Source organism: Magnolia sinica, chromosome 2 (assembly GCF_029962835.1).
Source record: "Magnolia sinica isolate HGM2019 chromosome 2, MsV1, whole genome shotgun sequence".
Classification (NCBI taxonomy): Eukaryota; Viridiplantae; Streptophyta; class Magnoliopsida; order Magnoliales; family Magnoliaceae; genus Magnolia; species Magnolia sinica.
The window spans coordinates 113,319,578-113,558,510 of NC_080574.1; the positions used below are offsets into that span (position 1 = coordinate 113,319,578).

The following is a 238,933-nucleotide window of genomic DNA, read 5'->3' on the forward strand; positions in this document are numbered from 1 at the left end:
CTTGCATGTCTACTAGAAATCTAGTAGACAGTTGAGATGAAAGATTGCCAGCGGTCGGATTCGTCTACCAAGATGATGACCTATCTACGGTAGGTCCACGTAGATATTCCAACCAGTAACGGACTAGCTGACCGCGACTGATCAAAAGGTGGCCCACCCCAGGAGCGAAACTGTTTGATCTATAAGCCAACATAACGGAAAGCTCGGATCTCTTACACGTGTGATGTATTGGCATGTGCATCTGCAGTGCTCCACGTGTGTATTGTCTTAGCCACCCCACGCACACGTGGGGGAGTGGTGTCAGGTGTGCAAACCGATACGGACAAGAGATTGCCTGTGCCCCGGACACAGGAAGTTCCTGTAGTCGGCAGCTGAGTGGGGTCCATAGATACTCTCGTCACAAGTCCAATCTGTCCAAAACCGGACAAAAAAGGATAAGATAATAAAAATCAGGCAGATCTAAAACTCACGTGAGCCACACCACAGGAAACAGCAGGAATTGAATGACCACCGTTGGAAACTACGTGGGAGCCACATAAGTTTTGTGTCCGGATGATATTTATGCATACAGCTTATCTAAGTAGTAATAACCCTATGAAGGGTTTGGATAGCATCTGAACATCAGGGTAAGCTCCAGGAAGGTATCAACGGCGGATGTTTCCTTTCCCACCTTTTCATTTGATGTGGCCCACATGATTTTTGATATCCCTGAATTTTAGGTAGCTATCCTATTGTTGTATTGAAAAACTGATGGACGGAGTGGATTATTGATGGAAATCTCTGTGGGCCCCACAGCTCCGACGACAGAAACTTTCTGTTCCCGGGCACAGGGAATCCACGTTCGATCGGAACAACTGTGAAGAAAGGAATCGGAATCGGATTGCGTACTGACTTACTCAGTACGCAATCCGCTTCCAAAGGAATCATACGATACGTGACCGTCATCTGAGTATGGTATACACGCATTTTCAGTTTCAGTAAATGTATCACACTGTTCTATAATCTAAACCGTCGAAATTTTCTGTCCTAATGTTGATGAATAATGACTTAAAATTTTCCTCAATGGGGAAATCTTAACCGTTTGACTTACTGCCTATAGATAGACGGTTAGGACGAGAAATTCAAAAACGGTCCACATTCAAATGAAAAGGTCCAATATTTGTGGCTCGCAGTAGAACTCAAGAAACCAGTGGCCTTGGATTGCTGAACCATGGGCCCAACTTGTAAGAGCAATCCGGTGTACCGTCCAAAGATGTGATGTGAGCCACGTATCATATAATTCCTAACCCTGAATTATCACTGGCCCAAAAGTCAGGTGGCCCTAACCAAATCAATGGTCTAGATTACAGAACCGCGTGTCCCACATTTACAGAATGGTTCCATGGACATGCATGTTTATATACACGCGCAAGACCTAGACCACTAGCACAAAATCCAACCATTGGACGACACAACCATCCGTTCATATGCCTTTGATTAATGAAAATGGGGCCCACACGTCACAACCAATCCAGACTTTTAATTTTCTATGGCTCACCATGCATCAAAATACCCATAGATTGGAAGACATGAACCATCCAAACATCGGCACTTTTCAATTGTATGATGATCATCTCCAGGAGATATATTTGTGGTAGGGTCCATCCATGTTGTGGCCCACGAGATCAACGGTCTGGATCATATGTACAAAATGGTGTCTTGATTTTTCTAGTCAACGATGGGACATGAACTTCCACAAGAAGAAGAAAATGGCAAAGGGGAATAATAAGTAGGTGAGTCTTGCTTTGAAATTGCCGCCCTTGAAATGAAGCCATGTAAAAACAAAGGGGCCGTTAATCACACGACATTGTGTTTGACCACTCTGCTAACGTACGCCTCATGCTTACTGAGACCGGTATAGTTACCTAGACTAGTGCTCAGGAAAAATTTAAAAGTCTGGCTTCAAACCTACTTAGCTTTGACCCGGGATCCAGCTATGTGGGTGGGACCCTGACCATCGACTCCACCTCGATGTATACGTTGTATATCTACGCCGTCCATCCGTTTTTCCAACTCATTTTATGATATGAGCCCAAAAATGAAGAAAATCTAAATCTAAAGTGGACCACACCTCAAGAAACAGCGTTCATTGAATGCCCACCATTAAAAACTTCCTAGGGTCCGAGTAATGTTTATTTGCCATCTAACTTGTTGATAAGGTCACACAGGCATGGATGAAGGGAATATATATATATATATATATATATATATATATATATATATATATATATATATATATATATATATATATATATATATAATCCACAACTTTTGTGGCCCACAAAAATATCTTAATGATCATTCATCACTGTTTTCTGCGGTGTGGTCCACTTGAGATTTTGATCTGCCTCATTTTTTATCCCATGCCATAAAATAATCCAGGAAAACGGATAGATGGAATAGATATACAATGCCCACATCAAGGTGGGCTCCACATTCAGGATCCCACCTACATCGCTTGATCCGGTGTCGCAGCTAAGTCATGTCCACCTCAGATGGAGCCTAGTCCTAGTCCAAAAAGTGCTTTGACCGGAAGATCCTAACCATCCAATTGGTGACCATCAAATGGACGGTTATCTAAAGAAAATGGCATGGCCGATGGTCCCGAGTTGAACGGTCAGAATCAGATGGTTAGGATTGTCTCTGCAGTTTGATTTTCCGGCTAATTAAGATTCATCCAGGATGGGCCCACAATATTTGAAGATCAAACCAATCGATGGCGCGGTGGGGCCCATCCTTCCTGTGCCAAGATGCAGAATCCAAAACAATCAAATAACATTGCCAACGTGTGGATGAATGGTTAAAATATTTGGACGGTGCAGATCTTGCACAAGGGCCTCCTATGTTGGGGCCCACCCGATGAGTGGTTATGATCACGAAGGCCGAGCCTTGTATACCACACGGATGCCACTTTAAAATATTTAGGAGGGATGATCACCACCAACCGAATCTAGATTAACCACAACCCATTTTAGATTTTTGTTTTTTCATTTTCTCTATGGCACGTGCTAGCGCACGCCAAAATTTTCAAAGAGGTCTGAACGACCACAAGCTTGATAGGTACGCTTAAACAACAATGCGAGGGCCCCACAGTGATGTGTGCCTGACATCCAAGCCGTCCATGTGCGACCACTAATGTTGACCTTGCTACCCACAATTCAATTCGATCAAAATTAAGGTGGGCCACACCACAAGGAAAATTTGAGACCAGGACGCCACCGTTAAAAGCCTTCTAGGGTTGTGTGGGACCATAGTGTTCTGTTTACTCCATCCAAAACATCCAGAAGATGTTTCCCATCAGGATGAATGGACACGCCCAAAATCAGGAAATTCCAGAACTGATATTGGCCATAACACATGATTTGATCGTTTTAGCCGTGATTTTAAACAGTGTGGCCCACCTGATATTTGGATATGTCTTATTTTTAGAATCCAAGGTAAAGACAAGAGATCTCACATGATGGACGGATTGGATTTCATTCATACATCACAGTGGGCCCGACACATTCTCAAGCGCCTGTTAGGATTCCCAGCAAGATGATGGGGGCCATGGGCATACCGACTCTCACCGAACAGTGGGAACACAATCTTTCCCTTTTTTTTTTCAAACGTAGGGTTGGAAAAAATGTTTTAAGGGCAATCGAGTGAGTTGTCGCTTACAACCAGGTGGGCATTCTTCATTGGGTTCACACCCCAAAATTAATGAAAGTTCACTACCATAGGGATGATACTCGTGTGTACGGTATTCAGTACACATCATAATTTGAAAACAAGGAGACTTGACCTGATCAGACTTCAAACCTGGTTGAGTAGACTCGACTCAAAAACTCATAGATGCTTGCACGTGACTAATTGTTCATTCAACTAGTTTTCTCATAAATGCTTGCACATGACTAATTGTTCATTTTCATGTTGGTGTGGATGTGGAGGGTAGATTTTTTTTGAAGGTACAGGAAATCTAGTCTTTTCTTTTCACTTGAATGTCTCGCTTGAGAGTTTTCGTAAAATGAGTAAAATGGTGTAATATTTGACTAAAATCGTCACTAATCAATTATTACGATTCTACAGTCGTTAGAACTTTTAAAAACGCTTAAGATTGAGAACCTGAAAATCCGTAACCCTGAGATAACTCGTAAGTTTATATTCCAGAGATCTCAAATAAGGGACCATGGTTATAAAGAGAAGGTATTAGGTACTCAATCTGCTCGTACAGATGTACAGTCTTTACTTCATAAGATCTAATTAATTTCTGAAGAATAAGGGTCGTTCTCGCGTGCTGAAAATGTAATGCGATGTAATGATGTCAATGATTGATTAATTCAAATTTCTAATGAGCATGATCCAACTATATCAATAAGCTGTATAGCATACGTTCGAAACAATTGAGTATGACGTATATGTATGGGATGCTTATGATGCTGTATAGATGCTTATTATAAAATGACAACCAGCCGGTTAAGGTTTATAGTGGACTTGTTGCGATTATATTGGCAAGTCTCAAAGCATACACCCGCCAGTAAGATATGATGGAAAATGATAGAATGCAGCGTATATGATAAAACAACGGCTAACTAGCTAATGTTTTTTATGGGTAAGATCCGATTATGTTGCAAGCCTCAAAGCATACACTTGGTAGTCAGATGTGTGAAAATGATGAAAATGCACTATGATGTTGATGTATATGAGAAGCAAGAGAGTTAAAAATGGAATAAATATTGTATGATGTTAATGCACTGATATGATGGAGCTAATAGAGGTTTAAACAGTTGGATGAACGGTTGTGTCAAAAGGCTAGATTAAGTGGCTTAAATTTGAACTCATGTAGTTCAGGAGGCTTGGCTAGACTCTGGCTAGGCTAGACTAGACCAAGCTGGGCTTTCACTCTCTCACTCTCACTCTCCTTGGTGGAAGGAATGACTTCCTGATGGGTGCGCTCTTTGAAATGATAAGGGGTGCTTCTAATGAGAGGGAATATTTGAAATGAAAAGGGAATGGGACTATTTATAGTCTTTAATCCTACTTTTCTGATAATTCCTAATGATCATATAGGCAAAAAGTGGTTGAATGGCTGAGATTGAAGATTACTTACTATATGGCATCGTCTTATAGATTGGATGAAGTGATAAAATGGTAATTTTGGGTAAGGAGATGGGCATCGGAGTAAATACGCCTCAACTGCAAACTTGAGACTTGAAAAATGAGAGTTCCATATGCTTGAGGGACGTTGTCATAAAGAGATGGAGTGCCACGTGGCTGGCGGCAACCTGATTGCCGTCGGTCTCCATTTAGACTCCCTGCTTTAGCAAACAACATCTTTTAAGCATGCAGAGGCTCTGCTATGAGGGTTGTTGCTTTGAGGTTTTAACCATTTCTCCGATTAGGGTTGGTTTTGGACTTAGGTTTAGACCTAGTTTTGGGCATAAATAGGTGTGTTGACTGGGTTGAGGGGTTGGGTTGGCTATTAGGTGAGTTCACTCAATGAGTTGACTATGTGAGTTGACCCACTGAGTTTACTCAAGGCTTTAGGATTTTAGGTTTTTAAGCTTCAGGGTTAGGCTGACTGGGTTGGATGGGTTCGGTAGGCTGAGTTTTAGGTTTATAACTGTGGTTCCTAGGGTTTAGGCTTTCAGGGTTGGGGTTTAGGACCGATGTTTGGTTGTCCATCCATCTATTCAAACTCAATCAACTTATCAACTTGGGATAGGGTGTCTACAGTTGGGCCACTAAATTATGTGATATTGCAAATGTTCAAATACAAATAATTGTACATCCAACCAATTTTCATGTCAAGTCCACTATAGTATTTGTATGCCATCTCACCCATTCAATGTTGTCATCCCACTACGAAACTGAAATAACTAGAAAATCGAGCTCATTCAACCATTAGATATACCCCACATGAATGTGAAGTTTTTATTTTTACTTGTTCATTATTTTGTATGGTGTGGCCTTTCTAACTACTAAATTCACTTGATTTCTAAAGACGCATTTTCATAGTGTAAAAACCTTACTAGACAGTCTGAATGTGATACAAATACAACAGTGGGCCCTACACTCAATGAGCCAAACGTACAGAGTGGTTGTGTTTGAGCATTTCTGTACATTTTTAAAAGAATTTATACATAAATACTGTCGAGCTGTGCCAGGTTTTAATTGTTGTCAATTTAATTAATTAATTTTTATTTTTATTTTTTTGAAGTTTTGTTGAGTTTGGAAGCTGGGCTTTTCTGAGTTTTGCTAGGCATCGCTCGAGACTTCTCACCAAGTCATGACTACATTGACTTGATTTTTAGGGACTCATTTTCATAGTGGAAAGACCTTACTAGACAGGTGGGATGTTATACAAATGCCTAGGTGGGCCCTATGGTTAATGCGCGTTAAACGTACAACTGAGTGTGTTTGAGCATTTCTCATAAATATTTAAAAGTATAAATAATATATAAATAATGTTGATCTATGCCAAGTTGTTGTGTCTTGTCTTCTCGCTTTTTCTTTTTTTTTTTTTTTTTAAAAAAAAATTTCTTTTTTGTCTTTAAAATTAAGTTTCGTTGAGTTTGGAGGGTGGGTTTTTACGGGTTTTGCTAGGTTTTGGCGAGTTATTACTGAGTGATGACTAGTTGTGTTGACTCAACGAGTCAGTCCAGTTTTTTTCGAGATTTTAAACTATGTTTGAGATTCAGGTACTATTCATCCACCACGCGTGTACATAGATGTGCGAAAACCTAGCCCGTCCAGATTATGTTTCTATGTGGACTGAGCGTGGGCTAAACATCACACGTATCGGATGATCCTAACCATCTGATTGGTGGCCACCAAATGGACTGTTGAGAAGAAATTGTCAGCGGTCCAGATTCAATGGGCCAAAATCAGATGGTCCCAAAAGTGGGATGCATGAAACTTACATATACAACGATGCAGGGAAAACATGAAGAGTGATGGCACACCAACTCCAACAATTTATTCCCCCTATTTATTTTTTTTGGTGGAAAATGAATAATATATTCGCACTCCCACGTGCACGTATTGTTTATGCTCACATGAGAAAGACACTCTCCTTCTTCCACGTGGCAAAGCTAGAGCAAAGGAGATGCTTCGGCTATTTGATTCCCTTAATCACCTAACAACATGCCTTTTGTCCCTCAAATATATATATATATATATATATATATATATATATATATATATATATATATATATATATATGTGGAATTAATATTTAATCCTACCCTGATTGATAGATACGCCCCTTTTCCCTTACTTTTTGTAATTGAATAGAACAGACTTGAACTACTGTTTTTGCCAAAAGTAGAAGGAATGGTGTATTGCCAATTAGTGTATGTGTAAAGAGTGGGTCCAATATTTAAATATTGTGATGGTATAAGACCATATTTTTGGGATCCTTGCTCTTGCCCGGGTGGTAGACTCTCGGGAGTTTCAACACCCGGTCAAGGGTTCGAGTATCCATAGGTGGTGAAAGCCCACTACAACGTGAGTGTGTGGGGGTGTGCGTGCGTGTGTTAAAAAAAAAAGAAGATGTTTGTGTGCCGTCCGATCTGCAACCAGGGTTGTACATGAACCGGGCTAGCCCGGTTAACTGGCTCGACTCGGCTTGAAAAAGCTCAACTCGGCCCGACTCGGAACTAGGTTCGGGTTGAGACGGACCATTTTCTTCAGCCCGAAACTGAGTTCGGGCCGAGTTTGGATAGGTCGCAGTTCGGCCCGACTCGGTCCGAAACCCAACTCAAATTGGCCCGACTCGGTAGAGTGGTGTGTGTGTGTGTATTTATTTATAAGGATGATCTTTTTTATTTACGGTTAAGGAAAGATTTCTCACCTGATGAACGGCGTGGATATACATTTAAAACATGGATGGCCCCATAAATCCTTGCGTGTTTTAGGCGCTGCGTAGGATAAGTCTTTGGATGATTACGGCCCTCTTTTCTTCCATTGTTTTACACGTAATAACGTAAACACGTTTTAAACGCTGAAAAATGGGGCCATGTTTGGGAATCTTGACGAGTGGTCTTTGGGGTCCCATCGTGGATGGTCTGTAAACATTTCATGGATTGGAATATCCCAGTGGCAAATCTTGGGATCTTTTCTTAGTTGAATTTGAACAGTTGGATCAATGTTGATTTCTTTCTTGTTAACCATCCACTGGCTACGTTACAATTATGAACCATTCTCGTCAATGGTCCATCTGCAGTGGGACCAATATTCTAATGGTTTGGATTAGCAGACTGTGGGCCCCACTTGTCAGAATGGACCATAGTTTATAAACTCAGAAGAAAAGTCCTAAGTCAACTCTCATGAGTGGATTGGGCACAATCATATTTCAATCGGACGGTCACAACACTCATTAGTTAATAATGTGCTTTTCAATATTTTCTGTGTTGTGGCTCGCTTGAGTCGAGTCTCCGATGTACCTAATTTTGAGACTAAAGTTCCAACTTAAATCAAAGTCTTTATCAGGACTATTAAAGTCATTCAATACACATTGATGCAGGCTATTCCCACAGACTTGCTGTAAGGTTTGAAACTGGCCCGTACTCGGCCCGAACTCGTCCAATTGCTGACCGGGCTGAGTTTGGGCTGAACATGTTGGCCCGGTCTCTTGGCCGGGCAGGGTTCGGGCTGGATTTGGTTGGTGACCGGGCTGGGCCAGGTTGGTTCAATTCGGATCGACTCATGTACACCCCTATCTGCAACCTATTGTGCCAAGCGCATGCAACGCCTGCGCTCTGTGGGCCCCACCATGATGTTTGTGTGACATCCGATCTGTCCATCTACCGTCACACCTCATCTTCACTCTACATCACAAATATCAACTCCATCGAAAACTTAGATAGGCCACACTAAGGGAACAATATAAAATCATGTCTAAACTCTAGGATGCGGCCCACCTGATCTTTTAAACCAGGCTGACTCTCGCGAGCGCGGATTAGGTGAGGCAGGGGTAACAGATTAGTGGGTGAGGCCCTGACAGTGGGCCCACCTCAATGTATGTGTTGTATATCCATGCCGTCCATCTATTTTTCCAGCTCATTTTAGGGCATGGTCACAAAAATGAGGCAGATCCAAATCCAAGGCGGACAGCACCACAGGAAAACAGTGGTGATTGAATGGCCACCATTTAAAACTTACTAAGGCCCACTCTAATATGTATTTTCCATCCACCCATGATAAGGTCACACGGACCTGGATGAAAGAAAGCACAAATAGCAGCTTATCCCCCCAAGAAGTTTTTAATGGTGGGAATTCAATCCCTACCGTGTGATCCAACTGGGATTTGGATCTGCCTCATTTTTTTGGACCATGCCCTAAGATGAGCTGGAAAAATGGATGGACGGCGTGGATATACAACACATACATCGAGGAAGGCCCCATGGATAGGGCTCACCCATTAAACTATTACCCCGGCCTCACCTAATCGGCGCCCGACTCCCACATGACGAACAGTTTGGACGGCATATAAACAACGGACGCGGATTGCGTCCTGCCCCTGCCCGGACGGTAATCAGTCCGGGCAGGGCTCTGTGGGGCCCACCGTGAGGTAGGTATTTTATCCACGCCGTTAAACGCTTTTATCAGATAATTATAATATGCGAACCAAAAAAGAGGCACGTCTAAGGCTTAACTGGACCACAAAGTGGGGATTGAACGTCCACCATTAAAAAATTCTTGGGAGCTGGAGAAGTTTCGGATCAAGCTGATATTTGTGTTTTCACTTCATCCACGTCTACGTGACATTATTAATAGTTGGATGGTAAAAAAACATCACGTTGGCCCTTAGAAAGGTTTCAACGGTGAGTGTCATTATCAATGCAGCCTCCTTGGGTGTGGTCCATTGGAGCGGTGTAGATGCCTAATTTTTAGCATTTTACCCTAAAATGATATGCCAAAAGAGTTGAACGGTGTGGATAAAACGCTTACATCACGGTGGGCCCCACAGAGCCCTACCCAGATTGATTACCGTCCGGATCGGGGGTAGGACGCAATCCGCGTCCATAAACAACAGGGTGGCCCCATGAAGGTTATGCTGGGCATCCCTATCCCTACATTTTCCCGTTGCCCACCAAATTTTGGATCGGCCTAATTTCGGGGCTAAGATCTAAATGAGGTGCCAAAATTGACGGACGGAGTGGATTTCATTCAAATGCGATGATGGGCCCAAAAGGCTAGGATGTTGCACGTTCTTTTCATACGGCAGGCGTTGCAGATGACTTCGGTCGTTATTTTGAAGAATCTGATGAAAATGGGGTCGGCACACCAAATGCTTTTCAAAAGTTAATAGTTTCAGGCCTAGACTTGGATGCTTCCACCGCTACCTCATAACAGAAAAATCCTCATCATGCTTTCATCATATTCGATTACTTGTGCTGTTTAGGAGCGGCTCCATGCGGTGCCACCCCAACAACCCGTTGAATGGTGAACATAGCAATTTATCCACACCGTCCAATAAGTGGGCCATGTCTTAGATGAGCGATACTCCAAAAATTCTCTAGCTAGAAGTTTAGTACCATCCCATCCGTCATCCATTTTTGAACAGTTGATTTTTTTTAAACAGAGCAACGGTCGAAAAAACAAAAAAGAAATAAGTCCAATGATTACAGAAACCAAATACTGAAATTTAGCAGCGAATCATCCATGAGATGGGCCATTGATTGGACGGTCCAGATATAAATGGGAGACAAGGCAGTCGATTTAAATGATTAATTATTGGTTAGGATTTTGTTTTTTGTTTTTTTTTTTTAAAATGAAATGAATAAAAAAGAAGGGCAAGGGAAGGAGGGAGGAACTGACTCGGGTTTGGGTAAAGCAGCCCGTTTGATCCATCCCGAGTTCCGGTCAGGTTGTCTGGGGACGCGGATTGCGTCCTAAACCCGTGTCTCCAGCTGGGAACGGGCAGGAACTCTGAGTGGCTACCGTGATATATAGGTCTTATCCACACTATCCATCCATTTTTTTTCCTATCATTTTACGGCATATGCCCAAAAATGAGGCAAAATGTGGGATTAAACTTACCGTAGAAAACCTCTTGGGGCCATAGAAGTTTTAGATGGAGCTGATATTTGAATTTTCTCTTCATCCAAGTCTATGTAACTTTATAAATAGGTTGGATGGCAAATAAACATCATGGTGGGCCCTAGAAAGGTTTCAACGGTGAGAATCATTTTCACCGCTGCTTCTTGTGGTATGGTCCACTTGAGCCTGGGATCTGCCTCATTCTTGGGCTTACAAGCTAAAATGATACCCAAAAAAAAGGGGGGAGAAGGGGGAGGGTGGGGTGGGAATGGACGGTGTGGATAAGACCCATACATCATGGTGGCCACTCAAAGCTCCTGCCCGTTCTCAACTGGAGACCGGCGGGGGTAGGACGCCGCGCCCGGTTGTCCAGATCCTCGTGTTGAGTTGAGGTTGAAAAACACCAACTTGGTTTGAAATCGGGTTTGGCGTTTCATGTTGACCACATTCATGTGAATGTTGGGAACAATTACACGTATTTGGGTCAAGCACAGAGGAATTTGGGTCGGTCTTGGGTTAGGTTCTTGATCAGACCCAACTGCCGAGTAGCACACCAGAGAGGGTTTTAAAGACTGATTTTTTTATTTTGTTATTTTTCTTCACTGAGTCTCGATAAAATCTGTTCATTTTGAATTGAGTTGGGCAAGTCGAGTCAAACTTTTAAACTATGGTTAATAAGAGAAATGCTCTCATCCAACTGGTTGGATGAGAAGTACCATCCACCCGCAAGATAATTTCCAACTTATCATTTGCGTACAACATCCATCCCCAACAATAGGTTAGTTCAGCCACGAGGATCATCTTGTGAAAAAAATCAGGCCCATACACTCATCAGGTAAGCCACAACATACAAAATAATATACAGCTGCTGATAAATAAGATATACAAGTGTGACCCACTCATGGAGCTGATCTTTACATAAGGTGATCTTTATGGTGGGGCCAATCAATTTTACAGGTTGGATGTCACATGCACATGACATGTTGAAAATTATATGCTTGGTGGACAACAACTTGTCATCCAATCGGTTGGATGTGAGAATCACTACGTTTATAAAAGGCATGTTGATGTAATAATTCATGTTATGTCCAACCTCAAGATTACATAAAATTAAAATAAATTAAAAAAATTAAATTTAAAAAAAAAAAAAAAAAACAGCTTTAACGGATGGGCTGGGCTTGGGATGTGGTTCATGAGTTGGTTTTTGGGCTTGAGTTGGACCTCTTGGCTAAATTACAGAACAGGTTGGGCCCAAGCTGACTGCGAGTAGACCCAAACATGGCTTCTGATTTTTTGAATTTATAAGGTTGACCAATTCATCTCTATCCATTTATTTGATGACCACAAATTTTAGTTATCGAATTGTTCTACTAATGTAATTTTGAGGATATGATCAATCTACAATGGGGTCCATGGTTTTGAAGGTGAGAAGAGAGGGCATATGATTGGTAACATTGTATATAAAAGGGGATTGTGACTACGATGCAAGGCGGACCAATGAACTACACCCAAATATTATAAATATTAAGGTATCTCATATGAGCCAGAGTGAGAATTTGTTCTATGACAAATGGTTTGTGAATAAATATATGGTTTGTTATTGGGAAAATGGACTGACCAACTATCTGCAAGGTCAGCACTTCAAACGGCAGTAAGCGCGACCCGATGAGTCGACCCTCATCTTGTCAACAAAGTGTAGAGCTAGTGATCTAATCTGCCCTAACCTTTATCTAATCTGCCCGCGATCTCAGTCAACCTAACCTCTATCTAATCTGCCCGCGATCACAGCTGAAGATCTAGGAAACCGACTCCAATACGGCTCTACCCGAGATTCTAGCCAAGGATCCGAAAAGATCATCCCATCAAGTAAGGAGTCTGAATCCTACTATAATCCGTCCCTGCCAAAATAGGGAGAGGCCCTCTACGCCACCACCTCTCCCCATCTATAAATAAAAAATCCCCTGATGGTGAAGGTATGCACAATCTTTAGCCCTAAACCCTTAATACTCAACTAGACTCAGATAAATTTCTTGACTTAGGCATCGGAGGATCCCCTGCTCTAGCCGAGGTCTTCCTTGTCCGTTCCTCGTGCAAGTACACAGGTCAAAAGAGGGCTAACCAGATTTTCGCATCAACATAGTTGTAATTGGAGTATGGAATCAAATGGAAGCTACTTCATCAGTACAATGGTTATTCATAATGGGGTTTGATTCACATTCAGGTTTAGATTAGCGTTCAAATATCAATGTCCATCAAGGTTTAAAGTATAATTTGAAACCGGTACAGATTGGCCTATATGTACCAGTATCATCCATGAACACATTGGCTGGAAACAGCCCAACACTGATATCGGAGGTGAACGCTACCTTATGTAACAGTCTAACAGATCTATTTCAAACCTTGATTTCCATTGATACTATGAACATGCCTTTTTGTATGATTCTTAAATAATAAATATAATTCAATATACAGGATTTTTTTTTAAAAATAATTATATATTCAAACTCCTTACCTGACATATTTGTAACTGATCTGAATCCAGTACTAAAATATGCTCTAGTTTTGGGCGTCAATTTGAAATCAAAATGGGGTTTGATCCACAAATTGGTTTAGAAATATGTTTGAATCTTGATTCGTACACCCTTTGTATGGATTTTAAATTGAATGATACATAATAAAAATGATAAGAAAGTAAAATAATAATAATAATAATAATAATAAATCATATTTTCCAGCTACCTACCAGCCTGATTTTCAACTGATACAAATCTGTGTAACCAAAATCCCAACCAGGTACTAATAGGCAAGAAATCTGAATCCATATCGAATAAAATATTGGTATCGTATCATGTATCGCATCCTTGGGATACAAATACAAATTGGTTATGGTATGGGATATATCGTTTGTATCAGATAATTTATTGCACTTTTTGGAATACATGGGAAAACATTAGGAAAATGGTTGAATTTTTCAATGAAACTTCAGAGATTGTTAAAAAATACCTTAATACACATTTTTAAATCATAATATCTCAAAAAAGAAGTGCACATAATAGGCTTCCTTTGTATAGGGTTTTAAGTTATAGGTTGTTTGACTGAACTAATGCAATTGTATTCAAATTGAATGCATAACATTTAGAGTGTATGTGATGACCATTTCATCCAATACTCCTAAATACTTCGAAATTATTCTCAATTGACAGCTAGTTGAAGGTAAATTTTGAAAAAAAAATAAAATTTTATTATTATTATTTATTAATTTTTAATTAAAAACGATTTTTATTTTCTGAAAATTAAGGACTTAACAAATCAGTAAATCAGCCCTCATACATGCTTGATTTCATGTTTGGTGTACAACGTTGCAAACAATTTAAGAGAAATTGGAGAAATTGTGAAAGTTTTCTAAATTAGAATGTATGTGATGATCATTTCATCAAGTACTCCTAATTACTTTGAAATAGTCTCAATTGACATTTGGTTGAAGGAGATTTTTGGAAAAAAAAACATTTAAAAAAAATGAAGAACAAGAAAAACTAATGGATATCGAAATCAAAGCTCCAACTCAATGCCCCATTCCACTAATGCATATCCCTAACCATTTGACATCATTTCCACCAATGAATTTTAAGAAAAAATGAAGTTAAAATCAGATGAATAATGTCGCTGATTTGGGGCACCACGCAATGCCCCAAATTGGCCTCGAATTCATGCAATCTATTGGCACTCATCCCACTAATGTAATTAGCCCCAGATCGGTGGACATTTATTGCATGATGAATAATGAAAAAAATCCAATGGTCCCAACTTATGCAATTGGCCCCAACTTATACTTTTTTCATCATCCTACTAATAGATCGTTTGACATTTATTGGACGATAACGAATTAAAAATATCTAATGGTCCTATCAACTGTCCATAAATGAATGGTTAACATCATTCACAAGTGTCCACATTTTAATGGATTTAGTTTAATTTAATACATGACAATTGTAAGACCCGTAACCTCGCGAGAATTTCTATACACTTCTACTTAAACAACAGCATGTTTCAAGCGAACCATATCAACGAGTTTTGATCGTTTCCTTACTTTTGTATCGCAATACGCTCGAAACATGTACCTTAGCGACTACACAGGCGCTACGATACCAACACTGCACGACACGCCCCATTTCGACCCTTAGATTAGAAGTTACAATTTTGGCACAATCCGAAATGGACCGCACAATGCACACGGGCCCCACTTGCATGAATCCCCATATTGTCAAATCAATCAATCCATCAACCCATCTATCAATCAAGACATCCATCACTCATGTCACTCTCTCTCCATTAGTCAAACAAATACATGTCATTCTCATGCAACCCATATGCCTACCTATGCTAGCCGTAATTCTTTTCTTATTTTTCTCCCCATTTTACCCCTTCATCTTCCCCTTATTCCCTCCCAATCCTAAAATTTATACCACAAAAACACTCTAACTCCCTCTCATTTTTACTATTTCCTAGCAAGAGTAGAGAGGAATTAAGAGAAAAAAATATTAGAAAGATTAGGGAGAAATTAAGAGAGAGAGAGAGAGAGAGAGAGAGAGAGAGAGATTAGGGAGAGATTAAGAGAAAAGAAAGAGAGCTTGTGAAAGTATTAGGATAGATCAAGAGTGTAAGAGTAAGAGAATAGAGAACAAAAAGTAATTGGAGGAGGTTAGGGATGGAGAGGAGCTTGGTGGACCGTCCAATCGCTAATTCAAGCCAATCCAACCGTCTATCCTTCTAAGTGAGTGCATGGGAAGGTCAAAACTCTCCCATTCTTTGTGATTTCTCTATTTTGGTGGGACCATAAGGGTGGGACCCGCCTTGATCATGTATTGAGTATATGGACCCCATAGAAGCGGAAGGCCACCCCGATGGCCGGATCTCTTTTCCTTTCTTTTCCCTTTCTTTTCTTACTCTTATGGTGATGTGGGACCCACAAGTGGGCCATGCCGTTGGAGAGCGTGTCTTGCAGGCTATCATAGCGTGTACCATCTTGTGTGGCCCACCGTGATATTTATTTTCTTACTTACTCACAACTTCACGTAGATCTGGATGAAACACAAAGTTTAGTTTGATCTTAAAAATAAATAAATAAACAAATAAACCCTAGGACCACTATGGCTTGGACAGAACTGATGGACGGGGTGGATTGAGGAAGTGGACCCGATGCAGTCCTGTAAATATATATATATATATATATATATATATATATATATATATATATAAGAAAAGAAAAGAAAAGGGAATGAAAAGAAGGCAACAACGTCCAGACGCTGTCTGGTTCCAGAACAGCGTCCAGACGCTGTTGGACTCAATTGGTCACTAGGTGTGACCCACTTCATGGGACCCAGCATGATGTATATGTTTAATCCATACCGTCCATCCATCCCTTCAGGTCATGTTAGGCCTTTTGCCCAAGAATGAAATAGATCCAGATCTCAGGTGGACCACAATGCAGTACACAGTAGGACAATGAAGTCCACCGTTGAACTATTTCTAGGCCCCACCCTGTTGTTTATTTACCATCCTAACCTCAAGTGAATCACATTCAGGAAATGGTGAGATTGAACGGCCACCGTTGGAAACCTCCCAAGGCCTATAGTACTGTTTATTTACCATCCTAACCTGTTGATTGGTCTCACAGACCTTGATGAGGGGCAAATACAAATGCCAGCGTCATCCAATCAGTTTGTGGGCCCCACTGTGGAAAGTAGAGGAGATCACCGTTGAACTCCATAGGGCCTGCCTTGGTGACGAGTTGGCAAGGTCATCCAGACCTGCGAGAATTTGAAGGATGCCCACCGTTGAAAACTAGTGGGGATTGTATGCTTACCATTGGAATCCTGGTGGAACCCACCGTGACGCTTATTGGTCCATCCATCCTATCCAGGAGGCCACTGCCCTAGACGTGTAGAGGGCCCCACATCTTGGGGATGATCTAAAGCCCAAGTGGGCCCTACCACCTTAAATAATGGAGATTGAACATCCACCGTTAAAAAATTCCTAAGATCCAACGTGCTGGATATTTGCCATCCGACTTGTCTATAAAGTTACATGGACCTGGATGCAAGGACATCACAAATGTCAGCTTGGTCCAAAAGCTCTTGTGGACCCCACCATGATGAATTTGTTTAATCCACTCCGTTCATCCATCTTATCAGACCATATTAGGCCATGGGCCCAAAACTCATATTGATTCAGATCTCAAGTGGGCCGCACCACAAGGTAATATGGGGGTAGAAATCTCTTAGACTTGAGAATCCCTAATTTTGGGATCCCTTGGACTTGGGAATCCCTGAAATCGAGATCCCTTAGGTCTTTGGTTATGCTTGGCATCTTCGATTCAAATCATTAAATTAGTCGGGTGGGTGAATGTTGAAACTATAGTTCTATTAAATCCATTTAAGCATATACTTTGCCTGAACTAATGAAATCCCAAGACTTAGATGGGTCATGACCATATGATCATATCCTAGTAACTAACCAATGATATGTAACCGTCAATTTACATTAGTAATGATTAGACGGTGCAGATCATTCTACTAAAGTAATTATAGCGATGTCTTTGATAATCTGATTATTTTGGGACATCATTAGTGGGCCATATGCCCAAATGGATTGGTAGCCTAGTGACACACATGTTGCACCGGGTCACTCCCAGTGGACCACCCCCGCCCCCCCCCCCCCCCCCTTGTTATATATATTATATTCATGCCCTGGAGGCTACATGAGAAGCTGATGTTAGTCTAATGTAGGTCATACCACATAGACTTCTACATTTCTAGTGGGGCATGTCATTCAGTTCCCACTATTTGTATATGATGTGCCGATTAAGGTCGATTATTATCTGATATGTTTGATAACATGCTAGTGTACTTGGCCTGGTAGGACACACTAAGAACATGCTTAGTATAATGACATCATACCCAGATATATGCTCATACGCATCATTTGTATGTATGTTGTGGGTAGTGATTGATCATAGCATATGACATTGGGCTGAGATACTTAAGAGACTCTATATGAGATAGGATTGTCCCACATGGTCACGTGGTATGTGCAGGTTTGATGCATGACTTTGATGGTATGACTCATGCATTTTGCATCTTGTATGTCATGATCACTTTACGCCCTAGCGACATCAAGGTTATGGCCTCTACGGGCATATCGTGGATGGGCAGATTTGGATACCGAAAATATCTGTTATACCATTAGGGCGCTATGGATGTCCTTCGGTAAAAGTTCCTAAACCGTTGTGGTACCAGTAGGATACTTCAATGTCGAGACCGAGTGGATAACATGAGCGTCCGAGTCCTGAATATCAGTAAGTCGCATCTCCCACTGTGTCATGGTTGGTTGAAAATGGGTGTGACCTTATCCGCCCGAGGGTAGGGGGTTGTAAGCTAGGTTGAGTTTGACCAGTTCGTAAATAGGTCTACTATCAATGAGCCAGGTGGGCATTGGCATACCACTGACAAAGTGGATAGTGAAGTCTCTTCCACTTGGTCATGCGCACGATGGGGCGACATCCAGTGTTGGAGTGTACTAGACCCCAGTGATGTTTCTAGTGACGAATCGTACTGATATGAGGACTACTTGAAGATCGGCATGCTTACATTGCATCTCTAGCGTATGACAGTCAGCCATGTAGGCCATGCATTGCATAACCTTAGTATAGCTAACATCATTTATGGACTTGCCACTTTAGCCTTCCATCATTTCCGCTTACTCTGATATTTGTATTCTTAACACATGCATTACGCACACATGCACACACTCTCTAAGCTTCATAGTAAACTTATGCACGTTCGTTACGTGCAGGTTATGTTAGACCGCAGCAGCATTGAGGCAGGAGCTTGTGCTTGACCTTTTGAAATTTTGTTATATGATATATTTCTCTTTCAGCACTGTACTCAAAGATTATATTAGTGGATATGTGGTGATGATGTTTTGTGACTTGGGTACACTTGTGGTTATGCTCATTTACAAAAAATAAAAAAAATAAAAAATAAAAATTCACCCCGAAAATCCTCCTTGTAGGATCACAGGATCAGAACCTAGCGCATGAAAACTGGGAGCCGAGAATGGGGTACTACTGAGGCTGTCAATAACGGATTCGACGGCCGAGAATTTTGTGAGACCAGTTCCCGAGTTTGGGGCGTGACACCAATGGACAAATGTCGTGTATCAAGCTTCACTAAGACTAGCGGTTGTGCCCTGACCATGGGGCCCACCTTGATGTATGTGTTGTATATCCATGCCATTCCTTAATTTTTCCAGCTCATTTTATGGCATGGTCCCAAAATTGAAATAGATCTAAATCTTAAGTAGACAACACAGTAGGGATTGAATACCCACCATTAGAAACTTCTTGGGGTCCATGTGACCTTATCAAAAGGTTGGATGGCAAATAAAGATTATAGTAGGCCCTCGAAAGTTTTTTTTAAATGGTGAGTGTTCAATGACCACCTTTTCCTATGGTGTGGTCCATTTGAGAATTGGATCTGCTTCATTTTCAGGACCATGCCCTAAAGTGAGCTGGAAAAAATGGAAGGAGTGGATATACAACACATGCACCAAGGGGGGCCACACGGTCAGGAAAACATCTGCTAAATGTGCAAATGCACTTGGTGTCATACACCACTCTAGAATTTAAAAGAAAAACTTCTGAAACTTGGCTCTCCAAGGGCCACCATGTATGCAACTCGCTTTTAAAGATATGAGAGAGAGAGAGAGAGAGAGAGAGAGAGAGAGAGAGAGAGAGAGAGAGAGAGAGAGAGAGGGAGGCATATCAGAAAGTAGAAGAGGTATGCATGTTTTTTACGCTTCTTTTTTTTTTTTTTCTTCTGTCACGGGGGTAATGGTCATTATGGTTTTGTTTTTCTCCCCCAGCCCGCTCCAGACCCATATCATGTAATGTCCTTGGCTGTTACCACTAGTATCGGGCAATACGGTTGGTATGTAACAGATTTGGCACACCTTGGTCACCATGGATGGCCTAAATTGCAAAAATCTCCCTATTGGGACTATCTAACACATCCCCACTGTTGCATGTGACAGCAAAATAAAAGGCTAATGGTTAACAAAAGTCCATGGACAAGCATGCTTACAATTGTCTGATCTGAAGGAATCCCCTAATATGTTGGAGGTCCCAAAGAAAGCAATTTGGAGCTGTATCTAGAGTAGTAAGCCAGTCCTCCGACATATTGGTAACAATTTCTTTTCGCTTCGGGATAAAGACGATCAATGTTGGTTGAATCAACCATAAAGCATTGGTGGATGGACACTAGTTTGTAAAGCAAGAATTGAGAGAGTAACAACTCTTGCGGCCATTTCTCCTAGAGCTAAATACATGAATTCACAGAAAACAGGACTGAACATGGTTGTTATGAATTTTTACTTCTCAATTACATCTGTACTCATGAGTATTTTACATGGCAAGTTATAGAGATAATCATTAATAAATAGCATGTTTTCAAGGAAAATATAAATCAACAAAACTTGGGGTTATAAAACTGATAAATACTGGTTCAATCTGATAGGCAGGGTTAACCAAAAGAGAGAAATTTATAATGCTCAGCCTAGCCATAAAACAACAACAATTGCTTTACTGGCAAGGGCACCCTTCCCTAGCAGACCACTCCAGTGTGCCCAGCAGGTGGGTCTTGCATCACGATCTCCCCCATTGGGAATGCAATGATACAGCAGGGGCTTTTCTTCTTCTTTTTTTTCCAACTTGAATTTTGACTGTAGGCTAAACTGCCCATTTAGAGGGCCACAATCAGGCATGTAAGATCATCCGATGGAGGAGATTTTTGATATTGCTCATAGATGACAGGGCCAACCAGATGATTAGTCTGAATCGCTACAAGGTGAGCCATATCGTTAACCGCAAGGGATAATCCATACCTCGCTGCTCAGAAGAAAAAAGAATTCACCTCAGTGGTTTGTCTTCCTCCAACAACAAATGAATGATGGATCTCACAATTTCGTTGTCAACAACAGTCACCATCTGAAAATAAGGCACACAGTGCATTATTAATATTAATAATATTATTGTTATTATTATTATTATTATTATTCAAAGGGACTGTCAGGTCTAAGACTCATCACAAGATCATGAAATATCAAAATATTGATATTTAAAGGGTGTCATGAGATATCACAAGAAACTGAGAGAATGATATCAACTAATTACAGTTGGACTCATTAAACATTGCCTGAGACCATCCCCCAAACACACCAAAGAAAAGTATCAAATATCAATACCACAAGCAAACTTTTCAGACTGACATTGCTGCATTTCCAGTAAGTGAATAAGGAAAAGACTTTCTTTGTTTCTTTTTTTTCCTACAAACGGAACTTCAATAGGCATGGGGCATGTATTGAATCCTGAAACATTTTCTAAAAAATCAATATAAAAGCATGACGCATTGAATGGATAGATAAACAAATGAAAGTTGTTAATAGATTAGCAATCGTGGTTGTGAGATGATAACAGAATATTGTAGATAACCCAATACTTCCATACTAGTGACACTGAAAAAGAAAAAAAAAAAGAATGCCAATGCTTGGTTATCTATGATTGCATTTGCAAGGAGATTTCCATGAACTGCTGTTCTGAAGAACTATATTGACATCCTATTTGAGATTAGGACGATTGCTTCCTTTTTTCTTTTTCTTTCTTTTCTTTTTTTTTTTTTTATCAACACACACACACACACACACACACCCCCATGCACTCACACCACAGTGGGATTTCACCACAATAGGTACTCAAACCCATGACCTCGTGTTGAAACTCTTGTGAGTCTACCACTGAGGCTGATCGCTTCCTTAGAACCAAGATAATCACAATAAATATCAATCCTTTGTTTTAAAGATAAAGACAACAGATACAAATCACCTTAAAAAGATTATTTCTAGCACAATGATAAACGAGTTGAATAAAGCTGACCATACCTCTGGCTTCCGAATCAGCTCCTTTAGAACAGAATGAAGTGTTAAACGGAGTTCCTTGAAGAGTACAGCAGTTTGTGCCGGTGCTGTCAGTTTTAACCAACCATCTATTGTGACCAGTCCTGTCTGCATTACAAAACCATCATGTCATATGCTCTCTTGTTTCAGAAGAAATGGTCATCAGAAAATCAAAGGACTTTGCTAATGACAGGTGTTGCATGTATTTACTGTTACATTGGTATGGGTATTGGTGTGTTGCGCAGATGTATAGATTCAGGTTTTGGCCTTGCTTGATACACGTATATCTTTGGTCACTGCTTTACAGATTATATTTAATAGCTTTAATTTTTTTTATTTAAACATTTCAATAATATTTTTTTATCATAAAACATTTTAAATAATATTTTTACTATTTTTGAACATGTTTCTTTATAAACTCCTAATCATTTTTAATTATAAAATATTTGGGAATGGATGAATCCTATTTGACATGGATGCCAGGCCCAACACATGCCATCTCATATCTGATACAAGCACCACAATGTATTTGGAGGAAACGGGTATTATATTATGTATTGATCATAAAAACAAGAAGGGAATCATGGAAATAAATTGTATCAGAATATGTAACTAGTGGTTATGCATTGTGGATGAGCAGAAAAGTAAGCACATTTTGGAGATTACCTTGATACTCTAAAGGAAATAAAGGTACCAACAATTTTGATAAGATGTTATAATTTCAGGTAGCGTAATTAATTGTTTACCAACCTACTAAATAGAAACCGTCTCCTTCAGACTGAAATATGAGTATATCCAGCTAGACAAAATTTTATATCTGCAGATCCCCGTCATAGTTTGTCCTTCTTTATTGATTTTCTTTCTCAATTAAATCAAATAGTAAACATGAATAAACCGAATATTGATTGAATTGTATTTATTTTAGCAATGTCCAAGTTGGAGCTGTCAACTGGTTGGGTTTGGGTCATGTCCTGGTGTATCCATACTGGACCCACCCAAGGGACTTTGATTCTGGCCTTGTCAGGTTTAGATCCGGTTATCACATCCAAGGTAGTAGTTTTAGGTGGCATCCAAGGGTCTTTGGGTCATAGCTCTAGGTGGCATCAGGTCCTTCGAGGACCTGCAGGTCTGGGTACCCATTGACAACCCCAGTCCAGGTTGGACATTGAAAGGGATACTTAAATCTTGTTCACAACAGGTTTGACCACACTCACAGTTACCACACTGCACTGACCTTATTCATTTCCCTACCTATTCATTCGCCTAATAGCTGCACGAAAGAAAATATACACTTTTTATAATGAAAGAAAGAAAACACCGACTTTTTTTAAAATGAAAAATGGTTATATTGCTTAATTAATCAATAACCATCCTGCAAACTATGATTTATAAAGTATCAACACAACAAAAAAAGAATATAGCATTTGAAAATTGCAAACAGCTGTGAAGGATTCAAGAATCTGAAAACTTTCTTGAGCATATTTTTGTAATTACATCTCTTGAACAGTACGTATTCTTCAGAAGTTAACCAACCAAACATCATGGATGGAAGTTGAAGTCGGATAAATCTATCGTCCAATAGACAATGTAAACTACCATGATATTTATTTTATAAGTAATCAACAAGAGAAGCAACTACAGGCTTTTGCAGTGTAATGAATAAAGAAGGCTCAGATAGGACACCTGGTGTTGAATGTTAATGGGACCACCAAATAGCAAAATAGAGTATGGAGAGACGATGCTAGTATCTCGCAAAAATACTTTACTAGTTTCAACCTGAAAAAATGAGAAAATATTGAAATTTTAGAAATCCATTCTCAATCATAGCATAAGAATTAAGAACTTACAGAAAATCTTAAGGAAAATGCTTGAAAAAAATGTCTACTACAAAAGTGACAAAAAACAAAAAATGTGTTTTTCCCTCGATCTCAGAATGTATAATTCTTTTAAAAAAAAAAAAAAAAAAAAAAAAAAAAAAAAGGCATTTTTTTTCCTTCTTGATTCTTTCTTATTCTTCTTCTTAATGTAGGACATGAAATTCAAGTATGATGTGCAAGATTTTCAGGCTTTAGATCACATTAGTTCAGAAACAATTACACAAAATTCCACCTCTCACACAAAAGTTCAAACACTCAATCAAGGGGAATCTTATGCAGATCCAGGCCTACACATGATAGGGCTGGATCAATCAAAATTATAGATCAAACAAGAATCAAAGGAGAGTAAATTCATCCACACATGCACAAAAATAATTCCCCAATCCAAGGGGTTCACAAATTTCAATTTGGGGAACCCCAAGGTTGAAGAAAAGACATACAATTGGGGATTTGAATAATTTAGGGTTAAGTTTAAGGATTTTGGGTGAAAGATGAGTGAAAGAGAGAAGAGAGACGAACCAGAGAAGTACTGCACATGTTGAGACCATTTAGTTTTATAATTTTGAATGGTCCAGCACTATGTACGTATAATTTACGAACGGCTCCCTGAGGGTACCGCTCTGGCTTGATGCGGACCATCACAGAGTCCCTTACATTGAATTCCTTGAAACGTTTATATTGGTCTGCAGAAAGTGAGCAATGTTCATTACTAGTCATGATCTTCTGCCTGATTTCTTGGTACCATGAATGAATGTGATGCACAAAAGACTCTGCAGACTCTAACGGCCTATGGGACAATGATATAGGGATAAGATCAATAGGTTTCCTGGGTTTATAACCAGTAACGACTTCAAAGGGACTTAGACCAGTGAACCTATCAACAGAGCTATTAAAAGCAAACTCGGGTATAGGTAGTACGGTGTCCCATGTCCTAGTGTGTTGTATATCTCTCGTAGGGGGAAACTCATCCGGTAGATCATCAGGAAAGATATTACGAAACTCATCCACTACCGGAATGGCCTCAGTGGGTAAATCTACACTAGACTCTACTGTACTCTCTCTATCCACAAGGCCATACATGTCGTACCACTCAAAAAGGTGTTCCATGTCTGCCAACCAATCTTGAAAAACTTTAAGGTCCAAGTGGCCATCAAATGTGGGGGCATCTACTCTAACTCCTTTGAGAAGTTGTGCATCGGGGGCATAGTGGTTTTGATGTACCTCATGGGGTGGGTGCACGGGTGCGTGCCCATAACCGATTCCTTGGCCACCTTCAATCCTTGGTCCATCCTCCTGACCACCTGCTTGAGATTGGACATCTTCCCCAATGGTGGGGTTTGCCCCGAGGGAGGCCTCTAGTTGGGTAACGCGATCATTAAATTGGTCAAGGCGTTGATCTATGCGTTGTTCCAAGCGCTTACTCAAAGAATCAACCTGCTGGGTTAACTTGTTCACTGATTCTTGCAGTTGCTTCATGTTTAGTGTAGGGTGCAAACCAAAACCACGACCCGAACATGTGGGCATACAACTGCTAGCTCCACCTAAGGACTTTCTACTACAACTATATGCAACTAAATAGGACTAAATGATCCTATGAGACTCTATATGAGGGAAACTACGCAGTGTTACTATAATCCAGCAATATAGTTGTCAAAATAAGGGAATAACAGAAAGTTATAGCAAATTGAATTGCTAGCTTCCTGATAATAGAAATTTCAACAACTAATATCAGTAACTACGGACTTCTAAATACCTATATATGATGAAACTGGATGCATGATGGACTTAAACAAACTACCCTAAACATGTAATGTATTCCCCTATAAGAACCCTAGGCTCTGATACCAAATTTGATGAAGGACATGAAATTCAAGTATGATGTGCAAGATTTTCAGGCTTTAGATCACACTAGTTCAGAAACAATTACACAAAATTCCACATCCCACACAAAAGTTCAAATACTCAATCAAGGGGAATCTTATGCGGATCCAGGCCTACACATGCTAGGGCCGGATCAATCAAAATTATACACCAAACAAGAATCAAAGGAGGGTAAATCCACACATGCACAGAAATAATTCTCCAATCCAAGGGGTTCACAGATTTCAATTTGGGGAACCCTAAGGTTTAAGAAAGGGCATAAAATTGAGGATTTGAGTAATTTAGGTTATGTTTAGGAATTTTGGGTGAAAGAGAAGTGAAAGAGAGGAGAGAGACAAACCAGAGAAGTACTGCACGTGTGGATAGCAGCAATGGCCCGGCCGCATGTGCGTGTGATCCCGGCCGCACGTGTGTGGGGCCCACTATTTAGAAAAAGACCACCTTGGCCCTGGTCAGCTAGGGATGGACTCCAAAACCTCCAAATCTCAACTCGATCCGATACATGGCTTTTGTGTGGTGCTCCGTCAAAGTTTCAGCCCTCCTACATGGCCAGATTCTGAAAATTTGCTGTAAAGAGAAAAACGTCTGCAAATATTGATGGATTTACAGATGGAATGCTTGTAGAAGGAGAGAAATATGGATGGAAGAAAGTGGGGGCGAATCGAAATAGGTGTGGCTTCTCACCACGGTAGTCAGCCCTTAGAGGAAGGGAGGGTTTTGCACCCAATTGAACCTCCACAACTCAGGAATTTAGAGGAGCAAACAAATGCAACACTTTTATTAATCTTCAGTGAATAAAAAAGACTACAAGGGGTGCCTATTTATAATAAAACCCTATACCCCAAAACTCGCGCTATGTGTGCAACCTATTACTTAGCGACAAAGTAATAAAAAATAACAACTAATCGAAACAATTTAAACCGTCCATTATACTCATAATAATAATAATAATCAAAACCTAAAGTACTAAATTAATTGGAATAGTGAACCACAATCATGAGAACCCATGGTGGGATTCACATGACTATCGGGTCCACTCCAACGAACTAAAACGCAGCCCTCTAACTAGGAAGCCCTCCCTAGACGTCGTCATCGATCCAAATCGATGGTGGGGCCCTCCTCCTCCTTGCGTACGTGCGTAGGGGGGCGTGCATGTGCGCGAGATGTCCCCATCACTTCTTCTCTTCCTCTCTCTACTCTCTCCCAAAACATACCATTGCCACTGTGACTTGTAGTGGTCCTAGATGGCTGCATGTGAATCTTGTAGGGAAGGATGTAAAATTGAATTGCACCTTCGGTTAAAATGGTAAATATTAAAGCTCTTTAGCATAGTTGTTAGTTCCGTTTTGGCAAGCATGTTTGTTTTGCTATTAGAACAGAACCCTTCATGTTTATGTTGTTACGTAGTTTCATTTCAGGAAAGAAGCATGCTAAGTTTTTCTAAAGAACAAAAGATGTTGTGAACGTCTCTTTTGGGAAAGATAGCTATACACATTGTAATTGTCCCATTGGAAAGGGAGGGTCCTTTTCGAACTAATAGACCCGTAAAATCATAGAGAAATGCTGCATAAAATGGCCAAAAAAAAAAAAAGCAAGAAATTACATCTAAGACATTAGTGCTGAAATAGTATGAAATTTCAGCCCAATCAAATTGTAGACATTTGCATGTCGGCCCGTTAAGCCTTGGGGTTATGGACCTTTGGTCCTTAGGTTATTTCTCTTTAAGTTATTTATGTCTTTCCTCTTTTGCCCTCTTTTTTATCTTTTAAGTGCTAAGGGCATTTTGGAATTATACATCCCCACATATTATAAATAAAGGTCGGATATCCAACCCTATATGGCTTTTTTATTTTTCTCAAATTCTTTTCTTCTTTGACATAGTATCGGAGAAATGATGTCTTTTTTTATTTTTCTCAAATTCTTTTCTTCTTTGACATAGTATCAGAGAAATGAAAGCTCTCTCTCTCTCTCTCTCTCTCTCTCTCAAGCGTTTGGCTTGAGAGTCGTTGCTGCCTATTTGACAATGTGATCTGATTTTTTGAGAAGGGATTTGCTTTGACAATCCTTGATCTGCTTGTTTAAAAAGCTCCAGGCAGATGATTGGGAACTCCTTGATGATCCTCGTATGAACTGGAGCTTGGTTGGGTGGTTCATGTATTTGACTATTACTCATCCAGATATCTTATGCAGTGAATTTGGTTAGTTAGTTTATGCATGCTCCCTATTCTAATCACTGTGAAGTAGTTCGTTGCATTTTACGGTACATTGAGTCTTCTCTGAGACGTGGCATCCTATTTAGCTGTCATGATAATCTTGATATTGAAGGAAACTTTAATGCAAATTGTGTAGGATCGCCAGACAATCGATGCTCTACAACAAGCTACCGTACTTTTTTTCAGAGATAATTTAGTTACTCAAAAGACTAAAAAGTTGTCCAATGCTGAGACATAGTATCATCCTATTATGATGAATACGGTAGTCTGTATGTGAAATTATGTTGTTGGAAAGTTGTTACTAAATTGGGAATTCCTGAAAAGACTCTTATGCCTATGTATCGTGACAATCAATCTGATTTATATAGCTTCTAATTCTGTTTTTCACGAGCGGACAAAACATATTGAAGCTGATTGTCACTTTATTCGTGAGAAGGTTGTTGTTGGCATTATTTCTACTCCGTTTGTTTCATCTTTTGCTCAATTGGTGTATATCTCCACCAAGGCTCTTATTGTGGAAGTTGGACAATGTATTATTGGCAAGTTAAGTATGATTGAGGTCTATGCCTTAGCTTGAAGTGGATTGTAGACAATTTACGTGTGGATGTATTGGGCCTTTAGGTTGTGCCGTTGCAGGCCTTTGGTCCTTAGGCTATTTCACTTTAAGTTATTTATGTTTTTCTTCTTTTGCCGTCTTTTCTTTTAGTGATATAGGCATATTTGTAATTATACATCTCCACATATTATAAATAAGGGTTGGATGTCCAACCCTATATGGCCTTTTTCTCTTTTCTCAAATTCTTTTCTACTTTGACAGAAACGAAGCAAAGTTGACATATGCTCTTTAGCAGACACATGGAATTTAGATATAGGAATTGCTTCATATTTATGATGGTCATGGAGTTATCCCTCAAATGGAAAAAAATATATATAATAACTTGACATGAATGACCACTCGTCAATATTTGCATCATAGTTCCCTAATCATCTAACAATCTATCATCAAGGCGCACATGCTATTTCACATTTTCATTCACAATTTGTATCAGAAGCATTCCCCTAAATCTCTTAAGAACTCAATGTTTAGCACTGACATTAGGATGGACAAAATGGTTACATCTAGTGTGACCAAGATGTGTGCCATGGGGGCCAAGTGTCAAAGTGTCCTAAAATGTCTGGCAAGGAAAACTCCAAAAATCCTAGAGAGAGAGAGAGAGAGAGAGAGAGAGAGAGAGAGAGAGAGAGCATCATTGGCCAGCTCACTTAAAGCATCCAACATTTGGCGATGGAACTTTTAGATGACATCAGCAGGATACTGATTTTGAAGTGATATTTCATTTCCAGATCTCAAAAAGCAGAAGTGTCAGGTAACATTTATTACAACTAGTTGTAATTCGCAACTTAGCATAAAAAGCGATGACCATAATTTAAATTCCTAAAGGCTGAAGTTGGGCAAACCTTTTCAAGAAACACCAGAAATGGGTACTGAAAGGCTTTTATATTATTGTTTATAGACGATGGATGTATGTGAACTTCTCTTCTTCCATCATACCAGAGGGGACGACCAGTAGGATTGGCAGACAATGTTCTGTTGCTGCTTTGAGATCCTGCAACAATTCCTTCTTCGGTAGCAGCAACATTAGGATAGAGACCTGCACATAAGACTGACTGCAGAGATATCTTGTTAGTTGTCTTCATGCAAATGAATGAAATGTCCTGAAACTTGATTTCTAATAACTCTATAGAGATTTGTCAGTCTACATGCACCCTCTGCTCACCATCACACTTGCACAAGTGCGAAACCTGGCACAGCTACCAAATATCTGAATTGCGGATAAGGTCCACAGCAATGTGCAGATTACCTGGCACAAAAGTCAGGCCAGTCAACTAATCAGGACCACACTTGTAGAAAGTCAATGGATGGTACAAAGAAATTGTGTACCTAACTCATACGTCATTCACTTGTTGATTGCCTGATTATTGAACCTGTTTTTTTTTTTTTTTGGCCAGGTTATCTACATGATGTGGTCCACCTCATGACCACTCAGATGTCCTAAACAAGTGTTGGCTTGGTGGTGTGCCGAGCATAAAGGTGCAAGGGAAGAGGGGTGCTAGTGGGGCTGGCAAACCTCTAACATTGTATGGATATATGATTTCTACACATAAAGTTAATATAAGATTGGCTATGATAGAAACTGCCAAGCATCAGCCAAGTAATAAGATCTGAAGCTTCACTAAGCCCATATGTGTGTGTGCAAGGCAGCTGATCTACATGCCACAACATTTTCCTGCATGGCAGATAAGTACAAGATCTAATCCATTCATCAGAAGGCTCCCACCATTTAGCTGCCATAGCCCTAGAATCATGTCTGTCCACTAGTCATGTGGGTCATGGTTTACGAGGAAAATGTACATTGCGAAAACCTTGGCTGAAAAATACCAACCTTTTCTCCAATTTCTTTGTTAGGATTTGTTCTGGAGTCGATTTAGACAACTCATTTCAAGTTGTTGTGGAAGAAATCATGCATTTATGCGGAAAATTCATATGGTAAGAAATTTGTTTTTCGTAGGTTTCTGTTAAATTTCTTGCTCATAATTTATTGAAACGTTCTTGTAATCCATGATTATGCATGATTTGGATGCAAAGTCAAGATTTTAAGCTCTGACTTTTGAATTTGATGACAATTGAAGAAATTGGGGAAATTCCCAAATCTTCCATTTTCAGCCATTTAAATTGAAACTATGGTTTAAAAAATCGCAATACTCTGGTTGTAAGCTGATCTACGGATTGGTGACAGTTTCCATAACTTCTGAAAAAAAAATTAAAAAAAAATTAAAAAAATTAAAAACAGTGAAAATAATTAAAAAAAAATATTTTGAAAAAATAAACTAATTTATCATTATAGGCTGATCTACATATAAGTTAAAGTGTGTAGGTTGATGAAAGTTTTTAGCCACATTTTTGTGGTTATTTATGAAAATAAAAATATATTTTAATTATAAATATTAAAAAATAATTTTAAATTATTTTTAAAAAGACTCTTAATACATACTAAGTGTAGTTGATTTATTAGTGAGTGAGTGTAAGTGTGTAACATTTATTAGTGTATTAAATAAATATTGATGGAATATTTATTATGAAAAATTTAAAAATAGAAAAAAAAAATATTTCAAAAATTAACCAGATGATGTTAATTGCTTTCTCTAACACCTTATTTTTCTCTATTGCAGCCATGTGGGTAAAAAATGAGTGGGAAAGGGAGGCAGCTAGGCATTGGTTGGTAACATTGGGATCCGCTTCCTAATAATTGATTCGGGTCAAAATGCAGATGTTCCGGATATTATTTGGAGTATCCCCGATATTATCAAAATATACCTGATATTATCTGTATCTCCAGCTAAACGATACCAATAACACTGGTAGTCTAAAAAATTCTAGGTATCAGCGATGTATCACAACGTATCGCCAATGTATCGATATCATTAATGTATCGTCAATATTTTTGATTGTGTAAATTTCAGGTGTCACCTGTATCACTAATGTATCGATATCACCAATATTTTCAATTGTGTAAATTCTAAGTGTTGCTTGTATCACCAATGTATCGATATCACCAATATTTTTTACTGTGTAAATTCTCTGTGTCGCTGGTATCGCCAATGTATCGATATCGCCTACATTTTCGACTATGTAAATTCCAAGTGTCACTTGTGTTGCCAGTGTATCGACAACATTTCAATAATATCACCAATGTATCGATATCGCAAAAAATATGTTTATTAAAAAAACAATTCATTTTTTTATGGGCACAATGTTCTATGCATTGTTCAAATTATGGTCATTATCACAACATGGGCGTGATATCGAAACCACAATCTTTCATTTCTTTTCCAATTGATGATTTCTTGATGAAATATCGTGTTGTCAATTTTCTAAAATATCAATGGATGTTTGGATGGAAGGTTGAATGGATGAGATGGGATCAATGAGATGGTTGGACTAGTATCTTACGACAACACATGCTTTTAGGTCCCCATTAAATGAAAACTTATTATGCATGCATTCTTTTTGCAATTTCTTTTATTTCTAAAAAAATATGCAAATGTGTATTTTAGAATCTCGTGATGTTTCACTAAAAAATTCCACTGTTTTCCCCATGTTTCCCCACATTTCTGGTTACCAGTGATATTATTGGCAATGTCGATATTGTTTCCGTATCCCCGACAAGCGGAACTTGTAGCAATATCGATACTTCAAACACCGATTGCGGACACATGTCAAGGAGTGGTAGAACACTTGGCAGGCGTGCATAAGAACATTGTTGATTGCAAGGTACGGGCGTTGATGAAGTACTAAAGAAAGGGGTGAAGGTGAGCAAAGAGCGGGCTATTTGTGAGTGTAGGGAGGACATACACAAAGTTGTAGCAACTCTCAAGGGATCAACAAGGAATTCAATAGCAAAAACGGTGGCCATGAGGTTCAGCTTTATGGCCATCACGATAAGGGCCATAACAGTCCTATAATGGTCACTACAGGACTGTTATGGCCTTTTTAAGAATAAATGCATTGGTCCATTACAGCCTTTTTTTCCCTTCAGAATGAGCACTACAGCCCCATAATATCACATAATGTGTCCAATTGTTACCGTTACATAACTGTTTTTTAATACCATGGGGATCAAACTTATAAATAACGCTAGAATGTTAGTGAAGCTCCATGTCATGATAATTATGAATCACACGAAGTTCTTAATCACACTATCAAGGGATCAAACTTATGAATCACACTCTAAAAATGGGTGGCTTGCCCCTTACTTTGTCCGACTCGTGCAAAGATGTACCAGGACAAGCTGCCTCGATGTTGGACAAGAAACATTGTGTGACTCTGATGCTTATAAAAGCATGGTGGGGTTTTCAAAACCTACTTTCATCCATTTCTGCTTCACCTCAAAGGTTAGAAAAGAGAGAGATCATGATTTAGGAGACTTTGTTGCCATTTTTTCTAAATAAAATGTATTAGAATCTTTTGAGTCATGATCTAAAGCTTACATGGAAAAAACTTGGTTTGCGGTTTTCCTCAAGAAACAATCTACATTTCTTAAACATAGTTTCCATCTTTTTAAAAAACCATCAATATGAAAAAAAAAAAAAAAAGATTTATTTTCTTTTTCTTAAATAATCGATTCTCTAGTATGTTCTTTTTTTTTTTTGTAAATGTATTAAGATTTCATTTTAATGATATTGTAACTGACATGTGAGAAGTTGGGAGAGTTGTCGGTAGGAAAAATGTCATTACATGCCCGACAAACTGATAACACTGGATGGCTGTATGTAGAGAAAGTGGGAGGCAAGGTATGCAAAAATGGTAATGTAATGGCCATAACGTAATGGAAACGGTAACAGTGGTCATTGCTACACATTATAAGGCCATAATGACCGTTACAGAAAAATGGCCCATAACGGTCTGTTACAGGGGCAGGTCCGTTATGGTCGATATAAATTTTTTTTAAAGAACGGAATGGCCCATATATATTACAACCTGTATCGTAATGGTAATGGCGGTTGGTGGGAGGTGATAGATGGAAAGCTGGCGGAATTCCTATGGTAGCATAATCCTTGGAGAAGGGGGTTCATTTGAGAGAGATCGTGCTTGAAAAGGAGTATAAAAAGAAGAAGAAGATGGATGATCATTTCACTGAGATGAAAGAAGGCAACTATTAAAAAACATGTGGGATCGATCAACCCACCGAACCTTATCTTCTAATAATAGAAAGGGGTTAGGGACATCAAACCCTAGCCGAGCCTTATTTTCTTCTTGGCATTAAAGCATTGATACCTACTCTTGGACCCTGTGAATTCATGATATGCAATTAGGAATTCTAATTGTGCATTGAATTGTGGTAATCTGTTCGGGTAAGTGTTTCTTCATTCATTCCTCTTTTCTTTTCTTTTTTCTTCCTTCCAAAACCAATTGGGTCCTATGAAGAGGGAATTACGTGAAGATGTTGTACATCGGTTGGTTGTTTAAAGGGGTGACGTTGTGCATCATGATATCGCCAGTTGGGCAGCATGCTATGATCGATGTTTGGTTAATGACATTGTTATATGAGTTGCCTCCTTCATTGAACATCTTCATGTGATTGTTGATCGGCATTTTGATCCATTTGGTAGTGATCGTCGTTTGATGTTTTAGTTGGATTTTTTTCTATTGAAACTGCTCAAATGCTAGGACAGTTAGGGTTGCCTGTCACATCTGTTTATCGGTGATAAAATTGATGGTGTTAATACTGGCCATCGATGTTTGATTTGCATGGTTGAATCGGCTAGTTGAAGTGATTGGTTTTATGGATCCCAAGTTAGATATCAAGTCTTAACCCTCATCAAATAACCTCCATCAAACTGAGAGGCATTGGAAACTATTTACCATGGGCACGATTTATCTAGATTTTTCTAACATCTAAACAAAGGCTTAAGCATCTAACTGATGTGGGACCTATCGAGGACTCGGATACATATTTACAGCAGAGAGAAAATGATTGTCAAGTGATGAGCTAGTTGTTCTATACAATGGAAGAGTTTTTATCATAATGTGATGTATGGGGACAGTGTTAAAGAAGTTTGGGATACCCTACAACAACTCTATTTCAATGAGAGGAATATACAACGATTATATGACATTTTCAAAGAATTCCAGACATTGAAGCAAGGTGATAATCTACATGAACATTGTGCTCTGTTCAAGGGTTTATATCATGAATGGATGCTTCGTCACCAATTTACCACAGACGTTGTGCAATAATAACGACAAAGAGGAGAAATTGCAATTGCTCTTTTCGTTGCCACGACTGGCCCATATCTGGACACTGTGAAGGCTCAACTTCTTGCAAGTGAACCTGTACCATCTTTGTCTAATGTATTTGCTAGAGTGTTGTGTGTCTCAACTCGTATATCTCCAACTGTGGCCTCCTCGCCTAGTGAAAATGCTACTCTTATTCACAAAGTTATTTACCAATAGCCCTTCAGAAAGGTAAGCGTTCATGTAGTAACCATCCTCTAAGATGCCCATGCACTAACCACCCTCACTCAAATTTTATTTCATACCATCATTTACGCCCTTCACCCTATTGCCATACTTTAGCCCTACCAAAGGTTGTCCCTAAATCCTACCACAATGCATTGGCACATCGGAGTTTTGAAGAAAGCCATGGAAGAAAAGACATCTACTATGCATCATATTGGGATGTGGACCCTAGTTCCATCGCCTCTTAGTAAACATATAGTTGGTTGTTGGTGGTTGGCGGGTATACATTGTTAAATACCTAGAAGATGGATCAATTAAATGCTTAAAAGAGAGGTTGGTAGCAAAGGGATATACAAAAACTACCGATCTAAACTATGAAGAGACTTTTTCACCAGTAGCGAAGCTAAATTCTATGCGAGTGTTGATTTTTGTGGTAGTAAATAGGTCATGGCTTCTATATCAACTCAATGTCAAAAATGCATTTCCTAATGGTGATCTGATAGATGAAGTTTACATTGAGCAACCTCCTAGGTTTGTTGCTCAGGGGGGAGAAAGGAAAATCTGCAAGCTTTGAAAGGCTATTGATGAGGACATCCGCACACCATCTGTCCAAGTGTATGTGAGGAGAGCACCAGTATCTTTAATGGGCAGACGAACCATACATGGAGCACACTAGGCCCAGATCATCATGAGCTACATCTCGAGGAGTATTAGGCCATTGATCTTCATTGATACATCGCTTCGACCGTTAGATTGCAATCGAGGACCATTATCACCATTGGATCGAGATCCAACCACCCGTGGGGCCCAATGGACAATATATAGACCATTTGATGGCATAGATCTGTTTTAGGGTTTATTTTACATTATAGATCATTTATGAGCTTTATGTTACATTTTTATTTTTTTTAGGGAGTGATTTGGTACAATGACATTAAGTAAAGGGCATTATTGTAAATTTCCATTGTTTGAGAAAATTAAAAGGAACGGGGGGTTAAACCTCTCTAATGCTTTTGTTTGATACAAAAAAGCCTCAAGTTCTCTCTCCTTGTTCATGATATTTGAAGATGGCATCCAAGTGATTTGGATATAGGTTTGGTGCAAAGCCATTCCTCTTCAACGGAGGTGCGAAGCTTCCTTTTCTCTTCCCATCTTCTCTTTTCCCATTGCCCAAAAGGTAATCTTCTCAAACTTTCATCTCTTTCTTCTTCCCTTTGACCTATACCCATCCGAAACCGTTTTTATCTTCTTCCTTTCATCATCCACGTTTACCTAACCAAACTCAAACCCTTTAAATCATCAAACCCTAGCTAAAACCCTCAACACGTGTGGCCATCCTAGCTGGCTGTATGGTCAGCCCTACACCCCTCCTTGTTCCACTTTGTTTCCTCATCAAAACCCTCTTGAATCCCTAACCCTAATCTAAAACCTAGAACCCCAAATTTCCCAAATCCCCTAAAGCATATGTCCATAATTACCCTAATTGCCCTAAAACCCCAAATATCTAACCCACCAATCCTACAATTCCCATCAATTAGGACTTGAAAAACCCAAATCCTTAACCAATCGATCAAATTAAGCCCTAATATCAGTTTTCCCTAAATCCCATGAACCCTAGATTAACCTAAACCCTAACTGAGCAAACCCTAGGTAGTATTAGTTTCCCCTTTGAATTTAAAATTAGTTCATATGCTAATTGGATGTTTCTACATCCACAAGATCCTATCAATTAGTTAGTTATTACTTATGTGGCTTGAACTTCTCATAGTTAAATGCAATGTTTGAAATATCGGTATCGCATTACATATCACACCCTTGGGATACGGATATGTATCGGTTATCGCATGGGATATATCGGTTGTATCACGTGTATCGCTGCTATTGGAAACGTGGGAAAACATTAAGAAATTGGTCAAATTTTTCAATGAAACTTCAGTGATTGTTAAAAAAGACATCAATACACTTATAAATGAAAACATTACAAAAAACAAGTGCACATAATAGTTTTTCTTTGTATGGGGTCCTAATCTATACATTGTCTAACTGAATTGATTTAAGTATATTCAAAGCCTATTCATATAATTTATAAATGTAAGAACATGTGTGGAAACACAAGCAATACATTTAAAAGCAAAAGAAGAATCACTAGATCAGGTCACATACATGTTTGATTTAATGTTTGGACACAAAGACTGCAACCGATTTGCGAGAAAGAGGGAAATTTTGATTTTTAAAAAAAAAAAAAAAATCCGAAACTCGGCCCATCTCCTCCAAATCTAGAAATCAAAGCTCTCAATCCATGATTTTTCATGCAATTTGACACCGATTTAACATGATTTACAGAAAAAAGGATCGAAAATGCTCACCGAATCGAACATGTGGGACCTATCCCATTACTTGTGCATTTTGTATCGCACAGGTGGGATACATCGTGGGTTATATCAGCCGATATCGTTGATACTTAAAACACTGGTTAAATGCTCAATTCTTGATATATGTGATGATTTAGCGTAGTTTGTGAATTGTAATTATTTAGATTAAATCATTGATTAATGTCACTTGTTTATTTAGTCAAGTGCATGCGTCCTGCATCAAATTTGGTATCGGAGACATAGGTTTAGCATAGGCTATTTAGCATGGGCTAATTGAATATTTCTACATCCATAAGATCCTATCAATAAGTGTTCAATGGTCATGCATTGCGTAGTTATTATATGTCGCTTGAACTTCGCATAGTTAAATGCTCAATTCGTTATATATGTGATGATCTAGCATAGTTTGTGAATTTTAATTATTTACATTAAATCATTGATTAATCTCACTTGTTTATTTAGTCACGTGCATGCGTCCGTGTGGTGATTGATTTCGGTTTTTATCACTACAAAGTAGATCATTTTGTCTTTATAAAGAATAACTTACGAGGAATGGTGGCATTGATTAATGTGTTGATGACATCATTATTACTGGTAATAATGAAGTTCACATATAAGAAGTCAAGAGCATATCCAAGAGTAGTTTCAAATGAAAGATCTTGGGTTGCTGAGATGCTTTTTCGGATTAAGGTGGTTGAATCTGTCATGGGATCAATTGATCTCAAAAGAAGTATGCTATGGACGTATTGGGAGAGACCAAACTAGTGGAGTGCAAACCTTATGATACTCCAATGGACCTAAATAGGAAACTGACAAGATGATGATGGAGAGTTTTTTGAAGATCCTGAGAGGTACATGAGACTTGTTAGAAAACTTATTTATTTGACTATTACTCAGACAGACATCTCTTATGTGGTCAAAGTGGTTAGAAGGTTTATGCATAGACAATAAGTTTAGCACTAAGATGCAATTCGACATATTCTACACCATATAAAGAGAGCTCTAGGATATGGACTCATTTGTAGATCTCACGCACATCTCTGGGTTGAATTTTACGCAGATATTGATTGGGCCAGATTAGTGGTAAAGAAAATCTACCTCAGGATATTGCACGTTTATTGGAGGGAACTTGGTGACTTGGAGAGGCAAGAAACAAACACTTGTTGCAAGGTCAAGCATTAAGGCAGAATATAGAGCTATGGTTCATGTTGTCAGTGAGCTCTTGATGGGGACATCATGCGCACACGCACACCCCCCTATGCACGTACACAAGGAGGGCCCCACCATCAATCTGGATCGATGACGACGTCCAAGGAGGGCCTCCTAGTTAGATGGCTGTGTTTTGGTTCATTGGAGTGGACCTGATAGTCATGTAAAGCCCACCATGGGTTCTCATGATCGTGGACCACTATTCTAATTAGTCTAGTACTTTGAGTTTTACCTGTTATTGTTATAGAAATATCATGGACAGTTTAGATTGTTTTGATTGGTTGTTATTTTTGATTACTTCGTCTCCAAGTAATATGTTGCGCACATGACGCGAGTTTTGGGGTATAGGGTTTTATTATAAATAGGCACCTCTTGTAGTCTTTTTATTCATTGAAGATTAATAAAATTTCTGCGTTTTTTCTGCTCCTCTAAATTTCTGAGTTGTGGAGATTCAATTGGGTGTGAAACCTTCCCTTCCTCGAAGGGCTGATTACCGTGGTGCGAAGCCACACCTATCCCGATTCGCCCCCACCTTCTACCATCCATATTTCTTTTTTCCTACGATCATCCCATCTGCAAATCCATCAATATTTGCAAATGTTTCCCATTTACAGCAGATTTCTGGAATCTTGCCATACAGGAGGGCTAGAACTTCGGCGGAGCACCACGCACCGACCGTATATCGGATTGACCAGAAAATCGGAGGTTTTGAAGCCCACCCCTGGCCGACCAGACCCAAGAAGTCGCCTTCCGGGTTCGTAGCGTGCGTCAAGTCTGGCCCGCTGTCCGCACGCGTGGACTGTCGTCAAGTCCAGTTTTTTCCTTCTTTCATTCCTCTCTTGCTTACTTTTCATAACTCAACCCTAGATTGCATTAATTCCAATTTATTTGCACCTTTTTCCTAACCCTAGGGTTCTTCGAATTGAAACCTGTGAATCCCTTGGATTGGGGACATTTCTATGCATGTGTGGATGAATTTACTACCCTTTGAGTATTGTTTGGTCCATAATTTTTATTGATCCAGCCCTAACATGTGTAGGCCTGGACCCACATAGATTCCCCTTGATTGAATGCTTGAACTTTTGTGTGGGATATGGAATTTTGTGTAATTGCTTCTGAACTAACATGATCTAAAGCCTGAAAATCTTGCACATCATATTTGAATTTCATGTCTTACATCAGCTCTTGTGGATCAAGTCTCTTCAATAATAATTACACATATTTAGTGGGGAAACAATAACTTTCTATCATAACAATGAAGCAACAAAACAGCTAGTAATCCAATTTTTCATAAAAGAAGAAGGCATATTAAGGTAGATTGTCATTTTATTCGGGAGAAGATAGCAACCGAGGAAGTTGTTGTTGAATATGCGAACTGCAAAGAGCAGTTGACAAACATCTTCACCAAACCACTACCATTCTCACACAGTTTAGTTATTAGTCACACGATGAGCATGTTGGACACTTATGAGCCAACTTAAGGAGGAGTGTTGAAAAACAAGTAGGCTTGGCCCATTGGGCCTTATTTTCTAATAATAAAAAAGGGGTTAGGGACATCAAACCCTAGACCTAATCTCTCTTTCCTCGAACGTCTCTCTTAACTTCAGTTCTCCTCATCTCTCTTTATCTTCCTTCTTCCTCATGTTCTCCAATGTTGTCTCCATTGGTAACATTAAACCCATTGGATTTCTTCAGCAACAATGATAGAATTTGATTCTCTAATCGCATTAACGATGATGACGAAAATGATGACAATGCTATGAAGATAAAATGAATTTGAGACGAGGAATGCAAGCTCGTGTGCACTCTTATGGAGGAGCACGATTTTCAAAATAGGTTATTATGGGGCATTGATGAAGAGCATGTCAGACGGCAAAAGCATAAGTAGTTGCCAAGGGGCCCTAATTGCTCCTAGTAGAGACAAGGTGGGTCTTATGGATCCATATTCAGTCAAGATGTAAGTGTGATGCATCCAACGACGCATTTAGCTAGAATTAAGAAGTTAATGAGGTAGTGGGGTGATGCATTTCGAGGTGGTTCCATTTTAATTATATTCCTCCAAATGTGGCTGCTTTTTATATCATCAACTCATTATTGATGTCACGACTAACACAGACCCAAGAGGTAACGGCTCAATGTCATATGAAATTGGCAAAAAACATGTAAATGTCTCGATGAATGACTTGAAACTTACATAAGTACTTACTGATAGATTTAGTAAAATATGGAGCATGCGTGTGTCAAACAACCAGTTTCTCTAGAAGCTCGAGTCGTCAGAGGATGGCATATCAATGTATATCAAGGGAACTTAACACTCTAACACTCCTCCACACGTGTGGGGTGGAACTCAGCACGGGAACATACTGACGAGGGCGGAGGGACATTCACACCATAAAAAGGCCGGGCTTGATATCCCGGTCCCTGGGCCGGACCTAATTTTCCTAAACCCTGTGGGAGAATAATATATTACCGAGGCATATTTGCTGCTCTCGGGATTCGAACATAGGACCTTCCTCTTTGATACCATGTCAAACAACTAGTTTCTCTAAAAGCTCGAGCCATTAGAGGATCATGTATCAATGTATATCAAGGGACCTTAACACTAACCATGTGATGGGTGGACCAAACCACAAAGAAATCAAGAATTAATTGTTTGGCATACTCGATGCAAGGATTTGGAAGTTGTTGCATTTGGTCATCCTAAAGATGTCAACTATATATTTGAGCTCCTCAATGAGATTATGGATGAGATAGGTGAGCAACTGGTATACTGCTTGTCATGGGTAATGCAGTTAGTTTCAGGGCAATTGGCAAAATGTTGATGGAAAAGAGGAAACACCTCTTTTGAACTCCTAGCCTAGTACACTACATTGACCTTTTGATTGAGGCATTGGAAAGATGCATGGGGTCCAAGAGATTGTTGAGACAATAAAGATGATCACCTACTTCATCTACAATCATAATTGGTTGGTAACTGCTTGAGGCATTGGAAAGATGAATGAGGTCCAAGGGATTTTTGAGACAATAAAGATGATCACCAGCTTCATCTACAATCATAATAGGTTGGTAACCTTGAGTCATACCAAAAATCAGGAGTTGCTTCAACCGCATCACCAAATTCATGACAAACTTCATCTTCCTTGGAAAGCAGATGCATACAATCGACCCTTCTACAAAAGTTCACTTCTAAAGAGTGGCTCAATTTGAAGTTAGCAAGGGCAAAAGGTGTGGGTAGCAAGCAGCCACAGTAATAGAATAGATGGTTTATGGACAAAAGTCATGGAGATGTTATATTGATTGAACCCCTATTCAAAGTGCTAAGGTTGGTAAATGGGTATCTCAAATCAATAGTGGGGTACATGCATGACGCAATGGATCGTGCAAAGCTCGAAATGATAGTAAACAATATATGTGTGTGTGTGTGGGGAGGGGGTGTTTGTGTGTGGGAATGGTACTATGAGGTCAACCTCTTGGGAACTTCCCATCAGGTTAAGCTGTGTGGGCCCCATCATGATGTGTGTTGAATATCTACCCCATCAGTTAGATGCACCATTCCATGGTGGTCCACAGGCTTAAAAATCAAGTCAATCCATGACTTGAGTGGGCCACACCACATACAATTGTTGAGAGGGGTTACCCTCCCATTAAAACATTCATAATCATTTATTGGTCCCACTTGGATGAGGGGTTGGACAAAGTTTCAGCTGCATCCAAAGCGCAAGTGGGCCCCACCAAGTGCTTACATATGTTTTAGGAATGTCTGCACATGGTTTAAGATGGTATGGCCCACCTAAGTTCCATATACGGCTAATTTTTGGGATATCCCAAAACCTAAAGGGGACCCATCAAATGCACAATGTTGATGTTCGACACACATCACGGTATATATATATGTATATATATATATATATATATATAGAGAGAGAGAGAGAGAGGAATGCTCACCTACGCACCTTTGCACACGTGTCATGGGCACAGAATCTGAACCGTCCACGTGATACGGCACCCTTGAAACCTCACAAACCCAACTTTCAGCCCGATACATGACTCTGGTGGGCCATGGCAAAACGAAACAGTTTCCTCCCTTGATTTGCATCTCTCTTTGCTATGGCCCACTAGAGTTTTGGATCAGGCTGGAAATTGGGCTTGTAAGGTTTCAAGGGGTGCCACATCACGTGGACCGTTCAGATTTTGTGCCCATGGCATGTGTGCAAAGGTGCGCAGGTGAGCATTCCTCTCTCTCTCTCTCTCTCTCTCTCTCTCTCTCTCTCTCTCTCTCTCTCTATATATATATATATATATATATGTGTGTGTGTGTGTGTGTGTGTGTGTGTGTGTGTAGACTATGTTGATTTATGCATGGACAAATATATATAAATATATATATATATATATATATATATATATATATATATATATATATATATATATATATATATATATATATATTTTGGTTGTGCTCTAATGTATTTTTTTTATTCAATAAGACCATTTTGGCAGCGTACTTCGAAATCGTGCTTGTTACTACGAAATGAACTTCTCAACCCATATAGAAGTGTTGAGAGGCCTTCACAATGTGATTTGCAGATTAAAACAGAACCTCGGTGCACAGGCTATGGCCACAAATCAGGTATATATCAGCATCATGTTTGTAAAATAAAAAGAACACCCATATATATAGTTATATAGAGTATGTACATAATGCCACCTTAATCTTTAGTGACACGATTCATAGATTCAATAAGAATCTTTTTAACAGTAGTTTAAACTTAAGTGTTAACCTTCTTTTTTTCTTTTTCTTTTTTTAATTTAATAAGAATCTTTTTTCAGCCGACTAATAGGGTGAACTATGGAGTAGATACTCTTTGAGTCAAAAAGATTGTCATGAGGATCTTGAGTTAGACTTCCTCTTCCTCAGGTTGTGAGAGAAACTGGAGCATGTTCGCTCCCATACACACAAAGCAAAGAAAGTAGCTGAGGTCTGTAAAGCTTGAGAAGTCAGCATATGCATAATAAAATCTCATATTATGGATAAAAATAGAACAAAAGACAAGTTTTATGATCCAATTAAATTTGGGTTATATGCTTCATCATGTGAATACCTCGCTAAGAGGAAACAACCTATAGTGTCCAATCTTAAGTATAGTCGTGAAGCAGCAATAGATACTGGTGTAAGAGTAGGAAGGTTCTGTTTCAAAATGCAAATAAATAAGAATAGGTAGGAAATGGGAGTGGAAGTGAGAGTCTGAAGCACGATTCAAAGTGGCAGGGGCACCTAGTTAGAAGTAGTGTTTTCAGTATCTTGTGATATCATTGATATATTCCACGATATATCTCTAAGTGCGATATCAAAGAGATAAAAGGAAACAGTCGTTGTTTTGTCTAGAAAATCATCAAAATTTCACAAAAAGCTATCTTCTTTTTTTTTTTTGTTTGTTTGCAAAAAAGCAAAACAAAAAACGTTTTCCAAGTTCAATGTGAGGTGATTTCAAATAGTCCACTCTAGTTTGTTAAAAGAAAATCTTTGAATTTTTTTTCCAAAATCGCAATCAAAAGCTTCTTAGGACCGGATTCTGAAATGTTATTTTTTTAGTATCGATTCGGTTTTTTTTTTTTTTCATTATTAGATGTTGTAAATAGTGTCACATGGTAAGAACCATGATTCTTTATGTTTTGCATGAAAAATTATGGATTTTGAGCTTCAATTTTAAGATTTGGGGAAGCTCGGCCAAGTTGCCGAAAATAAGCGTAAAACGGAAATTTCAGCCTTTTTTCTTCCAAATCGGTTGCAATCTTAGTGTCCAAACATGAAACTAAACATGTATTTAATATAACCTGATCTACACATTCTTGACAATTTGGGGATTTTTAGAAAAAAAAAACTATTTCAAAAATGTTAGAGTATTTTTCTCGAAATCCACAAGTATATTTCTAGTTTTCTACTTTTGAATGTAATGCTTGTGTTTCTAATTCTATACATGTGTCTTCTTACATTTATAAATCTTATGAAATGACTTTCAATATAGTTGCATCAGTTCAGTCAGACAACACATAGATTAGGACCCTATGGAAAGGAAACCTATTATATGCACTTGTTTTTTGTGATTTTTTTTTTAAAATTTTTCTTTTTTTTAATTTCTAAGTGTGTATTAGTCCTTTTTAACAATCCTTGAAGATTAGGACCCTATACAAAGGAAACCTATCATATGCACTTGTTTTTTGTGATTTTTTTATTTCTAAGTGTGTATTAGTCTTTTTTAACATTCCTAAAGTTTCGTGGAAAAATTCAACCAATTTCCCAATGTATCCCCATGTTTTCCAACAAAAATAACAAATTATATGATACAAGCAATAAATCATGTGTGATAACCAATATGAATTCATATCCCAAGGTTGTGATACATTACACAATAATGATACAGAAAAAATTGGTTGGAAGGATCCTGTAACTAACAGTGTAGGTTTTTTGAAGAATAAAAACTTAAATATGGATGACATAGATATACCAATTGTTGCAACAAGACAATGATGGCATAAGAATTGAGAATGGTCAAGTGTCGCAACTTGTACTTAAGAATCCTAGCCATAGTCAATCAATGATGGTGAAAACAATGAAGGGCATAGCCCTAATAGCAGTACTGGTGCTACTCCTGATTTTGGTGACAATAGCAATGATGTCCCGTCTGGTGGTGATAATGTTGATGGCAAGAGCTCAGGAGATGCATGTGGTAGTGGAGGTGGCATCCACATATATGATACTGAACAGGTGACCATTGTGACTGGAGACTTCACAAGGATGTTGGATACCCTCCTAGCCCACCAGGTATTGGTTGTTGTAATGCACCAACAAGACCGAGTCCGCCGATCAAGCAAATGTCATATCCTACTTCCGGACAAGGGTATGGATGATCCTATGCCTATGGGCCTTATGGATATGGAGGATACCCCGAGATTGATGATGTCAATAAATAACAATATGGACCAAGCAAAGATATGGAAATGCTCCTTGCACCAAAGTAGCTAGTCCAACAAATGGGCCAATATGGATGGAGAACCCACTAAGCATTAGCAGTCGGAGCACAATCTCAGTCTCAATCCCCAAGTGAGGCATTGACTCTATTGATATGATCTTCAAGTATGGACAGGGACTACGTATCCTTACCCATATCTTAGAGATGAGATGGAGATAGAGATAGGTTTCAGCATGCACACAACTCCCTTTTTGTATTCATTGACACCATATACATTTTGTCTTGCTCCCAATTCCATGTGTTTGCTGGTTAATTTATTAATAAATCACTTCAGTTCCATGTTTAAATTTATCGATTACTTCATACGAGTATGGTGAATGCATCTAAAGATATTTCGATGTGTTAGATTTGTCTAAATATAGGTTTTTAATTTTTCCTGTATCTTGATTTATTTTTTTTTTCAATATTTCCATTTTTTCCCTCTTTTTTTTTTCCTAATTTTATGATACAAAACAAGTCGCACTTTGAAGACAACACCCCGAACGATGTTAGGAGAGGGATCCCAGGAAGATATAGGGAATATTAAAGACATGTATGGGTGTGTTGATACATGAGTGAGAATGACTAGATGTTAGACAAATGCATTCCTAGTGGTGGCAGGTCGCTGTCAGGGGGTTCATTAAGCCTTTAACTTATCACACTCGCAATAAATGAATTAACTAGCAGTAACTAGAATGCAACTTTAGTTAGATAGAAATAGTCAAAGGTGCAAGGCTTTAGTAAGACTTGATGGGTAGGAGATTCCTTTCACTATTTTTTTTTATTATTATTATTATTATTATTATTATTATTATTATTTTTTGGGGGTATCTGCGCAATATTGTGGAATAAGCTTGTTCAGATATCATTTGTTGCTCGGGACCCACTGTGGTGTGTGTATGGCATGGAATCAACCAGTCGATTTGCACATGCTCCTACTTGAAAAATGAAGCAATTTTTTAGGCTATATATATATATATAATATTTCCCTATTTTTAATTAAAAAACAAAAGTATCGTGTAGCTTACGCTACACACAACGTAGCCTACACTATATGCAATAGACGGTTGAACACTATGCAATATGCTATTTCAAACACTGGTTTATACTCCCCCAAAAAAAAAAAACCCACCTACTACACTTACAGATCAAATGAAAATGGAAAAAAAACAAAAAAAAAAAAAAACCAAAAAACAAAAAAAAAACAAAAGGAAATATTCTGAATTCAAAGAACAAATTCCCAACAATCTTAGGAAAGAAATGTCCAATCAATAATACAGTAGCTGTTAGCACAGGCATGGTACCAGGCAGGTTCTTCTAAGTTGAATAAGTGGTGTCATTTATATCCAATTTACACTTCGCATACATGTAGAACAGTCTAGCCAATCTGAATGTTCAATTTATAGGGTCCATTATGCATGAATCATGTCAGGAAATTACACACGTATATGTGACTGTACCGGGTTGGCTTTAAGAGTGCAGTTTCACCAATATCCAATGTGCGTTTGTACACGCATGCATGTGAAAATTGTATATTTGCATATCATAAATGTTTATTCATTTATATAATATTTTTGCCAAAAAACATTCATGGGAGTTTTACCTTAACAACCGAAGAATGGTGAGAATACTTATTGAATGGCTGAGACATATCAGCAAACCAGCTGTCCAGTTTGTCTTTCATTTTACCATCAGTCTGCTTCATAGAAGCATGCATCATTAAAACCACAAAACCAAATCCAGAAATAGCTCAATAACTTTAGAGTGATTTGTATGACTACGAGACTTATTAACTACAGATCACAGCTACATGAAAAAAATGGTTACCAAGTCAGAACAAACTAATTATTGAACGAATTACTGATTTTATGGCATATGAATTTTACAATCTGAAAAACAAGTGTAACACTAAAAGCTCAAACAACAAGAAATGCTCACTAGAATCCTATCTCATTACATATTATTTTTCATTTTTGACAAATCCTTTCTCAGAATATTGACAAAAGAAATCATTAGCCATCTCATACATCAAAAAACGCAAACAATACAATGGATGACAATTTGTTCTGGGCATAGCCTATGCACATTCTCTATCCAACTAAGAAGCATCTCTTGAGGAATCTTGCCTAGACTTCTGTCTATGGCTACAATTGCCAGTGTTAAGCACACTGTATAAGAAGTACAATGACATGTCTTCTATAAGAAAAATATGGTTAAGAGTAAGTGATTGGTACCAGTCACTTGTTACATACTAAGGCATGTTTGGACTCAAGGACCAAGGTGTTCAATAACAGTTAGGTAATGGCCATTACGTAATAATAACAGTCCGTACCAAATGTAGGACAATTAACCACTTGCTCTAAAAGCACGAACGGATAGAGAGTGGCGAATCAATCCCTTTATCTCATAGCTCAGGCCCCACATCGCATAGGTTAGGACCTCGGCCGAACCCCCTCGTGGGCCCCACTTCACATGGGTTTTCGTTTCACACAGGCCACCTACCCTGAGTGTGTCCCCGCATCCCACAGGCCACCCCACTTGAGCCAGGTATGAAAATGCCCCTACATTAAACGCCCCCCGTGAGGAGTCTCGAACACGAGACCTCCCGCTCTGATACCATTTTGATGTACGACAATTAACCAATTGCTCTAAAAGCTTGAACTGATAGAGAGTGGCGAATCGATCCCTTTATCTCATAGCCCAGGCTCCACATCGCATGGGTTAGGACCTCAGCCGAAGCCCCTCGTGGGCCCCACTTCACATGGGCCACCCACCCCGAGTGTGTCCCCGCATCCCATATGCTACCCCGCTCAAGCCTGGTGTGAAAATGCCACTACATTAATACCATTACACGATATGGGGCTGAAACACCCATTATAAACATTTTGGACCATAACGGCCATTGAGAGGGTGCAACGGTCCAATGTAAATGGGCATATAAAAACAGTCGCTTTTTTTTTCCCCACTTTTTTCCTCCAGTTTTTGTGATTTTTGTTCATAGGTGTTTCTAAGCTAATTTTGACTAGCCTTATGCAATCTTTCGAGTAGCCATTTCCAAGAATTGAAGCTCCGGGGGCCAAACTTTTGAAATTTCGAAAAATAGGTTTTTTATATATATATATATATATATATATATATAATCTACAAATTTAATTTTAATTTTTCTTAAAATTTCTTAGGGGAAATGATGTCAAATGCTTAGGATATACATTAATGAGATAAGTGCCATAAATTGCATGAATTTGGGGCCGATTTGGGGGCATTCGAGTGGTCCCCCAAATTGGTGACACTATTCATCCGAATTTAATTTCAATTTCATGCATTAACATCTATGGTTGGATGTGGTAAAATGGTTACGTAACTCATGCCTCAGTGGTAGACTCACAAGAGTTTCCACATGAGTGCGTGAGTGTGTGTGCGGTGTGCGTGTGTAAAAAAAAAAAAATTATCTCATAATTACATTCATGCTCATATATTCTTATTTATATTGAATCATTCGTATTAGATATTTACAAAATTAAATATACAAGTTTTGCAGTCAATCTAAGCCCGTTGGGTCAATAAATTCATCAGACAATGTAAGTCAACATTCTTACCAAAGAATGGCCCATTACACCAACATAAACATGTTCAAATTAAAAAAAGGATACAAATTTGGAATCCTCAAAATTTTTTAGGATTCTTTCTGATATTTTTCCTAGAAAAAATTCAATCATTGTGGCCGTTACAGCCCGTAATGTAACAATTTCAATGGTGGCTGTTGCGGCCATCGTTTTTCGAGAAAAAAAAATCAACCATTGTGGCCGTTACAGACTGCAATGTAACAATTTCATTGATGGTTGTTGCAGCCATCGTTACCTTTACCGAATACCTTGGCATGGACAATTTCCAACTCCTCCTATTGGCAACTGTCCGATAAGCAGACAAGATGACAATAGGTCAAACCTACACTCATCTAGCTTGAGAATTGGAATAGAAGGTCAAAATAAGAGAGGTTTTTTTTTTCTTTTTTTCTATCTTGGTATATTTCTGTCAATACAAGAAAATTAGATAAGACTGCAGGTGTAAATGAAGGTACGAAATGAAAGAAGAATACAAATTTGACAAATGTATGAGATAGATTAAGAGTTGTTGATGAGAAAGGAACAAAAATAGAACTAGGTTATGTAAAATATCAATGAATAACCAATCACTCAGCAGAATGTTATAATCGCTTCAATGTTGGCTTAATCTGCTTCTCTAACCCAACTAGTGTTTTAAATATCGACGATATTGGCCGATATATCCCACGATATATCTTGTATCCCACTAGTGCGATACAAAACACACAAGTAGTGCAATATATCCCACATGTTCGATCTAGTGACCATTCTCGAATTTCAATCATTTTATTTTTTGTAAATCATGTTAAATTAGTGTCAAATTGCTACAAATCCTTTCAATTTCAAAATTTGGAGGAGATGGGCCAAGTTGCGGAAAACTGAAAAAAAAAAAATCAAAATTTCGCAATTTCTCGCAAATTGTTTGCAATCTTTGTGTCCAAACATCAAATCAAACATGTAACCTAATCTAGTGATTCTTCTTTTGTTTTTGAATGTATCGCTTGTGTTTCCACACGTCTTCTTACATTTATAAATTATTTGAATATACTTGCATCAATTCAGTTAGACAACGCATAGATTAGGACCCCATACAAAGAAAACCTATTATGTGTACTTGTTTTTTACAATGTTTTGATTTGTAAGTGTGTAATGATGTCTTTTTTAACAATCACCAAAGTTTCATTGAAAAATTCAACCAATTTCCCAATGTTTCCCCTGTTTCCAACAACAGCAATACATTACATGATACAACCGATATATCCCATGCGATAACCGATACGTATCTGTATCCCAAGAATGCGATACATAACGCGAAACCGATATTTCGAACACTCATCTAGAGTCTAGACCAAAATTCTATATTAGAAGTTGCTTGGATTTCAGGCAAGGGTGCAAAACAAATGTACATAAGTATAGGCAATTTTTTGTCAATTCTTTGAAAACTCAAGCGCGTGGTTGGATAGGTGACGATTCAACTCCACCTTTGCCACATAGGGACTATCATATGGACCAATCACAAAGCCCTAACACTAGAACAACACTCAGAAGTGACAAAAGATACATCAGTAGCAGTTTAGTTCGCCAATGATTTTGGAAGCAAATTCCAACTTTTACTTCATTGCATTAAGAATCTTAAAACAGACAATATCTTACAGAAATACATATACTATTGTTTAATTATTTCTTGACAAATAGCAAGGACTTTTGCACAAAGAATAGGGATGTGCTTTGCATAACACAAGACCGTAGGCAATCACTACAAGATCAGGGACATTAATCAGGTCGGGGGCACACCATGAATGTACAGTGTCCTAAAAATTAGGGCCATCCACTCATCGGTGGGCCATGCATTTTAGGTGAAAATGAAGAAAATAGATCTCCACATGTCCATATCCAGAGTACTGGATTCACACACCTGATGAATGGAACAACCTGATTTTTGGACAGAACATTTTCAAGGTTGTGACAATAATGAATGTCCCACATCCTGACACGTGCCATGTTGGCTCATATACAGCAAGCTTTTGACCTCATTTTGCAGAAGTCCTTACCATTTATGTTGTTTATTTTGATTTTGGCATATACAATCATTTTGTCTTCTATCCCAGGAATATTGGTACAAAATTATCGTTGTATTTTGAATGCATCTTTTCAAGAATGGAATGACATAAATTTTCAGTTTCTCAAAGCTACAAGCTTGAGAAGTAGATCAATGTCAAGAGCTCTTACAGGAGGAAAGCTAATTCCCAACTCAGATTATAAGTTTAACATCTACTGTTCTACAGATGTAAAGAAACACAAAATTGTCATTGTATCATCATCATAATCACAATCATCATCTTCTCCTTCTTTTTCATCATAGTCTTGTTCAAGCTATTTAGGGTCAGTTTTACAAATCCTGCTTCACCAATAATCCTAAGGCCTTATCCTCATTAAGTAAACAAGAGTTTATGACCTTTCTGAGCACCTCACCAATGCAATCCATGTCACTTTTAGGTCTCCCTCTCACCCCCTTTTCAGCCCCTTCAACCTTGATCAGTGTTCCTCTCCTTAATGGAGTCATCCCATGTCTTCATTGCACATGCGTGAACCATCTCAATCTACTATCCGTCATTTTATCTCTCATTGTGATTACGATTATATATATATATATATACACCCCTTCCTAATACTCCCACACAGCCATCTCACCATCCTCATCTTTGCAACACAATCTCCATCGTGCAGCCTTCTAGCTGCCAAACACTTTGCCTCAAATTCATGCCAAACTAAATTATGTTATTTTGTGGTGGTTTGATTTCTATCTACACAGAAATTTCATTAGAACTATTTCACTAACAGTATCATATACAGTTATCTAATGCATGGTATTCTAACAGTTTCATTGCAAAACAATGTTGCTAAAGTGTATCATTCAATTGACAGAACTCCAACATGAGTTACCAATTATTCAAAGTTAAACCTTAAGAAGTCATAACTAAAAGCTTGAGCTAAAAAATGACACACCAGGGAACGCTTTGGGAGATTAATGATCCCAATATCTGCTAACAAACTCCCAAATTGTATGCGCATGTCCCTGTCAAGGCAGTATGGACAACCAAGAAACTTCAACAAGCATGGAAGAATGAAATGCAGCAACTTGGTATCAATTCACGCTTTCATAATAGTTTCTTTGCAGGCTATCTATCTTTAAAAAATTTCAAGTTCTACAGCTAGGCTGTTATTGGCTAAAAGTTTGTTGGAAATCTGTGAAGCATTTTTTATCTGTTTCTGCCATTAGGGCTTTAATAAAAGTATTCCATCCATCCAAAATAGTCTATGAAGCATTTTTCCAACTTAGTACAGGACTTAGCCAAGCCTTATAGCAAATACTGCTCATTTCCATTTATAGGGCAGATAGAATGGGTGAAAATAAGGTTTAAGGGTTGAAGAATCTGTAAGGGGCTTGAAGATTAACCTTATCATGTACATAACTGAACTGTTCAAAAAGTATGAATTGCAAAACTGATGTGCAGCTTTTGTTCCCTTCTGCAAGAATATTATTTCCATAAGTATAGCAAATAAAATTGACAATATATGTGATATGTAATTCACCATGCAGTCAAGAAATTAATTATTTGTTATTTGAATTACTTTCAATTTAACAACACTCAAAATCAGTTTATGAAAGTAGAAGATTCCTAACCTCATGAAGAATCTTTACCCATTTGTTGTATGCAACCACCATTAAGAGGTGATCAGATTGTCGGCTTCCTTCATCAAACTCACTTACATTATCCAGCTTCTCCATCAATAGGGATGATTTTGCTCTCTCCACATTTTGTTTCTGAAATATAGACATATTTGCTAATGGAAAATGGAAAATGTAATATGTTTCAAAATTTGGGAAACGGTCCAAGTATTGTGTAGCTTTCAGAAATTACCTCATCTTTAGGATAAACAAATGGCGACTTGTAGCTCAAAAATCCAGCAATTGAGAGAATTGGTGATAAGCAACCAAATATTCCACCATACAACATCATCTGCAATAGCAAGAGATGGAAGTATTTAAATCTAGATCTGTAGCAACTTTATGTAACCGTCCATTTACAGATGAAAATAATGACCCAACCTAAATAATTTCTTCTCAAGTTTTTTCATAATAATCATTCACCACACCACCAAAAAACAGAAGTCTTATAAAGCCTTCACAAGCAATTAAGCTAACATCTGATAAGTTACAAGACTATTGCAAATAATGTTTTATAAATCAGGTGAGCCACCAAACTGAGGGAGGTGGCCAATCAGATGGAAAAGGCACAAACCAGACCAAGTCCCACAAGCACAACAAAACATTTAGGGCAATCTGAATAATTCAGGAGCTTTTCAAATTGCGGAAATAGTAGGAAAAACAAAAATACTTGAAAGGGAAGAAAAGAAAACCGGTCTAAATATAAAAACGAGAGTTCACAATAAACCACGGTTTATAATATCATCTGGTTCTGAGATGAATTGTCTGATTTGAATCGGCAATGGCCTCATATGACAACTGAGAATCAACGCAATACAGTTAAGCCATATGATGCCACACAGTGAGCTCATCAATATCAATGCATATAAATAATCCTAGTTGTCGTATCAGAAATAGGCATAGTGCAAGTTATCAGTATCAACAATATGCAGTGTGACTGATCCACACAGGAATCATATATATTACAGTTTCAAACCGAATATATTGTATTAAATATTCAAAATATTAAAAGAGCCAATAATAATGCTTAATAATAGAAAAAGGAATAATCAGAGAAAATAGACAATATCAGTTCATCATACATACATATACGTCGACGCATAGACATATATATATATATATATATATATATATATATGAGAAAAGGTACTATGAGGTTGAGCTGTGTGGACCCCACTGTGATCTATGTCGGACATGCACCCCATCAATCAGATGCACCCTCCCATTGTGGGCCATGTAGAGAATGTTCTGTATGTGTCTTTTTCTTGTTTGTGCGTATTCATTGTTACCCTGTTGTAACTTTAGTTGTATAATGAAGTGTTGTGTGTGGTGTGGAAGCCCTCTCTCTCTCTCTGACCTCTACTTGGTATCAGACTCCAGGACCTCAAGACCTCTACTTGGTATCAGAACTCCAGGACCTCTCGTTGATTGAAGCTACAAGGGTTTGTTGACGTTAGCAACCACACGGCTGATGTTAGCAACCGTACATACAATATGGACTGTTTTGCATTGGGAAGAACATGATCTGATAGAGCTTGATTTTAGAAGAATTATGGTGAATTTTTACAGGACTTTTGGTACTAATCTAAAATGTTTTTGGGCCATTTTTCAAATTCGGCGTAAAACCCCCAATTCGTCAATTGTTCACAATCTCTCCCAAATCGGTAAGAGTTTTTTGGGGATTTCTCTCTAGGGTTGGTCAGTTTTGCTTGCTTAAGACATCAACGGAAGTTTTTTTTTTTTTTTTTTTAATCTTGGAAAGGATTTTTGGTGTTTTCTGGCTCTTTTAGAGGTGCGGCTCCACCATTTGTGGCCTCCTAAGTCCCCTCAACATACACCACAGGTCTGGTGTATACCTTCTATGTTCTTCTTTCACTTTATGGCTATGGGTTGTGTCTGTGCAAGTCTTTTGGTGATGCTTCTTGCTATTTTTTGAGTTTTTCCTTCCTTTTTGGACCTATGGCCCATTATTTAGACCCTCAGTTGTGTGGCAATCTGCCCTACATTGGCTTGTGACTGTCCTCATTTTCTACCATCCTCCATCATTGTCCTCTTGCTATAGATTTATAAATTAGTGTATGTGGACCATATGGATGACAAAATATCTTCTGGATCAGGTGAGGGGCCTTTAGATTCGCACCCCTTGTTGATTACCACTATCAAGTTAGATGGTAATAATTATTTACAATGGGCTCAATCCGTGAAATTATTTTGGGGAGGAAGAGATGGACTCACCTACATATTGGATGATGCTCCAGACCCTATAGATGGAAATTACAAAATGCGGACCAAGGAGAACTACCAAGTCATGGCTTGGTTACTTAACAATATGGATCCATCCGTCAGTAATTCTATTATGTTTTTATCGTCAACCAAAAAGACATGGGATACTCTACATGAAATGTATTCAGAAACAAGGAATTTATCAAGGGTCTTTAAGCTGATTTCTAACATTAGCAGGTTCCAACAGGATTCCTGATCTCTAGAGTAGTACTTTTCCACCCTTCAAGGTATGTGGGATGAGTTAGATTTGTATCATCCTCTTCTATCCAAAAGCAAGAAAGATTATGATCTCGTTCTCAAACAACAGGAAGAGACCTGAAGCATGCAACCCTTTCTAACCTTAATTCTAAATTGAAAGGTGTTCGTGAAAAAATTATTGTGACGGATCCTCTTCCTCCTTTGACTGCGATTTATGCTATGGCGCAGTGTTTTGCTACCTCAACCACATCAACCTTAGTATCATCTGATAACTCAGCGTACGTGGTTGGTGGTCGGCCTTCCTTCAATCCTACATCTAGAGTACTTGGGTGTGGCCCTGATGTTGGTTACGGTAACCAAGGCTGAGGTCATGCTATCGATTGTGGGGGCTACCGTGGTCAAAGTCGACGTGGACATGGTCGTGACACATCTCGCAGTTGCACACATTATGGGGAAACAAACCATTTTGTTGATCGGTGTTAGAAACTTATGGGTCGTCCATCCTAGGCGAGTATATCGTTGGCTAGTGGGGCACCATTTGATGATGATCCAGCCTTGCAGCCTCCACTTGGAGAACCTCAAGGGAAGTCTCCTTCACATGATAGCGTTCTCGACTCCCGAGAGAACTATGATGCCTTCATGAGATTCCATATCCGTGAAAATCCTGAGGTTTCTGAAGCCACTGTAGCCCAGTCAGGTACTGCTCTCCATGTGTCATCTTCTCCTTCATCTTAGGTCATTGACTTTGGAGGCTCCTCTCACATGACCAGTAAGCTTCCCTTGTTTAATTCAGACCTTCCTTCTACTCAGTCACATTTTGTCATGGTTGTGGATGGAAACCAAACCCTTGTATCTGGGACTGGTACCATTATGCTTTCTTCTTCCTTTCTTTTGTCATCGGTTTACATGTTCCTAGTTTTCCTCTCAATCTATTATTTGTTAGTTCTCTTACAAAATCCTTGAATTGTTCAATAACATTTTTTTATCTCTCATTGTGTGTTTCAGGACCTCCAAATGAACGTGATGGCATTTACTTCTTGAATGATGCACTTGTCATAAGAACTAGTGCTTTTTCCTTAGATAGGGAGTCCATGTATAGGCGGCATTGCCGCTTAGGGCACCCATCATTGTCTAGATAAGCTCTTATTTCCTTCAATCATTGACGGTTTGAAGGGTCAACAAAACAATACAATGGACCCTAGCAAGTTTTTCAAGGATAGGGATGTGGGTGGGACCCTGACCATGGGCCCACCTCAATGTATGCGTTGTATATCTACATGGTCCATCCTGTTTGCCAACTCATTTGAGTGCACGCCCAATAATGAAGTAGATCCAAAACTCAGGTGGACCACACCGTGAGAAAAACATACACATGACCTTGATCCAAAACTTTTGTGGCCCCTAAGAGGTTTTGGGCACTAGGCAGTCGGTGCCCACTGTTTCCTATGGTGTGGTTCACGTGGGCATTCAATCTATCCCATTTTTGGGCTCATAACATAAAATGATTTTTCAAAATGGATAGACAACGTGGATAAAAATCATACATTACGGTGGGCCCCACAGCTAGGTGTTGCCGGGGCTGTACCCAATCCGCTTCCCTTGGCAATTGGTGGGGATGCAGATTGTACTGATGCTGCCAATCAAGTGGTGGCTACTAGTCAATGCTCCGTGGGACCACCATGATATATGTGTTATATCCAAACCATCCATCCATTTGGCGAGATTGTCTTAAGGCTTGGGACAAAAAATAAGATAGATCTAACTATCAAGTGGACCACACAGCAAAAACCAGTGGGGGATTGAACATTTACCATTGAAACCCTTTTTGGGGTCACAGAAGTTTTGGAACAAGAAATTTGTTTTTCCTCTTCATTCAGGTATTTGTGACCTTATGAATAGATTGGATGTAAAATAAACGTTTCGGTGGGCTCTAAAAATTGTTTAACGGTGAAAATCATTATCTACGCTGCTATTTATGGTGTGGTACAGATGATCTTTGGATATGATTCATCTTTTGCATAATGCTCTAACATGATATCTAAAAATAGATGAACGGTGTAGATATAATAAATACATCACTGTGGGGCCCATGTAACTTTGATCTCCTTTGAACCGTTCGTACAACTCGGAGCTCGAGAAGCGTCAGTGCTCGTCTTCGCACAACACGTACCTACAGCAGCTACATGGCTAGTATGAGGTACACTAGCCATTCCGCTTCCCTTGGTACGCAACCACTTCTACTTGCGAGGCTCGAAGTTTTTTTTTTATTATTTTAAACACAAAAATATCAGGGCGAGAGGATTTCTCATCGAGGGGTTTTTGACCGAGGGTTTCAAAGCCCTAAATCAGACCCAAATCGAAGGGAAATCCGGCAAAATTTCATATTTTTCACCGAAATTGCGACATCGATATTCCAATCGGAAAAAAGGGGGGAAATTTGTAGGTTTTTCATACCTAACAGGGCTATCGATAGAGGCCAAAGGGATTTTGTTCTTCCGAGTTCCGATCAGGTACAAAAATTGTGAAATTAAAGTTTTTTTTTCTTTATTTCAGCCACACCACGCCAATATTCTCGGCGAGAACCCATTTTTATCGCCGAAAAATGGGTTTTCGCCGAAAATTTCGCCGATATTCTGTAGAGAAACTAAAACTTGGGGTTTCGGTGTCGCCAGTGCAACGACACCAATATTATAGGCGATAATATCGACAAATCGTCGACAACACGAACACTGGGTATGAGTATGCCTCAATGTTTTTGAGATGATTCTTTGCTTACTATTGCATTTCTAATTAATCGAATCCCATCACGAATCGTCTTACAAGTCTTCATTTGAAATTTTGCAACCACGATAAACCCTTACCTTTACCCCCATAAAGTTTTTTTAATGTACATGCTTTGTTCAAATTCTTGATGGAACTAATGACAAGTTGAGTCCATAAGCCACAAAGTGTGCTTTCTTAGGTTACTCTAGATCACAAAGGGGTTACAAATGTTATGACCCTCAAACCAGTAAGAGATGTATCCGCCAATGTGATGTACTTAGAAGACATTCTATACTTTTCTGATGAAGGGAGATCTTTACAGTCCTCTTCTGAGTCAGGAGGAGCATGTGCAATCTATCTTCATAACCCTTCCTATCTCTTGTCATAATGATGCTCCCACTCCGTCTGTCTCAAATCCAATTCTTGTGTATCATCGACGAACTAAATCCTCCACTGCTCAGTCACCACTCATCCCATCTGCTTCTGCTAGTGGTTCAAGTATGCACTCTTTGCCTCCTGATGATGATCGTCATATTGCCTTGTGTAAGCCTACCTACTCATGCACTCAGCATCCCATTAGTAATTTTGTTTCATATCACCATCTTTCACCTTCATTCTAGTCCTTTGCAACTTCCATATCCTCACTATTACTTTGTGTAACTTGAAGGAAGCTATGAGTAGTCCAGACTGAACTAAGGCTATGATGGACGAAATGCTGGTGTTGGAAAAGAACAAGATTTAGGAGGTACTTCCCTTACCTAACGGCAAATAGACGGTTGTTGGTGGGTCTATACTATCAGGTACCTTCCCTATGGTTCTATCAATCGATATACGGCCCGGCTAGTTGCAAAGGGGTATACTCAGACATATGGCATAGACTACTTTGAGGCATTCTCTCACATGGCCAAGCTTAACTCGATTCGTGTGGTTTTCTCCTTGGCGGTCAATTTATCTTGGCTCCTATTTCAACTCGATGTAAAGAATGCCTTCTTGCATGGCGATCTCGCCGAGGAGGTTTACATGGATCAACCCCCAGGCTTCTCAATGGCTTCTAACAAACGCCTTGTGTGCCGCCTGAAGAAGTCCATTTACGGCCTGAATTAGTCCCACGTGCTTGGTTCGATAAATTCAGTCATGCTCTCCTAGATTTTGGATTTATTCGTAGTCAAGCCGATCACTCCCTTTTCATCTGTCGTCGGCCTACTAGGATCATAGTGCAGATTGTTTAGATAACATCATCTTGTCTAGTGATGACACTGAGGGGATGGTGCAACTTAAATCTTTTCTCAAGACTCGATTTGAGATAAAAGACCTAGGCACTCTTCAGTATTTTCTCGGCATATAATTTGCTCATTCTAAATATGGGATTGTGCTCTCCCAAAGGAAATATGCTATTGATCTTCTCTCCAAAACTGGGATGTTAGGATATAAACCTACTACCATGCCTATGGATCCTACTTACAAAATTAATCTTGATGATGGTGAGCTCCTCTTTGATCCTGGGATATATAGGCAGTTGGTTGGCAGACTCATCTATCTCGGTATTACTCAGCCAGTTCTCTCATTTGCTATGAGAGTTGTAAGCCAATTCATGCATTGTCCTCGGAACACGCATCTGACTGCAATGTATCGTATTCTCCGATATTTCAAGTCTCCACAGGCAAAGGTTTACTTTTTCAACTGCATGGTCATCTTCATCTGTCTACTTATTCCGATGTCAACAGTACTAGAAGCTCACATGATTGACATTCTATGTCTGAGTATTGTACGTTCATAGCCGTGGCGAGATCTTCTGCCAAAGTTGAATATGGAGCAATGGCCCATGCGACATATGAACTTATTTGGCTTCAGACCCTCTTACAGAACTTGGTTATCCTTCTTCGATTCGTATTCCTTTGCATTGTGACAGGTTGCCATTCATATTGCTAGCAATCCAGTGTTCCATGAGCGCATGAAACACATTGAGATTGACTGTCATTTCATTCAGGAGAAAGATGTTGCAAAGGAAATTTCTACTCCTTTCTTTCGTTCCAAGGACTAGTTGGCCAATGTTCTTACCAAATCTCTTAGCGGGGATGTTATTCTTCGTATCATTGGCAACTTGGGCATGATCAATATCTATGCTCTAACTTGAGAGGGAGTGTAGAGAATGTTCCTTATGTGTCTAATTATTGTTTGTGCTTGTTCAATGTTTGCAACTCCTATAGAGTACCCTTTTGTAACTATAGTTGTATAATAAAGTGTTGTGTGTGGTGTGGAAGCCCTAACTCACGAACCACCTCTCTCTCTCTCTCTCTCTCTCTCTCTCTCTCTCTCTCTCTCTCTGTATTCCATTCCATGAAATCTTCTCACCTTTACTGGCCACAGGCCTAAAAATCAAGCCAATACATGACTTAGGTGGGCTGCACCACAGACAACAGTTGAAAGTGTTACCCACCCATTAAAACCTTCATGATCATTTGTTGGGGCCACTGAGATGAGGATCACACATCCAACCCATCCATAGTGTGCGTCCCATTTGAATGAAGGGTCACACCAAGTTTCAGCCATATCCAAAACTCAAGTGAGCCCCACCAAGTGCTTTTATATGTTTTAGGCATGATTTAGCACGGTTTTAGATGGTGTGACCCACTTGAGTTCTAGATACGGTTGATTTTTGTGATATGTCATAACCTAGAGGGGACCTGCCAAATGCACGTTCGACATAGATCACGGTGGGGCCCACAAAGCTCGACCTCATAGTACAATTTCCCTACACACACACACACACACACACACAGGTCTCCCATGAATGGTATTGTAGGAGACCATTCAACCAAGCAAAGTGGTGTAGCCCATTGTGATGTGCATCCGAAATCCACTCCAACCATCAGATGTGTCATCCCATGTGAGGCCAAGCCCAGGTAGATCCGTGATTCAAGTGGTTCACGCAAAGGGAAACAGTTGGGAGGGGGAACCCACCCTTGAATTTTTACGAGCCCGCTATGCTACATGGAATATAGGAACATTGGCAGGTAAGAGTATGGAGTTAGTAGATACAATGAAATGAAGGGCAGTTAACATGTGCTCAGGAGACCAAGTTAGTAGATGCAATGATATGAAGGCCAAAACTAGAGAACTTGATGGATATAAGCTTTGGTATATAGGAAGAAATGGGATAGGGATAGTAGTATCTAAAGATTTAAAAGATACATTTGTAGATGTTAAGAGAGTAAGTGATAGGGTTTTATTAATAAATTTGTATTAGAAGAGAAGATAATCAATGTTGTTAGTGCATATGGGCCACAAAAAGGGTTAGAGGATAAAATTAAGAGACAATTTTAGTAGGGTATGGATGGCCTGACGCAAGAAATTTCGAATTGAAAGAGGATATTTGTTAACGGAAACTTAAATGGTCATGTAAGAAAAGAAAATAGAAGATACATGGGGGTACATGGATGATATGGTTTTGGGAGAAGAAATAAGAAGGGTAAGCTATCCTTGATTTATATGGTATACAATGTAGCTCTAGCAAACGCATACTTCAAAAAGAAAGATGGACATTTAATGCCTTTTAAAGTGGTTTAAATGAAGCTAAACTCTAAAATATGAGACATAGACAGGAGGGAGAGAGAGAGAGAGAGAGAGAGAGAGAGAGAGAGTAGGGACCTAGATTATGTTAGATGCATTAAGAGCAATGACCAGTGGGTACTAATCAAGGACAGAGATCAATGAAAGGTGGAGAAGATATTTTCGGAACTTGCTAAATGATAATCACCCAGAGAACATAGGGATGGAAGGAACCATAAACTTGAATGCATTGGAAACCATAGATATGATCATAGGATTAGGAAAACTAGACTGAAAGAAGCCTGCAAAAGATAAAAATAGGAAAGGCCCTTGGATCAAATGATATACCAATAGAAGTTCGAAAGTGTATGGTAGATAATAGGTTCTTTTGGTTGACAAAGTTGTGTAACAAGATCGTAACATCGAAGTAAATACCAGACAATTGGATGTAATTAAAGTACACCATGGTAACTATTTAAATGAATAAAGGAGACATACAAAGCTGCACTAACTATCATGGGCATTATTGCCAAAATCCAATGACCAGCAATTTACGATTTCCAATTTACAATATAAGTCAAATCTTAGGCAAAACAATTTAAATCCCTCTTTTGAATGAATCATATGATTTGAACCCTACAATTACATTTATTCTTCTTTTTTATAATAACTTTGTGGCACTTTAAGAATCTTCTAAAATGTGTCAATTGTTTTATTTTATTCTTATAAGACACTAAACAATGGCTCTCATGTTTAACCTTAAACTGTGGAGCTTTTTTATAATTTCTTACCTCTTAACTAGTCGAAACACGAAATTGATATATGACCTATCTAGAATCTTTTTAGGGACGATTGCAATCATATTTGCCTATATTTATTGTGGAAATGGTGTTTAGGATTTGACTTCAGCTTAAAGATGTATACTTATTTTATTTATTTTTTTCAACTTACCTTCAATTCAAAATTTTATTTTCTAGAATTCCATTATGTGATTTAAAAATCAAAGCTTTATTTGATTCTTTGTATAATGATGAAAAACTTCCTAAAAGTTTTTCTTTTACTTTTTTCTCAAAGGCCTTGTTAGGAACTTGCACTTTTTGATGTTGACTTTAAAACATGACAATGTTTATGCCTCTGAGGGAACATTAATTTGAAAACCATAGGGTTGGTTATTGGTTCTCAATTGATGATGTCATGGTATGTTACTTTTCTGATGAGAATTGATGGAAAATGTATAATTGATGTGTTTTCTTAGTTTTTTCCTTGTTTTTTTGTAATTTATTCATTTTTTTATTTTAAAAAATGGGAAAAAAAAAATTAATTAAAAATTTAAAAAAAAAAAAAAAAAAAAAAAAAAAAAAAAAAAAACTTCTTATGATTTTCAATACAATTTGGGCTACTATTAAATTTGGCCCCTACTACAATTTGTGATATGATAATGACTATGACAACAGAGTTACTGAATCTATGCCTATCCATTGCCTATCTATGGTAATATACCCAGTTCTACAGTGATGATGAGAGGGTTCTTGGTTTCCTCCAACCAAGGGACCACGTGTTGGAACTAGATCTGAAGTGACGGGATGGAAGATAGAAAGGGCCTACACTTGATTCATTTGTTCCTCGTATCTGCTACCACAGTCTAATCCTTCGTATAATGGTAGCCCGCTTCATAATTAGATCAAATTAGAGGACACGTTTGGCCCATACTTCTAATTTTAATCCATGCTCAGTTTAATCCATGTTTGGACACTTGATAATTTGTATCTATGCCCACTTGATGATTCTAATTTTAATCCACGCTTCCACAGCCCATTCCTTTCATAAAATGGTGACCCACTTGATGATTGGATCAGGCTAACAGACAAGGCCAAGCCATTAATCATTGGCCCTGTCCCAGCCCAGCACGCACACCAGAGTTCAAGCCTAGGGGCAGCCCTCGGGCCAAGTTTAGGAGCACCAGCCCTGGCCCAAGAGGGTGGGGCAGGGCTGTCCGACCGATTGTCACCCTTCATGCAAGTGTAATCAGTTACAAACTCAAGCCCAACTGCAATAATACCAGTTCATTTGAACATAAGCTATAGACATTTTTAACAAGAAAAGTTCTAATATCTTGGACCAAACATCATTTGCAATCATAATTAAAGATAGCCAATAAATCATATTTCCAATTACATAATCTTTTACAGCCCAAAATTTCAAGTTTTTCAAAAAAAAAAAAAAACAAAGAAAGAAAGAAGATAAGACAATCCTAGCCATCTTATTAATGGCCAATGTACAGTTTTATTGAAAATGGTCGGTGGATCAAGCTCCATCAGTGAAATCGGATGGTTAAGATCATCGAATCATTGGGATTTTCTCTGTATGCCCCATCCATAGAAAGGCCAACAATTTTGACTTCTAGACATATAGGTCAGCATGGGAAAAAAAAAAAAAAACTAAGAAACACCACAAATAAAATGCCGTTATGCAAACCTTTCCAATCAACACATCCACAGGAAGTTTTGCCAAATTATAACCAAGAGGTGTCAATTCTTCGTCCCCTTCAATAGCTCCAACCTAAATCAGTGCACACCAGCATAATGAATAAAAATAAGCAATATTTAAAATGCTATAATTTCACTAGTATTTGAAGCACCAAGTATAAGAGCATATACATAAAAATTTTGAAGTATATAATTAAATGGATCAATAAAAAGAAGAGAAATTAGAAACCAGATATTGTCCAACAGTACAAAAGAAAAGAAAAACAAAAGGTCCAACAATATGATGAGAATCTTATCACAAAACAAAGGGCTAACCAGCTAAATAACAAGGGCACAAAACTTCAATTAGAAAACTGATTAAAACCAAAGCAAGGAAACTAACCAAACATGGAATATCAATCTATTAGGGTCCATGGGTCAACTCAGTGTTCGAAATATCGGTATCGCACAATGTATCGCACCCTTGGGATACAGATACGTATCGGTTATCGCACGGGATATATCGTTTGTATCGCATAGTTTATCGCACTTTTTGGGAAACATGGGGAAACATTAGGAAAATGGTTGAATTTTTTAATGAAACTTTGGGAATTGTTAAAAAGGCCCTTAATACACACTTTTAATTCATAAAGTTTCAAAAAAGAAGTGTACATAACAGATTTCCTTTGTATAGGGTCCTAAGCTATGCGTTGTCCGATTGAACTAAGACAACTATATTCAGTATCAACCCCGTCCATCCATTTTTCCATATCATTTCAAGACATTATCCAAAAAATAAAACGGATCCAATAATTAGGTAGACCATACCATAGGAAACAATGGTGATTGACCATTAATGGGCCACAAAAGTTTTGGATCAAGCTAATAGTAGTTTTTTCTCTTCATTCAAACCATAAATTTATCTGGTAAAATGGATGGACGGAGTGGATAAAATACATGAATTATAGTGCGCCCATAAAGTTTACAAAGTACACTGCTCATTAGGGGATCCACTTCCCACCATACTAGGGTGGGGCGTTGATCGTATGCAAATTTCCTGCCATGTTCCTTCGCTCAAAACTTAGGTGGGGCCCACTGTGATGTTTATAAGAAATCCACCTCGTCCATTCATTTTTTGAGATTATTTTAGCACTTGAGAGCAAAAATGAACAGGATCCAAGACTACAGTGGGCCACACTAAAGGAAAAGGTGGGTAGGAAAATTCCTTACCGTTGAAACCTCCCTGGGTCGACAGTGATGTTAACATGCCATCCATACCATTCATAACGTTATTCCTACATGGATGAATTGAAAATACAAATATTAGTCTGATTCAAAACTTATGTGCCCCCACGAATATTTCAAGTGTAGATGTTCAATCCTCACATTTTTGGCACACTTGAGTATTAGATCCTACTCATTTTTTATTTAATGTCCTAAAATGATCTCACAAAACGGATGGATGGAGTGGATTCCTCACAAACATCAATGACAGGCCCCACTAAGGTTTCAAGCGCAGGAAGGCTTTGGCAGGAAATCCTAGTACTCTGCCGACACTCCTTGGTGCAAGTTGTACAAATATTTTAAAGTTACATGGCCCCACAATAATGTATTTATTATATCTACACCGTTCATGCATTTGGAGAGATCATTTTAAATCATGAACCCAAAAATGAGTCATATCCAAAGCTCAAGTGGACCACACCGCAAATAGTAGTGGGGGACTGATTTTCACCATTAATATATTCGAAGGGCCCACCATAATGTTTATTTTCCATCCAATCTGTTAATTAGGTCACACGGACCTGTATGAAGAGGAAAAATAAATATCATATTATCCAAAACTTCCGTGACCACCAAAAGGGTTTCAATCGTAGACGTTCAATCTACCACTGCTGTTTTCATTGTGGTCCAATTGATCTTTGGATCTGTCTTATTTTTCAGCTCAAGCCTTAAGAAGAGCTAGCCAAATGGACGAACGGTCTGGATATAACACATAGCTTATGATGGGACCCACAGAACTTGGTGACGTCAACACACAGCTAGGTGGTGTGCGCGGTTATGGATTTTGATTAAAAAAAGGGTGGGGTTGCGGATTGGCTACTGACGGGTTGAGTAGCTACTAAATTTATGTTACCAAGTTCCATGGGCCCCACCATGATGTATGTTTTGTATCCACACCGTCCATCCATTTGGAGAGAACATTTTATGCTATGAACCTAAGAATGACTAAGATTCAAAGCTCCAATGGACCCCACCATAGAAAGCGGTAGAGATAGTGACGCCCACCATTAAAAACTTCTGAGGGCCACAGAAGTTTTCGATTAAGCTGATATATATTTTTTCCCTTTTATAATATATTTTTTAACTTATTAACGGGTTGGATCTCAAATAAACATCACGGTGGACCTTAGGAAGGTTTCAACGGTGGATATCACTTTCTCCACTGTTTTCTGTAGTGGGGTCCATTACAGATATTTTTCCGCCTCGTTATTTGACTCATGTCCTAAAATGATATCTCCAAATGAATGGACCGTGTGGATATAACACATTCATCATAGTGGGACCCACGTAACTTGGTGACGTTACTTCAGTAGCTATCTCGCGACTCAACCTGTCAGTAGCTAATCCGCGTAAAAAAAAGAAAGGCTCGAACGACCTTTACTTTTGAAGCAGAGAGGGTTCCGGCTTCCAGAACCCTAAAATTTCTCCCAAATCGGCGGAACCCTAAAATTTCTCCCAAATCGGCGAAGATGTCTCAGGATTTCTCTCCAAAATCGGAGATTTTATTTGTGGAAACCTAGGAATGATGCTTCAATTCGAATGGCCGGCCAAATGGAAGCTTCCGATCATGGCGATCTCTTCTACAGGTACCGAAATCCACCCTCTAAATTTTTTTCCCAATTTTTTTGGATGATGATGTCCGATATCGTCAAAATATCGTGCGATATCGACGATATATCGGCCGATATCTAGATTTTGGGTTTTTTGGTATCTTCCGGGGGTTATCGCGAGTGTATCGTCTCGCAGGGGTGCGATAACGATAATATCGGCCGATATATCGGCCGATAGTATCGATATTTCGAACACTGGGTCAACTAGTTGGCCAAACCATTCAGGTCAGTAAAAGGGGCCTAATCCATGGGTCAACTGGTGGGCCAAACCATTTGGGTCAACAAAGTGAGCCTAGTAGCTCCATATTTAAGATTTACAATAAATTGCAATCTTTAAATTTGAATTTTGAATTTGAAATAATAGTCCAACAATCAATGGAATAGTTGACCTTGATTGTAGGGAGTGAATTAGTATTGCTTGTAAGGAGTAAATTAGTCTTAAGAGTTTGAATTTGAAATAGTTTGTTGTAATTATTGTGGAATGCCACAATTACTCATGTATCTCTCAACCATTGAGTAAAGGAAGAGGAGAAATTTCCTAAACAATCATTTGTTTGATTGCAAGCAGGGTCAATCGGTCCATCCTCGAATTTGGAATAGCTATCTTAATCATCCAAGTACAGTCGTATCACAATCTAAGCCTTTAAGGAGGCATCATGGGCATGGATGCATAAAATACCGACTAAGGCCTTTTGTTGGCTTTTGTGCCCTCAAAAGCCAATCAATGAAACTTCGTTTCTAGACCGATTCATACTAAAAGAAACCCTTAAGGAGGTATCACAGTGTGATTCACATTGCATTGATGCATACATAGCCTATCAGTCTTTATGCATCTTATGGGTATGTTTAATTATATAGCTTGGCTTAATCCAAGAGTCTATTCATAACATTGTAGCAAACCAAGTGCATTGGCTCAACAAGTGACATAGATGGATGTCACATTGGAGCTCCTTGACATCAGAAAGGTGACCACAAAAAATAATGGGCTTGGGCAGCACGTTAAGAAGGTTGTCATGGTACTAGATGGCTACTACAGCAATGATTGGCTAGTTCATAGCCAGTTGGAGTTGGCCACTCACATTAGTACATGAGTATGCACAATAGGTTCAGTTGGCACATCGAATTGGGCTCACTGTGAAGGAATGCACTTTGGTCTCAATAGGAGAGCATTCACTTCCACTGTTGTCCATCCCCTATGGATGGCCCAGTGGGAACACTTTATATCCCAGGAAGTTTTAATGCAATAAAGTAAGCTCAAACATGGGGAAATACTTATGTATTATTGGGACTTCTGAAAGAAATTCTATAGGCCAACATTCTTGCAAATGAGATCCATAGGGTAGTCTTTTCACACAAACTGTATCACCAAGGAAAAGCATTATAAGTAATTGACATAGTGAGCCATCTTTTGCATCCAAAGGATGTTTCAAAAGGTTTTTTGAAAAGGAAAACAAAGTGTCTAAATGTTTTTGTAAAGGAAAAACTTAAGCTTTGGAAGAAAGAGGTTCTTGGAGTGAGGGAGGAAAAGTATGACATAATGGTGGAAGAAATTCATGAGCTTGGCCTATTAGAAGAGGGAGGTAACTTATCAATGGAAGATAGAACAAAGTATCAATGGAAGATAGAACAAAGAGGGTTGATCTCTCTCTTAGACATGAACTCAAGGCTAAAGAAGAGGAAATTAAATGGCACCAAAGATCTAGAGTGTTGTGGCTCAAAGACAAAGACAAGAATACCCGCTTCTTCCATAGCATTGTTAGCGCCCATGCTCAAGGTAAAAGAATCTCCAGTTTGGTAGTTGGCAAGATTACAACTTCGGATAAAGGCAAGATCTACAATTCTATTGTCTACAAGTGTTTTTGGTCCAATGAGTTGTGGGAGGTTGAGGCTCGATAACCTCAAGTTTCACAAGATGTCTGATGAGGATGCCTCTTTTCGCCAAGCACCTATTTTAGAGGAAGTAGTAGCAGCTATACACTCGATGTGCGGGAATAAGGCCCTTAGCCCCGATGGATTTCCTATCCTTTTCTTCCAGAAGTTTTGGAACATCATTAAAAAGGATGTGATGGATTTTTTGGCAGAATTCTTCAAGCGGGCCATCTATCTAACGAGCTTGAAGCTTATTTCATTGCCCTTATCCCTAAAGTGGAGGGGGCGAGCAAATTAAAGATTTCATGCCTCTCAGTCTTATAGGGAGTCCATACAAGCTTTAGGCAAAGATTCTTACTTCAACGTTCAGGGGCTTATTATCTAAAGTTATCTTAAAAAATCAAGGTACTATCCTAGAAGGGAGATAGAATCTTGGTAGCTCATTGATTACCAGTACAAGTAGAAGATGAGTGGGCTAGTCTATCAACAAGATATAGAGAAGGCATACGATCACATGGACGGGGAATCCTTGGATTATATGCTCGATAGGGTGGGCTATGGTAAGAAATGGAGGGGATGGATTAGATCTTGTGTGTAATCTCCTTCCTTTTCTATTCTTGTAAACGGGTCTCCTAAACGGTACTTCAAAGCCTTTAGGGGGCTCAGGCAGGGTGACCCTCTATCCCCTTATTCGTTATTATCAGAGAGGCCCTTAGCATGATGCTATGTAATGTTGTGGGAAACGGGTTGTTTGGTGGTTTCAAGGCATCGAGTGTCCAGAATTATATTAGCCACCTCTAGTATGTGGATGGCACATTGCTTTTTGTGAGGTGGATGCAGCTGCAGTTGATAACCTTTGGAAGATAACGGTGTGTTTCGAAGCTGTTTCTGGGCTGAAGATAAACGTGGCAAAATCTAAAATGCTTAGAATCCATCTTAGGGAAGAGGAACTCAATAGTTTTGCTAGAATATTCTGATGTAAGTTTGGATTTTTCGCTTCTACATATCTAGGGTTGCCTCTTTACATCAAGAAGTTAGCAAAACATCTATGAGATAGGGTCATCGAGAGGATTGAGAGGAAATTAGCTTCTTGGAAGTGTCAACATTTGTCATTGGGATGCCGCCTAACTCTCCCCAAGGGGTGGTTTTTTCCAATATGCCTGTCAATTTCATGTCTCTATTAAAATACTCTAAATATGTGTTGGCTAGAATTAAAATTTGAAGCGACTTCCTTTGGAAGGGTACTAGCGAAGGAAAGAAATTTCATCTTCTCATATGGGAAGAGGTTTGCAAGCCGATTTCGATGATATGAATACAGGCTATGGAGGTAGATGCTAGCTACTAAGTATGACACTCAGGAGGGCGGTTGGTTCATGATGGCTCATCATTGTAAAGGGCCCAAACTATCTGGAAAGTGGCGGCGGCGGCAACAGAATATTTAATTTGAAGGGGAATTTCTTTTGCTCTTGGGAATGGGTCTCAAATCCGATTTTGGGTCGATGTGTGGTGCGGAGATCATGCGTTGCAAGACCTATTCCCTATAATTGCTTGTCTCGCTCCCAACCGATTCATTTTAGTGGAGGATTGTTTTTCTATAGTAGGGGGTTCAGTGGTGTGGGCTCCTTGCCACAAGAATTTGTCGAAGGTCGAAATCGAGTTCACAAGTCTTTTAGAAATCCTAAGTCAAGATTGTTGATTGAGAAGCATATTCGACTGTTTGGTTGAGAAACCCTTCCAAGAAGTTCTTGGTTAAGTCTTTGTTTAGATATATTTTTGAGCCGTGCGCCAACTCCCCCCTCATCTGTTCCATCATTGGTTCTATGGAGCGCACCCCCCCACCCCCTCCCTTGTGTCATAGTTTTTTCGTGTGGTTACTAGACCGAAAGAGGATTCTCACGTTATATAATCTTCAGAAAAGGCCCTTCATTCTTCCAAATATTTGTTTGGTGTGTATGGATAATGAGGAAACGAACAACCACCTCTTCATTCATTAGCCTTTCGTTGGAAAGGTTTGAAGTCATTTCCTTACTTTGTATCATACCGATTGGGTGATTCCACAATTCATGGAGTACTTTGGGCCTGCAATGGAGGCGTTAGCAAAACAAGGAAAGCCACTTGGAGATTGATTATCATGGTTGTTTTACGGGTTAACCAGGGGGAGGGGGGGCTAGAAATGGGCGTTGTTTCAAGAATGTTTGTGAGGGAGTCGAGGAGGTTAATATAAAAGATTAATATCTAGTCGCGGAATGGGCTTTTAAGGTAAAGGCCGCTTCGGCTGGCCAACCTTTTTTAGTCCTTTGTCTTTCACTTTTTTATTGTATTCTTTTCTTGCTTCTCGTGAGCTTTTTAATAAAGTGGTTGTTATCTGTGGGGAGAGAGAGAGAGAGAGAGAGAGAGAGAGAGAGAGAGAGTAAAAGCTAGAAATAGAGATATCTCTTGGGCTTCCACTCTCTAGTTGTTCTATGGTTGTAATAGGGAGTCCTCATGGTATCTTGGCAGCCTATTTCGCAGATGATTCCTCATCATCTTAGTGCCTTATTTTCTTTTCTTTTCTTTTTTAGCTTTGGGGGTTGGTGCTTCAACCTTTTTAATAACATTATCATTGCCATTCAAAATAAAGGTATTTTTCAAAATTGATCTTTTCATGAGCAATCCATACTGGACCAAATGGATAAAGATGAAACGGGGTAGGAGCCTAGATTCATGACTTTAATAAGGTCCAATTTAATATGTGGACCCTATCATTATAGAGTCCCCTGAAGTGATCTCCAACTCCAACAGACGAAACTCAACAAATGGGTAGAGCTCTAGAAAAGGTGTACAAATAGCGGTCAAAACTGATCTTTTCATGAGCAGTCCATACTAGACCAAACGGATAAAAACAAAACCAGGTAGGCGCCTAGACTCAAGACTTTAATAAGGTCCAATTTAATATGGAGACACTATCATTATTGAGTCCCCAGAAGTGATCTCTGACTCCAACAGACAAAACTAGACACATGCGTAGAGAGTTCCAGCAAAGGTGTATAAAGAGCGGCTCCTAAGCACTCATCAAAGCACTCTGGTCTACCGAAAACATAACAAGATAGTTCTGATGCCATATTTTCCAAGCCAGTTAGCTCAGCAATTTGGATATGCACAAGGGCAAATCAGCTCCCTTAATATCTACTTGAGGTATATTGCAATCTGAATGAGGCCATGGCTGCTTGGGACAACTTTTGCTTAAATGCTTTAGACACACATAAGATTCTGAAGGAAGAAGCTGACAGAAATAGGAAATGAGACACTAGGACTTTTCTTTTCTTTTCTTTTCTTCTTAAACACCAAAGAATGAAAATTAACCCCATGATATGATTGATTGATGGAGTCTTTGTTGCCTCAAAGCTGTTTTTCAAGCAAAACAACCGGCACACGATGATATGCACACCTCATGATAAGCAGATTCACATGCATCTAGTACACATTGATTAACAAGAAATTGTGGATAACCAACCACATCAATTGATTTAGGCTATACTCCATGGATTTTCTGCATAAATATTTATAAAAATAAAAATAAATAAAAAAAATAAAAACACACATCACAGACAGAACTCAATAAAACTAACAGATGATACCTCGTACAACGTAGCAATTGCCGAGGTAATTGCTTCATCACGTGGAGGTTCTATTGCCTGGAAACACCCATATTTAGTTAACTAATTAAACATGTCAGCCTGATGAACTTTCTAGAGAAACGAAATACAAAAAGTAACATCAATTTATACATAATATTAAAGTAAAAACAGGGGAGATGGCATAATAATCTAAGTAATAGCTCTGGAGATGGGTCACAGACAGCTTGTTTGCAAATTGATCTTTGGATCTCATTTTTCAGCTAAGCCTTAAGAAGAGCTAGCTGGACGACGGTCTGGATATAACACATAGATCATACATAACTTGGTGACGCCAACACATCAGCTAGGGCGGTACTGGATTTTGATTAAAAAAGGGTGGGGTTGTGGATTGGCTACTGACTGACGTCACCAAGTTTCGTGGGCCCCACCATGATGTATGTTTTGTATCCACACCGTCCATCCATTTGGAGAGAACATTTTATCTATGAACCTAAGAATGACTAAGATTCAAAGCTCCAATGGACCCCACCATAGAAAGCGGTAGAGATAGTGACGCCCACCATTAAAAACTTCTGAGGGCCACAAAAGTTTTCGATTAAGCTGATATATATTTTTTTCCTTTTATAATATATTTTTTAACTTATTAACAGGTTGGATCTCAAATAAACATCACGGTGGACCTTAGGAAGGTTTCAACGGTGGATGTCACTTTCTCCACTGTTTTCTGTAGTAGGGTCCATTACAGATTTTTTTCCGCCTCGTTATTTGACTCATGTCCTAAAATGATCTCGACAGAACTCAATAAAACTAACAGATGATACCTCGTACAACGTAGCAATTGCCGAGGTAATTGCTTCATCACGTGGAGGTTCTATTGCCTGGAAACACCCATATTTAGTTAACTAATTAAACATGTCAGCCTGATGAACTTTCTAGAGAAACGAAATACAAAAAGTAACATCAATTTATACATAATATTAAAGTAAAAACAGGGGAGATGGCATAATAATATTCTGAAGGAAGAAGCTGACAGAAATAGGAAATGAGACACTAGGACTTTTCTTTTCTTTTCTTTTCTTCTTAAACACCAAAGAATGAAAATTAACCCCATGATATGATTGATTGATGGAGTCTTTGTTGCCTCAAAGCTGTTTTTCAAGCAAAACAACCGGCACACGATGATATGCACACCTCATGATAAGCAGATTCACATGCATCTAGTACACATTGATTAACAAGAAATTGTGGATATAAAAAAAATAAAAACACACATCACAGACAGAACTCAATAAAACTAACAGATGATACCTCGTACAACGTAGCAATTGCCGAGGTAATTGCTTCATCACGTGGAGGTTCTATTGCCTGGAAACACCCATATTTAGTTAACTAATTAAACATGTCAGCCTGATGAACTTTCTAGAGAAACGAAATACAAAAAGTAACATCAATTTATACATAATATTAAAGTAAAAACAGGGGAGATGGCATAATAATCTAAGTAATAGCTCTGGAGATGCATGTGGGGAGAGAGAGAGAGAGAGAGAGAGAGAGAGAGAGAGAGAGAGAGAGAGAGACCTTTAACAAAAATGACGTTATATCACCAAGAGAAAGTGACTTAATTTGTAGACACAATTCAACCAATGGCAGTCGTAACATCTCAGGTACCTTGAACATTGAAACAACATATAAAATGAGATTTGTATATACAAATTTTAATAAAAACAATGTTGGTTTGGAATATGAGATGACAAATTGAACATAATGGAAGCCTCAAACACAAAGAAAGAGTGAAAGTGATACCTGGTATGGGCGCATGAGTTTCTCAAATCTATGGCATGTGTACAAGCAAAAGCAGATTCCTGGTTTTACACGCCCGGCTCTTCCTCGCCGTTGCCTTGCATTTGCCTGTGAAATCCAGTCCTCCACCATACTTGACATTTTCTATCATTAACAAAAGATGTTAGGACCAGCGGCAGATAGGATGAATTCAAATTTGTGAAGAATAACTAACTTGAAATCGTTAACAATTGAATTAAAAATACAATGCTATGTTCTTCTTCTTCTTTTTCTTTTTTATATTTCTGTTAGAAAGCAGTGAACTTTGACAGAATGATTGTTCTCTTATTTGGTACTCCAATGCTCTCAGCATGAATGGAAAAGATATGCTGAACATTGGAGAGAATTGACTAGACCTACCATTTAGGAGGTACTAATGAGAAGAAACTAGTAGTCCCCGAAGCCCGATAGTAATATATAGAAAACACATGCTAACAGAATGTACGCAATTCAACAAAGAGCACAATAGTTCGGAACATTCTGCAAATAGGCTCCCAATAAGATGATACCTAATTGATTTGACTATTTCAACTGCAAGTTACTGCAGACAAATTGGCCATCTCATTTAACAACAATAGCAAAATGAGTTCAATAAGTGCAAGCTCACGAAAGATGAATACAAATCATACTCACTGGCTCCAGTAATTTGCAACGACATATTGTCAAACACACGAGTAAAGTTTGCAAACATGTGAGTTGTGACATCCCAGGAAAAAATACAATGAGATCCCCAAAAAAGAAGTGCGGAAGACATCATAAAAGTGAGCAAAAACTGGAATGCCAAGAAAAACAAGTGCAGAATAAATTGCCTGCTCATGAAGGAGATGAATACACCATGTGAAGAACCATGAATAAATGCCACTAGTTTTTACCTCAAAGATTTAAAAAAACACAAAAAAAAAAAAAAAAAAAAAAAAAAAACCTGACCAAGAGGCAACAAGAATTCTGGAGATTCTAAGATTTATGTGGATTAATGTAGGCATCAACTGCTAGAAATGTGATGTGAATGGGCATGCAGAATTATCCATTAAGAAAATATTGCAACTAGCAGGGTAGGCTGGCCATGGCAACAATTGGTTTCCATGGGACCTGTAGAACAAGAATCAATAAGCCAGGGAGAATTAGTCAACAACCACACTGCAGCACATCCAGCATGCACATGTAATGCAGGGAGAGACAGGCAGCAGGCACTAGTCAATGGAAACTACAAAAGGTAACTGGGGAGCGGAAGCTCACTAAGTTATGAGGACAAAATATCTATACTAAGAAAGAGTTTATGAGCTCTACAAGAGTGGGTCTATTTGCACAAGATGCAACATCTCAACTGACCTGACATATTAAACCAGAGGACCTATACCCCTTTAAGACATAAGGATCTTAGATCTCCTAACAAAATCATACTGGACTAAGCCCACCCCCCAAATACAAATTAGACATGATATCAAAACAAGTAAATCATTTTTGCATATTTAACCACGTACCAAAACCTATTTGTCAATTTACCAAACAATTAGAGAATGCAGAGCAGAATTAACTATAGTTGCACAAAAGCTGGAAGCGAAGCGGCAGCTGGGAAGCGCCTCTTTCGAAGAAAGAGGGGAGCGAGAGTCTGAAGCAGGGATTGTAAGCAGGAGCAGGACCCAGTTAGAAGGATCCTGCAACTAAGGAATTAACCAAAATGCCAAAAGAAAAGTTCCTAGAGTGAGATTGAGAAGGAGAGAGAGAATACAAGGGGAGAGAGAGAGAGAGAGAGAGAGAGAGAGAGAGAGAGAGAGAGATAGAGAGAGAGAGAAGGATCAAAGAGGTGATGACACCCCTAGCCACTCCCTCATCACTGGGGCTTTCATAATATATGTGAATGTACACACATGAACCCCCACACTTAAACTTATACATAAACCAAAGCCTATTAACGTAAATTCTATTCTAACACATCAGCTTTAAGGACTAAAGGGGAAAATAATAATATGAAACAATAGCAACAATAATCTCCATGTGAAATGGGCCACACATGAGATCATTATGTCCATCTTGGTCCACTGAAACTCAAGCCTTAAACTGGAACATATATATCATGAATACCTGTCTTGACAAAGAGAATCTAAATGCATGCAACCAAGAGCCTCAATGAACACATTTGCCAACTAATCCCGAGACTTTAGGGACAACGTGCAAATTTCCTTACTCGCAACTTTTTCTCTAATAAAGAAACAATCAATTTCGATATGCTTGGTTCTCTTTTGATAAACTAGATTATTGGCAATATGTGAAGAAAGTTGATTATCACAATATAGCCCCATGGGAATATCAACCATAAACCCTAATTCACTAATCAACGTCTTCAACCAAACAAGTCACATGTAAAATGAGCCATTGACCTATACTATACCTCTACACTTGAACGGGCCACTACACTTTGCTTCTTACTTCTCCATGTAACCAGGTCAGGTCCTACAAAGGTACAATAGACTATAGTATAACTTTTGTCAGATGTGGAACTAACCCATTCCGCATCTGAATAACCTTCTACTTAAAGATGGTCAATGTGCCTACACGAAATACCATGACTGGAAGCTCCCTTCAAGTTTTTGAGCATACGAGACATGGTTTCCATATGAGGAACACGGGGAACCTGCATAATTTAACTTACTACACTTACAAGAAAAGTGATATCGGGTTGAGTAATCATTAAGTAAATCAATTTTCTAGTGAGATGATGATGTCTTCCCGGGCATTGTGCCCATAAAAAATAACACAGCCAAAAGCTTCCTACAAGTATTTGAGTATACAAGACACGGCTTCCATATGAGGGACATGAGGAACCTGCAAAAATTAACGGACTACACTTGTAGGAAAAGTGATATTGGCTTGAGTTATCATTAAGTAAATTAATTTTCCAACGAGATGACGATGTCTTCCTAGATCATCATTCAATTCTCCCTAACCCATACAAAGCCTCTTATTTAGGTCCATAGGAGTTTCGACTAGTTTGGCTCCCAAAAGACCTGTCTCGATCAATAAATCCATAACATATTTCTATTGCGAAAAATTAAATACCACCTTAGATCTTGCTACCACAATAACTAGAAGTATCGAAGACAACCCAACCCAAGTCCTTTATATAGAAGTGCGATTATGAAAATGTGTCAACTTGCCAATACCCATACTATCATTACCGGTGACAATGATATCATCCACATTCAATACCAAAACAATGACGTGTGCTTCACCTTGCTTTATAAAGACAAAGTGGCCAGCCTAATTCTGTTTCATCCCATATCCTAATACCACTTTATTGAATTTGTCGAACGAAGCTCTTGGATATTGTTTTCAACCATTAATCGACCTCATAAGATGGCAGACTTTCTCTAAATCCCGTTGAGCAACAACACCATATGATTGCTCCATATAGAATTCTTCAGTAACCCATAATGAAACACAATCTTCACATCAAGCTGGTATTAGGGTCAATCCAAATTTACGGCAATCGAATCGATTACACGAACATAATTAAGCTTTGCCACGGGAGAAACTGTTTCGAAATAGCAAAATCTTAGGGGTCTGAGAGTACCCTTTCATGACCAACCGAGCCTTCAAGTGTTCCATTGAGCCATTAGGATTTCACTTAACCATATACACCCATCAAACTCAACCGTGCATTTTCCAGCTGGTAAGTCAACTAGAATCTAAGTTTGATGGTGATGGTGATGGTGATGGCGATCAATCATCTCATCTTCCATTGCTCATTTCCATCCAACATAACTTAGAGCTTCCTGGAAAGAATAAGGAACAAACACAAACAAGTACAATAAATTTGAGAAAAGACAAGGGTAAATCATCAAAGGAAACAAAATGAGAAATAGGTTGTTGAGTGCAACAACATATACCCTTGCAAGGAGCGATAAGTATGTCACCTTCATTAGATGCTAAAGGAGATTCAGAAGGAAGATGATCTTCAAACGGAGCAAGATAATTGGTGGAAGCTCCAATTAGATGAACTTCATTACCACACTGGGAACATCTAGAGTAGTCTTGCAGCAGTTGGAACTAACCATTGTACAAGCATTTCATCCGATGCAAGTACTATGTCGGGCACAAGGGGAAGAGTAACAAACAGCTCTCCAAACTGTAATGACTTATCGACTTTAGAAAAATAAGAAGTAATGTTAAAGAACGTGACATTAGCTGAGAGTCTGAGACATAACGTTTGTGAGAAACAGGATTGTGGCATTTGTATCCTCGTTGGGTACATGAGTATCCAAGAAAGAGACACTTGATAACCTTTGGTTCTAACTTCTCAAGAAGATTATCTAATTGATTCACAAAACACGCATGCCCAAACACTTTGGAGAGGATAAAACATAGGAATACCAGGATGCAAATCAAAAAGGTGATATACTACCTTTCCAAAAAAGGTGATTTGTTATCCAAAACAAATGGAGGCATTCGATTTATTAAATGGCATGCAATTAAAATTGCATCCCACTAAATTATTTGAGGAATCTTCATACAAATTGCAAAAGCCCGAGCAACCACTATTAAGTGCCGATCCTTACATTTAGTGACACCATTTTGTTGTGGTGTTTGTACACGAGGTTTGGTGAATAATGCCATGAGGTGAGAGGTATGAATTAAATTCATGAAAATACATATTCCCCAGCATTATCTGAAATTCTTTGAAGCAGGAAAACATTTCACAACTATTTTTCATTAAATATAACCAGGTAATGTGGGAATAATTGTCCATGAAAATAATGAATTACTTGAGATCAAATGAGTAATACGAACAAGACCCGATACATCATTAATGTAGAAAAGAGAAATGGCTATCACACCTGCACAAGGCGTAAAAAGGAGAGTTTGTGATGCTTGTCTCTGCAAACTTCACATTCTAACTCAGACAGATAAGACAATGATGAAACAAGAAACTTTAAACTACTCAATGAAGGGTGACCAAGCATACAATGCCATTGATGAAGTGAAACATCTATCCATAACGCGGTGCCAATTACTCCATTGTCAAGATAATAAGGACAATTTGCTTCATGTCCTCCACTGATCATCCACTATGTCCTCATATCCTGAAATTCACAATAAGAGGGATAGAATGTAACAGAACAATTCATGTATCTAGTTAGCTTACTGACAACCATTGTTAGAAATATCCCCAATATTGTCTTTATCTCCAGCTCAACGATACCGATAACACTAGTGGTCTCAGAAATTCCAAGTATCAGTAATGTATCGCCAATATTTTTGACTATGTAAATTCCATGTGTCACTTGTATTGCCAATGTATCGATATCGCCAATGTATTGCCAATATTTTCAGTTGTGTATATTCCAAGTGTCATTTGTATTACCAATGTATCGATATCGCCAATATTTTCGACTGTGTAAATTCTGGGTGTTGCCAGTGTTCGAAATATCGGTATCGCACAATGTATCGCACCCTTGGGATACAGATACGTATCGGTTATCGCACGGGATATATCGTTTGTATCAAATAGTTTATCGCACTTTTTGGGAAACATGGGGAAACATTGGGAAAATGGTTGAATTTTTTAATGAAACTTTGAGGATTGTTAAAAAGGCCCTTAATACACACTTTTAAATCATAATATCTCAAAAAAAAGATGCACATAATAAATTTCCTTTGTATAAGTTCGTAAGTTATGCGATGTTTAACTGAACTAACGCAACTATTTTTAAATTGAACGGTGCAGATATTGTTCTAATATGATCTAATATGATCTATAAAAATAGATGAACAGTGTAGATATAATAAATACATCACTTTGGGCCCATGTAACTTTGATCTCCTTTGAACCGTTCATGCAACTGGAGCTCGAGGAGCATCGGTGCTCGTCTTTGCACGTCACGGACGCGGATTGCGTCCTACCCTTGCCTGTCTCTAGCCCCGAACCGAATGGGCAGTTCTGTGGGTTGGGCCCACCTTGAATGTATGTGATCTATACACCCCATCCATTCGTTTTTCCATCTAATTTAAGGGGTTGAGCCAAAAATTGAATCATATCCAAAGATCAAGTGGACCATACCAGAGGAAACAGCAGGGATAATGATATCCAACGTTGAAACCTTGTTAGGCCCAACAATGATGTTTATTTGTCATCCAACCTATTCATAAGATCGTACAGACATGGATGAAGGGAAAAAATAAATATAAATTTGACCCAAAATTGATGTGGCCCCCAAGAAATTTTCGACGGTAGACGTTCAATTCAACTGTTTCCTATGGTGTGGTCCACTTGAACATTGTATATGTTTCATTTTTGGGTTGAAGCCCTAGAATTATCTATTAAAATAGATGGACGGAGCAAATAAAATACATAAATCATGGTGGACCATACAGAGTTTACTCAGCACACTAAGCGTAGTGAGTTACTCCGTACGGTAATTGGATTGCGTACTGAGTTACTCAGTATGTTTTTATCGTACCGAGTAAACTCAGTTGGGCCTACTATGAATTTATGTGGTTTATCCACACCGTCCATCCATTTTTACAGATAATTTTAGGGGTTGATCCCAAAATTGAAGTAAATACAAAGCTCAAGTGGACCATTACATAGGAAACAGTGTGGAATAATGATTTCCACCATTGAAACCTTCCTAGTGTCTAAAGTAATTTTTATTTGTCATCCAACCTGTTCGTAAGATCACAAAGACATGGATGAAGAGAAACCACAAACTTCAACTTGATCCAAAACTTCTTTGGCCTCCAAAATTTTTTTAATGGTAGAGGTTCAATCAAACTGTTTCTTGTGGTGTGGTCCACTTGAGATTTTAATTTGCTTCGTTTTTGGGTCAAGCCCTAAAATTATCTTTTAACATAGATTAACGGAGTGGATAAAATAAATAAATAACAGCGGACCCCACACAGTTTACTCAGTACCCTAAGGGTACTGAGTTACTCAGTACGCAATCCGCTTCCAGCGCGGATTACTGAAGCCACATCACCAAGTTACGTGGGTCCCACCACGATGTATTTTTTCTATCCACACCGTCCATCCATTTGAACAGATCATTTTAGGGGTGAGCCAAAAAATGAGTTAGATCCAGAGCTCAAGTGGACCCCACCACAGAAAACAGTGGAGAGAGTGACGTTCACCATTAAAAATTTCTTGAGGGCCACAAGAGATGGATGATTAAGATGATATTTGTGTTTTCCATTATTCCATATCTTTCTGGACTTATGAATAGATTAGATCACAAATAAACATTATGATGGGACCTCAAGAATGCTACAAGTTTCAATGATGGGCGTCACTCTTTCCGCTTTTTTCTGTGGCGGGGTCCACTAAAGATTTATATCTACACCATTGTTTGTGTCATGCCCTAAAAAATTATTTCCAAATTAATGAACGGTGTAGATATGACACATTACCGTAGGACCCACAGAACATGGACACCACTTTATATGATTGTACATTGAGTAACTCGGTACGCTTAGCGTACTGTGTAAACTCATGTGAGGTCCACCATGAGTTATGTATTTTATCTGCTCCGTCCATACATTTTAATAGATAATTTCAGGGCTTTAGCCCAAAAAATAAACCATATACAATGTTTAAATGGGCCACACCTTACAAAACAGTTGAATTGAACATCCACCGTTGAAATACCATTTTTGGCCACAAAAGTATTAAATTTAGATGACTAACAAACATCACTGCAGGGCCCATATGATCTTATTAAATTCGTATTTTCCTTTAATCCATGTCCATATGATCTTATTAACAGTTTCGATGACTGATAAACATCACTGCAGGGGCCAGAAAGGTTTCAACGGTGGAAATCAGAGTCACCACTGTTTCCTGTGGTATGATCCACTTCCCGTTCTAATTTTTGGGATCAACCCATTAATTTATATGGGAAAACAGATGGACGGTGTGGATAGACCACATACATTAAAAGTGTGCCCCAACTGAGTTTACTGAGTACGATAGGAGCGTGCTCAGTAAACCCCACCCGCGCCGATCCACATTTTCACACCCCCCCCCCCATCTTCTTCATTTTCCCTCTCTGTCACGAGCGCTCTCTCCTTCACACAGCGAGGTACTCTCTCTCTCTCTCTCTCTCTCTCTCTCTCTCTCTCTCTCTCTCTCTCTCTCTTTTCTAATTCAAAATTTTTTGATTTTCCACAACCCACGGCATCGGGGTGGGTTGTACTGGTGATATCGGCGATATCGACGATGTATCGCATGATGTCGACGATGTATCGCACGATATCGACGATAATATCGTACAATATCTGAAGTTTTGGATTTTTGGTATCTTCCGGGTGTTATCGGCGAAGTTTCGTCTCGCACTGGTGCGATACCGATATATCGGCCGATAGTATCGATATTTCGAACACTGGGTGTTGCTAGTATCACTAGTGTGTCAGAGATATTTCGATAATATCGTCAATGTATCAATATTGCCAAAAATATGTTTATTAAAAAATTTATAAAAAAAAATCCCATTTCAAACTTTTTATGGGCACATAGTTGTATGCAGTGTTCAATTTGTTGACGATAATATCGCGATATTGTTGTTATCGCAACATGGGCGATATTGAGACCACAATCTTACATTTCCTTTCGAGTTTTTGACAATTTCTTGGCGAAATATAGTGTGTTGTCAATATTTTGAAATATCAATGGATGTTTGGATGGAAGGTTGGATGGTTAGAGAGATGATTAGATGGATAGATGGGATGGATCAAATGGTTGGACTGATTTCTTACAATAGCACATGCTTCTAGGCCCTCATTAAATGGAAACTTATTGCGTATGCATTATTTTTGCAATTTTTTTATTCCTAAATATGCAAATATACGTATTTTCAATTGGATTGATTTCCCTAATGCTTCCTAGCATTTTCGATTATCGGCGATATTATTGGTGATATCAATATTGTCTTTGTATCCTCGGTCAGCAAAACTTGTAGTGATACTGATACTTCAAACATTGCTAACAACATACATAAAGAATATTTAGGAATATATATCACTGATGACGATGGAAATGATTTGGGTGGGATAAGTAGAATTCTCTAACTGAGACAAGACAATATGCTTACTAGTCATATATGGTCTAAAGCACTAAAACCAATAACCAACGAACAATTTCAAAGGTAGCGACATACATGGTTGAGCAAGAGTAGCGGTGGAGGACACATAGTTGGAGTGATCTTGTAGCAATTTGGCATACTCATTCTTAGACAAGGTAATTGTATCAACTACCGTCCTTGATTCAGAATGAGCTTGAGATGGGCTTGACTGCATAACCCTCAGAACCGTCATCAGAAGATCAAAGTTAATTTCCCTTAAGCTAGTTTACCAATGAGGTTCTAACACGGATGTATTATGTAGTGTTCAACCCCTATAGTGTATAGCATAAGCTACACAATACTTCTACTTTTTAATTAAAAAGTAGGGCAAATATAATAAATAGTAAGAATAAATGTAAAACAAAAAAAATAAAAAAAATAAAAAGACAGCCATAATACAGAAAAATAGATCACCCCTATTGGACAGGAAAATAGGCCACACCATAAAAACAATGGCCAACTGTGAGCCACCTAAGAAAATCAAGCCTATCCAACCATCAAGTGTGCCACGCCATAGAAAATAATGCACAGCCACCCAAACATCTCCATAGTCCATACAAAAAAAGACATTGCATAGCATGCTATACAAACACATTGCATAACAGCCGACTAAAACACACCATAGCAGGCCGCTAAAACAAAAACAAAAAATTGCATCGAAACCCCTATCCTATAACATAGCATAGCAACCAGACTCCTAAAATGGAAAATTAAAATTTTGAAAAATTCGAAAATAAAGCATAAATCTTCATCCGAAATGAAAGAGAACCCATTAATAGATATTCAAGGGCAAGAACATACCTCTATCAAGCTCAAATAGATATTCAATCAATTAAAAAACTGGATATGTTAGCTTTGTAGCCGTATAGATGTGAAAAGGGGGGAATCATTTTTTCCCATTTCAACTCCACTACTCTTGTAAATACAACAAATGGACCTTCTTCCATGATTGATTGATTGGCCAAAATCTTCTCTTCAATGGCTTTGTGGATCGAGATAATCAAAATATTAGGTTTCGAGGGTCGGGGGGTTACGTGCATTTTGTGTTAGGTTTCGAAACGTATGTTTTAAAGATTTTTTATGATGTGAGTTCTATACCATTTGCAAATAGTCACAAGTCAGCTATACACGTGGAGGCCCGTTTATAGATGGTTAAGATTGTTTGGCATTAGTACAAATACAAATATTTTCCATCTACAATAGGACCCACTATTTGTATGGCCTGGATAGCTCTACATCATTGTCACGTGTGAGAAGGATCACCACCATTTTACAATGACAATTGAACTAACAGCATTAAACTTTGTTTCTTTTTTTCAAAAAAAAAGTATAGCATACGTTACACATTACATAGCTTGTAGCGTATGTTGCAGCCACTGCAGAGTTGCATTCGCAACAAGGGAAATACGGTTGCACTATGTAATGTCGTAGCATACGCTACAAACACTATTTACAACATTGGGTGGCCCAAAATGAGAGCACTACCGATTGACATGACCAAGACCACAGCTACTATCTAAATTAATACTATGACCTCAATTATTTCTACCACCAAAAGTACCTAACTGTGAATCTCCACAATCAAATCGTTCACAACAACTGCGGCCACTAAGACTTTCACTATCTCTCCTACCAGAGGTAGAAATAAACTCCAATCGATCATATGTAAATAAACTCGATGCATTCACACTAATTGCACGATGAACACAAGCAAACGCCTCTATAATAGATGAAATTTCACTACCTCCAAGAATTTGAGCTAGAACGGGTTCAAATTTAGGGTGAAGATGAGAAAGGAATTTAGCAGCATGAAATTCCTTCTGTTGCCATCTCATTGTCTTATGATCATTCAACAAGGGCTGATATATGTTCAGTTCTTCCCACATACCACAATGCCAAATAATATTCACCTACACCCTTATCTCCTTATTGAAATGTAAAGAGGTTTTGAAGCAACTCATATATACAAGTTAAACTCTTCTCACCCAAATACATATCTTTCAAATTTTTCCAAAATTCCTTTTTCATTTTAATATTTGCACTAATATGTGGTTCTATGCTATTATTCCATAACAAATCTCTAACCTGAGCATCATCCACCACCTAATCTTCATAATCTGTTGTGCTTTTATCAGGCTTAATAGATGTGAGATTTTTAATTTCCTTCTTCCTATAAGAAACACTTCTACCAGTGTAGACCATTATAAATAATTCGCACCATTGAGTTGGTTTGATGTAATTTGAAGATACATTGACTCAGATGAAGTCAAAAGACTGCTCCTAGCATCATTATTGCCATCCAAATTAAAAGAAGAGATGAGATCAAATACACAAGGGAGAACTTGAAACCTTCAACACTTACTTTAAGAGAGGATAGATCAATGATCACCACCACACACCATACCTGCCGGTTGATGACGAATGTGAAGAACCCTTCACTTTTATTCAGTCTCTGCATCCTCACTTGATCTTAAAATCAGGACACAGATGCACAATGGCCCACTTTGAACCATCATGAATATTTGTATGAGAAAGTGGAACTCAAACACGTGGAACAATTACACAACCCACAATATGTTGGTTGAACAACGAATGAATGAGATTTGTGTAAATCAACCCCCAAACCATTTAGGCTTTCATCTTTTAGAGAGAGTGAGAGAGAAAAAAAAAAAAAAAAAAGAAGAAGAAGAAGCAAGATAAAGAGAGAAAGCTCAAAAGAGGTGGTGACGCCCCTAGCCTCCCTTATCATTAACGCTTCCATAGTTTACGTGAAAGTACAAAAATACCCCTCATGCTTAAGTTACTACATAAACCAATGCCCATTAACGTAGACTCTAGTCTAACAGATAACCTTTAAGAACTAAAGAGAACATAACAATATGAAACAATAGAAACTATAATCTCCATGTGAAGTAGACCACATGTGAATAGTGTTTGCAAAATCATTATCGACGTATGTATTGCACCCCTGGAATATGGAAACATATCAGTATCACAAGGGAAATATCACATGCATCAAGGAATGTATCGTTGTCCAAGGGAAACATTGGGGCAATCATAGAATTTTTCAATGAAACTTTAGGTTTTAATAGAGACATGATCACACACTTAGAACTCAAAACATTAAAAAAACAAAAAACAAGTATGCATAATTAGATTCCATTACATACGGTTTACAATATGCACTACAAAACAAAAGTGATGCACCTAATATCTAAAAAGTTCATGTAATTCAAAACACATACAATCCAAGCACCAAAAACAAACAATAAATCCAAAAACCAAAAAAAAAAAAGACAAAAATACTTCAGCAAAGTTTTAAAAATGAAAGGACATTTTAATTATTTTCACACCTTAATTTACAAATCAAAAATCAAAAATCAAAAATCAAAAATCAAAAAAATCAAAAATTCAAGAAAACATCTCCAATCTATAGATCGGCCTACACGTAGTGCCCATTGACTTTTTGAGACCCTAATTGCAATTTAAATAGGTAATAACGGAAGAATTTTGGATTTTCTCCAAAATCTCCCGCTTTCCACAAATTTGAGATTCCAAGCTTTAAATCCATGACCTTAAATGCAAAATATGCATAACCAAGATTTAGTAACTTTTTTCTACCAAAAATGAGCAAAACAGTAATGTGAAAACAAAGAACACAAAAATCTTACAGAAAGGGTTCCAGCCCTTTTGCACTCTTCAATCGCAATTTCTCCACCCAAACCTTGATTTCTCTCCAAACAACTCAAAAGAAGTTGTCAAAATCCTACCCAGTGTTTTAAATAGTGGTAGCATGATGCGTAGTGCTCAGCCCTCTATAGCGTGTAGAGTAAATACATAGCGTGTAGCGTAAGCTACACGATACTTCTATTTTTTAATTTAAAAATAGGACAAATATAATAAATAGTGAAAAAAAGGAAAAAAAAAATATAAAAATGCCTAAAAGATAATTTATTTTATCAATTATAAGCATGTTCAAAAAAGTTATTAGTTATCATTTATCAAAAGCCAATCCACATATATAAGCCAAATCAAATAATTATCACATCAACAACTTTCTAAGCAAACCACTTTAATTAATAATGTCTAATTGAAACCACAAGTCACAATTATGAAAAGAAATAAAAATCTCATAGGTTAAAAGTATCAAGTACGATACAAGTGTCACATTCCTCAACATTAGAAACAAAGAAAATGTGAAAAGACAATAAAAAAACTAAAATAGTAAAAAAAAAAAATACACTGTAGCTTACGCTACGGACGCTACACGCTACGTAGCTGTAGCGTATGCTACGACCCCTGTAGCGTATGCTACGGGGGATTTACGCTATTTGGGACGCTACGTAGCGCTACGGCCACGCTACACTACGTAGCATATGCTACCGCTACGCTACGGGCGCTATTTGAAACACTGATCCTACCACAGAGGATTCCACCAAAAAAGGGGGAGGAAATGGAGTTTTGGGAGATTTTTTTCATATTTTTTAGTTTTTTGGAAGAGTGGTTTGTTGTCTCGATATTCTCCATACATATTGCATGTATCAATGATATCGAGGAATATTTGTAAACAAGCAGATATTTTCATTGTTCAAAGTATCCCCGATATTATTGAAATATTCATGATATTATCCATATCTCCAGCTCGGCAATAACAATAACACTGGTAGCGATACCAATAACGTAGGTAGTATAAGAAATTTCAGGCATCAGCGATGCATCGAGTATCACGAATGTATCTATATCGCTAATGTATCACCAATATTTTTGACTGTGTAAATTCCAGGTGTCGCTTGAATCGCCAATCTATCACTAATATTTTCAACTGTGTAAATTCCAGATGTCGCCTATATCGCTAGTGTATCGGCAATATTTCGATAATATCACCGATGTATCAATATCGCAAAAAATCCCCTTATTAAAAAAATCCATTTAAATTTTTTTCTGGGCACATGTTTGTATGTAGTGTTCAAATTGTTGACGATAATATCGTTATATTATCGTCATCACAACATGGGCGATATCGACACCACAACCTTTCGTTTCCTTTCCAATTGTCGATGATTTCTTAGCGTCTCTTGTGTTGTCGATATTCTGAAATATCGATGGATGTTTGGATGGAAGGTTGGATGTTTGGATGGAAGGTTGGATGATTGGATGGATGGTTTGATGGATAAATGGGATTGATGGGATGGTTGGACTGATTTCTTACGACAAGACATGCTTTTAAGCCCCCCAACAAATGGAAACTTATTATTTATGCATTCTTTTTGCAATTTTTTATTCCTAAATTTGGAAATATGTGTATTTTAGCATTTCCTAAAGTTTTGCTGAAAAATTCCATTGTTTTACCCATGCTTTCCTAATGTTTCCTCACATTTCCGATTACCAGCAATATCAATATTGTTTCCATATCCCCAGCTAGCAAAACTTGTAGCGGTACCAATGCTTCAAACACTGGATATTTTATGATATATTTGTGTATCGTTGATATATCGAATGGTACATACGATACTTTCGTCAATATCACGATATTGATAGTATGAACCGACATATTAGCCGATACCATCGAGACTACAAACACTGCAGATGAGATCATCATCGTCCATCATGGTCTCTTAACCAAAAAACATACCTAATGTACCCTTAAAAGTTTGAACAAAAAGCCCACAATGCATACAAACACATGCCTTACATTTAAAACCACTGGAAAGTTGAAACATACCTAGATCATATAGAAGATTGGCCAAATCCATTTAGAAAATGTCACAAGTATGTATTTAAGGATGTGACAAAAAGGTTTCAAGGAGGTAGGAAAAATTTTGCAACATATTAAAAACTAAATGAGAAAGAAACTTGTGATATTTGGATCATGCAAAAAAAAAAAAAAAAAAAAAAAAAAACAATAATACCATCTAGGATACTCATATATTGGTGGAAATGGAGCTTACTTCCCCAAGATTTAAGCTCGAATTCTACTTGAGTTTGAACTCTAGACACACTAGGCTATAGGCTCAATTAAAATAATATTAAGAAACATTTTTTTACAGGATTTCACTTGTGGATTGTTACAGAAACTGCAATATACACTCAATGATGATGCCCATACTAGGTAAGTACCAAGAAATCATAAACAAAACAATTTACACCTAACATAACTGGCTAATAACCATGTGTAGACCTCTCAATATAGTGTTTAGCTTATTAACCCATCCATCCTTGAAGAAGGGTCCTCATTTGTTTAAAGATGAGGGAGTTGTGAAATTTTTCCCAAGTACTTGACTCTGAGCCCAACCTAATGTTCAAGCCTAAGCCCAAGCTCAACCATAAACCAAGCCCAAATCACAGCCCAAGCCTGACCTTGAACCAAAACCTCATGCAAAACCCCCAAAATCCTCTCAAGTTGAGCTCAAAGTCATCTAATAGGTTTCAGAACCAGCCTAGCCCAAGATTGGGCCCACACGCCTTCTTCTTTTTTTCCAAAGTTTACCTTGGATGTGGAAAAAGCCTTCCACATTCCAGAGGTGCACAAAAAAATGGCTCCGGAATGCGGAAAAGTTGTTTCCGCATTCTAGGCCAGATTCAAAACTTTCTCAAGGCCTTGAATTCAACCCCAATTTCTAAGGTGTCTTGTCTCCAAACCCAATGATTCATATATCCATCTTGTATCTCATAAAGTGCTCATTCCAATGAGCCTAATTTCAGCTCAATCCGATCTACAGACGCGAAGATATAATTGAAAACCAAGTAGTGTGCAGATATTGGATGACTGTTGCAGAATAATAAATTTACCCAATTTGTGGACCCCATCTCCCTAATCTTAGGAATTTTCCTTCAAACCAAAACCATTAGTTAGCCTATTAAGTTAAGCTTTCATCTCCCGATTCCAATGCCCGAGTTTCAAACCCGGTCAAAACATAAGAGATGTGCATGCTAGATTGTGTAGGAAACAATTTCTGAAATTACCATCTTATCCCTGCATGGATATATATATATATATATATATATAAAAACCCAAAATTCAAATTTTTGTGACCTTATGACCCAATTATTGCTAAATAGCCCTAGGAGTCTTAGTTTGACCCCAATCTATCATTTTTTTAAAAGCTACCCCTCTAGCTACCTCATTGGTGAAATCCTAAAACTACCTCCTAGAACCTTCCAAAAGTTAGTTGACCCTCAAATCCCTACAAATTACCATCCAACCTCCCAATCAACATCCAAGATCTTGCCATTCATCAAACATCCACAACTTTTTATCCTTTAGAACGTCTCCAACTTTCCCTCAAATTACAACTCTACCACCCCCCTCCTCCATAAATAGGAGCCCTTGCTCCAAGAGAAGGGTCCTGGCTCTCCAAAAATCCCAACTCCCCATTGTCTATCTCTAGGTTCGTAAAATCTCATTCTTAGAAAATTTTCTGCAAGTCTTATGGAGAAGAAACATTAGCATGGAACTAAGAGCTTGGGATTCCTTATACCCCAAGGCCATGGAATACAGCTATACTCCTAGAAGTAGTGAGCCAAGGCTCCAGCAACCTTAGGGGAAAGAAGAATTCACCTGTTCTTTCTCCTTCCCCACTTCACTTTGAAGGCAACACAAGGTAAGACCCTCCTTCAACAAGCAATGGAATTTCAGCCCAAGCAGAACAAATTAAAGGTCCAAGCACAAACATTTTGAAGATCAAGCTTCCTACAATTCAAGAGAAGACCTTCAGGAGACCAAATTGCCACATTCCCAATCTCCTTCTTCATCCCAATTTTGACTTCTCTTCTGTTGTCTTTTTCTTACTTTTGGGAGACAACCAACGGTTCACCAAATTCCATCCATTGGAATCCCATTATCCTCCAGTAGAGACCATATCATTATGGGAGGAGTAGGGTGCCTAACCCCTTCCAATTCCATAATCATGGTCCTTACCCAGAAATTTGATACCGAGGCCAAACACATGTCAATTCTCCGAAAAACAAGGAAATTACCCTCGATTTTGGGAAATAAACAAAGATTCTAGCCATCCATGAAATACAACTTAAAAAGGCTAGTGGGGACTCCTAATTTGACAAAACCGGCTCTGCCATCTCAGCAGGGCTTTGTCGCTACATCAACGCCATGTGCATACCCCATGCCAATTCATTGCAACTGTCATACAGACTGCTAGATGAGGGCTTCCCTAATATAGACGATACTCTTCAAACAAACCTGAAATTTATAGGTTTATTAAGGAATTGTTACAAAATTAAACAACTTTACATAATTGGATGCATGGAACAATAAAATATCATAACTTACTGGGTTCATCAAATGCCATACATACAACATTCTAGAAACAAATGAAGGATATAATCTTGAAAGGAACTACTAGCATGAGCCTAATTTTGAATACCAACATTCCAAATAGCTTGTACAAGCGAAAAGGTTTTAAAATAATAATAATAATTATTATTATTATTATTATTATATAAAAAATAAATAAATAAAAAACCTTCTGGGGGTTATAGCGGTTCTCCTTGTGCTTTCCACAGTCAATTACATACACAACATCATCAATTGTTATGCTGGTTTCTGCAATATCTGTTGCAACAATAACCTGCAAAACAAGACAACCAGGGATTCCTCAATGTATATTTATTAACTCCATAGACATAGAAGTAAGAGAGTAAAAACTAAAGAGTGCATTATTCATACTTCCGAAGTGCCTTTTACCTTTCAAACAGAGAATTAGGCACTATAATAAATTCAGCTTAAATTATGTCCAGAACATACATCTCATACCAATACCTTGACAGAAAAAAAAAAAAAAAAAAAGGTCCCATATTTAGAAACGAATCAAATCCCACACCTGATCGCATGACGTTATGCAAGTCGTATTAACAAAACTAAAGTGAGGACACCATATCCCTTTATTTTCCTCTCAACTCTCTTCTGGTTTCAGTTCTCTAGGGGGCTGTTGGTAGATGCCTGAAAATGAGTTCATCTCATTTTAGTTCATCATAATTATGTACTAGATATCATGATCTCTAATACATAATTCCATTTAGTTAATAAAAAATTCGTATTAGAGATCATGATCTCTAATGTGTAATTATGATACACTAAAATGAGATGAATTCATTTTCAGGCATCTGCCAAACAGGCCCTAAATCACTCAAGGTTCAAGTTGGTATCAAAATTTTAAAGAGTATCCCATGGCCTTTCTCCTGGCCTCCTCTTCTTGTTTCGCATTCCTCGAACCATAAAGCTATTCAAGTTTCAAAATCGTATGAAAGTACAAAAAGAAATGTATTCAGAAGTTTTTGAACTATTGTTCCCTCGCTGAAAGAAGGTCATTTATTTCCCAAATTGATGAGGTTCGAGAGAACTCCAGGATAGAATAGGCGATTAGATGAAATTTATCCTTCCCAGATGCTTCGAAAGCTGGTCCAGCAACCTGTGGGCTGAATCGTATTCCCTAAATCCGCTAGCTAGAAGAAGCCGCCCTTTTCTTGACAACTAGAGCGGTAGTCCCCAAGAAAGAGGGTGTGGAACATACCGCGGATTTCCAGCCCATCAGTTTGAATGGAAGCATATACAAGATTATCACAAAAGTCTTGGCAGCCAAGCTACAGAAGGTGATTGATGCTGTGGAATCACTGATGCAGAGCGCCTTTGTCCCAGGCAGATCAATTCTAGAAGGCCATTTATGACAAATGAGGTAGTAGACACAAATAGGGTAACCAAGAGATCTGGTTTTTATTTTAAGGCTGATCTAGAACATGTATACAATTGTGTCAATTCAGAATTTCTATTGTTCCTCAACCGCATTGGCTTTGGAGTAAAATGGCAGATGAAAACTTGTATTTCCTCAGCTTCGCCTTCGGTGATGATAAATGGATATCCAAAGGGATTTTTTGAGGGGGAGAACACAGTCTACAGTAGGTGACCCTCTGTCCCCACTTTTATTTGCAATAGTGGGCAAAGTTCTTCCTCAAATGGTAAACAGAGCTCAGGTATTGGGACACATCCAGGGGACGTGCTCAGACAACAGAGAGGTGGTGCTTCATCATGTCTATAATGCTGACAACATGCTCCTTTTTAGTCACGGCTCTGTTGAAGATGCAGCCATGTTTAGGGACATTCTGGTGCGCTTCAAGGTTTGCATGGGTTTGAGGGCTAAATCTTTCAAAGTGCATCATAGCAGGAATCAATCTGGACTCTGATTCAGTGGAGATGATTGCGAAAATTTTCAATGCAGGTTGGTTGGATGGAATGATAGCCTGATCTCTTTTGGGGGAAGAATTGTGTTGCTGAAATCAGTTCTCGCAAGTCTTCTGATTTTCTGGTTGTCACTGATGTGATGCCCACGAAGATGGTCCATCAACTTGAAGGTATACAAAGAAGATTTCTATGGAATGATGAGCCAGATGCTCAAAAGTATCGCCTGGTTTCATGGGATAATATATGTCGTACCATCCAGATCGGAGGGATAGGTATGAGATCAATAAGAGCTGTAAATATAACTCTTCTCTTTAAATGGTGGTGGAAGATTGGTTGTGGTGAAGCAGTGGAGTCGAAGAGATGGTTGCTAGATATGAGGAGGACTGAAAATGGGGGGATGTCAACACCGTAAGCCAATCTAAAGGGTCATGTATATGGAGGGCAAAGTCATGGATGCAATGGTTCAGGCATATGTTATTTCAGATTCAAGGTTGGAGAGTGGAGATGGAGCCAAAATCAGATTCTAGAAAGATTCATGGGGCTCAGATACCCCGGTGTGCAACATTTTTAGTGAGCTGTTTGAGATAGCCTCAAACAAAGATGGACTGGTGGCGTATGTTTCAGAGAGTGGGGATAAAGAAGTTTGGTGCCCCCTGTTTCAGCAAAATCCCAAAGACTCGGAGCTAAATAGTTTCGTCAAATCAGTAGGGTTATTAGGATCGATTCACATTCTTGGTGATGGGACAGAAAAGAATTTAGAGCCTTGAAGGCATAGGGGTTTAATACAGTGAGGTCGATTGGCCTGTCGTATCAGTGACTCTCTGTGTATGACTCCTTTACAGGTGTGAAAGCTATGGACTTTTAAAGTACCCCTGACGATCAGGGCTTCCACATGGCTAGTGTGTTTAGCGAAAATCCCAAGGATAGATCAGTTACAGCATAAGGGATGGGTTCTTTTAAACAGATGAATTATGTGCTGTGAGACCGAGGAATCGCCCCACCATCATTGCATGCATTGTAGAACTGTAAAAGAGATCTGGAGTCATCCGTAAGTTTGGGATGAATTGGGTATTTTTCCCGGAATCTGTCTCCAGATTATTTCAGAGCCAGAAAGTGGTAGCTAGGGGAAAAATTCAAAAATGGCTGTGGAGTGTGGAAGGCATCATTCTAAGCTGTGATTTGGAGGATTTCAAGCAAGAGAAACAGAAGATTCTGTATTTTATTTTAAAACAAAAAAAATAAAAATAAAAATGCAACCTACTACCCATGTAACGCGGAACAGAATCAGACGTCTCCTCTTAGATTGGGCAAGAGCTTCTTCCAAACTAAGAGAAGTACCCAGGGCAATGATATTACAAATCTGGGAAGCAGTGCTGCAAGGGAACAGTTAAAGGAGTTTGTGGTCTTTTGTCAGGGAAGGGTAGCTGTCCTTCCAAGGGTTATGCTCATTTAGGGTTATTCTATGTTCTTTATGGGGTCTGATTTTTGGGCCTGTTTATACACAACAGGAAGCGTATTAGTGTTTCCTTTTAATTGAATAAAAGTTTGATTATCCATCAAAGAAAAAAAAATAGAGCCTTTGATCCTCCTTTTTCTATTTTTTGAACAATTTGTAGGGTATGTACAAGGAAAGCTAACGACTCCTAGAGAAGGGATTCTTTAACATAGGGATGGGAATTCAAGAACGAATCTTGTCAAAACGTATCGCTGTTTATCGAGTTAGCAATCAGTATAAGGTAACCCAAACAGATTTTCAAGGCATCTCTAAAGCATGGTATGGGTTCCACATGGAGGACCAATGATCTGGATTGTTAATTTGAAGGTTGGAGGGTAATTATGATACTGCTAAAAGGATTTCTACCAAGGTTTTGAATATCGACCTTGGGAGGCATATCGGATGGACCCAAAAACATTACAATAAAGGCCATATCAGACCAAATCAAACCTATACCGAACAATACGGGCCTATAACAGCCCCCCCCAAAAAAAAAATAATAATAATAAAAAATAAATAAATCTTACTAGGAAAATAGGAAAAAATAAAAGACACCGAAATCTATCATTTTTATGTGTTTAACATCCATTGGTGTATCAGACCATTCACTGAAAAGAATGTTGTCCATCAACTTGCCCTGCTGAAAGTAAACCAAATAGGCCCTAAATAACACAAAACAGCATGACTTGATAGACTACGGCCATAACCAGTGTTTTAAATATAGACGATATCAGCCGATATATCCCACAATATATCTTGTATCCCACCAGTGCGATACGAAACACACAGGTAGTGTCGATATATCCCACCTATTCAATCTAGTTTTTCGATTTTCAATCCATGTTTTTGTTATAAATCACATTAAACAAGTGACAAATGGCTACAAATTTATGATTCTTCATGTTTTCCATGAAAAATCATGGATTTGGAACTTCGATTTCGAGATTTTGGGGAGATGGGTCAAGTAGCGGAAAATTGAGAAAAATCAAAATTTCCCAATTTTTCGTAAATCAGTTGCAATCTTTGTATCCAAACCAAAGTGTTCTGTATCCATTACGATACACCCGTAAAGGCCGATACGTATAGGTAACGGTCATGACTGTTACGCGATACGAGGGTGAAAAGGGGCAGTTAGTTTTTTATTGAAGTGATTTGAGCGAATAGAATCTCCGAGGGCCTTTTTCTCAAAAAATTGAAAAAGCAGTATTTATGCCTTTTTTTGATTTTTAGTTCTAATGCTTGATTGTGATGTGTAAACATTAGAGACATAATCATATTAAACAATTCACTAGATAGCCCGATACAACACTCTCACCAAAGAGTGCACCGTTACACTACCATAAACATGTTCAAAATAAAAAATGAATACATATTTGAAATATTTAAGTTATTCTTGATTTTCTAGATATTTTTTCAGAATTTTTCAGGCAAAAGAAAATTTTCAACCAATACGGGGGTCATACGCCCCCGTATTGGCCATTATGGCCAATACCCGTATCGGTAATGGTGGTGACCGTTACGGCCACCATTGCCGATACAGAATACCTTGATCCAAACACAAAATTAAACATGTATGTAACTTGATCTAGTGATTCTTCTTTTGCTTTTGAATGTATTACTTGTGCTTCCATACATGTCTTCTTACATTTATAAATTATATGAATAGACTTCGAATATACTTGCATCAGTTCAGTTGGAAAGCGTATATATTAGGACCCCATACAAAGGAAACCCCTATTATGTGCACTTTTTTTTGTAATGTTTTGATTTCTAAGTGTGTGTAGATGTCTTTTTCAACAATCCTTGAAGTTTCATTGAAAAAATAGACCAATTTCCCAATGTTCCCATGTTTCCCAATGATAACAATACATTACGCGATACAATTGATATATCCCATGCGATAACCGACATGTATCTGTATCCCAAGGCTGCGATACATCACACGATAACGATATTTAAAACATTGGCCATAACATTGAAATATAACAACAGGAAGATGACAAGAACAAAAGTGATAGTCTTTTCCTTCTTCTAATTTCTCCCAAATTGGTCCATTCCACTTCAATTCATCAAGTCTTGCTCAGATCTTGTGTTTTGATCCCCAAATAGGCCTAGATCTACTATAAAATGAGTTTTGAAGCTTCGTACATGCATTAAATGAAGAAACAAGTCAAAAACAGAGATGAGAAACTTTTGAAATTGGGCTGTCATGGCTGTATCAGCTTGTAACAGCTGTATTGGCCTTGTATAGGCACCAGAACAGCACATGTTTTTGAAACGAACTGGCTCAACCCCCTAGCACAAAACAAGGGTGGCTGACACAGCCAAATTGTAACCGTTTTTTAAATCATGATTTCTACAAAGTTTCCTCTAGGTTTAAACTAAAGTTGATATTTTGCAAAGTGTAGAAACCTACACTTTCTCAAGGTTATGATTACAAATTGAAAGCCCAAGCTAAGTTGGGGACGTTTGGGGTAGTTTTGTACAATGAAAGGGAGATTGGGGTCTTATTAAGTTACATTGGGTCAATTTAGTCAAAGTTGGGTCCAAGGAGTCAAAATAAATAGAAATCAGGTTTTCGATTTTCTTGAAAGAAATAGATGTCATTTTAGAATTTCTTTCTTCCATGAAAACTACCTGATTTTCAGATTCCTCACTTCCCAATATTTCAAAGGCATCCCAACGTTTGGATGTCAGATAGGGTTGTTTTTAGTTTGAAAGCTAACCTGACTGTAGTCAAAATCAGTGTTCGAAATATCGATACTATCGGCCAATATATCGGCCGATATTATCGATATCACACCACTGCGAGACGATACACCCCCGATAACCGCCGGAAGATACCAAAAAATTCAAAATCCCAATATCGGCCGATATATCGTCGATATCGCGAGATTTCCTCTCCATTATCGTCGGAGACAAATGCACGGACAGAAAATCGGATCCGGCTTGTGGAGAATAAAAAAAAAAATTGAATTAGAAAAAAAAGAAAAAGAAATCGGAGCGTACCTGGCTGGAGGTGGGCCACTTGACAAGTAAGTAGGATTTTCTGCAAATTTTCTTCAACTTCCCCCTTTCTTGGAGATTCCGGCGAGGAATCAGGCCGTGGTCGACATTTCCGGGTCACAGGAGAGAAATCTATCGACGTCCGAAGAAATCCAAGCGAAATCCGGAGAAATCCTCTCCGAAATGTCGAGAAATCATCGTGAGATAAGAAATTTCCTGGATTTGGGCGAGATTTTAGGGTTCCAGAAGGCCGGAACCCTCGCTGCGTCGAAAAACAAGGGCGTGCGAGCCCTCTTTTAGTGATTTTGGGTTGGGTGGTGTACCGTACACCACCGAGTGTTGACGTCATCAAGTGCTGTGGGTCCCATTATAAGGCATGCATTATATCCAAACCGTTCTTCCATTTGGCGAGCTCGTTGTAAGGCTTGAGCCGAAAAATAAGACAGATCCAGAGAACAAGTGGACCACACCCCAAACAACAGACAATAGTGGGAGATTGAACGTCTACCATTGAAACCCTTTTGAGGTCAGAGAAGTTTTGGATAAATATGATATTTATTTTTCCTCTTCATCCAGCTCTGTGTGACCTTGTGAACAGATTGGATGGAAAATAAAAGTCACGGTGGGCCGTACGAATGTTTTAACAGTGAGAATCACTGTCCCACTGCTATTTGTGGTGTGGTCCACTTGAGCTTTGGATATTAATTATTTTTTGGCTCATGATCTAAAATAATCTCTCCAAATGGTTGAACGGTGTGGATATAATAAATATATTATTGTGGGGCCATATAACATTAAATTTAATCCAAAAGGAAGCGGATTGGCTGCTGTACCACACGAGGACGCGGATTGCATACTACCCCCGCCCGTCCCTAGCTCCGAACGGGCAGGTCTGTGGTCGGGCCCACCGTGATGTATCTGTACATCACGTGGACCACACCAATCCCTTTTCTCATATTATTTTAAGGTATGAGTACGAAAATGAGGCATATCCAACGCTCAAGTGGACCACACCAAATAATAAGCTTGGTTGCATTAAAATGCACTAAGCATTAAATGTCAGTGGGATTAAATGCAAGAGTCATTTTGTAGGGCCCACCATAACGTTTATTTTCTATCCAATCTGTTCATAAAGTCACAAAGACATGAATTAAGAGGAAAAACAAATTTTATATTGATCCAAAAATTCCGTGAACCCCTAAAGGGTTTCAATGGCAGACGTTTAATCCCCCCATTACTTTTTTCAGTGTGGTCCACTTGATCGTTAGATCTATCTTATTTTTCGTCTCAAGTGGACTATACTCAAGGAAACAATGGTGGTTGAACACAGTACCAGTGCACCTTGATTTTCCCTATATTTTATTAGGCACTTAATTTATTGATAACTTCACGTAAGTTTGAATGAAGAGAAAAAACAATTATCAGCTTGATCTAACCTTTTGTGGCCCACTAATGGTCAATCATCATTGTTTCCTATGGTACGGTCCACTTGATTATTGGATCTGCTTCATTTTTTTTTGAATAATGTCTTAAAATGATATGAAAAAACGGATGGATGGGGTGGATACTGAATATAGTTGTCATAGTTCAATCGCACAGCGCATATCTTAGTACAATATACAAAGGAAACCTATTATGACCATTTCTTTTTTCAGATTTTATGATTTAAAAGTGTGTATTAGGGTCTTTTAAAATAATCCCTGAAGTTTCATTGAAAAAATCAACAATTATCTTAACGTTTCTCCATGTTTCCCAAAAGTGCGATAAATTATGCGATACAAACGATATATCCCATGCGATAACCGATACGTATCTGTATCCCAAGGGTGCGATACATTGTGCGATACCGATATTTCGAACACTGGTCAAAATCATAGTTAGAAATGGAGGACGAAAGATGGCAATTTTTCTAAAATTGCAGTTTCAATTGTTTCTTCCCACTTTCTGATTTCCCGATTGCATTCCAACACTCAGAGATTCTATTTGGCAGATTTCAGACCCATTTGAAATCTGATATGAAGGACTAAAAGAATGAACAAGAGCTTTTCAAAACTGTTCATGGAAGTGGGAATATTTGAGACCGAAAATGGTGGTTCAGAAAATGGGGCCTCTCTTGGGTGAGAAATGGAATTTTAGCAGCCCAAAGATCTTAAACATAAAACTAAATAAATAAATAATATTTGAGCCGAGTGAATGGGTGTGGCAACACACATGTTGAAGTTAGTTTCAGGTTGAGTTCATGGTTATAGGTGGGCTTTAGAGCGGTTGGATGCTAACCCTACAGGTTCAGTTGCTTATGGCAGGAGTCGTTGGGATTGAGGTTGCAAGGTGATTCATAAGATTTCAGATTGGAAAGGATGATCCCCTTCCAAGGAATCTTACGTAATTCAAAGTGTAAAGACAAGACCCCTGTCAAAAAGCCCTTGTCCACTTAGATCAATCAATCTAGATTCTAGCCACTTATCCACGAAGAGGTGTCTACGAATAAATATTTGAAGGAGAAGTCTATGTGGTATTCACTAAAAAGTATCCAAAAAGGTCATCCATCTAAAGGTCTACTTGGATGTTAGGCGAAGCAAAATCCTTTATTGGTTTGCTGATAATGGGGCCTCCATCAATTTGTAAAAAAGAATCCTAGCAACAAAATGTAGCTAGATGGATTAATTCGGTGATTCCATTATCTCTGGTTTCATCTGGGCAGCAAGCTGGTCGTCAGCATTACGTCACAGATTGCGAGTGGATCTTCCCCCTCCTAACTAATACTATCTAATGCTTGGCATCAAATGGAAATCCCATCATCTAGAACCGGATGTTCAGTAATCAACAAGCCCGCTAGCTGCAGAAGATTCTCGTCCTTGGCTTCCAACCTTCTGACTGTGCATGGCCAACCCTCTCCTTGGATCTCAGGATTGTGTTTGCAAACTGTTGTCCTTAAAGAATAATATTCTCTTGCCATTCAAGATGACCTCTTTCAACCATTGGTGTGGTCTTCATCTAGCTTTGGACCATGGAGAAAGTAAACTTTGGTGCACATGGCTAGGTAGTTGATTCCCTTTAATGGTTGATATCCATCTGTAAGCTATGACGAATCACTTCAAGGAGAGAAGATCACTACATCTAGAGAAAAGCACGCCAAGCTGCCGATAGGCTTACTAACAAAGAGAGCCAATCACAACAATTTTGTTATGAATCCTTCTAATTTTGATCCTAAGCTTGCAAAATATTGTCACCAAGGACAGGCAAGGTCTGAATTGTATTTGTACAACATTTTTCAAGTCTGCCTAACCCCAAGTGGCCAAAAGAAATGAATGACAGAGTAAATTGACTATGCTAGGAAGAAATAGTTTACCTTACGAATATTTTCAGGTGGTGATTGAAACACCTTTCTCTGCTCAGCTGATGCAAGGGATGAATGTAGTGGAAGAAGCCATTCACTGGATGATCCACCAAACTGGTATGAAGCGGCCAATTTATCAACTAGCATATAAATTTCTGCAACTCCCTGTAGTGAGTTTGAGTGTTAAACAACAGAAACCAGAACATATGAGTACTCCTAGCTAATTAAAACCAAACTAAAGCAAATAAAGAAGCATGTCAGAAGGCTTACAGGCAAGAAAACAAGAATGGCACCTGCAGGGTAAGTTTCATCAACATAACACACCAAATCTTCCAGAAGATCATAATCAATCACATCTTCATTCAAATTTTTCTGCAAAAATAATTTATTTATACAAACCATCATATCAGCAAAAGTTATTACCCAGAATATCTTACAGGTTGTAACATGCGAAAGATTATGCATGAAAAGCATTTACCAGATTCTGACGAGTCCTATCACTGTATGACTCATAAGATTTTGGCTCGTAATGTGGGTTGATATAACTTTCAGATAGTACAGATTCATCTCCCCAGCCAGACATAACAAGGTTCTTCTTTCCTCTATGGTTATCCACACGACTACTCCTAAGCTGTCACAAAGAAAGATAATAATTTGGAGCACATCAATGTCATGAATTATACTGTATTTGACAACATTGTTCCTGAAAAAGGATAAGTTCCAGACTCAACTCACATCAGCTTAAAGTAACCAGATGCACCAAAAATCAACTCAACAATTCAAATTTTCGAGAAAAAGAAAGTTTCAAACCACTGTGTAAGAGAAACAACCGCTGATCAGCTGAACCAAATTTGAATGAAGAAATTACCCCAACTAATCAGTAAAAATTTCTTCTGTCTTCCACATTTTAAAGAGACATGCTTTAGTTTCTTCTTTAATTAACATTCAGTCACACAGATAAGTCTTTTTTTTGTACTTCAAGATTCCCATGGAAACAGAGTTGTCAATATTAAAAGGAAAAGATGTAGTGGCATCCACACCTAGAGCTCCATATTGAAGTGCCCAGCCATGTATTACTCCAGTCTATCAAAATAATATATTTATCAGAAAGTACCCAGTGCTGACTGCTAATATCCAAGTTAGTTATCAAGCATTCAATCACTTTACATGCAGGTGCAGCACACATGTATGAAATCGAAACTGTTCATTTACTGTTCTGTCTACCGATAGGCCATACAACAAAACTCACAGCAGTCAGATGATCCTCGTCATCAATTGAAAAAAAAATTAATAGGCAATGATGCTAATTTTATGAACTCAAGAGAGAACAGAAAACAAGAGTAGAGCCCATTATGGATACTAGTTTGAAATACATAAGATAGATAGAGAATTTTTCCCTTGGCTAGCTCATTCACTATTGAACCTTCTTCCGTCAAGCCTTGAATAAAATCAGAAGGTTAGAAGAAACTTTGTTTCATCTTGCTAACAAGGAATGAATGCTCCCATGGATGACAGATCCTGCCATGCCAGAAACACAAGCTATTGATTTCATTTTACTGAATCTTCTCCAATAAGCCAACCTTCAGAAGATTAGAGAAGAGCTTGATGCCACAAGTTCAGCATGTGATGAATTGCCTACACAAATTGGCCAAAAGACTAACCATACCTAAGAGGCCCATTCATTTCTGAAGAGGGGAATGATGCTAAACATCCTTCTTCTTGCTTTTACCTGATGAGAGACTAATGATCAGTTTCAACAACAACTGAGATTCAAAGACAATATCCGTTGAACCCTGCCAAGATCATACCCTGACTGAAAAGGTGGGACCTGATCATCTGTTTTCCAAGCACAAAGCAATGCTGAAAATTTTTCTTTTATTCCACTCTTTTCACACACCCCACATAATCGTTAAGGGCAAAAGTCTCCACAACAGTGTGACTAGACTTGGAAGGTCTTGCCAACCATCCATTCACGCGATCCACCAACGACACAAGAAGCACCAACCAAGGTATTACGTAATCGTATAGATAAGCATATTGAACCAGCTTGCTGACCGATTAAATACAGGCTGCATCTCTCAATATGGCCCTGTAATGGCCAAAATTATTTTGGGGGAAATATCTCTGGAATTATTGGCAAAGATCTAAGAAAATGTGATCATCTCAAGTATGTACTGATTTTATTTTTTTTTGTTTTGGACATGCATTTGATGTAACGAGCCATTCTTTCGTAAATATGTTGTCTTTCGAGGAGCGTCAGCTTGACCGACTGAAAGTTCACCAAATAGACCCTAGTTGAACACAAATCAAGCATGATTCATGGATTAGGGCCTGTTAGATATAAACACAAATAATAATAATAATAATAAATAAAAGAAGGAAAAATGAACCCAAAAAAAGTGATGATTAAAGCTTCTTTTGATATTTCCCAAAATGGTCTGCTCTGCTTCAGATCATTGAATCCCACTCAAATTTGGTGTTTCGATCCACAAAATAGGCCTAGATCTAGTTTAATTAGTTTCTAAGCTTTCTTGTCGAAATGAATAAAAAGGTGAGAGAGAGAGAGAGAGAGAGAGAGAGAGAGAGAATTGGAAAAAAAAAAAAAAAATCCATGGTAGGCCCTTTATGGCCAAATCAACCTGTACAGCAGTATTTGCACTGTAATTGTGCCGATACAGGGCAAATCAGCCCGTATCAGATGATATGGACCTATACAGCCCATTTTCACCATAACGGACCAATTCACCATCGTATTGTGTAATGGAGGTGACTGTTTCCTTTACATAACAGCCAATATGGCTGTAATGTGTCTTTAAATCCCACAGCACCAACAAAATCTCAAAAAGATTGAAAAGCAGAACAAAATGTCCGAAACCTCAACACTGAATAAACAGATAGTCAACCAATTCTGTAAATTTCCAAAACAAAGTATAAGTTCCGAAGAGCCAAATTCTTTCTTTGAAAATGGTCTAACGCAAAGGATTTTATCAGCAATTGCTATCCAACAAAAGCTGTCAATGCCAGCAAATCCCCAGACCTTCGCACATGGCAGTTTCCAGGTACCTACATTACAGAGCCTTGAGGAACTCTTGGATGAAAAATGATCCTTCAGGAGAAGGGGGCAAAAAAGAAACTCATCACAATAGGAAACACTCCATTTAACCACTTGAGAAGGTCTCCACCATTGTGATTCATACCCACAAGCTTCTCTTAAAAGGTACACACTGACCAAGCAGCACCCCCAACATCTTCAACCAATCCTTCGTGAACTTGTTCATAAGTGAAAGCGAGTACACATGCAGGAACCTTAGAGCTATAGGTGCTTCCCCAATCCAAAGGTCCTCACAGAAACAAATCTTTTCCCATAGTCCCAACTTTATACCTCATCCCTTAGGACCTGTATGGGATTGGCAGATTCGGTAAATCCATGAACTTGTCAAATTCATGGATTTGCATTTAATTTGGATTTGGACAAATCCTGAAGTAACATAGACATCTCGGCCATTAACTACTTGGACGGCCTGGATTGTACCACATGTTACCGAGCCCGTATAATGTGAAATGGTCGTGTGTTGGCATTTTGTAATTTTGGGTTTTGGGGGTATTCTTGTTTTTTATTCTTCTCTTTTTTTTTATGTGGGTGTTGGTTTGGCTGTTGAGGATCATTAGAGTGAGTTTGGGGTTTATTGGAGATAGTTGTCACCACTGTTCGAATTATCTCCGATATTATCATTATCTTTAGCTCAGTGATACCGATAACACTGGTAGCGACACCGATAACGCTGGTAGTATCAGAAATTCAAGGTATTAGCAATGTAATGCTAAGTATCACCAACGTATCAATATCGCTAATGTAATCGCCGATATTTTCAACTATGTAAATTCTAGGTGTCGCTTGTATTACCAATGCATCAATATCGCCAATGTATCACCAATATTTTCGACTATGTAAATTCTAGGTAATGCTTGTATCATAAGTGTATCGACGATATTTCAATAATATCGCCAAAGAATTGATATCATCAAAATTTTGTTTATTAGAAAAAAAAAAAAAAATTTGAAATAAAATTTTTTCATGGGCACATGGTTGTATGTAGTGTTCAATTTGTCATTGATAATATTGATAAAATCTTGATATATAGATATCGCAACATGCGCAATATTGAGACCACAATCTTCCACTTCCTTTCCAATTGTTGATAATTTCTTGGTGAAATATCATGTGTCGTTGATATTTTGCAATATCGATGGAAGGTTGGATGGTTAAATAGGCCGGATGGGATGATTGGACTGATTTCTTACAACAACACATGCTTTTAAGGCCCCATTAAATGGAAACTTGTTATGTAAGCAATTTTTTTGCAAATTTTTTTATTTCTAAATATGCAAATATGTAAATTTTAATATCTCCTGAAATTTCACTGAAAATTCCACTGTTTTTCCCATGGTTCCCCGCATTTCCGGTTATCGGCGATATTATCGGCAATATCGATATTGTTTCCGTATCCCTAGCCAGCGAAACTTGTAGCGATAACGATACTTCGAACACTGGTTGTCACTAGCAACTAATCCCCTAGGATTAGTTAGTAATGATTTTTGGGATTACAAGAGGTAGTTAGGACTAGTTATACAAGGCCTACAAAGGGAATTCTAGAATTCTCTAGAATTTCATGCAGCTTTGGATTTGTAAGATAAATTGAAACAAATTGAGAGAATTTTCTCCTTGGCGTGTATACGGTGTTTGGATTTCCAAATCACAATCCAATCAAATTTCCAAGTTTTCCCTTCATTCCCGTCTTTCTCCTTGCAACACATAGCTCCTTCAAAATCCATCAATTCAAGCAGCCAGAAATTCTATTAGGTGGTATCAGAGCGGGAATTCGGTGGGAATTCTATGTTTAGCTCTCGATGATCTCCAAGAGACAAAAGCTCAAATCATTGCGAGATACAAGGGGGGCTACATCCAAGAATCCGAGATGAACTCGTAATGTTCCCAACGTGGACTCTAGCAAATGCATCTCATCAGGCATCTTTGGTAGAGGCACGCCAGTGCTGAGACGGCATAAGGTTTGGCCAAAACGAGCAAGCCCAACGCTCAATGCCACGACTGTCTGTAGAAAAAGCCTGATGCGGCACAAGAACATTCCCCGCCAGCCTGGGTACTGTGGGAGGAAAGGTGGGACATGTGTAGACACCTCTAGCACCTCACAACCAACCTGACGCTCAATCTTCTACATGTCACAAGTGCAACGATCCAATATTCAATTGTTGAAAGCAGCCGAACTACCAAGATAAGTGGAAGCAAGCCATGGCGTGGGTGTCAAGACGGATGGTGAGCTTGGAGTGGAGAACAGGCTATCGTACATCTACTACAACAATGCTGATGATGGGACGGTAGGGTTCACCTACAGTGATGACGGGGAGGCAATTGTTTCATGCAAGTGTTACTTAATGTCGTGGAGCACCAAGTTGAAGGATTGGCGCCACCAACATGGCCATGCACATTCCTGGGAAGGTGTGCATATTTGTTTGCAGTATCGATAGTATCATAATAGCCAGGAAGCTACCAAACTTTTGGGTGTCAGTAAATATTGCAAAGTATCTTGGAAATATCAATCACTGCGATATTTTCAAAATATCACTGTTATAAACTTCCCGGTATCAATGATACTAGTAATACATATCGTCAATACCGAGAAAACACACACCCCTTCCGAAAAAAATAAAAAATAAAAATAAAAATAAAAATCTCTCAAATCTTTTGCTTCTAAACCCTTCCTAAAAAAATATCCACCACTCCTTTTCAATTTTTTGGAGAGAAAAAGTGGTTTTGGTGAGGAAATCAAGATCAGAGTGCAAGTGAACCAAATTGCAAACAATGAGTTTTTTTCAATTTTAATCAGTTAGTTTTAAGGCAAATCATTTGAAATCCCTACAACAAAGACAAAAATCCATAATTTTACATATTTTGCATGCTCAATATAGATTTTAACCTCCAAGTTAAGAATTCGAGGAAATTTGTGAAATTCCAAAATCTCTCTTATTTCACCTATTTAACTTGCAATAAGTGTGTGGAAAAATCACATAAGAGTGGTTGGAGGCAGATCTACATATTGGCAGGAGTTTGTTGAATCTTTGAAAAAAATATTTTTAAAGTTAAAATATCAAACATAATTAAAAATATATTTCTCAAAACTTCCATATTAATCAACCGTTATTTAGTCTTACTAATCGGGTGATTATGAGTGTTGCTTCATCTTAATATCAGTTACACTTTAATCCTCGAATTTAGGAAAATTTAGAAATTTTAAATTTTCCCTATTTCACCCATTTACTTTCCAATTAGTGTATGGAAAAATGGTGTTAGAGTAGTTGGAGGCTAATCTACAGATTGATGAAAGTTTTTGGAATTAAAATTTAAAATAAAAATTAAAAAAATTATAATAAAAAAAAATGAATGTATCTTTTTTACTTCTTTGGCATTTGAATGTTCTGCTTGTATTTTCATACATCTTAGATTTATAAATGATATAAAGTGATTTTGAATTTAGTTATATCACTTCTATCAAACAGCTCATAGTTTAGGAGCATATACAAAGAAAACTTATTACATGCACTTGTTTTTTATGATCTCTTTTATTTCCAAGTGTATAATAAATCTAATGATGTCTTTTTAACATCCAATTCAACCAATTTCCCAATGTTTCCCTAAAACAGCGATGCATTATGTGATACAACCAATATTTCCCATGTGATATTCGAAGTGCTTCCATATCCTAAGGGCGTAATACATTCGTCGATACTGATACTGAAAACACTGGGTGTGCAAGGTATTCATTAACGGCGGAAGTTGCGAGAACGTGATCTCGCAAGAGACCGTCGACAAGTTTCGGCTCCATCACAAGTTCATCCTACACACTATAAATTCTCACGGATTAACAAGGGCAATAAAGTAATGGTCTCTAAACGGTGCCTTGTCATTTTCCATGGACAAGCATTACTTTGATGGGGTATGGTGTGATGTAGTCGACCTAGATGCATCATGCATGTCACATCCACTTGGGCTAGCCATGGCAATATGACCATTGCACCATCCACAATAGTCATTGCAACAATCATGCGTTTCAACACAATGACATGAAGATAATTCTTGGCTGATGCAAGAGGATGACAAGCCCAAACCAGCTAAGGGGGAGAGTGAGAAGCAAATCTCCACGGCTATACTTGTATAGGCCACCCAAGAAAGTGGAAAAATCTACACATTACTAGCATGAGGGAAGACCGTTGAGGGGACACATACACAAGGCAAAGAAGCCATGGTTGAAAGAATATGCCAATGTGATGCAGGATGAATTGTCTAAAGGCTTGCCACTGATGAGGAACATCCAACACATCAATCTAGTTATGGGTACTACCGTACCAAACAAGGACACCTACCGAATAAGCCCAAAGGAGCATGAGGAGGTCAATCAGCAAGTGCGAGAATTATTGGAACATGGTTACATTACATACAAGAGAGAACAAGTCCATGTGAGGACCTGGCACTTCTCAACCCTAAAAAGGATGGGTCATGGCGCATGTGCATGGATAGTCGCATCGATAACAACATCACCATCAAATATTTTTTTCCCAATCTCCTCCTCAATGGCATGTTGAATCACAAGTCGGTGCCACATTTTTCTCAAAGATCGACCCCAACAATAGATACCATCAAATATGCATCTACCCGAGGGACAAATGAAAAACGGAATTCAAGACAAGTGAAGGTCTCGACAAGTGTCTCGTCATGCCATTTGGCCTATCTAATGCACCAAGGGCTTTCCTAAGGGCCACGAACCACCTCTTGAGGCCGTTTAGTGGAAAATTTGCCATTGTGTACGTCTACGACATTCTAATCTATACTCATTGAAATGAGGAACATTTGAAGCACCTTCAGTTGGTATTTGAGGCCCTAACAAAAGGCTCCACGCTAATGTCAAGAAGTGCACCTACATGACCGACAACATCATCTTCATTGGCTATGTTGTTTCAATTGTGGGCGTAAACGGGACCGAAGTAAGTTACAAGCAATCATCAACTGCCCCACCCCATGCAATGTAAATGAAGTGCTTAGTTTCCACGGGCTATCTACCTTATAACGCCAACCCATTCTATTAGAAATATGTTTCAAATATATACTATTGGCCATGTGATGAGGACATCACATCACGTGCACCCTTACGTACGTATCAGAGGAGGAAGCGGGCCGCTCCGATTTCCTTGTAGCTAGGCGAGTACCCGTGATCATGCTGAAGACCCCATATGCATGTGCAAGCATCTGGAAGACCCCACGCTGGGAAGATGCACATGGGCTGCTTTATAGAGTGATCCAGACCGTTGGATCAGAGGGACGCGACGATCAGGCCATTGGATTGCATGGATCACATGATCGGGCCATCGATCGTTGATCGTCCACATCAGTTATATACTCTATTATAGTTTAGGATTTAGTTTTTTATAACTTTATATTCGGACACATTATGAGTGTTTTAGTTGATTTTATTTAGACCAAGGCTATTTTCGTTAAAGTTCACAAGACGGGGATTTTTGTAATTTTTGAAACTTCTTGGATCTATAAAAAGAGGAGGGCGTGACCTCTCCCTCATTGAATTTCGTGATTAAAAAAAAAAAAAGTGAAAAGCTCTAGCTTTCTTTTCCCATCTTCATAAGATTTGAAGATACTTCCATGCGATTTGGAAGGAAGATTGGCGCGAGGCTAATCTTCATCAACGGATGTGCGAGGTTTTCATTCATCCCCACACCATCTTCTTTTTTCTTCCACATCTAGATATTTTCTTTAGATTCTTAATTCTCCCATCACAAATCTTTGTCTTCTACCAAACCCAACTTTTCCATACCTATCCACAATCCAAACCCTAACCGACCTAAACCCATCCTCCTACGCCACACGTGTGACCATACGGCCACATGTGTGAAACCCACCTACCCCTTTTGGTTTCCCGCCATCATTATATCAAAACCCCTTTCTTCCATCCTCGAAACCCTAACCTTAAACCTAAATTTCCTACTTTTTCAAATTACCAAAACCCTAAATTTCACCCTAGGTTGTAATAGGTTTTCTATTTTGAAATAGACTATATCCTATGCTAATTAAATGTTCCTACATCCATTAGATCCTAGTTTCTTTTTATTTAATGATCTTGAGTTACGATGTTGGTAGCTTAGGCTAGGATTATGCATGGTTTTCTTTTGATTTTCATGATATTTGTGATGATTGTAGCGATGTTTGTGTTCTTTTATTAAATATCTTAATTCGGCTATTTGATCTCACATGTTACTCAGTTCATGCATCGGTCCTGCATCACCATGCATTTATCCTATTCCTATGTTCTTACTAATGGGCCATACATGTATTGTTGGAATATACAAGCATCTAAAATAAAGTAGCATACACGTATATTCCATAAAGCACATACACGTATCCACCATTAAAGATCAATAGATGCATGCACCACATTAATACCATCCATGTATATGCCATGATTATTTAATGCATATGACCTTTCACCAAGAGTAACTAAAGGACTACATACACTAAACATTAGCCCATTTGAGACAAATGAAAATCTTCTCTACTCAATCTAAGAGTTTTGAGAGGCTTTAGTTCTTTTTGTATCTTAAATAAGGTTTAGAGACAACAGACTATCTTCCTAGTGGTGAAATCTAGTGATAGACACCATTTTGGTACTAAGACCAGATACAAACTTTGTGAGGGTCTGGGCTCAATTTAATCTCAGAAACAACATGTAGGAGCTTTGTTGCATCTAGGCCGAAATTCTTCAAGTGAGCCATCCATTCATCACATAAACTAACAATTTGAAGACAGTTTAATATGCAAATGGCCACTCCAATGATTGCTAATATGGTTAATCTTGACCATGTAAGACTTGATCACTTTAATGGGAGGAATTAATTAATGAGCAATAGCCACAAAAATCGAGATAAGTACCATGTCTTTTTCATGTCTATGTTGTCTATATACACATTTTTATGTGTTTGATGATCTTGTGAGGACCACCTTTGATCAATCTATAATTGGATGTATTCTAGGTTGGGCCTACATACTGTTGGTTGTACAACAAAAGCCAGCCACAATGTGCACAAGTCATTGCTCATGAGGCATCAAGTTGCAATTGTGTAGTCCATGTTGTATGATAAGCAAGTCATGTAATGGGTTATACATGTGTGCATGTGCTTATGTGTGACAAATGCACAACGATTGTCACATGTGTAGCATGGGTTTATAATTCAATGTGTGTGAGCCCGTTGACAAGGGTTGTCACATGTGTGACATATGTCCATAAGATGGCACACAATTAACCCACATATATGGATTGGAACACGGATAACACATATTGAAGAAGCAAGATAATATTGCATCACATGAATGCATGGCTACATGCATATGTAGTAGATATGTGATTGCATGATAGGTTGTGCACTAATGTTGTTGTATAAACTAGCCATGTGCACTTGCATGGATGCATGATTGAACATGTGCTTGATATATGTGCACACACTATAATATGTATGCATGAGATGCATGCATGTATGAGTACTGTTGGTGGCATGGTAGGTGCACGTGTTTATGAGTTAAACAAGTGTCATGCTATGATCTTCGTTGTGGGAACTATCGAACTATAATTGAAGATTACAATGATGCCACTTGAAATTTGAACCTTGATGGTTCGGACTCCACAAGTAATTGGATTTCCACCTAGAGAGGCGGAAGTGATTTCTTGGAAGGCCAAGAAACAAACATGCATTACACAATAGATGATAAAGCATGAGTTCATCACCTTAGCATTAGCAAGAGAAGAGGCATAATGGCTTCAAAGCATATTGGTAGACGTACCTATATGGACCAAGCCAAATGCATGTTATTCCCATGTACATTGACAACAATGTTTTGTGTACAACATAGAATAAGTCATATAATGGGAAATTGAGATAATTGTGACTTAAACATAGCTACATAAGAGAGATTGTCAAGAGATGAAAAATCTCAATCTAATTCGTGGGGTCAAATGGGAACTTGGCCGACCCATTGACCAAAGGCCCTAGCAAGAGATCTAATCTACCATACATAGAATGGGATGGGACTAAAACCCATAAATAACTAATCACCTGTAGTGGACTCCAACCAATTGATTGCAAATATAGGTTCAATTAAACAAATAAACTAGTGTTTCATACAATAGCACTATCCAAATAGGGAAGCATTTCACATACTTCTTTGCCCTTCTTAGGATGTATGGGGTGCTAAAAAAAACCTTTAACAAATGGACATTGAGAATCTTCTCTTAATGAAACTATAGATAATAAGTCGAGGTGATTAGAGTTACAAGGTCAACTTTGATAGATTTATCTAAGTGTGGAAGTGGGTTGCTTTTTAAGGGATAAGGGCTAAATCTTAAGAGCACTCAGCAGAAAGGAGATGGCACAGGACCGTAAAAGGTGCCAATCAGTTATTCTTCTTACAAACCTTGAAGGATTGTATATGCGGCTTCATTAGATCCATCAACTAAAGCACGCAATTCAAGACACTCATCACTATAGGTCTTGATGAATTTTGACAAGTCTACACCAAGGGGTGTGGATTGCATACTGACACTCCTAGTAACGACTCACTACTAGACGGTGCTTTATAGGCCCCACCATGATTTATGTGTTATATCCACACAGTCCATCTATTTTTCTAGCTCATTTTCGGGCATGAGCATAAAAATGAGGCAGATCCAAATCTCATGTGGAGCACACCATAGGAAAATAGTGGTGATTGAACACCCACCATTAAAAACTTCTTGGGGGCCATAAAAGTTTTGGATCAAGCTAAAATTTGTGTTTTCCCTTCATCCAGGTCAGTGTGACCTAATCTAGACGTTCGATGGCAAATAAACGTTACAATTGGCCCTAGGAAGTTTTTAATTGTGGGCGTTCAATCACCACTGTTTCCAGTGCTACGGTCCACCAAAGATTTGGATCTGCCTCATTTTTTAGCTCATGCACTAAAATGATCCGGAAAATGGATGGGCAGCGTGCATAAAGCACATACATCATGGTGGGGCCCATGGAGCACCCTTCGATAGCCGCATCACTACTAGCAATGTCAGTATGCAATTTGCATCCTAAGTAAAGGTTCACGTCTAAAAAAACATCTTTATTTATGCACAAGAATTTTTCTAGGTAGAAAATGAACTCATTCTCTCATAGAATTCTGAAATAGTGGAGGTTATACGAGACATGAATTTGAAACAAGTGAGGGATTGTTGGAACTACGTTTCGAATGTATAGTATAGGTCACATAGATATCATGTGTTCTTAATAATTGGCCATACATGTATTGTTCAAGTATACATTCTATCTACAATAAAGTAGTATGCAACCAACTATGCATGTATCCAGCATAAAGCACATACACGTATCCACCATTTAAGGATGAAAGGATGTATCCACCATTCAATGCATGTGACCATTTACCAAGAGTCTCTCAAGGGCTATATATACAGCAAACATTAGCCCATTTGAGACCAAAATCTTCTCCACTCATTCTAGGAGTTTTGAAATGTTCAAGTTCTTCCTGTATCTCGAATAAGGTATAGAGACAATAGTCTATCTTCTAAGCCAAAATTCTTCAAGTGAGCTATCCCTTCATCAAAGAAACTGACACATTCGTAATTTTAATTCTATTATTGCATTCATTACTGACTGCATGAAGACCAAACCACTTTATTGGAGTGACATTGTGGAAGCTAGTTTTTTACTCATCAAGACAAAGATGTCGAAGGCTTTAGTTCTAGACATATTGATTTTCAACAAGATCTTCAAGATTATTTGTGATGCCTCCTATGGGTGTTGAGGGCGGTCTTAGGCCAATAGGTTAGATCCATAGCACTTTTCTCCGATAAATTAAGTAGGACACAACTCAACTATTCGACATAAGACAACGAGTACTATACCCTTGTTAGAGCTCTGCAACAATGGCAAATTGCCTAATAGATTGAGAGTCTGTGTTGCTCTCTGACAATGAGGCACGCAAGCATACCAATGGGCAACATAATCACCAACACGCTAAGTGGGTTGCCTTCCTACAAGAGTACATAATGCGGGGGCATTTTCATACCAGGCTCGAGTGGGGTTGCCTGTGGGATGCAAGGGCACACTCGGGGTGGGCGGCCCATATGAGGCAAGTGGCTCGTATGAGGTGGGCCCCACCCATGTAAGCCGAGTGGCTCATGTGAGGCGGTACCCTTGTGATTTGGGGCCCACGAGGGGGGTTCGGCCAAGGTCCTAACCCATAAGATGTGGGGCCTGGGCTATGAGATAAAGGGATTGATTCGTCATGCTCTAGCAGTTCGAGCTTTTAGAGCAAGTGGTTAATTATCCAACATCAGACATCAGTACGCCTTCTCAATCACACACAAGGCTAGTGCGTTGAACAAGGTAGTTGTTTCCTTTGTATATGGTCCTACTCTATGCGTCGTCCAACTAAATTGATGTAACTATATTCAAAATCAATTCATAAAATTTATAAAGGTAAGAGGACATTTATTGAAATACAAGCATTATATTCAAAAGCAAAACTAGAAAACTAGAAATATACCTGTGGACTTCGGACAAATTTTATTTTTTAACATTTTTAAATTATTTTTAAATTAAAAAAGTATTTTTCAACAAAATCTCAAATTGCCAAGAATGTATAGATCATGTTATATAAAATTTGGATGTCATGTTTGGACACTAAGATTGCAAACAATTTGGGAAAAGGTGGGGAAATTTCAATTTTTCCCCAATTTTCTGCAACTCAGCCCATCTCTCCCAAATCGCAAAATTGAAGCTCAAAATCCATAAATTTTCATGCAAAACACAAACAATCATGGATATATTTCCATTTGACACTATTTAAAACATATAAAGATGAAAAAATGAATCAAAACTCAAAAAATGGGCACCTTTTAGAATCCAGCCCCAAGAAGTTTCCGATCGCGATTTTGGTGAAATTTTAAAGATTTTCTTCCAACACATTACAGTGGACTTGTCGAAATCACCTCACAATGCACTATGAAGTTTTTTTTTTTTTTTTCGCAAAAAAAAAAATTAATTAAAAAAATAAAAAAAATCAATTGTTGTGAACTTTTTAGGATTTTCCAGACAAAACATCGTTGGTTTCCTTTTAGCTCTTTTGATATCGCACGCGATATCAATATATCGCATGATACATTAAGAATTTATAAAGGGGGGATGAATATATTGCATAATATTGAGGTATCCACGATATATTGTGATATCATGCGATATACTGCACGATACCATGAAAAATGAATATTAAAGTTGGGTTTCGTATCTCCCAATGTAATAACCTTGAATTTTAGTATGCATGCATACCTTTACACATGCATTTACCCACACATGCCCTCACACGTGCATCCACTCACCCACACCTACTCTCACCCATGTGGCACACACACACACCCTCCCATTACACAATACCACTCATATTTTAAACCTACACACACCATTGTTGATCATTAACCGTTGACCATTAACCCTTGACCCTTGGTCATTGACCATTGACCATGGGACCCACATGCCACATATATCTCCACATCACCCCCCTTTACACCTCACCCCTTGATGATGGGGACATCACGTGCACGAGCACTCACGCCGCCCCCCTTATGCATGTACGTACATAGGAGGACCCCATCATCGATCTGGCTCGATGACGATGTCCAGGGAAGGCCTCCTAGCTAGAAGATAAGTTTTGGTTCAGAAAAGTGGCCCGATAGTCAAGAAAAGCCCACCATGGGATCTCATGATCGTGGCCAACTCGTCGGATTGCTTTTATATTTTAGGTTTTGCTTATTGTTATTATTTAGAACATCGTGAACGCTTTAGATTTCCTTATTTGGTTTTTATTTTAGTTTACTTCATCGCCAAGTAATAGGTGTCGCACATGGTGCGAGTTTTTGGGTATAGGGTTCTCCTTATAAATAGGCACCCCTTGTAGTTCTTTTGATTAATTGAAGTTAATAAAAAAATTCCTGCTTTATTTTTCTGCTCTCTTCGTGAGTTGTGGAAGAATTCAAAAGTGGGTGCGAAGCCCTCCCTTTTCGAAGGGCTAACTACCGTGGTGCGAAGCCACATCGATCCCAATTCACCCCCATCTTCAATCATCTTTTTTTTCCATCTTCCCCTACCATCTATAATTCGAATTTGTCCTTTTGTTGCATCAGATTTCTTTGTTGAAGCAGGTTTCCAGATTTCGGCCTGCAGGCAAGCTGAAACTTCGGTGGAGCACCACGCACAAACCGTACATCGGATCGAGCTGAGATTTGGAGGTTTTGGAGTCCATCCCTGGCCGACCAGGGCCAAGGTGGCCTTTTTCTGAATAGTGGGCCCCACACACGTGCGGCAGGGATCACACGCACGTCCGTCTGGGCCATTGTTGCTGTCCACACGCGGGATCATCTTTTGGCTCAGGTTTTTATCCTCTTTTATCCTCTCATAGCCGTTTTTCATGAATCCTAACACTAGATTACATGATCCCTAATTGATTTGCCCCTTTTTATCACCTTAGGGTTCTCTGAATTGAAATTAAGGAATCCCTTGGATTAGGGACTGATTTTTATGCATGAGTAGTTGATTTTATTTCCCTTTGACATCGTTTGGTTTATAATTTTTATTGGTCCAGTCCTAGCCTGTGTCGGCTTGGACCCGCATAGATTCCCCTTTTTAATTGAATGTTTGGATTTTCATGTGGGATGTGGAATTTGTGTGATTGTTTCTAAATTGGTAGGATCTAAGTCTGAAATCTTGCATATCATGTTTAAATTCACGTCCTGCGTCAAATTTGGTATCAAAGCCTAAGGTTCTTGTAGGGGAATCCATTACATGTTTAGGGTTTGGTTGTTTATGTCCATTACGCATCAATTCTCATCATATATGGCTGTTTAGAGGTCCATAAACCCTGAAATAAGCTGCTGAAATTTTCTGTTATCCCCTTTTTTGAATTATTTTAGAAATTAACTTAATTTTCTATTTCTAGGTTTAGAAACTTTCCTTTTCTGTTTTTTTATAAACTCTCTTAATTTGTTTTTAGAAACTAATTTCCTTTCCTTTTTCTTTTTTAGAAACTAATTTACTTTCCTTTTTCTTTTTTAGAAACTAACTTACTTTCTATTTTTAGCAACTTTACTTTTTTCTTTTTCTTTAGAAACTAGGTTGTTTTTTTAGAAACTTTTTTAATTTGTTTTTTTGTTTTTTAGAAGCTTTCCTAATTTGTTTCTTTAGAAACTTTCCTTTTCGTTTTTTAGAAACTAGGTCGATTCTTTTAAACAAAAAAAAAAAAAATCTCTTATATTTTGACAACTATATTGCTGAATTTTGGTTGACACCCTACACTAAACATGGAACAATTGCAAGAGTCACTAAACAAGATATCTCAGACGTTGGAGTCTATGATTAAGCGCTTGGAAATGGACCAATGCTGTGAACAGCTTGATGTACGCATTACCCGACTAAAGACCATCGCTAGGACAAACCTCACCATTGGAGTAGATGTCCAATCTCAAGCAGGTGGCCTGAAGGATAGACCAATGAATGGAGTTGGCCAAGGAATCAATTATGGGCATGCACCCGTGTACCCACCCCATGAGGGACATCAAGACCACTATTTTGAGGGGTACAACATGTGCAACCTTGTGACTGGAGAGAGTGCACCAGATGTTAGTGTAGAGTTACTCACTGAGGTCATTCCAGTAGTGGATGAGTTTCGTGATGTTTGTCCTGATGATCTACCGGATGAGTCCCCTAGGAGGGATATAGAGCACACCAGAACATGGGACACCGTAATACCTACAACTGAGTTTACGTTGAATAATTTTGTCGATAGGTCCACAGGTCTAAGTCCTCGTGAAGTCGTTACTGATTATAAACCTAGGAAACTTATTGATCTTGTCCCTATGTCACTGTCCCATAGGCCGTCAAAGTCTGCAGAGTCTTTTGCGCATCACATTCATTCATGGCATCAAGAAATCAGGCAGAAGATCATAACTAATAATGAACATTGCACATTTTCTACAGACCAGTATAAATTTTTCAAAGGATTCAATATTAGGGACTCTATGATGGTCTGCATCAGGCCTAGGCGGTATCCTTCGAGGGCCGTTCGTAAGTTACACGCGTGTAGCGCTGGACCCGTCAAAATTATGAAACGAAACGGTCTCAATGTGTATGAGGTAGATCTTCCACCTTCCATAGGAATTAGTTTCACATCCGATGTGGAGGATTTAGTTACTTTTTAGGGGACTACTGATACTTTGTCCGGCCCTTCGCCCACCCATCCTGATTCTCCATATTTATCCCTTGAACCATGGCCCATTCCCAACCCATTTTTCCAACCTCTACCTCTCATATCTACTTTTCCTAACCTTTCTTCCCAGCCTCTACCTCCCATACCTACCCTTCCCGACCCATTTTTCCAGCCTCTACATCCCATACCTACCCGTCCCGACCCATTTTCTCAGCCTTTACCTCCCATATCTACCCTTCTCAACCCATTTTTTCAGACTCTACGTCCCATACATACCCGTCCCGACCCATGTTCTCAGCCTCTACCTCCCATACCTACCCGTCCTGACTCATCTTCCCAGCCTTTACCTCCCATACCTATTCTTCCCGACTCATTTTCACAGCCTCTATCTCCCATACCTAACCTTCACACACCCAAAAAAGAAATAGAAGATATCCTGGACCATCAAATAGTTTCAACGTCGGACGGCGGGTTTCAGAAGTACGTGGTTAAATGGAAGTCACGCCCAGCTTCAGACAGCACGTGGCTCACTGAGAAGGAGCTTCAGAGACTTGATCCTGACATCCTGGAGCGGTTCAGGAGTTTTATTTTGCCAGTGGCGAAATCTTTGCAGCCGGGGAAAATTGATGGGGACATCACGTGCACGCGCACTCACGCCGCCCCCCTTACGCACGTACGTACATAGAAGGAGGACCCCATCATCGATCTGGCTCGATGACGATGTCCAGGGAAGGCCTCCTAGCTAGAAGACAAGTTTTGGTTCAGAAAAGTGGCCCGATAGTCAAGAAAAGCCCACCATGGGATCTCATGATCGTGGCCCACTCGTCGGATTGCTTTTATATTTTAGGTTTTGCTTATTGTTATTATTTAGAACATCGTGAACGCTTTAGATTTCCTTATTTGGTTTTTATTTTAGTTTACTTCATCGCCAAGTAATAGGTGTCGCACATGGTGCGAGTTTTTGGGTATAGGGTTCTCCTTATAAATAGGCACCCCTTGTAGTTCTTTTGATTGATTGAAGTTAATAAAAAAATTCCTGCTTTATTTTTCTGCTCTCTTCGTGAGTTGTGGAAGAATTCAAAAGTGGGTGCGAAGCCCTCCCTTTTCGAAGGGCTAACTACCGTGGTGCGAAGCCACATCGATCCCAATTCACCCCCATCTTCCATCATCTTTTTTTTCCATCTTCCCCCACCATCTATACTTCGAATTTGTCCTTTTGTTGCATCAGATTTCTTCGTTGAAGCAGGTTTCCAGATTTCGGCCCGCAGGCAAGCTGAAACTTCGGTGGAGCACCACGCACAAACCGTACATCGGATCGAGCTGAGATTTGGAGGTTTTGGAGTCCATCCCTGGCCGACCAGGGCCAAGGTGGCCTTTTTCTGAATAGTGGGCCCCACACACGTGCGGCAGGGATCACACGCACGTCCGTCTGGGCCATTGTTGCTGTCCACACGCGGGATCATCTTTTGGCTCAGGTTTTTATCCTCTTTTATCCTCTCATAGCCGTTTTTCATTAATCCTAACACTAGATTACATGATCCCTAATTGATTTGCCCCTTTTTATCACCTTAGGGTTCCCTGAATTGAAATTAAGGAATCCCTTGGATTAGGGACTGATTTTTATGCATGAGTAGTTGATTTTATTTCCCTTTGACATCGTTTGGTTTATAATTTTTATTGGTCCAGTCCTAGCCTGTGTCGGCTTGGACCCGCATAGATTCCCCTTTTTAATTGAATGTTTGGATTTTCATGTGGGATGTGGAATTTGTGTGATTGTTTCTAAATTGGTAGGATCTAAGCCTGAAATCTTGCATATCATGTTTAAATTCACGTCCTGCGTCACTTGACCTTGACCAAGCAAGGCCTAGGCCTCTCACACCACCAACCACTCCAACCTAACCCCCATGGCCCCCACTCCTCTTCCATCATATCTCCTCTCCACTCCATCCCCGTCCCATGCTCTCTCCATCCCTCCCCTCTCTCTTACCTCATCACACCTTACCTCTCATCCCTCTCTCCATTCATCCCCTTGCTCTTACCTTATCACACATTACATCCCATCCCTCTCTCCAATGTGTCTAACTTGACCACTGGTTAATAGCGCACGAACCAGCCCACTCAACCCTATGTGGTGGTGACTAAAACAAGTCACTATTTGAATGTGATGTGTGTGCAAGATAGACCAATGTTCAAGTGTATTAGTGTGGCAAGTTAGACCTATGAGGTGCACATTATGTGTGTCTACAAGTTAAGACTCTTGCTCAAGTGTACAACTGCAACAAGCTGGACAATAGTGTATGCAAAACTATGTGCAAATTAGACCTCCTTTTCAATGTGGAATCTTGTGTAGACTACCCTTTACTAAAGTAGCAAAACATGTGTAAATCTACCATTTGATAACTTGAAACTTGAAAGAACTTCCTCTCGAATCATGCATGTGCACCATAGAATGGTTGGAAATTGTGGACTTATGTGAATAGTTACGACTTTGAGATGGTTCAAATTTGTGAGCTCATGTAGATAGAACCTTGAGATGGTTTGGATTTGTGAGCTCATGTGAATGGTTAGAACCTTGAGATGGTTCAGAATGGTGAACTTATGTACCCCATGCATGGGGATGGTTAGAACCACAAGAATGTTTTGGGAACACCAAAAAATTCAAGAGGGACAATTGAGTCTCCTTGGTTGAAAATCCCTAAAGCCAAATAGAAAAAAAAAAAAAACATTGAGGGATTCTGATGCAGGACAACTAATCACTTGCTCTAAAAGCTCGTACTGATAAAGTGTGGCGAATCAATCCATTTATCTCATAGCCCCAGGCCCCACTTCCCATGGGTTAGGTCCTTAGTCAAACCCCCCTCATGGGCCCCACATCACATGGGTCTCCCCTTATATGGGCCGCCCACCCCGACTGTGCCCCTGCATCCCACAAGCCACCCCACTCGAGCCCGGTGTGAAAATGCCCCTGCATTAGGATCCTTAGGTGAGAATCCCTAAACCCCACTTTGTACCAATAACCAATTGAGAGCTCCATTGTCGAGTCTAGTGGGTGAGCACATGTTGTAAGAGGTTCCCACTGTCGAGGTCAGATGGAGAAGAGGTGTAACTAGCCTACAGCATGTGTTGCGATAAAAGGGGTTCCCACTATCAAGATCGGATGGTGGTTGGGAGAGTTTTAACCATCTGGTGTAAAATGGTCGTAGTTGTTTAATTAAGTTAACTGTACTGAGATGTTTTCGCTATCGCATTCATAATTACCTCACATGTATAGTATTATACACATTTCCCCAAATCACCATGTTAATTGTGATTAACTGTAGTAAGATGTGTTTAATTATCTCATATGCATAGAGATGTACTCACTGGGCTTATTAAGCTCACCCATGTTGTTTCTAAATTTTGAGGAAAAGTTAAACCCATAGCGATGGCTTTACATGGACTTGAGAATATTTTACTTAGTTTATTTTGTAGCTTGGCATGGACCTAAGAATATTTAGCTTAGTTTATTTTTTGAAGCATTTATTGTAATATTTATATTGGGAACGAGAATTGTTTCACAAGCTCGAATGGTTATCAAATGAGGTTAACGCTGGTTACTATTAGTTGAGGTTGAATGTTGTAATGTTTGAATTAGTTATGTACTACTATAGAAATATATGTAATTTTGTGTACGTGTATGTCAGTAGTATACTCCTGTGGAGCATTTGTAACTTTCCTTCAGAATTAATATATGTGTGTGTGCGCGCGCACGCATGTGTGCGCATTTGTGTGTGTCATTAGATTAACCAGAACACAACTCTTGTTTCCGTAGCCATCTCTTTGTCTCTCCATTTTCTCTCTCCCATCTACAATTTTCTCCTGCATCCAATTCCTACTTGGTATTAGAGCGTGTGATTTGGGACCTAATCACAGCCTAGGTAGTGGGGCCCACTACTGACATCATTCATACGTATGGGTGATGTCAGCAGCGTACGGCCGAAACGTCTTTTTGAAGCAGAAAGTATGGGATCTAGTAGACCTGGATTTTAGAGGAATAACGAGGATTTTTCTACATTTTTCGAATAAGTTTTTCATTGTGTTTTGGCAAAAAAAAAATAGTCAGAAAAAGTCCAAGTTTCGTTCTTTCTGCTGTGCCGTTTTTTTGAAGGACTTTTGAGCAGATTTCCACAAGGGGTAGGTGGGGTTGATCAAGAGCAATCACCAAATACAAGTATCACGAAGTTTCGTCAAGATTTGATTGTGCTATAGCGTTTTTGTAAGAAGTGGGTGTCGACGGCCCTTGTTTTTGGATATTTTACTGGGATTTCCTTCTTTTTCTCTGATTCTAATGACATGAGGCTACAATGTAAAATCATGTTGTTGGGATTGTGAAGTTGTTCGTGTTCCGTGCCCAAAAGTAAACTACGCAAACAAGGTGTTCGATGAAATGCTTCACTTAACTTTGCATGGGGGATTTTTACAAGTGGTAAATCATTTCTTCTCAGTTCATCATCTCTTCGTTTATCAAGCCCTTGTTGTTTATGTGAGGGTAGTTCACTCACTTTGTGTTGCAAGTAATGCACATAAGTTTCCACATGCTATTATGTGCAAGGTGTTCCATAACGGTAACAATGGCCATAATGGCCACCAACGTTACCTTTACAATATGGGGCATAACGGCCGTTATGGTCTCTCTTTTTTATTTTTTTATTTATTAAAAAAACCCCCGAAAAACATGTATCTGCCCCGTAATGTTGATTAAAAAGTATGAAAAACATGTCCTGTAATAGACCATTACAGGGCTATTATGACCTTTATAGGGGATGTAACGTGCCATTAACGGCAATTACGGGTCATTTTTTCCATAACGGCCGTTACGGCCGTTACGACCCCGTAACGTGTAACGGTTGCCACCGTTACCTTTACATAATGGCCTTTACGGCACACCATGACTATGTGTGTGTTCTCTCAAGTGTGTGAGGGTAGTTCACTCATTTATTTGCAAGTTGCACTTGTTTGTGAGAGAATTTGCATGTGGATGACAAGTTTGTGACTCGATGGTTGTCAAGTTTAGTTATGATCGTGTACTTGAAAAGAAGATTCAACGAATGAAGTTCAAGCTACAATCTATATCTTGCCATGTTGTGTTTGAGGGGGAGCAATGATCCATGCTTATCATTACTATCTTCTTTGTATGTATTCCAAGGTGGGCATGATCACTATACATCCTCCAGCCTGAGGGGGAGTGGAAATATATGTAATTTTGTGTGTATGTGTATGTCCGTAGTATACTCCTGTGGAGCATTGTAACTTTCCTTCAAAATTAATATGTTTGTGTGTGTATTAATCATTAGACTAACCATAACACAACTCTTGTTGCCCTAGCCGTCTCTCCCTCTCTCTCATTTCTGTCCCTTCTACAGTTTTCTCCGGCATCAGATTTCTACTCTTAGTACTGAACAACAAAAAATTCTCTCCCAAGTCGCACCTTTGGGCTCAGTATCGGGGTTGCGTGTGTATCCGGGTGCCGAATTCAGGGCGTGACACCCAGCTGGGAATGGGATAACAGATATATCATTGGATATATCAATGATATCACAAGTTAATATAACAATGGTCACAATAACCGTTACGGAAAAATTGACCCGTAACCAATGTTTCGAGCATTGGCGATATTATCGATATTGCCAACTTGGTAATACCGATAACATGGGTAGTAGAAAAAATTAACGGTGATATAGCGTCAATATATCTTTAAGGGCTTGTTTGTTAAATCTAAAATCCAAAGTGGGCCACACTACAAGAATCGGTGGGAATTGGGTGCCTACCATTGAAAACTTCTTGGGGCCACAGAAGGCTCTAATCAAGCTGATTTTTATGTTTTCCCTCCATCCAGGTCTATGTGAGCAAATGAAGAGGCTACATGATGGACCTCAGGAAGGTTTTAACGGTAGTCATCCCATTCCCACTACTTTTTGTGGTGTGGTCGAATTGAGCTTTGGATGTGCCTATTTTTTCCGATCATGCTTTAGAATGATATAGAAAAGTTGATGGGTGGTGTGGATCTAACACATAAATCATGGTGCGCCCAGAGAAGTGTCACACGTTAAAAGTTGGGTTGTGTATTACGCAAGGGAGAAAATCTTTGTCCCACAGGGCAATTTTGGAATTTTTAAAAAAGTCTGCATAGCGCATTCTGGATTCGCCGTTAAGCTAGACCTCGATCGCTGAAAAATTTCAACATAAAATGATGGAGCGCTTTCCTCATTTGGCGTTAACAAACACCACTAAACATTGAGCGCTTTCTAGATTCCACATTAAGTAAAAAATTTCAGTGTTAACAAACAGGCCCTAAGTATCGCTAATGGTTTCAATTGTGTAAATTCCAGGTGTCACTGATATCGCCAACATATCAGCAGTATTTCAAAATTATCGCCAATGTATCGATATCGCCAAAAATTTGTTTATTAAAAAAAATCATGCGTGCATGGTTGTATGATGAAATGCATGTTTGTATGTGTGTATATGTATGCATGGATGGATGGATGGATAGATGAATCATGTGTGGATGAATCATGGATGTATAAATGTACATATGTACATATGTATGTATGCCTGAATGGATGAATGGATCTATGTATGTACATATGTGAGTGTACTCAGGATCAACCTAGTGGTTTAACTTAGGGTGTACACCCAATCCATGATAAGCCTCAGCAGATTAAACCCTAAATCTCCCCTCCCTATCTCTATCTGTGCTTTTATTCTGTCCTTCTGATTGCTTAATCATTTTAGTATGATTTTTTCACAGGGAAAGTTCGATACTTTCGATGAATGAATGAAAATGTCAAATGCATAACCAAAATCAAGTTGGGCGGGAAGGCATACAAAGACCAAGAATGCTATTCTCCACCATTAATAAAGATGAAATAGAAAGCAAAATACATGTGGTTTAATGGTCACCATAATTGTTTCAAAAATACCATGCCCAACATAGCTACCTGCATCAAAAATAAGAGCCAACAAATTACATCCATTGAAAACAAACCTTTTCCCTTGTGGGTGCCATGGTTGTTAGTGAGGCGGGTGAATCTGAAGCAAGGCAATATTTGATATTTTCATAAACATCCTCAAGGAAGTAAGTTGACACAGGATGTGTCCGCCCTTTAGCAGTAATAATTGGACAATTTCCAAAGTATTTTGAGAACAGATTCGCATCAACGGTTGCAGACCTAAATAAGCAAGGCATGTATATTAGAACCAAGACAATATCGGCATATTTTTCCACGATGATTTTTGTATCATACCAAAAACATGTACTATAAAAAAAATGAAATAAATTCACAGTGCAAACCATACATGAGAATAACTTTCAACTTCTGTGTTCCATGGGCAGATTGCCTCTCGATAAGGCTCTTCAAAACAATGAGTAGAAAGTCTCCCTGTTACAATAGGAAACCAACAATTTTCATGTTGAAAACTGGCCCTGTTTACAATTTATTAAGAAAATCTTTACATTGTGTTTATATATCATTGCCATCATTGTCATCCATATGGCAGGAAAGGAATAATCGTTGTTTCAGAAATGGTGGAAGGCAGTTCCTCGAGGTGGCTAGTAGGGTAAAATCTCTTGTAATTGAATGGGCTCTATCCTCTAAAATCATTAAGTCCTTTCCAGCTTTTTGGGGGGGAAGCTCTATTCTCCCGGTCTTTGTACTTTTGTATATTTTGGTTTCGGCCCTTGAGTTATAATATTCTCATCATTTCAAAAAAAAAAAAAAAAAATGTCATCAGGAGCAGCAGCATTAAACCATAGCCATACCCCAGTTATTTATGGCTGGCTTCATGAATCCTCTTGAAACCAGTAGTCCCATGATTGCATGTCAGAAACTTTGCCACTATCCACCTGCCATCAACCTTCTCCTTTCCCAGTACATGGGACTAGCTGGCACATTGCTTACAGTATAATAGAAACAATTTTAAAAAAAAAAAATCACATTGCATATCATTGGATTCTATTGATGATTAACAATGTCAAGATATATGACCAGGCTAAAGGTGGTCACCTTGTTGGAAATTTCTTTTTCCTTGTTGCTCGAGGAATAACAACTAGAAATCTTCTTGTAATTCAACAGTTTTTGTGTGAATGCATAAGTTTGGGATATTAGTAACTGAGTTCCAGTTTTTATCTTTTGGCAAACACAAGATCTGATTGATGTAGGAGAGTACAATTTGCTGTTGAACTAATAGAGAGATGTCTTGGAGTTCGAACATTGTTTGCTACAACTATGGCACGGGAGCCATTTGTTGTCATTCCAAAGAGGTCCACAATGAAACCATTTTGCTCACTAAAACAGATCTTGCGCAATTAGCGTTTTGAGGCGATTGTGTTTTATGCACATATCCTTCTCTTATCTTTTGTCATTCAAAAAGGATATGGGCAATAAAAAGAAGAAAATTGCCTTGATGCTCAATTTATTCAACTTATAATCCCAATATAGCCTCTTGCCTTGTATATAAGCAGTTAATCTATGGATCAGTTTCACAACTATACTTTAAGAAATCATCTTTATTTCACCCTCCCACAAAAGCTTAGAACAAACACCAACCAAAGAGCCAACACAGAGCTAATAGTCAAACAAAGTCGCGTATGTGTAAACTACTTTGGCAGTGGTGTTGTTTTGTGCTATTCAATGCTTCCATAAACCTAGTAAAAGGCCATACAGATCCATATGCTCCAAACATGTCCTCATTTTATGTTGTGTCAACCAATGTTTGAAATATCGGTATCATGCAATGTATCACACCCTTGGGATACCAATATGTATCGGTTATCATATGGGATATATTGTTTGTATCGGGTAATTTATCGCACTTTATGGGAAACATGGGAAAACATTAGGAAAATGGTTGAATTTATCTCTTCTTCTCTCTCACTCCTCTCTTCTCTACACCTAGTCATCAAATCATCTCCTACTATTTCGAAGTTGGGGAGTGATAAAGCCCCCAATTTGGATGGCTATCCGATTGCATTTTATTAAAAGTTTTGGGAGCTATTAAAGGCAGATGTGATCGATTTTGTAAACAAATTCTTTGAAAAAAGGATCTCTAGCAGTAGAATTAGGGGCCACTTTGGTTGCACTAATTCCAAAAAAAGGAGGGGTGGAAAGTATAAAAGATTTTAGACCAGTTAGCCTTTTGGGGAGTCCTTATAAGATATGGAGCTCCACATCTTGTCCCTGGAGGTATGGAGCTCCTCCGAAGGTGACCGCTTTAGCTTGGTTAGTGGGAAAGAACCAAGTGCTTACAATTGATAATTTGAGCTAGACAAGAATGATTCTTCCAAATGGGTGCCTAATGTTTTATCAGGATGAGGAATCGGTGGATCATCTTTTCATTCATTATGTGTTTGCCAAGAAGTTTTGGGATAAAGGGAAGATAGGGAAGAACATATGGCGTCTCTATGTTCTGGCTAGGATATGATTCCTAGGATGGAAAGGTATAATCACTGTTTTAGGAATAGGAAAGGATCGTTTCTAGACGATTGCAATATGGCAAAGGAGCTAGTCATGAAATGGGCAATTGAATCAAAGGTGATTGTGGCATATCAATTTTCTGAAAATTGGGTAGATTTGCAGTTTTTCTTTTTTCTTTTTTCCTGTCTTCTTGTGTAAATTCTTTAGGCCTTTGGCCTCTTTGCAATAAAAAACTCGAAGTTCAATATATATATATATATATATATATATTGTACCAAGGGATATTTTTGTCATTCTAATGACCCTTAAAATGGGGCAGGGACACCAGGTCGTCATTTAAAAAAAAAAAAACAATATAATAATGAGCTTGAGAGAGAGAAGGGGGGCTGGACGTCCGGCCCTCCCTCTCTATTTCAATCACCACCATGCCACCATCTCCACACCACATTCCATAAATAAATACAAACTCTACTACCTTTATTTCTTCCCGATACTAAGAACCTAAAACAATCACCTTGGTTTGTCCACCTATCAAATCCCCTCTTCGGATCACTATAATGCTGCTCATCATGAGCTATTTGTTAGTGTTCATCAAATGTGAGTTGAGAAATCTCTGAAGACTACTCATCATGCTACCCTTTCAACATCAATTAGTTCTGTGATTCAAATCGGCTCACAAGGTTTTTTTGAGGCATGAGGGATAATCATGTGATCAAGCAGAACATCTATCTGTCCACAGAGCCTGTGAGACCCGTACCTAAAAGACTATTCAAGCACCTAACTTTCGGTATCAACACACTTTGGATTGACCAGATCAACGAGTTCTGATCAGACACTCTGTTTTAATACATTAATGATCCAAGACCTATACCTAATTGACCACACTGACACTATGATTCCAACACCGCGTGGCACGTTCCATTTTGACTGCAAGATCGAAAGATGTATGCCCCATTAGAATCAATGCATGGCATGCACCGTACATATGTGTACACGTGACGTGGGGCCCACTTAGTATAAAATATCTAGAATGGTAAAAAGTCACTTTCAAATATAAAAAATATATATATATCTAACGCATTTATGCTTCACCCTTACCGCGCCATGCCTAACCCACGTCTCATCGCCTCGATATTCAACGATGATCATGCCCACCTCGTGTATAAAATCATCTCCCATCCATCTCAACGACTGCGTGAAAGAAATCGAAAGAAAAAAAGAAACGATACAGAGAAAGAAAATATATAGTTAAACGAGAGATTAGAGGAGATTGGGAAGAAGAAAGGGCAATCTCAACCGTTCATATACATCCGGTGTCCAAATCAATCGTTGAGGTGAGTGCACAGGTCGTTTGCCCAATGTCTTGATGTCAGGCCCATCAAATGGACTCCATCTTGACGTATATGTTGATATCTATGCCATTGTTTCTATTTTGCTAGAAGGTGCGACCCACCTGTCCATGCTACCCAGCGTGGCCAACGTGTGGTCCACGTAGATATGCATATGATTCATATATATGGGTTCCGTAATGGTAGAAGCTCATTCGATGGCAAAAATTCCATGTTTTCTTTGCCCGGTATATTCCTCATTTATTGGGTTTTGATGGATATGCAAAGCTCAGTAGGCCCACCATGAGCTAGCCAATCTCATAGACGGAGTAGATCACTCACGTGGACCCTAAGTATGTATTTACAAAAACTAAACCAAAATAGGTGGTCACTGTCGAATACACTCCATGCAGAGAGACTGTCTACGTCAACAGACCGAGTGAAGTTTTTACTCGTAGACCCACCTTTAGGTTTGTGTTAAATCCAGACCGTCTATCTATTATGCTAGATCGTTTTATGGCTATGGCCCAAATTTTAGGTGGAGTTTAATTATAGGTGGGCCACGCTATAGGGAATAGTGGTGACAATAATGCTCTCCATTGAAACCTTCCTAGAGATGTACCATGGCATTTATTTCGATGCTCGTACGGTCCCTGTGCATGGTGAAAACACAAAACCAATATAGGCGACCCCACTCATAAGACCCACTTGTTGTATGTGTGGCATTCGAGCCATCTATCGGTTTTGCTTGGCCATTTTATGCATTGCTACCAATAATAGGCCTGACCCTAATCTCGGATGGGCCACACTACAGGATTTAGTTAGTACAAGGATGTAGATCATTGAAAACTAACTATTGTGGCATGTATTACCACACGCTATTTTCATGAGATGATGTAAGCTTGAAAGTGACATCACAAACAATAAGTGGGACCTATCTGGATATATACGTTTGATCCATACCATCCGTACTTTTTACCAGATAACTCTAATCTTAGGAACCAAACTCTTAGACAGATCCCTACAATAGGCGGACCACACTATAGAAAAATAGTGGTGAGACTGATGGCCACCATCAAAACCTCCCTGGATGTCCAGCTATGCAGCGACTTGCATGTTTGACCCAAAATTTTCGTAGACTCCACATTTACTGCCAACTTTGGTGTATCTATACCGCCCATCTATTTCTCCATGTTATTTTAGAGTATAGGCCCTAAGCTGAGGCAGATCCAAATCTAAGGTGGGCTACACCACATAACCCAAATGGACACCCTCCTTGTCCTTTATGTATATATATAAATGCTAATATAATATTATATGTAGTATATGTTACATAATATAATATATTATTTTATATAAAGTAAAGGGAGAGAGGGATGTCCAGTCCCTTATTTATGCAACGGGATGTGGGACCTAGTTTGGCCCCACCATGATATATATGTTCTATCCAAGCCGTTCATTCATTTTCGACTAGCCATCTTAGGCATTGGGATCAAGAATAGGATAGATCCAAGCCTCATATATAGGCCACACTAACAGGAACTGTAATATCTCATATAGGCCACACAAGCAGGAACAGTAATATTGAAAGTCCATAAGGGCCACCTTGTTCGCACAACCAACACATTTGAGGTCACACGTGACCTGTAGATGAAAGGAATACACAAATATCATCTTGATACCATACTCCTATGAGCCCCATGCACCTTTACATCAATGGAAATTAAATGGCTACGTTGAATATTCTCAAGGGCTGTAGTTTGGTCTGACATCCAACCTGTTTAGCAAGTGACACCGACTTGTATGAGTGGAAATCACATATATTAGCACGTTTCAACTGGTGTATGTGTTTCTATTTACATTGATTTACCGTGGAACCCATGCAACATGTGTAATATCCACACCATCCATTCCTTTTGCCCAATCATTGTAAGATTGGAGCCTGAAATTAAAATAGAACCAGATCTTTGGTGGACCACATCAAAGAAAACAGTGAGGACAATGATGTTCACCGTTGAAATTTCCCAAGGGCTCTACCATGATGATTGATTGTCATTCAACCCAGTGACAAGGTCACCCAGGTATGGACATGACCAAACCCCGAATCCAGGGAAGATCTAGGGCTCTAGCAAAACCTACTCCCTGTTGATAAGGTCAGAGGGACCTATATTGAAGAAAATCACAAATGTTAGCTTCATTCAAAACATGACCATTGGTCACTGGAATCCACAGTGATGTATACGTTTTTTTTTAAAAAATCGTACAACTATTTTACCAACTCATTTTACGTACACATACCCAAGTAGGGCGTCAATGCAAGTCTTAAGTGGGACATGCCACATGAATATTTAAAATTCTACGTCCACGCTCTCATTCTTAAGCTATTTAATGTTGATTATCACATATACCGTGCAACATCCATGAATGAGAATGTGTTTACCAAAATTTGGTAACATGCTATTATACCTAGCCCTGATAAGGTCAACACCAATAATATGCTCAGTGTTCGAAATATCTATACTATCAGCCAATATTATCGTTATGGGCGATTGTCGACATGAAACCCCTCAGAGATACCAAAAATTTTCAGAATTCTTTGTATCATGCGATATAGCGCATAATATCGCAGGATATCTTGCAATATCGCCGATATTAACGTCTTTCTTGTGTTTTATTGGGGGATTTTATCATTTTTCAATGCGTAATTAGCCAAAAATATCGAAAAAATAAAATAAAAAAGGAGAAAAGCTTTCAATACACATAAGAGAGGGGATTTCAGTACCTATAGAAGCGGATTGCGTAATCCGAAGTAGAATTTGGTCGGCCATGATCGACAGCGGTGCGCCATGAGAAAAAATATCGAATTCCTCATTTTTTCTTCAAATAAATGATATATTGAAATTCCACAGACGATTTTGGCAACAAAATCTCCAAAAAATCTGGAGATTTGGAGGTTGGGTGAGAGATTTTAGGGTTTCGAAACCCTCGTTACTTAAAAAATGGCTTCAGAAGCCCTTTTACAATGAAGCGAATTGGGTATTATCCCCACCACGTCTAGTTAGAGACGGACGGTACTTCGAGGGCTTTGTGGGGCCCACCTTGATGTATATGTTTTATCCAATCTGTCCATCCATTCTGGAAGATCATTTTAGGACATTATTCAAAAAATGAGACATATCAAAGTCTAAAGTGGACCACACCACAAGAAGCAGTGGAGATTGAATGCTTACAGTTGAAACCTTCCTAAGGCTCACCGTGATGTTTATTTGCCATCAAACCTGTTCATAAGGTCAAATAGACATGGATGAAGGTAAAAACTAAATATCAGTTTGATCCAAAACTTTTGTAGCTGCAAAAAAAATTTCAATGGCATGCGTTCAATCTCGACTGCTTCCTGGGGTGTGGTCCATTTAAGTCTTTAACCTGCCTCGTTTTTGAGATCACACCCTAAAATGACCTGTGAAAATGGATGAATGGCATGGATAAAACATATACAATATGGTGGGCCCCATAGATCTCCTGGCAAGTCCATCCGTCTCATGCGTGGATTAGGTGTTACCCGGATAAAACGGTCTATTACCCTTACGGTGGGGTCCAAGTCCACCTTGATGATTTAGTTTATATCCAGACTGAGGTGTCCCGTATCGGTATCGGTTGGCGTAACGGTGACCTCCAAAACCGACACGGATACGGGGGCGTAACGGTGATACGGGGGCGTAACGGCCCGTAACGGCGCAAAATTTTTTTTTTGCCAAAAAAATATGAAAAAATATGGATTAAATCCGGAATATTCTAAGCATTTCAAATATGCATTCATTTATAAATTGGAACATGTTTATGGGGGTGTAACGGTCCACTCTTTAGTGAGAAGTTGTATCGGACTGTCTGATGAATTTATGAACCAGATAACCTGAATTTGACTACAAAATTCATATATTTAATTTTCTAACTATCTACTATCAATGATAGATATACTAGAATGAATGTAATATGAAAATATCTTACATTTAGGTGTTTGCAATTATTTTTGAGGGCCAAAATTCATGCATAAATAGAAAAAAAATATAAAATGGCACCCCAAATATGTAAAATGCACATTAACATGTTCTACTATGATTAACACATCATATGGCATCATTAAAACAGCAAAAGAATCATTAAAAAATGATTTTTCGAATTTTCAAAAAAAGGGCCGAAATAAATGCGTAAATAGAAAAAAATAAAAATAAAAATATAAAATGGCACCCCAAATATGTAAAATGCACATTAACATGTTCTACTATGATTAACACATCATATGGCATCATTAAAACAGCAAAAGAATCATTAAAAAATGATTTTTCGAATTTTCAAAAAAGGGCCGAAATAAATGCGTAAATAGAAAAAAATATAAAAAAAATATAAAATGGCACCCCAAATCTGTAAAATGCATATTAACATGTTCTACTATGATTAACACATCATATGGCATCATTAAAACAGCAAAAGAATCATTAAAAATGATTTTTCGAATTTTCAAAAAAGGGCCAAAATAAATGCGTAAATAGAAAAAAATATAAAAATATATAAAATGGAACCCCAAATCTGTAAAATGCACATTAACATGTTCTACTATGATTAACACATCATATGACATCATTAAAACAGCAAAAGAATCATTTAAAAATGGTTTTTCGAATTTTCAAAAAAGGGCCAAAATAAATGCGTAAATAGAAAAATTAATAAAAAAATATAAAATGGCACCCCAAATCTGTAAAATGCACATTAACATGTTCTACTATGATTAATACATCAAATGGCATGATTAAAACAGCAAAACAACCATTAAAAACTGATTTTTCGAATTTTAAAAAAAGGGGCCAAAATTCATGCGTAAATAGAAAAAAATATTAAAAAATTATTAAATGGCACCCCAAATCTGTAAAATGCACATTAACATGTTCTACTATGATTAACACATCATATGACATGATTAAAACAGCAAAATATATTAAAAAAAGTATAAATACCTATTTTTGACGAATTTTTGAAAAATGGACCACCGAGCTTTGATTCAAAAAAATCTATAATATAATGTGTTTTTCTATCAAATACCTAGCTAAGGTTGGTCGAAATTAGTAGTAGAGTGAGTTAGAAACAGTTTGGAAGCAAGAGGTTTCAAAAAAACAGCAAAAACAGAGCTAAAAAAAAAAAAAAGTTACCGTTTCGAATCGGCCGTTTCGGCCCCGAAACGGGTAACGGTTCGCACCGTTACCGTTACGTATCGGCCGATACATAACCGATTTGGCATACCATTCCAGACCGTGCATCCATTTTTTTAGTCCATTTTAGGATAGGGTCCCAAAAATTAAGTGGATCTAGATCTCAGGAGGACCACACCACATGAAACAATGGTGATTGAGTGTCTCACCATATAAATTTCAAATGGCCCATCATAGGGTTTTCATAATTTTTATTTGCAATCCAACCTGTTGATAATGTCAAGAAGATCGGGATGAAGGGAAAATACAAAGATCATCTTGATCCTAAACTTTTGTGGCCCAAAAAAGTTTTTAATGGTCATTCATCTATGTTGCTAGTGGTATAGTCCACTTGAGATTTGGATCTTCTCTGTTGCTAGTGGTATGGTCCACTAAAGGTTTGGGATCACGCCATAAAATGAGATGGAAAAACATATGAACGGCATGGATATACAAAAAATATAGAGGTGGGATCCACACGGTTAGAGTAACATCCACTAAGTGTTACCCAAGTAAGAGTTAATCCGCTCCCCTTTTACGTGTGACTTCCGTGCGATCACTCGCAATCATGAGTCGACATGTTCCATGGGCCCTACTATGATGTCATGTCTTTTATCCGCACCGTTCATATATTTTGGATGATTAGTTTAGGGCATGAGACGAAAATTGAGTTAGATCCACATTTCAGGTGGACCACACCAGTGTTCGAAATATCGGTATCGCACAATGTATCGCACCCTTGGGATACAGATATGTATCGGTTATCGCACGGGATATACCGTTTGTATTGCATAATTTATCGCACTTTTTGGGAAACATGGGGAAACATTGAGAAAATGGTTGAATTTTTCAATGAAACTTCAGGGATTGTTAATAAATATGTTAATATACAATTTTAAATCATAACATCGCAAAAAATAAGTGCATATAATAGGTTTAGTTTGTATAAGGTTATAAGTTGTGCGCTGTCTGACATAACTAATGCAACTATATTCAAATTGAATGCATAACATTTAAAAATGTATCAAAACATATACGAAAACATAATTAATTTATTCAAAAGCAAAAAATTAAAAATAAATAATAAATAAAGACGTAGATACAAATTTTAGGTGGATGTGGGCCACTCCACACAAAGTAGTGGTTATTGACTATTAAAAACCTTTTGTGGGCCACAAATTTTTTAGATCAATATTTGTTTTTTCCCCTTTCATCCACGTCTGTATGAACTTATCAACAGGTTGGATGGTTAATAACCATTACGATGGACCCTAGGAAGTTTTTAATGGTGGGAGATCATTGACCACTGTTTCTTATAGTATGGTCCACTTAAACTTGTATCTGCTTCATTTTCGGGATCATGCCATAAAATAAGCAACCCAAACAGATGGATGGCGTGGATATGCAATACATACATCAAGGTGGGCCCTAAAGAGTTTAGTCTGCTTCCCCAAATCCACGCCCACCATGCAATCCGCTTCCTCTAATAGTGGCCAACCATCGCATTGGGTGGGACCCTGACCGTGGGGCCACCTCGATGTAATATGGTGCATCTAAACCGTCAATTCATTTTGGCAAATCATTTTATAGCATGGGCCAAAAAATGAGACAGAATCAAATATGAGGCAGTTCACACAACACGAAACATTGGTCGTTCAATGGCCGCCATTAAAAAAAAATTTGGGGCACAAAAGTTTCAATCAAGCTGATATTTGGTTTTCTCTTCATCCAGGATCTTATGCGATAAATCAGCGGGCCCTAATAAGTGGTTGGATGGCAAATAAACGTTATTGTGGGCCAAAGAAGTTTTTAATATTAAACGTTAAATCACCACTTTTTTTTTTGTGTGTGGTCCAATGTTTTAAATATCGACGATATCGGCCGATATATCCCACGATATATCTTGTATCCCACATGCGATACGAAACCCACAAGTAGTACCGATATATCCCACTTATTCGATCCGGTGAGCATTTTCAATTTTCGATCCCTTTTTTTTGTTGAAATTATGCTGAGTGTCAAATGGTTACAAATACATTGGTTCTACATGTTTTTCATGAAAAAACATGGAGTTGGATCTTTGATTCCGATATCCATTGGTTCTTCATGTTCTCCATTGTTTTTCAAAATTTTCCTTCAACCAGCTGTCAATTGAGACTAGTTTTGACATATTTGATTAAATGATTATCACATATACTCTAATTGTGAAATTTGAGTGTAGGTCGTCCAATTTGGGGAAAATTCAAAATTTCTCCAACTTCTCCCAAATTGCTTGCAATGTTGCACTCCAAACATGAAATCAAGCATGTATGAAGGCTGATCTACTGATTTGTCAAGTCCTTGTCAATTTTCGAAAAATAAAAATCATTTTTTGATTAAAAATTAATTTAAAAAAATTATTAAAATATATTTTTCTTCAAATTTTCCCTTCAACCAGCTGTCAATTAAGAATAATTCCGAAGTATTTAGGAGTGTTTGATGAAATGATCATCACATAAACTCTAAATGTTATGCATTTCATTTGAATATAGTTGCATTAGTTCAGTCAAACAACACATATCTTAGGACCTTATACAAAGGAAACCTATTATGTGCACTTCTTTTTTGAGATTTTATTATTTAAAAGTGTGTATTAAGGTCTTTTTTAACAATCCCTGAAGTTTCATTAAAAAATTCAACCATTTTTCCAATAGTTCCACATGTTTTCCAAAAAGTGCGACAAATTACCCGATACAAGCAATATATCCTGTGCGATAACCGATACGTATCTGTGTTCCAAGGATGCGATACATAACGCGATAACAAATTTTGAACACTGCCTTTATCTCCCTCCTTAAGCTAGATTGCACACAATCACCGCTTCCACAAAATTTCCACCTTGCACAGTTTTCTCTTGTATTCAAATTCGAGCGTTTCCCTTTTGCTCCTTTCCTTGCGGTCTAGAGCAAGGACTTCCTAAAGAATATTGAATTTGGCATTTTGCCACCATCCAAAATTATCTATTTAGCTCCGTAATTTAGTATTTTTATCTCCTTCCATGAGCCAAATTGCATGCATTCAATAATTCCACAATTTTCCTCCTCTCACACTTCTCTTGTATTCAAATTTGAGCGTTCCCCTTTTGCACTTGCCCTCCCCTGACAAACCAAGAGATTGTTGTGATTTAGAGCATGGGTTTGTGAAGAATATCATATTTGGCATTTCACACCAATCCAAACTTATTCCTTTAACCCCTTAATGAATTCTTTCATTTTTCCAACTTCATCATAAGTCTGAATCCAGCCACCCTTCTATGGAATACAATTCCACCATCCACACACTTTGTTGAAAACACCTTCCTCCATAAGCCACATCATCTAAAAAGGTAACAATGTTGGATTCTAGGATTCGTTGTTACAGTCAAGAATAACCGGGAAATAGTTGGATGTGGGCCATGGAATTCCTACATTCAGAAAATTCCTACATGCTAGGGTTAATTTTGTTTCTCCTCTTCTTTTAAACAAAAACCTAAACATTCAATTCCCCACAGACTCACCTAGTGGAATTCCATGTTGCTATGACATTATTCAGCTCCTCGTAGAACTCTTCCCTTAAGCTTCACTCATATGGACCACTACAAATAGCACCAAGGAAAAAAAAAAACCAGACAATTGCTCAAGGAGAATAGACACAATGGACGTGTCAACAAGTTTGTCCATTCTTTCAATAGACCATCTTCCATCCCATAACAGTTCTCCCATAAGGCTCCACGAAGTTCGGCACCACTCATTCTGACCCATAACTAACCCCACATAGATTAAAGAAGCATCACATTCTATGACTGAAGCATTGTCTCTTAAAAATCCACGATCTACACACTTTGTTAACAACATGTTTACTTGATCAGATTCTGCATGGCAGGGTAGACTAACCCCGCATATCACAAGAGAAGATCTTCACATGAACACTCTTGTAAGCTTCCTCCCCAAAATACTCTCTTTGTTAGTCTGTAGGCCCATTGATGTCTTCCCACATTGATGAAGGCCCTCTCTTCTTGTTGTAATTGAGAGAAGATTTCAGACTATTTAGTTCCTCTTTCCTTTGAATTTCCTGTTTTACACTTTCTAACACACATACATCTATTTTTTGTGCTCACTGTTTTTTCTAAAAATGACACTTGCACAATAATCATCCACATTGTCCGCTAGGGAGACACCAATGGGTTTAACAACATTGATGAATGCTTTGGAAGCTTATGTATCCATCTATAACTGCCTTTATATATAGGAAAGTTGGGTTCTGACCCAACACCTCCCATGTTGCAACACACCCTGTCTACCATTGAGCAACGGGCTCAAACCCAATTCATTGGGATTTCCAATTAATTTGGCGATGACACCTCCAAGTGGCTTGCCACAACAATCTTCATACAATTTCTCGCAGAGATTGATTCCAGCAAAAGTAACTCATTAGTGCTGCCTACTAACTTTCTGACAGCCTAGCATCACTCTTTGCTATAACGGCTACTATAAGACTCGCACTTTGTTCAAACAATCATTTGCCCTCAGCCTCTTCATACTCAAAGAGCCAGAAAAACACAATAAAAATAACATTTAATAATTACAATCAAAACTCCTGCAAAATATATCAAAATGGCCCTCCATTGACGTGGGAACACATAGAGAGCAACTAACTTAAACTTTGTTGAACTGCATAGGAGATTTAAAGATGCATTTCTTCTATTATTTAATGTTTTGGGAAATCAAAAAAATCAAACTTGCAATCCTCCTCACAAGTGCTAAATGCAAGAGCAGGAGATGTTATTTGGGCTCAAAAGATCTCACATAACTTGAAAAGAAATCACAATTAAAAAAAAATATCCAATGGTATACGTCACTGTTCAGCCCACAACTGTGATTCTCCTTTTTATTGAACTGTTAACACCTGAGTTATATCGTAAGATTCAAATCGTGAATCATAAGATTCACCCATAAATCATACAACTCAATTAGGCTTTCTGGAGAAAAATATTCATGAGTAAGACTCAAAGTTCCAATTAGATTTGACTTGAATGTAAGATTTGAATCGTAAATTGTCAGATTATAACAACAATGCTTGTAATCATTTTACTTGTTGGTCAATGTATAGGGTCTTGCAGGTCATATGGGAACCAATAGATGTGGCTTGCATTCATAAAATGAGGCATATGGAAGCGAAGGAATGCAAGAGTATAAATGTTAAATCCAGCATTCATAATATGCTTGAACAACCTATCAAGAAGAATCCAACAATGTTTTATTTAACAGTAATGCACCCTTGGGATACATGATATCAGTATTGCATGGGAAATATCACATGTATCAGGAATGTATCACAATCTGTAAACGTTGGGAAAATGATGGAATTATCCAGTGAAACTTTAGAGATGTTAAAACACACACGATTACACACTCTTCGAACTCAAAACCATTACAAAAGATGTATAATAGGATTTATATTACATCAGGGCCCAAAGTATAACATCGAACAAAGTCGTGCAATTATATCATAACAGAATTCATATCATTCAAATCTCACAGAATACAAGTAAAAAAACACAAATAATACATTCCAAAAACACAAAAGAGTGTGGCCAATCTATACATCGACATCTATATAATCAACATATTTTAGTTGATCATCATGTTTTTAAAAATATATTTTAATCATTTTTCCTTATTTCTAATTATATAATAATAAGTTTTTATCATTCAAAATAATAATAATTTTTCATATATATATATGAGTCCCGGTCTCCTGCGCTCAAGGCCGCATGGAGCTTTCATGCGAGCATTCATGTGAGCTCTCGGATTACAACCAGGGCTGAGATTCAACGGCATTGAGAATAAGAGAGTCACGAAAATTATGACTCGCGCCGAGACTCTCGCGCTCACAGGAATGGCATGATATAAGGAATTAGGTAACTATTGGACGGTACTTTATGGGCCGATCATGATGTATTTGTTTTATCCATGCCATTCATCTAATTTTTCAGATCATTTTTGAACATTAGTATAAAAAAAAGGTAGATCCAAATCTCAAATGGACCACACCATAGGAAAATGGTGCTAATTAAACACCCATCGTTAAAAACTTCCTAGGGTCCATTCCAGGGTTTATTTTCCATCCAATCTGTTCGTTAGGTCACAAAGTCTTGGATGATGAGGAAAAAAAAAAAATCAATTTTATCCAAAACTTGTGGCCCTTAAAGAAGTTTTTAACAGTGAGTGTTGAATCACCATTGTTTCTTGTGGTGTGGTCCATTTGAGATTTGGATATACCTCGTTTTTAGGTTATGCATTAAAATAAACATTCAAAATGAATGGACGGCATGGATTAAACACGTACATCATGGTGAGGCCAGAGTACCCTGTAGTAGTCATCTGGTGACGCCGCCTCAAAAGGCAATCCGTGTCCCCTGGATGCATGGGTACCACCCTCATCAGGACGGAAGCTCATTTCGTAGTGAGTAACCAAGTAGGCTTACCGTACTGAGTAAACTCTGTCGGGCCCACTATAATTTACCTATTTTATCCACTTCGTTCATCCAATTTACTAGATAAGATTACACAGACATGGATGAACTTAAATATCGGCTTGAGCCAAAACTTATCTGGCCAGAAGAAGTTTTCAAAGGCGAACATTCAATTTACATTGTTTCCTGTGGTGTGCTCCACTTGAGCTTTGGATATGCTTCAATTTTGAGTTCAACCCATAAAATGAACTGGAAAAATGGATGGACAGCGTGGATAAACCAAACACATTGATGGTGGGCCCAACATAGTTTTGCTCAACATGATAAAAGCCTACTCTGTAACTCAGTATGCAATTTGATTTCACCGAATGCAGCTAGAAACAGACGGTTCTAGTGGTGCCTCTTTGGGGCCCACTGTGATCTATATGTTTTATCCACCCCATCCATATTTTTGGATGGATTATTTTAGTGCATGAGCCCAAAAATGAGGCACTTCTGATGCTCAAGTGGACCACACCACATGAAGCATGAACGCGTGCAACATTTATTCGCATTTGAATAAAAGTAGTTGGATCACACCAATCGCTCCACCATCATTGTCGTTGCCTGCAGTGGGGCCCACTGTGATCTATGTGCTCTATCCACTTCGTACAACTATTTTAACAGATAATTTTAGGGCTTGAGACCAAAAATAAAGTATGTCCAAACCTCAAGTGGACCACATCACAGAAACAGTGCAAATTAAAAGAATACCATTGAAAAATACTTGGGGGCCATAGAAGTTATGTATCAAGCTAATATTTGTATTTTTCTCTTCATCCATATCTGTGTGATCTTATGAACAGGTTGGATGACAAGTAAATATTATTGTGGGCCCAAGAAAAGTTTCAACGGTGGAAATCATTATTTCCATTGTTTCCTATGGTATGGTCCACTTGAGCTTTGAATATGCTTCAATTTTGGGCTCAACCCTTGAAATGAGATGAAAAAACAAATGGATGGCATGGATAAGCCACATACATTTACGGTAGTCCCAAAAGAATCTACTTAGAATGATATTTTTTCTTCTCTTCATCCAGGTCTGTGTGACCTGATGAACAGATTGGATGGAAAGCAAACGTTACAGTCGGCCCTACGAATGTTTTAACGATGAGAATCATTGGCCCACTATCAAAAACTTTTTGAGGGCCACAAGTTTAATTTGGATGAATTGGATATTTTTATTTTCTCATCATCCATGTCTGTGTGACCTAACGAACAGGTTGGATTGCAAATAAACATTATAGTGGGCCCTAGGAAGTTTTTGACGATGGGTGTTCAATCACAACTGTTTTCCTATGGTGAGGTCCATTTGAGATTTGAATCTACTTTGTTTTGGGGCTCATGATTGAAAATGATCTGAAAAATTAGATGAACCGCATGGATAAAATAGGTACATCATGATCGAACCAAAGAGCACCATCCAATAGTTTTTGAGCCGTACAGCGTGCAATCCCATGAGAGTACGAAAGTATCGCCGCGAGTCACTATTTTGGAGGCTCTCTCGTTCTCACAAATGCTGAATCCCAGCCGTGAGTATAATCTAACAACTCATATGAAAAGCTCGCGTAAAATATCCATGCGGCCTTGTGCGCAGGAGACCATTTCTGATATATATATATATATATATATATATATATATATATATATATATATATAAAGCATCGCTAGTTTGTAACTTGGTCCACATGTCGTCGTCGTTGTCGCCGTCATCGTCATCATCTAAGCCTTATCCCAATTAATTGGGGTCAGCTACATGAATCATATTCTGCTATTCCACTCTATCCCACGTCGGATCTTCAGTTAGAGCATAGGTCATCAACTCATTTCTTGCTATCTCCATCCACATCCTTTTGGGCCTTCCCCTTACCCTTTTAGGGCCTTCAACTCGTACCAACTCACTCCTAAGTAGCAGAAATCTTGGTCTCCATTGCTCATGACCACACCATCCAAGTCTACTTTCCTCCATCTTATTACCTATTGCTGCTGCTCCTAAGTTCCCCTAAGTGCATTCATGTCTAATTCTATCCTTATCTTGCCACTCACCCATCTCAACATGTCCTCATTTCAGCTACACTCATCCTCTAACCATGTTACTCCTTAACTACCCACATTCTGTCCCACAAAGCATGGTTGGTCATAGTCATCCTATAAAATTTCCCTTTCAGTTTGAATGATACACGACAACTCCAAAGGCACATCTCCATTTCTCCCACCTAGCTTCAATTCTATGGACAACATCCTTCTCAATCTCTCCATTCTCAATAATTATTGACCAAAGGTACCAAAAGTGGTTATTTTTCAAAACTTCTTGGCCAGCAATCTTAACTAACTCCTCGTTTTCACTCCTATTATTACTAAAATTGCACTCCATATACAATATTTTTCATCCAACTAATTTTAAATCCTTAAGATTCTAAAACATCTATCCATAAATCTAGCATCGTGTTTACGCCCTCCCTCATTTTGTCAATCAAAACTATGTCACTATAAACAACATACACTAAGGGATCTCCTTTTGTGAGTGCCTCGTTAACTCATCCATAACCAACGTGAAAAGGTATGGTCTCAATGCTGACCCCAAGTGCAAGCCAAATGTAATTGGAAACACAGTTGTCTCTCCACTAGTGGTTCTCACATTTATTACTACTCCCTCATACATATCCTTGATCACGTTAATATAACATCTTAGAACTCATTTATTTCCCAACACCCACCAAATTAACTCTCTAAGGAACCTATCGTATCTCCAAGTCATTAAGGACAATGCAAAGAACCTCCCTTATATTTTCTCATCGGCCTAGAAGTAGCGACAGATAATTTCTTCCACAATCTCCTTGGATTTTAAACAGGTAAAAGCAGAAGATTTTCATATTTCCCCAATTTCTTCCATTTTCCATATTTAAATTCCAAAAAAAAAAAAAAAAAATTGTCCCAACCCTATGTCGATGCATGAAGAAAAAAATCATGCATAGATATGGATTTCTTCATAATCTATATAAAAAGAAATGAATTTAAACAAGAAAAACAAAGTCTTCTCACTGAATGGGTTCTAACCCATTTCCACTCTCCAAAGTCCAATCACAATTTCTCCACCACAAACAAGATTTGTTCATAAACAATTCGAGCGAAGCTTCCTAAAAGCAACTACAAACAATTTTTCTCTGTAACTTGTATTAGTGACTTGCAATAATGATATATTGGCCGATGGCCCGATACCATTGGTGTAGTGGATATTAGATCAATCTAATAGATATAAAAACAACACCATGAACGTCATGACATAACCAATACTAATCAAAAAACATCATATAAGACCAAGACCAACCATGCCAGGAAAAGCATAAAATCTATGAGAAAACTGTCACCATTTTGAGAAGGTTAATGAGGAAACTACTCTTTTTGACGAACAAATGCAGATTTTGAGACATTTACTCAAAATATTATGTCATAACATGTGACATGAACCATTACGCATCACCAAAAGAAGTCGTGGTTGATTACAAAAAAAAAAAAGAAAGAAAGAAATAATGCAATATGAAATGCATTCCAAGTGTGTAAATCTACAAGCAAATTCTGAGTAAAAGATAAGTGAAATTCTATTTGAGGCAAAAAGATTTGGTCATATAAAGTATGCCACACCTAAATGTACTCAAAGTGTCAAATATCATATAATGGACACCACGATTGAGAGCTTGATGTTACACTCATGTAAACATATGCATATAAAATTAAGTTAAGAAAATGAAAAATGGAGGATGAAGCAACAACATAAGTTAATAATGATAGTACCAGATGGAGAATGAAGCAACATCATGAAATAAGAAGATGGCATGTGCAGAATGAAAAGTTTTAACTTGTAAATGCGTGCTTAGAAAGTCACATACTGCAAGATCATGATTCAGTTACAACTTACAACCAAAGATAATATAACCAACTTACCAAAAGAGACCTTTCGTGTACTTCATCAACTATGACATGTGTGATATCAGCCAAGTCTTTGTCCCCCTATAAAGTAGAGGATCTTAGAGATGGCAACAAAGTGAAGAAAAAATATGTGACTCTTACAAAAGGAGGTGTGCAAATTCCACTACAAATTCAAAACACTGCAAATACATCAAGTAAAAAGGCCAAGACGAGATCCTTTACAGGCTAATGTCTAGAAGAATTGACCATTTGAATTTGATAGATATTAAATGAAAATTTTTCAAAACTAACTAGAAATTTTACTTGATCCATCTAACATAGAGAGATTGCCATAAAGTAAGTGGTTAGCCATTCAAACTGTACCCATAGAGCAAATAAGTATAAACACAAAACAGAGCAATCGGGAGTCAAATGCAAAAGTAGATGTAGAACGTTAGGTTTATAACGGTGGTAGATAACCCAGTTTGGCATCTCAGTGAGCATTTTTGGATATCACTTAGAGCCTGTTTGGGGTTGCCTAATTAAACGTTTTTGGGTGATTGTGATTTTTTCCAAAATCAATCAATTAAGTGGCCATTATGTTTGGTTAGCAACCGATATTAAGTGCTTATTGAAAATTTGTTTTTTTCCATAATCAACTTGTAGACATTTCCAACAGGGAGTTTTTGCACTAAACAGCATACGGTCGTTTGAGGGTTTGGAACAAGTGTCAAGAATCTGTGCATAAGTCACCTATGTCAAAGATCTGGTCCATTCATCATCTAGGCCACACTGTGAACATGTCATACACCAAAAATCAGGGTAGCACACTTATCAAGTGAGCCACAAATGGACATGCACGAAGTTCTCAAAATTGTTATCATATCAGAATTTGTGCTAGGGGTTGAATCGTATCGAATCATAAATCGTATTGTAAATCATAAGATTTTCGATACTTTTTTTAAAATTTTGGAAGAAAAAAAAAAAAAAAACTCATGGATCATCATTTTGCCATCAATATGTACAAAGTAATACCATGCCATGATAGTGTCAAAGAATTCTTATCTTTCCCTTATTTTTTGTCTTTCAAGAAATTTCCCTTTAAAAACTAGTAAGGATTCTTTACCGTTCTTGTTACCATTCTTGAATGTAGAATCACATTGGAAAAGCAGCATTCGATTCTATAGATCGACGAAAACGGATATTTTGATTTCCAACCATCATTCCACAATATAAAGAAGTCAACATGATTGTCACCATCCATAAAAACATTCTAGATAAGTCATATATTGATCTGGTGTTTCAACAAGTTAAGAAGTAAGAAATCATTAAAAATAAAAATAAAATCCATGATTTAACATGGAAGAGAATATATATCATTTAATTTCTTATAAAGAAAAAAATAAAATAATTGACCTTTTCTAAACGATTCCTAAACCCCCCACCAATTTAAAAACATAAAATGAAAGCCAAGTGAAGCTTAAAATAGAAGAGAACGAGCATCATTTGAATCATAACTCGTAAGATTCAAATCATAGAATTGTAGGATTCATATAAAAAGGGATTCAAGGTAGGATTCAAATCACTTTGCTTAATATTCAACTCAAATCATATATTGTAAATCGTAGGATTTTGACAACACTGGACATGCAATCTAGATCGTTGGACTTTTTCCTTTACTGCCTATTTTTCTCATACAAGTTTGGCATGCCTTATTAACAAACCAACATTGTTTTTATATGTGGCATGTTCACAATGTACCCAACAGATGAACAGCGCAGATCTCGGACATGTGGGCCATCCACCCAAATCTTTGGGGCATATTCCACCCTCTCAGATGAGGGGCCCCTCATCGAATCACTACTCTCCCTGAAAACATCATTTAAAATTGAGCTCATTTTACCTCTGCAGCAACTAAGAACTGAGAATCTGCCACTGCATACGGGGCCCACAAGCTATGTGGTATGATGATTGGAACTGCCCGTGTTATGAGCTCTACGCTACACGGGCCACCATAAGAAACTAACTCTAAACTGATGACTATGGCCATTGCTTTCAAGACATGACTTCAGAACGACTAAAAGAAGATTATCAATGGCTCTCATTCAACTCCAAATAAAAAATCAGAAGTTAGGATCATCAATGAAATGTGACTATGGGACAATAACTAATTTGTGGTAGTAGTGAGAATGTGGATGGTTCAAATCATGGGACCATCTCATCCTATGGGCACCTCTATGTCGCGAGACATGTTGCATCTTGAGTAGCCATGGGGAGGAAACAATAGTTCTGATTTGTGAACATTTTTTAATGCAAAGGGCCAATTGTTTAATTAAACGTATTTGACCATTCTAATCGCTGGTTTGGACGCTTTTTTGCGGAAAATGCCTCAACCTCTAATTATTCCCCTTTTTCTTGAAATAAGACACCTCGTTGCAAATGGCTTAAACCTCTTATTGTTTCTCACTATTTGTCGAAATGTAACAGTTCTTTTTTGCTATTCAGGTTTACAAAACATGTTTGTTTTTGCATAAGCAATCCCAAAGAATTGTTTATCAAGAATCAGTTTCACCTTGCCAGAAACAATGCAAGTATCACAATCATAAAGAGAAGATTTAGAAGAAATGGAAAGAGAAGTGGTGAGGGGTTGCAATCAGCCATGCTAGCAAAAGATAGAAGATCCCAGGCATATTTGGCCTAAAAGAGAACTAACCCTAAGGAAACAGTGATACCCTCTATAAAAAGAAAGTGCTCGAGAAAATGTAAGTATGTTATTCAAAAGAACACTTCAGAAAAGACAACCAAGGGAAAGAAGAGATGACATACAGGAACCAGTAACCATAGTACCATCAACATACGAAAGAAAAATGACACATCCAAAGGTGTCCAAGCAAACAACATAGACAAATCTGTAAGGCTGCACTTGAAGGCAAGCTCAAGTAAAGCACTGCTGAACCGCTCAAGTCAATATATGAGTCTGCATGGCTGCAATTGAAGCCAAGCTAAATTATAGCACTATTGAACCAGTCAAATCATTCATATGACAAATAGATCTGAGCGAGAGTAATAATGAAAGCCTCAAGGTTGTTCCATAAAGGCCTTTTCAAATACCATGAAGAAATGCATTCTTGACATCAAGTTGTCAAATGGACTATCCTCAAGACAGCAACAGCAAGAAATGTGCAAAGTGTCACAGGTTATACCACAAGACGTAAGGTTTCATCAAAATCAAGAGCATGTTGGTGAATATAGCCCTTGACTTTAAGCAAGATTATGAAAATTGATTTCAACGGGCATACATACCAGGCCAAAAATCGATATAATGAGTGATATATCAACCTGTACTGGCACATTCTTTATTTGCAAAAATGCACAAAATATCATAAACAAAAGGTGTATGTTGACCTCACCTGACCTGTTGATAGTTGAGTTTTTTATTCTTTCGACCTCTAAATTTTGTGTTAAAACTTATGGAGATTAAAATCTCTTTGGTTGATCGTCAGTTTTTATCTTAATAGGATTGATTACATATCTTAATTGAACATCACAGGTCACCACAAATTATCCATAAATAAAATATTTGCAATTACAATAAAAATACCATGAGTGCAATATAATGAAAAACATATTATTATAAGTATCATATGCTTGTTATCCCAAACAGAAGCTTCTGCCTACATATTTTTCCATGGGGGTTCCAGGGGGCAGCTAAAAGTATGTGCTATTTTATTATGTAAAAACTGTAATTTATCTATTTAATAAGCATGGCAGTCTAGGGCAAGCACAACAGAGTTTAGGACAGTGTGTGCTAGCAGGATGATAGCTTAATACACTTAGGCTTGCATTAGAAAGCCTAGTCCCCGCTGGTCCCACTCTGCATATTCATTAGATGTGAGACTTATTCTTTGTGACTTGACAACCCCTATAGGGTCGAGTGGGAGATGTTGGAAACTTGGATGTGAACCACCATGGAGCCTCCGGGCCCCAGCATGACTTGCTTGGCAAGGCTTTCAAAGGGAGCAATACACCTTTTCTTTTTGAGAAATTCATATGGGCCCCTCAGGATCACTTTCCTCCTTGGAAAAGTCTCCTCAGCCAACTCTCTCTCTTCCTTCCCTACATGTATATACACATACATGAGGGGGATTTTGGGACTTCGTGCAACCCTAAAAACCATTTCTATAAGAGAGAAATGTGAGAGAGAAAAGAACAAAATAAGAGATGAATGGGAAAAGGCGTGGCCCACTTCCTAGTGATCTCGTCCATTGATGAAGGCAACTCTTCATCCGATTATCATTTTATGTCATCGGATTAGAGGTGTGGAGATTATCTTCCCTTCCTGTCGTGATTGGAATGTGGATCATCGAATCACTCCACGTTTCAGCTACGCTCATGATCTGATTCTCAAATCGTCATTGTAGCCACACACAAATCAAAACATTTCCACTCTCACTCTGTGATTCATACCACGCATCCACACCCAGCATTAGAATCATCCATCAGTGTGATTCTTGCACCCTGGTTAAGCCCCAATGGCATGGCTGCAAGAACAAATTATCTAGCTACTAGCAGTTGAAGGTGTCATATTTCAAAACAATATTCAGAATGGGTAAAACAAACAACTTCGATTAGAAATTATGGAACTTACTGCAAGTTTCCTAAGAAGAATCCCCGTTGTACAAAAGAGAAGCTTTGTTTTCTCATTCCTAATAATCAGCAGCATAAAAATATAAATATTAGCTACTTTTCAGAAAAATTCACAAACGCATGCATGCATGTCCACATTCAACAATGAATGAATGGTATCATTATGAATCATTAAGTCAAATACTTCTGGAAGCAAGCAGACGAACTAGAAATGACATAACAGAAAATCGACAACCAACCCACCCCCACCACCAAACAAAAAAAATCGCGCATCCATTAAACATCCTAATTCATAAAGCCCAAATTACCATTGTTGCAACGCCCTTTTCCGATATTATCTTTCTTCTGCTTAATGTGTACTCTAAAGACTCAAAACCTCCTCAGGATATCAGAGGCCAGTTATTCATCAAAAAAAAGAAGAACAAGAAGAAGAAGAAGATATAAAGGACCAATCACTGACTTACTTGGAGTTATCTGCTAAAGACACCAAAGATTCCATTGAAAGACATGACAAATCTTGCACCAATTAATTGGGTTACGCAACATGAATCCTGTTCACCCTAAATACTAATTGTATTCCTTGTTTCATAAAAAAGCACTCCTAAACCTTCGCCAAAGAAAAACCGTAAACCCCCTTTCATAAATAAACTAGTAAAATCACACTAAAAAACTTCACCCTAAAGACTAATTGTAACCCTCATTTCATAATAGAAAACTACCCTAAATTTTCACCCAAAAAAAAAAAAAAATCATAAACCCCATTTCATAAATAAACTATTAAAATCACAAAAATAATAATAATAATCATAATAACAAAATGTACAACTCTCACAAAACATTCTAAATTCATAAAAGCATAAAAATCAGTGATATATTTTCTCAAATTAGTCAAATTTTCTAGGAATTGGACACATGTATCACATGTCAGGCCAATCGAACAGGCTGTGGAGACCACAACTTGGGTATTTGGGATCCAAATCTTCATCACATGCTCCTTGCAATTGTCCCAGCTTGCATCAGTACCCAACATCCTGAGACAAATTACCTTCTATATTCTAAAGCCTCACTCCATGTGTCTAGGTATAGCAGATCAGATCCAGGACCAAGCTCACCCTTTCAAGGTTTGATTCAAACAGCAACAAGAGCATCAAATATTCATTGTATTTTTCCTAGTTGAGAGAACCTTCCACCTAGGTGTCACTCCCACCTCAAGCCACATTGAATTTGCGCTCCCACCCTCGCTTCCTAGCTGTTTATACTAGCTAACATTTTCTGACAGGAGTTTACCACCCCTGCACCTGAATCGGCTGTTTATACTTCAAGGTCCAGATCTAATATCCATACCAAACCCCTTTAGAAAGCTTCACCTTTCTTGCCAGTGAATTTTCCACCATCACACAATTTTGCCTTTCCTTGTTCAATCAAGAAAGGGAAAGGGAAAAGAGAGGAGGAAGAACAGAGAAGGGTGTAATTTTGCATGCACCCTCTCTTCCTTAATCTTTTATTTATAGAAGATAAGTTTAATAAGAGGAGATGACTAATTACGATTGGAGACTAAAAAGGATAGAAAACAAAAGCATTAGGAAAAATAAGCGTAACCCTATATATCGTACACTACAGGTGCACAAGAATCTATGTACACCTCAGGTGTGATAAACCAAAAATTTTCGCGCACGAGTAGGTACACGAGTGCTCATTCACACGTGTATTTTAGAAACCAGATATTTCTTTTTTGCAGAGATGTGTAGATGAATGCATACATACATACCCTTAGACTCACAAACATACTATTATGAACTTTAGACCCTCATATGTCCTAGTATTCTCGATCGTTCATCAAACCAACTGTTGAAAGAACTACTCATCACTAGGTTAAGATATTTGATCGTCCACTTCGCTTTTGGACCACCCGATCATAGTAAACCAACTATCAGATCTTCATACCCACTCGTACACGCATCCATTTGAGGATCGAATCAATTCGTTTCGTTCGTCATGCAGGTATATGCTTAACCTACCATTGAAATCATGATCTAAGGTCCCTGCGCGCATGTACACATACATGTGCATACTTCAACACATCTCGAGCCTATATATCATAACAGATCTGATCCTACATCAATCCAAAACCATTGAGAAGACTCTTTATGGACAGATTAACTTATCCAACCATTCGATTTCAATCTGGATCCTTATATCAGCACTAAATAGATAAAGAGTCCATTTCAGTCATTTACATCTGATCATCTTAAAATCTGAACCTACCATCTTGAGCCTAGTACACTAATAAATGTTTTACACCGTTAAAATCTAAATCCAACAGCTACTTATGCGTCATCGGTTGTCTAAAGTTTCCCAAGGTGTGCACATTCCTACTTGACACAATTCTCCAAAAAACCTGTTTTTGCGAACCCGATCACGATGAAAATTTAGACAACACTTAGCCCAATTGAACCATACATCTTCAATCTTGGAGTCTAACTCACAAGATCAATCGTTCATCTGATCACTCATCATATCCATTGGATGACCCACTCGAAAATCAATCAAACAAGATCCTTACAATCCACAGATGATCCTCGACAAATCTATCGGTCCACATCTCGCATTGGGACACATCTGGACAAATTTTTGGAACCCCAATTCATCCAGAAGAATCTTACACAACTTGAAGTTTCCTAAACCAAAAAAAGGAGTTGATAGTTGCGAGTACACCCTACACCATACACACTCCCCCAATAAATCACAAATATGGCCGTCGGTTTGGAGGACTGATCGTACATCTACACCCAAACACGCTAAGGATCCCATGAACTTCCGATCTCTGATTCTAAAGACAACCAAGCTGTGGAAATTCAAGTCCAAATAATTATAGTAATTCGATCACGAATACTTTATTAGAATTGATCTTCGACGATCCAAACCATAGGATGGATAGGCCACTAAAGGCCATGATCTGTGGCCAACTGCAGCCCGACCATCGACTATATCAAGGTGTGAATCAAAGCCAAAAAAATCAGCACGTGTACGTGCATACCACTAGCAACCATGACTTGCGTGCGAAACGTTTGAACCAGCCAATCCATCCCAGATTCTTCCTCACCCAACTGTGATCCATGCAAACCATCCCTAGCTAATCTGGACCATCCAAACGAAGGATCCAGACCGTCCATATAATGCATGATGAAACTGAAAACCCCTATAACCTCCATGCGCAAAATCTCGTTTGAATGAGAAAATCCCTCCACGGATAAACAGCGACCCTCTATCCTACAGAGGTCATGTTAGAACAATCTTAACCATTCAACCCAGTGAATTCGGCCGTCCATCGGTTGATCTAGACCGTCCATGCACTAGCCATGCATTGGGCAGCAGTTTACGTTGTTAGAAGAATCACCACTCGTGTCTTCCCCTTCCTTCTATCCGTCACAAATTTTCTTCAGAACAAAAGAGGCAAATAGTAATGGTGGTGGCCGTTACTGTTACCGTTACAGAATACCTTGCCTAGGATGAAACCTAATAGTTGTTAGGGGCTTGAAATGGGTGTGTGAGACAACGCTCTCACAACAGACCTTTTCTCCACTAATCTTCTGCCCTGCCCTTCTTTGGTCTTCTAACATATCACCCTTCATCTTTCATTTGGCACATATGTTGTTTTCTGAACCTCAATTATTCTTCCATCCACCCATCCTTTATGGCAGTCGCTGATCGCATCTGCAGCTTCCCCCACTCTCTAAAGCGAACAAAACCAAAAACCAGGATTCCTTCAACTCCCCGCTCCTAGTAACTATTGCTTCAGCCGCATTCCATAAAAGCACATGATGGAATGCAAATTTTTATAAGAATCCTAAGAAATGTTGCAGGGAGAAGAGTTCTGAAAATACACAATGTCCAGCTTCATGTTCTTCTCTCTTGCTCTCACTATTGACCATTAATCACCAGCAGTGATCATTCCAGCATAGAGGGCATGATGATCTTTTCGTTACAATTTACAAGCAAAATATCATGTCATTTTTTTAACCCATGACATATGGATCCGTGATAAGCTAGCCATTAAAATGTTGGATTTCTATTTTGCTGCTACAGGCTAAACAAAAAGTGATAGTGTTAGAAAGCAAAATTTTATATTACAAAAGAACTATAAGATATGAAACATTTCATAGGAATGCTTGCTTACAAAGTGCAAAGTCTTAGCAACAGCTCAAGGATGAAGTTGTAATAGTCTTGACCTGCTAGTATTGGTTCCCCTTTTCAGAGTATCTAAGCATTGTTATCTTAACCATCGATTAAATCACATGAGAAAATATGTCGATAGTTTAATTTTTGGATGTACTCTACACATCTAAGAGCAGTTCTTCTTCTGTTGTTACATCACTCGTAATTAGAGAAGTGAAGTTCAAATCAAAAGGCCATGGTACTTTGCAATCTCTGCATTAATTGAGAAGCAGAAAGGATATAGCATTGATGCAGGGAAAAAAAAAAAAGCAAATAACAGCAGCTTCAAATAAAGTTAAGAAGCCCAAAATACCTGGCACTATCAAGGCGAACTTGATAACCAACCAATGAACCGTCTGAACCGGGTGAGGGTTCACATCGCTCATCCGCTACTCTTTCTGCTACAGAAATGGCCTGTGAAAAAATGAAACAGGATGTCAAGCTGTAACTCCCATGTACGTTGAAAAGCAAGTACCCATTTTCATAATCACACCACTAACTTTAAAAATTATCTGGTCTAAGTTACAAGGTCATGGATATTTTAAGTTCTTAGCCATGTCAGCACCAACATACAAGTTGACGTACATAAGATGGCAAAGAAACATATCTAAAAAAGCCCTTTTCCTAACCTCAATTAGAATTCTAGAGTTAATAAAGATAATGTGAAGAGCAAGATAGAAAGCCTATATTAATCATGATAGTGAAAATTGGATTTGTATCTAAATTTTACTCCATAAAACAAACAAGAATCACGATAATCAAATTGAATTTGTATTTAAATTTTACTTCGCAAATGATAAGGATGTGAACTACCTAATGCTGATGGATCGGGTTGATCTACTTGCCGATGACTTTTCGCATGGATTAAAGCGTGGAAAGGGGCCCAAATATCTTCCAAAATGGACCAAACCCATAGACCCATCAATGAAGCACACATTATGGCGCTCATGGTACACTTTTGGGTCCACAAAAGGATCTTTTGGTTGCATTTTCCTTAAGATTTTTTATTTATTTTTGGATGAATTTTAGTTTATTTTGTTTTGCTCATGTCTCACTTCAGTAGATAGGGGTATTTTTATCTTTTCCCTTTAAAATAAGATTATAGAGTTGAGTTTATAACATCCAACCCATAATTTATGCTTGATGTAAGGCCTAGATTAGTTCTATGGCTTTTCTTTTGTTCCCTTTCATATAAAAACTGAATAACAAAATTTTTCCAATAGCTTTTGAGACATTTTTCTTGTCTTTTCTACAAGCTTTGGGCTAGGGTTTGTGCAATTGCATGTTTGCACACGTGGGGCGTATGATCTAAGCCATCAAAACTAGTGAGAGCTTCAATTATTCACTGGTTTTCGCATTTTTTTCCTTTCGTTTCTAGTAGAAGAATCTCTATTGTTGGATTGGGTGTGTTTGGGCATGATTTGGAGCTAGGGTTTGATACAACTGCATGTGGTTGACGATTTTCATCCATTAGCTACACCAATAAACAAGAACCCCAATAAATGCAATCAACTCTAGTTTTCTTTCTGCCAACTTGGCCAAATCAAAAACTAATTCGGAAGTCCAAGTTATGAGTCAAGTCTAAGTTTTAACATTGCTTAGAAAGCCTAGGAAATATAGAGACTAAGTCGAAGTCCAAGAAGGAAAAGTAGGATCCAGTTTGCAAGTTTTCACACAAATGCCAACCAGTAGTATGTAAAAGAGGTGTTCGCTGATATAATCGGTATCGCCAGCTCGGCAATACAGAAAACATAGGAAGTAGCAGAAACTCCAAGTATCGGTGATATACGGCTGATATATAGCCAATGTTTTTAATTGTGTAAATTCCAAGTGTCGCTTGTATTGCCAATGTATCAGCGATATCTCGATAATATCACCAATGTATAGATATCACCAAAATCTGTTTATTAAAAAAAAATATCCGTTTCAAATTTTTTTATGGGTGCACAGTTGTATGATGAAATGCATGTTTGTATGTGCATATATGCATGCACGCATGGATGGATAGATGGATCATGAATGTAAGTATGTAAGTATGTAAGTATGTATGTATGGTTGGTTGGTTGGTCGGATGGATGGATGGATCATGCATGTGTGTATGCATGCATGAATGGATAACTAGATGGATGGATGGATGGATTATGCATGTGTTTGCATGTATGTATGTGCATGCATGGATGGATGGATGGATGCATCCACCATTTTCCCCATGTTTCCCTGAATCAACGATACATGCTTTTAGGCCCCCATTAAAGGGAAGCTTATTATTTGATTTCAAAATATGCAAAATATGCGTTTTTTTGCTATGTTTTATTCTTAAATATGCAAATATGTGTATTTTAGCATCTCCTAGTATCATTGAAAACTTCCACCATTTTCCTCAATTTCCCCAATATTTCCTCGAGTCAGTGATACATTTCCACGTATCGATGATATCGATACATGTTTCCGTATCCCCACTTCCCCGGCCAGTGATACATGTAATGATACCAATACTATGAAAACTCTGTGAAAGAACATTGAACCAACTACCATTTTCTAGGACCGCGAGAAACTTGTCAGTAATGAATCCAATCCATAACATGTATTAACTGTCATGGGTAGCAGGAATGCACTTCTCTAGTATCTAATAAAGAAAAATTAAAAGAATCAATATCAAAACTCCAGTGAGGGTCAAAAGGTGTCTCTCTCGTTTTTGGTATACAGCAGACAACACATTCCTTCTGTAAAACCTATCATACATAAGAAGTTAAGAACTGTAGACTTGGTATACAGCCCTAAGCTCACCGCACACTGATAATAAGGAGTCGTTTGGCACCATGGATTTGGGGGGGTTTGAGGTGATTTGAGGGGATTTCAGATCCCCTGGTATGTTTGGCACCATAAAGTAACTGGGGTTTCAAATCCCCTCAAAGAGGGGGTTTGAAATCCATGGTGAAAGCTTGGATTACATCTGAAATCCTTCCAACAGTTGCATGTCTAACATTTTTGTCACTAGACTATTAATCTAAGAGGGGGTTTGAAATCCATGGTGAAAGCTTGGATTACATCTGAAATCCTTCCAACAGTTGCATGTCTAACATTTTTGTCACTAGACTATTAATCTATTGGGCACATGGCCCACTGATGATATCCCAAAACAATTAGATTATCAATTGCATCGCTATAATTACTTAATACGATGATCGGCACTGTCCAAACATTGTCCATGTAAATCAACGGTCAAAAATCGTTGGTTAGTCACTCGGATGTGATCTTGTGCTTGCAGCCCATCCAATACTTGGAATTTCATCATTTTCAAGCAAAGTATATATATTTCAACGGGTTTATTACAACCATTGTGTCGAACATTACAAACATACACTAATTAGAGATATTAAAGTTGATTTAGTAATTAAATTCAAACCCCTATAAATATACTATGCATAGCTACTTTTGGATTATAGGGGATTCTACTTTTGGATTATAGGGGATTCCGAATCCAGGGTGCCAAACACAACAAGAGGATTTCAAATACAGGGGGTTTCCAAATCCAGGGTGTTCCAAATCCACACTCCCGAACAGGCCCTAAGATGAACACAGTGAGAACCACCACACAATTAAATCAATTCAACAGAAACAAAGGAAAAAAAAAAAAAAGCATATGGTTGAAAGTACGATCTAAGAAGTCATCGAAAAACACTTCAATAGAAAATTTCATACCGCTATTCTCCTTGGCTGTGTGCACACAATGCTACAATACCCGCCCATACTTGATTCAACCATGTCATCCAATATAAATTGGGGCACCTACAGAGTTTTTCAATCAGAATACAGCTGATCATTATAATCAGAAGAGACCACAACCATTGCTCATTACTAAAATACACTTAAAACGGAAGATGGTAAAACTGGGAATAAGAGAAAGAGGACATAAATAACAGAAAGGCAATGTAAAAGTTAGAAAATAGAGAAAATAGTATGCACCTGAGTTGTCTTTCCACAACCTGTCTCACCACAAACAACAAGAACATCATTCTCCTTTAGCAATTTCAGTAAATGACTCTTCAGCTCAGCTATGGGAAGAGCAGCTCTAGCTTCTAGCATTTTCTAAAAAGAAGAAACATACATCAGAATAAAATTGAAAACTCAACATCTCATTAAAATTAAAAAGACGAGTAGGGTAGACATGCTTAAATTAGTTTATAGTAAATGGAAAGGAGAAATCCATCGCCTACTAACCAAAATTAAGCAAGAACATCAATATGGAAGAATGTAGGATACCAGCTTTATGACAAACGTTGTACAAAGCACTGTCAAAAAGATTCCTCCCACAGCTATACTAAAATCCCATATTCCATTTTATATTCGAAACAGAGTATGCATGCCGCTTTAGTGTTTGAATGCTAAGGTGGTTCGCCTGCCTTGACCCTACATAATAATTGGTCTCAAAGAAAAGGTTAGTTGAATAGTCAAGGCAAACAGCCACCCATTGAGTTGTGAAGGTGTCCCATATCGGTTACGTATCGGCCGTAACGGCCGATATGTAACGGTAACGGTGGGGTCCGTTACGCGATACGAGGGTGTAACGAGCGATGCCCCGATTTTGCTACCGTAACGGCCGTTACGGGCATAACGGCCGTTATTGACCCGTAACGGTCGAATAAGGATCACTTTTTTTCTCATTTTAAGCTCTGTTTTTCCTGTTTTTTTGAAACTACTTGCTTCCAAACTGTTTCTCAATCCTTCTATTACTATTTTCGACCAATCTTGGCTTGGTATTTGAGATAAAAACACATTATATTACGGATTTTCTTGAATCGAAGCTTGGTGGGCCGTTTTTCAGAAATTCGTCAAAAATAGGTATTTATACTTTTTATTGTATGTTTTGTTGTTTTAATCATAGACTATGATGTGTTAATCATAGTAGAACATATTAATGTGCATCTTACAGTTTTGTGGTGTCATTTTATATTTTTTTATATTTTTTTCTATTTACGCAATAATTTTGGCCTTTTTTTAAAAATTCGAAAAATCATTTTTTAATGGATGGTTTGTTGTTTTAATCATACAATATGATGTATTAATCATAATAGAACATGTTAATGTGCATTTTACAAATTTGTGGTGTCATTTTATATTTTTTTCTATTTACGCAATAATTTTGGCCCTTTAAAAAAAAATTCGAAAAATCATTTTTTAATGCATGTTTAGTTGTTTTAATCATACAATATGATGTGCTAATCATAATAGAACATGTTAATGAGCATTTTACAGATTTGTGGTGTCATTTTATATTTTTTTCTATTTACACAATAATTTTGGCCCTTTTTTTTTAATTCGAAAAATCATTTTTTAATGTATGTCTTGCTGTTTTAATCATATAATATGATGTGTCAATCATGGTAGAACATGTAAATGTGCATTTTACAGATTTGTGGTGTCATTTTATATTTTTTTATATTTTTTTCTATTTACGCAATAATTTTGGCCCTTTTTTAAAAAAATTCAAAAAATCATTTTTCAATGTATGTTTTGCTGTTTTAATCACACAATATGTTGTGTTAATCATAGTAGAACATGCTAATGTGCATTTTACAGATTTATGGTGTCATTTTATATTTTTTTCTATTTTTTTCTATTTACGCAATAATTTTGGCCCTTTTTTTTTAAATTCGAAAAAATATTTTTTTAATGTATGTTTTGTTGTTTAAATCATACAATATGATATGTTAATCATAGTAGAACATGTTAATGTGCATTTTACAGATTTGTGGTGTCATTTTATATTTTTTTCTATTTACGCAATAATTTTGGCCCTTTTTTTATAAATTCGAAAAATCATTTTTTAATGTATGTTTCACTGTTTTAATCATACAATATAATGTGTTAATCATAGTAGAACATGTTAATGTGCATTTTACAGATTTGTGGTGTCATTTTATATTTTTTTTCTATTTTCGAATTAGTAACTTTATGTTTTTATTTGCTTATATTGGGCAGGTTTTGGAGTTCTTAGGGTTTAGTTAGAACATAAAGTCATCTTTATTGACATAAGTCATACACTCATAGTCATACTCATATCTAATTTATATCTAATTATCAAGTACCTACCTAAAACTAAAGAAATATCTGGGTCTGCCCAACAACAAGTGAGTGAGGATATTGGATGGCAACATTGTGAGAGGATTGGTGGTACTAGACACCAAATGAGGTGTAAGTATTGTGATAGAATAGTGACTGGTGGAATTACCCGTCCCAAACAACATTTGGCACATCGAAAGGGTCAAGTTGCGGCATGTACTAGAGTACCGAAAGAGATAATGCTTTTAATGCAAGCTAGTCTGGATAAGTCGAAGGGTAAACGTGCTGCTGTACAAAAAAAGAAAGATGATGTTTTGGATGCAGCTCGACAGGAGGTATTTGGTCTTGAATATATGGGCGTTCGTGATGAAGATATTATTGATTCTGACAAAGATTCAGATCGAAAATTAACTATAGCTAGGAAAGAAAGCTTACGTCTAGCTCGTGAAGAAGAAGAACGTCGCCGCATGTTTGGCACGCATGGGTCAGTGCGTAGGGGGAGTGGGAGTGAGAGTGCAACTGGAAGTGCAACTGCTTCTGCAGGTGAGGGTAGGGGGATAGGTTTAGTGGGTTATGACGTGTGTTTAGGAGCCGACGACAGGCATCATCACGTGATGCCCCTATACGTTTGGATGAAGAAGTAAATGAGCCTAGGAGACCCTCTATTGATCCAATCCTATTTAGGAAAGAATCAACTAAACAAAAGAAGATAAAACAAATGTGGAGTAGAACTTCCGTTGAGAAATTAGGTAGAGCAGCAGCAAAGTTATTTATACATGCCAACATACCTCCTAATGCGGCCAATTCTCCATATTGGCAGGTGGTAATTGATGCAGCAGCAGAAGCAGGTGAAGGAATAAAAGCTCCCACGGCTAAGGAGATTAGGGGGAAATGGACAGATGCAGAGTATGTGGATGTGAAAGCATACGTGGTTACCTTTAAACCTGTATGGCAAGCCAGAGGATGCACGATCATGTGTGATGGTTGGACTGGCCCAACCAGACGCAACATGATCTACTTCATGGTGTACTGCCACTTAGGAACTATATATCACAAGTCAATTGATGCCTCAGAGGTAACAAAAGATTCTAATTATATTACTGGACTAATGGATAAAGTTGTGGAAGAGATTGGAGAGGAGAATGCAGTGCAGATTGTGACAGATAATGAAGCATCATATAAGCTTGCAGGACATATGTTGATGGATAAGAGAAAACATTTTTTTTAGTCACCATGTACTGCCCATTGTATTGATCTTATATTGGAAGACATTGGGAAGAAGAAGAATGTTAAGGAAATGGTCGAAAGGGCAAGAGAAGTGACGACGTTTATTTACAACCATAATCAAGTAGTCGCAATAATGAGAAAGTTCACGAAAGGACGAGAGTTGTTGAGGCCTACGGCGACTAGATTCACAACAAACTTTATAGCATTAGAGAGTTTATTCCAGCATAGGGGAGAGTTGAGTGAGATGTTCGCTTTCCGAGAATGGCTCAACACAAAACATGGGAAGAAGACATCAGGGACACCGTTTGAAGTTGCGAACACCATACAGGACAACAAATATTGGAAAAAGGTCAAGTCGATCCTAAAGGTGATGGAGCCACTAAGGAGGGTACTCCGTCTTGTTGAAACCGACGAAGCACCTACCATGGGCTTCCTATACGATGTCATGGATAAGGCAAAGTTGGCAATTCAACGTGATTGTAGAAGCTAGGAGTCTTATTGGAGGATGATCAACAGGAAATGGACAAGACAACTCCATCACGATCTTCATGCAGCAGGTTACTACCTAAATCCTAGGTATAGATATGCCCAATCATTTGTTACGGATGATGAAGTTCATGTCGGGCTAAAAAATGTGATAAAGATATTAGAGTCTGACTTAGATCTGCAAATAAAGGCGTTGAATGGATTAGATACATTTGGAAATCACCTTGATAGCTTTGAAGATGCTCTTGCACAACATGCAGTATCTAGATTGTAACCGGCCGAATGGTGGATTAATTTCGGAGAGAGTACGAAGGCTCTCCAAAAAATTGCAATAAAAGTTTTGATCCAGACAACATCTTCCTCTAGCTGCGAAAGGAATTGGAGTTGTTTTGCGCTTATTCATTCAAAGAATAGGGATAGATTGCAGACTAAAACATTAGATAGACTTGTCTTCATGCACTACAATATAAAACTAAGAATGCGACGACATCATAGGAGCATTACAGCTGCCGATGACGGAGACTACTGTCCAATAAACTTAGACAATATTTATAATAAGGATGACCCACTTCTACCTTGGTTGGAAACAAGGGAAAAGCAAATTAAAGAGGATAGTGAAGAATTGGAAATTGATGACCCAGAAATACGCAGAGTGCAACAAGAGAGTCGTGCAGATGTGTTGGACCCAGTAAGAGGGGCAGTGTTTATGCCAAGTACGGGTCAAGATCAACAAAAGACTACGAGCAGTGGTAGCGTGACCGTGTCGGATGATGTTGACGATGACCCCCCTGCCCCTGGTGCTGGCACTTCTTGTGTTGCTCAGTGCCCTAAACAGCTGTCTACAGATCACGATGCCGATGAACATCAACGAGGTAGTACACAAGGTCGGACTTATGAGTGTACTGAGTCACGATACGGCCAGCAGGAGGAGGGTACATCTAGTGGTGCACCGAGTCTGGGAGGTCCGGAACATCAGCAGGCTCATGGTCCTGGTTATTATGATGGATATTCTTATAATCAATTGGATTATGATTATGGTGGTTATACTGAGCCTGTTCCATCACATTCATGTTGGAGTAGTCCTCCCGATCAATATCCATATGATTATAGATATCCAAATCCAAATCCAAGTTACTCATCACAGCAGACGTACTCTCAATCTCAAGATTCTCAACAGCCTGAGTACGGGCACCAGTATGGCTATTCGACGGGCACTGGTGGATATCCTTACTCGAGGTCAGAGTCGTTGCCTAGTCAGAATCAGTCATCGTCTGGTTTCGTTGATCTAGTATTTTCTTCTGGCACTGGATATTATGGATATGCAGATGCAGCACCTACACCTATTGGACAGCCTCAGCCTGATGATGACGATGACGATGATGTGGAGGTCGAGCAACCACAAAAAAGCAGATTTTCATTTTGGTGGTGACTTGTGATTGTGAGTATATATTTGTATTAAGGTAAGCATTTACAGCAGACAGCTCACAACAGTATTATTGCAAGAAGCTAAGCACACACTTGACACTGCCGAACTTGTATTTAAAATAGCTCCCCTGACAACCAATCAAGTAATCCTTAATCAAGTTGCAGGGGAGTATATCAGACACTACCAATTTTATTTTTTAATATTCTTGACTTGAGGTTGACAAGTCATAGACAGAAATCACAGTCACGTCCACAGGTATGTTCGAGAAATTCCTCAAAAATAATTGCAAACACCTAATGTAAGATATTTTCATATTACATTCATTCTAATATATCTATCATTGATAGTAGATAGAAAATTAAATATATGAATTTTGTAGTCAAATTCAGGTTATCTGGTTCATAAATTCATCAAACAGTCCAATACAACTTCTCACCAAAGAGTGGACCGTTACACCACCATAAACATGTTCCAATTTATAAATGAATGCATATTTGGAATGCTTAGAATATTCCGGATTTAATCCATATTTTTTCATATTTTTTTGGCCAAAAAAAAAAAAAAAATTGCGCCGTTACGGGCCATTAGGCCCCCATATCCGTATCGGTTTTGGAGGTCACCGTTACGCCAACCGATACCGATACGGGATACCTTGGTTGCGATAGAAAGCCATCTGCTTGCTTCCAAACCAACCTCACTTGCCTGTCTTTTAAATCAAATAGGTTGTGAGAGTTATATTGTAATCATTAGGGGAAACCACTGCTTCTATTGCAACTTTACTTTCCTATATTTTGGATGGGCTATTCTTTCTTTCTTTGATCTACAAACCAAGGTCCAAGCAAGAAGTTGTGGGTGAAATAATCGGACTGTTTGCACGAGTTCTCCACGAAGAATGAATTGTCAGCATAGGGTTGTCGCTTGATCTACAAACCAAGGTCCAAGCAAAAAGTTTTGGCTGAAATGATCGGAGGCTTTGCACTAGTTCTCCGCAGAGTTTTAGCAGAATTTACCAGATTGTCCATGCGAGGAATCAAATATTTAAACTCCATTTCCCTTCAAATTTTGAGACTACCCCTACCCAATTACCATAAGGATTCCTAGTTGCCTGAAATTGCACTCTAATTATAAATTTTGCCCTTGCTACCTATAAAAATCCCCAATTTACTCTCTAAAACTGAAACATTGACATTTCTCTCCAAACTGAAATCACTTGGCAGTCTTTTGTATAACTGAGTTTCCCTCCAAACCTTTCCAATTTACATCTTGTCCTCAAATCAATACCCCTTCTAATGCCACAAACCATCTATGCTTTCAACGCCTCTTAGAAAACCCATCCAGTTCCCTCAAATTATGACCTAACTAAACCAGATCCTTTAACCCTCAATTCTTTAACAAAAAAATTAAAACAAAATCCTTGCCTTTTTGGATTTCAAGCTTAAGCCTAATGAGATCACTTCCCATAATCCCTCACCAGTCCTTGGCCAAAATTCATGCAACTACAAGAATAATTCAGCAAAACTAGACAATGAAGATGAAGAAATGAAGGGATTTGGATCTGGATCTAGAGACCTTAGAGACCCTCAAATGTCACTTCCCAAAATCCTCACCAGTCCTTGGCCAAAATTCATGCAGTTACAAGAATTCAGCATAATTAGATAACGAAGATTAAGAAATGAAGGAACTTGGATCTATATCTAGAGACCTTAGAAACCCTCAAATGTCAAAATGCTAAGGAATATACCTTAGCCTCCAGGCTTTGAGACACAGCTCCAGTAACCTTTCTCTAGAAAGGGGAACTCTTTGGTCTCTCAGTTTTCCCAAACCTTTTGCAAATTCAAGTTCAACAGTCATCCAAACTCAAGCTGATCAAATAAGAAGCAGTTCAAGGATAATTCCGAAAATCGACTAGCCTTTTTCTCTTCCTTCTTTTCATTTTAATTGCAATTTGCTTTCATTTTCTTAGATATTAGAACAAAAAACACACACAGAAACTGAAATTCCCAGAATTTCTCTTTCGACTGAGAAGAGACTGCAGTTTGTGGGTGGGGAAGGGTGCCTATCACCAAGGCACTTACTCAGAATCTCTAATATCAGATCTAATATTAGTGAATGGTTGTTTTCGAAAGTTAACATGTTTTATTTGCTTTCATTTTCTTAGATATTAGAAAAATCAAGAAGAAATTCAACTTCCCAGAATTTCTCTTTCGACAGAGTAGAGTCTGCAGTTTGTGGGTGGGGAAGGGTGCCTAACACCGAGGCACTTACTCAGAATCTCTAAGGGCTCATTTGGGAGATTGTAATTGAAGGCAAATGGGAAATGGATTTGGAGGTAAATGAATTGGGAGAAAAAGGTTTACATAGATGTGTTTGAATGGGAGAAAATGAAATGCATTTGAAATCCAAATATTCTGCCTGGATGGGAGTAAATAGGAGGAATTAGAATGCATTTGAATTTTTTAATATATTCGCGGGAATATATGCAACATCCCAAATCAGCTTTAATATCCCAACTTAGTGTATATATGCGATATTTAATAGAATGATTGTAATAAACCCACTGAAATATATACTTTTCCAAAAAATGAGGAAATTTCAAGGCTTGGGTAAGCCACAAATGTAAGGATCACAAACAAGCAACTTACCAACTATTTTAACCGTCCATTTATGTGCCCATCCTTTGGACAGTTTGGATCATTCTTTTGCTGTGATTTTAGTAATGTAGCCGATCATTTGATTATTTTGAAGTATCATTAACATGAAACATGTGTGGCGGACATGTGCGTAGCGGCACCTTTGTTTACACGTGCAACTCTCCAAGGGAGCTCAAAAGGGCATTTCTTTAAAACCCAAAACCCTGTGAGACTGACTGTACGCTTCGATTTCAGTGTTGGCGCGTCCCAAACGAACCAGATCTGCAAGCTTCGATCATGACCCTATTTTAGTACCGTAATGACCCGAGAAGTATACCTTGGTGACCACGCAGGCACTGTGATTCCAATGCCGCATGGCACACTCCATTGCGACACCCAGATTAGAAGTTGCATTTTTTGATGCAATTCGAGGTGGACCCCACTTTCACAAATCCCGAGGTAGTCCAATCAATCCATCAATCACACACCTCTTTCTCTCCCCATTAGTCAAACAAAGAAAGAGAGATTAGGAGATTGTTTGAAAGAAAAGAGAGAGATTAAGAGAAACTAGAACTTGAAGGAGGCTTAAAGGAGTTTAAGGGAGGAGCTTCACCATCCGAGCTGTCCAATCGACGATCCGACCCAATCCGACTGTCCATCCGTCATTATGAGAACAAGGGAGGACAAATTCTCCCTTTTTCCATGCTTTCTTTCATTTTGGTGGGCCCACAAGGGTGGGACCCACCTTATGTATGTATGAAGTGTATGGTGGACCCTATAATGGTGGGGGGGGGGTCACCCCGATGGCCGGAATCCCCTCTTTCCTTCTCTTTTTCCTTCCTTTCCCTTTATCTTTGTGGACTGTTGTGGGGCCCACGAGTGAGACTGTGAAACAGTGTGGACCACCTTGTGTGGCCCACCATGTTATTTATTTTATTTATATCCGACTCATTAACAAGATCACGTAGATCTGGATGAAGGAGAACTCAAATCAACTTGATCTAAGACTCTTTGGGCCCACCATGTGATGGTAAAAATGGACAGATTGGATTGTCCGAAGCGGACCCCACCTAGCTAAGTTTTCAAAAAAATAATATATACAAAAAAGTTTGCAACGGTGTCAGAGACACTGGTTGCAGACAGCGTTAAAGGCGTTGCTGCTTCCGATGCCAATAACGTTGTCACCTTACCAAGTTGGAAGGTGGACCCACTCGTGGGACCCACAATGATGTATGTGTTCAATTCATACCGTCCACCGCTTTCGCCAGGTCATTTTAGGGTAGGTTCCTAAAAATGAGAGAGATCCAAATCGCGGGTGGGCCACACCATTGAAAACATTGGTGACAAGGACACCTACTATTGAAACCTTCTAAGGACCACCGTGATGTTTGTATGCTATGAAACCAGCCCAAGTCTGGGCTCATTGAGCCCATCGTGAGCTGGCCAACCCGATGGACGGATTGGATTTCTCAAGTTGACCCCACCTAGATGGGAAAACAACAAAAAAATAATAATAATAAATAAATAAATAATAACAATCAAATGCACTGGATGCTGGAACAACGGACGCTGCTGCCCAACGTCTGTGAGAGGACGGAAGCCCTCTTTAGGCGTGAACTAGGGTCCCACTCATGGGACCACCTTGATGCATTTGTTTCATACACGCCGTCCATCCTTTTCGCGAGATCACGTTAGGTCCAGGGTCCAAAAAATCAGCTTGATCCAAACCTCAAGTGGGCTGCACCATAGGAAATGGTAGAGGCAGTGAGGTCCACCCTTGCACCTTTCCAAGGATGTCCAAAGGAGGCCAGCATTAAAAGGGGGCCCACCTTGATGCATTTATTGAATCCACACCGCCTATCCATTTTGCCACATCATTTTAGGGTATGGGCCCAAAAATGGGACAAGTCCCATTCTCAGGTGGACCACACAACAAGGAACAATTGGGAATATGATGCCCATTGTTGAAACCATCCTAAAGCCACCTTGTTATTTTTTGCCATCCAAACCTATGGCACATGATCTAATGTAAGGCATTTTCACACCAGGCTTGAGTGGGGTCCCCTGTGAGATGCAAAGGCACACTCGAGGTGGGCGGCCCACAGAACCCATGTGATTTGGGGCCTATGTGAGGTGGAACCCATGAATTTGAGGCCCATGAAGAGGGTTTGGCAGAGGACCTAACCCATGGATTTGGGGCCTGGGCTATGAGATAAAGGGATTAATTCGTCATGCTCTATTAGTTCGAGCTTTTAGAGCAAGTGGTTAATTGTCCTGCATCAAATTGGTATCAGAGCGAGAGGTCCCGTGTTCGAGACTCCTCACTGGAAGTGATTAATGCAGGGGCATTTTCACACTAGGCTCGAGTGGAGTCCCATGTGGGATGCGGGGGCACACTCGTGGTGGGCGGCCCGCGAAACCCGTGTGATAAGGACATCAGAGGACCTACTCAAGTGTACCAGAGACGGAGACGACCATCCACATCAACCCAACTTTCTTTCTGAATGGGAGACGAGTTCCAGATGGGGCCCGTCGAGCCATTTTGAAGACCCCACATGCATTGGACATGCTTCCGAAAGACCTAACTTTGGGATGATGCATTTGGGCTGCTTAGGAGACCATTTTAGTCATATGATTTCTATTTCGTGTTGATCCAAACATTGGATCTTGTTGATCAGGCCGTCGGGCCACTAGATCTTCCTGATCTGGGCCCATTGGACTCTGATCATGCTTTCTTTATATTTTTTGTTATTTTTAGGATTTATTTGATGGTTGAGATTCATAATAAATGTTTTAGTTTTCTTATTTTGGGTGATGGGCCACTTTGCTTAAGTGAGTGGCATAGTTGTAATTATGCTGAATTTTTAATTCCACATTTTTTATTATAGAACCACAGGAGGGGTGGAGTTCCAACCCTAGTGGTGTTATTGAGAAGAAAGAAAAAAAAAAAAAGAGAGAGAGAGAGAGAAGCTCTCTTGTATTCCTCATGAGCTGCCTTCAAGAGAGTGGGACATGAGGACACCAACATGGAGACAGAACTATTTCATAGAAGTATTGTGTTGTTGCTACATGAGTTAGCCTTTCTATTGTTTTCTTGCTTCGTAATAAGCTTAATCAATGTTTTGTCATGAGGCTATTTTCTGTGTTAACCTTTTGGGTGATCAAGCAGTTGCACAATTCTAAAAGTGAAAAATTTTCAAGCAAATAATCTAGCAAACATGAAAACAATTCAGATTTTCTAACAAGTGCCAATCATGACTTGGTAATAGCTCTTTAAGCACAAGACTCATAGCATTGGTTAGGCAAATACACAATATGAGGACACAGTGAATTCAATCAAGATGTAAAACGATACCTTGACCACAATAGAGACAAAATACGGCATGCAATCCATAGAATTCATGGCCTCCTTAGAGAACTAAATAGCAGAACAAGAAAATACGGACCTTATATTTCTGCAGCTTCATTTTGTTTTCAAGTTCTTGTTTCAGAAAACTGCTCTCTACTTCCTTACGATGTTTTGTTCCTATAAGATAAAGTTGACAAAATTAGTAAACACATTGAACAATGATAACACAAAACAAATGAGAAGATAGCATCACTACTTGTAATCAACCTATGTAATAGATTATTAGATTGTGCTCCATGTAATAGTCTATTAGATTGCGGCTGTAGGAGTTTTCTACTTTCATTGACGGTCCCCAGCCCGGATATAGGAGGGTTGTTGAGTCATGCTGGCAATCGGCGTCAAACTTATGCCATAACTTTCATCATGAATCCGACCAACATGACATCCCAAAATAAATAGGAATTAAAACTAAAAAAAAAAAAAAAAAAACCAAACAAAACAAAAGGAGGCCATGTTTTACGAACTAAGCTACAGCAAAAAAGCAGCATCTAATTTTTTAAGAATGATGTGAACTAGTAGAATATGATACACATCCACTCTTAAAGAGAAGCCTAATAAGACAAGCCACTCACTGAGAAGAGTTGAGAACAGTGAGTTTAAAATTCACTACCCTAGGATCAACTATCAATGGCATCAGGAATTTGAAATTGTGTGGATTATCTAACACGATACCATGATACGCGAAAGCTTGTGGAGCTTAGAATTATAGTTGAGTCCTATAGAGAGGTAAATATGATCACTTAAAATTATTTACCAATTAATTCAAATGAGTAACTCCAATATCATATACTACAAAGATACAACTATATGAACAACGTAGTCTAAGGGGTGAGATATGAAATATCAATTGTGTGTGCTACAAATTAAGTGTCTAGCATACAATCCAATCATGCATCCAAATGAATTAAACAAATTCAATCACAAGCAAGAATAGAAATGCATCCACATAAACAATCGCAAACACAATGATATATGCTGGTTCAGTTAAGTACCTACTCCACTCCTGGTGGACGCACTCAAACTTGAGTGTACCAAATTTCACTATCTCAATTGGTTTTCCATAGGTTCACCAAAAACCTTTATAATGGTTTTCAATAGGTTTACCACAAACCAACATGTATACACTCGTGTCGGTGGCAGTCCTACACAAGGACCTACACATACACACCCATGTCAGTGGACACGAATAAACCCATGTCAGTGGCTCTCTCGAAGACTTAAAAGGTTTTCTATAGGCTCACCAATAACCTACACGTACAAACCTATGTCGGTGGCACCCTCAGAGACTTACAAAGGTTTTCTATAGGCTAACCAATAACCTATGCGATCTTACTCAAGGACCTGAGTACGCTCCCGTTAGAGACAGTCCTACACAAGGACCTAATCGAGTTTCGGTTGCAAACTCTATATTCAATCCTACACAAGGAGCATATGAACTCAAATATAAACGCTTGCTAGTTGGATTAAGCCCGGTTGATGCGCCTTCTTGATATGCTTTATCAATGCTTCTCCGCACTTGAACGGGTGAATCAGGTGTTGGAAGACATTTTGCGAGCTTGCATGCTTGATTTCAAGGACGGTTGGGATGACTGCCTTCCTTATGCTGAGTTCGCCTATAACAACAGTTTCCAGGCGAGTATTGGCATGGCCCCCTATGAGGCACTGTATGGGCGTCCCTGTCGAGCACCGCATTGCTGGGCAGAGGTTGGCTAGAAAAGCTTGATTGGCCCAGAGTTAGTACAGGCGACCTCAGAAAAGATCGACATTATCAGGCGTCGACTTCTGGCAGCACAGAGCAAACAGAAGAGTTACGCCGATACAAGGCGGTGACCGCTAGAGTTTGAGATTGGGGACCATGTATTCCTAAAAGTTTCCCCCATGAAGGGAGTTCTTCGGTTTGGAAAGAAGGGGAAGCTCACGCCGAGATTCATTGGCCCATTCCAGATACTAGATCGAGTAAGTGTGGTTGCTTACCGCCTTGCTTTGCCCACACCACTCGTAGGCGTGCATAACGTATTTCACGTATCTATGCTGAAGAAATGCGTTCCTGACCCTTCCTACATTATCAAATGGGAGCAGGTACAGTTGAGTGAGGATGCTACTTATGTACTGCAACCGACGCATATCCTAGATAGGAAGGAGCAAGTGTTGCACAGTAAAGTGATTCCACTTGTGAAGGTACTGTGGACGCACCACACTGAGGAAGAGGCTACTTGGGAAACAGAAGCCGAGGTTCGCAAGAACTACCATCAGATTCTCGAGGAGTACGAAAAGGTACTAATTTCGAGGACGAAATTTTTCTTTAAGGGGGTAGATTGTAACGTCTTGGAAAAATCCGTACAAAGACCCGAGTACCACCTCAGGCAAAAAAATCACCAAGGACCAAATCCTTTAGAAATTAGATGAAAAGTAATTAAGTACTAAACAAAATTAATCGGTAGATTAGCTTGAACCGCTTTCTATACGATCTGTAAGACCCAAAACTAGTAGAATTGCTAACGCTACTTTACCTAAAAACGTAGGACCAATCTCAAAACCCAGTTGCTCTCGGGAGCACACTGAAACTCCATATCGGACCTGGACCGCGCGTCGAAAGTCCGAGTGACGCGAAACTATACGCTTATGACCGCCTTACTGGACTTGACAACCATCTCGGAAATCAAGTCCAAATAGTATCCCGAAACGCACAACTTGAGCCCGAAGCCAAGTGTGTGAGAAACGCAAGTATCTTTAGAAAATAGATCCAAACTTAAGTACTCTGGGCCGTTCACTTGCAGGCCAAATCTAAGGTTTCAAACCGCCAGATTCTGACCCAACTACACCCTCGGATCAGGAAAATTTCCCTACACAGGTCATTGTACTTGTGGCCCTGATCGAGTGTCAATGACCGTTGAATTGAATCAGGTCCACCGCGGTCGATCCATGAATCCGATCGGATCAAAAACTTAACCTGACTTAGATCCAATAGCAAGGAACTTTCCCTAGACCGTATGCAGAAAATGGACCTCCAGATGAGCTCCGTTGGACTGAAACAGCCGCTCTTTGGCAATAACCTACGTATACCATGGCCCTAGGGCCATTGAGACCAGTTCTGGGCCTATATAAGGACCTTAAACCCTCTCTCTCCCATGCCATACGAATTCTATAAACCCTAAGGGAGAAAAAAGAGAAAAGAAAAGGAGAAAGTGAGGAGAAGTGAAAGAGAGCTTGAGATTGTTGCTGGGATTCAATCCCGCCACTCCACGTGCTGAATCACCTCATCAGTGTCGCTATACCGGCGATACCGATTCCGTTTTGGGTAAGAAATCCTAACCCTAATCTATTTTAAGTATCCAAGTTGATGAATCGACGAAATAGCTAACCTATTTCGTGATTCAGGTAACCGTTGTGTCATAGACAAAGACGTGGTATTCAAACTGAGTTCGATACGAGTACATCGACAAAAGGTGCGGACCATAAACGTTTAGGTTATGGTTTTCAAGGCTTTCAATGTCAGTTAATGATTTATGACTGACTTGATTGCTATCACGTGCTTAGATGCGATGTCATCCGTATATTACATATGTGTGTGTGTGTGTGTGTGTGTGTATTATGTTGTTTTAAGGCATTCTATGTGTTTGTCGAAATGTCTGAATGAATATGGAATTATGATTTGTGCTTGCCATGCTTATTAATTGAGAATACATGATCGTTGTATGTGTGGCAACTCCTTTGTGAAAGGATTCACCATAATATATGTTATACCTAAAATACTACATGTATGTTGAAATGTGTAGTCTTAAGTGTTTGGTAAATTGTCTGAATGAGTAATTGTTTGATGAAATGTATTTAATAAAGGTATTGAGATAAGATTCTCAATCATCTTAGCTATTCGAATAGATTTCTCCATGTAATTTACATTAGGCTTAGTGATGCATGTATGAAATGCTTATGTATGATGACATGTGCACTATGTGTTTGTTAAAATGCTCAAATGTGATTTATATTTGAATTGGTTGTGAAGTGTTGTGTTGACTACTATATATGAATGCTTTTTGTGTTGGAGTATAATTGGGACTGATACGCAGTCCAGGCAATCAGTAACAGGTTCCGACCGAGTGGCTGATTTAGCTTCGCCACACAGACACGTTCGATGAATCCGAGTCGTACGGTGACTATCGACAGTGGTTAGGCCACACGGAGTGCGTATGCGCTCCATGTCAATTAGATTAGCGTGCGCTTGTACCAATCGAGCTTGTCAAGTAACCCGATTAGCCTAATGTGTGTTCACTATGTATGGACGCAACTGCTTGAATCTAAGGTACCATTTACCAATGAAAGCCCGTTTAACCTTGGTACCACGATCCGCTAAGACTCATGAGTCAGGCATGGTGGTATGGGACACCGTGGTCGAGCTGTCGACCTACGCTGGGGTGACGAGTCTCCCCGTAGTGTCCAGTGAGCAACCCAGACTCGTGAGCCGAATATAGTGGTATGGGACACTGTATTCGTGTTGTCGGCCTACGATCAGGTGACGAGCCTCTCGTAGTGACCTCAAGCATATTCTAGGTCTACGCCGAGGTGACGAGCCTTTCTGTAGTAAACTAAAGTATAAACCAGGCCTACACTGAGGTGACGAGCCTCTCCGTAGCGACCTGGAACTATCTTTCGTATGTGACTAACTAGGATTGACGACCCTAGATGAATCATTGTTTGGGTAAGTGATTAAAAAAAAAGGAGGTACCTTAGTTTCCAGAATATGTTGTTTGAATAAACTTAATTAAGAATTAGGCTAACACGATCATACATGCATTGCATATGTTTTGGCGAGGAAGTGCACGTGTCCGGAGTGGTGCATGCCGCGATCGTGAGATGATGTCGAGGAGGGAGTGTAGGCGAGGGCATACATCATTATCGCATACCATTCCTACATTAACAAGAGTACTTAGGATATGATTGTTGTACTGCTTTATCATTACTGCTTGATTGAGTTGATACATGTTAATCTTTGCCTTATAGCTCCACTGAGTTGATCACTCACTCCCACTCTGAGACGGTGTTTTAAAACACCAACTAGACCCTGTTGTAGTTGCAGATGATGATGAGGCTTTCGTGACAGAGCCTGACTTCTATGATGACGAGGAGGAGTTCTCCTGTATGCAGCTATCAGGCAGGTCTATGTAGACCATGTTCTGATAGACGGGGTTCCAGGGATGCTGACTAGATGCCATTATACTTTACCATTTTGTATTTTGGGGACACATGTATATTCATTTTAGATATTTTGAGAATTGTACATGTATACATTTAACCTGGTAACATGTTCACACTCTGGAGACCTACAACAGTTCATATGTTTTATATATCTATCACAGTCTTCCGCTTGCTTAAACTTAATCGTCTCTGGAGTATGATATGTTGATTTAGCTTAATCCCGTTCAAGTTTAAATGCACTAACACGGACAACATTAAATCATCATTTTCTATGTTGCATAAGTGATGTTTCGAAACTCAGGTGTTGAGCTTCTGCTCGACTCCCGATTTTTCGAGGCGTTACAATGATAGACAAGGGTTTACCTATAAGGTTAGTGTTTAATATCTAGAGAATGCAAGACACCATGTTCTTCTTGAAATGGAGCTTGGAATGCTCATTGGAGTGATGAATTACTAAGAAGAAGACATGGATCTCTTTGGGTGATAGCCTAGGAGTAAAGGAAAAAAGTGGGATGCACTAGGGCTTCTAAATCACCAAAAACCATTTATTTGTAAAGATGTAGATGCTAGATTTATAGAGAAAAAGCACTAACGGATCTATAACGGCTAAAAAACAGCTAGTATCGATCGAGCGAGCGAACCTTCGATCGATCAAATAAATTCAATTTTTAGGTAGAAAGTTTGTTGGACGTTTTTGAGCACTTTCGATCGAATCGAGCAGGATCCTTCGATCGATCAAATCCGATCAATGGACACTCGATTGGATCGAGGTCCTATCGAATTTGTGCATTTTTGTTTTGTTTTTTCCCAAGCATTTTACACATTTTCTAGCCAACACTAACCTAATCAAATGGACTCTCGGGCTAGGGTTGATGACTTAGGGTTTTCCTATTTAGATCAAGTCATTTAATGGTAGGTTGTTTTGGAACTAAAGGGTCTAAGGCTAGTATCACCGAGGCACCTCAATTTTACCCTTCTTCAAGCCTTGATGCTGCAAATCTTCAAGTCTTCAGTCTTCTAATGTCTTCCAATGGGGGCTAAACAGACTCAAGACTCCCTAGCACACATCATTGACAAATCGATGCACTAACCGAGTTCATTTACCTTTGCGGGGGAGCATCTCTACCGATCCAGTCAATGATTCACCACTGAAGGTGGTTATAGATGCACCCTTACAAAGCCTTTATAAAACTTATGTAGTAAAGGAGGGATGGAACCTTAGGTCCATATCTTGGAAATTGAAGTCTAACAAACTGACAACATAGACGTGAAGTTTCGAAACCACGAACTGTATAGCGACATAAACTCAGAATTGAAACAAAGTGTAGAGCAAACGGCACCAAAACAGCAACAATCAGCCAAGCTGGCCCATCAAGCTTACAATGCAACCCAAAAGCCATAATTCTCCACAAAAACAATGTAAGATAACTCCCAACTGAATGAAGCGGACAAGAATGAGAGGATTTCCTCTAATAGATCACCCAGAAGGAAATAGCATAAAAGAAAAAATGAATCATCAATAATGCTAAAAGTTTATAGGAACCAAATGTAGCCATTAGAAAAGTAAATGTGCTCCCCCACTTCCAAGATAACCTCCCAATAGACTTGACTAGCACAAGTAGGTGCAAGTGACACAATTAGGCAGAAATAACCAATAGAAGCTGGCACCTAGCAGTCAAGCACTGTTCGGAGTATCTCCGATATAATCGCAATATCCCTAATATTATCCGTATCTCTAGCTCGGCGATGCCAATAACACTCGTAGTGATACCAATAATACTTGCAATATCAAAAATTCCAAGTATCGGTAATGTATCGCCAATATATCAATATCACTAATGTATCGCCAATATTTTTTACCATGTAAATTCCACGTGTCGATTGTATTGCCAATGTATCGATATCACCAATGTGTCACCAATATTTTCTACAGTGTAAATTCTAGATGTCGCTTGTATCACCGATGCATCAGCTGTAATACTATCGCCAATGTATCGATATCGCCAAAATTGTGTATTAAAAAAAATCCATTTCAATTTTTTTATGGGCACGGGATTGTATGCAATGTTCAAATTGTCGATGATAATATCAATAAAATATCGCCAATGTATCGATATTGCCAAATTTTTGTTTATTTAAAAAATCCATTTCAATTTTTTTTATGGGCGCATAGTTGCAGTGTTCAAATTGTTAATGATAATATCGATAATACCGCGATATTATCATTAATGCCACATGGCCGATATGAAGACCACAGTCTTTCTTTTCATTTCCAATTGTCCATGATTTCTTAGCGAAATATTGTGTTGTCGATATTTTGAAATATCAATGGATGTTTGGATGGATGGTTGGAAGGATTGATGGGATTTATGGGATGGTTAGACTGATTTCTTTCGACAACACATGCCTTTAGGCTCCCATTAAATAGAAACTTATTGATGAGGGCATCCAAGCTCCTACACAAGTTTATCGAACGAGGAGGAGAGCTGAGGCCCCAGCTTCATTATGGTTGGATGATCATTACATGGGGCCAAGTGGACTCAATTCAAATTCTTAGCCGCGTTAAAGACCCCACATGCATGGTTGCGCATCTTTGAAGACCAAACACTAGGAAGATGCATCTGGGTTGCTTATTTGGATCTGATTGATACATCTTTGGACTATTTGGACATCACCCAACCTGACCTAGACCACATTTGGATGTTATAAACGTTAGACCATGCCGTTGGATATCTTGGAGACATCAATTTGATGATCCAGGCCATTGGATATGTTTGGAGACTCGAGTTTAGGTATACAGATACTCTATTCTGCACATTCAAGCCATGGACACGTTGGACCACATTCATCCATGCCGATGATCAAGTGTGGATGTGTGGAGGTACCTATTGCATGTTGGAGATCATCCTTGTGTCGTGTGGCACATCTTTATTTTTGCTTTATTTTTCAGTTTTATTTTAGGTTGTTAGAGATTTATGTTTTAATCTTTACTGTTAATAGATTTGGATGGTCATGAATAGTTCTAGACTTAAGGTTTGCTTAGGTTTTCTTATATATTTGTTTAAGACCCGAGACTAGGGATTATGAACATATTGAATGAAATTTCTCTACACTGCTTCTTTGAGCAAGAAAACTACCAGTGAATGGAATTTGGTGTGAAGCCATTGGAGTGATTCCAAGTTATCTTTCTTATTCCTATCCAGGTATCTTTCTTCTCTCTTTCAAACCACTTTTCCTATTGAATTTTCTCTCTTCTTTCTCAAGCCCTAACTCCACCATCAACAATCCAACCAATCATCAACCAAACCAACCTAGTCCCACCACAATGTCTATAAGAATGTACAGACATTCCCGTACACTACACGGATCTGTCAGAACAACGTCCGTACAGCCAATTCGCCTCCTTCTCATTGATCATTTTCTCTTCTTCTCTATTTTATAAAAACCTAACCCTAATCCTAGCCTTTTATAAAAACCCTAAATTTTCATTATTTTTTAATTTCCAAACCCAAATCCTAATCCATTCAAATCCTAGCAAAGAGCAATTGAATCCTTGAATCTAGAACAAATCCTATGCTAGATGGAAGTTCTACCTTCCATTGGGCCATTTCCGATCAATAGCTTGAAGTTGAGCTTAATTGAATATTTGATTTCCCTATAGTTGTCGTAGATTGGCTTTATTTTATGCTTTGATTTGCTCTGGTAATCCGTTAATTAATTTATATGCATCATCCTAGTTTAGGCCATCTGTCTTGCATCACTTATTATGTATGCATTCTTTTTCAATTTGTTAATTCCTAAATATGCAAATATGTATTTTAGCATCTCCTAAAGTTTCACTGAAAAATTCTACCATTTTCCCCATGTTTCCCTTCATTTTTGGTTATCAGCGATATCGATATTGTTTCCATATCCTTAGCCAATGAAACATACGGATACTTTGAACACTGCAGTCAAGCCCACAAGAAACAAAACTTTCAACTCATTCGTTGTGCATTATTGATATTTCTTCAACAACTATTTCATTTTTACGGTAAAAACTAACAAGATGAGAAAGAACCAATAATCTCAACATTGGGACGTACAACACAAGTTGAGCTACAGGCTCAATCCCATCTAATTAGAATTTAATTCATATTTTTCGCTGTTCTGTTGTACTGCTTCAACAGCTTCTAGAGATTTCTAAACAGACAAAACCAACAGATTCTGCATAAATAAGCCATATGTATACACAAACTACGTACTTTCAGCTTTTGCAGTGGGGGCATTTTCCCGAGGGTATGGTTTTGCATGCTCTTCAGGAAAAGAATCATTTGTGACAGTCGTGGAAGTAGACCCGTCATTGTCAACATTCAATAATGAGTCAACAAAACCTGCTCTTCGAATTTCTTCAGTGTCTTCTAGTTTGGTTAAGGATTCAGCTGCGAGCTCAAGAACATGTGTTAACTATTCAAGAAATCTTTTCCATAATGTATAGGAAGTAATACTAAGAGGTTCTGTGGAGGTGCTTCTTTTCCTCGTGAAATTTATCCAACATAAGGTAAAGAAAGTTACCTTCCTGCCATTTTCTAATAAGTGAAGAGTAGGGCTCCAAAATCAGTTGGTGAGTTGGAAGATCAGGAAAAAGACGATAAAGAGCAAAGGCAGCAACTCTATTCTGTGAATCCTGCAAGAGAGTTTCAGCACTTACATTTCACAGCTTATGGAGAATATTAACAATGTTATTATCAGATATCAATTGAACACTACAGGCAAAAGAAGCCGCGTTTCATGCTTTTCATTCATAGTAGAGCAGAGTAGCAGACAATCATTGAAGACAAGGTAAATGTTTGTGAATTTCATATACATGTGTGAGAAGGAAATGGTGATCGCTCTCATAGATATCTAGTGTCTTTTTTTCTTCTTCTTCTTTTGCGAAGGGGTGTTGTTCTCTCAGTTCGTCGATGCATATCGCGTGTATCACCGAAGTGCGATACCGCGATATATATTTAAATCGCCAGTTGGGACCATGTTGCCATGGGAGTGTTGTCAATGTGAGCCTCTACCAGAGCCCAGGTAAAAGTGGGAGGTCGATGTCCGATGGGCACCTTATTGTAAATATCATTTAAAAGTTGAACCCAAATTGTTGGAGAAAGGCTAAGATGATCATGGTTGAGTATCTAATATGCTGTATTGTCAAGGAAACTCAGTACATAGTCAAGTCTGCCACTCGATATTTTGACTTGTACGATTCAACTGGATGACTTGGCCAAGTCAGGATTTTCATATTTGATAAATGACAGCATATATGAGGAAAATTCAAAAAAAAAGAGCAGCATTTAGAAGCAAAGGTAGATAAGGTCTATTCATTTTTCCTCTTCCTTTTCCTTTCATAGAAAAATTAAAAACTGACCCCTAAGATTCCTTTTTTCTTTCCTCCATCCCTATCAACAGAAGCCCAAAATTAATGGTGGACAAAATCCAAAAACCTATAGATTCCCCAATTCAGAAACCCAAATATTTAGGGCTTTTTTCAGTTAAGATAAATCCGAATAATATTTCCAGAAACCACAATAAAATTTTCCAGTGGTTGCAATGTTAAAAGTTCCAATGTCTTTGATCATTGTTGACATTGGAAAAGTTGCTCTGATATTCTTGATCATCACAAGAGTTTTCTCATACCCATACCCTTCATCAAAAGAGCCCTAACTTTATGAAACAACTCAAACTTGAAAAATAGAATTATTGTAGAAAGATTTGAACCTCGAAAATTACCCGAGATTTTGGATGAAATTTAAAACACCATATGTAGTTGACTAGTGAGAATCTTTTGAACTAGTAAACTTGTTGGTCATAACTCAAGCATGGACATAATGAGAAAGAAAAGTTTACCAAACAAGTACTTGTAATGGATAATGTTATGAAAATGATCCATGTAATAAGCCAAGTACACTAATCGAACAACTGCAATCATAATGACCCCCAAGACATGATCTTACTAGTACAGGAAACGTATCGTAATTGGATTGAATAGAGAAAAATATGATTTTAGTGATCTTTCCAATTTTAAATCAAGCATGAGTAATCAATCAAAATACAAAAAGCAAAATGCAGAAGCAAATACCTCGGCAGATTCAAAGGTTTCATCCTGATCAGGAAGCTGGAGTGTAATCAAGCCCCCAGCTTTTCGGCTCTTTCCCCTTCCAATAGCCGTACGCAAAACACTAACAGCATATGAGAACTTTTTTTCCTTTCCAAACACTTTACTATACTTGGGTGCTTCCCATCCTAATCTCTGGCACAGCTGCTGAAGAATGGCCTTAGGAATCTTCGCAGGGTCTCCCTGTCATTTTAGACCAAAATTCAAGACAAAAACAAACAATTGGCAAATTCTCACAAAATATCCAGCATCACAGATCAAAAACATGCTACAAGGTGATATAATATAAAAAGGGAAAGAAGAAAGTAATGCCTGAATATATAAAGTTTGATCAAGCATTTCAGGAGCCCTACATACTGTAAATGTGAGCCCTACATGCTGTAAATGTGAGACCTACATGCATATTCACTATAGGAATATCTAGTATTTCCAAACTCCTATAATTAACATCAAAATCCCCTCCCTCACTCCATGTGCACTGTTGGGATATTTGGTCTTTTTGTACCCTACCTTCCATAGATAATAAAGCCCAAAATAATTGACTATTGAAGGATTTAGATATCCTTCGAGTTACTTGTTGAAGTCAAGAGTCTCAACTACCACAACCATGTTACCATACAAACAACTACAGCCCTATTTTTATTGTAGATAAATGGACCTGGGAATATCCCTTTTGCCAATTCCAGAAAGTGTAGTTTGTGCAGCTCAGGGGAGTAGCACAAGCTGAATTCCTTCATTGTCCAGTAGCTAAGCAAGTAGGCCAGTTCCTCACTTATATGCATGCAATAGCTTGTCCCACCCATCAGTTGAGGCAAATGTATTGGTGGCAAGTTGTTTTAATATGGAGGGTGAGGAAGTTATTTGGGCCCCGCCGTGTAGGAGGAATTTAGATGGTGTTGAGTTCGGGGAGCTAATCAACTTGCTAAAGCTGCTTTCCAAGGCTTGTCATGTGCTAAATGAGTCGGATTTGATCATTTGGTTAAATTAAAAGTGCGGGAAGCTCTCAGCAATGTTTCAAATAGCGCCCGTAGCATAGCGGTAGCATACGCTACACAGCATAGCGTGGCCGTAGCGCTACGTAGCATCCCAAATAGCGTAAATCCCCTGTAGTGTATGCTACAGGGGTCATAGCGTACGCTACAACTATGTAAGCTACAATGTATTTTTTTACTGTTTTATTTGTTTACTCTTTTTTTCATGTTTTCTTTGTTTCTAATGTTGAGGAATGTAACACTTGTATTGTACTTGAATACTTTTAACCTATGGGATTTTTAGTTCTTTTCATAATTGTGACTTGTGGTTTCAATTAGACATTATTAATTAAAGTGGTTCGCTTAGAAAGTTGTTGACGTGATAATTATTTAATTTGGCTTATATATGTGGATTGGCTTTTGATAAATGATAACCAATAACTTTTTTTAACATGCTTACAATTGATAAAATGAATCATCTTTTAGGCATTTTTATATTTTTTCCTTTTTTTTCACTATTTATTATATTTGTCCTGTTTTTAAATTAAAAAATAGAAGTATCATGTAGCTTACGCTTCACGCTACATATTTACACTACACGCTATAGAGGGCTGAGCGCTACGCATCACGCTACCGCTATTTAAAACACTGGCTCTCAGTAAGATCTTTCTTCAAGACGCTTGGTGGTGAAGGGGCTAGTGATGCGGTCAATCAGTCTACTTATGCATGGCATTATGGTTGTCCTCCAAAGCATGTTGCTTTCGCATGCCTTGTGGGATGTAACAAAGTGCTAACGATTGACAATCTTCACAAGAGGAAGATGATCCTTCCGAATGTTTGTTTAATGTGTTATCAAGATGAGGAATCATTAGATTATTTATTTATTCATTGTCCATTCGCAAGAAAGTTGTGGAAAGGTTTCTTCAAGTTGTTCGGAATAGTATGGGTTTGGTCGTGCTCCATTGCTCAGTTCTTTTTTATGTGGCATGGTGTTGATTTTGGAAAGAATGGGAAAAAAGTTTGGCGTCTCTATTTACTAGCAGGGATTTGGTTCTTATGGTTAGAAAGGAACAATCGCTTCTTTAGGAATCAGGATGCCAAGTTTCGGAGGTGTTTAGTAGAGCTAAAATGCATGTGACGGAGTGGGTGATTGCATCGAAGGCCATTCTCCATTTTCCTGATAGTTGGCTTGAGCTGTAAGTAATTCTCTTTTTTAGTTTCTTTTTGTATATTTGTAATCTTTGGCTGCGGCCATTGTTAATAAATGTTCCAATGTTCCAAAAAAAAAAAAAATTGTCCCAAACAAAACCTGCTGCTTCTATCAATGAATACACTGCATAAATATGCTAGCTTGGCCAGACACTAATATGCATGAACTAGAAAGAAACTAGAAAGAAACCACCTCTAAGAGAAAGCCCCAAGAAATTTTTCTCTCGATCAATATATTCATGTTTCCTAAGAACGACCAACACACATAGGTCTCAATGCACCTCAGGAAGCTTCTAGAAAAATAAAAAATAAAAAAATCTCTGTTATTGCAGTAAAGGAAAAGAAACCGAAGTCAAGTCAGTATACTGAAATATAATAAGAGCTCAAATTCAAACATTACTCCTCACCAATCAACCATATGGACTTGTGCATGGCCATATAGATTATGCTGCCTTTATACAAACCGCAACATGTGTGTTAAGAAGGGTCGCACATGTGTGATGTGTGGCTACGGCACATAAATGAGCATATTAAGTGTATCAATGTTGGTGTCACTTGGTGGGTGAGAAGGTGGTGAACAAAGATATTGTTACTGTGTTCGAACTGTTGATCAGCTTGCAAATGTCTTCACTTGGTCTATGAATATTGATCGATCAAATAATATTATTTACAGTAGGCAATTGTCGATATATGGGCCCTAACTAGGGAGGGAGTATTCAAATGCCCCTGGGGATCCAAATCATTCAGATAGGAGCCATCATGGATCAGCATTGACTTGATGGGGCACACCAGATCAAGAGCTTAGGTTACCCGATGGTTGACACCATCTTTGCCATTGTTGAGTGAAGTCTTGAACAAAAAAAGAAAATGTCAATTTCTTTTGCTTGAACATCATAAGATGCAGCAAAAGAAAACCATCATATAATATCTTGAAAGAAACATGCTCGAAACTGACCACTTGAATCATTCATACTCGAGCATCAGCATGGACATCGGTCTTCTTCCACTGGCAATCATTATGTACATAACAAATTTAAGAACTCCGGTTGGAGTTAAAGTTCCTTACCTTTTTCCAGAGTTCATCAAGTTTTCCTAGAATTTGCCCATGACCAGATTGTGCTATCTTCTCTTTCCTTTGCATCTTCAAAACTTCGGGAGGCAAGCTTCCACTTACTGAAGCATCATCAGAAAATAAATTGCTGAACTCTACTTCCTCTTGCTCATCTTCTACACTAACCCTCACCGGAACTGGGACATCAAAGGGATCAACAACACCCTCAAATACTTTTGAGCAGTCTTCCATTCCATTTCCATCAATTATGGGTTCATTCTCAAGTGTGAACTCTGATCTACTTCTAACAATGCATGGTGCTTCAAATTCAGGGTCTTTGCTAGATGTTGAATCACAAATTATGGCCTCAGACATACAATTGAGAGTATTTTCATCTCCAAACCCTGACACTAAGATGTCATCTGATAGTCCTGTTACAATAATTCTCACAGCATGTCAAAAGAGCATGGAATAAAGATGGAAAAATATATATCATAAGAATGCAGGGAATGAAACCTAGAGAAGACATCTCCTGTTTGAGTTTGCGAATGATATGACCAGCCCGTTCCTGATTTTTCTTGTCCCATTTCTCTTTGGCCTCTACTGCCGCTAACCTTGCAGCATGATACTCTTTGGCAATGGAAACAGCACGAGAACATGGATCAGTAGCCTAGGAGGGTACACAGCAAAATCAGTGACAACAGTAACCAGCTTTCCAAGTAAATGATAACTTAATAAACATATATAGCGGTTGTTACTGCAATTTCATCAAATATAAGCCTTAAGCATTCAGAAATTATCATCCTGCATGTTGAACATGAGAAGTAAAATGCTTACTACCAAATTTCATGCAACATCTACAAATAATAACAACAATAGTAATAAACAGAAAAAGAAACAAAGAACTTATGCAAATATCAGAATACATAATCGTGGCCCAGCCAATTTTTTCGGGTGGGCTTGAGCCTGCTAGAACAGGCCCACGCAGAGCTTGAGCCTTGGGTCTTAAGTGTTGGATCAGGCCCAGCCCAAACCCAGCCCATTGCCATCCCTAAAGCTAAGATCAACACGCATTAAATATTGGCACGGGTGCCTACTAGAGCTTTCAAGCATGCATGGAATTAGCAAAACCTCTTAGAAGCATTGTTAGTAATGAATCTCTTTCAAATGAAAATTCCAAATAAACCATAGTGCTAAACAGATGGACAAGGAAAAATATTTGATCACTTCTACTACAAAGATTAGAACAGAAATAACTAAATTATCAAAATAGAAGAGGGAAGAGATACCTCCTTTGTAGACCCCTTGTCATTGGCATCACTAGATAAAGCTTCCCACTCTTCCTGGAAAAGATTACGCAAAACATCGATAAAAAGGGAAAGAAGAAAAGATGGTTCAGAACAGATCTAAATGTCTTCAACAGCACATGTCAGCCTATTTATCCTTTCATGATTTCATGGGGTATGGAATGCCCTTCAAAGAAAATCTTTAGTGATAGGAAGCTTAAAAAACTTACCGAGAAGGACATTTAGTTGTTTAACAAGAAAACAGTACATAATAAATCTACTAACCTTTCTATCTTAGTGGTTAGAACCTAGAGTTTCAACACAAAGACAAGGGTTCAAGATTGGATCCTCTCAAGAACAGTAAACAATATATGCTGTGCTTAGAGGATGAAGCAAATTAAGAATTATAACCAAATCATTCTGGTCATGGAAAATTAAACAGTAATTGGGCAAGAAATAGACAACGACATTTGTGCTTGAAAAAGAATAATGAATATAGATAGGAAAAGGAAAGGTTGAATGGTTATTATAGAACTCCTTTTCAAAAAAATGGGTAACATAGAACTAGCAAACTGAATTAATGACAGAACTAAAGGGGTCAAACAGTAAATTTCTATGAATCTGTTAGGTAGAACAGCCAAATCGTGGTTGGCAAGACAACCCATGCACATATAATATGATTGGGGTTTGGGGCAGCATGGAAAATGGAAACCCATAAAGTACATTTCAATTTTTGTGTTTTTCCCTGCCCATATCAGAAGTTTGATAAGAATAGTAAGGCCCTGCTTATCTCAGCCCAGATTTGGAAGTAGCATGTCCCATCGGACTAGGGAAACACCAACTCATTAATGTAGGAAAAATGATACATGTGGAAAAAAGTTGTAGTTTTAAAGGTGTTGATTGTGATGTATGCTCCAATACAGCTCAGCAAAAGGTGCTGGTTGAAGAGGACATGCTTATCTCAACCATTATTTTAAATATCGACGATATTGGCCGATATATCCCACGATATATCTTGTATCCCACCAGTGCGATACGAAACGCACAAGTAGTGCGATATATCCCACATGTTCGATCTAGTGAGCATTTTCGAATTTCGATGCTCTTATTTTCTGTAATTCATGTTAATAATTCATGTTAAATTAGTGTCAATTTGTTACAAATTCATGATTTTTCATGTTTTGCATGAAAAAACATGGATTGGGAGCTTCGATTTCAAGATGGGCCAAGTTGTGAAAAATTAAAGAAAAAAAAAACAAAATTTTCCAATTTCTCGCAAATCGTTTGCAATCTGTGTTCAAACATCACATTAAAAATGTTTGGAATCTAATCTAGTGATTCTTCTTTTGCTTTTGAATGTATTGCTTGTGTTTCCACACGTCTTCCTTCATTTATAAATTATATGAATAGACATTGAATATACTTGCATCAATTCAGCTAAACAACGCATAAATTAGGACCCCATACAAAGAAAACCTATTATGTGTACTTGTTTTTTGTGATGTTTTGATTTATAAGTGTGCATTGATGTCTTTTTAAACAATCACCAAAGTTTCATCGAAAAATTCAACCAATTTCCCAATGTTTCCCCATGTTTCCAACAACAGCGATACATTACACGATATAACCGATATATCACATGCGATAACCGATACGTATCCGTATCCCAAGAATGCGATACGTAACGCGATACCGATATTTCGAACACTGATCTCAACCAAGATTTGGAAGTAGCGTGCCCTATTGGAGTAGGGAACTGGGAACACCAACTCATTAACAGATTAAAAATTATACATGTGGGGGACAGTTGTAGTTTTGAAGGTGTTGATTGTGATGCATGCTCCAACACAGCTAAGGGAAAGGTGCTGGTTGAAGAGGTCATCATGATCCCTATTGGAAATGACACATGGTCTAAATTGTCGCTGGTGCTGCTGCAAGCACCATAACTCTTTGTTCTTATTGTTTGTAACTAACCGTTTTTGCTTGTTGAGCTTTATTACAAATAAAGGAGGAGCCCTTCAACTCACTCTTTTCTCACATTCTCTCTTTCTTTTCTTCTCTTTTCACAAAATGAAGAAATTTTTTTCAAAAATTGTATTAGAGTGGGACTGCTGGGGAAATCTACTGAACTCCTCGCTCTACCCTTCTTCTTCTTCCTTTCTCACTCTTCTTTTTCTTTTTTCCTTTTATTGATAGGCTATAGGGTCCACCCATAGGCAGCAACAAGCACATAACCAGCCGGCCCTACAGCATGCAACAGGCTAGTGACTAACCTGATCGGTAGGATTCGCACGAGGACCAAAGACAATGCACAGCATGTGTCATTTCCAACACAATTTGTAAAATTGTTTTTTTTTTTTTTTTTTTTTTTTTTTAAAAAAAAAAAAAAAAAATCATTCATAAACAAGTTAATGTGAAAATAGAGGTTTTCGGGTTTGACAATGCTTGAGAATATTTATGACATGATTTACAAAGTTACTTCGTAAAAAATGGTATAGAATCTCAAAAATCTTGTTCATATGCACAACAAAGAGGGGTGGCCGAAAGAAACAATCATCATATTTTAAAGGTTACTAGGTCATCATGGTGGTACGAAGTTTCCTAAAATCTATTGCGACAAAGCAGTTCGAATTGCTGCCTGCATGATTGATAAGATGTCTCTCCAATTGTTGATAGCAGGTATGGAAGTACCCCTCAAAAGTATTAAAACATGACTTGCCGCTATTTCTCTTCCTCCAAGGATCTTTGGATGTATCTGTTTTCTGCTGTGTTAGGACCTTCTCAGGACAAGACCTCAATCTATAAAATGCACTTTTCAAGGACAAGCAAATTCTCAAAAAGGGCACTTGTGTGTCCTGTGACAAGTAAATGGTACCTTTACAAAGATCTTACCTTCTTTGAAAATGTACCGTATTTCTTTATTCTTGTCAAGATCTCTTCAAATGACCCTCTAAATGATTCTTTTCCTCTTCCTATGATTGCCGCGTCTCTCCGCAGCGTCTTATTCACGAAAATTTCCATAGTTGAAAGGAGTTGAAGGTCTACAGACTACACCCAAAGAAAGAAAGGGGATGTGACATCTGGTACGTGCCACCCTTGATTTCTCCAAGTTCTACAATCCCTATTTCTTCTCCATTAGATCTTCCCGTTGCTTTGCACAAAGAAAAAAGGTCATGCACTAATTCTCATCCTATTAGCAAGTATGCCACTTATTGGTCCGCTCCATGCATATATTTAATTACTTTCGACCGTTCCTATTCCAACTAAGGTTGCAACTGTGCTTGCCAATCCTAGATGGAAAGACTACATGTTGAAGGAGAACATTGGAAAAATAGGGGACTTGCGATCTGAGGTCCTGTTGGATTAATGGAAAGCATAGGAAAGGAGATAACGTTTCTCAGGAAACCTTATTTCTAGGAAAATGTGGAAAAGGAAACATTGTTTTCCTTATTTGTTTTTCAACAAAATTTGTCCTAGAAATTTATGATCTATTTTCAAATTTGTTAACTGGCAAAACAACAAATTCTTGGGCCAGATTAGCACACGTGGCACATGTGAGACGCTTGAAGATGAACAATGAGCATGTGGCAAACGCAACATGTGGGTTCTTGAAGCTGAATTGTGGCACACGTGGCACATGTGAGGTGCTTGAAGCTGTATAGTGGAACAATGCGCTAGCACAAGACACATTGGCACATTTGACACATGTGGGCACTTGAAACTACATAGTAGAACTTGTGCAAATTGGCACCATTGGCACATGTGGCATATTTGGAGCAATTAAAGATGAATGATAGCACATGTGGCACATTGGTGCATGTTGGGCACTCTGCATGTGTGGTGTGCCAAAGAAGATGAATGGTGGTACTTGTGGCACATTAGCATGTGGGGTGCAAGAGAAGATGGATGGAGACACATGTGGACCACTTTACACGTGGGGTGCAAGAGATGATGGATGGTGGCACATGTGGTATAGTGGCACGTGTGGAGCATAACAAAAGATGGTCAAGCCATTAAAGATGGATGGTGGCACATTTGGGTTGAACTGTTGACAAACTCATTAATGCAAGGGCATTTTCACACCGGGCTTGAGTGGAATGGCTTGTGGTATGCAGGGGCACACTAGGGGTGGGCGGCCCGTGTGAGGCGGAACCGATGTAATGTAGGGCCCACGAGGGGGATTTGGCCGAGGACCTAACCCATGGGATGTGGGGCATGGGCTATGAGATAAAGGGATTGATTCGCCATGCTCTATCAGTTCGAGCATTTAGAGCAAGTGATTAGTTGTCTTGCATCACCCATTTTCCTTCCATTGTAGGAAAATGCCTTTCTCAAGGGTGGAAGTGGGAAAATAAATTCGCTTATTTTCAAACAAAGAAAGTGGAAAAACAAGTTTCTTACAAATTTCACAAAGAAAGGCTTGAGTAACAATGGGAAGTTAGTTTCATGGGAAACAATGCTTCCTTTCCATGAATCCAAACAAGCACTAATTGAATTGCCAAAAGGGAACATGTTGTGGGCTGCAAATGGATACTCTCAAACACAAGCCTGATAGTTCCATAGAGAGACGCAAGGCTCACTTGAGGGCTAAAGGGTTTTCCCAATAGTATTGGGTTGATTTTCAGGAGACATTTGCTCTAATGGGTAAACTTGAAGTCAATGTGGGTTCTTTTCTTTGTTGCTGCCAACTGGAAATGGCCTCTTCATGAATTCTATGTAAAGGCTGTGTTTCTCCATTGTGATCTTCAAGAGGAAATTATATGGCCGTAACACCCCATACTTTTCAGTACTCGAGTGTCACCATGATAATCTAATTTAGCATATTGGTGTAAAAGTACACGTAACCTACATTATTTACCATCATTTAATAATTCATAATCCGCCTATTTTAACTGTTGATTCTTAGGACAACCCATTCGATGATTGCACAAACCTATTTGAAGAATCGACCATTATAAATGATAGCTAGATGCCTTTCGAAAGTCAAAGGATCCTAAATCAGAAATTTAAGACAAATCCTACCATTAGATTGTCTAGGATCAATGATTGATGGTCAAAATGTACGTTGTGTGGCCCTCTCAAGTATCAAATCCACCATTCAATAGACCCACAACTCTGATGGGATGAATTGCCACCAAATCGAATAATCCAACCATATGATTACATGATTGTTAATAATTCCTTTAGACTAGGTTAGGAATGCTTAGGAGCACTAATGATCGATTTAGATGAAGTCCAACTATTAGGTTTTTAAGAATTGACCATTAATCCATAAAAATCAAGTAGTGTGGGACACCTGAGCTATGAACTAATCTCTCTCTCTCTCTTCTCCGTTTCTTTCTTTCCTACCATGAATAAAAACAATCCGCGAAGCCTGCACACAATCTGGGCATGTGCATTCCCAATTCAATGCTTTTGTGGAGTGATTGTGCCGTTCTTTTCCTTCTTCCTGTTACCACATATTTTAAACCTTCCTTACCTCATTCATTATCTTAGAGAAACATAGTGGAGATATTTAAAAACAACAAAGAAACTACTAGCCCCCTCAACTACAAATAAGCCTCCATTGCAAAGAGGACAAGGTTCAAAGGTTCCAAGGGTTTCCGAATATCTTTGGTTCAAAGCCTTCAACTTGAACCAACTAACTTATCCTTGGAAAAAAAAAAAAAACCTTGAACCAACTCACTCCTTATAACCAGTTCACTTCTTGGTCTCTGTTGTACATGGCCAAACCATTAGTCTGGTTTACCTCGTTTTATTATCTATTGGCAGGGAATGCCAAATCGGTTACGTATCGGCCGATACGGCCGATACGTAACGGTAACGGTACGCACCGTTACCCGATTCGGGGCCGAAACGGCCGATTCCAATTTTTGTACCCGTGCCGATACGGGCGTAACGGCCGATACGGGCGTAACGGTCACCCGTAACGGTCAGCCCCGTAACGGTCGAAAAACGGCCATTTTTTTTTGCATTTTAAGGTCCGTTTTTTATGTTTTTTCGAAACTTCTTGCTTCCAAACTCCTTCTCACTCCTTCTACTGCTAATTTCGACCAACCTTGGCTGGATATTTGAGGAAAAAAACACATTATATTGGCGGATTTTGTTGAATCAAAGCTTGGTGGGCCATTTTTCATAAATTTGTCAAAAATAGGTATTTATACTTTTTTTAATATGTTTTGCTGTTTTAATTATCTCATATGATGTGTTAATTATAGTAGAACATGTTAATATGCATTTTACAGATTTGGGGTGCCATTTAATATTTTTTTAATATTTTTTTCTATTTACGCATGAATTTTGCCCCTTTTTTTTAAAATTCAAAAAATCAATTTTTAATAATTGTTTTGCTGTTTTAATCACTCCATATGATGTGTTAATCATAGTAGAACATGTTAATGTGCATTTTACAGATTTGGGGACCCATTTTATATTTTTTAAATATTTTTTTCTATTTACGCATGAATTTTGCCCCTTTTTTTTAAAATTCAAAAAATCAATTTTTAATGATTGTTTTGCTGTTTTAATCACTCCATATGATGTGTTAATCATAGTAGAACATGTTAATGTGCATTTTACAGATTTGGGGTCCCTTTTTATATTTTTTAAATATTTTTTTCTATTTACGCATGAATTTTGCCCCTTTTTTTTAAAATTCAAAAAATCAATTTTTAATGATTGTTTTGCTGTTTTAATCACTCCATATGATGTGTTAATCATAGTATAACATGTTAATGTGCATTTTACAGATTTGGGGTCCCATTTTATATTTTTTAAATATTTTTTTCTATTTACGCATGAATTTTGCCCCTTTTTTTTAAAATTCGAAAAATCAATTTTTAATGATTGTTTTGCTGTTTTAATCACTCCATATGATGTGTTAATCATAGTAGAACATCTTAATATGCATTTTACAGATTTGGGGTGCCATTTTATATTTTTTAAATATTTTTTTCTATTTACGCATGAATTTTGCCCCTTTTTTTAAAAATTCGAAAAATCAATTTTTAATGGTTGTATTACTGTTTTAATCATGCCATATGATGTGTTAATCATAGTAGAATATGTTAATGTGCATTTGACAGATTTGGGGTGCCATTTTATAATTTTTTAATATTTTTTTCTATTTACGCATTAATTATGGCCCTTCTTTTTTAAATTTAAAAAATAATTTTTTAATGATTGTTTTACTGTTTTAATCATGCCATGTGATATGTTAATCATAGTAGAACATGTTAATGTGTATTTTACAGATTTGGGGTGTTATTTTATAATTTTTTTCTATTTTCGAATTAGTGACTTTATGTTTTTATTTGCTTATATTGGACAGGTTTTGCCTTGGAGCTTCTTAAGGTTTAGTTAGAATATAAAATCATCTTTATTAACATAGGTCATACACTCATACTCAAATCTAATTATCTAGTGTCTACCTAAGCCTAAAGAAATGTCTGGATCTGGCCAACAACAAGTAAGTGATGATGTTGGATGGCAACATTGTGAGAGGGTTGGTGGTACTAGGCACCAAATGAAGTGCAAGTATTGTGATAGACTAGTGACTAGTGGAATTACCCGTCTCAAACAACATTTGGCACATCAAAAGGGTCAAGTTGCGCCATGTAGTAGAGTACCGAAAGAGATAATGCTTTTAATGCAAGCTAGTCTGGATGAGTCGAAGGGTAAACGTGCTGCTGTACAAAAGAAGAAAGATGATATTTTGGATGCAGCTCGACAGGAAGTGTTTGGTCCTGAATATATGGGCATTCGTGATGAAAATATTATTGATTCTGACGAAGATTCAGATCGAGAACTTACTATAGCTAGGAGAGAGAGCTTGCGTCTAGCTCGTGAAGAGGAAGAACGTCGCCGCATGTTTGGCACGCATGGGTCAGTGCGTGATACAGGGGGGGGAGTGGGAGTGCAACTGGAAGTGCAATTGCTTCTGCAGGTGGGGGTGGGGGTGGGAGTGGGGGGGGTAGGTTTGGTGGGTTACGACGTATGTTTGAGAGCCGACGACAGACATCTTCACATGATGCCCCTATACGTTTGGATGAAGAAGTAAATGAGCCTAGGAGACCCTCTATTGATCCAATCCTATTTAGAAAAGAATCAACTAAACAAAAAAAGATAAAACAAATGTGGAGTAGAACTTCCGTTGAAAAATTAGGTAGAGCAGCAGCAAAGTTATTTATACATGCCAACATACCTCCTAACGCAGCCAATTCTCCATATTGGCAGGTGGTAATTGATGCAGCAGCAGAAGCAGGTGAAGGAATAAAAGCTCCCACGGCTAAGGAGATTAGGGGGAAATGGACAGATGCAGAGTATGCGGATGTGAAAGCATACGTGGCTACCTTTAAACCTGTATGGCAAGCCAGAGGATGCACAATCATGTGTGATGGTTGGACTGGCCCAACCAAACGCAGCATGATCAACTTCATGGTATACTGCCACTTAGGAACTATATACCACAAGTCAATTGATGCCTCAGAGGCAACAAAAAATTCTACTTATATTAATGGACTAATGGATAAAGTTGTGGACGAGATTGGAGAGGAGAATATAGTGCAGATTGTGACAGATAATGAAGCAACATATAAGCTTGCAGGACATATGTTGATGGATAAGAGAAAACATCTTTTTTTGTCACCATGTGCTGCCCATTGTATTGATCTTATATTGGAAGATATTGGGAAGAAGAAGAATGTTAAGAAAATGGTCGAAAGGGCAAGGGAAGTGACGACGTTTATGTACAACCATAATCAAGTAGTTGCAATAATGAGAAAGTTTACGAAAGGACGAGAGTTGTTGAGGCCTGCGGCGACTAGATTCGCAACAAACTTTATAGCATTAGAGAGTTTATTCCAGCATAGAGAAGAGTTGAGTGAGATGTTCGCTTCCCGAGAATGGCTCAACACAAAACATGGGAAGAAGACATCAGGAATACCGGTCGAAGTTGTGAACACCATACGGGACAACAAATATTGGAAGAAGGTCAAGGCGATCCTAAAGGTGATGGAGCCACTAATGAGGGTACTCCGTCTTGTTGAATCCGATGAAGCACCTACCATAGGCTTCCTATATGATGCCATGGATAAGGTAAAGCTTGCAATTCAACGTGATTGTAGAAGTTGGCAGACTTATTGGAAGATGATCGATAAGAGATGGACAAACCAACTCCATCACGATCTTCATGCAGCAGGTTACTACCTAAATCCTAGGTATAGATATGCCCAATCATTTGTTGCGGATGATGAAGTTCGTGTCGGGCTAAAAAATGTGATAAAGAGATTAGAGCCTGACTTAGATCTGCAAATAAAGGCATTAAATGAATTAGATACATTTGGAAATCGCCTTGGTAGCTTTGGAGATGCTCTTGCACAGCATGCAGTATCTAGATTGCAACCAGCCGAATGGTGGATTAATTTCGGAGAGAGTACAAAGGCTCTCCAAAAAATTGCAGTAAAAGTTTTGAGCCAGACAACATCTTCCTCTAGCTGCGAAAGGAATTGGAGTTGTTTTGCGCTCATTCATTCAAAGAATAGGAATAGATTGCAGGCTAGAACATTAGATAGACTTGTCTTCATGCACTACAATATAAAACTACGAATGCGACGACATCATAAGAGCATTACAGCTACTGATGACGGAGACTACTGTCCAATAAACTTGGATAATATTTATGATGAGGATGACCCACTTCTACCTTGGTTGGAAACAAGGGAAAAACAAATTGAAGAGGATAGTGAAGAATTGGAAATTGATGACCCAGAAATACGCAGAGCGCAACAAGAGAGTCGTGCAGATGTGTTGGACCAAGTAAGAGGGGCAGCGTTTATGCCACGTACAGATACGGCTCAAGATCAACAAAAGAGTACGAGCAGTGGTAGCGTGACCGTGTCGGATGAAGACGATGACCCCCCTGCCCCTGGTGCTGGCACTTCTGGTGTTGCTCAGTGCCCTATACAGCCGTCTACAGATCACGATGTCGATGAACAGCGATGAGGTGGTACACGAGGTCGGACTTATGAGTGTACCGAGTCACGATACAGCCAGCAGGAGGTGGGTACATCTAGTGGTGCACCGGGTCCGAGAGGTTCGGAACATCAGCAGGCTCATGGTCTTGGTTATTATGATGGATATTCTTATGGTGAATTGAATTATGATGGTTATACGAGCCTGCTCCATCACATTCATGTTGGAGTAGCCCTCCGATCAATATCCATATGATTATAGATATCCGGATCCAAATCCAAGTTACTCATCACAGCAGACGCACTCTCAATCTCAAGATTCTCAACGGCTGAGTATGGGCACCGATGGCTATTCGACGGCACCGGTGGATATCCTTATTCCGGTCGAGTCGTTGCCTAGTCGATCGGTCATCCTCTAGTTTCGTTGATCTAGTATTTCCTTAAGCACTGGATATTATGGATATGTAGCACCTACACCTATTGGATAGCCTCGGCCTGATGGTGACGATGACGATGATGTGGAGGTCGAGCAACCACAAAAAGCGGATTTTCATTTTGGTGGTGACTTGTGATTGTGACTTGTGAGTATATATTTGTGTTAAGGTAAGTATTTGTTGCAGCAGACTCACAACAGATTATTGCAAGAAGCCATGCACACACTTGACACTGCCGAACTTGTATTTAAAATAGCTCCCCCGACAACCAATCAAGTAATCCTTAATCAAGTTGCAGGGAGTATATCAGACACTACTAATTTTTTATTTTTTATTTTTTAATATTCTTGACTTGAGGATGACAAGTCATAGACAAGAATCTCACAGTCACGTGCATGGTGCACCACACTGCACAGGACCACAGGTATGTTCGAGAAATTCCTCAAAAATAATTGCAAACACCTGATGTAAGATATTTTCATTTTACATTCATTCTAATATATCTATCATTGATAGTAGATAGTTAGAAAATTAAATATATGAATTTTGTAGTCAAATTCAGGTTATCTGGTTCATAAATTCATCAGACAGTCCGATACAACTTCTCACCAAAGAGTGGACCGTTACACCACCATAAACATGTTCCAATTTATAAATGAATGCATATTTGGAATGCTTAGAATATTCTGGATTTAATCCATATTTTTTCATATTTTTTTGGCAAAAAAAAAATTTTGCGCCGTTACGGGCCGTTACGCCCCCGTATCCGTATTGGTTTTGGAGGACACCGTTACGCCAACCGATACCAATACGGGATACCTTGTCTATTGGTGCTACTCTCAAGTTTCCTCGAACACATTCATTCGTAATTCTATCCTTCCTTTTCTTGTCACTCATCCATCTCAACATCCTCATTTCCACTGCACTCATCCTATGAACACATTTTTCCTTGATTGCCCAACATTCTATCCCATAAAGCATGGCTGGTCTTATAGCTATCCTATAAAATTTCTCCTTCAGTTTCATTAGTATGCAGTGATCACAAAAAACTGAAGCACTGGAAGACTTGTGGCATGACAAATTGGTCAAACAACCCTGTAGTTGAGCTAGATCATCAAGGTTCTCTACGAGGTATTCTTGCTCACACTTTCGACATCATTATATCGAGGTCATTGGTGTTTCAAGTTGCATAATTACTTTCAATAACTACTTAAACTGGTCGTTTTTGCACCCAAAAAAAAAAAACATTCGGACATTGCTAGTATCAAGAAGAAGAAAAATAAAATAAAAAATCTGCCCATGGTTAGCTGGACATGGTGTGACTAATGGCCAACGGCAAAAATCTTACCATCGTACATCCACTATAGTGCTGCATCTGAATTGTCGAGTAAGACACTTGGTTTTTTTGGTCTTAGCAGGTTTACGCCTGGCCCAATTATTTCCCTGTTTCATGCTTAGAGTGGGGGCAAGCAAGAAAAGGGGAAAAAACTGTAGTATCTCTTTTTCCTGGAAGTGGCAAGGTCCATATGGAACAAGCGAAACAATTGTACTTCTAGCAACAGAAGTGTCTCCAGCTGGATAGCGCAGCTGGTAATGATGCCTGCTCTCCTAGGATATGTCCTGGGTTTGAGTCTAAACAAGGGTCTCCTGCAGGAATGGCACAGAACGTTTTGCACCCCTACACCTGAAATCTAATGAATCAAAAGAAAATCATCACCAGTGAGGTCATGTTCCAAAGGGCCAAGGGTAGAATTATTTCCTGCTGTTTCGGGCTTGGAATCTTTGCAGGTTGTTAAAGGGAAGCGGGGGAATTAGGCATATGTTATGGAACTTTGTGAGGGGTTTCTGAGATGATCCTTCACCATCCTTCATCTCCCAGGCTCATTTTCTTGTATGCTCTTTTGTTCAGTTTTAGTAAATCATTGTTACCATTCCAAAAAATATTATTAAAAAAAGAGGTGGAATGGAAGGTATTGGACTAAGATCATCTTCCTAGATCCTCCCTAGCTTTTTGTTAAATTTATTAGTATAGATGACTTAGATGATAGGTTAAGTTTATTTACTGTTCTAATTCTTTAAAACTTGACACTGACATCATAGCATTTTTCAGCCATTTGGGGTCGGCTTTCAAAAATTGCGTAGTACATTGAAATGGAAAGAGTAAAGCATCCAATACAATTGAGACGGAATTTTTATTTTTTTTAAAAAAAAAAAAACCCAGCTAAAACCAAGTCGACAGAGTTTCATTAGTCAGGGTTCCAAGTCAACCCCTCAAAAGCTGTGCATGGTCTGTGTAAGACGGAACAAGCAATACTGGTTTTGGTTACCAAGCAAGTCAGGCTCTGAAACCAAGTCTGGTCATTGATCAAGACTGCCATAAATAGATGGAGAATATCGTTAAGGAGAGAGAAAGGTCACTGAAAATTTTTTCCCATTTACCTCTTCCTGTTGTTGCACATATTGTCGTATCCAGTCCGCTTGTGATGGCTTCCCAAAATCCAGAGATTCATCATCTTGATGTCCTTTGATTCTAACAGACACTCCAGGCATTTGATCCTCAACTTCAGCTGATGGAATCCGCGAAGGAACCCAATCTTCTCGAGCAGCAGATATGATATTAATAGATCTTTCTGCCCCTGTGCAATAAGTAAAAAACCGAATAAATTTAACAAATAGCACATAGGCATAATTACATCATTGCACTCATGTGAATCTCAAGAGAGAATCAAATAAATAGGAAAATATCCTCAAGCACCACAAACAAAAACCCTTCACAACACCTAAAGTTCGCATGCATTCATGAGGGCATGGACAACCAAATGTTGATGGATCGGGCTGATGTACTTGCTCAAGAGTTTTGGGATGGATTAGAACATGGAAAGGGGCCCAAATATCTTCCATAATCGGCCAAATCCGTAGACCCATCAATGGACCACGCACTATGGCACCTGTGGTACACTTTTGGGTCCACAAAAGGATCTTTTGGTGGCATTTACTTTAAGTTAAGAATTTTAATTTATTTTTAGACAAAATTTTGTTTATTTTTGCTTTGCTTGTCTCACTCAAGTAAATAGGGGTATTTTCGTCATTTTCTGCAAAATAAAGAGCGCAGGGCTGAGATTATAACTTAAAAAAAGCGTGCAAAGCTGAGATTATAACATCTAGCCCATAGTTTATGCTTGATGTAAAGCCTATATTAGTGTTAGGGCTTCTCTTTTATTTTCCTTCATATAAAAACTCAGTAAACAGAAAATGTCCAGTAGCTTTTGGGATATTTCTCCTCTTGGGCATCAACCCTTCTCTAGGGCTTGCACAGGTGCATGTTTTCACATGTAGGGTGTATGATCTAAGCAATCGAAACTCGTGAGAGCTTTGATTATTCATTGGTTATTGCATTATTTCTCATTTCTTGTCAAGTGAAAGAATCTCTATTCTTGAATTGGGTATGTTTGGATATAATTTGGTTATATGGTTTCATATAACTATGCGGTTGACAATTCTCATTCATTAGCTACACCAGATTTGGTACCAGAGCCTCTGCTTCCATCAATTTTCATTCTTGCATGAGGTTCTTATTCTACAGTCATGCCGTGTAGAAATAAAGGCCGTGGTACACAAGGAATACACAGATCCAGTATAAGAGAGATTTGCCATGTTAGAGAGGCAAATGCAGACCATCTCCCAACAACTCGCTATGCTATTAGCATTTAGCAAGGAATGAACCACCAACTCAGGAAGAGAATGACGACAAGCAGAGTGGGAGTGACATTAATCTATTCCATCGTGAAGCTTCATTTATTGAGCTGCGACAAGCAAGAACGAAAACTATTATGACCGAAGTAAGGAGTTAGAAGTGAAGGGAAGCCCATGAATATCATGGTAGTATGCGCGGGGATGACTTCCTGACTGGGATTGATGCAATCGAAAGGATCTTTGATTATAAAAATGTGGATGAAGCAAAAAAAAAATGTGAAAATAATTGCCATGAAGTTGAACAGTAGACCTTCAGCGTGATGAGAACAGGTTAAGGTCACCCGAGAAAGGCACAGAAAGTCAAAGGTGAAAACATGGGAAAAGATGAAGTCTTTCATAAAAAAGGCATTTTTACCTATCGACTATGTGTAGTCTCTTTTCCGGCGATTACAGCATATCCAGCAAAGGGATAGGACCATAGAGGAGTATGCAAAAGAGTTCCATCATCTAGTGGCCCGGAATAATTTATCTGAGACCAAAGATCAATCGATTACTTATTTCGTGGATTGGTTGCAGCCCACTATTGAAAATCAATTGGGGATTCAGCCAATGTTTACCATTGCAGAAGCATGCAGGCAAGCCACTTTGGTTGAAAAGAGGAACAAAGCCAGGTATAGTCACATGGAAGCTTCTAATCAATCCACTGGTATTTGAGGTAGCAGTAGTAAGCCTGTAGGGAATTCTAGTAAAGCCAAAAAATGACATTCAAGCATCGAGGTCACGAGTTCGAGGGAACTAGAAATATGGTGTGATGTTAACGTCATTACGGGGCCGTAAAGGCCATTATGTAAATGATGGGGACATCACGCGCACACGCGCACTCACGCCGACCCCCCTACGCACGTACGTACGTAGGAGGACCCCACCATCGATCTGCCTCGATGACGACGTCCAGGGAGGGCCTCCTAGCTAGAAGTCAAGTTTTGGTTCAGAAAAGTAGCCCGATAGTCTAGAAAAGCCCACCATGGGATCTCATGATCGTGGCCCACTCATCGGATTGGTTTTATATTTTAGATTTTGCTTATTGTTATTATTTAGAACATCATGAACGCTTTAGATTTCCTTATTTGGTTTTTATTTTAGTTTACTTCATCGCCAAGTAATAGGTGTCGCACATGGTGCGAGTTTTTGGGTATGGGGTTCTCCTTATAAATAGGCACCCCTTGTAGTTCTTTTCATTTATTGAAGTTAATAAAAAATTCCTGCTTTATTTTTCTGCTCTCTTCGCGAGTTGTGGAAGAATTCAAAAGTGGGTGCGAAGCCCTCCCTTTTCAAAGGGCTAACTACCGTAGTGCAAAGCCACATCGATCCCAATTCACCCCCATCTTCCATCATCTTTTTTTCCATCTTCCCCCACCATCCGTACTTCCAATTTGTCCTTTTGTTGCATCAAATTTCTTCATTACAGCAAGTTTCCAGATTTCAGCCCGCAGGCGTGCTGAAACTTCGGCGGAGCACCACGCACAAACCGTACATCGGATTGAGCTGAGATTTGGGGGTTTTGGAGTCCATCCCTGGCCGACCAGGGCCAAGGTAGCTTTTTTCTGAATAGTGGACCCCACACACGTGCGGCCAGGATCACACGCACGTCCGTCTGGGCCATTGTTGTTGTCCACACGCGAAATCATCTTTTGGCTTAGGTTTTTATCCTCTTTTATCCTCTCATAGCCGTTTTTCATGAATCCTAACCCTAGATTACATGATCCTTAATTGATTTGCCCATTTTTATCACCTCAGGGTTCCTTGAATTGAAATTAGGAAATCCCTTGGATTAGGGACTGATTTTTATGCATGAGTAGTTGATTTTATTTCCCTTTGACATCGTTTGGATTATAATTTTTATTGGTCCAGTCCTAGCCTGTGTCGGCTTGGACCGGCATAGATTCCCCTTTTTAATTGAATGTTTGGATTTTCATGTGGGAGATGGAATTTTTGTGATTGTTTCTGAATTGGTAGGATCTAAGCCTGAAATCTTGCATATCATATTTAATTTTCCATGTCCTGCATCAGTAAAGGTAACATTGCCAACCGTTACACGTTACAAGGTCATAATGGCCATAACAGCCGTTATGGAAAAAAATGACACGTAACCGCCATTAAGGGCCCGTTACATCTCTTGTAAAGGTTATAACGGCCGCATAATGGTTAGTTATGGGGTAAATATAGGTTTTTCAGATTATTTTTTCCAATGTTACAGGGTAGATACAAGTTTTCAATTTTTCCCAATAAAAGAGAGAGAGAGAGACTGTAACGGCCGTCACGACCCGTATCATAAAGGTAACGGTGGTGACTAGTATGGCCACCATTACCGTTACGGAATACCTTGACTGGAAATAAAAAATGAGTCGTAGTGTACAATTAGTTATAGGTGACCATTCCTCACTTAAATTTTATGTTTGACAAATGTTGGTGTCTAACACTTAGGCAACACATATTAACAAGGTTGTTGGGACAATTCCTCAATTTATTTATTTGTTTGTTTTTTGCTGAAATTTGTATACTATCTAGAAGATATATGTATACTTATTTATCAAAATATGTTTTTTACGCTTCACAAATGAAATTTTGTATGTTACACAAATGTGTCACCCTGTCAAACTACCTATGGTACCCATCTCCAATAACTTGTGTCCATGTCAGACAACAACGAACATGTACAAGTCATAGGGCCTGTTTGCTAACGCTAAATTTTTACACTTAACGCGGAATTTGGAAAATGTTCCATGTTTAGTGGTGTTTGTTAATGCGGAAGAAGGAAAGCGATCCACCATTTTATGCCGAATTTTTTCCGTGATAGGAGTCTAGCTTAATGGGGAATCAAGAATGCCCTCCATGATTTATTTTTTTAATGCAAAATTGTCCTTTGCGACAAAGATTTTGTCCCTTGCGTTATACACATCCCAACTTTTAACATGGGGCACTTCTCTAAGCCCACCATGATTTATGTATTAGATCCACACCGTCTATCAACTTTTTTAGATCATTCTAAAGCATGATCCGAAAAAAGATGCACATCCAAAACTCAAGTCAACCACACCACATAAAGTAGTGGGACAGGAACAACTACCGTTAAAACCTTCCTGATGTCCACCGTGAATCTTATTTGCCATCAAATCTCTTTATAAGGTCACACAAACCTGGATGAAGGAAAAACACAAAAATCAGCTTGATCAGAGCCTTATGTGGCCCCAAGAAGTTTTCAATGATAGGCACCCAATTCCCACAGTTTCTTGTAGTGTAGCCCACTTAAGCCTTATATTTGCCTTGTTTTTTGTCTTAATTTCTAAAATAATATGAAAAAATGAATGGATGGTGTGAATAAAACATATATATCATGGTAGGCCCCACAAAACCCTTAATTGTCCATATTTAGGTAGATATTGGTGGGGTAGTACGCAATCCCCTCCCAGATTTGGGGTGCGAATTATGTGCAAATGCCTTTCGCAGGAAGTTCCTGCGCTGGAATCTTAGGTGGAGCCCACCGTTATGTTTGTGATAAATCTAATCTATTCATCTGTGTTTTAAGATCATTTTAGAACTCGAGACAAAAAATGAAAAGGATACAAGTCTTAAGTAGGCCACATTAAAAGAAAAGGTGGGGAGGAAAATTCCTATCGTCGAAACCTCCCCTAGGCCGACAGTGATGTTTACACGCCATCAATACGGTTCATAATGTCATTCCTAGTAAGATGAACTCAAACCACAAATATTAGCATGATTGAAAACTTTTGTGGCCCCACGAATATTTTAATTATGGGTGTCCAATCCTCACATTTTTGGCCTACTTGAGTACCGGATACAGCTCATTTTTAGCATTATGTCCTAAAATGATCTCACAAAACGGATGGACAGGGTGGATTTCACACAAACATCACAGTGGGCCCCACCTAGATTTCCAGAGATGAACTTCCTGGGAAAGGCTTTTCCATGAAATTTGGCTTACACCTGGGGCCTACTGTGATATATGTGACTACATCCATACCGTCCACCTATATTGAAAGCTTATTTTAGGTCAAGATCCAAAAAATAAATTAGCTTCAAGTCTTAGATGGACCTTTGTATAGGAAACAGTGGTGATTGACCATTTAAAAATTCTTTTGGGCCACAAAAGCTTTGGATCACGTTGATATTTATGTCATCTCTTCAACTAGCTATTTATTACCTTTTCAATAGGTTGGATGACAAATAAACATTTCAGCGAAATTCATTGAGTTTTTAAAGGTAGGGATTCAATCACAATTGCTTCATATGGGTAAATGTGTCAAATTAATATATTTCAAACATTTCATACGTTAGTTAACAAACAAGTTATTCTAGATTCACTATTACTTTTCCGACTTCAGATTCATATTTCAGATTCAAACTTTAGATTCAGATTTCAGATTTAACAAACAGGCCCATAATCTTGCTTTTCTGTGACAATGAACACACATCAGCTATCCTTGCAGCCCAAAGAGGTGCATTGAAGTATTTTGCAGTTAATCAAAGGCCAAGTCTCGGACGACATTTATGATACCTTCTTGCATAAGCATATTTGTTCCGCTTGAAAACTTCAAGGGAAGCTCATTCCCTGGAACGTTCAAGCATAACCAATCAAGAGCCGCCTCAAATGTAGCTCCATCCTATTCAATAAAAAGATATAGTTCTGCATTAGGCGCACAGGGGGAAACGACAATGACAAGAGTTGGTCAGAAATGACCCAATGTTGGAAACCAGTGGCAGTGCTTCTTTATTGGTAATGGAAAGCAGGCCCCATTTTCATTTGATTGTCTACGAGATGATCAGATTGAGGGGGTAGCAGAACTTCTTTAGTGGTGATGGGAGGTGGGACCTCAAGTTGCTTTTGTTGTTTAGAAATAGTTAGACCCACTTCCCAACACAAGTGTTGCAGTTCACTGTTAGCAATGTTTTCCTGTTGGTGCCTGACATCAGATCATTTCAAACAGCTAATTGAATGTGAATCAAAAATTATCAAAATTATCATTTCTGCCTATACAAATCGATATGAATGAAAGTAAATAAATTTTAAAAAATAAAAATAAGAAATGAGAGCAGAAAATTAAGGAATCTGATGCACCGGATGAAGCGCAAGGCTTAAAATAGACAAATTCATTCGTGATGGATTCCGATTGCAATAACTACAATGTAATTAACCAAAAATGAATATTGCATCATTTTTACGACTATAAAAACAAGTTGCCTCTCAATACGATTGCAATTGTTTTCTTTTGATAGCAACAAAATATCATTAGAAAAAACAAATGAGGAGATTGCATAAAATGAACAGTGTCCCGATATGCTAGTTAGTGCAAGTGGGACCCAAGGTTGGGAGACCCAATATGTTGATCTGCTAGGTCCCATCATGAATATGGATGTTATAGAACTACCCCAACTTCCTAACCTTTAATCAATGGCTCACAAAGACAATTAGGGCCTGTTTGGATGCCTGTAAGTTGGGTAAAATGCGACTTACAAGGAAGTCACTTACAGATGGTGTTTGGGGGAGGAAATTCACCTGTAAGTCACTTACAGGCAAATCTTCTAGGAAATTGCAGGGAGTTGGGGGTGACGAGTCACTTCCCTGTAAGTGACTTATAGACCCAACGTTCGGATTTTTGAAAAGAGGGGAAGGTGGAGAAATGCACCAACAACCTACTTGCAATCATCTCTCTCTCTCTCTCTCTCTCTCTCTCTCTCTCTCTCTCTCTCTCTCTCTCTCTCTCTCTCCAATTGTCATGCGCCTCTCTCTGGTTGCTTGGATTATAAGCTTCTTCTTTTTCTTGCTTTTGAATCGGGCCTGATTCAGTGAGGCCATGACAGTGCGGCCCACCTTATGTATTGATATATCCACACTGTCCTTCAGTTCTGCAATCTCGTTTTCGAGCTTAGGCCAAAAAAATGAGTCAAATCCAAATCTTAGGTGGGTCACATCACAGGAAACAGTGGTGATTGAACGTCCACCATTAAATACTACATAGGGCCCATCGTTATGTTTATTTGCCATCTAACCTGTTGACAAGGTCACACATACGTAGATGAAGGGAAAACGTAAATAAGCTTGATCCAAATCTTTTTTGGCCCACAAGAAATTCTATTAGTGGGCATTCAATTACCATTGTTTCTTGTGGTGTGGCCCTTCTGAGATTTGGATCTTTTTTTTTCCTTTTTCAGGCCATGCCTCATAGTGAACTAATGAAACATACATCAAGGCGGGTCCCATAGTCCAATCCATCACGGTGGACCATTGCTCTTTATATTTTTAAATTTTTTTTTCTAACTATTACCCATTAAGGTGGACTATTTTTATTTTATTAAACCATCTTGTGTGCGATCCCATAAGTGATACAATGATCAGGCTCTATTCAACCTTTCAGGATTGGCATTGAGTGAGAAAGCCGAGTTGCTTCCAACAATTTGAATCATATACAATCCAGCTCTATAAATGAGTTGTTATCAACATCTGATTCTGGAGTTCTGGCTGATCTAATGTCTTCAATGGCCTCGAAAGAATCCATAGTCTCTTTGTGGGATGTTTCTTTAGTATGTTGCACTATTTTCTAATAGTTGTTCTTCTTGTTGTAAATCCGGCAAAGAACCCAATCATCTATCTGCAACAAAAAGATTTCTCAATGAACCCAATTAAAATTTCTCATAATTTCCTTCCAATTCTTATATTGGGTTATTGCTCTATATTATAGGTATTTTGAATCCATGTGCGCACTTTTATGACCAACTTGATGATTGGTTTAGCCTAAGAATTGGCTTAAATATTTATCTAGATGGACCTAACAAATTTGTATATCTGGTGCCTAGTTTTTTTTATGTTATTATAACATTTTGGAATGATTCCCACGCTGAACTTGGTTCAATGTGAATATACAGCTTCTTACCTATAAGTAATTTACATGTTACCTTCTTTATAAAATAAAATAAAATTAAAATAATAATTTAAAAAAAAAAAAAAAACATGCAACACAATAAAAATTAATTAATTTATTTATTTATTTATTAAAAAAAAAAAAACTTACATGTTACCCGAACACAAAAACCAACTTACTTGTAAGTGATTTACAACCTACATCCAAACAGGATTACCTGTAAGTCACTTACAACTTAAAGAACTTACAGGCATCCAAACAGGCCCTTAAGGAAAAAACAACAGAAACTCTCAAAAAAAAAAAAAAAAAAAAAAACCAAAAAAAAAAAAAAAGAAAAGAAGAAAAGAATCAGATGTTGAATAGCTAGGATCTTATAATCTGGAATAATTACATGTGTCCACTGCCCATGGTGTAGCCGATCAGTTAACAGTTCTGATCGCCTGACTAGAGGGCCCATTTGTTCCAACTGCATACAACAGGACCTTATGATTTCTCTCCTGTTTTGAGTCTAGCTAAAAATGCAAGTAAACGCTTCAAATAAAATGGCAACTAATTGAACCTCGAGCAGTTCATTTTTCTCGTCTCAATTATCGCAATCGGACCAATCGTCTATCCAAACGCGCCTAGAACAAAATACTCTCGAATCATAGACGGCTGGAGCTCTTACTTACATTAAGTGCCGATAGCGACTGTTCTATCTGGTCGGCATTGAACCCTTCGCAGGAGAGCTTCTCATAGATGTTGCGGAGCTTCTTCGCCTTCTGAGATTTGGAGATGGTGGCATCAACGGGGGATGGAGAGGGAGCGGTGGGCCTGTCTGAGTTGAGTAAGAGCCGGCGGAGGCGGCGCTCATTCTCGGCAGATATTTGGAGTTTGGGAGTGGGTTTGGGATCTGCGGATTGAGATTTGGGCTTGGAAGAAGAAGAACCTTTCTGATTGGGATTCTGCTTCTTCTTCTGCGGCTGCTTCTTTGGGGCCATTGTTGCTGTTGTGGTAGAAGGTGGGACGTTCTCTCTCCCGCGTCTCTGAACGAAGGCCGCTGCCTTTTTGTAACGTGCGCTGATCGCTGCTCTCCTATGTCAGTTTTGAACCATTTTCATCGGACTCGGATTCGGTAGGGTCGGTAGGGACCCCTCCGATACCGAGTTATTAATACTGGTCGGTGTGGTGGTCCCCAACATGATGTATGTGTTTTATCCATGCCATGCATCCATTTTTACAGCTCATTTTAGGGCATGAGCCCAGAAATGAGGCAGATCTAGATCTTAGGTGGACCACATCATAAGAAACAGCGGCGATTGAACGCTTACCGTTAAAAACTTCCTAAGGCCCCTTTTGATGTTTATTTGCCATCCAACCTGTTGATTAGGTCACACAGACCTACATAAAAGGAAAACAGTAACATCAGCTTGATCGAAAACTTTCGTGGCCCGATAAGTTTTTAGTGTGGGCGTTCAATCACTTACGTTTTTCTTGTGGTGTGGTCCACCAGATATTTGATTACGGCTCATTTTTGGGCTCGAGCCCAAAAAAAAGCAGGCAAAATGGATGGACGGCATGGGCAAAGCAGGTAAATCTTTGTGGGGCTAACAGCACTGACTAGCTGTGTGCAATACCAAATTTGGTCCATTTATATTGGCCATTTGGATGGGAAAAAAATTGAAGGCTGATGGTGGAATTTGGAGTAAATAAAGGTAAAGGATATTTGAGTTATGTTTAAATAAAGTAAATGTATGTAAATGAAATTGGAGTAAATTGAGCATGTAAATGAAATCTATGCTAGTATAGTTGGACATGAACTAATCTAACTCGGTTAAATCGATTAGTTTGATTCCAAAAAGCTTAGCTCCGCTCAACTCGAAATGGGCTCAAGCCTAGTCAGGCCGAATATTTGAACTCAGACAAAATTTGACTTGGCCCGAGCTCAACTCATCCCAGGTTAGTTCATAACTCGAACTCGGCTTGATCGGTCAATTGATATAAATATCAACATAATATATATATATATATAACTACTCCCCTTTTATCTTCTTAGCCCCAACGAGCGTACTTACTCCAACCCTAACCTAACCCTAACCCCCCACCCACCTCTCTCTCTCTCTCTCTCTCTCTCTCTCTCTCTCTCTCTCTCTCTCTCTCTCTCTCTCTCTCTCTGCCCAAGCCACTTGTCCACTTGTCTGATTGTCAGCTTTGATCAGAGTCTGACTCGACTTCCAAGCCCATGCGGGGGTGCCCGTCCATCACTGCCTTGCTCTCCCCCGTCTGGTCGTCCGTCACAACCCTGCTTGCCTCCCATACATCAATATCCTACCTTTCCGTTCGACAAACAATTGAACCCGAACCTCTTCTCATATTTCATTTCATGTAATCATGGTTTTTTAGCGTACGATCGGACGCTATCCATGGTTTTATTGCCCAATTATTAACTATATATATATATATATATATATATATATATATATATACACACACACACACACACATGGATATAGGGTCTCGACATTTTTGCCACAATTAGTTTTTGATGGGTGCCAACCTACGTGATGTGGATCCAAAATCTGAACCGTTCATGTGAAGCAGCACCTCGTGAAACCCCCCGGGCTTAAGTTTTACTTTGATCTAAAACTTTGATGGCCCATGAAAAATGAAAACATTTTCCTCCCTTGATTTGCAGTTCTCTTTGCTATAGCCCAACAGAATTTTAGATCAGGGTGAAAATTCGTCACATAGGGTTTCATGGAATTCCGCATCACATGGACCGTTCAGATTAGACACCCATGACACGTGTGCAAAGGTGCACATGTGCGTAGGTGCGCAAGGGAGCATGACTCTATATATATATAGTATAACATATTACATATATTTAAAAATTAGACTTGGTTGGTCGCCCCGCTGTCCATGGCAGCTCGATTGTGATCGATACAAAAAATGCTAATATATATTATATACTTATATCATTATATATATTATATATTATAATATATAAAATATATATTAATTATTAAATAAAAACCCTAAATCTAAGCCCTGTATATTATACATTAAACACAAACACACACACACACACACACACATATATTATTATGGGTAAAATCGGACTGACCAAGCAATAAGAATGGAGTAGAAGACATAAGGTAAGTAGCTCGAAAACAGAGGTTAGATAAATAACTGGGTTTAGATAGCTGAGCACGACCTCCGCAATCCGTTCGAGCACCAGCCACAAGCAGTGAGCTCGACTCCGGCCGACATCTCATTATCACGACCAACAAATGACTATGAGTACTGACTCGGCCTCGTGGATAGGCCTTGACCATAACCAACAGTTCGGCTTGTTCCGTAGGACATCGGCCAAACCAACTTAGAGGTTGACATTAACAATCGACCATGATGTCCTTGGAAGCCAACCACCAGGAGATCCACTTTATACACAAAGAAAATTAACTTCCTGAGATCTCCACCGATAATCACTCCGAGGATAATGCCTTGGATCCTGATGACAAATCCATGTATGATACATGACTGTATAACAGATTCATTGCCATATACGTAACTAGCAACAAAGGATTATAAATACAGACCCTGCGCATAGTAGAAGGTATGCACAAAAACCTAGTTCTACTAGACCCATAGTGCATGTTCAAACTTTAGCATTGGATGGTCCCTAACAACAGCTAAGGTCCTTGTTGTCGTTTGGTTTTGCAGGTACATAACAGTCTAGAAGATACGACCAGAAAATTGCATCAACAATTTAATGCCGTCTATGGGAACGATACTAGAGCCATTCCTACCTCACCTATCATCTATAAGTTGTTATAGAATGGTGAAAGGAAGAAAGAGGGCTTTGGCTACTATCGCTACAACTGCTCCTGCACCAACCGAGCCCAAGCAATCTACAGACTCTCAGAATCCACCCTCACAACACCAAGCCGATTCTACTCCTACGACGCCCATGCAGAGGTCCCGCAATCGGGGAGTCCGGCTTGTTTACTTAGAAAATCAAGTCGAAGCCTTAACCGGCAACATGAGCCATATAATGCAGATACTAGAAAGGCAAATTCCACCTCCTAGCTGCGGAGGAGAAGCACTTGCGGCAACCGAACTCTGTCGACCTCCTCAGGCACATGGTATAGGCATTGTATAGTTCAACTACAGGATCTTTACATGTTATGGTGACAATAACACCAACTGGACCCAAGAGCTACCCCATTAATTAATTTAAGTAATTATGATTGGATGCCAAGGTGGGTCACACCATGATGTTTATGTGAAATCCATCGTGATCACCACCTGTTGTGTCACCCCATGCCTAGGGCCTATAAATTAACCCCATCTATGATTCGGGTGGACCACATGATTGCAAATAATCTCCAGGGCAAAGCCCACCCTCCAAGTTCCATTTAATCATGTATCGGTTTGACCTTTAGGACTTAGGCATAAATTTTGGTGTAGAATCTAATGGTTTGACTGGACATCACATAATCATCACAGTGGGCCCCCTAAAAATCAAGGGTGGATCTCTCTCCCAAGGATTTTACTTGGTGTGGCCCACCCGTATCACATGTCAAATTGATTTTTTATCCCCAAGCCTTTAAAAAAATAGTGTATAGCTATTGATAAATAACAAAATAACAGTGTAGACACTTGATGAGTGGATAGGGATGACTTCCATGAAAAATGTTGCCCATTGTGGGAATGGCTTGGAGGTCCCATTCACTTAATAAATTAGAAAGTTACCAATTAGGTGGACCATAACCTGTGGTTCAACTATATATATATATATATATATATATATATATATATATATATATATATATATATATATATATATATATATTGACAAGGAACCTTGATTTTTGTTAGGGCCCACCATGATGCATATGTGGGATTCATTGTTGGACAATTTGGAAGTAGGGCCTAAGTTGTATTATAGAATTTCCTTTCCAATGGTTATAGGTAGGCCAGCCACATTCAGGCTAGGCCGTAAACAATCCAAGCCCAACCCAATTGAAAAATTGGCCTGCATTTTAAGCCCGAGCCAGCTGCTAGGCCTAATACCATAGCCCAAGTCTTACCAGAGGCAAGCCAGGCTCATAAGCCCAACAGGTGAGACACGTCCATACTATATACCACACAAACTTCAATTAGAAAAAGAAAGAGAATTTTACAAAATACCTCGCTGATAGATACTTAAAAAAAATAAAAATAAATAAATAACATTCTAATAAGCTACCCAACCCAAAAGCCAAACGGGTAGGGTTGCAAATGGTATGGGTTGCCATAATTAGCATATGGAAGCCCATAGATTGGATGTTTTCAGGCACTAGAATAATTTTGCTTATCAAATGGCTACTTCGTTATCCACGAGGTATGGCGAACTACGTCTTGACAATTTAGAAATAAGTGGAAAAGTTAATAGATTGTTGATTCTGATCATGTAGCGAATGTGTATAATAGAAGGTCGACTTCCGATTACTCATTTGTACTAGTGGGTAGAGCGATCAATTGGATTTTAAAGAATTTGAAATTTTTAAGAATGATCTATATACTTACGGATGGGATGATGTTATCTTTTTATAATTGTAACGCCCCGAAAATCGGGGGTCGAGAAGAAACTCAACTCCCGAATTCCAACACATCACTTATGCAACATAGATAATGATGATTAAATGTTGACCATATTAGTACATTAAACATGAGTTGGATTATACTAAAACAACATATCATGCTCCGGATACAATTAGATTACGCAAGTGGAAGACTGTGATAAATATGTAGGCATATAAGTGGTTGTAAGTCCCCAGAGTATGAACATGTCGCCAGGTTAAATAATTACATATATAGTTTCAAAAATTAACAAAATGATATAATGTAATGTTCAACTAGTTGTATCCCTGTAATCCCATCGACGCAACCCCAGGTCTACATAAACCCGCCAGAGAGTTGCATGTAGGAGAACTCCTCGTCATCATAGAAGTCAGGCTCTGTCTTGTAAGCATCGCCATCACCTGTAACTACAACAGAGTCTGGTTGGTGTTTTAAAACACCGTCCCAGAGTGGGAGTGAGTGATCAACTCAGTTGAGTTATAAGGCAAATGTTTAACATGTTATAAATTCAGTGAAGCAGTAATGATAAAACAGTACAACAATCATGTCCTAAGTACTTTTGTTAATGCAGGAATGATATGCTAAATGATGTATGCCCTCGCCTGCACTCCCTCAGTGACATCATCTCACGATCGCAGCATGCACCACTCCGAACACGTGCACTTCCTCGCCAAAGCACATGCAATGCGGTGCATGATCGTGTTAGCCAATACTTAATTAGGTTTATTCATACAGCAGGTTCGGGAAGCTAAGGTACCTCCCTTTTGATCATGTACTCAAACGATGATCCATATAGGGTCGTCAATCCTAATTAATCACATACAATAAGCAAGTTACAGGGCAACGTCACCCCTGATTTAAGAGCAGTGGACAGGTAAGTTCAAGTCGCTACGAGAGGCTCGTCACCTCGGCGTAGGCCTAGTTTATACTCGAGGTCACTACGGAAAAAGGCTCGTCACATTAGCATAGGCCGACAACTCGAATACAGTGTCTCATAACATCGTATTCGGCTCACGAGTTTAGTTTGCTCATTGGACACTACGGGGAGGCTCGTCACCCCAGCATATGCCGATAGCTCGACCACAATGTCCCATACCACTATGCTCGGCTCAAGAGTCTCAACGGATCGTGGTACCAAGGTTAAACAAGCTTTACAATGGTAAGTGGTACCTTAGATTCAAGTAATAGCGTCTATACATAGTGAACATACATAAGGTCAATCGGGTTACTCGACAAGCTCAACTGGTATGAGCGCATGTTGAATTAATCGACATGGACTGCATACGCACCCCTCGTGGCCTAACCACTGTCGATAATCACCGTAGGACTCGGATTCATCGAGCATATCCGTCGTGGTGAAGCTAGTTTGGCTATTGATCGCAAACCGTTACCGATTGCCTGGACTACGTATTTGTCACAGTCATACTCAAACACAATATGCATTCATATATAATAGTCAAAACAGCATGTGATAATCAATTCAAATATAAATCTCATTTGAGCATTTCAACAAACACATACTACACATGTTGTCATACATAGGCATCTCATCCATAAATCACGGGGTGGTAAGATAGGTTACATGAAGGAAATTGTAACTATAGATAAGGTAATTGAGAATCCTATCTCAACACCCTCGTTAAAACCATTTCAACAAGCATTTTCTCATTCAGGCATTTTATCAAACACTTAAACTACACATATCACATACATGTAATAAATTAGTTATGATGTATATTATAGTAAATCCTTTTACAAGGGAGTTGCCACACATACAACAATCAGGTATTCTCAATCAATATTCATGGTAGGCACAAATAATGATTTCATATTCACTCAAACATTTCAACAAAATACATGGAATGCATTATACTCAACATAGTTCATATATATGTGTAATATACAGGAACACATCACATATAAATACATGTGATAGCAATCAAGTCAGTCATAAACCATTAACTGACATTGAAAGTCTTGAAAACCATAACTTAAACGTTTATAGTCCGCACCTTCCGTCTGTAAACTCGTATCGAACTTAGTTTGAACACTACGTCATTGTCTACGGCACAACGGCTACCTGATTCACGGAACAGGTTAGTTATTTCGCCGTTTCCTCTATTTGGACTTCCAAAACGAGATTAGGGTTAGGATTCCTTACCCAAATCATAGTCGAAACGAATTAAGAGCTTAGCAAAGAGGCGATCTAGTGCGTGCAGTCGCACGAGAGAAACACCACCTCGATCTCCCTGTCTTTCACTCTTCCCCTCACACTTTTCTCTTCTTTTCTCTCTTTTTTCTCCTAAGGTTTTAGAAAATTCGTATGGAATGAGAGAGGGTGGGTTTAGGGCTTTATATAGGCCCAGAACTGATGTCAATGGCCCCAGGGCCATGGTATACTTAGGTTATAGCCAAAAGTCATCTGTTTTAGGCTAACAGAGTTCATCTGGAGGTCCATTTTTTGTACACGGTCCAGGGAAAGTTCCCTGACAATGGATCTATGTAAGGTTAAGATTTTGATTTGATCGGATTTGTGAATCGACCGTGGAGGACCAGTTTCAGTTCAACGGTTATCGTCACTCAATCAGGGCCACAAGTACGCTGACCTGTATAGGGAAATTTTTCTGATCCAATGATGTAGTTGGGTAAGAATCTGATGGTCTGAAACCTTAAATTTGGCCTGCAAGCGAACGGCCCAATTCACTTAAGTTTAAGTCTATTTCATAAGGATATTTGCGTTTCTCACACACTTCGCTCCAGGCTCAAGTTGTGCATTTTTGGATACTATTTGGGCTTGATTCCTGAGATGGTAGTCAAGCCCAGTAAGATGGTCATAACCGTATAGTCTCGTGGTAATCAGACTTCCGACGCGTGGTCCATATCTGATACGGAGTTTCAAGATGCTCTCGAGAGCAATTAGGTTTTGAGATTGATCGTAGGTTTTTAGGTTATGTAAGTTAGCGTTTCTACAGGTTTTGGGTCTTGCAGTTCACATAGAAAGCGATTTGAATTAATTTGCTGATTAATTCAGTTTAGTACTGAATTAATTTTTGTCTAATTTCTGAAGAATTCAATCCTTAGTGATTTCTGCCTGAGGTGGTACTCGGGTCTTTGTACGAATTTTTCTGAGACTTTACAATAATACATAGTATATCTTAATAAAAATGATTGTAGTTTAATGTAGTATCTATCTTCCAGTATGGTTGCAACGTCTCGAAAAAATCCGTACAGAGACTCGAGTATCACCTCAAGCAGAAATCACTCATGACCAAATCCTTTAAGAAATTAGACGAGAATTAGTTAGTGCTACACTAGAGTACCTGTAAAACTAGAACTAATCACTTTAGATATGATCTGCAGGACCCAAAACATGTAGAATCGTTAACTCTACATTACCTTAAAACTTAGGATCCATCTCAAAACCCAGTTACTCTTGGGAACACTTTAAACTCCGTATTAGACCTAGACCGCATGTCGAAAGTCCGACTACCGTAAAACTAGATGGTTATGACCGCATTACTGGACTTGATAACCATCTCGGAAATCAAGTCCCAACAGTACCCAGAAAAGCATAACTAGAGCCTGAAGCGAAGTGTGTGAGAAATGCAAATATCTTTAGAAAACGAACTGAAACTTAAGTGAATTGAGTCGTTCACTTGCAGGCCAAATCTAAGGATTCTGACCGTTGGAATCTAACCCAATTACACCCTCGGATTAGGAAAATTTTTTAACAAATGTCAGTGCACTTGTAGCCCCGATCGAGTACCGGTGACCGTTGAACTGAAACTGGTCCACCACGGTCGATCTGTGAATCCGATTATGCCGAAAACTAAGCTCGACCTAGATCCAATGTCAGGGAGCTTAAATCCAACCGCACATAGAAAAGGGGCCTCCAGAGCAGCTCCGTTGGACTGAAACAGATGCCTTTTTGATATAACCTAAGTATACCTTGACCCTGGGGCCATTTCCATCAGTCCTGGGCCTATATAAGGGTCTTAAACCCTCTCCCTCCCTTTACATATGAATTTCTAACCCTAGGTGAGAGAAGAGAAAAGAAAGAGAAGGAAAGAGAGAGAAAGTGAGAGAGAGAGTTGGCATTTGTTCCGGGGATTCAATCCCGCCGCTCCACGTGCTTAACTACGCTTCTCGTGTCGCTATTCCGGCGATTCCGATTCCATTCTTAGGTAAGAAAACCTAACCCTAATCTGTTTTAGGGTTTTCAATAGTGTAAATGGTGGAATAGCTAACCTATTCCCTGTTATAGGTTGTTGTAGTGCCGTAGATAAAGACTTGGCTTTTAAACCGAATTCGTTACGAGTCCACCGGCGAAAGGTGCAAACTATAAATATCTAGGTTATGGTTTTAAGGCTTTCAATGTCAGTTAATGATTTATGACTAACTTGAATGATACCACATACTTAGATGCGATGTTTCCCACACTTTACACATATATATGAACTATCGAAAATAGTGAAATCCATGTGTTTGTTGATATGCTTAAATGAATATGAAATTATGATTCGTGCTTGCCATGATTATTAATTGTAAATGTATGATCGTTGTACATGTAACATCTTGTGAAAGGATTTGCTATAACATGTGTTTTAACTAAGTTATTACATGTATGTAATATGTGTAGTCTAAGTGTTTGATAAAATACCTCAATGAGGAACTACTTATTAAAATACATGTAATGAGGGTGTTGAGATAGGATTCTCAATTCCCTTAATCATGGTTATAGTTTTCCTTTATGTATCTTATACACTAATACGTGCTTTATGGTTGAAATGCTTATGTATGCTAATATGCACACTATGTGTTCGTTAAAATGCTCAAATGAGACTTATAGTTAAGTTGGTTGCTACATGTTGTTTTGGACTAGCACATACGTATTCTTATTATATTTGGAGTGTGTTTGGGACTATGGTATAGTCTAGGCAATCGATAACAGGTCCTAGATTGGTGGCTGGGGTTGTTTCGCCACACCGGACGTGTTCGATGAATCCGAGTTGTGTTTGGGTTGTCGACAGTGGTTAGGCTACACGGAGTGCTTACGCACTCTATGTTGATCGGCTCAATGTATACTCGTACTAGTCGAGCTCGTCAAGTAATCCGATTGACCCGATATATGTTCACCATGAATGGAGGCTACTGCTTGAACCTAAGGTACCAAACTCACCACCGGAAACCCCAATAACCTTGGTACCTCGATCCGCTAAGATTCATGAGCTGAACATGGTGGCATAGGACACTGTGGTCGAGCTGTCAGCCTATGCTGGGGCGACGAGCCTCCCCGTAGTGACCAGTGAACAACACGACCTCGTGAGCCGAATACGGTGGTATGAGACACTGTATTCGAGCTATCGGCCGATACTGATCAGGTGACGAGCCCTTTGTAGTGACCTGGAGCATACTCTGAGACTGCGTTGAGGCGACGAGCCTTTCTGTAGCAACTAGAGTATAAACTAGGCCTACACTGATCAGGTGACAAGCCCTTTGTAGTGACCTAGAACCGCAACATCGTATGAGATGTATCAGGACTGACGACCCTAGAATGGATCGTTGTTTGGAAAATGATATAAGGGAGGTACCTTAACTTCCTAATCCTGTTGTATGAAAAGGTCTAATAAGAACTCGGTAATCATGTTCATGCGCCGCATTGCATGTGCCTTTGGCGTTGGAGTTGAGCAATGTGGAAGGGATGCATGCCACGATCGTGAGATGAAGTTCACAGAGGGAGTGTAAGCGAGGGCATACATCATTAATATATAACATCCTTGCATTAACCAGAGTACTTAGGAATGCTTGTTGTATTGCTTTATCATTACTGCTTGACTGAATTGATAACATGTTAACCTTTACTTTATACCTCTACTAAGTTGATCACTCACTCCCATGTTCTGGGATAGTGTTGTACACACCAACTAGACTCTGTCTTAGCTACAGGTGGTGGCAATGCCTACGAGGCAGAGCCAGACTTCGAGGATGACGAGGAGGCATTCTCCTACATGCAGTTATCAGGCGGGTTCATGTGAGCCGTGTCCTGATCGTCGGGGCTACAGGGACACTGACTAGATGCCCTTACACTTTTATTTTGTATTTTGGAGCACACATGTATATTCATTTTGTATATTTTTAGAGTATACATGTATATATTTAACCTGGTAACATGATCACACTTCGTAGATCTACTACAGTTCATATATCTTATACATGTATTACAGTCTTTCGCTTGTAAAACTCACTTGTCTCTGAAGTATGATAAGCTGTTTTGGTATAATCTCATTCATGTTTAATGTACTAATACGAACAACATTTAATCATCATTATCTATGTTGCATAAGTGATGTGTTGGAACTCAGAAGTTGGGCTTATGCTCGACCCCCCATTTTCAGGGCATTACAAGTTGGTATCAGAGCATAATTTGGATTAAACTGGACCTGAATTATGGTCACACGACGCACACTGACGTACTTTGACTTAGGAGGGAGCGACAAAACGTAGGAACAAGCATAGGATTCCCAGTTTCGCCAATCGATGAAATTTACCGAAATCGACCGCCGAAATTAGACCCGTAGGCCTCAATGATCATGTAAAATGACCCCGGATCACTTTTAGACCGTCAATTGACGGGTTTAGACGAAGATTTAACCCATTCCAACCTTAAACGACCCGAAAAACATGAATATGCATGAGATAGGACCCGAAATGACTCGAACAGACTCCGGGGCCAAAATCATACAAATCGGGGGGACTCAGAGTGGACCCCACATGTTTCTGGCACCCGTGGGGGGGGTGGCATCGCCCAGGGGGCGAGCCATCACCGGTTAGTCCAGGGACCGGCGATGAAATCGCCGGATCAGCGAGCCCTCGCCGGTCGGACGCACCGAGCCTGTCGGGTCGTCACGGGCCGGTCGGGCCGACACTGGTGGGGCACTATGGGGCCCACAAAATCAAGTGGGACACCTTTTATTGCTCCCATTTGCTCCCCTCTTTCATTTGACACACCTCTAAGCTCTCCTTTCTCCCCAAAAATCTTGTTTTCCTTATCAAATCTCCCCTCCATTTTCCCATTTCCTCATTTTCCTTCAAGATTTATGCCCCTCCATCGTTTATAGCAAAACTCTTCTCCCACTTCCTTCATTTCCTCTCATTTTGAGCATACAAACACCACTTTGTGCCTTAAAAATCTTGAAATCCAACAACCCATCTTATTTCCCATTGTTATCTCACTCAAATGGCTCTCTTTGAGCTTGTGGTGGCCATATTTTCACTTTCCACACTTCTTTCCCTCATGGGGAATAAGAGAACTCCCGCAGATGAAGCCGGGCTTAGTCGCCCTACTCGTTCAAGAAAACCGAGAAGCGCCGCCGCAGATACGAGCGTCGATCGGGAGATAAGGACCAAGCGGGATCTCGATCCCCAGGCTCCCATTGAAAGGGCTCTTATAGCGGAGCTGTCTCATGGAAGGTTTGAGGGTCATAGGGTCCTTTTCGAAGTGCACGTGGATAAGAATCTCTTTGGGGAATATCTGTTGATGGATCGCCTGGTTGAGGCCGGGTGAGGTCCCGTGTTTGAGGGAAAGTCTCGTGCGAATGCGAACACTGTCCGAGCCTTCTACACGCATATCCAAGAGCCGACACTGGATCCTTTGCAGTTCAAATTTTCTATGGGAAGGCGAGACCTTATAGTCAATGTTACCTTGATAGCCTGAGTCATGGGGATGCCGATTGGTAGAGCCTCCTAGCGTCTAAAATAACCGACGACTTTCGCCTGCTCCACCAAATCTTAACATATAATGTGTACCCAAGGTGGAGCAATCGCAGCGAGTGTACGCGCTTGATGGTGGACTTCTTATACCGTGTGGGGCAGGGAGACAACCTGTGCTTGCCTACCTTCGTCCTGCGAGAGATAGTCCTGACCGTACGCTCTACTAGGAAGGTCATTTCACTCCCATTTGGCCGACTCATATGCAAGCTTGCACGTGAATTCACCTACAGACTTGGCGCAGAACTCCCTATGCCGATCTGTGGACACTGGGTCCACTATCTTCATCATTTCATGCGCGGCAGCCAAGCGACTAACGTTGAATACTACTCCTATGAAGGGAGTGAGAATCACTACCGCTACAGGGACCTTTTCAGATGTCACCCGGATTTGTGAGGGTTGCTCAGTAGATTTGGGTAGTAGGACAGTGCTCGTTGACCTTATTGTCACCCCACTATGGCACTACGACATTATCCTCGGTATGGATTGGTTCACCGAGATGAGGGCAGAGATAGATTGCGAGACCAGGGTCGTGACAGCCTACGGACCTGAGGGCACGGTCTTTACTTTTCCAGTGTAGGTCAGTTGGCCTTATCGTGTTGGTTATTACGCTACCTTACTAGAGCATGTTGATGGGCCAACGTTAGGGAACACACTAGTAGTCCAAGAGTTTCAGGACGTGTTCAGGGCAATACCTGGACTACCTCCTCGGCGCGAGATCGACTTTTCTATCGACCTGGCACCCGGTGCGACACCCATTTTGTTACTCGCGTATTGCATGCCTCCGTGTGAGATGGAGGAGTTGAGAAAGCAGATTGATGATCTGTTAGATGCGGGCTTCTATGACCCAGTGTGTCTCATTGGGGAACACCTGTGTTGTTTGTAAAAAAAAAGGACGGTTCACTGCGACTATGTATTGATTATCGCAGGTTGAACCAAGTGACTATGAAGAACAAGTATCATTTACCCAGGATAGATGATCTGTTTGATCAGTTGAATGGGGCATGATACTTCTCGAAGATCGATCTACAGTCAGGGTATCATCAGTTGCGCGTTAGGGATGAGGACATGCAAAAGACGGCTTTCAGAACCAGTTTTGGGCATTATGACTTTCTCGTGATGTTGTTCGGTCTTACAAATGCACCGGCCGTATTCATGGATCTGATGAATAGGGTGTTTCAGCTGTTTCTGTTTTGATTCGTCATCGTGTTTATTGATGACATTCTGTTATACTCTAAGAGTCGGGAAGAGCACGAGGAACACCTGCGAGCAGTCTTGGGTACTCTGAAGAAGAACCAGTTGTTCGCGCAATACAAGAAGTGCGACTTCTGAAAAGAAGAAGTTAAGTTCCTGGGACATGTGGTGTCCAAGGAAGGGATAGCAGTTGACCTCGCTAAGGTAGCTGCGGTCCAAGACTGGGAGCAGCCCGGTTCGGTTACTGAGGTGAGGAGCTTTCTTGGTCTGGTAGGGTACTACCGTCGATTTATTAGGGACTCATCCAAGATTGCCAGACCGTTATCTCAGTTGACTCAGAAGGATCTGAAGTTCGCCTGGAATGAGAAGGTGGAAGCAGCTTTTCAGGAGCTGAAGGACAAGCTAACGTCCACCCCTATGCTAGTATTGTCAGAGCAAGGGGTTAAGTATACTATATACACCGACGCGTCTCGCGTTGGTCTGGGTTGTGTCCTTTTGCAGAAGGACAAGGTGATTGCTTACGCCTCGAGGCAGTTGAGGAAACATGAGGAGAACTACCCTACACACGACCTAGAGTTAGCAGCCGTCATCTTTGCACTGAAGCTCTTGAGACATTACCTCTACGGAAAGGAGTTCAAGCTCTTTTGCGACCACAAGAGCCTCAGATACATATTTACTTAGCGGGACCTGAATATGAGGCAACGGCAATGGATGGAAACCTTGAAGGACTTCAAGTTCGAGGTTTCCTACCATCCGAGCAAGGCTAACCTTGTGGCTGACGCATTGAGCCGCAAGAAGACCATAGAGTTTGTAACTCCGCTGATGGTGGCAGAATGGGGTATGGTAGAGTTCGTGTGAGACTTCGAGCAGAAGCTCACTGTGGAGGAGCCGTTCGAGAGCGTCGTGCACGTTCATGTGCAGCCACTTATTGATGATAGGATCATCGCAACTCAGAAAGACAACGAGCTATTGGCGAAGATGAGAGAGCTGGTCAGTAACAGTGAGGACTTGGAATGAAGAGTTGGTACGGATGAGGGTTTACGTTTCCGTGGCCGCCTATGCATCCCAAATCTTCCTGACTTGAGATAGGAAGTCCTTGAGGCTGCTCACGATTTGAGGATGGTAATGCATCCTGACAATACGAAGATGAACCGTGACATAAAGAGGTCATACTGGTGAGACAACATGTAGGCCCACATAGCAGAGTATGTATCACGTTGTCTCACGTGCCAGCAGGTTAAGGCCGAACATCGCCGACCTCCTGGACTGCTTCAACCTATGCTCATAGCTGAATGGAAATAAGACTTCATCTCTATGGATTTCATCTTAGGGTTACCGAAGACGAGGAAGAGGCATGACTTCATATGGGTAATCGTGGACCGGTTGATGAAATCGGCTCATTTCCTCCCTATTAGAGTTTCGAACTCAGCAGACGAGTTGGCTAGGTTATACATCAAGGAGATTGTACGTCTGCATAGAGTTCCTCTGGAGATCGTGTCGGACAGAGACACACGATTCATATCTATCTTCTGGACTCGTATCCAGGAAGTCATGGGTGTGAAATTGAAATTCAGTACCGCGTTCCACCCACAGACTGACGGGCAGACGGAACGGGTAAACTAAGTGTTAGAGGACATGTTACGAGCTTGCGTGCTAGATTTCAAGGACAGTTGGGACGATTGTCTTCCTTATGCAGAGTTCGCGTATAATAACAGTTTTCAGGCGAGTATTGACATGACTCCCTATGAGGCCTTGTATAGGCATCCCTGTCAAGTGTCGCATTGCTGGGCAGAGGTTGGCGAGAAGAGCCCGATTGGCACAGAGTTACTTCAGGTGACCTCAAAGAAGATCGACATTATCAGGTGTCGACTCCTAGCAGCACGGAGCAGACAGAAGAGCTACGCCGATACGAGGCGGCGGCAGTTAGAGTTTGAGGTCGAGGATCATGTGTTTCTGAATGGTTCCCCCATGAAGGGAGTTCTTTGATTTGGGAAGAAGGGGAAGCTCACACCGCGATTCATTGGCATATTCCAGATACTAGATCGAGTGGGGATGGTAGCATACCGTCTTGCTTTACCCACACCACTCGTAGGCGTGTACAACGTATTTCATGTGTCCAGGCTAAAGAAATACATTCATGATCCTTCCCACATTAACAAGTGGGAGCAGGTGCAGTTGAGTGAAGACGCTACATATGTACTGCGACCAACGCGTATCTTAGACATGAAGGAGCAGGTGTTGCGCAGTATGGTTATTCCACTGGTGAAGGTATTATGGACGCATCACACTGAGGAAGAGGCTACTTGGGAAATTGAAGCCAAGGTCCGAAAGAACTACCCTTAGATTCTCGAGGAGTATGAGAAGGTACTAATTTTGAGGATAAAATTTTTCTTTATGGGGGGTAAATTGTAACATTTCGAAAAAATTCGTACAAAGACTCGAGTATTACCTCAGGCAGAAATTACTCAGGACCAAATCCTTTAAGAAATTAGACGAGAACTAGCTAGTGTTACACTAGAGTACTTGTAAAATTAGCATTAATCAATTTAGATATGATATGCAGGACCCAAAACGTGTTGAATCGTTAACGCTACATTACCCTAAAACTTAAGATCCATCTCAAAACCCAGTTGCTCTTAGGAGCACTTTGAAACTCCGTATCGGACCTGGACCGCACGTCAAAAGTCTTTCTACCGCGAAACTTAACGGTTATAACCGCATTACTGGACTTGGCAATCCTCTCGAAAATCAAGTCCTAACAGTACCCAGAAACGCACAACTTGAGCCCGGAGCGAAGTGTGTGAGAAACGCGAATATCTTATCAGGGAAAATTTTCAACACATGTCAGTGCACTTGTGGCCCTGATCGAGTACCGGTGACCGTTGAACTGAAACTGGTCCGCTACGGTCAATCTGTGAATCCGATCGTACCGAAAACTTAGCTTGACCTAGACCCAACGTCAGGGAGATTAAGTCCGACCGCATGCAGAAAAGGGGCCTCCAAAGCAGCTCCGTTGGACTGAAACAAATGCCTTTTGGATATAACCTAAGTATACCTTAGCCTTGGGGTCATTTCCATCAGTCCTTAGCCTATATAAGGGTCTTAAACCCTCTCTCCCCCTTTACATACGAATTTCTAATCCTATGTGAGAGAAGAGAAATGAAAGAGAAGGAAAGAGAGAGAAAGTGAGAGAGAGAGTTGGCATTTGTTTTGGGGATTCAATCCCGCCGCTCCACGTGCTTAACCACCCTTCTCGTGTCGCTATTCCGGCGATTCCGATTATGTTCTTAGGTAAGAAAACCTAACCCTAATCTGTTTTAGGATTTCCAATAGTGTAAATGGTGAAATAGCTAACATATTCCCTGTTATAGGTTGTTGTGGTGCCATAGACAAAGACTTAACTTTTAAACTGAGTTCGTTACGAGTCTACCGATGAAAGGTGTGGACTATAAATGTTTAGGTTATGGTTTTCAAGGCTTTCAATGTTAGTTGATGATTTATGACTGACTTGAATGATATCACATGCTTAGATGCGATGTTTCCCGCACTTTACACATATATATGGACTGTTGAAAATAGTAAAATCCATGTGTTTGTTGATATGCTTGAATGAATATGAAATTATGATTTGTGCTTGCCATGATTATTGATTATAAATGTATGATCGCTGTATACGTGGCATCTCCTTGTGAAAGGATTTGCTATAACATGTGTTTTAACTAAGTTATTACATGTATATAATATGTGTAGTCTAAGTGTTTGATAAAATGCCTCAATGAGGAACTACTTGTTAAAATACATGTAATGAGGGTGTTGAGATAGGATTCTCAATTCCCTTAACCATGGTTATAATTTTCCTTTATGTATCCTATACACTACTACGTGCTTTATGGTTGAAATGCCTATGTACACTAATATGCACACTATGTGTTCGTTGAAATGCTCAAATGAGACTTATATTTAAGTTGGTTGCTACATATTGTTTTGGACTAGCACATACGTATTCCTATTGTATTTAGAGTGTGTTTGGGACTATGGTATAGTCCAGGCAATTGGTAACAGGTCCTAGATTGGTGGCTGAGGTTGTTTAATCACATTGAACGTGTTCGATGAATCCGAGTCGTACTTGGGTTGTCGACAGTGGTTAGGCCATACAGAGTGCTTACGTACTCCATGTCGATCAGCTCGACATACGCTCGTATTAATTGAGCTCGTCGAGTAACCCAATTGACTCGATGTATGTTCACCATATATGAACGTTATTGCTTGAATTTAAGGTACCAAACTCACCTCTGAAAACTCCGTTAACCTTGGTACCTCGATCCGCTAAGACTCATGAGCCAGACATCGTGGTTGAGCTGTCAGCCTATGCTGGGGCGACGAGCCTCCCCGTAGTGACCAGTGAGCAACACCACCTCGTGAACCGAATACAGTGGTATGGGACACTGTATTTGAGTTGTCGGCCTACACTGATCAGGCGACGAGCCATTTGTAGTGACCTTGAGCATACTCTGAGATTGCGTTGAGGCGACGAGCCTTTCCGTAGCAACTAGAGTATAAACTATGCCTACACTGATCAGGTGACGAGCCATTTATAGTGACCTAGAACCGCAACATCGTATGAGATGTACTAGGACTACCCTATAATGGATCATTGTTTGAGAAATGATATAAGGGAGGCACCTTAGCTTTCCAATCCTGTTATATAAAAAAGTCTAATAAGAACTAGGCAATCATGTTTATGCACCGCATTGCATGTGCCTTTGGCGTTGGAGTTGAGCACTATGGAAGGGATGCATGCCACGACCGTAAGATGAAGTTCGCAGAGGGAATGTAGGCGAGGGCATACATCATTAATACATAACATCCTTGCATTAACCAGAGTACTTAGGAATGCTTGTTGTATTGCTTTATTATTACTACTTGACTGAATTGATAACATGTTAACCTTTGCTTTATAGCTCCACTGAATTGATCACTCACTCCCACATTCTGGGACGGTGTTGTATACACCAACCAGACTCTGTCTTAGCTGCAGGTGGTGGCGATGCCTACGAGGTGAAGCTAGACTTCGAGGATGACGAGGATGCATTCTCCTACATGCAGTTATCGGGCGGGTTCATGTGAGCCGTGTCTTGATCGCTAGGGCTACGGGGACACTGACTAGATGCCCTTACACTATTATTCTATATTTTAGAGTACACATGTATATTCATTTTGTATATTTTGGGCGTATACATGTATATATTTAATCTGGTAACATGATCACACTTCGGAGACCTACTACAGTTCATATATCTTATACATGTATTACAATCTTCCGCTTGGAAAACTCACTTGTCTCTGGAGTATGATATGTTATTTTGGTATAATCTCATTCATGTCTAATGCACTAATACGGACAACATTTAATCATCATTATCTATGTTGCATAAGTGATGTGTTGGAACTCGGGAGTTGAGCCTATGCTAGACCCCCGATTTTCAGGGTGTTAAAATGGTAGTTTTGGAAAAAGTTAATTACACAGTTTGCAATAACATTTGGTACACATAAGATGACACTTAACATGACACTTCTTCCCTCACCAATAATTTCCTCAAGTCAGTGAGTATATATTAATCATATCCAACTTTTTTATGATGTAATAAGGCTGAGACTTTAATAGAAACGTAATTAATACATTAGTAGGTTGATATTTGATCTTGGTATATAGAGTAATGATTTCTTTTGATGTAATATTTTTTCCAAATAGAATAACATTCACTTCAGTATCTAATTCTTCGTGGGAAATTACATATCACAAGTAGAGCTATACATGAATCGAACCGAGTTGAGCTTGGCATAGGTCGACTTAGCTCGGCCACTGGCTGACCCCAACTCGAACTCCACTCAGCTCGGTCCTCGAGCCTGACTGGCTAGCTCGGCTCAGTTCGGTCAGTAAGTTGGGCCAATCTGAGCCTATGTGGCATTTTCACAAACACATGGAACACACCTTCAAATTCTCATGGTATGTAAAACAACAGCAGCGGTTTACATGTATTTCATTAAACACTCATTAGGCAACATCAAAATTAAGATACGGGGGTGTTTGTTTCATATGCACGCCTTCTTCGCCACCAAATGACAGTTCGTTGAGTCATTTCACTAAAAACACTTGGTGAGCAACATCAATATCAAAATAATTGAGTCACCAAACTAGTTCAATTTGAGTTTGATTCGAGTTGGGGTTCGATCTGAGTCGAGTCAAGCTCGGGCAAGCTCGAACTCAGTGCGATTTTTTTTTCCCCCTTTTAGCTCAAAAAACCAGCTTGACTTGGCTCCAACTCAGTTTTAAACAGAGTCAAATCGAGCTTTTTCGAGTTGAGTCGAATGAGCTAATCGAGCTAACTCAGTTCGTGTATAGCTCTAATCACGAGATATGGATAGTTGTTTAACTACTGCAACCTATTTTAACGTGCTCTTGAATTCTTCAACTTAACTCTTCTATCAATTTATTGTATTAGAATAACTCACAAGTGACATGATCCATTGTTGTGTATTTTGTTACAATATTGGATTGAATAATCCTGAATTGCTTTCTATCATGTAAACGGATTATCGTTGGTGAATGTACAATATCTAAAGGTGAAGTGAGAATTATTTGGATTTCTAACCCAATCAGAAAAAGTTTTTAATTTTCTAACGTCCATGAGTAAAATGGACAACTTTACATCCCAACTAACTTAAATGATGTTGAATCCTTTTAGCATTTTTAAAGAGAATTATTTAAAGAGTGCACATAAATTGATTGCATGGGCATGTTTGGATGAGTAATTATGAACTAAATCATTTTACCAGTGATCATTTAACAAACACTTGAATTTGGAAGAGGGTTACCACTATAAATTTATTTTTTTTCTTGTAATTATTTTTTAGTAGTGTATCAATAGGCCTATAATCTAATAAACCTTTTATTGCAAGTAAATCAAAAAATATTTTCACTGTGAGGGTACAATCCCCTATTTGGATGACGATACCTTAATGTCAAGAAATTAATTTAGAGTTCTCATTATTTTTTATTAAAAGTATTGACTGCTTGCCTCCAAGTGCAGAGGTTCATAAGTAATATCCTGTGAATACAGGGTCGATCCCACAGGGAGATGAATTGCGAGAAGGAAAAAAATCAAATGCAAAACAAACTAAGTAATAAAAACTAAACTGATGATTTGATTTTTGGATTTTTGAATGGATGTAATTCAATTGAATAAAAAAAAACACCCAAGCTTCAAAGTTCCACACATAGATTAATGTTCCAAAATCATGATGACTTGGATAACACAACTAGGATCTGAGTACTATGGTCAGCCTAATCGGAAAATAAAACACTTTAAATATTTTAATAAATGATATAAAAGATTAGAAAATAATAGATTTGCACCATTGACATATATTCTCAAGCGCCAGTGATTTTAAGTATTCAATATCTATAGGATAATGAATATCAAAGAAATATAACAGGTTGAGAACATCTCCTATCTAGGAAATCTGATTAATCTAGGGTAAGCCTATCCATCAATGTAAATCTCATATAATGGAAACATATGGATCTTACAAGAGGATAAAAACAAAACCTAAATAATAGATAATATGCATACACCATTATTCTCATCATTAAAACAATCAATCATCATAATTTAAAGAAATATTAAACCCATGTGCTTCCCTTCTAGCTTGGGCTAGAGGGAACTTAGAAAAACATAATTAAATTGCAGAAATAAAAAGCAACAAGAAAGAAAGAAGAAAAATTGCAAATAAAAAAGATCTAAAATGAAAGAAACAACTTATAAAGCTTCAATAAAACTAAAAACTCTTTAAAAAAACCCTAAATATTGCTCTTGAATGCTTCTAATGATGCTTAAGAATGCCCTAGGAGGCCCTATTTATAAGTAGGGAACTCCAAACTTCGTACAAAGTTGAAAACCCTAGAAAACGCCTCAAATATACGTATTTTCTCAAAATAGACTTATCGCTGCATAGTTCGTTTAAAACAGACTTCCTGCTGCGCAGTTTTCCAAAATAAACTTCACAGCTTCAAAATACACTTTTTTAGGACGATTTCAGGATTCTTCACTTCAAATCTTCGATTCTCTTCATTCCTCACTTGGTTTTCTTGGATCTTTGGCATGTGAATTCTTCAATCTTGATCTCCTAAGATCCATCCATTGCCTTGGTGAATTTGAGCATCAAATTCTTACTTTTTAACACCTTTTTCAATCCAAGCTTTTAAATTCACCTTGCAACACATACATGAGTAAAATAGATTAAGATGATTTATGTTCATAAAACCAAGATATAAATGGCGAAAATTATGCAATATTTGAGTCTTAACAAGTATCCCCACGTATGATTTATTTATTTATTTTGCTTTGATAGTATTGTGATCATCTCTGATGAAAATAATATCATTAACATGAACTATATAAATAAGAGTCGAGAAGGGACGTTACTAAATTTGTTGAAACAGGCTTACTGAAATTGCTTTGGTTGATATATTGCCTCATGCAATTAACACGCTATATTCTCCTTTATTTAAAAGTAAATTCAAGTGATTACAACGTGTAAACTTATTCGCATAAGTTACTACACAAGAAAGCATTTTCTTAGATATATTTAACACAATATAATAGTTAAAGCGAGTGATAAGAAATGCAAAAACATAAATAAATTTGAGTATGGCGGTATGATTAAATGTCTCAAAATAGTTAATGCGATAAGTTTTTGTGAATCCCTTTATTATCAATCATGCTTTTGCATTAAGCGATGCTATTGTTGACACCTAAAATTATCAGTTCAAATTCGACGACTTAAAAGATGCCATGTGGCAATGTTATCTTAATGAAAATTTTTATAGCCATTAAAATGACAAAATCAACTGATTGTAAAATAATGATCGAAACAGTCGATTTCTAGTTAACAGTGTCCATAATAGTTGATTTGCGGTTGATAACAACTTGTGATGTTTGATTAGTTGTGGTTATGGGTCATGTGTAACATGGTCGAAGTTGATGGACAACAACTATTATGTACACGTGATGAGATTTGAGAAATCATGACTATTTAGTGACTCACTCCATGACTAAGAAGTTAGTGAAGCGGTTACGTAATCGCTTATAACTAAGAAAGTGATTGAGTGATTATATAATTGCCCATAAATAAGATAGTAGTGGAGCGGTTATGTAACCATTCATAACTAAGAGAGTGGTGGAGTATCTACATAATCATTCATAACTCACAAGTGAGAAAGTGGGGGAGTGGTTATATAATCATCTCGCATCATTTATAAAATAAAGCTGGAACAAAGTTCTCTAAGGAGGATGATGTTAAAATCAATAAGAGCTAGCGTTGCATTATTGTTAAGCAATATGCGATTATGTTGTTACGCCATTACGCCACCATGCTGCTACACGACTATACTGCTACGTCGCTATACTAAATTTTAAATGAGTATATTATTGCACTGCGACATTGCATGCTAATATGTTGTTAAGCTGTCATACGACTATGTTGTTTTGTTGCGGTGTCATTGTGCTAATACACCTCTATGCGACATGTTACCATGCTGGAGCGTTATCTCATGCTAGATGATCACCACTGTTCATCAAGATGATCTTCACCATTCGCCTGATAACTGTCTTGCTATTAAGCTTAGTCTCCACCGAGCAATGAAAATATTGTCAGTTTTAATGGTTAATCGTAAGTTCGACAACTACAAATCATCAATAAAATTATCTTAAACTTTCGGCCTATTATCTTCTTTCTTTGTCATTTCATTATTGACTATGGTCGCAGTCACGTGAATATCATAATCACAAGTCAAGTGATCACAATAAGCTACAATGGGGCCATTAGAATGATTTTTCATAAAAAGAAATAACATCTTTTCATATTCTCTAAATGCGAAGTGACATGGGGGCATTGTTGACACTTAATCTAACTAGATCAAATCAGATGGCTAAAAAAGACATAATGTGACACCTTTATCTCAATGAAAATCTTTACGGGTGTTAAAATGATTGATGGCAAAATAATAGCCAGAATGACTAATTTTTGGTCAACAACGTCCATAACGGCCGATTGCTGTCAATAACAACCGGTAATGGTCAATTAGTTCTAGTTATGGGACAAGTGTCAATGGTTGAAGCCGATTGACAATAATTGTTTACGCAGATTTGGCGTGATATGAGAGGTCATGACGCTTAGTGAGCCACCCATAACTAAGAGAGTGGCAGAACAGTTACATAACTACCTATTACCTATAACTAATAGAGTGGTGAAGCGATTACATAACCACCCATAAGCGGGAAGGTGGGAGAGCGATTGCATAATCACTTCACATCATCTATAAATAAAGCTAAACAGAGTTCTTAAGTGGGATGATGCTAGAATCAACAAGAGCCATTGTAATGTTGTTAATTCGTAAGGTTGTTAGGCAGCACGTGGCTACTTTGCCATGCCACTAAGGCAAATTATATGTGGTTATGTTGCCACACTACTATGTCATCATGGTAAATTATATGCGACCATGTTGCTATGTCATTACGCTATACGCTGTTATGCCATTAAATTGATATACAACTATGCTATGATGCTCCATGTTACTGTGTTGTTGCATCGCTACGATGCCACACTATATCATAATCTTACATTAGACAATCATCATTACTTGTCGATGTAAGACCCGTATCCTAGTCCGTACTGTTCTGTCGAATCCCGCGATCGTTCCCGTTGAATTTCGGCAACTTGCGACCTATAATCAACGTTTGCGCGTGATCCTAGGTCATATCTTGTAGATTTGAGTCAGCTTAACCCGAGACCCATACCATTACGATGGCATCGTCGCCGGAGTTTCAACGCCGTGTCTCGTGCGCCAATCCGACGCCTAAATCATAAGATGTGAACCGTGCATTATAATGGCAGTGGACGGCATATTACGGGACCCACCCATCCCATATGGCACCAATCTTTAGGTAATCATGAGGGTGATAGATGACATCACCCTAGCTATAGCCACCCTACCCCCTAGCCTTCTTACAAGCATTTATTGCTAGCTACCCTCTCTTACAAGTAATCATGACCTACCTAAGCTACTCTCTCTCTCTTTACAACTCTCTCTCTCTCTCTCATTTTTCAACCCACATTTCCAAGCAAGGAAAAATTTCACGTCCAAGCCTTCCCATGGAGAGAAAAATGTAACTTGTGTGGCCCACTTTCCATCCCAAAGATCCTTCATCCAAGCCATCCACTTCTCATCTCCCTCTATCAAAGTGAAGCACAAGGAGATTGGCTTTCCAACGGACCAAGAAGATCGACGGTGGGTGCTTATTAGGATAGATTTTCATGTTTTGATGATGGGCCAAGTGAGGCCTACCGATTGATGGTGTGGATCTCACTTTGGACCCTAGGTGTGGCCGATGGCCCACCTTGATGCTCATGATCATTCCATGATGGGGCCATTCTCCATGGGCCCCATCATGATGTTTATTTTCCTTACATAAAAAGAGGTCATCTAGACCTTACATTTGGTGGAGAAAGGATCTCCACTGTTGATTTTTATTTTAGTGGGCCCACATGTATTAGGACCCACTTGATGTATGATTGAATGCAAGGAGGGCCCATAGTGTCGGGGTCCCTCTATCACACGTGTCCTTCTTTCTCTCTCCCTCTCTTTTTATTTATTTATTTTTATGTGTGATGATGTAACCTTATGACCCACCCGGATGGACCCACGATGAGGCATGCATTTTATCCAAGTGATCCATAAGTGGGAGCCCACTTTATATGTGTAGCCATGTGGTGGCCCACCTAAGCAGGGCCCACCTTAACTTTATTTGTATGCTCAAACAAAAAAGAAAAGAAAAGAAAAAGAGAGTCCAGCGTCTCTGGACGTCAACTGGGAAGGCACAAATATTAGCTTTTTTCAAAGCTTATTGGTGGGCCACTTGTGTGGACTCCACATTAATGTATGAGTTCAATCCATGCCAACCATCCTATTTTCCAACTCATTTTAGGCGTTGAGCCGAAAAATGAAATCTATCCGATCTTTGGGTGGGCCATAGGATGTAAAATAGTGGTTTCTACCGTTGAAAGTCACCCTGTCATTTTTTATACGCCAAAAAACATCGGATATTGGACTCGTTGGAATAGTCTTGAGCCATAGAGAGCAATGGATGGGCTGGATTCAGTTGATGCGGGTCCCATACACGAAAAACCACAGAAAAACTCGATTTCAAAAAAAATAAAATAAAATAATATATATATATATATATATATATATATATATATATATATATATATATATATATATATATATATATTACATGCATTATATCATTATATTATCACGGCCTTAGCCGTGGGCCCCACCCTGATGTATATTTGCCATCCAACCTGTTCATATGGTGGGCCACCTTTATCAGTGGGCCCCCTTAAAATTTCAACCCCACCCAAGACTCAGGTGGCCCACATCAGAGGAAACAATAGGGTTGAATTGTTTGCCATTGAAGCCCATTTTTGGGTCCACAGGAGTTTTGGATCAAGATGAAATTTGTTTTTCCCTTTCATTCAGGGTCGTGTGACCTTACCAACGGTTTAGATTGCAAATAAACATTATGGTGGGCCCCACATGGGACCCACAGCAGTGTAAGTATTTCATTCACACCGTCCACTGGCCGTGGACGGTGAAGCCACCGTGACTTGTGTTATATCTGCACCGTCCACACTGGACGGTGGGATCCACCCCACGTGTGGGGGCGGCAGTGTGTGTGTGTGTGTATATGTATATGTATATGTATATATATATATATATATATATATATATATATATATATATATATATATATATTATAATATAATATACGTGATGGTGGGCCTTCATGTGGACCCCCACCATGATGCTTGTGTTGAATCCAAATTGTCTAACCATTTTGTAAGCTCAACCTATAGTCCAAGTGCACCCCACCTTGGTATATATATAAGGCCATAGGATTAGGCCCATCTTGATGTATTATGGCCCGTTGTTAGGGCCCACTTGAGTATAGACATGGGGCCCAATTGGTGTGGCCCATCTAATGTATATAGAGCCCATGTGATTAGGCCCATTTCGATGTATTCTAAAGCCCATGGGTTATGACCCATTGCAATGTACATAAGGCCCGTTGGTGAGGCCTATTAATGCGGCCCGTTTGATGAATATAAGGCCCATGTGATACGGCCCATTTGATGTATCTAAGGCCCGTGGGTCGAGGCCGATGGATTGTCCTTAGGGTTCATTGCAATGCGTGATTTCTCTATGGTTTATGGCAGGCTATGCCTTGGGAGCAATGTTAGTTTAACGTCCACATTGCAAGTATAATGTTGGTTAAATGTCCGCATTACGACTCTCCCTAAGGCCCATTGATAGGCCGTACTTGTCGTGTGTAGGCCGTCTAAGCTCATCTGCATTGTAAGGATAATTCACCACTTTGTAACATGATTAGTATATCTCCATGACTCATGCCCATACGCATCATATGTATGCTCGATGTGAGGAATGTTTGATCATAGCATAAGCCGTTGGGCTGAGACATTTACGAGACTCCTTATGAGACGAAGTGCCCCACATGAGCGCATGGTACGTGTGAGATTGCTGCATGACTAACGGTTTGACTTATGCATTTTGCATTATATGTCGTGATTCACTGCACGCTCTAGCGACATCAGGGTCGTGGCCTCCACAGGCACATCGTGGATGGTCGTATCGGATACCGAAAATATTGGTTCTAGCATTGTGGGCACTTATGATGTCCTTGGGTGAAAGTCCCAGAACTTTTTTGGTACCAGGAAATGCTTCAACGTCTAGACCGAGTGGATACACGAGCGCCCGAGTGCCGAATACCAGTAGGCCGCGTCTCCCACTGTATCGTGGTCGGTTGGAAGGGGGTGTGGCCTTATCCGCCCGAGTGAGGGGGCTATAAGCTAGGCTGAGTATGACCAGTTCGCAAATGAGTCCGCTATCGACGAGCCGAGTAGGTATTGGCAGACTACTGGTCAGGCGGATAGTGTGGTCTCTTCCACTTGCTTGACTGTGCAGATAAGGAGGAGGCAGTCAGTGTGAGGTGTATTAGACCCTGGTAATATCCAGAGAGGAACTGTACTGATATGTGTACTTGATGAGTACTGACATGCTTGCTTTGCATCTTGCATATGACATTTGGCTACATAGGCCTCGCATTACATGGTCTTAGTATGGTCGATAGCATTCATACCTTACATTACATAGCTTTGGTATAGTTGATAGCATTCATATACTTACCACATAATTTTGCATTACTCTGATATTGCATACTTGGCGCTTGCCTTCCGCACACACTTACACCACCCTTTAAGCTTTTGTAAGCTTATACATGACCGTTGCGTGCAGATGCCGTTGGACAGCAGCAGCGTTAAGGCAGGAGCACGCATTTGATCATTTTGGAGTTTTTTTTATCACCTTGTATTTTTCTTTCCCCATTGTACTTAAAAGTTTTTGATATAGTGGATATGTGGTGATGTTGTTTTGTGACTTGGTTATACTTGTGGTTATGCTCTATTACAAAAAAAAAAATTATACTGAAAATCCTCCTTGTAGGATCCCAGGATCGGAATCTGGCATGCGAGTGCCGGGATCCGAGAATGGGGTACTACGGAGGCTGTCGGCACCGGATTCGGCGATCGAAAATTTCGTGAGCCCATTTTCCAAGTTTGGGGCGTGACAGTCGAGATAATCGTCATCCTCCGCTTGATGGTCGTATTGCAATGAAGCTCAGTTTCTATTGAGTAGTGAAAGAAATATCATTATCAATAGTTGATTGTAAGTTCAGTTACTGTAAATCATCAATAAAATTATTTTAAGCTTCAAGCCCATTATTTCTTCTTTCTCTATTATTTTATTATTAAATTACGGTCGCAATCACATGAATATCGTAATTACATGAATATCGAGGTACTTCAATCAAAAGAAAAAAAAACCATTAGAAGTATGAACCCTTTCATTCGCAAATCGCCCGATCTCTTTTATAGGTAGTTGAATAGATGGTCGGATTGTTAAGTTCTCGATTATATATCACCCGCGGTCTCCTTACTTGTTTCAATGCTTGGAGTCATCGACATTCGATTCGAAACCGAGCAGGGTGGTCTCCTTACCCGTTTCAATGCTTGGAGTCATCGTGTAAGACCCGTGTCCTAGATTATATCGTTCCGTAGGCTTCCGCGGTCATTTCGGTTGAATTCCGGCAACTCGTGATCTTTTACCGGCATTTTGCGCGCAATCTTAAGTCGTGACTAGTATATTTGAGTCGGCTCGAGTCGAAACTTGTACCGTCAGGACCGCATTGTCGCCGCGGTTCCAACGCCGCGTCTCGTGCGCCAATCCGACGCTTAGATCATGAGTTGTGAAACTTTGCATGATAATGGTCGTGGACCGCGCGTTGTGGGACCTACCTATCTAGATTGCTCATTTCCCTAGCAACTATCATCATGAGGATGATGTCAAGCTATAGCCCTGGCCCATAGCCCTATGCATGCTCTTATAACTCATAATGACCTTAGCCCATGCCTCCCTTACAACTCATGATTGTCTGGCTAGAAAAAAACAATCATTTCTCCTTTCTCTCTCTCTTATCTCTCTCCCTCCCTCTTTCTTTGTTATTTCTTAGTAAGAGAGAGCTCCCAACGTCCATGAGAGCTCTCCATTTCCAACCCTTTGCAAACTCTTCACCCCCAAATCCAACCCTCCAAAATCAATCCCAACCATTGAATCTTGTTCTCTTGAAGCTCTAGATCACATTGGTGGAAGAAGAAGTCCAAGCTCTAATGTGGGTGCTTCTCTCTCTCCCTCTTTTTCATTTTTGTGTGATGTGTGGCCCACTTAGATGGACCCCACCTCGATGTATGTCTTATCCAAACCATCCAAATCATGTGGACCCTACCTTATGGATGATGAGAAAACACAAATATCGGACCCATTAGGTGGGCTACGTTCTTGTGGGACCCACCTTGATAAAGCATGGGCCACGTCCATGTGGGGCCCACCATGATGTTGTGTTTACCCAATCCATGCCGTCCAGCGTCCCTGGACGCTGGACGTGAAGCTGGCTAACATGGAGTGCGTGTCCTGACATGGGTGTGTACCGGTAAGCTAACCAATATACACACACACACACACACACACACACACACACACACATATATATATTATATTATATACGTATAACGTTGGTGGGTTTTTTTTAGATCTTTGGGTGGGCCATTCATACGGCCCCCACCTTGATGCATTAATTTAATCCAAGCCGTCCATTCCATTCTCCAGATTATTTTAGTTGAGCCGAAAAATGAAGTAAATCCGATTTTTCTGGAGGGTCATACCATAGAAAACAGTGTTTGTACCATTGAAATCTACCATGAGTTTTCTGTACCCCAAAAATACATCAAATATCAAGCTCATTGGGACTGTCTTGAGCCATAGAATCCAATGGCTGAGTCGGATACTCCTGATGTGGGCCCTACTTAGGAAAAACCAGAAGAAATTTGTTTTTTTTTTTAAAAAAAAGACAAAGCATACAGTAGTTGACGCTGCGTTGGGACGGTTGGACAGGGACCGTTGGGTCCCAGCCGTGGGCCCCACCATGATGTGTGTCGACCATTAACACCATACATTTGTTGGGTCCCCTTTTGGGACAGTGGGCCCCCTAAAAATTAGCCTTATGTGGAACTCAGGTGGCCCACACTGCAGGAAACAGTGGTGATTGAGCGTCTGCCATTAGAACTCTTTTGGGTGTCCCAGAAGTTTGGATCATTATGAAATTTGTTTTCCTCTTTATCTAGGGTCTGTGTGACCTTATCCATGGCTTGGATGGCAGATAAACATTATGGTGGGCCCCGCATGGGACCCGCTGATGTAAGTGTTTGTCCCACACCGTCCACCCGTGTGGACCCTACCATGATGTATGTTTCGTATGCACACCGTCCAGCGGTGTATGGTGGTGCCCATTATGATGGGTATCGTATCTACCATCCCTAGACGGTGGGACCCACGTTCGTGTGGGGCCATCCTTGATATCTACCCACACCTGGATCCATAGTTCTTGTGGTAGATTGACTGAAATGCACCTCGTTTCAACGCTAGGGCCAGACGCTAGCTCAACGCTGGCGTATTGGCATTGGTTGCCTAGTGGGGGTATCTGACAGTGAAATGTGACCTGACCGTGGGGTCCATGGGACCCATCCAGGCCGTCCATCCATTGAGGTGGACCACACCATCATGTATGTGGTGTCCACCGTGCTTGAACGGTGGGACACACCCCACGTGTCGGACCCACATGATTTGTGCCAAGATCAGCACCGTCCAGAGCTTCCAACGGTCTGGACGGTGGCCCTTTTTTAAGCCCTTGCATGATATATTATATTATATAAATATAATATAATGTAATATATATATATATATATCTATATACTATAAGATATATGGTGTGGGCCCTACTGGGGACACCCACGTGTGATGTATGCACGTCCAGAGCCTGGACGTGGTTGGGTATTAGATATAATATTAATATATTATATTATATTATATTAATATATATAATAAAATATATTATATATTATATTATAATACAATATACTTGAATGTAGTGGTGGGCCCTACGTGGACCCACCTCTCCCTTTTAATAGAAAAGCTGCATGAACAGCAGCTGACTTTATAATAAATTAATATATATATACTTTATATCATATGAGGGTGGCCCTAAGTAGGACCCACCTCTGTATCTTTAAGCAGCTGAGGCTGCATGTCCGGCAACTATGTAGCTGTTCTTGCTCCCTTGGTGTAAGCTAGGTCTGTGGGACCTGTTGTAATTGTGGATACAATCCACACCATTCAGTTCTGTGGG

General features: G+C 38.9%; 1 protein-coding gene across 11 annotated transcripts; it reads right to left on the reverse strand.

Annotated features, from left to right (window-relative positions):
* Positions 1-20,982: 20,982 nt before the first annotated feature.
* LOC131237412 (DExH-box ATP-dependent RNA helicase DExH7, chloroplastic) lies at positions 20,983-207,540 on the reverse strand. Of its 11 annotated transcripts, XM_058235148.1 has the most exons (34): positions 207,101-207,538; positions 204,068-204,173; positions 198,238-198,434; positions 185,397-185,450; positions 184,624-184,777; positions 184,123-184,538; positions 180,841-181,059; positions 179,292-179,403; positions 178,982-179,158; positions 169,582-169,661; positions 158,270-158,392; positions 158,006-158,092; positions 154,617-154,717; positions 150,090-150,147; positions 145,478-145,543; positions 126,319-126,401; positions 126,008-126,191; positions 102,085-102,237; positions 101,877-101,978; positions 101,619-101,771; positions 92,057-92,161; positions 74,428-74,568; positions 74,203-74,292; positions 73,446-73,502; positions 64,255-64,338; positions 53,180-53,278; positions 52,942-53,082; positions 52,714-52,784; positions 52,263-52,332; positions 47,258-47,350; positions 29,501-29,710; positions 23,755-23,847; positions 22,057-22,179; positions 20,983-21,106 (listed from the first exon to the last, which is right to left on the reverse strand). In XM_058235148.1, exons 1-34 carry the CDS (start codon positions 207,407-207,409, stop codon positions 21,029-21,031), a joined length of 4,389 nt encoding a protein of 1,462 aa, XP_058091131.1. In that variant the 5' UTR covers positions 207,410-207,538; the 3' UTR covers positions 20,983-21,028. The 11 variants fall into 11 exon arrangements, 6 of the variants coding, with proteins under 6 accessions (XP_058091131.1, XP_058091134.1, XP_058091133.1 ...); XM_058235151.1 differs by lacking the exon at positions 29,501-29,710 and having other exon boundaries at positions 207,101-207,540; XM_058235150.1 differs by lacking the exon at positions 23,755-23,847 and having other exon boundaries at positions 207,101-207,540.
* Between the last annotated feature and the right edge of the window lie 31,393 nt (positions 207,541-238,933).

Bases quoted from the DNA above. Each gene is read 5' to 3' on its own strand.
- LOC131237412 (XM_058235148.1), bottom strand. From the start codon at position 207,409: ATGGCCCCAAAGAAGCAGCCGCAGAAGAAGAAGCAGAATCCCAATCAG. The intron at 179,404-180,840 runs GTATTTGCTTCT...ACTCTCTTGCAG, and splicing joins AAACCTTTGAATCTGCCGAG to GATTCACAGAATAGAGTTGC. The intron at 150,148-154,616 runs GTATTTTGGGCT...GCTGATTATTAG, and splicing joins GTTCGCCTTGATAGTGCCAG to GAATGAGAAAACAAAGCTTC.